This window comes from Catharus ustulatus, chromosome 7, assembly GCF_009819885.2.
Source record: "Catharus ustulatus isolate bCatUst1 chromosome 7, bCatUst1.pri.v2, whole genome shotgun sequence".
Classification (NCBI taxonomy): Eukaryota; Metazoa; Chordata; class Aves; order Passeriformes; family Turdidae; genus Catharus; species Catharus ustulatus.
In genome coordinates this window covers 33952009-34240366 of record NC_046227.1, presented here as the reverse complement: position 1 = coordinate 34240366, position 288358 = coordinate 33952009, and the positions used below count along the sequence as shown (strand labels likewise).

Here is a 288358-nt window from a genome sequence, read left to right as displayed (position 1 = left end):
TCTTCCTGGTATTGTGAGGAGACATTATTGACCAAATTGAACAGAGCATTAGATATTGTTCATTTCAGGCCAAGCCTGGCTCTATTAAAGCCATTTAAAGGCTTGCTGTTCCATGAAAGCGGCATCGGGACATCAGCGCATGGGACTGTGTGGGAGCAAGAGAAGGGAAGTCTGAATAATGTGAAATACCTACAAGATAGAAACACACCATAATTTGAACAAGAAAGACTGTTTAATTCAAACTAATGTGGCAATTCTTGCAACAATTTCAAGTTCAGATATTTTTACTATTTGGTCATTGTTTTTGACTGTGTGATGTGCAGGAATTTCAAGTGCTTGTAGATGCAGCTAATGGCAATAGGACACAAACCTCATGTCACATAATGATGAGCACACTCAAAACTTCACCTCCAAGATGCCCTAGGTTGGACATTCAAAATTAGCAAACTGTTTTGACCTCCATCTGTTGGTTCTTCAGTTTCCCACAATGAAACTAGTAGGTTCCTGCCCTGTCCTTGTGGTGTCAGTGTGAGGATCAAACATCTACTCTGCACAAAACCAGGGGAAAAATGAATGTGATTTGAAAGTCAGTGGGGAGTCCCTCAGGTCAGTCCTCAGCACCATGTTTAAGCAGTGCTGGTAAATGTGATGCAGCCACACAATTAACAGCAGGGCTGAAATGAAATATTGACGAGCTGTGCTCATTAAAGGAGCCGTGGTGGATCCGAGCACCAAACGAGTCGAGGGTCCTGCAGAAATAATGGCAAGTCTTGCTGTAATTACAGATCTCATCAATACAGTGCACTAGAGAGCAAAAGAGAAGGTTGCCCAGACAACCCAGCTTATGAATGCTTGACTTTGCAATATTAATGACAAGTGGTAATAAATTATTAACATTTCTATATTGTGTGTGGTGGGTACGAAATGCAACACAAAGCTTATCTAACCTTTCTGTCAGGTGCAGTTTGGTGAGACAGGCCATGTCTAAGACATGTGCAAGAAACATTGACCCAGGCTGTCCTAGGACCCTAAACAACCTTATCTCAACTCTTACTAGGCCCTTAGCTTTTAAACAAAACTCTGCACTTTTAGCTTTCTCAAGCAACAGTTGTCTGCAGGTGCAATATCTGCAGCTTTCTGCTGAGTTTGATTGAATTCTGCTGATCGATTTCTGCTGAATGATTCAATTCACTTATTTAGGCATAAACTACAGCAGGTAGCTCTGGTATAGACCAACTTCAGGTCACTTCCCTGAGATACCCCCAGCCTATTCTGCCCACCAAAGGCAGCTGGGGTGTCATCTGGCTGAGCAAAAGTGGCAGCTCATTTGGAGAGAAGCCTTTATATCTTCTGGCTTTTTTTTCTTTTTCTTTTTTTTTTTTAAAGTTAGGACTCTTTGCTACCTTTTTCCCTTCTATGTTTGACTGATCTAAACTGACCCACAGTATTTAATATGAAATTCAAGCTCTTTTGCTGCAGCCTTTCTGAGCATATGTCTTGTTGTTGCCTAAACTCGTTAACAGCTCCATCTGTTTCACAGTCTTCATTTCCCAACATCATAAGGTATGCAGGAATAATAAAAGGTCATTTAGGCCTTGCAGCTTTGTTCTCTTTATCTCTGAAAGTTTTGTAGCCAGCCATCTCACATTCTGTCTGGTCTCTTGGGCAATATATTTTAATAAGCCTCAAATGCAGAACTTCATTATCTGGAACTGAGAATTCAAGCTCCTAAGCATAATTTCCACCCCTCTCACCAGTTCTTTAGAAAGCCTCAAAAATACAGAGAATACATTAATTTACTTAATTACATTTTGTTTTCTTTTGGCCATTAGGTGAACTTTAGTAATGTGTTTGGAAGCAAATGATTTTATATTTATGTGACCTGTATTAATTACTGCCAGGCATTGCTGCCTGGCCAGCTCTGTAGCCTGGGATTTTTTTTTGCTGTGGGATGTGATTGCCCTGTCCTAGAGACTCTGGAGTGGCCAGGGCTGGAACTACCTGCTGAGAGGCCTCTGTGAACAGGGAAAACACAGAATATAAACAGAAAACTGGCTGTGATGGACCAGGCTGTGGAGTCATCCTGTTCAGGGTTTCAAATGCCTGAGGAGGCAGAGCACACCTGCAGCTCCTCTGCTCTCACCCACACAGCATCCACATCATTGCAGATTGGCCCCAGAAGTGTTTCTTCCCTCTATTAGTTTAATTGCCTTTGAACTTCTTTATGATTTTAACACCCTATAATTACCAGTTCCACAGTTTAATCGTGAATGCATGAAAAAAAAAACACTGCCCTTTGCTTCTTCTTAAATTACATAAATTAATTTAGTGCACTGTCCCAAACCCTTCTGTGCTGAGAAGCAGCAGATAATTGCTCCCTATTAACTTTCCCTGTGTTGTTCATAACTTTCCTCTGTGACATCCCACCTGAGCCATCTCTTTCCCAAGCAGATTGCACACCAGCCTATTTAATCTCTCCCTACTCAGAGGCTGTATCTATATCTATACAGATCCAGCAGCCTTTTCCTCTCCTGTGTGCCTCTCCTAGCACTGCCATGTGTCTCACATTTAATACCTCCTGACTTGGTTTCTAGTCTGAGTTGTATCAGTTGAATTGTATAAAGTCAACTCGGTGTAATACATGTAAGAAAAACTGTTCTAAAATCGTGCTTTGATGTTACTTCAGAGGTATCTTTAGACTGGAGATCAAACCAAGGCACTAAATAGGGCCCCAGTGTGAATACATGCATTTCCATGGAGCAGTACTTAGGTGTCTTTTACAGGAGACAGTTCCACAATTCCTGTTTCAGATAAATCCGAGACACACAAGGCACGAACGAAACAAGAGCAGGACCCTTGAATTCTGTATTTTTATGAGAAAACGCAGTCCTTTCCTTCATTCACTGCTTGTTATCATGGATTAGGAACAGACCTTGATGTTGCAAGATCAGGTAAACCAGGAGCAAGTTAGACAATTGTCCACGGTGCAGGAATGGGGAGTGACACCTAAATTTCTCCTACAAGGAACTAATTTTTAGGATTTGTACTAATTACATTTGAAACATTTGCTTATACCTGAAGATAGTCCAGATTCTGATCATATAAACCAACTGTCTCTTGGCACCCATATTAATTTAACAAGGATTTGCACCTCTGATGCTGCTCACTGAGAAGATGCTCTGTTTTTCCTGTGCTATTGTGGAGCAGCACTGTGAGAAATGCTCCCCACAGGCACAAGTGTTTGCAGACCAAACCCTGAAAATGGATGGGGTTTGTTCATGTGTGTGGTTAAAGGCTCAGCCCCACACACATGTGGAGGAGCCTGGGGCACAATGGAAAAATGTGAAATATGGGATGTTGAGGAATGAAATCAAAGCTGACGAAAATCCTAACTCACAACTGTCTGAGACTTCATGTTTCTGTTGCATTTATTAATGAGTAAAGATAATTCTAGGAGTCAGATCACTGAATTAATACAGCTTTGATGGAATTGTCTATGATGTGTCAGCTGGCCCAGATACCAAAAATATATTTAAACTGCAAGGAAAGAGTTTGTGTTTGTTTCTTTAAGTTGGGAGCTGTGTGCTTAAATGAACAAACCAACATCTCTGCAGCCCCTCTGTGCATTGGCTGCCCAACCAGTCTGCTTTAGAGGAATGATCAGGCTTGCTGTGTTTATGTCAAAGTTATGATAAGTAAATTACAAACTACATGTTACCTTTTATTTTTACCAAATAAGAAACTTGCAACTGAGTGGGAATTGCCACACCAACTGTATTTTTTGCTACCTTAAGGGTGGTTAAATAATATGTTGTCTTTTCTTGTGGATAATAAGAACATTTTATACAGCATTAGTCCTTCACCTGAAGATCTGTCTCATGGGAATCACTAGTGAAAGTTGTACTTTATGGTGGAGGTCTGGCTGGATAGGACATCAGCCACCAGTGCTAATGGTTCTCTGCTGAGAAAATCGCTCTGAAAATGTAAACGCGAAGGAAGATGCATTTCAGATAATCTTAGAAAATGAGGGAGGGATAAACAAGACAGCTGGGACTCGGTGGCATTTTCTGATGTGTGTAGGTCCTGTTCCCCTCTTGTTACCAGCATGTGTGCAAACAGTGGCCATGCATTTTGTACTGATTAGCCTGACGGTTTGAAAGATTAGCTTGGTTTGACGTGGAACGGAGGATGCAATTAGGAAAATAGGACCATATGTTATAAGGACCTTAGCTGGATAATGAGAATGGAGGGAGATGAAAAGTGTGTTCCAAAGTCTCAGTGAAGTGATTCGTTTAGCAAACAGAGGCTGTCAAATCTCGACTGACTAGACAGAAGGGCTGCTGCATGTAGTTATTACTGCAGAGGATTTGCAGAACATGATGAGCAAATGGCAGATAATTTCACAAAGCAAAGACAAATAAGTTAACAAAGACAAAGTCATCAAGAGTGTGCTTGAACTGAAAACAGCATTGTCATGGGCACTGGTTCTCTTTAGCTACAGCACTTAGGTTATAAATAACACTGACTAAGGAGAGCAAAAACCTGCAAGATGAAGGTAATTTATAAATTGTTTGGAAAACAAAGATCAAATTGATCTGGACTTCGCACACCAGTTTCACTAGTCGGTTTTTTCTTACTCAAGCTGTGTGATTCTGCTTGTCAGACACAGCAAGAAAGCCTCTTCCCTTCCCTTCCTTCCCTTTTCTTGACAATGTTTCTTGGGAAGTGGGAAAAAAAAGTGCCAAGGAACTCAAGAGCAACATGGGAATCCATCTGATCTCAAGCATTCTTGCCCTTGTCTTATCTATTAATCACTGCATCACCTTGTCATGCAGTACCATGCCTCTTCTTTCCCCAAAATCAGGGATGGCAGCTGTATGCAGGTTCCTGTGTGAACTGCACATTGTGTAAACCTCTGGTCATACCTTCTGCACTTCTCAGACACTTTTGGTTGAACTCCACAACTTTTTCTGATTTACAGCACCCATAACTGGGTGCTTTTCACCATTCTGTAGTTGTGCAGATGATTGTTCCCGTTTAAGCATGAAATTAATTCCTACTGATTTTTTTTATCCTTTATTTTTCTTTTCAGATCAACTCCACCACTTAAGAGCATCTTGATTTTTAAAACTTGTTCCCATATTTCAATATGTTTGCAGTTCCCTTCTGCTTCATGTCAGGTGTAAATTTTGTAAGTCTGTGCTCTGACCTTCACTGGTCACTAATAAAACTTGTCCCTACAGGAACCTGAGGATGCTGCAGCTCTCTCAGGAGTTGCTTGCCAGGTCTGACCTTCTGACACTTCAGCCCCTCCTGCCTTCCTTCTCAGTGTGTGTTTGCTGGCAGTTTTTCACTCTCCATCCTAACAAGCTCATTTAAGTTGTGTTAGGGGTTAGTAAAAGTGCATGAAAGTACCACGAGTCCTTTACTGTGGTATAGGAAAATTGACACAATTGACAGTGAAGAAATTTGTCACAATCGTGTCACAGTTCTTGATACTTGTGTTGGTTGTTACCCATTTCCCTAATGTCTTCTGGAGTACTTGCAATGACTTAATTTAACTATTTGTTCTAATATGTTTTTTGGAAGAGGGGCTAAATTGACTGGTTTGTAAACCTCTGACTCTTCTTTTGTGCTTTCATTTGGTTTAGGTTCTTACCTCCCTAGGGCCTTGTGGGTTTTTATGTTTTAAAGGTCTTTGACATTTTCCAGTTTTCCTTTTCCTCACCCATTTGCAATGCATTTTAGATGACAGACCTGAAGTCAGACAGAGTCACTCATCATAAAAGATTGTTGTAAACCTTTTCCAAGCATGCACAATAGATTTACAAATGTTTCTCAAAACCTACATGCTTCATTTTTCAAAACATCAACAAAGAAAACCCATTGGAGCAGAGAAAACACAAACACTTGAGAGAAAAGATGAAACCCAAGGAAAATACTGGTTTGTTGCTGTATTAACCTGCTTATCTTACCAAAGGTTATCAAACACTTTAAAGAGACCTTTTCCCTTGTCTGAGTGATTGTATTTTTTCTCCTGTGATGCTTTCATTCCTCTTACACACAGAGTAGTCAGGATTTTTTCTAATTGTTGCCTAATTAAAAAGAAAACAAAACAATTACCTCAAATAAAATAATCACTCCTACTTGAGGCCATCACCTCTCCCAGCTAATCATTAATCCAAGGAAATGAGACAGGCTCGATTGTTATTCCTAAAATATATTGCTTATGTAATTTAGAGCTTCCTAGAAACAGATTTCTTGCCTGTATTCTCATCCTCCTGGTTCACCTAGAGAAATTGTGCATGAATTTATCCACATACAAGTTAAAAATTATTGCAATAAACAATTTAGTGTGTTACTCAGAAAAGTAAAATAGTCAGAATTTAAACCAGCAATGGAAATAGCAAATGTAATTTTAAGATATAGGTTGGGGTTATAATAAAAGGATTTTTCTAAACAGGAATTGCTGTCCAAAGGAGGGGGGACACATTTGAAAGCACCACAGAGAAGCCCTCTATTGTGCTACTTCAGCTTCCAGTCGTGTTTTGTTCATGTGTCTGAGAGTCTGTGGGCAGACCTTCTCAATTTTTAATATTTTTTCATTATGTTGATCTTAATTGCTAAAATCATATTAATGTAGGTAGTTTTTAAAAAGTAGTTCGATAATGGTATTGAGAACAGTTAATTCTGTAATTAATTGGAGCATTTATCCATCATTACTGAGATGCAGAAAGAATTTAATCACAATCAATGAGAGTCCTTATATGTATGAATGGTTGTTGAACTTGGAGAGACTGGTCTATGATAAAATAAGAAATAATTAAGAAAAACATACATGTCAACCAGAAATGTCAAAACTTTTGTCAATGCTTTAGAGGTGGTGCAGGCTTATAAATTTCTCCTCATTTGCAGAGGAGAGTATTAATAAGTGTTCTGGAAAGACAAGAACCACCAAAACTTCTCTTTTTTATATTACGAGACGAGATCCAACACTGAATTTTTTTTAGACCTTGTAGTTCTTTAGTTTGAAACTCCGTAAGAGAGTTTCACTTTAATTGTTTAAATAGTTTAAATACTCCATGAGTAATTGAGACTGAAAATTACAAAAAAGATACAGAAACCAGTGATATGGGAAATGTTTTATTCAGCCTTCTGAGTGATTAGAAGATGCCTCTTTCTTCTTAGAGCTTTATTTTGGCAATAAATCTAAAGAGATAAAAAATTAACAGATGGGTTGTGAAATTGTTAATGTATGAGCTGTACCTCTGGTGGACTCTGTGCCCTTTCTTTCATGACTGTCACCTCTTAAATATATGTGACAGCAATAACCCTGAGTTTGGCCTGTGTTTTGCAGCTGAAGTGCTGTGCTAAGAACAAGCTTCACAGCTGGGTGGAAACCCTGACCTCGCTGTCATCCGTGGTTATGTGCTCAGCGACTTCACCAGCTCTCACTCTTACACAGAATAAAAGGGAAAAGAAAAAAGGAAAATTACTGAAAAACCCCTCAAAACTCTTTTGGTCCTCTGGACAGTGAATTTTCCAGCGAATTATTGGATTCAAGGACAGCCTGTATGGAGCACTCTGGTCTCATGGAAAGGGCACATGGCAGGGGGATGGACTGGACAGTCTTTGAAATGTCCCTTCCAACCCAACCTAACCCAACCCAACCCAACCCAAGCCCAACCCAACCCAACCCAACCCAACCCAACCCATTCCATGCTCTGTGGTTCATGTTCCTGAGATTTAGTGACAGTGCCCTGATGTCCCAGGACAATGCTGAAGTTCCAGGGCAAACCACAGGTGACCAACAGCACAGCACGGGTGTCCCAGACCTTCATCCTTCACCAGGGTAAAGGTACATCCTCCATCTGTTTAACTTCAAAAGTTGCACTTTTCTCTCAGCAGTGTGTTTACACTGGCATAATTGCCTCCATAAACAACAGAGCTGTGTTGACAAGGTCCAAGGATTCCCACAAAAATTGGTTTTGCTGCATCCTCGATGCATTTCATATGCTGTATTTCTTTTATTTTTTTCTTCTCTCCAAAATGATAGCTTTTGGGTTTTTATGATACATATTTGATGATGTTGGCTGATTAATTTGAAACTTCTGTGGCTGATGTTGCCATGGATGTGCTATGGAGCTGATGCCTCCCCGTGCTCTTCCTCCACAAACAGCAACGATGTTTGACTACCAAGCACCAAACGAGGGAAGGAAAGTGTCAGCCAGGATAAACTTCATATTACAACAGGAAAATTGTGAATATGGAATAACACCACAGTTGAATGGAACGGGCTTGCTGGTGATTTAACTATCGAGAAATAAGGACAACACCTGGTTTTGTGCAAAAATCTCAGCTTTAGTCTAAAGCAAAGCATGAATTATCATTGCTAAGCTGCCCTAAATCAGTATTTCTTGTATATTTTAGAGAAGAAACTTTAAGAAGTGTTGCTGTGTCTGTGACCTCACAGGCAGCTCACAGGGTGGAGGGCAGGAGGAGCAGCTGTGCTCCCTTGGTGCAAACACCCCTGCAGCAGAATTTCCACTTCATTGCTGCTTTTCATGAGCCCCTCTGCAAACTTCTGACCCAAACCACTCTGAAGCTAAAGGAAATTATTCCGTGGGGGTCACTTTACTTTGCTGCTGAGGCTAGCAGAAACCAGGAAAGTTTTGCACAGAGGAAGGATGTGGAGGTTTTGGTACATTGAAGCTTACATCGTTATATTTGGTTTATTTATTTTTGTTGCCTTGAGTATCAGGTTAGAAACTGGTAAGTCACGCTGTCTGCAGAGCCCCAATGAAAACACCTCAGAGAAATTTTGTTTTGATGGACAGAGTAATTGCTGACTGCTTCAGGCTACTGATGTACCCACACCTAGATCACGCGTGAGGCAGGGGATCTTTGCACAGCACAGTCCCATTTGTAATTAGTCAGTGATGGGGTATTGTTTTCTGCCTTTCTCGTATGTACAAAGTGATTTCTGCCTCACTGATGACTGTAAACATCATTCTAAGTATTATTTTATGATCCCTGTAGGAATAACAATGTAAACAGCATAATTATGTTCACCTTTGAGACATATCTTGAAACTTTGTTCTTCCAGAAGAGTGATAACAGAAATGAGTGCTGTTGACAAGGTAAACAGAGAGCCACCACAACCTGCTTGTTAGAGACAGCTAACGCTTGAGGGAACTACACACTCAACAGCATAAAAAAATATATTAAAAAAAGACTATTATATGGTTATCTCGAGATTTATTCATAAATGTATTACTACACAGAAAAAAATACTGGAAGCAAGATATTTTGAGATCTTTCTTCTTCTGAAAGAAGTATGAATACTTACTACTAGTAAACCATATTTCTCTTTGTAATTATTATGAGTCCCATAGTTCATATGCATATTTGTGTCTATTTTTACCCCCATTTTCCCAGCACTGGCAGGGTTCCTCCAGGGTCGATCTGTACTTGAAAGACACTCACTATCTTCAGACTTCAGCCTGTCTCTTGAACAGTGTACAGCCAAGCATCCTGCTCAGACTCCCAGGCTGTTAGCTCTTCCCAGCAAAGAAACCTCAGGAATATTTCCTATCTCTTGGACTCTTCAGTGTAACACAATTAGAGACGTTTTCACTGCAGGTGTTTCCGAGGGGTTTTGATACTGAAGATGAACCTGCAGCTACGATTAGGAGTCACAGAGCATAATTTAGGCATTTGCTTTAGATTTAAGTACCATAAAATATAAGATCTGGGGTCGGGGGAAGAAAAATATCTACAATTCTGAGAAAATTCTCTACAGATTCCTCAGTTTCTCTACCAAGACTGAACATTTTTGGAGCTCTGTCTGGAGACACTGAAAGGCTCCTGAGTCCTTGCACACAGCTTTTGTTCCATTGCTCACCTCCCTCCTCCACAGCTCAACTGAACAGCAGAGACTGCAGAAATCAGTTCCTTCCTCAGCTCAAGCCTCCTGCAAGGTGTTGTTTTTTGTTTTTTGAAGCTGTCCTTTTCTTCTCTGGCTTTTGGGAGAAAAGCCAGCATCTGTTTTTTTTTTTACACGAGTCTGTTCCACCCTGCCCACCCAGGTTCCTTGAAAAACAAATATTGCATGGACTGGTTCCTTGATTTGCAGCAAGTTATCACCCTGGTTTGGATAGAGATCCTCATCTCTTCCCTACCCTCCATTTCTGTATTAATTGGGTTAATTGCACAGGTGGCACGTTCCTGCTGACAGGCCTGAGAATGAATGCTGGATGCTGAACACACAGAGGCATTCATGATATGCCAGTTCCATAGCACTGAAGACAGTTTCATAACTTAAGACAAATTCTACAAATAGATGCACCTGCTTATCTGCAGATGGAGAATATAAAGTGTGTTATTACTGTGAAACTCCTGAATGCAATTTATGTGTTTGCCTTACTCATAAATTATATTCGCAGGTTTAGAATAAACATCTCTGGCTTCACTCTGCAGAGAAAATTATTCTCAGCTTTTAAATACTGCTTTTCTGCAGATTAGTCCTGCCTGTAAGACATCATAAGGTAATAAAGGTACATTTTCCACCTAACTGCATTTGGGATGGAAAATACCTAACGATAAAAATAACAACAATTCTTGGCATTATTATAGCAGTGTTGATCCAAAGATCTCCAAATGCTTTCCAATAAGTAATTAATTAGGCCTCACAGCACCCTGGAGAGTTAATTACAAATTATCAAGCATAATCACAAACTGCTTCCATTGAAACTATTCTTGTACTCTTTCCAGAGGAACACAAAATATGCTGGCTACAATGCTGTGACCTTTCTCTCCCCTACTTCATTTGAAAATGTAATTAGACGAGAATTTGGATATATCCTGTTTTAGGGAAAGATAATATGATCACTGCTGACCACAAAACTCATTACAATTTTCAGTTTCTTCAGTGAGACAATACTTTTTAATCTTGCTCTGTTCCATAAATCAATAGTAGCAACAACAACAACAACAAAAGAAACATAGCTAAATACTCCAGAGGAATTCCAGAGAGATTCTAAATTGTGGCTGTCCATCTGTTGTTCTTTCACAAGGGTGGTGATTTGAGGATGTTTGATCCAGGGTTTAGTTCTTACACAGGAAGAAGAGGAGGAAGGTCTGTGCTGCCTCCATTCCTTCTGGGATGCAGCAAGCTCTGCTAATCCTAACGGGATAATTTGGGTCTGAGAACATATTTGGCAGAGCATGTTGAGTCCCAGGGAATATCAGGAGGGGATAATAGTATCTTATCTCGTGTTTTCAAATGCCCCACAGCATATAAACTCAAACACTTCTGGAGGATGAGCTGCTCTAACCTGGTCTTCTGAAGAAATTAAATTTGGGCTCTTGGTAAAATTGGAATAAAAAATGGGAGGAGACAAAGGGGGACAGACTGAAAGCTAAAACAGTGGCCACAAACAGCATAAGTAGAAATATCCTGAATTTCCACAAATTACAAGATGAGATACAGCTTTTGCTCACAGAGACCTTGATTTTACCTTCATCTCATATAATCATAGGAGTAATTAAACCCCCTTTTATTTATGCTAAGTTATGTCTCTTGCTGCAACACAGTCTATTGGCTTGCTTTTGATATAAGATGAAACCAGTTTACTTGAATAATTATCTGAGGCCAGAGTTCTCTCTTTTTTCATATACCAATTTTTGAAAGCAAATGAAAAAAAGGAACTAATAATTCTCTTGTTTGCAAGAATAAATCTCATGGACAATTTGCCATCTGAAAAAAGTTCCAATATTTTAGCAGTGAAAATATGGTACATATTCATGTTCATAGGAAATATGTACAAGAACCATACTGAAATTTCAAAGGTTACTCTGTTTAATATGTGAAATTAACAGTGAAGATAATTTTTTGTCCCTCCAGCATAAAAGTCTAAAAGCAGTGATGAGAGAAACCCTGGAACTGTAGAAGCTGATTGAAAGTTTCTCTTCCCTACTTGCTGTTGGAGTGGGATCCACATGTGTAAGCAGTGAGTATTTACACATGTATATGACCAGAGCAGTACAGTGCATGACCTGCCTTCCCCTTTTTTATTCCCCTTAAATTCTAGAGGGAAGTCATTAATAAAAAAAATAACAGGCTTATGAAATTTCATAAGGACTACCAGAGGGAATTACCCTCCTGGTAAATTTACAGACAATAAAAATAATCTTTAGGAAAATAATCGAGGACTCTGTGTTGTAAGTAGGTGTTTGTGGTTGATTTTGTGCCACTGCTTTATCCCATCAGAGAAGAGAGCTAATTTTCTGAAAGCATTAATTTATTAAGCATCCATTGGTCTCATTGTACTCTGTTTTCATATCTGCACATGCAATCCCAGTGAAGTCAACAGCTTCATCTTGATGTGAAACATAATTTGATCCCAGAAGAGATTCCAAAGCATAGTAGAAATTAAATAATTCCAGAGCATAATAGAAATACTGCTATTTGTCTCTACAGCTTTTAAAATGTAACCAAACTAATGAAAAAGGATACAGAGTCTAAATTTAATTTGATTAAAGCTCTAAACATTGATTGGGTCCAGAATATAATTTAGAGGCAGGCACAGAGAAGTTTAGTGCTGGTGAAGGCACAATGAGAAGGAGAAGAAAGCCCCAGGAAAAAGCTGGACTGGTATAATTACATCAGGGAACGGGGTTGATGATATGTGCTGTAAAATGCCTGTATGCAAATAAACACAGTAACTGCTCAAGCATTCTGTTTTTCAAGCAGAAGAAGGCACATGGTACGAAATGGGGATTTGTAATTGCTCTGTGGGACAGAACTGGGGTGAGGAGTCTCCTTACAGAAGCCCTGGCTGTTAAGCAGCCCTCACCATCACTGATCCATCTCCTCGAAACGGGAGCTTGATTGGCAGCCCTTCCCTTCCAAGTATTGAGTGAGGAAAATCTATCTGCTCACCTGTTTATTCGACTCTGCACGGGGAGAGCAAGGCTGATTTCATCCCCCGTTCTGGGACACAGCAGCTCTGTTTGTTTGCAGTGGATGGGGCCAATTAGAGCACCTTCAACAAAGGTTTCTCTGCTCTGTGTTTACCTTGCCTTTTCATAAGGGTGGTATTTTTCTATATCAGAAAGGAGCTGAGGCTTGATATATTTAGGGGAAGTTTAGATGAAGAATTCTCCTCTAATAATCATCTTTAAAAAATCACTAAGGTGAGTCAATGCAGTGGTTATCTTTTGCCAGCAAATTTCCTAATTTCTTCGTGGAATTTAAGTGCCTCTTCTTCATTTCCCTGTAATTTATGAGACAAAATGGGGCAATTATGAATAATAATGCAATGCAGATTCAATAGAAAGCAAAATATCTACTATGGGAACTCAAAAATGAAGCTAAAATCTTATAGTGCACTTTCGAGTAATTTAATGAAAAAAAAAGTTGCATATCCTTTGAAGAAGAAATAATGTTAACCAAATAACATTTTTTTCTGTTTGTTTTAAAAATATCCATCATCAGCGTAAGTTTAGGTGAAGCTATGTAGATGCTATCCATCATTAAAAGACTGAACTTAAATCCAGATGGGTTCCACCTCTCTTTTAGCTGCTCCAGATCTAAATGTCCACTTTTTATTCAGAACACACAGGCAGCTGGCCAAGGGGAAAAGAGAGAGGTCTGAGCAGGTCCACAAGGTGGGAATGCCAAAACAACGGAGGGAGCTGTGGGATGGCTGGAAAATGAGCACCCATTTCCAAAGAAGGGTCCCAAAAGATCTTTTTTTTGAGACTGTAGACACAGAATAAAGCAATACCTGCACAAGGTAAAAAATCTCATCTCCAGTGACCCAGAGGGTTGATGAGTAAAAGTCAGTGAACTGATGCAAATTGGATCATGGTAATTTATGATTTTTTTAATCATTTAACAATGAAACCACAGACCCATGAAAAACATTTCTCCAGCCAAATCTATCTACACCTAGACTTATTCTTCAGTCTTTTTTTTTTCACTGCACTCCTATGTTTTTGTGGGTATTTTTTCTCTGAGGATGGGAATGCATTTGTCAGTAGTAATTGAAACCTGGATAATGTGAAATATTGCTCTTTTTTTCCTGATTCTTTCCTGAATACTTCACATGGTCAAAGATACATGGCAAAAAAGGAGTTGGCCTTGCTGTTAATGTAATTATATGAGAAGAAAGGTAATCAGCTGTTTTCATGCACTCTGATAATGAACTACAAGCTGTGAGAAATCTGCTTGCATAATAATAAGAAAGATGCACAATAAACACTGAGTGTGATTAATTACCCAAGTACATTTGTACCCAATTTAGCATCAAAGAGTGACATGATCAGAATATTTGGTCTGTCTGGAGCCTGGAACAGAAGTATGAATGAAAGAAGCTCAAGTGCATTCTGGCAAATGCTACACTTAATGCATTTGGTTGATAATATAAAGCCTTGGAGGTAATTAGCAAATGAAATCCTGATAGCAATATGTGCATGACTGCCATGATTGTTAATGTTGAACATGTGCTTAACACCCTGAGCTCTCTACCAAAACTTTATTGAAGTAGTTGCAGAAAGATGTCCAAAATGCTGCAGAGCCTGGAGTAAAACAGACTGCTAATGTCAACCAACGTGTGCAATAAAGAGAGCACACTGATTAGGTGATGTTTTCCTGATCCTCATCTTTGGAGAATAATTACTAATCTTGAAGACTCAGTCAGCAGGCACTGCACTACACAGAGCACAACCTGCTCTGTGATATAACTAAATAAAATACCTTCTTATGAGTCAGACTCCCATAGCCATAAAGCTGGGGAGAGAACAGGCTTCAGTCATTGCTCAGAGCAGAAGAATATTGATGCACTGTTCTCTCTCTACACGCAATCAAAGTCTAAAATTCATCATCCTTTGATTGCTGCTCAGTGCTATGGACAAATCTTTAAAAAAATCTAGGCATACTGTTGAAGAAGGGCAAAACTAAGAAATGACAGAGCTCAGAGTAAAAATTTTGACATCTCAGGGGAAGGTTAAGAAAGTTTTGCAATTATAGATAACCATAGGATGAGACATAAAACATTTGCCTGGCTTTAAAAGGATGTGGGGGGTTTTATAAGAATTCTGATGTCATCTCTTGTTGAAAAATAAATTATGATTGTCACTGCTTAGACAGTGGCAATTAATCTGTAATTATTCTGCCAACTTAGGAGTCTCCAAGCTGCTTCCCTGTCCTGCCAGGAGCTCAATCCCTCAGCCCTCATCCCCTCAGTCCAAAGCTCTCTGAACCTCAGCATGGTAACCATGGTGAGCAGGCACCTGAGGCAAGTTACAGCCACTATTCTGCATCCTTGAAAACAAAACCCTAGAGAAACTATTTATTAGGTTTTACTGAAAATAGCAAGCAGCAGAAAGAAGTTGGGATAAGGGAAGAATTATAACCAGAATGGCTTTCATAATGGAGCATTCGATATTGGGAGCATGGGTAAAAAAAGCCCTGGTGGCTGTTTCTATTTACTTTCCCAGAGCTTACTATTTCAGAGTTATTCCTTGTGATCAATACCAGCTGCAAGACCCACAGAGTAAGCCCAGATGACTGGTGCTCAAAGTCCTGTTAAATGGTTGGGTGGTGGTTTTTTCTGGCTGCTCCTCAGCACACAAGCCAGGTTCTGCAGGAGCTGCAGCAAGGAGAAGAATGATAAATGCAGAGCAAATGCACACTGCTGAATGGGAGAAGGACAAAGGGAAGGCACAGACAGGAATTTGGTTGTGCATGGGTGTAATGATTATGTGCCACAAAGATGTAGTTAAATGAAGAACTTTAACAAAGGAATAAAGGTATGGAATGTATCTCCACCGAACAAACAGGCAAGGAATTGCATAAAGTTCACATGCCTGTGAAAATCTAGTTGCTACTTCTGGGCAGCAATGTGCACTAGAGTGAAACAACAGAGAGCAGAATGTCTCACCTCTATGTCTTTGAAAATAGATGCTCTTATGGATAATGCACATCCACCCTATGTGAGGTTACCTGAAGTACATAACGTGACTCAGTCAAAATATTTCCAGATTATGAAGCTGAAGTTTGCTCTAAATGCAAATACTCTAACACAGCTATGGAATCAGCAGTTTCTTTATGCACAACAGGAAGAAGTAGTTCAGAGCAAGACAAAGCTCTAGAAGATCCTTAACAACTGCTCATTGTCACTACAGGTGACATTCATATAGAAATGTAAATACTGCCAGAAAATACTCATCTGAAGCATCCTCCCCCACACACAGTGCACACAGACTGAGCTCACAAAGGAAAATATTTAATGAAAGCACAAAGACTCTTTAACTCACATGAGTTCAGCACGTTTCTTTTAGTTGGGGGGATGAATATTTTAATAATGAAGATTCACCCTATACTTATTCAACACTTCTGTGCATGTACCTTATTATTCATGGCTTATTAAACTGGTTAAAGTGGTCAACAGGCACTGCAAATGCCTTTACTTTAATGTTGCATGTTACATTAGAAATGGCTGGATAAACTTATCTAAGACATTTAGCAGTGTGAAGTGCAACCCTAAAATTCATGTAAATGGGTTTTTAATAGTGGTTGATGTGTTATGACTATGATGTACCATAAATGTTATGCATACTACTTTTGAGGTATTTACACATTGCTATAATTCCGTCTATGGTACTGATGTGTTTATTAAATTATTTAAACAAACATCAAAATAAATGTAACAGTCAAGTGTAAAGTTCCCCCTCAGATCTGCACAGGAGAAACCAGTTTGGAAATTCCAGTGCTGTTAAGCTTCCAGGGCTTTCACTGAAAGCAGTAAGATCAAAACTACAGTTCAAACAAGCAGTCAGGTGTTGGGATATTCATCTGAGTTCTGTTGATATGGAAATCCAGAATGGCAGATTTGCTTGTTTGCATACATTCCTAGTGAAATCAGATAAGGTAGAACTTAAAATGTTAAGGTCAGTTTTTGATGGATACAAAATTCCTTGGGCTGGGGCATTTCAGTAGATCTAAGCCTGTTTATAAATAATATGGGAGCCATATCTGTAGTGAAAATTCTATGTTTAAGCTTGTCTAACAGTTCCCATAATCAACCTCTAATTTTCAATTGTTTTGTAACTCCCCACACTTATGTTTGCTTCTGGCTGCATAATTTAAGCCACATTACTTTGATTTAATCTCCTGCTATGAGAGCTTGTTATTTGTCAGCAGATCCTCTTGTACCAGAGGTGCTTTTTGCTGACTTTGCAATCACAAATTCCCTAAAGGGGAAATCTTTGCAAACCTCTGTGTGTGTATCCCAGCTTTCCAGGGAGCTCTTGCAGAGCTCTGCATGAAGCATGCATGGTCCATACTTCCACTGCTCCTACTCAGGGGTGACAGTCTGCTCATATTTCTAGTGGAAGGTGTCCCTGCCCTAGGCAGGGGTTTGGAACCAGATGATCTTTAAGGTCCCTTCCAACACAAAACCATTCTGTGACTGTGTTTGGGTCTCCAGCTGCTGCAGCACTCAAATCTCTTTGCATTTGGGGGGTACTGTCAGAACAAGGCTGGAGCTAACAACAAAATGCTAACTCATCCTTGCTTTTACCTCTGAAGGTGCCAGAGAAAGGCAATAGAACAAAAACCATATCTGCCTCAAATGATGAAAGGTAAGGACAGAGAAGGATGAAAAGGAGGGAAATGAAGGACCAGGACGAAAGGACGTGATAGGAGATGGGTGGGATATGAGCTGAAGGAAAAAGTAAGGAAGCTGATGAGCACATTAAAAACCATAAAGATGAAGGGAGATGGGCAACAAGTGTGCCTAAAAGCAAATGAAGCAGCAGCAGCAGCAGCAGCAGTGGCAGAGTGGCTGACTCAGAACATGACTATCCGGGGACAGAGCACTGTCAGGCAGTGCCTGCATGCTGGGAGAGGTTCTGGGGGTTCTGCTCTCCCCACAAGTGAGAAATAGATTGCCACTGCTGGGGAAGCAGTTTGGGACAAAGGAAAGGACCCCCCAGGTATCACCCATGGGGTACCAAGACCTGTTTGCCCCATGGATGTCAGTAAGGGGAGGGGGGATGTTGGTGAGCAGTGTTTGGAAGTTTCCATTTTCTCATTTCCATCCCAGCAGGATTTGGGGGACGCTGAAATCAGCAGAATAGCCAATCTGCACATGAGGTGGTTGTACATGAGATGGGGAAGGCTTTGCCTGAGACTGGGAGTGTCCAAATTGCTCTTGTGTAAATGAAAAAACAGAAAATAATTTTCATGCTTTTATATACTGTAAATCCTCTTATGGCATTGGCTGCAGTCTGACCTTCCTTAAATGAAAATTTCATCTCAACAGCTTGTAGTATTTCCAACCTGGGAGGAGATCCATTGAAAAATTAATATTAGAGCATTTCAACACCAGCCACAGCTCTGTTTAGCTCTAAATTATATGATTCTTGAATTAGCTACTGTCTGTTTTCAGGAGTTTTCCATTACAAAGGGTCAGGCACCAGAGGAAATAGTTTTCTAAACCAGAAAGGAATATTAAATGACACAGCTGATAAGTATGAACAGTGGTGCAGAAGATTTATTGAGTAATGTGTTAGGTTGATAAATGATAACATTTATTTGCAATTTGAGGATGTGACCCAAATGACACTCATTAGCTCAGCTTGTGTAGAACCGATTAGTTTTGTAAATGTATTATTTGTCTGGTGCTATTGGAAGGAGAGTCTGTTTTAATTGATTGGAAATCTGTTTTATTTCAGCGAATATTATGTATTCTGTTTTTAATTGTATTCTGTTTTTTTCATCCTGAATGTCAGGCATATTACAGTCCATTACTTGAGCAGTGAGTGCATTAATCCATACTCAGAGGGCTTGTAGTAAAGCAAAATTTCTGCTCCCCACTGGGATTCTTAGGAGTGCACTGGGAGGGAAATGAGGATGCATCTGGTTGCCCTCCTTCTGAACAATGTGTGTTCAGCTTCCCAAAAAGGGTCATGGATTTCAAAGCATGATGCCAATTGCATGGAGCTTTTTGCCTGTGCCCATCACCAGTGCCAGGTGAGGAAATGTCTGGTGCTCTCTTCTGGACCCAAACTGTGATGTGTAGGGGTTTGGAGAACCTGAGAATAAAGGTTTGTATTTTGGGCCTTGCTGCAAAACTCCAGTGAATGTTAAACAATTACAATTTTCCATAGGTTTTCTGTCCTAGAAAATGGAATAGAAACTGATGCCTTTTTTTTAGGAAAGTTCAAAAAGCCTAAAGAAAGTCAGATTTCTGGAGTTGTGTCTGTGGAACAATCTGAATTAGGTGAGAGACTTGAAAGGTATTTTAAGGAGAAATACTGGCCTGTTGAAATCGGAAAAATATTTGTTTCCACAAAGATATTGATGTGAAACTCTTCAGAGAGAAAGGCTTGCATGTTATTGAAGTATTTCATTCCAACCTTTTCTAAACCCACTTATGTTTTCTGAAGGCTGGAAATGAGTTTTGTTTTGCTATGTTTCTCTGCCTTACTGCAGTGTAAACATAAGAAAATCAAAACTGAAATGAAACCTGAGGAAAAAAAAAAGTTTTGGTGAACTCATGAGAACTCCAAGAGCCTCAGAGCCTTTTTGTGATGGGGAGTGAGATCTCAACCCTCACCCATTCCAGGCAGCCACAAATATCTCAGACTGAAAAAATTCTGGGTGAAACCAGAAAACCATTTCCTACCTGGTTGTCACAAACTTTTATCATGGATAGCTGTTTCTTTTAGTTTCAGTTAATTCCTGCTTCTTTCAAAGGAGAGAGGAGAGAAAAATGAAAGCAGTCAATTTGTTTCAATAGGTGTTTTGTTTATTATACCACTAGAGTAGATGATAATATCTTCTGAATCTCAAAAAAAAAAAAGCCCCAACAAAAAGTTGGTATTTTTTTCCTGGTGGCCACGTTTTCTAGGACACCACAAACTAATTTTAGAGTGAGGAAAGTCTGCAAACACACGTGGCAGAAGAAATAAGTGATTGGAGTCAATGGCTCCTGAGAACTTCTGGTGAAAGGTAGAAATGCAGTGCTGGCTGGCTGTTATTCCAGAACAAGCACATCCTTCTAAAAGAACCACATTTCCCTCATGAGAAGGATTTTCTCCTCCCAGGAAGTATTTGAATAATTTTTCTGGGCAGAGGTGAAATCTGTTTGGAGGTGTAGGACGCACTCTCATGTCCTCATGCTGCCATTTCTCTGTCTTCCAAGAGCATCCCTCACCACGGGGTTGTGCAGACAAGAAGCTTTAGGATTCTGTTGTTTGAGCCTCACAGAGCACTCCTGGGATGAAGGACCTTTCCTTGTACATCCCTGTTTCCTGAGCTGGGTATCAGTGTGCTGGTTCCTTCAGGGAAGGCATTTTTCATCCTGAACACAACCTCCAGCTAAAAAGTATTTCCTGACATATTTCATTGCTCAGACAGTGCTTTCTACCAAAAATGGTTCAGCTATGATAAATTATTCTCCACTGGTGGCAATTCATCACAGAAATTCCCGAGTGAGGTGGGTACCAGCCCGTTTGTTTCGTTGTTTGTTGGGGCAGTCGGGGCTGGGTGATGACAATCGCTCTGCTCCAGGCAGGACAGCACAGCTGCTGTGACCAGGGGATCCTGGGCATGCACGAGGCTCCTGCTTCCTTCTCATGCGCAACAAATACAGCAGCAGCCTGCTTTTTCACAGAAATACCTTTCTAAAACACCCCTGTAACTTTGTTTGGCTGTTTGATTCAAAATCAGTTTCAGAGCCATCCTGGGCTGAGATATTAACATTTTTCTGTCTCTTCGTATTCTCACGCTATTCTCAGGGTTATTTTAGATCTTCTTTTCCTGGGTGTGACTTTTATTTCCTTCAAAAAACACATCTTTCTTCATGCAGTTGTGAGCTACTGAAACATGGAGCTCATGGACAGACCAGCGCTGCAAAAGGCAGCTCAGTGGAGCCCTGTGGGCTTTCCACACTTACTGATATAAACCCTGGCACCAGGGCTTGTGCCAAAGCTCTGCTCAAGTAAAGCATGACAGGACAAAACTCTCATAATCTCGGGAAACCTGGCCAGTGCTGCCATCTCCAGGGTGGGCTGCCTAAACTGCATCTCTTGTTTCTGCTCCTGAAGCAGAGAGAGGCTGTAAGTCCATCTCTGCCCCGGCAATTTTCATCAGTGTGGGAGATCTGTGTGAAAAGCACAGCACAAGGTGATACTTAAATGGCATTTTAATAATCAGCGTAGAAATGTGTTTAATCTGGATTTAAATTTCCTGGAACTTTCTTTTTTTTTTTTTTTTTTTGTCTGCTATTTTAACCAAAGACATCAAGCAGACAGATCTTTGGAGGAGAAAATGAGAGGATGAGAACATAAACCTGCTCACAAGTACAGAGCTGCTACTTGTGCCTCCATAAAGACATTATCCCTTTTGTTGTTCACACATTACCATGTGCAGTGCAAAATAAATATGGATGGTAGAGCTGTTAATGGATATCACTTGGATCCAGTTTCAGGAATAGATCTCAGGCATGCTTTGGAGAAAGAGTAGTTCTGTGCTCCTATGATCAGCCAGATTCAAGCAAATCAAACCTAACATGACATTTATTTTTCCTGACATTATAATTTTAATCTAGTCCTATTCTGATAATATTAAATATATATATATATATATTTGCTTGTGGTGCTTTTTCTGTTACATGATTCTTTTCTGCTGAGAAACTTCCCCATCTTTGTGGAAACACCTGAGCAGGACATGCAGCAGCCAAGCACAGCAGCTGCAGTTCATGCACAGAATTGCAGCTGGAAACAAATATTTGAAAGTGATGCACAGTGCCTGTCTATGAGCTGGTCTTGCAGGGAAGGATGGCAATGCAGGCACCAGCCCACCGTCCTTCCTGCACTTGTGTGACCTTGTTCCTGCTGCTCCCTGTCCTGGCTGCTGAGCATCAGCTCCAGTGCTCTTTTATGTGTCTGATCACATCCACCTCCAAATTCAACATCAAAATGCTCTTTTTTACCCAATTTACTTTCTTCCTTCCTTGTAAACAGAACAAATTATTGTCTTTACAAACTATGCTGGCCCCATGAGACTGAAGACAGTCCTAAAAAATAAATGCAGCATTTCCTCTGGATTTTCAGCTTACTCTTGCCAAATAACTCAGGGACATAGGAATTAATATTGCTAAACACTGAGAGGCAGGACAGAGTTATTTCATTGCTAGTCCACAGACAGAGCTAGAAGAACTTGCTATAATTATTTAATGCTGCAGCACAATTCATGGGTTCAGTGTTTCACAGTTTCCTCTCATTAATAAGTCCATAAGAAAAAATTCCCTTTATAAGAGAGCATGATGCACATTCCAGAGCAGAACTTGAGTTGTTTTGCTCAGAATTTACTCAGTTTTCTACCCAACTCTACCACTTGTGTGATTTATAATGCAGGAACAAGAAAGTCTTGAGCCTTTATCCTTCTTTCCAAGCCAAGGGCTGGTTGCTGGTAACCCATGGAACAACCAGAATTTAGGAAATAGCAGTCAACCTTTGGTTTTTTGGATTATTTTTTTTTTAGTTGTGCTACCAAATGGCATCTTCTGCAACACTCAGCAGTATCATGGAGGCAGTTCTTTCTGCAAAGAAAGAAAGAGAGAAAGAAAGAAAGAAAGAAGAAAAGAAAGAAAGAAGAAAGAAAGAAAGAAAGAAAGAAAGAAAGAAAGAAAGAAAGAAAGAAAGAAAGAAAGAAAGAAAGTAAGAAAGAAAGAAAGAAAGAAAGAAAGAAAGAAAGAAAGAAAGAAAGAAAGAAAGAAAGAAAGCTAGCTCTGTACCAGTGTACCAGGGCTGAACCCATCAAATTTTAAAATCATGTACCAACTCAAAAAATTGAAAAGCCACCCAGAACTTGGACACTTCAGTCAGTTTTTAGAGTAGTGTGGTAAAGGTAAGGAGTTAAATTTATGCCATGGATGAGAAAGGGACTCAAGAAGTGTAGCATATTTAGCCTGAAAGGAAAAGCACACTGGATGATGATCATGATCTCATTACAGTGTCTAAATATATAAAAAGATTATAGAAGAATCTGGTCATGACCTACCTGGCTGGACTTTGTGAAAATTAAGGGAAGATATATTGGCCATGACGGACAATGAAATCTGCACAGAAATGAAATGGGTAAAGTTTTAATAATAAAGCCTTTTGAGCTGGTCTGGAGCACAAAGTCTGGAAATAGAAAATGTGTATGAGAGACCTTTATAGGTAGCCCAAGCTGAGGTGTAAAGAATAGAGCTGCATATGAATAGAGATACATGTGAACATTGTATTTTTATTACCTTTTCTCAAAGTTTTTTAATATTCCAAATGCTGCAAAAATTATCAAGACAGCCAAGAAGAACATTTTTTCAGAAGCTGCATTCATAGTTGACATAGTAGAGGATGATGGTTTAAAACACAGAATCCATAGAATAAAGAAAAAGAACAGTAGGTTGGGAAGGAACTTGCCAAAGCCAGCAACTGACTCAGGGCTGGTTTTATCTGACTCACACCCAACCCTGCTAAAGAGTCCCTGCTCCAGGTACAGTACAGATATGTGTAGTTTTAAAATTCTTTCCAAACTTAAATCTGGCAGAAAATATGAAAAAGGCTGCCCATGGGTGTTTTAGTAAATTAATTTCTATTTAAAACAAAAAATAAAAAGAAACAGCACTCCCCAAGTTTTTTAGCTAGTGAAAAAACTAAATATCCACAAATATATTGCTCTTATTGCTGCAGAATTGAATAACTGGGACAGACAGCCCCAAACCCTCAAAATTAGGAAATTAAAACCAATGAGAGAATTCATTCAGGCAGAGCTTTTTACTCAGGATGGAAAATACAGAGTAAGTTATCAAGAAAGGTCATAAAAGGCAATGACATAAATGAATTTAAGAGACAGCTAGACATTTTTATGGGGAGAAGGGATTGAAGAATTCAGAGCCAGTGACAAATCAGAGAGATGAGGCTGAGATAAAATTAACGAGGACAGACTTGCTTGTGGCCAAAGGCATTTTACTGTCCAGCAATACCTTATGTCCTCTGTCATCACATCCTAATCTAACGCTGACATCTGAAGATAGCATGAAATCTTTTACACCTCCTAGTATATTAAAAAGGAAAAAAAGGCTTTCAGTGTTTTCCCCCACGGGGAAAAACATAAAGTTGTTTTTTTTTTTCACTTTTCAACACATGCACGTCATTGCCAGGGCTGCTGAAAGGACTCAGTCTCCGCCAGTACAGCGTGGCCTGATTACAAACTCACTCTGTGCTCCCCTGGCTGCTTTGAAAGCCTCCACAGAGGTGTTTCAATCACATCTCCTTCTGTTTGTAAGCAAAATCCTGTTTATTTTTCTGTTCCTTTTGGAAATTACAGAGAACAAGTGGAGACTCTCACAGAGTTGTCCTGCATCTCCAGGGCTGTGCCAACTCCTCCTGCAGTGGCATCACCTCTGCCTGCTGCTGGATGGGCACAACCTCATAGTGAGGGGCAGAGCCTGGCACTGCCTCCAGAGGTGTCCATGACCTTTTTAGTCCCCAGACTTCAAGGGCTTGGTGCCCAACGACAACCTTGAGCAGAGGGAAGAGCAGCTCACGCCGCTAATTTATGTGGAATTGGAAGAGAGAGCTGTGTGCCAGTCAGGAAACCATGTGTATCCCACACTGTTTAGGAGTTAATGCTCATGAAGGGAAGATTGAGGGAAATGGGCCTTGACGTTTTGGAGGATGTAGTTTTACATTAGTTCAGGAATAAAAGTATAGAGGGCAAGTAGAAGGCATGGGCAAGGACATCTGGGATAACAGGGCAGCTTCACAGGCTGACATGAGAACTTTTCCAGGCAGTAGGCAAAGCTCAGGTTGCTCTTTCTCAGGTAACCCTTCTGAGAGAGTGCTGGGCACCTCTGGAGCACCAGATCTGTCTGGCAGCCCAAGACCAGAGAGGCCAAGCAGCAAACAGTGTGCATTCCACCCTCAAAAATTCATGCAGGTCTCAGGTAGCTGGGCTTTGAGGGAAATCAACGTCTGTGTTTCTACTTCTTCTTCCCTGTGAGCCTGCTGAGGTCCCAGCACAGGGTGCCCAGAGAAACTGCCCCATCCCTGGAAGTGTCCATGGCTAAGTTGGACAGGGTTTGGAGCTCCCTGGGGTAGTTGAAGGTGTCCCTGCTCATGGCAGGGGGCTGCAAAGATGGTCCTTAAGGTCCCTTTGCACCCAAACCATTCTGAACATGAACATGAACTCACACTTTGCGGCAATGTCAGGTGAGCTTTACAGTGTGCATATTCTCAAGAAAATACCCATCTACAGAACACTTGTGTCATGCTGACAAGTGCAGAGATGCTCCCTTATTAACAGAAGCTTTTTTCTTCATGTTGATAGCTTCACATTACTTTTTTTACATTTTTTATTTGTAATATTTTCCATGGATCTCTATAAATATACAGCCCCCAGGCCCCTTTGCAGAGAAGCTGAAGCACATCCCTGTTTCTGTAGGTTTACTATAACCAACTGCTCAATCTAAACTGGACTAATGAAGGTGAAACACAAATAATGCTAATTTCAAAAAAAGAAAGCCTGATGTGATTAGACTTTCATTGAACACAACAGCAAGACTAGAACATATTTTCCTTCCTTTTTATCTGCTTCTGCCCTAATCTGAATACCAAGATCTTAAATCCATCAGGGGCCCAGCAGGCAGCACACCTTTAAAGAGAACTTTGCCCTTAAAAATAGAATGAAAACAGATCTTATGGGCCATCAGGGGATGGGCAGCCCTGCCAACTCAGTGTGTTTAGCTAATATGGAACAGGAGGAGGTGGAAGTTCTTGGATTTATTTTTGTTTTAAACGGCCCCTCTGCCTCACAAGGAGCTGTATTGATGGACTCCAAAAGAAAACTGAGGTCAACTCTTTGTCTTGATGAGGTAGTGGAGAAATATTTAACTGGGACCTTATGAAAACTACTTAGCTGTAATAATAACATCAAATTGCTGCTGAATGTGTTTCAGGAACTGTCACTAAGCACATAGCTATACAACCTAATTCTATTTGTTTAAATAAAGATCTCCTGAGGTCACATTATTCTAGTATAAATTTGAAAGGCTCAGCTGCTGAAAACAGAAAGCTGGAGACAGAAAGCAGGGTTTGGATGGCATCCAAGCTTTATCATATCCATTCTTTGGTGTGGGCATGTGGGGACAGAGATCTCTCTAGGGCTTTATGAGCTCCCTAAGCAGCAACACCAGGCAATTCCTTTTTGCCATTCTGGGATGCAGCTGCAATGTGAAATCAGCAGCTCCATCTTATCACGGGGGTCCTGGCAGGAGATATTTATGATGCTTAGAGGAAATTGTCTAGCAAACTGTCCATTTCTCTGTTCTCTCCTGTTGATCACAGTATCACTCAGCAGTGAAGACAGGCTGCTACCCAAAGTCAGGATGAGGGGCTGCTAGTGCAAATGTTGCTTAAGACTGAACTCATTAAAAGGGCAGAATAGATTATTTTCACTTAGAAGAGACCTTCAATGATAATGTAATCCAACTGAAATAAAATAAAAAATAAAAAAAAAAGCCCTAATTTTTTCAAAAAGTGGATTTGTGTTCTAGCCTTTCTCCAAGTGTCTGGGATACAAAACTGTACAGTGAGGAGACACCCTCAATGATTAAGGTCTTTAACTGTACAATTTAGGACATATCCACTTAAAAGATGTATAAGATGTTAAAAAGGAAAGTCCTTTGCATGCTGTCCCCACTGCAGCACAGGTTTCTCACCTGGGGCTTCACAGACATCATCATCCACGTGCATCTCACCTGAAAGGAGTGAATGAAGAGAGGTGTCATGTGCCAGATTTTGGACAGATGATGGAGCCTCACTAAGAACTGCACCCCTGGCTAAATGTGGAGTAAAACTCCTAAAAGGGAGGTGGTTTAGTATTTTTAATTAGTAGACCAAATTTAGTCTAGTAGTTTTGGGATGGGGCTAAGTATTCCTCAGCCAGGGGTGAGATCAATTTTATGTGTCTTTCTCAGCAGTTTTATGTGAGAATGCAGTCAATATCCCTCCCTTCGACAGTATTCCACATTCCAGAAGTAATATGAGATTCATTCCAGGAAAATAGAGCATGCAGCCCAAAAAAAGCAAGGCCAGCTGCAAAAGAATCACTGCTAAGACGAGGCAGCAGAGAGACTTTAGAAAGAAACACAAATCAGACTGGTATGCCTGGTCTAATTGTAAAGTGAGCATGCAAAAGTCTCATTGATAAAAGGGTAAAAAGGTCAAAAGCGTCTTGAGCACCCCCTTCCAACTGAGAGGGGCTGCAGTGCCCCTCAGTGCACTCAGATGCTCTGCCAGAAACGTTTTAGACTTCCAAAAAGTACTTTCATAACACCACTGAGGAGGAGATAAAAATGGCAAATACTGTAGTTATTACCTGGAATAATATGTTTGAAACAGAGAGATGAAAACCCAAAGGATTGTGAAAGAACTGTCAGGATCCAAATGAAATGCTTATAAAGGAAAATATTTCTTTCCAGTCTGGAACTTGTATTAACCAGTTGTGCCTCTCCTGCAGGTGAAACTGGAAAAGGGCATTCTTAGGGCTAGTTCAACATATTCTTATTTGTGGATTATTTCTTTGATTATTGCTTTATTATCAAATTCTTTTGATAACCAATGTTGCATTTCTTTATCTAAATTCCATATCCTTTCACTTTGTACTCAGAATCAGAGGATATTGTAGGAGACCATACTGATGGTCCCTGAGACTCCACTCAGAGCAGGATTGACCCATGTGAACAGTTCTTCAAGCAGGGAAGGAGGCATTGCCCAAAAAACTGCCAGAGCTCAATGTGGTCAAGAGCTGATTTAATTTGAACCAGTCCTGAAATCAAAAATACTACTGTGACTTTATCCAAAAGAATAATTTCGTCTAAAATCTTCATTACATGCAAATTCCACCAGGATATTGCATAGTTAAGGTCTCTGAATACATTTGAAATAATCCTCTTTTCCTTTATGTAATGAATAGAATAGATGGAATTGCTTCCCCAGACTTTTTGAGGAAATTGAAGTGATGTGCTAAAGATTTAACAGCTTTTATTTCTCTTTTCAGATCTTAACCAAATATGAAATATTAAAGTCCTAATATTTTTAATGAAACCAGAAGTTGCTGTTATAATTAATTTCCTTTCCGAGAAAAAGTATTCCAGCTTCTTTTGGAAAGAATGTGAGTAATCCTTTAAAAGAAAACCAGAGCAAATGTAGGAAAACCTTTCTCTTCTCTTCCTTAAATCTCAGCCATAAAGCCTTTTATTAATCACCTGAAAAGCAGGGAATGGCTTCCTGAAGCAGAACTGGTGGTAGTCCATGTGTGTGTCTTCATCACCATCAGAGCCACACTAAATGGTTCCTGTTCTCTTCCTGGCTGGAGACAAAGCAAAAAGGGGTCTTGCCAAGTATCTAAAATAGATTTTTTTTTCTATCATCAGTATTGTAAGCAACCATTTTTTATCCTCTAAGTTTATTTGTGGATTATTCTATAGAAGACTAATAATGCATTTTAAAAATTCTGATAGCTGCTGCTGATAGAAAGAGCTGTACAGATAAACCAGTTACCTCAGAAACTTTTACATAAAACCTATGAACAAGGAAGAAGGAAAAGAAAAATTCAAACTAAGCAATAGAAATATTTTTAACTATCTTTCCATACTGAGCACCAGAAGAGTGGCCATTTGCCAACAGATTTCTCCTCCTTGCAGATACCCCTGGAGAAATGGACACCTCATTTGACACACCCAGAATTCCTGGATGAAGATCATGGCTCAGGGTGGTTCTGAACCCACAGAGCCACATTTTCCTCAGTGCTGCACACAGACATCAGCAGGATGGAGAGGCAATGCCTTTTTCTTTTGAGAAAGTGGTCTCCAGTTCAGGGGATCCACACTTGCCATCAGCCACGAGAAGGTATTGCTGCAAGGGCTTGTTTTGTTTTGGTGGGTTGGGGTGTTGTTTGCTTTTTATTTTTAGCAGTATAACATTTTGGAGTAAAAAATAAATCCCAAAGAACAGGACCCTCCTTTATGCGTGCAACATATGAAGGGATTTAAAATTATTATAATTTTCTAGTTTGCTTGTTTATTCAAAAAGTCAATGGAGACATCTGGTGCTTTAGCAGCTAGATGAGCATGCCAAAAATACAGTAATAATAAAAGAACCCATGAACAAAACCTTCCTCAGGGCCACAGCTGGGAGCAAAATGATGTCTGACATAAAAGTGACTAACCCTGTCACCTGTTTTCATTTGCCCTTTGGTATACTGCAAAACAAGCATGTGAAAAAGGTAAACCCATCTAGCAAAAAACAATACAACTGGAAGAGATTGGTTAGCTTATTTTTTTTCCTCTCTCTTGTTCAGCTTCATCAGAGATTCATTTAAAATACTAATGTTTTTCAGCCTATTATTTGAAGTTAAAAGAAGCATATGGTGCTCTGCGACAAAAGATAATTAGATTTCTTGTCTGCCTTCAGTATTATAGTTTGTTAATGCACTTTAATGGAGTTTACAAACAGAATAGGCAGAATAAATGATAGAACAGATTAAGAGGTTTAAACTGATGAATGTTGACTTTCTGAGTTTGTTCCTTGGAATATCACAACTGTCCTATGGTCCATCCACTGCAGCATCCTTTGCTCTTTAGACACAGTTTGATCAGAATAACAAATCCAATAATCCTGGTGGTGATGGAAAGAGCCACCCACTGCAGTGTTTTCCTGCCAAGCACTGCAGCTCTTGTGGCCTCCCACCCATTTCATCCTGTCCTTATCTGATGTTCAGTCCTCCTCTCCATCCACACCATGGCTGATGGTTCCTTTGAATTCTTCTCAACTCCTTCCCTGGGTAATATCTGACACCAATGAGTTCAGCAAATTGCAAATGCATGGTCCAAAATCCAAGATTTTCCTTAGCCAAATTGTTTGATGCCAACCATGAAAACAAATAATAACTTCAGTCTTTAGACTCCTAAATATTGACAATAATCCTAAATCTATTGACAAAGTACTTCAAACAAACACTGCCTACACATTTTGATGTAGCTTGTACAACTTCTAGAAGGAGGTTCTGAGGGGAAAAAAGGGTTTGAGGCGAGATCTGAAACCACTGCTGAACATCTGCTGGGCTCACCTCTATCTGCACTCAGAACAAAAAAATATGCATACAAGGCAATAAAGCAAAATACTCTACAAATTTATTATCTCTAAATCATCATGATTTTTTTAGACATGATATGTTTTGGGGGAAAAAATAAAATGAAAAGTAAATTAATATTTTGAGGGTTGAGTTTCAGCAGCATATATGATATGTTGCAAGATGGAAAATTCTTACTTCAAGTAGTGTAGCTGGTGATGAAGTCATCAGTTTGACACCTGAGAAAATATAAGCTATCAAATGCAGCTGCATGCTGCTTACAAACTGCTCTGTGGAGCTGCAATTGTAGGCTCTTTCCAGCAAAGATAATTAAATATTTAGGTGTTTTAAGGAATAAGACTCTGAAGTGTTTTGCTGCATACCTGGACTGTTATCTCTCCTCAGATATGGTGAATCCAAACCTGAATTGCTACAGGAAGGGATAAAGGATCTCAGAGCAGAACTTGTTTACAAAATCAGACTTTTTTTCTGCTAAAACATTGAGGAGATATGATTGCCCTTGATAATTGAATTTGCTGAGGTCACTACTGGTATAAAACCCAGGCTCAACAATACCTGGGTCACAGTGACAAGGTTTGCACTGGAGAGGAACAGCTTTCATTTCCTACTAAAATGGCAGTGGAGATAACATTCCTCTGTGGCACGTGTACTGCTGAGGTGTAGGAGTCAAATGAACTGCAGCCCTCTTGACAGGAAGGGAAAATATACTCCTGCCTGTATAATGTCTTCCCTTAATGCAACATGACCCCAGCCAAAATTGATTTAATCATTCAAATAGTATTGTTTCATTTCCCTTCTTTCTTGTCTAATTTCATTTTATGCTGAGGGGCTTGCATGCAATAATTATTTTTGCATTGACATACCTCTCAAAGGCAGGTTTTCTTATTTCTTAAAATAAATTTATAAGATGAAACATTGGACCTCTGCCCTCTTTGGCTAACAGGACACAGGCAAAGTAGTTTTTTACACTTATGTGTTAATTTAGAATATTAAAAAGACATCGACTATAAAGTTTTATGTGTATTCTTTTCTGTATGCAGACCTGCAGCTGATACTTTTACATTGCAGCATATTCTGGGTTATTTGATATTATTATTCTCCTATTGCATAAAGTGAAAAAATACAGATGACTCTTTTTTTTTGCTCACTAAAGCTTGCATAAATGGTTGCTACAGGGTCTGTGATTTCTAGTCATTAATGGATCCCAAGGTCTAGTTATGAGGCAGTAAAAGTAAACAGCCACTCATAAATGATATAACTGCAGGATTTCATCCCTTCCTTGGAGAACAAGCATAATTTCAAGGCTGCCTGTGATCCATCTTGTCCATCTGGTTTTCCTCATTTAGTATGAAAAATAACAAGATTGGTCTAAAATCCTTCAGCAACGGGTAAAGTGAGAAACAAACTGAGAAGCAACTAATAATAACATTGCACTTAAGCTTCAAAGTGGTACAAGCATCAACAGAAGAAGTTGTTGCATTTGGTGAGTCCCGAACAATCTATTTAAAATGAGCTGTCCAGAGCAGGTGTGTGGATTCATCTATTCAGTATTGTTATTCTCCTATACAATAATGTTAAAATTGTGTAGGATTTTGATTTCCTTGTGTTTACACAAATACTTCCACTGAGTACTTTGACTCCTAGTCCCTACCAACTCCCCAGATTTTAAGTCCTTCCCAGACTTTGTCTCTGCAGCAGAAGGGGAGCACAGGAAAATCAGTGTGACTCCCTCAGAGTGAAACCCTCAAACTCCCCCTCAAAAAAACAAAGAAAAAACCAGAAATTGGCTTGAAATGGCTTGTTTAGAAACCTGGCAACAAGGACCTTTTAAAACTTGATTTAAAAAAAAGCAGAAAAGGAGTATAAGCATGTCTTGCCAGCTCAGCAGCATGGAGGCCAGATTTGTTTAAGCTAGGAATGGGCATGTTTGCCTTCAACTCTTTTGAAACAGGTGACAGATATTGTGCCAGAAATAATTTACTGACACAAGTATTGTTTCTTCAAGTCAATGTTTGACCTAGACCTAGGGCCAAGTGTGTTTCTTTTCCTAACAAAATCCCATTTTTTTCCCTGAAGGTCAGGAAGTTTTGAGTGAGGAAAAGAATTAATGTGCACAGGCACACAGAAAGTTTACTAGTTGGTGGCAATCCAAAGTTAAAAATATTTGAAGCACTGTGCAAGCACATGCACATACCTACTTGAGAGTCAGAGCTTGTTTGTACAGCCAAAACTTGTGTCCTAGAAGGTTGGTCCAGAAAAATCCTTCCTTCTGCTTCAGCTCCTTTCCTGCTGAGAGGCTGCATATAAATGTGCCCTGGCTGTCAAAACAGATCATGGTCTTTGACAACAATTAACATCAAGAAAACAAATACTGTGGTTGCATATTTTGGCAATATCTTTTGAAATTTTGGAAGGAAGATGTGAAGCTGTGTAGTCCTATAGGAAAGCACAGGTTGATTTCAGGATTTACCAAACTGCAAATATATCTTTGCTCTGATAAAGTATTTTAGGGCAGGTCTTTATCTCTGCAAACAATTTCAGTATTTGCAGGAGAAGCTACCAAATATCCCAGTTTAATATCTCTTTCTTTGTCTCCCTCCTCCTTCTGTTTGCTAGCTGTCCCTTCTTTTCCTGTGTACTTATAAAACTTCTGACCTTCTTATACCAACCGTCTAGAGGAGGTGCTTGAGAAGTGTTCAGAAGCCTTTAAATTGGAGTAGCAATTATGAATGATCCATACTTTCAAGGGGAAGGGACAGTGTCATTATTCTCATGTGAGCAATGCTAAATCTTCTCACCATATACAGCAATTTTACTTTATTTCAGATATTATTTCCAGCTTGGTTTCTATTAGTTTACATCATACTGAAGGATTTGAATTAAATGTGCTGGTTCATCTTTATATTAATGCCATTGTTCCCTTCTTTTTTTTCCCTCTCCTTTGGTGGCTCTTTTCCCCCTCTGTGCATCAAAAGGGATGGACTCATGCATCCTTTTAGAATACAGGGCTCAGAGCAGCCTGATCTGATTGAAGATGTCCCCTCTCTTTGCAGGGGGTAGGACTAGGTGACCTTTAAAGGCTCCTTCTAAGAGAAATTATTCTATGATTCTGTGATTCTAAGACTTCCTTTATGCTAATAAACACGTTAGCCACCTTTCTGATGCCAGGATGAACTATAAAATATTTTGCTGTATTGTTTCTCGCTGCTGTAAAGAATCTTTCTTCTTGTAACAGAAGTAGCAGGGCCAGTTCAGTTAGATCAAAATTTACTCCAAGAATTTCCCTGTGTCTGCTTGTTTCTTTCCAGCACTCTTGAGATAATTGCAGGAGTCTGATGAATAGCTGGAGTGGATGCAGATTAGATGTGCTCCTCCGGATATTCTGAAGTGTGCTGGAGTAGTCAGACCTTTGGTCAGAAACACATTTACATTATGACTCAGCCTTCTGACAATTGCTTCATTAGTAGATATTTAAAAACGACAGAATAAAGATTCCCATCTGACCCACTCATTTATATTCCTCTGAACAAGTGAGGCAAGAATATGCAGTGCTTTTGCACTCAGAAAATGTTTGGTTTGCGCAGTCAAATTGTTAAATTCTCGGCCATGCAAGGATTTCTCCATAATACAGACATGTCCACCCTCCTTGAAATTGTGGCAGTGAAATGTAAACTAAAAAAAAATTTAAAACTGTAGAGTTTTCTGTCAAAGTAGCCAGGAAAACCTGAGCCCAACATTATCTAAGAGAGTAATTAAAAGGAGATTTTCTGACCATGTAATGAAAGATGTGATGAAAAATTGAGAAACCTGGTCTGGTGGAGGTGTCCCTGCCCATGGCTGGGGCTTGGAACCAGATGACTTTTAGGGTCTTTGTGATTCTGTGATTCTGCTGTAGCAGCAGAACGATGGCCCCAAGGATTCATCATCACAAAACTCTTCTTGTTCCATCTGAAGTGGTCACTTGCAGGGATGGACTTGTTGGTTGTGGGATTTGTTTTCCAAAGCCACCCCTTACTGGGCACTGGGACTGCTCTGTGTGCACAACTGGACTCTGTCACAGGTGGGTCAAGAACCTGGGCAATATTTAAAGACTATATGGTGGAAATCTATGATTTTTTTTTTGAAAATGTGACGGTACTGATGATTTTGCAAAGCCCAGCTTGTCTCAGAAAAGCAGTGATGATTCCTTAATACAGAGAAGCTCAGGCACAAATCCCAGCTGTAGTCAATGACAGCAAGCTCAGATTCAAAGCTTGACTTCTTGGAGGTCAGGGTGAATAATCTGAGGTTCTTAGTTCATGGCAGCAACCTCAACTCAACCACCTTGATGTGATGGAGAACTGGGAGTATTTAACACTTGTATATATTTAGTGTTTTCCATAAGGTGAGGACAGAGGGTATTTTATAGGTGCAAACTGCAGGTTTGTGAACACAAGAGCTGTGGCACAGGGAAACTTCCAGAAATCACTGGAAAATCATAGCTGGAGTCTTGTGAGACCTGCCAGTTTCAGAGGTAAAGCCAAAGGATGCAGAGAAGAGGTTTTGAGACCTGTATGGAACAGAATAAAGCCTTTTATTCTTCTTTTAAAGTGTGTGATGTTAAACAGAAAACAAAAGAGGGGATTCAGATTACAATGAGACAGATTGTGCCTGAGCCAAAGCAGGATCAAAGGAAGCAGTGTATTAGCTTGGAAAGCTTTAGGTCTGGCAGTTGAATAAAGTGGATGTTCTTCAAATCATTTCTTGGGAGAAAAATTAAAAATGCAGAATTTGAGCTTTATTTCATATGTGACCCAAGAATGTAGGTCTTTTATTCCTTATTCTAGATTAAATCCTGTTACACGGTTGCCTTTTGAAGGTTATAATTGCTCCAAGGAATCATGCTTATACAGCATTCTTCACCTCTTAAAATCAGTCTTAGTTTAGCACTGCAGCCCTTTGATGGGAATATTTCATGGCCTGTGTAAAGTGGGTTAGGACTTTGCTCATTCCCTTGTCAACACATATGAATCCTGGCCAAAATAAATGTCATGTCTTATTGGCAGGGACCATTAAAGAAATCTTGGCCTTATTGAGGGGATTGTGAATGTAGGACTTTTCCAGCTCCAGCATTTATTTCAGAGATTGCAGTATTTTGGAGCAAAATGTGAAGATCACAAAAGCAGTTTGCTGCTGCTGCCTATATTATGTTTTTTGGGGGAGAAATAATAGCTGTAAAGCTCTGCTTTGCAAATGAGAAGAGATGTCTTCTGCATTGGTGGATGATTGAAAGAAAAGAGAGAAAGTTGTTCATAATTTCCATGAAAAATAAGCTGAAGGTTTCTGAGGGCTCACAGAGGTAAAAATGCTAAAGCAGAAAAATGTGTTGTGTTTTCAAGGTCTTCATTTTCAGAGTTCCTCTTTTTTCACAGTGTGCTTGTGTTTATCCACTGAGGGATTTTACTTTGTGCTATGGACTTCAGTGGAGCTAAGATCACACTGCAAAAGTTGCCAATATATTGGAAAACACAAAAGCAGGAACTGACATGGATTTATATCACTATTATTAATTATTTTCAAAGTGAAAAATAAATATTTTTGCTTAGGTTTACTGTAAGTATTTCTGAAATATTTTTTATTTCTCTTTCCTGCTTTAGTTGAGAAGTGATTCCACTTGCAGATCAGCCTGAAATGTAGGAAACAAATATGAGCATCCAATTTTCTAAATTAACATTTTGAAAGCATTCCATACTTCTTCTGAAGAAAGTTTTTTTGTTTGCTTTGTAAGACAAAGGCACTTTGTTATTTGCTACAAATTTATTTTCTGTTGAGTGAATTCAGATAGTTCATTCTCAAACTGTCATTGAAATAAAAATTCAGTCATTACAATATCCATAATCTGAATATAATCATCCATGAAGCAAATGAAGAACAAGTAGAATTAAGTGAATTCTTTCTCTGGAAATCAAACTCTGCCAAAAAGATCAATTTTTTTTCCATGAAAAAAGATGTACTTTTGCTTCCATAGAAGTAGCTGCATGACTCATAGAAATACACTTTGATATTGTTATTTTTATATTCTCAGGGTGCAATGAAGGAGTGTTTATAATATTTATGAGTCAGTGACTGTAGAGACCAGCACTTCCTGCTGATTAATTCTATCAGACAATGACGTGAGCAGAGGTGAGAAAGCTGCCAGGAAAAACAATCTAGCAATGAGAAATACAAAAATAATAAATACCTAAGGATGCACTGATGCACCTAAAATCATACAGATGTCAATATATTTAATGTCAATGATGCCAATTTCAATGAGAAAGCATCAAAAAAGATAGCATGACTTCACATATACCAATTTGTGTAGGTGAGAATATCAGGATATTTTGTTGGTTTACAGACTCTGAAGTCAAAATATTGCTCTGTAAAAATAATATAAAAAATAATATAAAGATCATAAAGAAAGCAAAAATTTGGCCAGATTTAAACTTTAAAAGGGTTTATCCTTCAAATCTATAATCAAATGTACAATAAGAGATTTCTTTCAGAAGAATTTTTTTTGTAACATACAGCTGACCCACTTTGGTCCAAACCCTCTCTAAGTCAAGTTTCTTGCACAGCAAGACCTGAGATTTTCAGTGTGCCCAGTGGGCTGGTGCAAACAGGGAGATGAACTATTGCCCTGCTGGGCATTGTCCATGTCCTTAAATGGTTTTTAACATTTTGAGCAAGATTCTGTCTTCACACAAATATGGACTCAATCCTATTTCTACACTGAAGGTTTATTTTTGTCTTACTAAAGATATGATGTCATCTGCTATTTTATTTGTTTATTTTACTTATATAAGCAATTACACTTACCCACAGATATTCACAGTTGACTTAACAGGGATGGCTCCAGGAATGTGTTTATGCTGAATTTATGCATTTTGGGTGGAAGTCTAAAACTGTTCCTTAATTTGATGCTCTGATATATCTGAGCTCTGTGCAGTTTTCCATTAGCATAATTTTGGCTAGAAATGATGGGAAGCTGTTAAAGCTTGATGGCCATCCAGGCACGTTTACCACCACCAGAGCTGGAACTCAGTCACTATTCTGGTCAACACTGCAGTGGGGCACGAGTGAAAGAGGAAGGAAACTCATAGGTCAGGTGAGAATTTGGATTCCCACTTGGCAGGAGAAAAATGGGGCACAGGAAGGAGTGTAGGGTCAGGGTCTCTGTGTAAGGGTAGTGGGAGAAGTTAGGAGAATAAATACCTACAGGATTTCCCTGTCAAATCCAGATTGATGTCTTTGCTACCCCAGCCAGAGAGCAGCTAATGAGCGTCTAAAGCCAAATGTCTGCTGCTTTTGAAGTGCTGTCTGTCCAGCCATTCATTTCAAAGAGTTATTTTTGTTAAAAAACCCCACCTGGTTTACACCATCCTCTTCAAAGAAGGTATCAATGTAAAGAATGTTCCCATGCTTGGATCCTAGGGATGGTGCCATGCTGCATCCTGGTCTCCAAGGATGAGGGATCAAGAGCAAGAGATAGACAAGCTTGAAAACATTCATATTTGATGGGCTGAGACTCAAATATTGCAACTTAGAGACTTTCTATTTGTTTGAGTCAGATTAGAGACCCAAAATTGCCAGGAGGAATCTTTCTGAGCAGGACAAGAGGGACAGTGACCTCATAAGCTTCCTGCTGATGTTTTGTACATTAATGTTATTATCACTGTTGTTGGTATTATTAAACAGAGCTTTAAACTACACAGAATCTCATAACAATAAATGACATCTTTGCCATATTACCTGTTTAATACTACAGCAATTATTTGTAATTAGATATAACTAATAAAAAGGCTCCTTGCCAACTTGATCCTTTTAATTAAGTGTTTCATGGCTTCCAGTAAAAGTAAAATATGTTCTGTTGGTGTTATATTAGCTTGGGACATCTGCCTTATGATGTACTTTTCCTTGCTTTCCTCAAAAGTTATCATTTTGTTCCTCACAAGACCTAAAGGCAACTGATGTCACTTTCTTTGAATATTTGCACTGAATCCCTTTTATTTTAGATGTAATCATTCAGATTTTGATGCTTTGCTTGTTCCCCTTTTTGATCCTTCTAAAGATGTTCTCAAAAGGAGCTTAGGTTTCAACCAAGTGGCTCCCAATTCATGAGCAATAATGTCAGGACTTTATCAAATATCAGCACCTCCCTGAGTGAGGCTTTATTTAATGACCCTCCTAACATCTCTGATGAGGATTTTCAGGGATGATGGTTCCTGTATCATTTCAACACTGCCAGTTTTTATTCTCTTGCTCTGTGTCTGCACCCACTGATGATGGATTTTTGGGCCTAAACAACAAAAAAAAGTCAGTCCCTGTATGTTGGGAACCTCCTGTCTCCTCCCATAGCCCATCCTAGCCCAGAGGTGTGATCCTGCCTGTAGCAAAACCACCTACAAACACAACCCAACCTAAAGACCCTAAAACTTAATTCCTTGTGTTTATTAGTGTGTCCCTGCCTTGGGGTGGTGAATTATGATTTTTTTTTTTAATAAGCAAAAGAATTCAGGGTGTCAGCCCACCAAGGATGAGCTACAGAAGGTGTCAGCAGGAGGAGATGCTGCCCAGCTACCTCGTTAGAGTACCTGGGCTAATCAATCATTGGAATTCTTCCTTAGCTTGGGTGCTTGATCAAAACTTATGGGTGTTCAGTGATTGCAAAGGAGCTGCAGGCTGAGTTTCAGCCCATTTCTTATATTTATTTTGATTGTGTTGATTTTTCCAAGCTGAGACGAAAGAAACGAGCAAATCTCTCCCCATCTGCAGCAGGAAGAAAACATTTCAAGTACACACATATCTTCTGAAAACTGCTTTTTTCACAGCTCTTAGGCCACAGCTTTCAGTTCCACAAATGATTCATTTCAAAGTTAGGTTGACACGGAAAGCTGAGCAGATATTGTTTGCAGAAGGGAAAAAAACAACCTTAATAGAAATGCTTGATTTTTCCAGGATCACTGTACACACATTTACAGTAGAATTTCAGCCTCATGCTGGCCAATAGAGACTCCTTCAGGGAGATATTTAGGATATTTGTAGATTATACGAGAGAAAAAAGGGAAAATATGTAATAGAATTACTCTTGCAATTAGACTATTTATTATTTTTAGCCTCAGAATGGAAGTAAATATGGTTTTCTGTGCTTGCTCGTGGCAAACAAACTATAGAAATGCAAAGTTGTGGAATTTCCATTTCATTTCCTGCCTCATTAATTTCATTAACTTACAAATAGATGAATACATAAAATTAAAAAGTAATTTCCTTTAAATATGTTTAAATTACCCTCTCCAAGTATTCAAACCTTTTAATCTGTTCTTTTAAGGTCTCCATCTAATTGCTCTTACAGAGGCATAACTGGGTTTTTGTGACTCAGATATCAGTGTGATTGATTATAAGGAAGCTAATCAGAGGATGCCATCCACAAGATAAATGCAATTGTTTCTAAAATATTTGCTTGCAGTCTGTGGCATTTCACTGACTCGGCAGCACGTATGAAATGATGTGTGGGTGGGATGTGTGAAGGTGTGGATTTATGTGGGGAAATCAAATCTAGACATGGAAGAAATGCTATTTCTTCTTTTTTTATTATTATTTTTTGTTGTTGTTGTTCCTTATACAAGGACAAATTGCATGGGAATTATAGTGTTTCCCATTTAATAGAAGTAGCCTTCATGCTGATGTTTTTCACAACAGTGACAAATGGCAGCTAAAAAGAAAGGGAGAGAATGTAATCAATCTTTATACTTTAAAAATACTTGAAAACTGAGATGAAAACTAAACCATTTCAAGAGAAAAAATAAACAGTTGGAAGCAAACAATTATCTGGAAGAGAAGGGAAGTGCAGAAGATGATTTGGGACTTAGTGCTGGGTCTTGGAGGAAGCAAAAACTCCTGTTCTGCTTTTCTTTCTTGCTTGGGACTCCAGTTTCCATGGCCACAGCACTGTACATGTATGTCCAGAAAGGAGAATATTCCCCCAAAAGACCACAGAGTCTGAGAGCTGAAAATGTGTAAGGGAGAAATTAGGAAGAAAAATTGAAGTCTTCTCCAATTCCCAGGGATTCCTGACTGTGAAACAGCAACAGCTGAAGGTGTAGTTCAGACTAGAAATCATCCAGGTATTTAACATGTAGTTAATGCTGATATTTTAGCTGTGCACTAACACAATATTTGTTAATGTTACTGGAAAAGGCATAAAAATAGGATTTTAAAATTAAGTAAAATATTTTACTTTTTTTTTTGAGATTTCACATAGCTTAGAATAAATAGGAAAAACACAATGTAAAATCTGCTATACACTCTGAACCTGTTCTAAAAGCTCATATAACAGACAAAAGATTAAATAGGGAGTCTTGAACATTTTGCTGAACACAAAGGAAATTAACTCCTGGAAGGATTAGATCAGACTCTGCTAGGTGTGCTCTGGATGATGGAGGATTTGGAAGGGAAAACTCGGCACTTCTCAAATTACACGAGTTGAGAAATGAGCTGGTCAGCCAGAAAATGGCCCCCTATTTATTCTCTTATTCAAATGTCCCTCCTGCAGCTGTGGATCTCAGCTGGATTTCAGACTTTATATAAGGCATTCTGCATCAGCTTTGGGGTTTGTGTGTTTAGAACCTGCCCACCAGATGTTTTCTCAGATAGAAAATGTTATTGCAATGCATGTTTATTGGAAAAAAGAGATGTTCAGACCCTGACACCTCCAGACTTTTACAAAACTTTCCATTCTTCCTCTTTAAATCAAGTATTGATTTGGCCTGGGTTCAATGTGTGCTTTAAACTAATGCACCATAATGAAAAGTCATGGCAAGATTACTTAGGGATAAGTTTTTCAGATTTAGCTGAACTGCACTGTTTTCATAATTATAATGAAGACACTTAAGGGGATATTTTTCATGCAATGCCTGGCAGCAATCCAGTGTCACTCCCATTAAAATCACCTGGTCAGAAATTAAGCTCCTGGTGTTTGAAAACTGTAATTTTCAAGTAACAAATTATTGTCTCTTTAGTGAAATTTTAAAAACCCAAAGATATTATTTATATATTTTTCATTTATTATATGAGAACTGAATGCCATTCTTTAAACAAGTGGTAGAAGAGGATAAAAAAAATGTTTATTTCTAATTTTTACCATAGCTGCAATGGACAAATTGTAACTGAAATATTTGTATAACTGCAGAAGTTATGAGATCTAAAAGAGACATTGATCTTAAAGGACTAGTTTTTATAACACAGTAAATAGTTTTTTCTTTTAGCTGGTTTTTCACAACCAAGTTTTTCTTCATATCCAGACAATTATTGATTACTTTAACTCCCTTTTCACAATAATCTTCTAGTCCAATTTTAGTACTTTCCTGAGAACCTTTTGAATAGCACCTCAATATACCTAACCCAGGTTTCCACTTCCCCACAAGGATTTTAAAAGGTTTTTTCTTACACTGTTACCTGACTGGGTGAGAAGGTCTAATTGCTGCACTGCATCTGAGCTGTCTCCTTTCTTGTCTACCCAAGACTTCAAAGAACCCTCAGCAGCATTTTTAGGAGGGCTGTGCCACTAGCAGAGACTTGTACTGATGAGGCTTGGTGCCTTCATCATTCTGTGTCTGCAGACAGAGCATGGCAGGGTTTGGCAGCAGATTTTCTCTCTGTTGCTCCCAAAGACACCGTGGAAGGTGAGTTCTCTTTATTTTCCCTCTGGGATCATGGACCAGCTGCTCTGGTTTCAGCTCCTGGTGCCCATTTTAATGTGAGATTTGAAATCCCATTAGTGTCCAAGCACCCTCACTAACACAGAAATACAGCCCCATCTCTGACCACTCTTCTGTGTGTCCTTGGCTGGAAACTTTCACACATTTCCAGCATGACACTTGTCTAACACAGACTTCCCAAACTCATCATGCTCTGCTGCTTCTGACATCTTAATTTACTGCCCTGCCTCTGTCACCCACTTCTTGCTCTGTGCTTTTTCTCTGCTCTTGTACACACTATTCAAAAGGAGATAAAATTAGAGTTTCTCATATTGGTGTTTCTTCTCCTCGTCCTTTTCCCAGCACATCCTTTGATTTTCTGGAAGCACATGTGGGTCCTGACCACAGATTGGGGTGGTCAGTAATTCAAATGTCAAGGGATAATCCCTTTTAAACAGAGTGGAAACATCTTCAGAAATCTGGCTTGCTCCTGGAGAAGTCAGGACTTGAGGAAATAGGAGCAGAGAGCCAATGACCAATTCTAAAGGATGGATGAATTCACAGAATGACTGGGTTGGAAGAGACCTTTAATATCATCAAGTCCAACCCCTGCCCTGACATCTCAGCTAGAGCTCCTCTGAATCCTGACCTGCCACTGCCAGCTCAGGAGGGCAGCCTGCACCTCACACTTGGGCTGCACAAGGTGACTCTGGCAGCCAGAGAGTGTCTGCAAGCAAGATGAAAACTCAGTTTGCTGGGAGCATCTTTGTGAACAGCCAGATTCCCAAAATAAAGTTAGAGTTCAGGGAGGGTCAGGGAGAAAAAGTAGCAAAATGCCAGCAAAAACTGGGAAATGCTATCAAAGCATCTGACAAGCTCAGCAAATACCAGAATTGCCTCTCCAGTGAAGTTTAATTAAAATGTCTATTGTTTCCATTATTGCTTAATGATTCCTCCAAAAGTAGAACAAAAGTTTATTTTTGAGGTTAATTATTCCTGGAATTTTAAAGGGATAAGAATATTTTCCTCTCATTTGGTAACTGAACCATTAAAGAGAGTGAAGCAAATGGTGGTGTAAGAATTGGTGAAAACAATTTAGGTCTCAGAAGAAAGCTCCTCATGTCAGATATCACAGTGTTGTTGCAGAAAAAAACAATCTCCTAGCAAATTAAGTTAACTTTCTGTGCTGGAAAAAAAACTTGTCAATGACTTTTCCCCATTTGCTCCTGAATTCTAACTGAGACTCAGCATGAGGAAATGGTGCAGTTTCTACAAGTAAATGAGAAAATGGATCCATTGGGGCATAGCACTCACTGTGCTGCCAAGAAAGCTGGATTCTGCTCCCTCATACTTGTCTATGCTAATTGCCATGCTGGGTTTTGTCATCTATCCAATAGCCATGCATCAAAACTCAGGATTCAACATTAAAACCTTGTGCTAGTGGGGGGAAAAAAAGAGTTCTAAATTAAATATTTTTCAACATGGTGAATTGTGAAATTGAGTGTTGCATGTGGGGAATGCATATTATTTCTCTTTAGGAAAAGAGCTGAAGAAGTATTGTTATGTGCAGGTTCCTATACTAACTGTACATTCCCATATCAACTCCATGTCTTTCAGAAGTGCATTAATCAATTTACTAACATCTGTCAGGTGAAGTTTATTTTTTCTCATTCCTCTCACAACCAGTTAAGTGGCAACAATAATAAAAAGGCAGAATTTCCAAAAGCACCAAACTAGAGGTCAGTGCAATCCCTGTTTCCCAGCCCTGCAGATGCAGATATTTAACTATAATCAGGGACCTTACTCCTATTTTAAGATGTGTGCCATGACCTGCCCTGCCCTCACTCAGGCAGCTCAAGAATTGTCCAGGTGAGTCAAGGACAAACTGGAAACGTCTCTGAGATAATAAAGGTGCTCCAGTAACAATTTCACTAAAAGTCAATCATGGCCATAAAGGAAATGTAGCAATTCCAGTCTCTTGAAAAGACAATGTTATTATCTGCTCCACAAATGTTCTGAAAGTTTCAGGTAATGTAAACTTTAAATAGAAGAAAAAGAGCCCATATTTAAATTTCCTAGGATTTCTTGTAAGGAAAACATTTTAAGAGGGTTTTTGTGCAGGTGCTTTTCATCTTTATGGCCAGTGGCATATCTGGAAGGTGCTGATATTTCTTAGGCTAGCACTTGTGATAGAAAATCTCTGCTAATCATCTGTACTCCAGCTGAAGTGCAGATGGGGGTTAAAAGTTTTGTTGCGGTTGTGCTGAAGTGTGAGGTTCAATTGATGTTCTGGGGACTGACCTTTCAGTATATATAATATCCCTATCACCATTTTTATTTGATTTGATTACATTTATCTATCTAGTCACTTCTGAGATTAGCTTCAGAAACATGCATCAATATAATAATTTTTTTTATTTATCGTTGTCACTACTTCCTACATTTTGTAGTTATTATGAGTCATGTTATTATATTATTATTATTATTATTATTATATGTTATTATTATTTTCCCACTCAACTTTTAACTCCTTTGATTTCTGGGACAATGTGGCCATGTTTGCCATTAGAAGCAGGAGCATACATGAAATTTATTAGCTCTATTTTTCTGTAGTTTTCACAGGACATTCACGTTTCACTGAAATCTTTAACTGGTATTGCTGAGTATTTGTATTTTTCTTTTAAGTACACAGAGAGGACAAGGCAACTCTTGGAGCCTTGGGCTCTCAATAACTTCAATCCTTTAACCTTGGTTAATCTCAGGGCTTTCGAATGGGTTTGAACCAAGTACCTGATGGTGAAAGATCTCTTTGCATCAGGAACCTTTGTCTTTCTGATGAGCCTTTGCAGCTCTGCTCTCCATGGCATTTTCTCTTGCTCAGGCCCTCTGTGTGTGTGAAGGTTAACTGTAGGAATCACTCACTTCTTTCCTCTTGTTACTGTGAACCACCAATGCAATGGTTTTGGAAACAGCAGCATCCTCATTTGTTCACTGACTGCCCTCGAGGAAATTGAAATGCTCAGGGGAACATGTGGCACCTGACCTGCTGGAAAATGTGGGAAAAAGAAAAATATAAAACTTTCAGAGATCTGTGTGACAGCAAATCTCAGGATGGAGAAAAGCAAGAATGCTGAAGATGCAAGGACAAGAAACAATAGGGCTGTGAGCTGTGTACAGATAGGCCTTAGAAGAATATGTCAAACATTATAGAAATATATAAGCTCAATAATGAACCTTTATCCACTGTTTTAAGCTATTACAAGCAAGCATTGTTCAAAGCAAATTGTACATGCAGCTTCATTAGCTGGCCTAAGCAAACACTTCTCAGTTTTTAATATTATTCTATTGGCTGGGAAGTTGTTAAAAGACTTTGTAACAAAGAGAACTTCGTCTGCTGTTGTTAGCAGCTGAGGCAATTTCCATCTCCCATGCTTGGCTCTGCAAAATGAGACTGATTGTGATGGAATAAAGCTTTGATCAGCTGCTCCAGCAGTCCCGTCCATATTTACATACATCTATGTAAATAGAAGAGGAAAAAAAATCCCAGAACCAACAGAAAACAGAGATTCAACGTCCTAGGACAGGAATCAGAGCCTGAGAGCTGCTCACAATTGGGTGCATCCTTCACAAGCACCTGTCAAGACCAATCATGTCTATCCTAAACAGGTAAAATTGTCAGTATTGATAACTGAGTGAAAATGATTCCTGGGTAAAATAGAGGCAACTCCTACTTACAGTGTAGTCCAAAGAAGCTGAAAGAAAATGGTTTCTATTTTTTTCCTCTTTTATGTCAAAGTGATTCTCTCTTGGGGACTTCAGAAATCATAAAAGAAGTGGAAAAGAGGAGGTCTCCCAAGGAAACACTAAAGCAATTCTATTTTTTTCCTAAGTCTTTCCCTAGTGGAGGAAATACAGAGTTATTCTTTTCTGGTTAAAATATACCATATCGAGCATCCTGCTGAAAAAAACAAATATTTAAGCTCTGTTTTATGCTAATTCTACAATTAGTTTGTTTTGAGGGAATGGATTTTTTTTCTCTTTCCAGTTAAAACTTGAATTATTAGGAATGTTAGAACTAGTGATAAAAGAAACAGTATGGAAGGTGAGCTGCAAAATCTCAGTAATTTGGTTTGTTCAGGTTTGGTTTATTATTTGTAATCTAACAATCTTCATGCTTAATCTAAACCCTTTAATTTTCTCTTTAATGTAAATCTCCCTGAAAATGAACAGCTTGGAAGACTTAGAAGCTGCAGACACAATAGAGGACAATCAGTCTTCAGCAGTGCTTTTTAAAAGCTCTGTGTATCAGCCTCTTGAAGGTTTTGCTTGAAATGGAAATTTGGCAATGGGCATCAGTAAAATTTGGGAGGTTTCATATTGCCCTATTGATATTTATTACGTTAATGAGATCAGCGATGTTGTGAGGATCTGTGTGTACCAAAACATTCCTCTGCCCTGATAATGGCAGGAAACAAAAGCTATTTAATGTATGACTGTTGCAGCATTCCAGGTTGTCTTCTATAGAAAATCCTGTGGGTGGGATGACATTCAGATATGTCTGGCAAGATGCGTTTTTCACAAAGCTTGGTATCAGTTGGAAAGCGAGAAAGTGAGATGTGCCTGTGTTTCTTTACACTGTAAATTATTCAAAAGCAGCTTTTCTGCTTCTGTCCACAGTTTTCTTCTGTTTTGCTTAACCAAATTGGGCACAGATAAAGATTCTGAAGTTCTTTTTCTTTTCATTAAGAAAGCTTTTGGTATGATCCAGGGATTAAAAAACCAATGATTTCTGCTTTACTTGCCTTATTTGCTTTATAATTTTTTTTTAGAAAATTTTATTCCTAATTGTTTTTTATGCTAAATTATGTGAGCCTTATAAAAAATGAGAGAGATATATAATAGAGAGAGAGAAACAAGCTAAACCACTCTAAAGAAAAATGATTTAAAGCTACTCATACTTTGCTGTAGGGTTATATACTCGGTGTCTGATGTTGAAATGATTGGTGTGATCATTGCTGGTAAGGGGCTGAGTATGGGCTAGTTTATAATATCAGACATTCCCTGTCTAATTCCATTGCTGTTGATACCAGTGTAAACTCTGTTTTTGAGTCTGCAGTCTCAGCAAATGGAGCCCAGCCACAGATAACTGATTTTCACCTGCCTAATTTCCTATTTTATCTTGCTGTCAGAACTCTGATGCCAAAGGACTTTGCTATTTAATCCCTCTGGGACACATCCTTGTGTTTACAAAATACAGTTCAACAGGTAACAAGCAATATTTTTCCATTGGTTTCATGTTACATTCTTGGGACCTAAATATAATTATTCACAGTCAAAGCTCAAACACACTTAGAAATTTTGTATTACAGAAATCAACATGAGTGGCTTTCACACGTTTTCACTATGTCATCTTCAGGTTCTCTAGAAATAACTTGATGAAAATAAGAAAAAGCACTGAAAAATTGTGAAAAAAAGGTAAGAGTGCCACATATGAGGGAGAAGAAAGCAAGGAAGAGGGAAAAACCAAACAACTGAGTAATAAAGAAAGAATAAAAGAGGAAAAAAAGAAGAAACAAGAAAAAGTCCAAAGAAATAAACTTGCACACTGTATTTAATAACTATAATTGCTGTGCTCTGTACAAAGGCTTCTGTTTTTGATTAGAGACTCAGAGATAGGTAGTGCTGAAAACAGTATTTAAAATTCATTATTTTTCTCCTTTTCCTTTGAATTCTTCATTAAGTAAAACATGTACTCCAGTGCTCTTAGAATCTTTTGTTCTTTTCATTGAGTTGTTCCATTTTTATTTTAATTTTACTGCCCTTGTAGTCTGGATATTCTCTAAAAATGCTCCCTATCTGCTAAGAACAAATGCTCCTACAGTGCCTGCTTCCCATTTCCTCTTTAAAATTCCTTTTCTAAGTGAAAATGCAATTTTGTTTGTCTGCTTCTTTCTTTTAAACACCTGCTTGCTTTTGTTTCTCAAGCAGGTTTCTTACACTGGCACAGTGGCCATGGGTCAGGTTCCCACTCACTTTTCTTGCCCAAATTTAATCAAATTTAACCAATGGCAGTATGGGATTGGTAGATACCACCAATGCAAAATTAAATAATTATTTTTATTTTATAAATATTATTTTTTATGCATTTGCCTGAAGATCTAAAAGGGATCACTTAGAGGGACATCAGTAAACTTCACTCCTGTTGATATTTCTGAAATGCCAGATTGCTTTGTTCCATCGGCAGACCATTGGAAAATGTTTTTGGGTTGGGATGGAACCTTAAAGCTCATCCATTTCCACCCCTTGCCATGGGCAGGGACACCTTCCACTGTTCCAGGCTGCTCCAAGCTTCTCCAACCTGGCCTGGGACACTTCCAGGGATGGAGCATCCACAGCTTCTCTGGGCACCCTGTGCCTCACCACCCTCACAGCCACAAATTTCTTCCCAATACCTAATCCAAATCTCTCCTCTTGTGGATTAAAATCATTCCCTCTTGTCCTGTCCCCACCTGCCCATGGAAAAAGTCCTTTACCTTTTTTATAAACTCTCTCTAAGTATTGAAAGGTCTCCCCAGAGGCTTCCCTTCTCCAGGATGAGGAAATAATACAAAGGTGCAAGTTCCCACATCAATTTATCCAATGCCACCACCTTTGAGCTTGTGATCTTTAAGATGGCAGAGGAAATAAAGCCAGACAAGCAGCTTAGCCCACTGAAACTTGTGCCTTTCAGCTCCTTTCTGCTCCCCAAAATTCACTGAGCAAATGGCTATTTAGTTAGACAAGTTGTTTTGATATAGGCTTATAGGACTCCATGCAAAGAAACATTTTTATTGAGGCAGAAAAGCCTCATGATGGTGCTTGTTTTTACTGTGGGCTTCAGCATTTCAAGAGTTATGGACACCATCCAAGCAATGCTAATGTGCAGAGGCAGTATCAGGCTGATATACTGAGCACCATTACTTACTGTGGACTTTTTAAGAAGTTAGGAATTGAAGGCTGAATTCTCAAGATAGTCCTCTCAGCAGTTCAAGGACTTGGGCTTAGAGTTATCCATAAATTTTGTTTATGTTTATTCAATAAGGACTAAGTCAGTGAATGCAGCAAAGAATCATTTACTTAAACATAAATGGGAATTAATTAGCCCACCAAATGAAGGCAAAGGAAATTCTGAGGCAAGGATGCATTCATTGGCACAGTAACACATCATCTCTTTGCTTGATGGGCCTAAAATTTCTTTTAAGGGTGCCTGTGAAATAATCTTGTTTCCTTTGTTTATCAGCCAGTTTACACAAATATCTCTCTTGAAATGGGAAAACTTTCCTATGGCAACCATTTTAGCAGCTGATTTCTCATTGGAAAAAAATTCCTCCAAAAAATACATTTTTCTGTTTATTGATTAATGATTCTTTTTACTTGGGCTGTGTGCAAAGATTCAGCATCAGGTACATTTCCACCCTCCCAGCCCCCTGTTCAGCACATCAATTGGTGCAGTCTCCAGTTTGCCAGTCCTGCAGTAAAAGAAATTAATGGACTATCCTACTTCATTTCATGGCATCCGGGTGATGGAGTGCAGAAACTGCGATAAACTCCGGGGTTCAGTGGGATTGCTGGCATGAGCAAGGTGTACAATATTTGGCCAGCATTTCACATCATCATTAACCAGGCAGAGTTAAAATTATCACAGCAGCCTGTCTGGAGTGGAAGCAGAAAAAGTGGTGCAGGCTGTGCAACCTCCTGGCTATTAAATTGACCCATTGTCGCTTTTATTTGTTCCTTAACTTAATTTTCTGCTGTACTGAAATAAATGAGACCACTTACAATGTAAGAGGAAGGACCAATTAATCTGGCCAATATAGCATTATTAAAATTATATGTGTTCCACAGTTTATAATCAAATATGATGCTCTTCCTGAAATAGGCACTGTCTGTATGTAATGATACTCACTAATGGGTCTGCTGGGTACACAAGCACAGTAAATTCAAATGGTGACTATATGGGAATGCTGTAGATTTTTCCTTCCTTTTGTCTTATTTTAATAGAGAGAATAGTCAGGAAAATAAGGGAAAATTTCCTCTGAGGTAAACCAACAAAATCTCATTTAATTATATCTTATAAATCTCATGCTAGTATATGTTTTTCTGAAGCATCAACACTTAGAATCAAATTTTTTAAAACTGTATTTCCCTGAACGGGAAAAAATGACAATCACATTCTTTAAAATTGTATTTCCCTGAATGGGAAAAGTGACATTCTTCATAGACAAGAAGAAAATCATGAAAATTACAGTTGAAGATGAAAAAGCAGATGGAAAACACAAATAGAAGTAAAATCTCTTGCTGCTGAAGCTGGGCTCATAAACTCAGAACACAAAAATTGTCACTGCTGTTGTATAGTCCCTATACCTGGGGAGGCTCCTCAGGATCCTATGGCCATGAGGGAGAAGAGGACAGGGTGGGAACAAGAATTCTCTAAATTACAGATATATTTTTGGAGATGCTGGGTGCTGACAGGGGGATTCGTGGCAAGCCTAAGGACAAACAGAAATACTTTTCCTTGCCCTTTCAGATGAAGCGAATGCAGCAGATCAGAGAATGTTGCACTGCAGAAAGGGTGTGATTCAGCATTATGACTTATTTATAGTCCACACCTTGTAAAAAGGAAAAACAGAGGCACAGGGGTGGAATCACAGGCTGAGTGAGGTCAGCAGAGCAGTGTCCTTAGAGCTTCATACCCAAATTTACCAGCAGACATCTCCAAGTCTACCTCAGTTCTTCATCAGCAACAGCTTTCCTCAATTCAGTGGAAATTGCAGGTGAGCACCTGATATTTTGAAACTCCCATGGTACAATCAGTACCCTGAAACTCCCATGGCATGTTTTCCTTCCTGTGCTATTTCCATCTGCTTTTTATTCCTCTATTGATTTTAATGGACTTCAATTACAGTATCTTGTTTCTCAATCTTTAGAGCTTTGTTCATAAAGAGCACAGACTACTAGATCACTGGAATAATTTTTTTCTCCCCTCAGACTTCTTGAGTATTATTTTTCACACTGGTCTACTATTTTAATTGAGCTAAATTTAGAAACATTTAGATACCTTTCAAATCCTCTGCAGTTTCACTGCTGTTTAATGACTTTTTCTTTATGGATATATGGTGATAATTGAGAATTACATAGTACTGTGTGTCATCTAACTCTGATGGTTCTGAAAGCTCAGAACTGGTTCAATCTGTAGTTTAGTCACAAAGTAGATTCACAAACCATTCCATCATAATCTACCATTCTACCATTAGCAAATGGTAAGAGAGTTTTAGAGCAGGAGAATTTTATTCCCCATTCATAAATTTAAATCATTTCTCACCCTCGTATTTCATGTTTATGGAAATGAAGCTTGAATTTTAAGTTTAGCAGCTCTGAGTACTGAAGTGGGAACTACCAACCCCTCCCCTCATCTTCCCAACCCCTCCAAACCTTCTGTACCCACTGCCAATGAGACAAAATATTAATTATTTACAAATAAAACCTCACAAACTCGTGCATGATTGCATTTTGATTGCAAAGCTATTGCAATCAGTGTCAGTAACCAAAAATCTTCAAAATTCAGATTTATGCTCTCTCCAATTGGCCAGACTTTCAGTGTCATTCTGGTAAGTTATGTACATTTGAGTGCTTAGCATTGCCCTTTGAGAATAGCTCAGGGAGGAGAAATCAGTGAAGCAGAGCCTGGCTACAGTCTGAGTTTAACTTTGTTCCTATCCACACCAATCTCATCAGAGCAAAAGGGCACATTCAGGCAAACCATGACCCAGTCTCCTGAAAACTCTAGCCCTTGAACCACAGGTCAGTTCCCAGAAAGATGCTCTGTCCTGGAAACTCCCTGGAAAGATGGAGAATAAAATGCAAAAACAAGTTCTCCTCTGTCTGACAACTCTCAAAGGACACTCTAGGAGAACAGAGGACGATACTGAGCTTTTCCAGACAAAAATTCTGATTTGCCTTCTCTGTGAATAAAGTGACTTCAAGGCTGCTGTTAACAAAATTGCCTGGTGACTCCTGCCACAACAGGATTAATCAGCTGTACTTATTCTGAGAAATGACAGTGAGAACCCTGATTTCTATAACCAAATTCTTGCTAAGTAGTTGAAATCTTCTCCCTGACGTGAATATCCAGTTAAAGCTGGATAACATGTTCTTCATTATAGCCCAAATGACTGAAGTACTTTGACATACACAGATTTCTCTCCTCTCACAGAACTGAATTTCCTTTTGGTAAATTTGCTGTGTAGGGAAATGTCCCAAATAGATTTTGACCATGTACTCTTTGAGTTGGAAACTCATCCAGCAAAAACCATATTGAAGTGCAATGCCAGCCTTTGATTAAACTTCAGCTTTCTCCTTCTCTCCCTATCCAACAGCAGGGAAAAGTTTTAACCTGAGACTAGATAAACTATAAAAGATCCTGAAGAAAACAAATCCCTAGTCTTAGGCACTATCTGCTGTTTTTTACCCTTGCTTTTTGGAGGTTTACTGCATCAGCTCAGTTTGGCAAATGTGAAGCTCTTCCAGACAACCTGCCTTGACACTCCTCCCTTCCAGCAAGGCAAAGGTAACTTTAAAAAATGCAGCCTTTTAGCAACATAATGCATTTCCAGGAGCAATGCCCCACATCTTTATTCATGGTGTGAATGATGATAGGAGTGGTAATAATGAAACAGGGTCATAAGGGCTTCCCATTGTGAACTAGTATTAATCTAATTTCCTACAGGGTGTTTATCTAAGTCAGAAATAACCAAGCAGTTCAAAACACTTTGGCAAGTCTCTGATGAAAGGAAGCCTGGTAAGAGCAAAGGGTTGCTGGAGAATGCTAAATTGTATTTATTCAGCTCTGCTAAAGGCTAAGATGGTTCTGGCAGCGTTTTGCCAGGACCTATCCAGTGAAAATTGTGCCATTATTAATTTTATGAATGATTACAGCCATCAACATTTAAAATAAAAATCCAGCAAAGAGGATTCAGGACTTTCATTCATAATAACAACAATTTTTCCACTCTCAAAAATTTGCATAAACACAAAAATGTCTATGGGAGGTTTCAATTAAATAATAAAATATAGTGCCAATATAGGTACTTTATACACCCCCTCCAAGTGCTCCAAAAGACATGAGCTACCCACTCTCCCATTAACTTTTAGACTGTCACCAAAGTAGAGATTTTTTGCAACTCCGTTTCTGTTTTGAGTGCAATTTGCCTGCATTGCCCTTCTGTTCACAGGCTGTCTTTAAAGATGTGGACACTTTGAAATATTGGGAGCCCAACATTTCATTTCCATAAAAGCAAACTTGAGCTTTTCCAAGAGAAGGACAGATCTGTACTGCTATCATTTCTATTCCTAGCAATTTTTTTTGGCTATTCATGCACTGAGATTGCTAACCTTCTCAGGATGTGATGCAGTGCTAATTAAGTGAATATCAGGTTTTGGGTGGTAGTGGTGGAGCAGACACCTGCCTGGCCTTGTGAGCAGTGCCAGTCCTTGTCACAGCAGCAAAGATGTGGCTGGAGAGTCTCTGGGAACCAGAGCTTCCAGGTGAGAAACAATTCCCTAAATCACAGCATGGGAATGTCGTACACAGTGTAGAAAATGGCTTGGTTGAATTAGCATATCTGACAGCCAAGCAATTTAACTAACATTCAACCTCATACTTAATGAATAGTCCATATGTCCAGAGAAGCAGGTAATTTATAGTCTAACATTTTCTTTTGATCTGTCGTTTGCTCTTTCTCTGTAGAATTAAATCACTTCTCAATGCACAAGGGAAGGAGGCGAAGGGAAGAAGTCTTTTTATTTTTAATTAGAATGTGCTAAATGGTAATAAAGTAATGTGAATACAGCAGAGACCTCTTAAATCCATAACAGTAAATCTATTGCTGCAACAGGTCCATCCTTTATCTGGTGCTCATTTCAGGAGCCTTCACCTGATGTGCCACACTGACATGAACTGATGCTAATGGAGTAATATATTTAAAGAATTCAATAAAGCATCTGTTGTAGATTGTGATATGCCTTGTAATTTTATTGACAGAGGTTTGTTTTGTCCTGAGACATATAAAATGCTTGGTTAAATGGCTTGATTATATAGTACTTTTAAAATATATTCACTTGGCTGGTGTCGTACCGAGTCGCTTGTCAGTGATTAATCAAGATTATATTTAAAATGCAAATAATTGGATTGGCTGTTAAAAATTAGGATTTCATTCCCTAGGGAATTAATTCTAATGTGCATGGCAGCAGCAGTAATCTGAAAATGATGTTTTCTTGTATGCAAGTGTTAAGGTATTAGGTGACACAACACAGGAGGATGGTTTAAAGCCATCTGTGAAGAAGGGGAAAGACATAATTTCAGGAAAAAAAATGCAACAAAAAATATTTTTTTCTTTATTAGTTAAGTAAAGTACACAGGAGTTTAGACATATTTCCATGATGGTTTTTAGTTCTTCTTCTTTTTTTTTTTTTTTTTTTTTGTATATATGAAGACGGCTTGCTGCTACTTGAGTAAAAGTGGATTTTGGCTGTGGAAGTAAGCTTCTTTCACCTGAAAGCAATTATTCCCACTTTGGGTATGGAATTGCCTATTTCCTCAATCCTCTGTGATCCCAGAAGCTGGAAGAGGCTCAGGAGACACGAGGTGTTTTCTGTCCATTCACACCTCTGGCCGAGGGGACACGAGCTGAATTTGGACACAGCACTGATGAGTATGGGGAAGTTGCTTTGTTTCCAGCTTAGCAGGGAGTTTTTTTAGGAAGCACCACTAACTTTTGTTAGAAACCATGGCTGCCTTATTTGAAATGTTTTTTTTTTCCTAAAACAGCCATCTTCCCTGCTTCTTTCATGGGCACTGGATCCCAAGCCAAGCCCTCCAGCAGAGCTCCCCTGCCCAGGCTCAGCAAGGCACAATGCCATGGGTTTTGTTAACCATTCCTCTCCCCTGTTCCTCTCACTTTTAGAACAGGTTTGCTTTCCTCTTTTCAGCAGGAGAATTTATGGCTTCACGTTTCAGCATGTTTTGTGGCAAGGAAAGTAAATAATTTCTTGGAGGGATTATTGGTCCTTGAGGACAGGGCTTTGAGGTGCTTATAGGATGCATGTGTGCACAGATTGTGGAGCTCTTCTGCTCAGTGCCTTGATTTAATTACTGCTGGTGCACTTTGTTCCTTTATTTTTAACAGATATATTTTGGGAAACGTTGCTGCTTTTGCTTTGCTAGAAACAAGGGTGATTGCACACACCGTAAGGTTTTGTACCACAGCTTTTTGCTTTAATCTTAAATGACAGCTACATCTGTTGGAAGTTTGTTCCTATCTTCTGTTTAGTTGGTTTGGGGTTTTTTAGTTGTTTTTTTTGGTTTTTTTTAAAAACTTGGCAGGTTGAAGGAGCTTTTTTAATGGCAATTTGCAAGGCTCAGAGAGTTTTTGAGATGCTCTTCCCAGACTGTGAACTGCTCCACACTGGTTTTGTTCTTTGGTAGAAGCTCCAGGTGACTCCAGAGCTTTGGTACCAGCAGTGCCTTTCCCTGGGGAGGAAAGGCAGAAGCAGACACTGATTTAATTTAGCCCAGTTGTTCTGTATTTTGCAGGCTGGGGTTTATTGTTTGGGGGTTTTTTGTGACACTGAGGTTAAACTCAGGGGACACACACATGGATTTAGATGGTGGATTATGGCCAAAGCCTGTCACAATTTTAGCAGGAGTTTCAGTTCCCTTCTCCTGGAGTCAGGTTTTACTAGCCTGTTGTAATTTGATGCCACTGTTTCACTGATTCATTTAACATTTTATGTTTTCTGCACTGTATGCCTCAATATTTCCATCATGGCATTCTCATTTGCTATTAGTTTAGTCAACTGGAGGCTGCAGTAGAAGCAACTTGTCCAATTATTTTGAATTTTTCTAGGTTTATTCATGTGTTGACACATTCATGTTTAGTGCAACACTCCTGATAAAATAACTGAGATGTTGCCCAGTGTTTACATTAAGCAGTAGAGAATTCCAACACTAGAAAATATGTGTGTGCAAACAGTCTAAATAAAGAAAATATAGAGAGTGCTCTAGCTAGAAAAAAATCTCCAAACCCATAAAAAAATCTTTATCTCAAAATGCTAAAAAAAATCACTTTCTCTTCTTTTTCTAGCCTCTGGTGTGGCCAGACTGGTGCTCTAATTCCCAGGATCATTACAGACCTGCCCCCAGTTATCAGTCAAAGCATTTCCCTCCCAGCCTGTGGTGTTGAACTAACAAGTTTTAGGGAAGATATTTCTTCCCTCTTCACTGCTCTGATGTCCCAAGAACACCCCTGCTCACCAGGAGGTGGCCACAAGAAAGGATGTCAGGGTTTGCCCCAAGTGCACACCCACAGCACAGGTCAGAGACAAAGCCAAAAGACTCCATTTCTGCCCCTTTTGCATATTCTATGGCAATTTTTATAATTCCAAAATACTTTCAAATGATACTGTAAAAATCAAAATGTTATTGCAGTAATTGTTTCAAAATATTACTACAATATAATGAATGTGGGCTAGGCTTTCAGCTAGAATTTTAATTATTTTGGGGTGTTGCAAAATCTCTGGTCATCAGCTCTAGATAGGGAGCACTTAATTTCTCTTCAGCTTCTGCTCTTAAGACTCAGCAAAGTCATTAAAATTAGGACATGAAAAAAAAAGAAGAACAGCTTTATAGATGCAATTTACTGCCTTATTTAATTATTAGCTATGATTAGTCTAATTGTACAACTTCATTAGTTCTTTTCCCCACTTAAAGGCAATATGGAATCTTTAGGCAATTGCAGCAAATAATGAGCCTTCAAGTAGTAACACTAAGCCACTAAAACCATGGACTCATGGAACAGCTTGGGGTGGAAGTTGCTTAAAGCTCATCCCTCTCTGACATCCCATGGGCAGGGACTTCCACTCTCCCAGGTTGTTCCAAGCCCCATCCAACCTGTCCTTGGACACTTCCAGGGATGGGGCAGCCACAACTTTAAAACTTAAAACAGCCTAAATGCAATCTGATAGTGGTTCAATGAGAAGTTAGCGACAAATATTGCCACTAAAATACTACTTTTAGTAATAATTGCTACAAAAGGTGCTGTAATATTAACCTATGTTCAGCTAAAATGTAGTTAGGTGTGGGTAAATGCCAATCTTCTTGCACTGAGTATTTCTTCAAGCCCTACTTGCAATGTGTGCTTTCTCTAAACCAATGAATTTTACAATTTTTGTTACTTTATTAAAAATTACCTGATCAACCTTGTTAACAGCTGCAGATGTTGCTAGTTGTATTTGACTTAGACTACCTGTTTCTTAAACACAAAATGCTATTGGAACTATCCACATGGATATTTATATCTATAATGATATCAATGTCCATATCTGTTTCTCTCTATAAATGTATATTTTTATACAAATATATTAGTAATGTAAAGATATATTACTATTTATGTATTCATCTGTAATATACAAAAATATAATAATATATTTTGCAATAATAAGGAATACAGTTTTGTTTGTAGTCTGTCTTTGCAAAGTATTTTATGAACTAAAGCAAACACACAAATACCTCACTAGAAATAAGCCACAGCCATGGACAACTGCCAAATAACATTATATCTGTGTGCTGATCCCCAAGTTAATACAGTTATTTTCCAGTGAAAAAGCAACTCAAACATATTTGCATCCACCTACCTTTTTCCCAGAGCATGTAGTTACTTAAAACACAGGAAGAATTATAACATTTCTTAGTCTGAATTGCTGGAAAGAGAGTGGAACCTCAGGAGAGGCCACTGGCTTTGCTTATGTTCCTTCCCTGTCCCATGGCTCCAGTTTTCATGGGGCTCCAGTTCCTGATATTAATCTCTCCCAAGATGGAACACCAAAGCAGGAGAGATTCAGGGATTTTACTTATTCCTGGCAAACAGAGAGCTTGGCTGGACCTGGTCAGAGAGAAGATTGGGGAAAATCACAAGACTACTTTTTAAAATGAACAATAAATTTTGTATTATACTTCATTTTTCAAAGACAATTGACACAAAGTTGCATGTGCTTAATTAAATGCATTTTTAAAAATAAGCTACCTAACACAGTACTCTGCCATTTAATCAAATTACTGTGGCAGAGAACGTGGTGATGCCCTTCAGTGAAAGTGCCAGCATGAAATCCTTGAACATAAGAGGAGCAGCAATAGCCTGACTATTTTCACAAGATGGTTTGGACAAGCAGATGACCAGATGGAGGAGAGGAGAGGCAAACACTCCACTGCTGGCAAGCACCCAAAGCTTCTTGAACCTCATGTACTCTTCCCTAATAAATATGTCATTTCAATACCAGCCATGGTAATGCAGTGATAGCAGCAGGAGAATAACTCTCCTTATAATTGTGTGAGACACTCAGATACATTCCCCTGTCTCCCTGACTAATGTTTCCAACATGACTTGTTAGCTTCTGCGATGATCAAGCAGCTATTAAAGATAAAACTGTGTTAACCTTTTCAAAAATTAGAAGTGCATGACTGTAACTGGAACTGCAATGGCTTCCCGGAGCCTGGAGCCAGAGGGTGAAAGATCATCCTGCTGAGACACTAGGAAGGGATGTATTATTTATTTAGTGTGCCTGAACCCCATATGGAGGATGTGGCCCTGTGCAAATGCCTCCTCCTTGCTGTGTGACTGCTCTAACCCATGCAGGCAGGTAAGCAGAAAGGTCCTGGAGCAGCTTTTACAAGAGAAGTAAATTATTTCTCTATTTAGCTTCCCTCCCTGGAACAGTCTAGCAGATTGATCATGGAAAAAGAACTCTTGAAACTCCGAAATCAACCACATTTTTCTTCATTTTAAGTTGGAACCCAAACCATCTTAATCCTAAGGAACTTGTGAGAACCAACTCAGCCATCAGAGTTTGTTCACATTTGTACCTTCAGTCACAGATCCATGAGTTTGACACTAGCATAATACTTCATGTAAAAACCCCTCAAGGATGGCACAGGGGTGTCATGTCATCCCATGAGCTGACAAAGCAGAGGTGTTGGATATTCAGAAATTAACTTGTCTGATGATGCAGGTGAATGAAAAATCATCCTTGACATGCATAAGCTGTAATAAAAAAACAAGTCTTTGTTTATTGATAAGTATAATCTGTAGACTACAAGTGACAAACAGGCAATAAATCCCAACTGGATATAAGAATGCCTGGCAGTCCAAAAATTCCCTAGCAGTCTACAATGAAAACCTTTCTGGATTTGTTTTCCTAAATAAACTTTTTTACTGAAGTTATCAGAGTTTCTGATGGAATAAAGCTCATAATAAAAATAGATAATAGTAGAAAGAAAATTGCAGAAATGTAATATACAATCCCAGACACATGGAATATTTATAAGGTCTGATTTCTATTAAGGTAGCATCTCAGTCGCATTTTTGAGATTTTAATATCTGCAAATAATTCTCTCTCTTCCCACAAGGACTGGTAAAAAGATCATCTAAATGAGCATGTTCAAATTAACTGTTTCCTTCTCTCAAGGTTAGCAAACATGGCAAACCATTCCTATGGAAACCAGGTCTGCAACAAAATGGAAAGAAGGAAAATCCATAAGGAAATACAGGAAGGGCTGAAGCTGCCCTGTGTGAAAATGTTTCATGGTTTAGGAGCTGCTGGTCTCTTGGCAAAGCTAAAATACAGCCCATAAAAATTCAGGCAACAAAAGAGTGGGATAGGCAGTGATGGAAAGTGCCTGACCTAGAGGTAAAAGAGAGATTTCTTCCTGAACTTGGATTTTGGTGGTTATTTCCACCATGAGAAATTCACCCTAAATGGGCAGGGACGCTCACGGGGACCCTCCAGTGACACACAGCAGGAAACAAGCAGTGCAGGTAATTTTTCACCATTTCTCAGTCCATTCTTTTCATTTTGTTTAGAAACAGAACAAGCCTAAACTGTTAAACCAAAGCCTTTTGAGATCTAGACAAAAGTTCATTTCCTTGTAACATCTTCTTACTTCAGCTGCTCTTCCCACCTTTAGCTATGAGACAAATAAATGTACATCCACCATGTCACACACATTTCTCATCTTGCATTTTCATCAAGGCTTCCAAACTGCAGGACAAAATAGTTTTCTCTCATATCAGTGTGAACAAGGCAGCCAGGGATATTATATATTGCATATGTTCTCTGATACTGGAGTATCAGAGTCCCATCTGCTCAACAAAATATTTGCCTATGAAAATAAATGGAAAAATAATTAACTAGAAAATCTCTTTAGTACTGTGGCATATATTTTTTTCCCAAACATAAACTTTGTGAAGTCAGAGATATTAAGAAGAAAAAAAAATCTAAAATACCTCTGATAATAAGCAATTAAATTAAAATCCAGGCAAAATTAAATTTTAAAATATTAGTGTTCCTTTTCATATTTTGATGACAACTATAAACATAATGCAATTTCATGAATTAACAGCTTTAAAATGCAAACTGATACCCCACAATAGTGCAATGTTAGTCACAAAGAAATAAGTACTTTTTATTCTAATGTCCCTACAGATAAATTTCTCAGTAGTAATAAAACGGCTTTGAACTTCTCAACTACCATTTAAAAAAACAGTAAGTAATCTATAACTGAAGCCCTGTTGTGTTCAAAATATGTGTAGCAGCACACTGATAGTACTTGCACATCATCAAAATATATGTCTCAGATACCTCAATGCAAAGTTTGGAGGATTCCTCTCCAAAACCATTTTGTAAAATTCCATGGCTTAAACTGCATATTCATTTTTCTCAGTCCTCTGAGATATAAGCACTTTAGTGGCAACAACCTTGTTAAGCCTTTTGAAAAATCATTAAACAGCCTACAAGGACTGTGAGTTCACTGGAGGGTAGGAGGAAATGGAAATCTTGGTGGGCCAGTTGGAATAAGGTACCTGGAGCAAACCGTGGGGAGTGGAAGGGCAGAAATTAGGAATATCTTTCATTATTACATTTGCATGCAAAAGCACATACCGGCCAAACCACACACATACCTGGGAAAAAAAAAAAAAAAAGGAAAACTACAAAAGGAGCAAGACAATTGTGAGAGGAAGTAGAATGTGAAGGAGGTGCTCAGACTCCTCATGGAACTTGAACTGAAAGTCAAGTGGAAAGGGACAATCCGTGCTCTATTCCTCAGTGCAGTGGCTGCAGTCACAACACCAGGGCTTTTCACAGTAAGGTTAAATTTTCCCTTGTGAAAATAGGAATTCTGTATAAATAATAATGGAACTTGTGTCTTCACCTGTTTTCTCATGTAGATGCTGTGCTAAGTTTTCCCTCGCTGTTGTTTTCTCTTTGGATTTCCTCTAAGGAACATTTAGGGAAAATGGACATTTTGTCTTTCTATCTCTAAATCTATTTCAAATTCTACTTATGCTTAACCTCAATGATCAGATCTCCACATTTCTAAAGTCAGAATTCTTCTGCTATTATTAGACAAAATGCAAATAAAATAGACCTCAATTTTTCCATATGTTTCGCCTATCTGCAGCACGTTATGCTAAAAGGACATTTTCAATATATTCTCCTCAGGTTTTTTTGTTTGTTTGTTTGTTGGTTGGTTGGTTTTTGGTTTGGTTGGGTTTTGGTTTGTTGTTGTTTTGTGGGTTTTTTTGTTTTTTTGTTTTGTTTTGTTTTGTTTCTGCCTTAGGGGGTTTTGTGGATTTTTTTTTTTTTCACTTGGTTGAGGTTGCTTTTGTTTGTTTTGGGGTTTTTTTTTGAGGGGTAGGGGGGAGTCAGAAATCACAATTCCCACAAGGAACAAATGTGCATAACAATCCACTCTTATGTTAAGCAGTCAAAACAACCAGGAGTGAACAATGCCAAGTTGTTACTTTAGAAGTGACATAGTCACACTTCAGACTAACACATTTCAGGAAACTCTAAGGAATTCAGAATTTGAGGTCCTGCTACCACTGAAATTAGAGCAAACCTGCATTAACTTTTCAGAAAGGGGTCTGTCCTTATGGAGCTACCAAATGAGTGTGACAAGGGCAGAGGAGGAGACAGATGGAGCTGCCAAGGGCAGGGAGGAGTCGGAGCCTTGGTGCTGCCAGGTTTTTTTCAGTTAAATACTTTGATTATTGATGGCAAATGAGTGGTTGTACTGCACCTTGTGAAGAGGGGACATGGAACAGGAGAGTGCTGGAGTGGTGAGTCCCACATCCCCAGGTGCCCAGGGCTTGCCTTGAGGGCAGGGATCAGAGCTGGGCAGGGCAGAAGGTTCTGGCTTGGTCCAAGAGCACTGGGTCTCAGCTGGGGTTTCCCTTTGAATCACAGGATGCTTTGTGTTGGATGGGACCATAATCATCCAGTTCCAACCACGCTGCTGTGGGCAGGGACCCCTTCTCTAGACCTGTTCAAATTGGCATTGAGTGCTTTTAGACATGGAGCTCCCCTGGGCACCCTGTGCCATCACCCTCACAGGGATGAATTCTTCCCAATATCCCATCCAACCCTGCCCTCCTTCAGCCTAAGGCTGTTCCCCTTGTCCTGTCTCTCCATGTCCTTGTGAAAAGTCCCTCTCCAGCTCACATGGAGCCCCTTGAGGCACTGGAAGGGTCTCTTAGGTCTCCCCGGAGCCTTCTCCAATTTTTGGAAATTGCCTTGGAGCCAGCCTCGCATTGTCTGGGCTCCCTCATCATTACTCAGGTTTCCAAAGCAATCAACACATTCTGAGTCCTATTGAGGAGAAACATATTCAATACTCACCACTGACATCCCTACAAAAATATTTTTAAATGTGGAATTATACGACCATTAAATATTTAATATTAAGTAACCACTGGGAATTTTAATATATTCTACTTGAAGTGAATACATAAAGTAATGATAAAGAGGTGAAAAGAAATGCAAAAGCTGTTTCATCTGAAAGCATGTAGCAATTTTCAGTTGTATTTTATATATGAACCTATGAAATGTATACAGACGAAATTAAATGTATAAAATGATTTATAGGTGGATTTAAAAAGCTTGCAATTTTTTTAGTTTCATACATCTTCAGGGAAACAGTTATAAATCTCTGTAACTTAAATTGCTTATCCAAGTTCTACAGAAGCAGCATAAACAGAGCAAGCAATTATCTGTAATAAACTTTTTCTTTAATATTGTGGCATTCATGTTTTGGTAAAACTACATATCATAATTTATTTTGTGCTGTATTAGATTCTATTTGCTAGGCTCACATATTTTTTGCAATTCTGCAGAAACTGTCATCTTCCTGGTAGGGTGATCCAGTCATTAAGTGTTAATAAAATAATAATGCAACATAACCTGTTCTTTTGGAAATTAATTTAAATACTTATAGCATTGGGTTTTTTCCCTCATACACCACAGAATTTTGAAAACTCCAGAAAAATCCCTTTGTAAACGTGGTTTTGGAGTGGTTAGAAATTCAGTTTTCATTATAGCCAGTGCTGATATTTGAAATGATAATTTGAGCAATGTTTCCTGGGGTTCAGGCATCAACTGTTGCACTCAGCAGAAGAGTCTGATGGTTTTTGTGACAGCCATCTAAAAATGTTCAATTTGAAGTGGTGTCAGCTTTGTTGAAGAAAAGCTCCATAATGGTGGAAGATGTGGGATTTACCAGAGAAGCAGCCTTTTGCCTCAATCTACATCCCAAAATACAAGTGAAGTGTTATCACTTGCTTGGAGCAATGCCTGGGATGGGAATCTCTGCTCTGTGAAGCACAGAACAAAACTGAGCAGAGGTGATGCAGGAGCAGGATGGGATCAGTGCTTTGCAGAGCCAAACCACTCAGACTGATCACAAGACACAGAGTATATTGCTTGTGTATTGTGGTGTAAAAAAACCCCACAGTCTGCTTTGGATAAAGAAAAAGAAAGTCTGTAGAGATTTATTTCAATACAAACAGGGTGCCACTTACTCTGTGGGAGGGTTTCAATGGAGAGGAGACTTCCAAGTGGGAGGGAGATGTGCCAGCATTGTGGTTCAAGGCATGGAGTTTACAACCTAAGGAAATTAAAGCCAGAAATGCAATTTCCATTCAGCATCGTGCTCCTCTGGCATGTTAATCTGTGCAGTGGCATCTCTGCACAGTGCCTGCTCGTTGCTGTGTTCCAGGGCCTGAACTCTGTCTGTTAAACTTTGTTCAATTGCTCCAATTTCAAGGTCGAGGGTTTTGCCTTGAGCGGCTCAAGCCTGGAGTCAGCAGCTCCAGGGACACACAAAGTCACTGCTGGCATGGGTGGAACCTTCCTGGCACCTTCATGGCAGGAGGATGATCTTCCCTAGAGCCCTGGGCTCTCTCTTTTCACCTTCATTGTCCCTGACATGGGAGTGACTGCCTGCCACCATCCCTGACTACATCTGCAGTGAAGAAAAGAAAAAATCTCCCTACTTGAAACTAATGGAGCAGTCTTTTATATTTAAAGGCATAGATAAATATACATTTTTATTTATTTATTATATTTATTTATATATAGCATTTTTATATAAATATATAATATTGTATTTATTTTTTTTATATAAGAGATCCCACTGGCTGAGTTAATTTCTGTGTTCTATCCATGCTGAGAAGCCTCAGAGCAGTGATAAGTTTTCCAGGTGTCCAGAAACCAGAAGAATCAACTGACCACTCAACCCAATTTGCTTTTATTATTCTATTTATTTTGTTTTAAAGTACATCATTTTTATTGCAAACATCTTCCATGCCTAGTTACATTTAGATTTAATTTTTCATATCCTAGTATTAGCAGCAAGGGCAGATTCAAATAAGCTGTTCTCTTTGAAGGAAACTGCTTCTGTCTTGTGCAGCCTCTGTGAATTCCTGGGATCAATAATATTTTGGTAAGCCCTATTTTCAAACTGTGAAATAATTGAACTTGGCATGACTGCATTGATAAGGTAGAGGGTTAAAGCTTCTTACCTTGGTTCTGTTTCCCCACCTCTAAAGGCTGATCCAACCCATCTCAAAAATATATCTGAAACATGAGGAGTAGCTTAGGCTGGATAACCTGGATGGTTCCCATCCCTGGGGGGATCCCTCAGTCATTGCTCCTTTGTAGGATGCTGTTGATGACATGACAGCTATTGAATTACCAGGCTTTCTGTCAGATACATTATGTTAATCCAGTAGCAGCCTCTGCTGAAGGTGGGTGATGTGAATTTTTCTCTGGAGGAGTGTTTTTTCCCTTAAGTGAATGGGTGATGGCTCTCCCATACAAAACAGCTAAATTTCAGTGATGTAAATCCCACCCTGAGTATGTAAAAACAAAGGAAACTTTTGGGGTTAGAAGAGAGTGAACAGTCCTGTCAGGAAGCAGAGATGCCATACAAATCACAATTCTATCCTGTCAATGGAGGAGCATTTCCTCCAGGCATGTGCTCCATCTCTAATTTCTCGGAGCTGATCCTCAGGAAAGGAAAATACCAGAAAAATACTTTCAAAAGACAAGCCAGGAACTAAATCTTAGAAGATGACTGGTTAATAAAAATCTGTAAAAGGTCTGGTTTTACAATACATTCCAATCTTCCTCTCACCCACTCTGCAACACTAAGCACCTTCATATTTCTCCCAAACTAAGGCCATGGTCCCTTGTCCCCTGATATCAGCCCTCCCTGCACTGATGTGCCAGCTCCCTTCTCTGCCACACAGTGATTAACACAATTAGGTTGAATTATGAGCTCTTGTGCCTGGCCTATTTTAGGATGAATTTTGTTCTTCTTGTCAGACCAACAAAGGGACTCTGGCTTGAAAATCTCTCTGTTTTCTAATATATTAGTTGGTTTAATAAGGGATATCACCTTTCCTTATAAAAGATATTTCTCTTATGTTAAGTGATGTGTTCACTCATAGAAACACTGTTGGTTTTTCATTAGCTCAATTCCCCCAGACTAAGAGAAGGGCACATGGAAAAATGTCATTTGGATATCACTTACCCCACTCCTCTTCCTTGGCTGGTCCCTGCTTTGGTGCCAGGGAATATTCTAATATCAGAGTTAGGGGGCAATCAGCCTGAGCTGGTTTCTGGTGTGTTTGCCAAGTCTGGCCCTCCCTGGAGTTTCCTGGCTCTCAAGGAGTGAATCACATTCAGGACTTCAGCTGGGCTGGTTCATCTCTGCTCTCCTGCACAGGGCTTTACTCTGCACCTCAGTGGGATGCAGGCTTCCACCAAAGCATCCTTCCACCAACACAGGAGCAGAGAAAGGTCCCCTTGATATGGAACAGCAGAATTTCCTTTTACCCCACTCCTCAGTCTATTGTGTTTTCTCTTAGGCAGGGTGAGCGCTGCTGTTTTACTGCAAATGCTCTGTACAGAAAGTCCAGGTACATTAAACCATTGCTGTGACCATGTGTGACTTTCACTCTGCAAATAAATGGGAGTTGATAGCTCCTATCCCTCAGGAGCTGCTGGCTCCTGAGCACTGAGAGCTGCTGGGATATGCAGATGAAACATCCCCTTCTCCCCACCAAGATCTGAAACAGAGAGCTCCTCACCCTTCTGAATTTCGGGCCAAGGGGCTCTGAGCACACAGGGCAAAAGGGAAGATGTGTGACTAGGTAACTCCCAAACTTCAGAAATATTTTCATTTCAAATTCTGACTTCCTGCCATTCTTCTGCAAGCAGACTCCGAGGCAATTTATTAACAGCTCTGGAGGAGCAATATCTGCAGAATCTGTTTTTCAGCTTCTGACAGCTGAGCAGGGCTAATGTTGCTGTTTCAGAGTTTATTCTGTATATTCAATGAAGAGTCCTTTGAAGGTGTAAATGAAACAGCTTATCTGAGGCAAAAAGCTAAAAATCCATGCTAATATTTTACATCATTTATCAGCACATAGCGGGGGGGGGAAAAAAAGTGAGGGGAAAAAAAAAAGGTAGAGCATATTTTCCAAAGATTTTTTTTTAACCACAATCAACTGGAATTTCAACCTGTCTTTTTTTCTGGCTCTACTTAAGTAAATATTTTAATAGAATGCATTACAATGCATACACACAACAAAGCTAAGTTGAGCACTTGAAGTACTTTAATTTCTTAAAATAAAAAATTAAAAAACAACACTGAAGATGGTTCCACAGCCTTGAAAGCTTAAAAAAACCAAACCCTCAGAAAGAACTAAGCTCTGAAATGAGGGATTTTAATGAAATGCTCTGAGTATTATATAATGAAAAGTTATAGAGGTGCTCAGGAAAAAAAATAAAAGGATTTTTGATCACATTAGGGATTTAAAATGAATCATGGAAGTCTTAACATTGTTCTTGAACTTTCCCAGAACAGAGGTCTTCCTTTGGATGAATGTTACAAGGAGGGTGGAAGAGGAAGCTAGAGCAAAGTAGGATTGACATGCATGATGAATTACAGTTCATTAATCCAATTAATGAGTAATTCCAGAAGCTTTAATCCCAGATAAAGCTCTTTATCATAGCTCTGGTGGCTAGTGCTGCACTAACTGAGAGCCTGTCAGCAAATCCATTGCAAGCCTCTATTATATGAAGCCTGCCATGCACTGCCAGAGCTTTTTTGGAACTATTTTGTCCAAAGCAACAACGAGAAATACAGAGAAAGGAGAAGTCTCTACACTTATTTCACTGGATTCACGTTACAAAAGATTTCAAGGTACATTTAAAAAGACGCAGGCCAAGTGAAAGTAGCATCAAATATTGATAAGAGCTCTTGGGGTAGAAAGCAAAAATCTGTTCCTGTTTCTGATGTCATCTGTGTGCAGGATTTCCTCATGCAAGTTCTGTTGACAGATGGGAGCCAGTGAAATATAATGAGGTGTTTTTAAAAACAATCTCTGTTCCATTTTTATTCTCTTTAATTTTTTTGGTAGCAGCATCTACAACTGTGATGATCTCTTGCATGGTTCAGAAATACAATCCCTCCTCAACTCTCACACACAAAGAAGGATAAAAAAAGGAATAAAGAGGGGGAATAATAGGAGTTTACACACTGGTTACCCTCATTCTCTGTAGAAAGCCCAGCAGAATAGAGCTCATAAGAGGGAGTTAAGTGTGAGACAAGCATCTGAGCTTCTAGCAGGTGTCTAAGAGTGTCAAACAGTGGATTAAAATTTGTACAGCAGAAAAAAAATAAAGTGTATCATGACTTCTCAGAAAATCAGGAACATTTCCTGTTTAAGAAGCCACTTCAAATTCCACCTAAAGTCCCTGTCAGTGTCCCCTCTTCCTCCCAGGAGCTGACCAGCTCAAATATTTATTCACCCACCCTGATGGGACTAAGAACAGCTGGGCCTTCACTGAGACCCGTTTGAAAACTCTCCTGTTGACAGGATCCTGCTGTGCAGTGATTTTGACTTGGGGAGAACTTGGCTACTCAACACTAGGACCATAAATTCATTTATTTCAATGCCAGAGACGACTTGCCCATGAGCAAGGCTTCAGGGTTGCTCCCAGCTGCTTTGAGCAGCAATCTCAAATTATGTTCTGCATTCTCAGGCAGTAAAAGCTGCAGGAGCAAGGCACAGGATCCTGCTAGGATGCCTATTTCAGTAAATGCATCCCTTCTGATGTTGCCAAAGTGCCAGTTGTGGGATGAAGACAGGTCACACCCAATTACACACAGTGATGGATTTGTATTTCTTGATCAATGACTTTGAAGCCTTCTGGAACAACACTGCACAATGATCCCTCATCTTAAAGCCTAAATGAGATGATTAGTGACATGCAGAAGCAGGAGTCAGAATTTCAGGCATGCCAGAGCTAGTTCTGACCTGTCTGCCTGTAACAGAGCTCCTGAACTGGAAGGAACTGCAATCACTCCAGCACAGAGGAAGGGTTTGATGGAAACAAGCAGCTACAGAGGTTATTGGAGCAGGAACACAATTGTCTCAAAAGCACTCCCATTTAGCAAAGGCAACAGCACAGTCTGAAATCTAAGGCTGAATACTTGAGCTGCCTATTGACAGAACTTCAAATTTCAGGAGCTTGGGAACACAATGGAAAATGGGAGCTTTGATGAAAACTCATCACACTTCAGCATGGCAAAGCAAATTATTGCAGCTGATTGGTCTTTCCTTCCATGTGTGAATCAGGGTCACAGAAGTGTGTGGTATTTAAAAGGGGCTTTGACCCTATTAAAGCCTTCCTGATCTCTTCATTAAACCCCTAAAAGTTTGTCCTAGATCATCCAAAGGGACTGTTTCAATCTTCAAAATGCCCAGCAGCCTCTAGAAAGGAAACGGTTTTGATCCACACGTCTTGTTGTATAACTGTGATCTGTGTGCTGCCCATGCAGGAGAAACACATGGGTGAGTGTTTGACTAAAGGAAAAGGAGGAAGAAGGGAGGAACCCACCTCTGTAAATCCATGAGCAAGAACAGATGTTCCCTGGGAGCATTTCCATGCGGAGTTGCAGTTGGCAGCAGATTTTCTGGATCCCATCTTTTGCCCTCTTTCTTGAGGTGCCTGGGAAGAAATCAAACACAAGGTAAAAAAATCCTTAAAAAGCCTAAAAGCACATGATTAAAACAAATGGAAAGAAGAAAAATCACCACAATTATGCGAAGAAAACCATCATGCTATTAGCTTTTAAAGTTAAATAGGCATTTAGATTTGTTTTCTTGCACTTTTGAAACTTCTGTGGTAAAAGCTGCAAACAGTTAACCTGGAAAGAAGCACAACAAATCCACCCTGTTCAGATCTTCTGATATGTTACTGCTTGTAAGCTCCCCTAAAAAACGCCTTTTGCAACTAAAAAAGCATGCCACATGTTTGTAAATGGGAAATTAAAGATAAGAAATCCCAAATAAAGTCAGGCTGCTGGATATTTACATTCAAAGTGCTTTGCAACTATCAGTCAATTACCTCAGCGTGTTCTCTGCCTGTCTCCAATCTGCCTGAAAAATGCAAGCTCACGACTTCTCTGTGAGATAGGTGTTATTAACCTGGTTTTCAGAGCTGGAAGTTGAGACAGAGGAGAAGTGGGTGGCACCCTGTGTGGTGCTGGTGGTAGGGCTGGAAATGGAACAGTTTGTTTTAACACAATTCCACCTCAGGATTTTGCAAGCCTCCATCATGAAAGTGAATTGAAATTTTGGTATCACAGGACAAAATATGCCTCCTGCTACTCACATAAGCCATTCTTCTTCTTGGGCTAATTTTAATATAAATATTCCTTCTTCATGGAATCCAACTTTTATCTCAGCATTTCCCTTCATCGCTGGGTCCCCTCTGCTTCAGGACAGGAATCTCTGTATTCTTATAACTAGATTCCATATTGTTTTTTCTAAAAGGAAAAATAGAGAAGAATGGGATGAGCAGTGGGAGGACAGGGGTATGGGCTGGGGGTGTTTCTCAGTATCATCTGCCAGCATACAAGGCAAAATGGGATGCACATCTCCAGATTTCTCTGTTTGCCTTGCTGGCAGATTGTATGATTCCTCTTTATTGCCTTTATAGTCTTTTGGTTTTTCCCTCAAAAAGAAACAACCAACCTTCAGTTCCTTCCTCAGGGAAGGACAGGTAGTGTTTTTTACATCCAATCCATTCTAGAGCACTCATTTTTAATCTGATGTTGGTCATAAGAGCAGATCTTCTCCTCTACCAGCAGTCACCCAGTCTGCTCTTGCTACTAAAGCATTGTATTGGTTCTTTGCTGTGAATTACTAAATCATATTTTATTTATTATATAGTTTTCCAATGATAGCTTTCTTTGGGCCCAGGGAAAAGCATTTTGGAGTCAGAGGAAGATTAGCTCTAATGTATTTATTATCAGAGGGAATTCTATGCTTTTTTCACCCCACCATCCAAGGAATTTTTGGATCTCCCATCCAAGCACCAGGCAATTCTCCTCTAATGGAAGCTTTTAAATAGTTAAATGAAATGGATTTAGATTTTTCACTCATTAGAGTAGTTCCGAATACATGACACAACTTTTTTTTTTTTTTTTTTACACCATGGTGATGTGAGTCTCCTGTTAAAACCTGTTAAAAAAGATGGAATAATTGAGAAGGGATAAGTGACCTTGATAGTCATGTTTTTCTGAGAGTCAATAGGGGCTGTGCACATTAATTAATGTTTTTCAGATTCTGCTCTCAATATTTACCAAAGCAGAAAAGCTTTCCCTCAGTCAGTCAAGGGCAGTCACTGCCTGTGACTGTTGACATGTTCCCCTTTGTCATGCTTTCCTTTATATTTGATTTAATTTTCAAAAATGCATTTAATATTTTGTTAAAGAAAGCTCCATTGAAAATATTCCGTTATTACAGCTTCATCTGAAAACCTATGCCTATGAACAACAGATTTGAGCACAAGCACTGTAGGGCAGCTTCTTCTTATCAGAAAAGTTATAAAAAGGACACAAAAAAATAATTCATTAGAGAGAACATGAACTCAGAGGTTGTAATTGCAAATCACTAAATTTTATCAATCATGATCATAACCAAACCCAAATTTTAGTATGATTTTAAAAAAATCTTTGTTTTCATTGCATTTACTAAAATACCCTGCAAAAAAAAAGACTAGTCAAAGTTTGCATTTATCCACTTCTTCTTAATCAGAGAAGAGTGAAATATCTGACAAATGCCAGTACATATCAAAGACACAATTTTAGCAGCACTATCTATTTCATTGCTAAATTATTTCTGAAGTCTCATACTCAGGAACTCTGGAGACCAGACTAGACAAGACAGTGACTAAACAAAAGGCAAAACAATCCTGTGCTAATAGAAAAGTGAACAGGATGAATGTTTTCCATTTTATTTAGTGTTTTTCTGCTTGGCCTGTAAATTATTGCAATCAAAGGACAGACAAAATTTCTTGATGAGATTTTTCAGGCTCTTTCAATATTATTTTATTAAATGATGGTGCGATTAGACTTTTATGAATGATAAAGTAAATAATTTTAATTAAGGAACTGTTTTGTTCTTCACCTAGACAAAGGTGGATCATACTGTATTTGCTGACTTTGAAGACAAATAACCTTGTCAGGGGATGCCTAATTGCCAGCCATTACCATATGTGCTTGCAGCGTTTGAAATATGCACTTGTGTTCATAAAGGTAACTCAAGCCAGAGTCAACTCTCCACACCCAGCCAAATTTTGATTTTCTGGTAGAATTTTCCTGCCTGCCTCTTCTGGGGGCTTGGATTCCTGTGTGGATGGAACGCCCTGGTTCAGTCCCAGCAGATGAAATAGGAATTCCAGCTGTGAAGGACTCCTGCAATGTGAAAATCTCCAGCACAGCTACTCTGAGTGAGCTCAGGGACTTTCTCCTCTCAGGGCCCAATGTTTTATGGGACACAGATTCTCCTTCAGGCAGAGGCCAAGCAAAGAATGACATTTTTTCTGCTTCCATCTTACAGAAGATGCTGGGTAGAAAGTGCTGGAGAGGCAGATGGGCCATACCCAGAGCAGTGTGCTGCAGTGCTTAACAAGAGCTGGTAGCTCATCCAGGACAGATATAACTTATTTATGAATGGAGCTTGGGACAGTGCTTTCTGCTGCCTCTCTTGATCACCCCTGAAATTCAATATTTTTCCACTAGAAACCCAAATTAGAGAAATAGGTGATATTGGGTGACTAAAAGTATTTTCAGTCAATATTTTAAAACATAGTAGATAACTTTTAATTATACATTCCTGCACATTGAAAGCATTGCAGCACAAAGCCAGTCCAAAGACCAGCTAGAAGAAAATAATATTTCCTCCTCTCATTATTTAAGCCAGTCAATAATTTCTTGAGATTTTAAATGGGCAGCAGTCAAGTCATGATGTTGATTAATTTTATGGGTGTAAAGAGCAGTTACAATGGAACTGCACGAAAACAAGCAGGTAAGATCAGGCACATGCATTTATTTAGCCTTTCATGTGCACAAATTTGCTTTAATCTTGACAGGTCTTAACAGCATTAAGGATCACCAGCTTGTTAGGAGGCCAGCTCTCAAAATGCCATCAGGAAATAAAAATCCTCATCCTTGCTTCAGATTGCTTTCCTGCTACAGCACTAGTATTCAAACCCTGCCTTGTAATTGCTTATTTCTTTGGTGTCACACACATACACGTGGCATTATTGATATTTCCATAAACTATCTTAGTTGTTCCCACTCTGACATATTTATTTGCTGTACTCGATTTTTTAAAAATATTTATTTATATAGCTATGAATTAAGTGGCTGCATACAGACTATAAATCAAATCATGTTGACCTGACACAGGTAGATTTCAGTGCTAAAATTATCCTACTGCTGCATTTGTGACAACAGGAGGAGTTTTATCAGAAAAGAACTACACTGCTCTCAGGCTGCTTCTCTGGAATTATCAGCAAAACAGGAACTGTTATGTGAAACAGAAAATTTTGTTTAAAAGTCAACTATCATCTTAGATAGAAAATATATTTTATGGTGTCCTTTTTCTGTTGTTGTATTAGTTTTGGTTTGGGGTTTTTTGTTTTGTGGGGTTTTGGGGGGCGTTTGTTTGTTTGTTTGTTTGTTTGTTTGTTTGTTTGTTTTGGTTGGGGATTTTAATTTTTTTTTCTTTATTTATTTTAAAATAAGCATCTTCTACCATCTCCCATTTACATCTGTTGCAGGTTTGGGATCAAAGCCGCTTGGGGGAGGGTAAAAATAAGACCCAGCTCTAGATTTGCATTCCCAGAAGAGTTCCCAGGCATACATGAACCAAAATGAACTCTTGAGGATTTCAAGGTTCCCAGGATAACCTCTTTAAAAATCCAGTGAGGCACCTCAGGCTCTGCAGTGTCCCCTGCTCACAGATGATGCCATCCAGGCTGATTTTGTACCCCTGAGCAGCAGGACCAAGGGAATCCAGCTGTGTCTGCTGGAGGAACATCTGGAGGTCATCTGCTCCAGCCTGAACGAAGCAGGGTGATCCCCAAGCCCAGAAATAACAGGAATGTGCAGGATGATCCCCAAGCCCAGAAATAACAGGAATGTGCAGGGTGATCCCCAAGCCCAGAAATAACAGGAATGTGCAGGGTGATCCCCAAGCCCAGAAATAACAGGAATGTGCAGGATGATCACCAAGATCAGGTCTGATCAGGAACAGGAATGCCTCTGTGTCCTCCTGGCCAAACTGTGCAGTCAACACTGGATTGCAGAGAGCAAGGATGCAGAAGAGAGAGAAAGAAAACGTTTCCAGGCTCCTTCCTTCTCCTGTTACAGCTGAGAGCTTAAGCCTCTTGCAATGAGCTAAGTGCAGCCTTTCTATAAATCATGTCTTTTCCCCACTAATCAGCTGCATTAAAATTAATAAAAATGTAAAGAGAAGATCTTAGATTAATTAGCAATTGAGTATGGACTGCACTTTTATTATCTGTAGATTTTAGGAAGCTGCAAGAAGATCTCTGGTGCATAGGACACAGCCAAACAGCAAAGACATGCATCTATAAATCTCATAAATTTATATTACTCTCTGTATATATAGAATTGCTGCTTGCATGTAGCACACACATTATTACAGTGCTGAACAAAACTGCTGTTCCAAAATTATTCTTTGCAATTCACCTTTCTAGGAAATTCTGCTGTAAGCAATGTCCAGATTTCACTCTGGGTCCGTGTTGCCTCTAATTTTCCAGTTTGTTTGAAGGAAATGGAAGAAGGTCAAGTGACAGGTCCAAAATTCCAGAGCCACTCCAAGGCTCAGCTGGGTACCAGGGCTTGCTTACACCACACAATCTCCTTGCACCACACAGCATCCCCCACAGGGCAACGACAGAAGAGGATAATGAGATTGCCAGTTATTTTTCTCCATCAAATAAAATGAAATTGCCAGTTATTTTTCTCTGTGATTTAGTATTTCTTATATTCTAGTTTTAATTTAGAAACCTTCTAAGCTCAGGCTGCCACACACACTTAAGAGAGGGAATACCACAGAAGTACTCAAAGTAATAAACACTACCCAACCCTTGTTCATGACCTGCTTGTCACAGCTACATTTGTTTTGCAATCCTCCTGGTCTGAATTTGTGAAATTGAGTTCTTGGATGAAGCACTGCAGAAGGGATTTTGAAAGCACACTGACAAAGAGACGGAGAGCTGGAGTCTGTTCCCACAAAACCAGCAATAAAATTGACTTCAAAAAGCTCAGGGTGAGGTGGGGAATGACTCAATGCAGCAGTGCACCCACCACTGCTCCAGTGACCTGTTCCAGTGGGCTTGAAAGCCACTTTTTGAGGCAGACAGACTCATCCTGCTCTGCCATCCAGCTGAGGTCAGACAGAGCCATGGAAGCTGCAAGATCTGACACTGAGAACATCTCAATTCCTCTGCAGGCTGATCACGTTTTTCAAATGCAAACATTGAGGCACTTTGGAAATGAATTGCATATGAGAAATTTAAATAAATTAAGAGCTGTAGCTTACTGGTATTCCAGCATTTTTTAATGCAATTAATAGCATATCAAATGGATGGCTCTTCTAAGATAGGTGAATTATCAGAGAGATGGCTCTTATCTACTACAAATGCTCTTTTGTTGCATGCTGGGTTTTCTGAAGGTCAGCTATGCTGTGATGTGAGTGACTGGTGCAAATATCACAGAGCTCTATCTTGTACTGTTCCTGTTATTATCACAAGAATTGTATAAATGCTGGACCCTTGACTCTTAGTTTGACAAAATCATGGTGTGTCCCCAGAACAACAACATTGCATGGGGTGAACCAGAGAAATGGGTTGGTGGATTTTTGCATTTATTGAAACTATGGAGTGAAATGACAAATTGAGAGGTTGCAAGTCAAGTTAGACAAGGAAAAATTTTGCTTTGATGAGTCCGATTTAAGAATGTTGCTGTAATGATGGAAATTAAGGACAGAATTATGATAATTGAAAATTCAGTTGTGGCAGATATTAAAAGACCCTGGAGTTCTGGGGCTGTTAAACATTACCATTAAAAATCTGGTAATTAGAAATACTTGACAAAGGATGGGTGAACATTCAGTAGAACAAAACCTTGGGTATTACTTTCTGATAATCCTGTTAAATTGCACACTGTATTACATGTTTATGTCCTCTGTGACTGAGACTGCTTGATGGCAGAGTTGCTTTCCAGCATCTAAACCTTCCATCATAACTGGATTTAACTGGGGGAAAGAGAGAGAGAGAGAGAAAAGAGAAAATACTACAAAACTCACTTCATGCCACTGCTCTAATCAAGCTCAGACAAGATATATAAAGGTCTAAATCCCATGAAAGCTAGCTTGTGACCCCATTCTTGGTACTGTACAACTGAAATGTCCCAGTTCCTCTACATCTGTCTAAAGTTCATTTCAGGGATGCAGGGTATGCATTATTCCACTCTCTTTGGTGAATTTTTTTGGCTGCTTTTTCTCTAAGTACGGGAACTGCTTCTATTTTCTACTTCGAGAGATCTCCTCAGTTTATTTGTCCTTGGGTTACAAGGAAATCTTGTGATCATCTGTGCAGAGATCAAGTGCAGTGAAAGACCTCTAAAAGACCAGGGGGATGTGAGATTCAAGTGTAATATTCATAGTGGTGGGGACCAGGATGGTTAGGTAAGACTTGATTAGCTTATTAATTATTTTTCACTGTTTGAAAATGAGGTGGTTTGGGGGTTGGAACACAAAGAAGAAAGAAATTCTACACTATTCTTATTTGAGACCATTCAGAAGAATTTACCACTTGACCAGCAACCAGTTCCTATTACCATAGAGTTCAATCCTGCAAACCCACTGTCCTGGCAGTCCCAGTGAAGAGTCCTGGTGCCCACAGCAACATTCTGAAGTGTGAAATATTTAAATATTTCTGCACCTCTGAGCTCCCATCCTGGCACTGTTTGGGACAGGGATCAGCTGTGCATGACTGATCCTGCTCATGTCACCACTCTTTTAGCTCCACATTACAAACCTTGTTTCCCTCACAAAGAGCACCTCCTCTCTGAGTGACATGTTTTTAATGTTTTATCATTGTCAGATACAGGTTTTTATTGCTAAATTTTGAATATTGTATTTAAGGCACTTTATTTTTTCTGATTGCAGACATTTTACGTATAAATTACCTTATATTACAAAAATTATGCTCTGTAGTTCTCATGAGCAGTCTCCTTCTCATATCACTCACATTTTGATGTGCACCTTGCTGTGCATGGCTGAATGAGTGGAAAAACTGCAACCCAGGCTGCAGCTCTGCAGTACCAACCTTGGTCAGGCATGGCCTGTGCTGCTCAAGGAAACACACTTGAAACAGAATTTGGGGTCCCACCCTCAAATTTCAACTGTATCTGCACTGCGGGTGCCTCAAAATTCTGATATTTCTGAGTTCCCACCAGGGCCAGAATGCCAGAGGATGGAATGTTCTGCCAGCTCTGTGCAACCTGGCTGCAGGGAAGTGATAGAGCTCAAGGAAAACTGCAGGTGAGCAATTTAAAAAATAAAAATAAAAAATTAGTCCGAACATTTTTTTTACATAATATTCAATATTTGTAATCAGTTATTGCTTTCTTAGCACTCTAATATAGAGTCACCAAGACCTGAACAGGGAAGACAAATTTCTGCTCCTGCTGGCATCAGGAATATTACCTGCATCGTGTTCCAGACTTTGGGTTCATCTAAAGCATTCATGAAGATACATGGCAGGTAACTAAATATGAGCAGCAGTTCATGAAGTCTGCACTGAAACTCATCTGGAAAGCCTCCAGATCAGGTCAGAACTGATTGATTATCAATTATTATTGAATATTATTCAGCAAAATTTTTTTCCACCTGCCTTTGGCTGATCATTCCCAGCTGGTGACTGACCATGTCAGGCTCCAATGGCTTATGATAGTTTTTAAAGTGAGCAAAAGATGAAATACAGCTTAAGAGAGTAGAGAGAGACTCCACCCTAAAAATGCTATTTCCCTCTCTAGCTCCCAGCCAAAGGCACAAACACCATCAGATCTGTGATGGGGCCTTGGGGAATCTTGCTCCATGGCAGCCAAACTTCCAGGAGAGGAGCTGATGTTTGTAGATGTGCCAGCAGCTTAGGAGGGAAGAGGACACAGACTGCAAAAAGGAGATGCAAGAGAGTCAGCAAATCTAATGAAGTGTCTGCTCAGATGGGGAAAAACCAGCAGAATAAAACGTGGCAAGAACTGAAAAAGAAAGAACCAGCTTATTGCTGGTGAGGATGATGAGTGATTGGGTTATCCCACATGAGCTGTGGAAAAGGCTGAAACTTCCAGGAGGTAATGACACCATCAGACCATGGCCCAAATGCTGCCTGTAGCTGGCTGAAATTTCTGGAAAAGAGATCTTTCAAAGAATTATTCCTCATATCACCAGAATTTTAGGCAAGACAACTGTAAGAATGCTTAATTGAATAGATCACAGAATCTTGTTCCAATCCCTCTGCCATGGGCAGGGCCACCTTCCTCTAGACCTCATCCAACCTGGCCTTGAACATTTCCAGGGATGGGGCAGCCACAGCCTCTCTGGGCAACCTGTGCCACCCTCACGGGGGAGAAATTCTTCCCAATATCCAGTGTGACCCTGCCCTCTGTCAGCCTGAAGCCATGGCCCCTTTTCCTGTCACTCTCTGCCCTTGAAAAAAGTCCCTCTTCAACCTTCTTGTGCGTCCCCTTTGGGTAGCAGGAGGCTGATATATATCAGTAACATTTATTTCTACAAGAAGGAATATCAGGATGCTGCAGGAAATAACCTGTAAATGCAATAGTGTGAGCTGTGAAATCCTGAAGCAACTTTCCCAGGGAGGACAGAGCAAAGTATTTGAAATAATACCACCATCTGCTGGGCAGCTGGATAATTCAGGGAGTGGAGAGCTCCTTTGGAGATGAAAATGTGTGTGACTCCCAGCCACAGCTTCTCTGGTACACACCAGAACATGCCTGGTAAGCCCTCATCACATAATTTCCAATTATTTCTATTATTGATGCCAACTGATGCTTTCCCAGGCTGCTTGCTGTGTAAGACACAGCTAAATAGATATATAAGAGAATGTGTCTGCCTGGCATGACATGAGGAGGAAATTGGGGAACATTTTTCACAGTAATTCTGTGTGGGGAGCAGCACCCCTCCAGCAGCTGTGCCCTGTAAAAGATATATGAATTTAATTCCCATCAGGACTGATATCATTTGCTCTCCCAGATCTGTTGCTAGGTCACATGCAGCTGCTCACATCCAGCCTGGGAAGCAGAAACCCAGAAATAGCAACGTCCACTGACAAGTTGAGATGCTTGTCATGCCCAGATGTGGGGAGCAGCACGTCACAAAGGGCCAGGAATGATTCTTGCAGGATTTATAAATCCTGCTGGGGGTATCAGACATCCTGCAGCCCCGTTTGTGACACAGGTATTTTGCAGGGAGGGTGAGGTGCCTGTGACACAGAGGAATTCAGCAGGAATGAGTGAAAAGCCACCAGGTGCCAGCTCAGCCAGCGTGGGCAAGGCTCATCCTCTGCAGCCTCAGGCACAAACAGGGATGATGTGCCTGAGACTGCAGGAAGCTTTTCCTCACCCAAATGACCAAAGACTTGCTACCACTTGGATCAGTAGAGAAAAGCTTTCACAGGAACCAGAAAAAAGGGCTCAAGCATGTGCCTATTACTGTGGGGAGACAAACTGCTGGGGTCCCTCCAATGAAGATGAATGACAGCCCTCGTGTGAAAAGGCACTGAAATATCTGCAGATATTTCCCTTTCTGCAGAGGAAGAGTTGCTGGAGTTACACAGGACCGACCCCCACTCCATCAGCCCCTTGATCTTTTACAGAATTATGAAAGCTGTGACACCTCCAGCTATTTCAGACCCCTGTGGGGAAAAAGAAAAATAGGATGAAGTAATTCAACCTCCTGAAACTCCTGCTGGGGGCTACTGAAATTTAAAATGCTTCCCTTTTTGGAAAGAGATGCTCAGAGGGGATGTGATGTGCTACCTGAACTGCAAAGGTTTGCCTGGAGGCAGGACAGGGCACATGCAGTGAAATGCTGCTGGGTGAGGATGGTGAGGCTGGATGAAGAGCCTGGCTGCTTTGTGATGGAATTTGTGCAGATTGGGGCAGTGTGTGATGGTGCAAAGGCTGAGGGAAGGCACAAGCTCAGGCCAGGTCCTGCAGGGGTCTGGGCATGGGTCTGGCTGCAGCCCTGCACCAAGGGGACCTTGCCAGGGCATCCTTCTGACATGATCAGTTAAAAAAAACTCCATGGGGATATTTAAATTGCTTTTTCCCCCTGTTTTTTTCTGTGGTTTTGGTTTGGTTTGGGTTTTTTGGTTTTCTTTTTGTTGTCTTTTTGATTTTTTAAAGTTAGTTTCTGTTTAGTGTTAGTTGTGTATCTTTGCAGCTGTTGGTAAATCCCTAGCCTCTGGAACGTACTGTGTCTCTCTTTAAAAAAATAAAAATTTAAAAAATCCTTTCACTATATTTATTAACTTATATTTACTTTTAAATGAAAATTAATAGCATCAGATAGCCAAGGTGCAACTTTTCCATCAGGAGCAGGAGCAGCAGTAGGTCCTGTGCATTTATAATGATTTATAATAGCATTGGTGTCTGGCACACATGAATGAAGCTGTACCAGGAGCTGACTATCTTATCCAGAAAGGACCTGCCTGACAATTTTCATGTGTTTTCTTAAACCCAGTACCTATCCCCCAGCTATCCTCTGGATCATGCCAAGATATCTCTGCATGAGATGCACCTGCTTCAGCACCATTTCTAAAACAGTGCAGGGAATGTGGTCAGAAAGGTTAAATTAAAATTAAGAGTCCATCACAACTATCAAGGAATTATTTTCCTTGTGACAGCCAAGAGCAATCACATTACTGAATATCATAATGTCAGATTATGGGAGACATTATTGTAGAACTGCCAAAACACCAAATAAAGGGGAGAGGAGATTTCAGCTCAGCTGTGGAATGATCACATCTGAACAGTCCTGGGAGTATTTTTGACCTGAGTGACCTTCAGGCTGTGACCTTCAGACTCTGCTTGTTACATTTGTAAATAAAGTCAGGATGCTGCTTTTCCTGGAGCAACTGCTTCTGAGAACATCATGTGGACGAAGGAAATATATTTAAATGCAGTATTACAGCTGGGTCACCTGAGAGTTCTGTTGCTTTGCAATAGCTTTCTTGCAAATACCAAGTGCCAGATTTTTTTTCCCATATTTTCCTCCTTCAGTTTTTTGATTTAAAGTATCCTGTTTATTTTTGAAGAGTCAGTTTAGCTGAGCCATGTGTTATCAGCAAGGCATGCTGCTCTAGTTAACCCAGGAAAATACTGTTTTCTGGGAATGCAAACACTAATAAAGCTGTTGGTGCAATAAATTATTTCCTTTTGTATGGAGATCAAGTAACTCAGTGCTTACTTCAGAAAAGACAATGCAACATATATTGTGAGTCCATTAACAGCAACAACAAATCTTTTCTGGCTCTAGAGGAAGAATTAATTATTTACATGTTTCTCATTAACTTTTTACCTACTGTTAGCAGTAGGTTTTTAAAAGAATCCCTTTCTCTCTGTGATCAAAGTTTTCAACAAGCCCATCTACAAGCAGCATATTTAGCCATTTTAAATTATTTGCAGTCTGTCACAAAGTGACATTAGCAATTTGTAGGCACTGCTGAAATGCTGCAGGTATTCCAGAAATTCCTCAAAAGTCTTTTTGAGAGGCCAATTATTTCAACCACTGCCCTTGACGTGCTGTTGGATGTTGTGCAAATGTTAAAATACCACCTATACCTTACAAAATGACAAAAAAACTCATGAGAAACTGGAAGCTGCCTGTGGACTCATCCATGGATCTGGTGGCCATGTATTTCTCTGCTTTTGCACCTCCTGGTAGAACAGGTAGTGGAATCTTGGCCAACAGAAAATGGGTTCATACTGCTATTTTAAGGGGAAAAAACAGAAAAGTTTTTTCCAGCTAAACCTGGAGTCAGTTTTGGTATGACAGTCTCAGAGAAATTTGTGATAAAATGGTCTTCATCACCTGAAAATCTTACAGAATCATTAAAATTCTCAGTAATTTCAGCCAAAAAAATGGACCAAATTGTATTGTGTTTTGGTACCATTTTGACTCAGATCCTAAAACACAGAAAAAGCCAGAACTTACCAAAAACATTCTGTTTATTGTTTGATTTAATGAACCACTTAGACCCTCATGTCTCCGTGAGCTTGAGCAACTGAATCTTTTACTGATTGATTTGCCTTCCAAACAATTTAAATAAATTAAAAACAAAAACCACAACAATAGAGAAGGTTTATATATATAAAAATAAATATATAATATATACATGAATATATATATATTTTATATATATATATAAATATATATTATATATATTTTATATATATATATATATAAATATATAAATATAATGGGAATTGGAGTCTCAGATTTACTGATTCCCACTAGCAAAGGAAGAATGCCTTTCCAAGCTGGCTGTTGAGATTCCTTTGCATCACTGCAGTGCCTCATTCCCCAAGTGCTCATTTCCAGTGCAGGGCCAGGAGGATCCTCACCCAGGGGCAGGGAGATGGGTTTATCCAAAGGCTGCAGTTCCTGCCCCATGAAACAGCCCAGTGCTGCTCTGTGACCCACTCCAATTCAAGGAGCATTTGTGATGTGACAAACCAGGCTGTTCATTTTATCAGGCATTGCCCAGCACCAGCTGCTCCTGAGGAAAGTTCAGCAAACTTGATAATGAGCACTGGGGGAATAACAGAAGTTTCCTCTTCAGCTGAACAGTAGTTGGCTCATATCTTAAATATTTTATGGCCATTATACACTCAAAAATGCTGTGAGAGGTCTGTGTAAGCTCTTGGTTTTCAGATTGGTGTTTAGCCTGCTCTAAATACACAGAGAAAATCCAGTGTTGTGTAATGCTAATATCACAGATTTAAGATTTATTACCGAAGGAAATTGCACTGAAAGAACTTACTGGAAACAAAACAAAACCTGTGACTCGGTGATGGATGGCTTTGTTCTCTAGTCTTACACCAATTATTTAACAAAGCATTTGTTACATTTGACTTCAGGCCAAGCAACGATGTGAGTTGACATTTTCTAGAATATTTTAAAGAATTGACAATTTGCAATACATTAGCAAGCCTAAAAAAAAGCAAAGCACATTTAGATGGAGTTATAAAACCAGATACCTTGATAACTTAGCCAATGGTATTTAGCCATAATTCAGCCATTGATATTGAGTCAGTTCTACTAAGTGTGTAACAAAATGCTGTAGCAAAATGAATCATAAGCTCCATGTCCCTTAATGCAACTTATTGAGTTAAATCTTCAGCAAGATGCCATTACCTGCAGTGATTACACGTTCACAGCATGGAAGTCAGGAGCAAATCTGGCAGGTGCAAACATCTGCTCCTTTCTTTATAGCTGCAGAGAAGTGTCCTGTAACCCAGTGTGCTTCAACTTGGACCGGAATTTTATCAAGATCTGGGTGTGCTGAGGTAAAAAAACCAAAAAACACAAGCTTTCCTTCCTCCTGTGCACTTTTCTGAGAACTTACTTCGTTTCATCCAGGTTCTCTAGCCAGATAGGTAAAGGATTTGTTTGAAATTTTGAAAGGAGTTCTGCAGCCCATTGCTTTAAGATAATAAATAAAATTAATATGTGCTAACAGGAAACACTAATCTGAGTGGGGTTTTTTGTGTAAAACACACACAGAGCAGGTCTGTCTTATTTGCACTGTGAGATAATTCTGAAACTGAGCTTTGAGCTGCTCTGGCTCCAAGCTTGAACTAAAAGGGTTTGTTCAGACACTGAGCCACAGGTGAGGGGGAGAGTTGGTTGGGATGAAAAAACAAAAATAACATTTCCTACACAGCTACTAGAGAAATAGCTGCTTTGATGGCCTTTCAACCATCAAAAGGCAGAATTAGAGGCTGAATTAGAGTATTCAATTAACAAGCAGCCAGCTGTGTAAAACCCATCATGTGACACTGAGGCTGTAAAATCCAAACACGTAGATGTTATTGAAATCCCTAATAAAGTAAAAATGTTTTTTTTCTTGGGTTTATATAAATAAACACCAGAATGCTTCCATAAGATTTGCTCTGATACACCACTAATTTCTGGTACCTGCATTGCACTGATTTGAGCCACAATAAAAAACAAAGCTGAAAACAGAAAAATTATCTCTGTTGCAGTTTCATTGTTTTCACGAACTTTCAGAAGCAGCAAGTGCAGAATTTTTGGGGTGGTTGATAGCAAAACTCATGTTGCCAATCAAACTGAAAGGACAGAAAAACAACTGGAGAAGGGAACAACAGGAATAACTGGCTGAAGGCAAGATTTGAATTTTATGAATTTAGAAGCCAAGGGCCATTGCACCGAAGGGGAAATGTCCCTTGAAAAGGTGGCTGAAACAGCTAATCCCAAATGAGGTCATAAAAATATCAAAATGGACAACAACAACAAAAGTTGGGCAGAAAGAAAGGAATTATTGAAAAACTAGCCTGAGGGAGGTGTGTGTGCAGTGTGAGCCTGCAAGGCAATTATTTAAGAGCAGCCCATTATCTACTGGGCCCAAAAAGCCACACAGGTTTGTAACACAGAGTTATGATTCCAATTTATGGGATATTTGAAATGAATACTTACCTTGGTGAAAAAAACCCACATGAAATAAAATCTATTCTGGACCCTTCATTGCCTCTAAAATGCTGCTGGTCTATAACAATAAATATTATTCCATTAGTTTTATATTGCTGGGTTTTCAAAGGCAGGTGAATTAGATGAGATCTCTTTACAAGAGATGAATTTAAGAGACAACTGTTATTTATAAGAGCTGAAATAATGTGTTTGGAGTGCCTCAGTTTTTATTTAACACCTGCTTTTCCACTGCACACAATTTTCTTCAGAAAAATTCAGTAATGAATTGATTTTTACCCGTCTCAAAAGATGAAAATCTGGATTTTGCAAAATGTGTGGTGGAGAATACTGAATGGAGGAAGCCTGGTGGAAAATAAATTATTGGGCTGGCTAGAAATTGACCCTCAGCTCCCATGAGGTCTTTCTGAGCTCTGTTGGAAACCTGCTTTTCCTGTGGGGTGATGTGTATAAATCAGATTAACTTCACTGAGAGCAAGGAAGTAAATATATCTGAGAGAACACAGTACTCTATTTCCAACATTTCTATGGATTCTGGTGTTTTCAAGGCAGCCACTTGGAGGTTTATGACAGTATTAGCAGTAAAAGAGTGGAGATTTTGCAAACATTGTCTGTGAGAGTCTCCCATCCATGGCTGGGTTAGGTGTTTATTTCAGCAGCTCCTGTTCCACCTTCCAAGGCAGTACTAACCACCAAATCATGTATCCCCTAATTCTAATAATTTATAATTTAATAATTTTTGTTTCATGCATAAACCAGAGACTTATGAAGTATTTCACCATCCTTTTCTTCTTAAAATTGATATATTCTATAAAATCCCTAAAGAAGTTTTAGAAAAAAAGCAAAAGAGAAGCAGGGAGCAGCAGGTCCCTGTGGATGAGAGGTGAGGTGCCATGGCTGATTTATAGGCCTGGAAAATATTTGTAATGCCCATATTATACTTGTTCTGGGGATAAAGAGAGGACTTAATTCACTAGTGCTATCAATCTGTTACCTTTCAAGGCAGTAAATTCACTAAATTCAGTAAAGAAAGCAATTCAGCTTCATGGAGTTGTTGTTATAATATATCATTTATCATTTACTGTATGTAAGTACCAATAGCACAAACATTTAAAATCATCAAAAGAACTATAAAGAGATGAAAGAAAAATGTTTCAGAATAAATCTCTGTCTTTTCCAGAGCAATCTACTCTGTGATAAGGTTATAGAGTGAAACATATGTCACTGGAAGCTTGACATAAAATTCTTATTTGTAATTGCAAATGTTTTAACAAAATTGTTAAACCTCATTTCCTATTTGTGTATGACAAGACTGGAAGAGGAAGAGTTTTAAAAACACACTTTGATGCCTTGGATTCCTTAACAGTGATGCAGTGAGGATTCTCCAGGGGATTTCTCAGGGATCCTGAAACAATAAATTAAGGTGAGCATCTTGTGGAGGAAGCTGACTGTCCTCCTGAATGTGCTGGGATGCCTGTCTCTTAGGGCTTTGGAGTTAATCTGATAGGGATGAATACTCCCATTAATACTTATATTAACCCATCATCTCCAGAAAGAAATTATATTTGCAGCATTTTTCTCTCTTGAATGAATGTGAAAAGGCACTTGAATCAAATTAGGGGAGTGATCTACACTGCAATATTCACATTTCTCTGCCACTTGTTTTCATTCACCCAATAGCTTTGGCATATTTTACATCTCCTACCATGTACATCACATTGTCAGTACAGTTCTGATGGTTGTTTATTTACAGTAATTTCACAATTATAAGCCGCACCATTTTGACTAAAATTTTGGTCCAAACCCGAAGTGTGACTTATATATGGACAAAGAATGAAAAGTTGCTGTTTTAGTTTGGAGGACAGGTGTCTGCTGAGAAAGGCAGGAGCTTCTCTTTGAAATGGAGACTGTAAACCCCATCCCTCCAAATTATTACAATTTTTAAATCAAGGAGTTTTCAGGCAAAGATATGGGAATTAGGAATAACAGTTCTTTTCTAGGGAAATTAAAATAGAAATACAGCACTACAAAGAACAAACCCCAAACCCTGACACAGTCAGAGTACAACCTGACACCCGTCAGGCAGGGTGTTGGCAGCAGTCCCATTCCATGGTGGCTGCATCCTCCTGCAGTGACAGATGTGGCTCAGTTGGAGCAGTGCTCCTGTACAAGGTGCAGTTTCCCTCCGGAGCTCCAGTGGTGATGTGGAGAAATCCGGTTTTCCTCTGGAGTCCAGTGGAGAAAGGGGCTCCCTTAGTGTCCCAAAACCTCTGTTTTTATCTTGGTAAGAAATGTTGGGCTCTTCCCCCTGGCTGGAGCAACTCCCAATGGGATGCAGTAATTTTATCAGTCCCACAGAGGGACTCAATGGCCATGAGCAGAAAATGACTGGCTGGAGGAAGGATGGGGTGTGAAAAGATAAAGAACACTGCCCTGCCTGGTTTCAATGGATGGCCCATTAGCAGAATATCTCCCACAGAGATAAGGATCACTGCCCCACCCTCAACAGATGGTGATAGAACAGATACCTTTTATCACACTCTGTATTGTAATGTGCGGCTTATAATCAGGTGTGGCTTATAATTGTGAAATTTCGCCTGGCCTGTTTGGCATTCTGAAAGCAAGGAAGAGGCAACATCTGTGTGGGAGATGTCAGCAGCCACCAGCCCTACCCCAGAGGAGCCCTGCCCAGGCCACGAGCAGGAGCTGAGCTCTCCTCGAGCACCTCATCTGCTTCCACAGCCTCTCCTACAGATCCAGCTGTAGCAGACAGGATGGGGAAAGGAGGCTGAGAGAAGAGAGGAGAGATGCATGGAGGGTCAGTTCCCATGCTGGTTGGAGTCTGTTCTCCATCCAAGCTGGTTCTGCTCTGACCCTCATTATCACCCCTGGCTGGAATCCCTAGGAGGGATTGGCACTGTGCTGGCTGCCCTTGAGAGTTTTGATTTCTTCAAAATGGAAAGGCTCCAGGAGAAGGCTGGATGAAATGGTTCAAGGGATGGGCAACACCTTTCCACTTCATGCCTTTCCTCTGTTGATGAAAACCTCCTGTGGAATGTCTTTCTGCTGCTTTTTCAAAGGAAATTCTTTGCAAAATGGAAAGTTCACTCAAGGGAAAAATTCAGTCAGAAAATTTCCTGAGCAGTAGTGACTGCATGAAGGCTAAGAGTAGCCATTCCTCTTATTCTTTCTTTTACTCTTGAGACAAAATGAGTCAAGATTTAGGGAGGAGAGACAAAGTGTTTCAATAACACCTCTATAGTCATTAATATTAATTTTGAGGAAGAAAGATCAAAATGCAGTTTGTTTGTTATTTTAATCACATATCCATTTCACTGAAGTTGCACAATAAATGATGTTTGCAGAGGCTGAAGCAACTCCTTGTAGAAAGTGTTCAGAGAGCCAGAGGAATTCACAAAAGTGAAATAAATCCTGAGCTGATCTAGGAAGAGGAAAAAAAAATATTTCTAAAAGATGTTTCTCTTTCATACAGATTTTGTGAAAATTGTATGCTTTTCTGAAAATGGATTCTAATGGGAATTCACCAGCCAGTTCCAATATACATAGTTTATACATGAGTGTCTTTTTTATGAATATTTGGTAATTGCCAATCTCTTCACACAGAATAATCATTTTTGAGTTTGAGCTGCTGAGCAACAGCAACCATTCTCAGACATGTCTTGGGGCACTCTGGAGCAGAGGTGAATTGCAATGTGATTCATTTTGACACCTCTGCAACAATTTGGGGGTTTCCATTAAATAAGGAGTCGCATGAATAATTCACACATCAGTGCCCTGGCACCTGGCAGTGCTGCCATCCAAGAAGGGCACTGAGGGGGCACTGCAAATTCAATCAGGGCACGCTGTGCCCAGCTAAAGTTCAGGTGGTCAGAGCAGCACACGTGGCAGAGCAGGCAGGAGAGGGAAACAGAAGCTGCTGCCCTGCACTGCCAGAGCTGGGAGTGCTCCAGGTCAGGTCAGGGAGCTCAGCCTGCCCTGCTCCCTGCCAAGGGCCACTGCAGTTACAAGGAACTGATTTATTGCCTCTAATAGGTGCACTTATGCTGTCTCAGAGCCCAGGCACTCATGCTCTTGCTACCCTGAAAAAGCCTGGAGATGATCATTAGGTTCCTGCATTTTATCTCCGCTTTAGAGTTTGAAGTCCTGTATTTCCATTCACTGGCTAATGAGGAGTGATTCTCTAAAGGAGCTCTTCCTCTCACAAGGGAATTAGGAGCTGAAAGATAAACACACCTAATGATCTAAAGTAGAAATCTTTCTCTACAATCCAGGAGCTCTGAAAAGGAGGATATGCTTAGGGGTAATGAATTATTACCCTAAAAATCACAACTAGTTCTCACTTAAATGAAGAGCTCCTCTAAATTACATACAGTACTTCTTGCATTATTTTCTGAAGAGCCAGCAATGCTCTGTTCTGTACACAAACACAAAACAGAGAAAAACACAAGCTCCTATGTATTTCCCCAAATTGGGCATAAGCTGAAATTAATTTTTCCCATTCCATGTCATCTGTGCAGTCTTAAAGTAAGAGATAAGGAGCAGATTTTTTTTGATAACAAGGGTTTTTAATACTGCTCTTGGGTGATCCTAAGATTTTTGGCATCTCTCTAAAATATATGGACAAAGATGACTAAAAGAAATAGGGAGAGAGAAACCCAGAACTGATCCTCTCATCCCTGTTAGGAAAATCCTTTGGTGGGAGGGGTCCTTACTGGAGGTTGCTGGGACTCAGTCAAAATCCATTATGCCAAACTTTCCAACTGCTCAGGAGCTGCAGAAAGCCCTGGAAGAAGCAGAGGACACAGCCTGCCCACACCAGCAGGGAGGGGACTGCCCTGGGGCACAGTGAGTTTATTTCTTGTCTCTGTACTTGGCAGGTGTTTTCAGTCAGATGGGAAAAAAAAACCAAACAAAAATGGACAGAGGAGGGTTTTATCATGTGAAATGTGTAAATTTAGATTTCAAAAAAAAAAGCTTTATAGTGAAGACATCTGTTCCCTCTGAAGGACACTGTCCTGCTAGGAAAGTGTGTGTACAGGCAGGGTCATGCTCTCTGTGTCACCTGTGAATAACAAACCTCTTCTCTGCCTAGAAAGCCACCCCAGGGGACAGCCTCATGTTAAGGGTATTCCTCACAAGAAGCAGAAGGAAATAAAGGATTGTGCAGCTCCCTGCTGGCTCGAGTGCAAAAGGAAACTGCTAGCCACACTCACTTTTCAGAGCAGAACATGAAACACCCCTCTCCTTTCCTTCCTGGGGGTACCCAAGCAGAAGGATCCTTCTACCTGACCTTCAGAAAACATGTGAGGGATGGGATTCATCCCTCAACATTCCCCTGCAGCCCAGCTCTTCTTGGGCAGCTCAAACCTCCTCCACTGACTGGAACCTGAGCACTTCACACTTGGAGCAAAATCAAACAGCCTTGGAGGAATTTCTGTATTTGCATTTTTGTCATTGTGTTCATCTGCATCCTGCCCCTGAGCTCTGCATCTGAAGGAAAAGGCAAATATTGTTCTCAATGCTCTTTCTACAGCCATCCCCAGCTCCCCAGCCCTGCCCTGCCAGCGCTGCCTCTTTCTCACAGAGTGAGCTCATCTGAGAACCCACCGTGCCTTATCCATCAGGCAAATTTTGGCCCAGTCTGAAATGCTGCTGGCAGCTCCCAGCTGTGACTTTTGGCTTGTTTTATCTCCCTGTATCCACCCCTACCATGGAAAATTCAGTTAATACTGGAAGGACTGGTGTCAAGGATTCACTGTTGTGCTGTTCACAGTGAGGAGAATTGTTCCAAGCATCCACTACCCACACTAGGCTGCACCAGCTTTCTGTGGAGTTCCAGGTTCTCCTCTTATTCAGTTATATTAATAAATGTAGAAACATTTTCCATTATTTTTATGCAGGTTCTCCATGGTTTTAGTGTTTGTTTGTTTGTTTTGTTTGTTTGTTTAAGAATGATGTTGGGGAGTGGGGGGTGGGAAGGAGAAGCCAGTGTCATTCTTTTCTTCTGAATTCTGTAAGGTCTTGGATTGGGAGGATGGGAAATACCTCATTGTGTCTGACCTGTCACTGTGTGTTTCCCTGAAATATCCAGCCCAGGGAAAATTCTTACTTGAAACAATGGGAAGCTTCAATTTCATCTTTACCACCTTCAAAGGCTTTCTTTGATTAAAACCTGTTTGGGGACCACAGATAAGGGGATAAGCAAGTCTCCAAAACTTCTCCTTTTCTCCCGTTGCCCTCAATATCTTCCACTTGCATTTTTTTAATTTGTTTTTGCCTGGTTACTTTTTTTTTCTGTAAACAGACAACTAAAAAAGGCTGGACTGATATTGGAAAACTCTCTTCGTTGGAAATTGGTTTTGATTACCAATATTTTGGCAAGGATAGATCTCACCCTTCAACAGATTTCAGAGCTGTGCCTTTTAAGCCAAAACTTAGAGTCAGAATCTTTACTAGACCCTTATCAGTGCATAGAAACTGCCACCAATATATTCAAACATTAGCTTAGAAAACAGTAGAAAAGTAAAAATTGTGTACTGTTAGAAACAATTTCTTTTTCATTTCTAATAAATGGACAGAGATCTCCTATTAAAAAATCAGAAATACTGGACTTGGAGTCATAGTCATCTTGAAGGAATATAATCTAAACATCAGTGAAATTGATAAAGACTCCCAAAGGGCTACAAGTCAAACCTATAAGATGGTTAATCCAATGAGACTGGTAAAACCAGTGATTTTGCAACATCAAAGTCCAAAATCAAAATTAACAACAAAGATTTAGAAGTTTCTTCTTAAATAACCTATATTTTCCTCAAGGAATCCAGTAATCAAACTCCTTGAGTAAAGTAGTTAAGTCAAATGAACAACTTTTGAAATTCTTTGGCTATACTGCAAAATATTTAATGGCTGGGTGTATGCTTTTCCATGAAATGCTCCTCACAGTGATTTGTGTAGAATGTTTACAGTCTTGTATAATGTTCTCTTATCAGATAATTCACAATATCCTCATTTAAACTAGCAGACACATGATATTTAAACTTGACAAGTCACAGGAGAAGAGTGCTGGCAGGTATGGAAAACACTGAGCAGTGGGTGGGGATGCAAGATTTTCTAAATAAAACACTATGAGTGTAACTATCAGAGTATAAGATGAGATTCAATAGCAAATTATTCTTGATTTGCATTGAGGTGACAACATGCATTGTCACACTATAAACTCTGTTCACACTGAGTAAAAGTAGGAACCATGTGGTGGCAACAGGGCACCTTGAGGGACTGAAATTCAGAAAAATGTGACAGTGTTGATGTCTCTCTGGGCCTACCTAAAACAGAGGCCAGACAAAAATTAAAAGAATAAAAAGTGGTTATATTTATTGAAAGGCCTTCAGGTACATTTAGGGCAGATGAAGCCTCCCCAGAGGCTGCACCCAAAATAGACAATGGGTCACAGGTTTTCATACTTTTGTAAGTTTGCTCCATTTGCATATTGGGGGTTAATCTTCCAATTACAGCTTCAGTTATTTACCCCAGGTTTGCTCTTCCCCAACTCACTTGTGTTTACAATTCTCAGGGAATGTGTCATGGGGAATCTCTGAGGCAGTGAGGTGTCCTTGATTCCCTGGCCCAGAGAGGAATTGTTGAGTCTGACCAAAATTTAAAGAGAGCAGCTAACACTCTGTATGGAGTTTAGAGTTATACACTAAAGAATTTCAGGATTAAAAATATGTGAAAAATAGAAAAGCCAAAAATCCTGACGCATCAATGCAAGGTGAGTGATGGAATTCTTTGACTCTGTTCTCTATTTTGGCTGGAGCACTGGAAAGCATCTCTCATTTTCCAGCCACTCACATATACCCACACCAGCAGATGTGACTGCAGTGAGAGCACTCAGTGCTGCTGTTCCACACCCCTGAGGAGCAGGGATGTACCCAGTGATGTGACTGCAGTGAGAGCACTCAGTGCTACCTGTCTCACCCCTGAGGAGCAGGGATTGCTCCCAGTTCCTGCAGGATCAGCTCCCAGCAGTGAGGCTCAGGCTGTCCTGGTGCCCAAATCCCGGCAGCTGCAGCAGCTGCAGGACACGAATCTGTGTGTGTGTGTGTGTGTGTGTGTGTGGGAGGGGGACTGGGGTTTGTGTGAGGCTGCAGGGCTTCCCTCCTGGAAATTCTGGGATTAATGACACGTTAAGCCTTTTCCAAGAGAGTGGATTGAAAGGAGCTGAAGAAAGGCGGGGAAGGAGGGAAAGAAAAAAAAAAATGAAACAGGCAGGCGGGGTGATGGCTTTTGCTGCAAAGTTTAGGACTTCAAAAGTTAACTTGTAAGCAACTGCAGATGCATGGATAAAAGCTGTCCTGGACACTATGCAGCAGCCCTTTCCTTCCCATCAGCATCTCCAACTTGTTGCTTACCTCTGCTGGATCCCCTTGCTGGCCATTAGCACTGAGTCAGCGACACTAGGTAAGGACTTTGTGGTTTTCAATTACTTGATGCTCGTTTGGGGGATAGAGTTCATGTGTATTTGAAACTGAGATGATGGTGTTTACATTTACTTTTGCATGTGGGTTAGAGTGACAGAGGGCTATTATTAGAGAGACTGAAATAGGATGGAGTAAGGTTAAAATAAACAACTTAAGTAATGAAGAAGGTCACAGTGAAAGCCAAGCACACTTTCAGAACATGATGTATATTGATCATAACAGGACATTCCCTCTCCTTTGTTACATATTTTTAACAAAAAAAAAAAAAAAAGTAAAACCTATGAAAATTCTTACTTCCTACTAGGAAAAAAAAAGTTATTTAAGGAATATACATAACATTTTCCCATAAATGGAAGAAATGAAATGAACCATACAAGAAAAAAAAAAGGCTTTAAAAGAACATTCTATTCCTCTAGGAAAGAATTATATACATCATATATCAGAGGAACATTATAGATTAGTTAATTACACATATAATAATCATACACAGCTCTACAGCCTCTGGCAATAAAAAGTTCTTGAGTAATTTCTCTACTACTGTACACATTAAATGTAAGTCTTGTTTCACTCTAGCAGCGAGTTCGAAGGGGACATAGATTTTACATATGTGGCTTGTTTATACAGCTTTATTAATTGAACACAGAAATACATTGAGAATCATGCTAGACATTATTCAGCCAGTGAAAACTGAGTTAATAAAAGAAACTGAGAAAAGCAACGAGCGCAGTGCTGTAAATGATTACGGATTCAGCTTTGGCAAACTCTGCAGAGGCACCCCCCTTGAAGGAAATGGGTTGTAATATTTTACAAAATTTCATTCTAGCAGAGTCCCAACTTGTCCTAGCAGTGACTGTCAGGCAGCACTCATTAGCTCTATGAAGACAGAACCATTTAGAGCCCTCTTCACTTCAATATCAAAGGGTCACCCAGAAAGTTTTGCAGGACTAAACACAAAGCAAATGGCCCCATCGCCTTTATCTTCAAACAATGCCTTTAATTTCTGAAACCTTTTGAAGGGTTGCCAGTTTTCTGGAGTGGAGCAGCGACTTATCTGATAGAACAAGCTTTTCATCGGGGCACACGACCCTTTAACTCCTAGTAACTCAGTAACTGTATTTGCCACTGTATTTTTCCTACTGCAGGTAACATGTATGGACATAATTATTAAACTAGGAACACAAAAAAATGAAGTATTGTGCTGTCTCTTTGGTGATGCAGAAGGATTCATCAGGCTTGTTGTGGGGTTTTTTTTCATAGAGTGAACCTGAAGTAAATGAAACTGCTCCAAAAACTTTACATCCTGGCAGACTGGGTTGTGACATTACAAGGATATTAACAGAGCCATATGCTGTTTACTTTTGTAAAGTAATAAACTTACTAATCCCATAAGAATTTAATGGTGAATAAGAAAGATCTGACCAAAGAGTTCTTTGCTGATGCTTTGTTAAAAGAGAGAAGATGAAAAAGTCATTTATGACCAAGGGAGAACTTTATCGTCTTCTTCACTCCTATTTTAGATAATGAACCTCCCTGTGACTGAGGGAATTCTCAATATTTGGGGTTTTTACATTACTTCCCATGACTGAGAAACACAAGAAGGTTACCAACAACACCCATAGCTGCTCTCTACTACAGGACTAAGTAAAGCATCAGGGACAAAAGCAGCTCAGTGAATCTCAGATGTGGGAGTGCTGACACAACACAGCTTGTCAGACTTTTCTGAGATGAAATTCTGTAAATAAGTCAGTCAAGAGAAAAAAGACAATAGATTTTTTTTACTGTGGTATCTTACAGAAAAACATTTATCTTAAAATAGTTGTTTGTAACATCACCAGCAAAAAGGAATTTCTCCCCATCCCCTCTGGAGCCTTTTCATAATGTTCAGCTGAGAAAGTTTTTAATTTGGATGAGTTTGCTGCAAAGATACCCTTGAAGCTCCCAAAATTCACTGGGGCTTTGCTGAAGGTGTTATACATGTAGTAAACTCAGATAAAATTAATTGTTTGCAAGTTTACTCCTGTGGGTTTCCCTCAACTCTGAAACACTTAAGAAGAAATTTGAGAGTATCAGGAGGTGAAGAAAGAGGAGAGAGGAAGGTGTCAGAGGAAGGTGAGGTGCCCACAGCCAGCATGGAAAGATGGTGTGTTTTCCAGAGAACAAGTGGTCTAATTTGATTTCAGAAAGTAAATGAAGTAGTCTGGAATGGCAAAAACCACTCAGTATGTCTTGCAATTGTATGGGCCCTGGTCTTGCCTTGTACAGACGAATGAAATTAAAATTAAATTTGCTTTGTGCTCTACCCACAATCAATCCATGGTTCCTCTGAGCTTCTGCTGTAAAACCAGAGTGCCATGGACTGTCCATCCTGGAAGCAAAAATCTGCTGGAGCTGAGAAAGCATTTCCACATGAGTATTTCAAAAGGAATTAATCAAACTGTTCAGGACTTTTCCCATCTGTTCAAGCGCCTCCCACAGATGACAAACTCTCCCATCCCTTGTTCAAACATTCCACACAGGTCTCCACAACACCCTGGAGCCCCAGGGCTTGTTCCACCCTTGGGGTCCCTGAGCAAGGAGGGTGTGACCACCCAGGGCATCCCCAGGATCTGGAATCCCAGGCTGGAAGCAGCTTGCAGGGATCAAGCTCTCAGGCCATGAGTGGGTTTGGTCAGACCATTCCTGTGCCTCTGGAAATATCACTGGGATTAATCTGGCTCCGTGGCTTTGCTCTGTGGGAAGCACAGCAGGCATTTACAAACAAGCAATAACCCACTGAATGCTTTCCTATGGAAGCAGAGCCAAGATTCCTGGCCATGCCAAAGAAATAGTAACAGCTCCTAAAGGGAGAGGAGTAACCTTTACAGTATGTTTCTCCCCCAACATTATTTTTAATCATTAAAAGTTGTTTACAAGCTAATATTTTATTTCCCTCTTATAAATTTTTTTCACTATCTCACTGTCTGGAATTTCCATGGAGTCCCAGAACAGTTTGGGTTGGAAGGCACCTTAAAGATCACCTAGTTCCAACTCTCCTGCCATGGGCAGGGTTGCCATTGACCCAGTTTTATTAACTCAGTTTTTATTTTTTAAACTAAGATTTAGCTGTTTTTTGCTGTCAAAGGGAAGCAGGGGCTGTAAAATGATTTCTGCTGGCTGATAACATTTTCGTTCCACTCTTTTTTACCTAAAGGACAAGGACTGTGCCACTTCAGGGAAAGTTCATTCACAAGGAAGGCAAAATTGGCACTGCTACAGTCTAGGGGTCAGGGAACCTCTGTCACTTTATTTTTTGGCTCTCCTGACCTGTACTGGTATGCCACTGCTGGATTTTAGGACTTTCAGGAATTTTCAGGAAAATAATTTTTTTCTCACGCCTTTGGCTTTTAATCCTCTGGTGAAAATTAATGATTGTTTTCAAAGTTAAAGAAATGTTTGGTTGAGAGGGCTGCCTTTCAGCAGCACCTCCCAAGGATTTGCCTGTTTTCCCTTGGCCTGCCAAACGTGTGAGCTGTTTAACAGCTATTTACTGCTCTGCACCGTGCTAAAATTGAGAATCCATTTATTAGACACTGCTCATAACAGTGCAGGACATTCACAGCCAAAATGTTTCCTTTAATGGCCCAGTCCCTCAAAGTTATTTTGTCTCCAAATGCCAAATGTGGAGAAGTATTGTGCACATCCAACTTCCCTGGCCATCGATCGGAGCCGCGAGAGCCGAGACAAATCGGAGTCTGCTCCTGGGCTGACAAGACAGATCTCGGTGGAGAGGGAGCATCATCACTCTGCCTTGCTGATGCTGTGGGACCTGGAGTGGCTCAAGGTCATGAGGAAAACCCTCTGGTGAGGCCTCAGGAGTCACAGCTCAGAGCTGGCACCAAAGCCAACGCAGTAAATTGGAGGGCAATAAAAGCACTCAGCCATCGTCCCTGGAGAGTCTGAAATGGCCCCACACAAACTCAAGGGGACACAAGGTTTTTCTGGTAGGTTTTAGTCTGCTTAGCATGTTTTAGGGGGGCAGGACTTGAAATTCCCCCTGAATTCCCTTTGATTCCAATGAGAAATGACCCATTTACCTTCCAAAATGCTAAAAGTTCTTTGCCATACAAATATAGTAGGCAGGCAGAAGGAAAAGTCAATCCTGAATTAGCTTCATTAAAGAATGAATTTCTTCTCCAATTTTTCCTACTTCTTCTTAGACCACTTCTGTAGACTATTTAAAAAATACAGGCTTTGGAAATTGCTGTTTCCTCCAATACATTTGCTCCCTTTTTTTGTGCTGTAGGATTGCTGCCTCAAAAGGCTGGGAACATTGTGAAAGTGCCATTTTGCTGATTTTTCATTAGGTTTGTATTGCACATCTTTGAGGCTTTTTTCTGGGAAATGTCCTCAAGGCAGCCAGATTACTGATTTTGTCTAAAAATTTGTTTCCCTGGAAGATCTGTACTGACTTTTTTGCTATTTACCACCTGGATGAAGTGTCTTGTCACCTATCAGATGGAGGTTTAGTGTTGGACATTGCCAGGGCAGAAATGGATGTTTTCTTTCTTTTGCAGCACGTTGCCTGTTTAATGATGTTTAAGGTTTTTTTCAAAGTAGTATATTTTACCTTCAGTTATGACCTTTATTAATGTCACTGTGGCAGCTACATTATGTGCTTTGCCTCAGGTAGAGATTATTTATGGTGAAATCTGAAAAAGCATGGATTAGCTTGAGAATATTTTTATCTGTCTTTGAAACAGCAATAAAACCATGTGTTAGCGCATGCAATTGTTTGTACAGCTTTTCTGGGAAGAGTTTTGTATGTTAAGCTCTTAGGAGATTTACTTAATGAGAGTATGTATTCATTTGCTTCTTTCTGACACATCTTATTTTGATTATTCTGACGTCTATTACTTTGATTGCTGTGTTCACACTGCATGGCATCCACGGGGAGTCACGAGGGAATATTCTACATATTGAAAGGGAAAAAAATATTGATTGCCTAATATAGCTGAGGGATTGTAGTAGTCTGCTCTGCTCCTTTTGCTGGTTTTATATTAATTCATCGATTGAGAACGAGTTTGCTTATTCCCCTATTTTTTTTTTTTTTTTCTACAAAGCAGCTTCTAAGCTGGATAGCAAATTATCTGCTTACCACAATAATGTAATGCATCTCCTGTGGCAGCTGAAGTGTTTTACAACTCAACTGTCCCTTGGCAGCTCTGTGTGCTGTTTCAGTAAATGCCCCCTCCTGCAGTATTTGCTGATCATCTCAGCAGCCACTGCACTTCCCCTAGACTGGTGGGTGCCCCAACTTTTCCTCCTCCTCACACTAAGAAGAAGAGGAATAACATCCCCCAGACTTACTTTCTCTCCATTTTTAAATAGATGATCAGTTTTTGTTCAATTTGTCTGAGAAGGCAAAAGTCTGTGGAACAAAAAGAAATCTAGATGATACAAAGACAAGAGGGCTCTCAGAAGTTCCTGAAAAGCTCTCTAATGAGTTCCATGGTAATTATGAAAACTTGCTTGGGATCTGAACTAGACAATTCCTTTACAGAAAGGAGCCTGTCTTATGTCAACACCTTCTTCCTTCTCATCTCCATTTGAAACTGTATTTTACTGATGTTTAACCAACATACAAACTTTCCATGGAACTTTATCTCACTGATTTTCTGCAGGTTTATATGAAGAGCAAAGGAAGGTAAAATTCAGTCAGTGGCTTATTTAACACCTAAGCTAATGTTTTGTTATTCATAACTTAATAATTAAACATTTCTTTAGAATTAGCACTATTAGACTTCACTGCATCCATCAGATGTGTTATTTGTTGATCTGGTCCAGGCACCAGAACAGACCAATTCACAAACATGATTCAGAGATTAAAGTAATCTTCTTTGTCCTTTTCCTCCAAATATTTATTTTATAATCAACCATGGGCTTGCTATAAAACTGGTTGTCTGTGACTCAGCCTCACTCAACAGCACAGCACAGATACTTTTATTCACTCAGGCTACCTTTTCATCAGCTCTGTTTTTTTCCTAATGGATTAGAGGAAAGAAATAAATAAAAATTCACAGAGCCATTTGCTCCTTTTTTCTATTAGGTGTTAAGATTAAAGCTAGCAACACAGACATAAACAGGATGAAATCTAATTAATTCCTTGGTTTCCTTTTGTGAGAAATAGAAGGAAAATGAAGAGAAGGCTATTTCCTACACCACTGTACCTGCAACTCCCTCTTCAAATGATAAAATACATGGACATTTGATTTTCTGAATGCATAAAGCAGAGTAAAGGTCAAAGAAATCTATCCTTTCCCTTAGCTAGCCCAGAACCATCCCAGACACCCACATCCCATAATGCTTCCTGAAGCATTTGAGCTTCTTTTCTCCCATATTATCCTTTAAAATTCTCACTCCTAATTGTTAAATACACAAACCCTCCAGTTTCAGATAACTTTCAGCCAAAGCCAGGAGCACGTGGAAGGTGTCAGTGTTGGGTGTGGCAGGATGAGTTTTGACTCAGCCCCCGTCCCTGGCTGTGCTCCTGTGAAGGCACCAGGCTCCAAGGTGCTGATGTACTCCAGGACAGCTGGACTGGGGCTGCAGGCAATCCCAGCACGACCCACACATCTCCCAGAGGAGTTTTACAACTCTCTTCTCCTCCTGACAAGATTGCTGCCTTACAGTACAAACAGCTCTGACATAAATCATAAATCTACTCCCCAGCCCAGTCCCTCACTGCTTCCTCACATTTCCCCAAGAACTGAGATCTTCATCATGAAAATCCCCTACAGTTATTCCTGCTGCTTCCTAATGTCTGTTATCCACGAAGATTTCTTGTTCTGCTTGCTATTACCTCTTCTCTGCATGGGTGTGGAGACACTTTCTCTCATTAATACACCTCTGACAATGTTATTCATCTGCTGTTCCCAAACAACTTCATCTTTCAGACCTGAGCTCGCAGCTTTCCTCCTGAGAATACCAAGCACCTAAATTAGGTGCTGGAAGGATGTGAGAGGACCTGGACAGGTCAGTCTCACACTGCTCCAAGGAGCCTGGCACAGAAACACAAGGGCAAAAAACTGTGTAGGAATAAGGCAGGAGCTTCTTCACCACTCAGAAAAGATGGAGGCAGAGACCCTAAATAACTGTGACCCTAAATACCATGATTAATTGGAAAATAATCAGCTCTGGAAAAAAAAAGAAAAAAATCTGGGGTCAGTGGTAGCATCAGGTATTATCTTTTTAAGACCCTTAGGAGAAAACTTTGTTATTTTCAATGGGGCTAAATTGAGTATGAAACTAAAACACTGCAATCCTGAAAAAGGTGGCACAGGTGGCCACATGGGGACAGGAAATATCCCTTTGGCCACCACAGCTATCCCTGCTTCATGCAATTATCACAGCAATTAGTGCTGCAGAAATGCTGTGAGGAAAAAGGAAATAAACCTCACAAATCACATATTAAAGGGGGTTTTGTTACAGCCCAGCTCCTCCCTGCATTAACAGCTTACAGGCTATGACTTCCCAAACATATCCTACTACAGCATGACTAACCACTGCTGATCCACACAGAAAGGTTTTCTTCTGTCTGATTTCTTTCACTGCAAATATTTAAAAATTGTCATGCTTTCCATTGAGACACAACCAGGAAAAGTCCAAAGTGTTAACTGATAGTCTGATATTTTATTAATCACTACTGACAGGAAAGATGTTGTGTTTTAGGATACAGGAACTGGATCAATCTCTCCTGTCACAGACAGGTGCCCTCAGAACTGCTCCATCGATTATGCCACAGAGAACATCTTATCTGAACTGCTTCACTTTCTGTTAGTAATTAAACACATCTTGAAATGGGGGCTTTGGTGTCAGCCTCCCATGTGTTCAGTAAAGGTATAAATATCTGTGATGGGCAGCTGCTTCAATCATTCCATGGCATGATGTATATATGCTATTTATAAAAAAAAAAAAAATAAAGCAGTTCCATCAGATAGATGAGCAGATAAGAGTAATCATCAGTTGGTCAATACATGTTGTTTTGGTCAAAACCTTTGGCCCAAGTGCATGAGCCTTCAAATTCTTCCCTTCCCAACATAAAACCTACACACACAACAAAATTTGCATTCAAATTTCTGTGAGAAATTTCATTAACTGCATGTAAAATAAACAACACTTAAAATTCCTGACCAGCTCTAACCAAAACATACTTTTTTTTTAGAAGAATGAACAGGCTGAATAAAAGGGGCAATACATTTCAATATTAGTAATGATACTTGTTTGTGAGTCCCCAGCAATGCAGAAAGGAATGATTTATGTTCATTTGTGCTTGGGAAGCAATGCTTTAACACAACAATTTTCAACTTCTTTTTTTTAATCAAAGGTCCTTTTCTGCCAAAAGAAAGCCATGGAGTATCCTGCATCCCCTTTATTTTATGCTTAAGGGAAGGCATAAGGCAACGAGATATTTTGCATAAAGAAGAAGTGATAAAGTGAATGTAATTTCTACTTTACAAAGAACATCATTTTGTTTAAGGCACAGGAATCCTTAATTTGGGAGGCCCTGGAAGGGTCCTGGGACTGGGGCAGCAGGTACCCCCTGGTACAGGGAAATATTGGGGTAAATTCTGTGTCAGGGGCTGGGGGCTCTTGGGTTATTTGTGACATGAGCTGAAGCCTGACATCTTAAGAGCCCTCATAACTTAAATAATATTTCAGCCTATAAGATATGCTTGGGAACACCCATTCTCTAATATCAGAGGACTGGCAATATATTCCCTGCATCCAGAGTGGGCAGCTGTGGATTACAGAGGCTGCTCTTGATCTTGCTCTTTATTCATATCCAATAACTTCTTCAAGGCCAAGAGCTTATTCCTGCTCTTTAAAGCCACCTTCATTTCCTAAAGTGTTGCCTAGCACTAAAGTGCTCTGTTAAGCTGCTGCCATGTTTTTCCATTCTGGCAGAAATTATTGTTCTATATAGTTTGATTTTAAGAGTGCCTTCTGGCATCCATTTGGGGAAAAGGCACTACATAAAAGCAAAATCAATACGAGGGACAGTTATATTTCCTGAGCTTTTTCATTAGCTGTAAAATATATACATTCAAGGAGGGAGGAGGAAAGAATGTCATTTCTACCCAAACTGAAGGAGCACAAGACAAAGTGTGGGAGAACTTGCATAAATGTTCACTGATGGGAGCACAGACTGTGCACCCCTACAGACACTGGCCTCCCCTGTGACAGGCACCAATCCATTGGAAAAATGCAGAAATAGATGGATTTTAAAGAGAGATTGAGCTCTTGACTTGTTTTTAATTTTTGTCAAAGCCAAACTGATCATTGGCTGAATATTCACAGGTAAACTTTGCCTTTATTCAGCACTAAGAATTTGGCTTGGCATCATTTTATTGTTCTTTTCTTCATTCTTTCTCAAATCCCCAGTGAACTCCACCCATGTTATCTTTGCTCTGTTCTCCCAAAATATCCAAAAATATTCATCTTTCTAGCTGACTGTCCTTGGATAAAGTCCTCATCACCTCATGTAATTTTTTTAAGATTTGCAAACAAAGAGCTGGAAAAAAATCTGAAAAGCTGTAATCTGTATTTCTACAATTTTGAACTTAAAGATATTGCAGTAAGTTTTTATTAGAATCAAATCATTGCTGCCTTATTAAAGCTCAGCTGAAAAAAATTAAAATTCAGATTGCTAAATTAGCCAGTATTCTGACACAGGTTACCAAACCAGAAAAGCAAATATCTAATTTTAGCTTGGAGTAAAATTTCAAATCACAGTGTCCATTCAGTATCAGCACGCAATTATAGGAGTAAGGAATTGCACACAAGCTTTTTTTTTTTCTCTTTTTTTTTTTTTTAATACAGGCTTTCTGTAATAGCATTTTCATTAGAAGGAAATACCTGTTGTCTGTGGAAAAATAATTTGTCTTGCTTTTTGAAAACTAAATTACCCTCTCTAAAAGATTAGCTGGAAAACACTGTATAAATTCATAAGAATTCCAGGTTAAATAACAAAGTTTTGCTTCTTTCTGGTGACCCCTACTGATGCATTCTGTGAGAGAGTTCAAGAGTAAACCCAACATGTTATTTATTTCTGAAACGCAGATAAAGCATCTGGAAGATTTTATCTGTGTGATTCTGCCACTAGCCCATAATTCAGGGAACTGGAAAATAAAGGCCCAGAAAACTTATCAGTGTGTGATTGTTGGTTTGAAACCCAAGTGGGGCTGTGGAGGAAGGTGAGCTGGCAGTGACAGAGCAGCATTTGGAGGACAGCCACTGCCTGAAATCTGTCTCTTGGGTTTGAGGTACCACTCATGCTGTGCTTATCATAAAGACATTTTACACATCTCTCCCCATATTTGCCTCATGGTCTCAGTGTTGATATTTAAATAAACTCCCATCCTGTTTTGGCGCCTCTCAGAGCTCTCAGTGAGGCAAGATACAAGAAGTGGATCTATAAATATATCTTGGATAACAAGATACAAGAAACAAGACTTGGGCAGCAAAATGGGAGAAAAAGCAGCTGTTGAATAGAATTTCATTTTTATTTTCACAGACACCTGACACAGAGATCAAAACTCATTTCAAACCCGTTTCACATCAGAAGGATGCCCCTCTCCCTGCTTGCCCAGCCATCCCATCCCATGGCAGGGAGGCAGAGCTTGCTGCAGATGTGAATCCAGCAGGAGGGATTGCTCCTTGCTGTGCTCACAGTGCTGCAGCTCCAGGGCAGGCTGGCTGGGAGAGAGGAGCCTGCAGCCAGCCCTGCCCTGCTCCTGCACTCTCACTCAGTGCCCCACACAAATCAGAGATATTTGTATGCCCGAGGTGTTCTGCTCAAGGCAGGGGAAGTCACAGGGGCTCCAGCAGGAGATTTTGGTGCTGCTGTGCCTCCCATCCCTATCCAGGGACTCTGCTGCCTCATCCCACCTGCTCCTCTCCAGCCCCTGCTCACTCTTTTCCTTGGATGTTTTGTCTCTCCCAGTGGAACCCTAATCTTGGAGAAATTAGGATTTTAGTTAAAAATTAGAAGAAACTGGGCTTGAGATAGTTACCTGAAACTTAAATAATTGATTGCCTGTCATTTTATGTTTGCTCAGCTGTGCTTGCAATGGGAAAGGATGAAACTGGTAGGTGGGTCCAAAGAACACAAACAATCGCAACCAGAAACTCATTCTTTGCAAAACTGGAGTTGCCCCAGAAGCCATTTGTATTGTCATTGACAGAAAAGGTCAGGGTGAGGAAGACTCACCTTACTTCCTCCTTTTAAGACCCCTCCCCACAAAAATGACTCCAGATTTAATTTAAGAAACCAACCATGCTGCTTAATTGCCATTCAAGCTAACTACCATGGGAAGCAGGGATGGGAGGGGCTGGTATTATGAATATGTATTTGTTTGGAGCTGTTCTCAATAAGCAGACTTTGTGACCACCTGTGATTTTGCAGTGTGTGTTAGAGGGTTACCTCACACTGCTGCCCAGTGCTGAATAAACATTCACTTTGTGACTTTAAATTGTTAGAGAGTCTTGTGTCCATCACAGTTGAGTATCAGTGTTAGACCAATACTCATATTTTGGTAAATCACCAGAACCCTTGCTCCAGGGAAAAAGGGTAGGAAAGGGTTTCTTGCTCCATCTCTAATAACAGCAACAAGGTAGAACTTCACATTTTGAGCAATGCTTTTGCATGTCTCTGTACCCTGCTCAAACAATTGAGTCTTGGTTTGATATCACATTAAAAAACAGTGTGTGCCTAATTTTAAATCTGTGTTATTTCACATGCAATACCATGTTAAATTCAAGGCTGTTGGCCCTGTCCAGCTCCACTGATTTTCACTGGGAACAGAACAGCCATACAGTGAACAGTTTGGCTCATTTTTTTCATTGTAACAGCTGTCCTCAAACTCATTTTCATTAAAAAAACATCGAGACCAGCCTTACATGTCACAGATTCCCCTTTGCATAGTTTTACATTTTTTTCTCCTAAATCAAACTATAGAAAAAATAACATTAATCATCTTAATATTTGCATTACTAACGCGAAGGAAGGCTAGAAAATTCCCCTTCTGTTTTTATAGCAGAAAATTTATTGCAGCTTGCCAGGATCTGGAGTGATTAAGTCATATTAAAGACATTTCTGTCTTCTGAAGTTTTATATTTAGTTAAAGAACACGTTTTGCTTTTGTATGTGACAATATTTCTTCAATGTAATACAAATATTTCTGTCCTTCCCCAATGGGTCACAATGAAGTCAATAAAATATGCACAGAAGAAATGCAAGCAACATTTGGCTCAATATAAAGATTGATATTGTAATCACCTAAAAAAAGTACTTTTTATCATCATAAGTCTCTCCTGTTTTTTTATAGTTTTCAGTGAGAAAAACAATCCATCATACTTGAACTTCATACACATTCCTGGAGCCAACATTTAGTGCAAGTCAATTTTTAATTATGATATTTTTATAAAACCTACAATTTATTTCCTGACTTTGTAAAACACTTTAAACAGCAAGTCATCGATATAAATTATGCAAATCTCGAGGGACCCCAAATTCATTAATCTGACTGGATTCCACAGCAAAGCAGAACAGAGCACAACTGGCTGGCTCTCCCTCTGACACCCCAGAGCAGCAGAGAGGCACAGGGGGAAATCATCTTGGTTCACAGCAGTGTGGTCTTTAACCTTTTAAATAAAGTGCCCATTATGCTTGGAATGCCTGTTGCACTCTCACTTTTAGGGCTAAAGGAAAATGTGAAAGGAGTACCAAGATTCTCATCTACAGCACAAAGAGCAATGAGCCCCTACTCCAAAACACTGAGTTTCACAGTCAGCCTATCCATGAACTTGTGGCCATCCCATTCCTCCAGAAAGCCACATCCAGCCCTGCAGGCAGCAGGAGGAAATGTGCCCAGGAGGGCTGAGAGCAGCACTGGTGCTTTGGGAGCAGCAGCTTTGGGCTGGTTTCCACCCTGACTTTCTGCTTTGAAGGAAAACCAAAAATGTCTCTGGTGCCAAACCCCTTCCCCATGGCCTTTTTCTGCCACAGCCCAGAGGCTGCAGAGCTGCCAGGATGCTCTGTCCCCCAACCTGTGTGAAGCACAAACTCTTTTCTCCTTCCCATCTCCCATTCCTGCTCCTCTCCAGCACCTGCTCCTCTCGCTTAAACCAGCTTGTCTGGGCCTCCCTTAAAATCGTCTCTCTTTTTTTTTTTGGTTCTCCAGCTGTTCTCTCTTTTGGTGGCCACCAGTCCTCTCCAGCTGCTATCTCTTCAGGCACAGCTGTGCTGGCTGCATCCCTTCCTTTGTGTGCTTGGACTTGTCCTGCATCCCTCTGGAAGCTGTCAGAGTAGCACTGAGCTGTGGAAAGGACAAGAACACAGCACAGGGATGGGTGAGGATAAGTTTGCTTGGGCACAGCAGAGAGAAATGCAGGATTTACCCTGTGTTCTTTAATAAAAAGAGTATTTTGTGCATCTCTATTTTTTCTTTTAAAAGTAGGATGTGGTTATTGTCTGGGTCTCAGCCTGCATGAACTAACATCACTCAAGTTCCTGTAGACCAAAGAGAAGAGGAACTATGAGAAGGCAAACATCCTGGCTGTTAATCCTTTCCAGTTTCTCTTGCTTTCAGTGCCTGTTCTTTTCACTTTGTGAAAGTCTGTGCAGGAGACCAGCAGGTGAGAGAGAGCAACTGCAGCATCTGAGGATGTTTGTTAAAATGTACTTGTAGAGTAGAGCACAATGGCTTAAAAAAAATAAAAGTCCAATGGTTTTTTTACCTTTCCTAGGGGACAATTCCCACACACTCCATTCTTTTTTCAGCACTTGAAAGTTTCGCTTCCTATTTACAAAGTAAGATATACAATCTGTACTTCAGTTCATATTTTCTCAGCTTCAGATGCTCTTCTCCATATTCAAACATCTCACAGGCAAATGCATATCCTTATTTATACTTCCTATATTAACCCAGTTACATGGTGACTATAAAATTCCTTAATAAGAAATAAGAGCTCTCATTGCACATTCACAAAGCCCTCCAAAGAACAGAGGAAGAGCAGGCCATAAGCCTCATAAATCCAACTTAATTTATTCATAGTAAGAGTGTAAAAATTGGATATTTTTATATTCCAGGATATTTATGATAAGATGGTGAATGTATAAACCTCCCCCCACAATAATTCAATAATTGATGATAAAATAACCAAATAGATAACAGGTTTCAAAATTCTTGCATCAGGAGAGTGAAATATTGTAAACAATAACATGGTTTGTAAGCATTCAATCAAATCTGCAGTGGGTGAGGGCAAGAATATAATTTCAAAACTTTCAGAGCTTTCTGATCCCCTGATCAAGAATCTTCCAGCTTCACTGCTTCAGTGTCTGCAGTAATGTGCAGACATTTTCCTTTCATTAAACATTCCCAAGTGACCTGGGGGAGAGATTCTTTGCATGCTGCTCATTTTTGGTCACCAGAAAGTTTGTCAGGCATGATATCCTCCAGAGATAGAATAGGAGAGGGACCTATCTGTCCAGTCAGTGTGGCTGGGGATATCTCTGTGGCAGGTTTTTTGTTTTGGTCACACCCATGTTCTGAGGATAGAGAGGATTTGGCCATGCCACCACAGAGCTCCCTCAGTGACAGGGTAGAAGAGCTCGTGGCTCTTGCTCAGTTCAAGTCCCTTGCTATGAAGGCAAAGGACAAATCCATCTTGGAAAAAAGACATTTTGCTCAAATCTTTAGATTTTACCTTTCAAAATAAAGAAATTCCCTGTTTTGCACCTCAAATATGTTCACAGATGTTGCTCTTAAAGCAGATGTTTGCACACCATCCTCCCTTACCCCAAGTTCTCCTCCCTGCTATGCACATATCAGCAACACAAAATGCATCCTCATTTTCCTTTTTGCTAGGCTGGGCAAATTAATTTCAACCTATGCTTTAAAAGCAAGCTCTTCATTCTCCTGATTATCCTAACAGCCTTTCCCACTGCTTGTGCAAATCAGAACAAGCAGGCAGGGATCCAAATGAGCTCTGTACAGTGGCACTAATTTAACTGTTGCTCTACTGTATTGCCAGCCCTGAAAGCAGCTTTTCACATGGCAGTGGAAACAGTCACCTTGTGATCAGATAGAATATCCCTTTTTTATTGACCCAGTTCTGTTGTTAATTCTCAGGCTTGCTAATGTACTGCTCTGCCCTGGAAGTGTTCAAGGCTCATTTGTATGTGAACAGGACTTAAAAGGGTTTTTGGAGATGATTCTAGATAACTGTGTATAAGACGTGTGCCTGCTCAATTCAATGGTATTTGCTAGAGGAAGGAGGAAAATGAATGTGCAGCAACAAAGGAAATTCTGTGACTCAGCTAGAAAGGCAAAGAGCAGGAATCCAGTAAATATCAGTCTTTAAGGATAATAGCTTTCACTGTTCAGCTATTCTTCACAGGTTCCTTATCTAAAGCTTCTGTGGCACTCACTGAGGAGAGAGAATCAACCCAGGAGCCTCACAGGAGAAAAGGATGTGCACTCTGGGCCCACTTTTCAACCACTCAGCAATTAGGAATGCTTTTTCTTCATCATTTAGATTAGAAATAAAGCAAACAGGACTTTCCTACCTGGAAGCAAGGTTCTGATTTACAGCATTTCTGCTAATAGAACCTTATTTCTCCCATTTAAGACTGTTCAAGTGTATGTCAAGGTCAGTTTTCTGTCAGGGTCCAACAATGCAAAATTTGTGGTTGTGTGATTTTGTGTGATTATGAAATCCTCTTGCTGCTCTCAGAAACTGCAGCACAAGCAATCATTCCTGCTTTGTTCTTTCCCATTTAAGTGGCTGTGAAACACCCCACGAAACGCAAATGCAGATCCTCCTGCTCCCTGCCTGACAGCAGCTTACAAAACTGATGGGGAATCTCCTCACAGATCCGCTTTATTTTATTTTTTCCCCCTAGGCATCCTGTTGAGTATATTTTTCTCTGGGAGAGGTAAGAATTCCTGCCTGCCTTATTAAAAGTCAGCTCAGGGAGCAGCACCCAGCACCCCCAAAGCCTGTGTGCTTTGCCTGCTCCACCTCCCAGAAGAACATGCCATGGACACTCTAGGAGGGACCAATCCCACCCTTTTCTTCATAGTCAAAGAGGGGTTTTGTGACAGCAGGACCTGCTACCCGGGGCTGAAGCAGCAGAACAACAACCCCATAGCCCAGGTGGCCTTGGAGGCCACCACAGCCCCTCGTCCCTTGCTGCAAAATGCAGGAAAGTCAGACAAAATATAGACATGTTGAAATAAAACACCGTCTTCCAGAGTGAATTAGATAATAATTTTATCCAAGAACTGAAGGAGAAGATTACTTATTGCTGTCTGGTGTCTGCAGAGAGCTACGGTTTCATCTTAATGATGCTCTGGCATTCACACTTCAGTCCTCAGCAAGCACTCACAATTAGCATTAAAAGGGTGCTGCTTATGCATTAGTTTCTGTATTTGACTTGAAGAGGCAGATGAATAAAAGTAAATAAATGTGAACTGTTAAACCACGGGACTTGATATGGTTTTGGAAAGAGGCGACGGAAGTTTTAATTGGAGACAGAAAGACTTTGAGATCACTGAGATCGCTTCCACCCCACACTAATGACTGTGGCTTCCCAAATCAAAACCCAGAATTTGCAGCCAGGCTCAGCACCCACTTTGCTCAGATCCTTTTCTGCAAGCAGTAATGACCACTAATGAAACAGCCAAAAGCCCAGGTGGCTCTCCTGCAAATGCACATTTCAGAGCCTGGAGACCTGATCCTGCAGCTGCCAGCTTCACCCTGGGAAAACCATTAGCAGCTGGCTTCACGTCTAGGAAAAGAAAATGAAATATGTTGCATTTTCACAGCCATCAATCAGCAGATGCAGTGCCAGGAAAGCTTCATAATGATGTAGATATCACCAACTGACTTTGCAAAGAAGAAAAAAAGTAGTTTTGGGGGGAAAATAAAAAAAAAACAAGAAGAGAAGATCTCAGTGCACACTTTGTGTGGTGTGATCCCTTCCTCGTTTGGGCAGGAGAGGGTTGAGGTCAGACACAGAGACAGGGCTCACCCCAAGGATGGCAGCAGCAGGGCTCATTTCCCTCCAGCCCCAGCACACCTCACTGCAGCCATGGCAGGGGGCTCAGCCCAACCTTACATGATTAAATGAGTCTCTTCTGCTGCCCTGCTGAGCTTCCTGTTATTCTGTGGAGAAGAAAGTTCTGAGTGCAGAAGACCTTAAAATGAAAAAAAGATGGAACTTTAGGGTTGCACAATGATGCAAGTAAGAATAAATAAATTTAAAAAATGAATGAAATGTCACTTTTGACATTTGATTGGGTTTTCTTTTTCTTAATGTTCTGCAAAATGGCGAAAAATTATCAGCAGCCTCGCTGCTCCTTAGAATTGTATTTCCAAATGTTTTATGCTTTTACCCCTTTTTATTATCTTGACTGTTTTCCTGAGAGAGACACTGAAATGCCTGGCATGACTCATGCTGTGAGCAATCCTTCTGTGAGAACTGAATGAAAACAGGCTGATAACAAGGGTGATTTCATTAAAAAGAGCTCAGCCCGGTGACTGGTTACACGGGATGTTATTGAAATTATGCATGCAGAACTCCAGCTCTGTCATATTGGTTTAGCTCATGTTTTTCATGGCACAGGAGAAAGTACCTTTGTCAGTTCAGTGGAGAAAGGTTGGAGATGATTGAGGTAAAACAGCAGGAGGAGACCAATATGATTAAGTCACACAGCCAACTGCCCATGTATGACACAGTAATGGAGGGCAAAGCAGAGGGCAAACTAAAATTAAGTCAAAAGGACACAGGAGACAAGAGGCTGCACATATAGGACAAGGAGAGGATGTACAGTGAGCTGATTTGTACAGCAGGCAGAGTGCAGAATTTTCATGCCCTGTGTTCAGATATTTCCTGTTAATATTGATGGGAACTCTGTGCTAACGAGTGCTGGAATGGACAGTCTGTTTAGTGAACATGCATGGAGAGAGGCATGGTTAATTAATTTTACAGTCATGGCCAGAAAGGTCAGATGACAGCCTGTCAGTAAAATCCCCAGCAGCCAGATTGGACAAGAGAATTTTTAAAAAGTACAAGGAAAAAAAAAGTATTTGAGAGAAAAGCAAGGTCAGGTCTGAACTCACTCTGGTGGTTGCTCACACCTCTTCAGCAGAAAATAAGATCTTAATTTTGCTGCAGGTCACGAGGTAAGAACAGCCTTATTGCAGGAAACCTTGGTCACCTCAGAGACAGCAGAGTGCACTTGAATTGGCTCCCTCTGGGTAGGAGGGTGCAGGTAAATCACAGAGAAAATGCCCAGGGAGACATGGGGAGGTGGCACAAACACCAGAGCAGTGGAAATGTCCACCAATGTACGAGCTCACTAGGAGTACATTTATTATTCTGTCCTTTTCCAGTGGATTAGGAGCTATGAAAGCATGGAACAATTACAGATCTGAGTTACAGCCCCAGGCAGGAGGAAAGACCCAACTCCTTCCCAGCAAGGAGCACTCAGTGCCCTGAAGAGCCCGGCAGGACACTCCCAGGGCACAGTGAACATTTCCCCTCCAGCTACCAGCACGCCAGGGCACAGTGGGGGTGCTCAGCACCCAGGAGAGCCCAGAGCTGCAGATCTTTGCCCCAGTGCAGTTTGCTCCTTGTGGCTGTAAATTGGGACCCAGCCTCTCATGGTGCCATCTCCATGCCCTGGTTTCCTGCAGGATGGATGGCACCCCACTGCACTGGATTTCATGTCACTTATTGTGAGCATGTGGCTTTAATGCTCAAAGTAGCAAAACCCATCTCGGAAATGCCATTTATTTCCAGACAGGTTTTTTTTATTCTACTAACTGGCTACCTAATTTGCAGTCATTAATTTACTTTCATAGCCTTTGTAGGGTGAAGGCAAAATAATATCAATGTTAAAAGCAAAGGAAAGTAGTGCAGACCCATTAACAGGAAAGAAGAGCAGGTGATATAAAGGGAATATAAGTGCATTCAAAGTCTTTTTTTGCTTCATTTTTCTCAGAGACATTTCATTACAACCAGATATTTAGCAGTTTCTTTCAAGACCTTAATAAGAACACAAGGCACAAAAAAGAAAGAGCTAAAAATGCATATACCACCATAAGTAAAAACCAAATCATTAGAAACAAAAGTTGCCTTCAAAAATGAACGCAGAACTTCTGAAATCCAAAGGGCAACAACAGAGGCAAAAATTCAGTGCTTAACAAGAAAAAGTGAAAAAAAGGATGGTTTGAGATGCTACAAACCAGCCAGACTGCCTCCCATGCAGGTTCCTAATGATTTGCAACTTGCAGAGTTATTAGGAAAAATTAAGAATAGAATTTGTTACTGAGCATAGAGCACATAAAACACAGCGACTCATTAGACCTGTGCACATGGATCTGAGAGGCCACAGCTGGACTGCTGTGACTAATTTTGATCCTCCTACTGAAATAAAGCTGGACAAATTAGAGGCAGTTCAGAAAGCGAGCTGCAATGCTAACAAGGGACCTGGAAATGTGACCTGAAAGGAAAGTGGGAAGGAAATAGTTTTACCCTGGAGAAGGGGGCACTGGAAGGGGCTGTGCTGTTCCTTTACATGTGGAGCAGAGAGGCAGCAGTTGGCTATTCCTCAGAGCCACAGATGGTGCAGAAGGAGGAGAGCAGCCTGAGCAGGGCTGGAACGGGGTTAACCATGATTTAAGTGGTGAGACACCTTGTGTGGCACATCATTGTTCACAAAACTCCCTTCACCTGCAAGGGGGGCAGGCAAACCCTACAGATTCATGGCTTAGCAACCTAAAACCCTCCCTCAGAAAACAGGGAAATAAGGAAAAACTGGTGTGGGTTATTAAGAGGCAACTGCACCATGTGAGCCAATTATTTTTTCTTACAGCATTGCTGGTCTAGTAAGAGTCAAGTGTGAGGAGTTGCCTTCACCAACATCTCCAGGACAGCAAGCTGATTGTTGTGGAGGCAGGGAAATGGGGCTGAGTGTGTCCCATCTGCTGAGGTCCAGAGAATGATCCCTGAACCCAGAGCTGCCCAAAGCAGAGCCAGCCACGAGCTGCTCATCCCTTTCATGAAAAGCACAGAGACTTTTTTCACTCTCACACAGAAATGAAACAAATTCTTTTGAAATGTTTAGTAAAAGCACATAGAAAGGGAGGGAAATGGAGAAAGATCCTCTTCTCCTCCCCTTTCCCCACATCCACAACCCCCTGGTAGCTGTTGGCCCAGGAGACAGTGACATTAATTTGGGGAGCTTTGCTCAGGCAGACCCAGAGCAGAGCCCAGGCCCCTCGTTTTGTGGTTTCTCATGTGCTTTGATTATGCCAAAGTGCAGAGCTTTCTCCCTTTTCTTTTCTCTTCTCCCTTTTTCCCCTCCAGCAACTCTGCACTAAAAATCACACAACAAGAACTTCAATGGAGAAACACACTCTGTGAAAATCTCAGCTGTGGCGAGTCAACATTTTCCAACAGAAAAAAAAAAAAGGATTTTCATCAGAAAGCTCACAGCCAGCTCCAACATCGAGATTTCAGAGGCAGCTAAGCTTTAAGTGCCTCATATTTCTGCATATCAGGGTCGTCAGTCAGGCACCCAGAGAACAAGGAGCACAGGAGTGATGATCACCCCTGACACGGCTGGAGTGACTTATCCAGGCAGACACAGCCCCCGTGGCAGCCCCATCCATCACCTCCTCGGGGCACCATTCCTGGAGTCATTTTTTTCCTCCAAAACATCAATACTAGCTAACATTTTTTAAACACTGTCATCCATTTCAGTCAATCTTATTCTTCATAATTCTAGTTTCTTTCTGTTGGGAAATTGGAGTGTATTTCACAGTGGAAAGTGTCAGGAGAACAACTGCGTCAAGGAACAACATCCTTTCCTTTGCCACTTATATTTGTTTGCTCCAGCAAAATGTACACAGTCACCCCAGCAAGAGATTAACTGTTCTGATCCACCACCACAGCCTGAGCACCTCCTAGACATACTAAAAACATCAGCATTCAAACCCTCTGCATGACCAGAAATCAGATTTTTTTAGGTAGTTTGATCTTGCTACCCAGCCTTCTGCTGCTTTTTTCTTCCTGCATAACATTGGATCATTTAGATAAAATCTTAATGGTGAAGCTACTGCTTGGCTGGGTTCTCCATGCCATTGCCTGAGCCTATTTATATGCAATAATCTCCCCAAGAGCTTATACTTTTCACTTTTATCAGCCAAAAAAGCATGCTGGAATTAACATATAGTATCTCACTCTATTTACTTGCTACTGAATCCAAATACTCAGGGGCAAGTTGTTAGCAAGGAGGGAGTAGAACAAGCACAGAAAATCCATGCCAAGCCCTAAACAGACAAGGGTGTGAACAAGCCTCCCTTGTTATTGAGTGCTTGGAGTCCTCTCCTCACAGGGACCTGCAGAAATTCCACCAGGGCAGCACTGGAGGAGCTGAGCAAATGAATTTGTGTTTTAGGGAATGTCTGGGAGCTGTTCAGAGAGATAAGTCCTGCACCAAAACAACGCTCTGTGCTAAGAGCACCCAGCAATTTAGCATCCTAAAATTCCCAGAGGTTGTCTCAGTGTGACAAATGGGGCTGTGCAGTGCTGGGGGTGTTGTTGGATGCAGGGGGATGGAATGACCTTCCCCAGTCCTTTCCTGCCCTGTTTGCTTTCCTTCCATTGCAGTGCCCCAGTGTCCTGGGGTTCCTTGGACCTCAGCACAGCAGGGACAGGCAGTCTGTCCCCAGAGCATCCCTCTCTTTCTCCTTCTAGCAAGGTTTTGCCTTGCACACAGGGATTTTTCCCCCCTCTCAGTGTAAGAGGTGCTAACTCAGCTGTAGTGTTAATTTTACTTGGGCCAGAAGAAGTGATTAATTGGTCTGTTTATTCTTTTTAATCTTGACATTGTTTGTTAACAGGTCTAACTTCTGCTTCATCTGGCAGGAAAACATCAACTCTTATTTCAGTTATTATAAGTATATAATAACTATATAATGTAGCTATTATACACCTATCTTTTAAAAGGGTGAAAAGCAATCTCTTCTGCATATTCCATGTGCACACTCATGTGATCACATGTCAGTTCTTTACATCCCACTCTCAGGGGAAGGGAGATTTAGCTTAATTATTATTTGCAGGGGCTTTTGCAAAGAGCTGGACTGTCATTTCTCACATAATCACAGCCAAAATAACCTGCTGGTATAAGAAATCTTGGAAAGGACTTTGGTGATGCGAAAATACTGCAAATCATTATTGCAAATCTGTATAAAAATCTATGTCATTCTTGGCATATACCCACAGAGTCTATCTCCTAAGAAAAGGTTTGCCTTGAAAGAGAAAAGGTAATTTTTCCTACCTTAGAAGAGGATTTTAAATGATGGGATGCATTCCAAGAATAGGTCTGAGAGGAAAATATGGAGACTGGAATCTTGTGATCAGAGTGATAATATTTTTGGTCCCTGATTAAAGAGAAAAATTCCACTTTGATGTGGTCTCTGCAGTCAGGAGTCATAATGAATAAGCAACAAATACCAAAAATGAGCTGGAGAGAAACACAGAAATTAACTGGTTCTCATAAGAGTCACCAGTGACTGGGAGCCCAATGGCAACATCTGCAAATTTTCATTGTGACCATGAAGAATTGCAACCCAAAAGGTCCAAAGTTGTGGTGAGGGCAGCTCTCTCTCAGGATGGATGGACTGTCCTGTCGTGCTGTTGAAGAATATGTAAAAATATTGCAGGATTATCTAGAGGAGGTTTTAGTTTAGGTGCTTGATCACTACTCTATGGGACATAAATTAGATTTAGACTTCCTTGCTTGAGGTGATTTGCATTCTGGACCTGGCTGTCTCAAAGCCAGAATTTTTAAAAATTTAAAAAATTAAAGAAAAATTTTTAAAAATTTTTAAAAAAAGGAAAAAAAAAAGCAGTTGATGTGAAAGAAGGAAATGGAATTAAAAAAAAAAGGAAAAACATAATGCTCCTTGGAGCAAACCCAACACTGTGAGCATCCCTTGGGAGAGCGTTTTGGGTTAACAGGGGGTTAAAATGGCATCAGTGACACTTTTCCCCATGTCAGCAAGATTTACCATAATTTCATTTTGAATCTGACAAGCTATTTAGCCTAGAGAAAAAGAGCTATATTTTTCTGAAAGTTTAGGTTTTTTTCTTTTCAGTGTCTTTGCAAATGAAATGCCTCAATGCCTCCTGCTTCCAAGATGTTTAATTTTAAGTTGAAGAGGAGTTTTGCTTGAATTTCAATATTATCAATCATTCTTTGTGACTTTAAAGATTTTATTTCTCTGGGAAAATGGAAAGGTTTTATTTTAGATTGAAAAAAAAGTAACTTTTCCTCAGTGGAACAGTAAATTGCAAATCATCTACACACTAAATCTTCTGTATGCTGGAAACATCTGTTCAACAGTTGCCTTTTTTCAAAATTTACAGCAGCACACCACGATAGCCATGTCTCTCTGTCCCTCCTACATGCAATCTTTCACTTTCTGCTTTGCTCTGGGTGCTGTCTGTACTTTTATTATTGCAGCAGAAAAATGTAGAACATTAGCATCTCTTAATCCTTTTATACCTCAAGCCTTTACATGTTTGTCCAACTCTGCTTTTCATTGTGCCTTCGTGTCTCTGGAATAGCCTCAAAATTCCAGATACAGCAGAATAACCCATGAGTGTATCCTGGCCCTGTGGTGCTGCTGGAAGGTTTTTTTAGAATTAAGATAATTCAGTGGTTTAAGTGTGTTTGCTGGATCCCTAGGAGCAAACTTTTACCCCACTTTGCAGGGATTTAGCCACTCAGATGTTATTAATATCAAGCTATGCTGCTGAATCTACATGTTCTGTAAGGGAATAACCTAGATTTGAGTGCCTTGCTCTGCACCAGACATTTATTTCAGCAAATAATAGAAAGGATGAAATGGAACTTGACTTTAGCCCACAGTGTCACTGTGGCATGACAGAGGAGGAATGAGAGGCTAAGGAATATCTAACAGAGATCTTCACAGTAAATTTGGACCCTGGATTTTCCTCCACACTACATTTTAAAGCCTTTGTGGGTTAAAAATAGAATCCTGGAGTAGCCTGAAGTGGAAGGGAGCCACAAGGATCATGGAGGGAGAGCTGAGAGAGTATCACAGAGAGCTGCAGCTCGTGGCAAAAGGGTAAGCTTGTTTAAAAAATATGGGCTGAGAATGAGAGTCCAGCAGAACATTTTGGTATGAGACCTCTAGGTTTTCTTCAAGAAATTCTGCATTTTATAAACAGAGATGGATATGCATCAGTGCAAAGAAAAATTCAAAGAAGGGAAAAAGCAGTGGAAGTTGGCAAAGTTAGGGTGTTCTTATTTCTATTGCATAGTTAACAAAATTACAGAAAAGAGAGTGGTCTCAGTGGGAGGGGATCTGCCATGAAGGAGCCAAATGCTCAAGCCACTGCCCCAGAACATGACAGTCGTGGTTTAAATCAGGGAAAATCAGCCAGCCCCAAATCTGCCCATGGAACTCAAACCCAGCAGGAAATGTCCCCAGGTCACCCTGCTCCTCTCACCTGGTTTTTTTTTGCCCTCTGCTGGGGCAGTTCTGCAGCCTGTGCTCCAAACACACCCAGTGCCTCCCAGAGCATTTCTGCTGCTTGCAAGCAACATTTATTCAGCTCAGTTCATCATCAGGGTTAATGAGGTCCCCATTTCTGGATGCAGAAGATGAGCATTGTGGGAGATAATAAAAGGGAAGGTGTTCTGGAAGTCACCTGTGGGTAACAGTGAAATGTGTAGGGGCTGCAGAGCAACACAACAACCAGCACTCCTCAGTCTGTCACAGGCAAACCCCTTTTTGTTCAGGGGCTGGCAGGTGAGTTATCCAAACCCCAGGGTTAGAATCACATTCCGTGCTACCCTGAGGGTACAGTGGGAGAGGCAATGGAACCACAGCTGCCCCCTGCACTGTTTGCAGTTGTAGGTCCACACTGAGGTTTTAAAGTGGCATTTGAGGTTTTATGGGTAACTAAACCTTTTCTGAACTGGGTTAATTGAAGGAAACTACTGATATTGCTGCCAGGAATTTCAGGCTAAGGTTTAGCTAAGTGTGCTTGTGCAGGATGTCAGCAGATGCCAGACAGGTGCACCCATAGAAACCCTCTGCTCTCCAACCAGCTCCTAGAATAGAATCACAGAACCACATTTTTAAGGCTGGAAAACCCTCTAAGAGGATTGAGTCCAACCCTTGGCCAAACACCACCTTTTCAGCTAGACCAGAGCCCTGTGTGCCACATCCAGTCAATTCTTGAACACCTCCAGGGATGGTGACTCCACCACTTCCCTGGGAACTCCATTCCAATGCTTAACAACCTTTCCAGTGAATAAATTTTTCTGATTTCTAACCTGAACCTCCCCTGGCGCAGCTTGAGGTTACATCCTTTTGTCATAAAACAACTCATAAAACACAACACAGAAATGACCAAAGCCTGACACTCACCAGGTTTCACATAATCAAATTTTACAAGTTTCAAAAGCAACTCAGCAATGACTGCAAATTGCTAAAGAATAAAGTAGCAAATGATAAATTGATTGCCTGCTGTTTCTTTGTGCATTAATTTGTTGTTATGGCTTTCCAATCTGAAATTGCTTGAGTAGATTTTTGCCAATTGTTTTTTTATTTTTAGCTCAAATTGCAAAAGAAATGACTGTGGTAACCTGAACGATCAAGTCTAATGAAGAATTGATCAATTGTCATGTTGTAGGGTTTTTCTGAACACTGCTTTCTGGCCTATCTTCTCAGGACGAAAATTACAGTTATTAACCAATTACCAACTAAGAATGCAAAACTGAGTCTTGTTTTGATAACAGAAAGATGGAAGAAAACCTGAAATACTGCCTGTCTGCCTGTAATCAACTTGTTTACCAAAGGATGGAGATGCACAGATAACATTTTCAGTTGAATTACTCCCTAGTAAAAGAATTGAGATCTGGTTGCCTCCTCCTTCAGTTCAGTAATGCTGTTATTTCACTAAAAGGTATAACTTTATTTTATAATCTAAAAGCATGCTCTGGCTGTTACCAGGCAAGAAGGAGGTGGAAGAGTAGAATGAAAAGCTCAGCATGGAAATGGCTCCATGGAAATAAAAATTTGCTAGGATTCATCTCATCTGCTGAGAAGAAACTGTACTGCATTGTCAGTGTCTGAGGAGGAGAGTGGTTCCCATTGAGAATACTCCATCTGGCAATCTGATTTACTTCTATTTTCTTTCTAAAGAACAGAAAGGGCCAGTGCTATACCTCCTGTAAGAAATATCACATCAACCACGGTGGAAGAAATCTCCATCCCATTCCAACCCATCCCTGCATGGGAAACCTTCCCACAGCCCCATCAGCCATTGAGGGACAGAGTCCATTTCTGCTCATTTCCTCTCTTCTGGGGACACAGAGCTCCCCAGCACATTTTAAAGACAGCAGAAGCTTTAAAACACACAAACCTACACTGTGATCAAAGTTAATTCAGTGTAAACGAGAAGAAATCGGTAGATTTGCCTTCTGCATGGCTGATCCTGATCAAAGCACAGCTGCCTGTAATATGCACCATATGGGCCAACAATTGTCTCTATTTATCCCTGTGCCTCCCTAAATCCCCTCTGTCCCCTGTGAAGGTGCAGATCTGTACCTTCAACTCTGGCTGGATTTACATATATGTATAATTATGGTGATGTTTTCTCTTGTTATGGTAATTACATCCTAAAGGGTTGCACAGGTAGTAGCTCTAAATGTGGTGGAGACTCAGCTGATACCAGCTGAGCTGCATTTTTTTACATCAAAAAGCAGCTTATAGCTGAAAGCCTTACAGGTTCCTGAAACCTTGCTATTTTAATTGATGGGCCCTCTACTCCTGGTAGATAAGCAGAGACCTATGAAAAACCAAAGCAGAGATGAGCCTAAACAAAAAAGGAAAATCAGTGCCTGTTAGAACTGGGAACTGAATTCAACTAAGTAAAAATAGCAAATAAGTTTATCTGGAGGCTTTTGAAAGTCTTACTGTTTCATGGTGTGAATAGGCATGACCAGACCTCTGTCAGGTGCTGGACACACAGCCAGGTGTGTGAGATTCCCTGGATTACCATCATGGCTCAGGGAAAATGCTGATACAATTCTGTTTCTGTGGGGGGAAGGCACTGATTTATTGTAGGTTTGAAGATACCATGACTATATGTACAGAATGTGTGCCTTTCAAAAGCTGAAGAAACAAACAGTGAGGATTGCTGATAAATTTGGATTTTAGGAATCTGTTAGGCTTAATATCGCAATTCCACGCTGGGAGTACACAGCTTTATCTTATCACAGTGGCCAGGCAGGCTGCTGGCTATTTCTACCCCATGACCTTTTATTTCAATATTTTTTAAATCCATCCAGAGTGCTATAATGCATGAGAGGAACTTTTTGCATCCACAGCAGGAGCTGCTATGTGCTCGAGCCTGTTTCACATCAGCTCTCTCCAAGTTTCACACAGCAGACAGCCCACAAGGGGATAAAGGACTGCGTAAAAAAACCCTAAATTTTGGTAGGATAGTGGAGAGATCCTAGCAGGTTTGTGCAGTAGCTGGGAAGTGGAGCATGTCTGTGTCCATTACTGCAGCTCTGTAACAAATAAAGCCTTACTCCAAAGGCAAGAGGCAGCCTGGCCATTCATCCTAAATGTCAGAGCCCTGACAGAAAAGCCCATTATAAACACGTGAAGAGCTGAACCACCGTTGTGCCAGTGAATGGGATGAATAACAGCAATGAATAACAGCAAAACAATAGCAGGAAAAATTGCCTGGTCACCCTGCATCCATTAGGAGCTAAATCACACCCAGGACACACAGGGACCTGGAATTTGGCAGTGCTGAGCTGCCTGCACTCAGAGCTCCCTTATCTGCTCACCAGCTTCTGCTGCATCCTGGAAGCACTGGCAGCAAGGGACTGGTGACACTTCCCCCAGCATAATATCACCCACATACAGCACTGCATGGAGGAAGTGCAGGAAAATGTGGCCAAAATTCAGCATTATCCATGGGAGCAGTCTGGAAAAATGTGTGGCTCAGGAATGGTAATTAGCAGTGTCGTGGCTGAGGAGCAGCAACAACTCCAGCTCTCAGAGGGGTAAACCATGGAAATCAAATTTCCATCTGAATAGAGCCCAATGCCTTCTAAAATCAAAACCTGTGTGTTTGGGTTTTGCTGCTTCTATTTAGAAAAGCTATGTTTGTGACTGTATGCTCAACTGAGATTAGGAGGTAAGAAAGACCCTTTTCCTTTGATTTCACTTTTTCATTCTGAAGGATGAGAGCAAAATAGACTAATCAATAGCAATAATTATAATTTTCTTTTTATTGATTGTTCAGAAGCCCTTAAAGGCATCATCATTAACTTAGAGATAACTTGAGGAAATTTATGAGGTTTTGAATTCTGTTGTGACACAGCAATAGTAAATGATTTCTATATTCAGATTCTCAGCCTTCCTGGCTCTAGGGCTGAGCCAGAATGAGTGAGGAGGAGACTTGGTCAAATATAATACAGCTATTGACACAATTTGGCTCTGCTGTTTTTCCTAACTGGCACATTCAGTAGATGAGGCTGCATTTTGCAAAGCAGGTGTACTGACTTCACCTGGCCCATTGCACTTTATCCATGTGATGTTTCCTGTCCTTTTTGCATCCACCACATTATCCATGAGCAATTTTCACATTGATGAGAGATGCCAGACACTGATTCTTGGAGACTGAAACATTTTAAAGCACAACACCTCTGCTGGACACTTTTTGGCTCATTTACTTCCACTGGCCACACATACACTGACCCTGAAAACAAAAAGTTCCTTCATCTGCTTTATTTATAGAGCACTGAAGAAACTGCTGTCCATCCCCTTTGCTGTGACAGTTCTCCAAAATCCCCTGTAATCTGCCAGAAAGTTTTTCAGGCTTTGCTCACACTCTTCACAGGGACCCCTTGTTTTCACCTTTTTGGTCAGCCCCTCTTGACACATTTTGTGGCCCCAAAATATGAACACATATTTGAACACAAAACGCTTCTCTGCCTGTCTCTGCATCCTCCTGTGTGAGCTCATTACTCTGCAAATTATTCAGGGGATACACAAACTACCAGAAAGCCTCACATAATCAATTCCTCCTTTCTAAACCACAAGTTAAAAATAGAAATGCAAGGCAAGATAAGAGATACAGACATGAATAAATAATTGTTTGCTCTGGAACTGAGCGTTGGCCCTTGGTTTGTCAATAGTTTGTTGCTGTACTCCATAGAAGACCAGGATGACAAGTGACCTTGTTGCCAGACAAATGAAATTCAGATACATCATAAAGTTGACACCTTCAGATTGTAGGAGGAGAGTTTTTTCCTCAGATCTGCCTGTTTTTCAGGACAAATAACATGTATTAAATGTCATATTCTTTTCAGCAGGTGCTCAGCCTCTTGCCTTTGCCTGGGTCAAAATTTCTGTAATTACATTCATTTTGCACAATGGTTCATTTATCTCTCTCAATTTTGCCTTATGAATGCTGTGTGACTTGTTCAAGACCTGGCCATTATGAGTATGTGGTGTTTGTACAATGAGCTTCCTTGTCATTTCAGTTCAGTAGGAGGGTTCTTCTGCTTCTGAAATCTCCAAAAATAGCTTTATTTATTATCTATCAAGGTCTTTTAATACAGTTATTATGTTTTATCTACCAGAGGAGCACTCATGGTTCAAGCACTTCAATGTAGTGTCACATTCACAACAAATTTCTGCCTCTGAGTATCATTAAGAATGAAAACTTTTTTCATCAGCAGGCAGAATAATTGAAGCAAAATCTTTAAAGTATTGGTGAAATAAGGCAGGAACGTTTATCTTTAATAAACTGTCAGGTGTTCATTAGCTACAAATATCTTATTTACTAATAGATGTATGTTCACCTGGAACGTGCATCCACCAAAAGGAGTTTTTAAACATTATCAGATGGGTTGGATTCTACTGCAATTTTGGACACATCCTTTAAGAACTTGGAAAGAATTTCCCTTTCCCAACATCTGCCTTCCCTTCTCTACATAAACTCTCTTTCAATGTGTAATATGGGGGAGTGATGGCACTGAGATGCTGAAAGCTTCAGAAATTCTTACCTGAGCTTTTCTACTGAAATCCACCCCCTGAACATGGGGTTTCTACAACAGAAAGAGAAGAAAGGGAATGTATCCTTTGTCTGCAATTAATCTGGAGTTATGGCTTATCAGCCTCAGCATTTCAGACTGATTTTTCCAAATGGAAATATTTCATAATTTTCCTGTGAAGAAAAAGTCAAACATTCTGGAAAAGGTTCTGTTCCACTGTGGACTGGCAGAAACAAAAAAGCAGAAATCCAAAAATCTGCCACAAAGGGACTTCAAAAATTTTCTGTATGTCATACAAACGTCAAAAATATGAGTACTCATACATAATTTGAAATATTTTTTTTTCATATAGATGTATGCATACATACATAGACCTACATGTATTTCTTGGGGAAACTCCAGATTGTCTCTCACAATGTGGGAGACGATGGCAAGAAGGAAATCTGCATGTGGGGACACATCTTTCCTGGTCACAGAGCAGTCACAGCCCGTCCCCAAATGCTGCTGTTGGTTAGCATTGCCTGCATCAGCCACTGGCTTTTCAGTCACCCTCCACACAAAAGTTATTTTACAATTTGCCAGCTATTTCCCAAGGCTTTAGGATGCCCTTTAGATATATTGTGTGGCTTTGCCCAAGCAAACATGCACCTCAGGCTTGTGGACTATATTTCTTCCAGGGTTTCCTGGCTGCCATCACCTATTGATATTATTTGATTTGCAGCAGCTATTCAAAGCAAACAAACAAAATCTCACAACTTCTTAAACCTTCCTCCACATAAGCCACTGATATTTACTGGGAGCAAGAGAGAGAGGTAAACCTCTATTACACTTGTACTCACCTGTCTTTACAAATGAAAGCAAAGGTTTAGCAAGTTATTTCCTTATGATTTTTCAGCCTGCCACTCTTAAGTTTCCTGGCTTTATCTCTGGTATGGCTGATGCTTCTTCCCTGGCCATGAGCACCAGCCAGGAGGGACAGACCCTCAGCAAACACCTGGTGCTCCCAAAGCAGCATTTCCCCCACAAATACCACTGCCCAAGAATGTACAGCTGTTTTCAGAGCATCCAGCTACCAACCTGCTTGAAACACCAGTGGGTGTTTCAGGCGTTAAATGTGTGTGTAGGGGGTATCCCAAAGCAGGGAGTAGCCCAAAGGGATGCCCTGTACTCTTGCTTGGCTGGTCCCTGTGGAGCCTCACCACCACCTGGTGAATATTGGCCAGCACAGAATGGGATCAAGACTGTCCCCAGGAGCTGCTGACACAAAAATCTTCCTCCAGCTGTGGCCACATGTCCTAGTTTGGAGGACAGGTGTCTGCTAAGAAAGGCAGGAGCCTCTTTTTGAAAATGGAGAATGTAAACCCCTCCCTCCAAATTATTATAATTTGGAAATCAAGGGGCTTTCAGGCAAAGATATGGGAATTAGGAATAACAGTTCTTTACTAGGGAAATTAAAATAGAAATACAGTACTACAAAGAAACAAACCCCAAACCCTGACACAGTCAGAGTACAACCTGACACCCTGTCAGGCAGGGTGTTGGCAGCAGTCCCATCCCATGGTGGCTGCATCCTCCTGCAGTGACAGATGTGGCTCAGTTGGAGCAGTGCTCCTGTACAAGGTGCAGTTTCCCTCCGGAGCTCCAGTGGTGATGTGGAGAAATCCGGTTTTCCTCTGGAGTCCAGTGGAGAAAGGGGCTCCCTTAGTGTCCCAAAGCCTCTGTTTTTATCTTGGTAAGAAATGTTGGGCCCTTCCCCCTGGCTGGAGCAACTCCCAATGGGATGCAGTAATTTTATCAGTCCCACAGTGGGACTCAATGGCCATGAGCAGAAAATGACTGGCTGGAGGAAGGATGGGTTGTGAAAAGATAAAGAACAATGCCCTGCCTGGTTTCAATGGATGGCCCATTAGCAGATTATCTTCCATTGAGATAAGGATCACTGTGTCCACCCTCAACAGATGGTGATAGAACAGACACCTTTTATCACACCCTGTGCTGTAACACAAGACACCACGTCGATGTTTCCTTTAGCTGAGAGCCAAACCCCCTGTCCACAGCAGCACATTCAGTTGAGATATCCACCTCCTGCTCGTTTTCCATGGGATATTTCTGGATGCTTCTGCCTTCTGCAGGAGGTTCCCTCTCCCCAGCAAGCCCCCAGGCTGCCCCTCCTTTCCCACACATTAACAGATGACTCCCAACATCCAGGCACAGCAGCAGCATTCCTCATGGCTTCGATTGAGACAGGTTTTCCCCAAGGAACCCGCACCAGAGTTCCTCAAATGTCATTTTCACTTTGCAGATACAGCAGATATTGCTATTTGTTTGCTCTCAGTGACAAAAAGGAGCTACTCAGTGTCTCTTTGCCACAACTTTCTGACAAAAAATTGTTACATTAAAAAAAAAAGAAAAAAAAAGCTTTCGAGTCTAGTAAAGCAAACAAATCCTTATGTCTTAGCAACAGCTCCTTGCCTATATTGAGTTGGTGTTAGTTCAAGTAGCAGCTCTTTGCTGGAGACTAAAGTATCCACTATTTAATTCCAGCAACTCTGGATAGAGAGCCACAAAATCTCACTGCAGTGTTTAATTTCTTTCTGAAGAAATCAAAATGGTCATAATTACCAGACCTCTAAAAAGCCGGCTTTTTTTTTTTTTTTTTCCCCATGGGTCCTTTAAATACAATAGTAGAAATAGAGCTGGATTCAATTAAATTTCCTATCTTAATAAAATAAATATTTCCTTTTTAAGACAACCTGACCTGCCTAGCCCAGAGTAGCAGTTCTTCCATACCAGAATGAATGTGGACATGCAGAGGGACAGCTGGGATGCTGAGCACTTCATGACTGTCCATAAGCTGGACACCTGCACCTGAATTAGAAATGAACAGGAAGGTTTGGTCTGAGTTGAATGTAGCTGCAGCCACACAAGGTACAAGTGGGCATCTCTCAGATGAAAAACCAACAGGGCTCAGCTGTACCTTCTTGTTGTTTTCTTTTAAATAACATTTTTATAATAAAGTCTGATTACAGTGATGCCTTTATTCATTTATTTCTGCGGAAAAGCCAGTGGTAATTAACTTGCACCACAGCCTGCAATTTGCATGTTAAAGTTTACAATCATCCTGTCACAGGGCCATAATAAGCACCATTTTACAAGGGGAACTCAGTAATTGAGGGTTTGTTTTGCTCATGGCTCGCTGCAAAACCTGGGTGAGGCTTTTTGTGCCACGGGCTCCGCGTGCCTCGGTCTGATCCGCGTCAGGCAGGGAACAAAATCCGTCAGCTGGCTCCAGGGGAGCTGACAGCAGATCAATTTGCCATCCTGCCTCCTCAGTGACAGCCTGCCAGCACAACTAAACCCAGGCACAGGTACATAAACACACTCTGGCAGTGAATTCGGGGTAAAATACACCTTCAGGGGTGGCTGTTTGAGCCAGGGCTCCTCTGGGACCAAACGCATGGCTTTTGTCCCAAATCCTGTTAAATTTACTGGATGAACACCCCTCTCCTTAGGGACCTTGGATGTCTCCCCCATGTGCTACTCCAAGTGCCTCCCTGGCCTTTGCCAGGCCCATCTGCAGCATTCAGCTCCTCTGGTGTTAATGTGAAAAAAACTGCTGCAAACAAAACCATGCAAGGGATGAAAAATAATTAGCCATGTGTCAGTGTCTGATATATTTGCATTGTTTAGACAGAGTAGTTAATCACTGGTAAGACCACAACATGTGGTGTGAATTTGGATTATAGCTAATACATATCGAGCAGAAGGCTATTAGCTACATGTAAAGGCACTATTTGATATTACTGAGAAAGTGAATGCAATTAATTATATTACAATGTCCTTGCAAGATTCCTGTGGCAATACCTGTGCAAAGAGCTGTTTGCTTTTAGATTTCTTTTCCTTTTGTTCAGACAGGAGCTAATTTAAGCAAGCACAAGGCATCAGGGGCCAAGATTCTGTTCCCATTAACACTCCTGAAGCCCTGAGTGGTACTGGAGGGGTCAGCAAGGGTCTGATTTTTTAAGGGGTTTTAAATATAGAGTAAACTTTTCCTTTTTGTAAAATAGTTGGTCTGCTGAAATGTCACTTCTTCCCTTGGGATGGGAATTAGCAAAGAAAAGTCTCCATGTGGTCTCCAGAAAGGACTTCTGAGGGAAGGAATTTGATCCCAGATTTAATTAGAGGCGCAATATTTCCAAGTGTTCCCTCTCTGAAACGTCTCTTACCTATAGGAAAGAAAAGCTTAGGGCATCTTTTTTATTATTATTTTAAAAGGCAATTGTATTAATTCACTGAATTTTGCATTGGAATTGCAATGGCTTTGACAGTTTAGTTCCCTGAAATTGCAATAAAGCCTTCGTTACGCTACATTTTGTCCCCATTTGTCTTGTATACCATTGCCTTGCCTTTGGCACAATCAAAATAATCTTTAAAAATACTGCCATAAATGGATTGACTTTGACCTTCTGAGTATCTTGTCAATAAAATAAAAATGATAAATGTGTTTCAGAGTGCCACTGGCATAATATTAAAGCAGAGCTACAATCCGAAAAGTGACGTTTGAAAAATTGAGTTATGGGGAGGGGTCTCATTCTCTGTCAAGGGTGCCACTTGAATAATCTCTATTTACAGTGCAAAGAGGTGATTTTGCTAACTGCCAGGATGTGCAATTCCTGTGATGTGGCCTCTGCCTCTTACATCATCATTAGCAATTAAAGATTACTGCAGCAGGAAATTAGCTGAGCCTTGTGCTGCTGAGGCACAGAGCGGAGCTGCTCCGCCTCGGTCCCCTCCTGTGACCCCTCTGCAGTGCTGACGTGTGAAAAGGGACCTGGTCTCATCGAGGAATGGCTCAGATAACCGAGAAAAGGCCATTTTTGCTATGTGATCAACAACTTCTAACAGAATCACCACAACACTTATTCTTATTAGGTGAGAAGAAAAGAACTGAATATTCTGTAAAAAAAGTCAAGAGATGTATGAAAACAAACAGGGCAGGCGAGTAAACAAACACACGTCAAGGGGCAGCAGGTCTGATTCAGACTCTGAGATGCACACACACATCTCTGATGTGTTTGGCTTCATGCCTCAAGTGAGTCTGACCTGTGGCTTCAATATTTGCAAGCCTAACTTGAGTTGATTTCTCAAAATCCTTCACTGTCATTTTTATACCACTTCTTTTTTTTATTATTTTTAACATTTCTTGTTCTGAATCTTCTCAGCTCATATTTAAAAGCATGTGAAGTGCACTTTATACTTGAGCATCAATTTGTATCATGATTAAATTTCTCATGCACGTAGTAAATTAAATTAAAACCCTACGTACTTCCAAAGGTCACAAGGCTTTGGAACCTCAAAACACTACTTGATTTCTGAGGAGGTGTGACTCAGATGTTAATCCCTAAAATTAGGCTGAAATCATGTTCAAAGGTGAAGGGGCTTGGTGCTGATTCAGATATGACGAAAATCTAGATAGCTAAAATTTTATGTTACTAAGCTTGCACCTTTATATATTTAAATCTGGATTTGTTTGCCTTGAAAATTAGCCCAACGCTAAAATGAATTCACATAAAAGGATGTGGGATTTAAGCAGCTATTAGCAGTGGAATCAAACTGATTAATTCACGACTCATTGCCCTTTTCCATCCTGACCAGCTCCCGAGTGCTGGCCGGGCGGACACCGCGTCCTCCGCAATCCCCTCAGGAGCACCAGCTTCGACTCCCTGGAGCTGCAGAGAGTGGCCAGCCAGCACCTGGTGTGTGACCACTCCTTGCCACCAGCATGGTACCGCCTCATGCTCGGCCAGCAGCCCGTGGAGATGCCCACCAGATGTGTCGAGGTCAGCAGAATGTGAGCACTGTCCCCGGGGAGACGGAATGAAGTGGGTGGTAATGGGAAAACCACTTGCATGATGATGATGTTGATAATAATAATAATAATTATTGTTATTGATGCTACAAGAATAATGGTACAACAGCAAAACCATCAGCAACAAAACCAGAATCATTAAAACTAACAGTAGCAAAACCACCACCATCAAAACCAACAGTAACAAAACCACCACCATCAAAACCAACAGTAAAAAAACCACCACCATCAAAACCAACAAAACCACCACTATCAAAACCAATAGTAACAAAACCAAATTCATCAGAACCAACAGTAACAAAACCAGAATCATCAAAACCAACAGCAACAAAACCACCACCATCAAAACCAACACCACCACTGATTTATGCAAGTGGCATTAGTCAGAGATCAGGATTTCTATGGAACAGCCAATATTCCACCAGGTTAGGAAATATTCCAACATGAAACCAGATGTTTTCCAACTCTACAGGGAGAATTTTAGTAATCCGTGTATCACCTCAAATTGTGCTTTTTCCAAGCAGCTGCATGGCTTTAAGAATGGATTCTGCAGCCTGACTCTTTCCCCGCATAAATTATTATGAGTTAGGGATTTCTTCTGTTGATGAAATCAGAATGAAGAAATCAGAAAAGATAAAGCAATCTTTGGGGAAACTGAAGTAAAAGCTAAAGTTGAATAGTTTTCTGTATTGAATCGTATCTTGCATTCCTTAGTTTCATAAGTATGCTAATGGTTTTGTGGAGCAAAAAAAGCCTCCACCACATAAGACTACTCTATAAAAGAGAGAAAACAATAATTATCTGGTTTTATGTGTGTTTAATATGTATGACAATAATGTTTAACTTGAAATCATTGTTGCCAGAGCAACTTGAGCCCCTCACTAAAGTCATTGTCACCTCAAATATCCCAACTGCAGGAGGTTAGCATAATTTCAAACATAAAGTTAAACAAAATTATTCAGAAAATAATAAACTGATTACCATAAATTACTTCAAAGATTAAATATTCAACCTAGAGTGCCAGGATGTTTGATATTGGGTGGTTCTGCTCTAGCTGAAGAACCCTCTCAAAATTAGCAAAAATATTTTATATTCATTCAAACTGGACCTGCAAACTCATCACAACTGAAGTTTATCTTAATAATTTAACATTTACTGAAATGTTAAGAGACAGTTGTTGTTTCTGTAGAATTTCCAGCACTTTGAGTATATAAACTATAAATCTTATTAACATTAATAAATTGGCAGGATTATTATTGAAATATTAATTCCATGGCATCCTCGAATATCCCAATGCACTATGAAGTTTTCCACGTTGCTCTATAAGTGTACATACATATTCTGTAATATTATTTAATTTTTCCATTATATTTCAGCAATTTTGAGTGTGTAGCAATGCTCAGCTGTATGAGATTGCTTTCTAACAATGCATGCTTTGTTTCTTTTAATCTCTTCTCTGGAGTTTTTCATTCAGGTTTGTGAAGGTATATTCATTAGTTTAGTTTCTTATCTTGTAGCATAATTCTTGCCATTGGTTTCTTCATTATCCTCTGAATGACAGTAAATCTCTGCTTCACCATGCTGATGAAGGATTACATCTGTTAGATGTCAAAACTGGAAGAATACGCTTCTTTTAGATCTTCACCTTCTAAATCTGCCTCTACATTCTATCTCTTCCACCTAATTAAATCATTGTTTGATTTGGTTTTCCATTTAATTTCAGCAATACCTCTGGAACAAAATAATTTAAATTAATAACTGCACAGCTTCCACTCCTTAATAAGCAGTTATTATTGGACATTCCAGTCTGGCTGGAGAGAGCTGATTTTAATTAAAAAAGTCAAAGACAAAACCCTGAACGGATAGAAGAGAAAAGAGACCCAATAAAGCCTGACAATACGGCTGCAGAATTAAAAAGTACATTACTCCAGCACCTTGTAAAATATATACCCAGCGATATCGTGTTGATACTGGCCAGATACAATTAGCTGCTTATTGATGGATGAGATTAACTTCTTAATTCAAAGTGCTGGTAGCTGAGGATTCCTGTCACCCAGCTGAGCTCAGGAGGGATTTGAGCCATCGTGGAGATCTGCAGGTCCTGCCCAGCATGGGGGAGAAGTGTGGGAGGACAAATGGGGGACAAGAGGGAGGGGAGCTCCCCCAACCTGACTCCTCCACAACGCCTGGGTTCTGAGCCTTGCCATGGAATAAACCTCCACAACAAAAATACAGTAATTTCACGACTATAAGGCGCACCCTTTTGACTAAAATTTTGGCCCAAACCTGGAAGTGCGCCTTATAGTCCGGTGCGCCTTATACAATGTACAAAGTTCAGAAATTTGCCAACATGGAAGTGTGAGCTGTGAGCCGTGGGCAGAGCCGGCACAGCCGTGGCAGCCGAGTGAAGGCGGAGCCGCGGTTCTGTGGCAGCCGGGTTGAGGCGGGGCCTCGACCAGCAACCGCGCGGGGGGAGCTGGGGGCGGATCCTCGCTGCAAAAAAAAAGTGCGCCTTATAGTCCGGTGCGCCTTATATGATGTACAAACTTGCAAAATTTGCTGGCTCCCGGAGGTGCGCCTTATAGTCCAGTGCGCCTTATGGTCGTGAAATTACCGTATGTCCCTGTCTGCATGTTGCTCCATAACCACAGGGAGTTTTATACTCAACGGAGAGGAGAGCCAGCTCACACAGGGGGGTTGTGAGAATGCAACTCTGCCACAGCTCAGGGGCACAGCAAACTTTGCACTGAGAAATTAGCAACAGCTCTTAAGGAGCTGCTCCTCATCCACTCATTTTATTAAAAAAAGGGGAAAAAGGGGGAGAAAAGACAGGAAAAAAACCCACAAGCTACAAAGGGAGGGGGAACCCAAGATCCCAAAAGCTTTTATGTCAGAGGAAGTAAAATATTAATTGCATTCCTGAACTTGCCATCCCTTGAATCCAACTGCTGTCCATAAACTTGTTCCTCCAGTGGCAAAATGTTTTTGATTGAAAGGGTTTTCCAATTTAGGCTTTGCCTGCTGAATTTCTCAGGGCAGGTAACAAATGATCCTGACCTTCCTCCCTCTATTTCTTCCTTGCCTTTCCCCCTGTGCTCCCAAAGGGGGCACAGCAATTACTGGATCCTGGACATGCACTCCTGGCCACAGCCACTTCCCTATCCAAAAATATATTGTAGTAGAAGGCCAATAAAAATTTGCAAATTTTGGATCTTTGGGCATTGAGCTGCTACAGATCATGGTTTGTTCTTCAAGAACTGCCAAATTTTCTGTGAAAGGCAAAAAAAGAGTGAAGATTTTACTAAGATTAAGGCAGTATATTAAAAAGCAAGAAACAATGCACAGACATGGCCAGACCATAGTCAAATGACCTTCAGAGGAAGAACAAAAGATGGACAAATTAAAGCTCAACAGAAAATCTATTAAAAATACAGAGAAGTACTTGACACCAATATAGGAAAACGTACATCAATTACAGAAATTCCAGCTTCTGAATTAAAATAATACAGGGTATATGCATACATCTGGATACATGTACATATGGGCAAGCCCCATGGGAGGCATAAACACTAAAAAGAAATGTGAGGGAACAGCACAGGCTAATGTTATTGAAGATCTGCTCCACAGTCAGATAAAAGATCAATCTGTGGATTACAGCAGAGTAGTGCACGCTGCTGCCTGTAACATGAATTCAAATGCCACACCACACTCACAGCAAAGCCAGAAATGGGCTGAAAATTCTCTTTTTCCTGTGGAGAAGTTCCACTGGCCCCAGGTGCTTGTCCTGACCAGCAGCTGAATGTCTTTTTCTGGAGGGAATGGCAGGAAAGGGGAATAATTTCATTTTTGCACATTAACAATCTCCAGCAACCTCTGGTTCAGAAACTTCTGGGTTCAGACATGGGCTGTTCAATTTTCTTGTGAGGGCAAGAGGAAGGGCAGACACTGATCTCTTCTTTGTGGTGGCAGTGACAGGGAATGGCCTGAAGAGGTGTCAGGGGAGGGTTAGGTTGGATATTAGAAAAAGGTTCTTCCCCCAGAGGTGGTTGGGCACTGGACAGGCTCCCCAGGGAAGTGGGCACAGCTCCAAGAACTCAAGGAAGTGATCCACAGATCCTGACAGAGCTCAAGAAATGTTTGAACAATGCTCTAAGCACTTGGTGTGACTCTTGGGGATGTCCTATGCAGGGCTAGGATTTGGACTTGATAATCCTTGTGTGTCCCTTCCAGCTCCACACATTCTGTGATTCTGCAATTTAAATTAATTTCTCTCCCATGAGCCAGCCCCATAGCTGCAATTTTTTGGCACACACACAATTCTGTAGCAAGCTTTTCTGCAGGTTCCTTATGGCTATGAGGCTCTGTTTGGGAAATGCCCAGCAATACCTGCCTGTGATGGGGTTTCAAGATAACTTCCAATACCCTTCTTCAGAAATTTCATCCTCTAAATGAGCAAAACCCTCTCCAAGTCTGAGAATGCTCTAAATTCATGTGAAACTGCATGTGCAAATGAAGGACATGTTAAGGGTTGGTATTTTCTCAATAGTTTCATTTTTCACAGTATAGGTTTACTTTTTTTACATATATAAAATGATCAAACACAGGTTTGAATGGGAATCTTTGGTGTTTAAAACAAGGTCATGTTAAAGTGTGCCAAATCTAACCTGCTCATGATGCTTAATATGTCAGTCCCTAGAGAAGAAGATTTATTTTTCCATACTTAGTTTCATTCCCTCCTCTTTAACCTCTTCTAGAACATTTTATACTCATAATCAAAACACAGTACCTCAGCTGCATGCCATTAGTTTATTATTTTGTTTCAATTATTATTTTGCTCTCATTCCTGCCCCACTTTGATTTGCAATTGTTCTATGAACTTAAAAGCAAGTGACACTTTCAAGGTATTATTTCAGCTGTAATTCTTTCTTGAATATATACCAGATTCCAAATCATAATAGTAGGTATGAGGAGCCTTTGTTTTTCTTGTTTGTTTTTCAGACATGCAAAAACCCTTTTGCAGAAATTACAATTGCAGCCTTTATTGTTCAGAAGCATGTGCTTAAAAGAAAAACAAGACAGGCACCAGTTTAATTGCTGCTACAGATATTCCTGACATAAAGTGATTTCTGTGGAGTTTGGCCCAAGACTGAAATTTAAAAAAAAAAACCCACAAACTTATTTACTTTAACTGACTACAAAGAAATAATGATTTTAAAAAAGCTGAAGTAAAGTTTTGAGTAGATAACAAATGCAAAATCACAATGCTTTAACAGCCAACCAGCAGCACACTCAAAAGCCTTCCATCTCCATCCAACTAGAACAATGCCTTCCTCACATATGGTGCTACTTATTTTTAACAGCATAATTTCAGCAATACCCAAGTGACAAAACAATCAAGCTTGATTTCTTTGTGCAGCTATGAAGAATGACAGTGTTCAATCAATCAAACTGGTTGATACCCCAAACCCCAAGCAAATGGAAAGAGACATCATTGTATTAAACAATAATGGCTTGTTCCCTTGTTTTGGCAAAGGGGGAAAACAGTATTTTTAATTGTTTAGGTTTTCTAAATTGGATTATTTAAATTATTATCTGGTGCCTAATTAGGAATCAAAAATCCTTAATAAATGCTTACCTGCCACAGAGAGGTGTTGCAAAGATTAATGGGGTAAGGTTTATAAAATGCTTTGAAGATAAAAACACCACTTAATTACGATTGGATAAAGTATGGAAAGATACTAAAGAAGGCTGTCAAGAGCCTGAAGTGTCTCTTTTGTGTCGGAGAAGTTGTCCTTTGTGCAAGCTGAGTCACTGGACATCCAAATTGTGGAGTTTGCTCTCCCTTAGGGGCAGTTGTGCAATTCCTCCTTCCTTTGGAAATGCTGAGTGGGGTTGTGAGACTGTGTCCAATATCCCCAGAGCAGCAGTGACTGCAGGCATTGCAGGTAAATGCCCTGGCATTTGTGCTACTTCTGTATTCAATTTGCTGGTTACTCTCCCAAACAACAGCTACCAAATTCAATGCAAATTATGCCACAGTGGGGACTTGAAAATTTTGGCTTTTTGAAGCCTCTTCTCCTAGACTGTTCTTCTAAATTTCTTTGAGGTTTTTTTGTTTGGTTTGTTTTTGGGGTTCTTTTTCTGTTTTTATCTCTACTGCTGATTGAATACATGAATATACATTTGCCTTTGCCTTCCCAGGTCTGTCTCCTGGTTCACAGAGGCCTCATGCAGCAAATCCTTTTGGCTAGTGTGTGGCAACTTGCCTGAGTCAGAAGGGCCACATACAGCTCATAAGAGAAAATAAACTCATGTGTTTCTGCCAGGAAAACAGAAATACTTGCTTTATACCAAAGCCCTTCCTTGGCCAGCCTGTAATCCTGTATTACAGTTTGTTACAATGACTTGCTGTCTCACTGTCTGATTTTTTTTTACCTTTATAAGGTTGGCCATTGCTTGTAATTTGTGCACATTACATAACAACCTGTCTCACTCAAGTGGTTTCAGTGCAAGATTGGCCAGGGCAAAGCAGGAGATCCCAGTGGGGGTTTTCAGAAAGCTGCAGGCTGACGTCAGGGATGCTAATCCACACTTTCTCCAGCACTGAAAAGGCTCACGGACTTCTGGTGAGGATAAAAACAGAGGAGGAAAATCACCATCCATTTATTCCAGCATTTCAGCTTTTCCTCCATGTGTAAACAAGAGATCCAGGCCCACTTTTATGCATGGGTCACTTTCTGCCTTTTTTCACAGCCAGAATGTGCTCACATCTATTTATCTGCATGGCCCCAGCACAGCAGAGAGATAATTCATTAATGAATTACCTTCCCATCACTGCTGCAAGGCACCAAAGTGCTACCACCATTTCAGCCACCTCCCCTTCAGGCTGAGAGGTAAGAAAGTGAGGTACACAGAGAGTCAGTGATTTTTTATTTGCCCAAGGTCAAGAAACTGAGGCACTGTGTGCCTGGCCAGCAGCTGCTCTCCCAGTGGAGCAGCACTTATCTGTTGGCACCGGTTCATTGGTAAAGGCAGCATCAGATGGATGCTGTAGCTCATTTTTAGCAACAAAAGTTCTTTTGCAGATAATTTTAAGAGTATTTTTTCAGTTAGGATGGGTAGGTTGTGCTATGTTTCTTCACCAAACCATTTCCTACAAGACTCTCTGGGTTTGCACACATCCACTGAAATCCAGTGCTCACTCATCCCTGCTGCTCTGCTCCCCACAACTAATTCTTCTCAGCTTGTGTGGTTCCAAGCACCTCCAAGGTGAACTCACTAATACCTGCATGTTAGGGCAATTTCAAAAAGAATGTTCCAGTCCAGCAATCTTTTCTCACACATGCAGGGGCACTGAAGTTCCCTTGTCTAAGATGAAATTCAGATTGCAGGTGTCACATCCAGATGAGTACAAAGCAGATACCACTGAGCTCCAGTTTCCATCCTTCTCTTTTCTCCTGTGCTGCCTCTCTGCATGTTGTTTTTTTCCATTCTCCCAGGTCATTACAAGTGTCTGCTCATAAACATGCTTTGGGAACACCTTTCTTCACACCACATCCCACACTCTAGGTCAGAAGTTCACCAGGATGCAACAAATTCCCATCATCTGCATTTTTGCCAGCATAGAAAACACCCCTGTCCCTAAAAGCTGTAAATAAACAAAAAAAACTCTTATAAATTGCACACAACGGGGTTTTTAAGGAAAGGAAGGGAAGGGATTGGTCTAAAATTCCACATAGAAGAATTTTTATGTTGGCCTCCCCTTCTCACAATGCTGCTGCATTGTGTGAGCCCCAGTGCCACCTGCAAGACCACCAGCACAAACAGGGAAGGCAAGGTCAGCCTCTCTGCTCAGCTGCTGCCACTTCTCAGGGTTAAAAAACCAACAACCTTGGACAATTTCAGTGGTGTCCCTCTGGAATCCTTGTTTTCAGAAGCCTGACAATCACTAGCTCCAAATGGAAATCAGACTGTGTAACGTCACATTGTTGATTTTTTTCAATGACTCTTGCATTGCTGGGTGTGCACCCCTTGTCCCCTGCCCCTGCTTTCTGGCTTGAATGGCTCCCAGGTACAACTCAAACTACAGCAGAGCACTGGTGCATGACTTAATAAATTCATCCTGTGACTTCCACCGCTTCCCCTGCTGTCACAAATAACTTGAGATCTTGAAAGTGAAGCAGCAAACCTGAGCCAGTGGGGGAAAATGGTGGGTTTGGGGTGGTTTGTTTTTTGGTTTTTGGTTTGTTTTTTTTTTCCCCACAGTGATTTATAGCCAGGCACTCTCACTGGGAGGAATCACGTTCCCCAGGCTGGACTAGTAGAGATGGTTCAATGTCACTGACTGAAGAAATGCAAAGCGACAGCAGCAGTCACGCTCTGCTGAATATGACTGATATCAGAGAGAAAATTATTGTCAGTATTTGGTAACAATTTCCAAACTTTAGCTCAAATACCTCTGTGCTTTTCATATTGGCAAATGCTAGGTAATGGTGCAGAAAAATGAGTCACCATTGTAATTGGCTTTGTATATTTAATAAGGCCCTGATTGCACCTAATCTCCTCACCAAGGTGCTTAAATTAAAGACAGCTTTAGAGAACCATGTTCCTTCAGTCAGGGGAGAGAGCCTGACAGGTACAGAGGGCAGCTCAGATCTGAGATTCCTGAGCACACATCCCTAAGTTGGGAAATGGAAATCAGTCTCTCCTGGCCATGACTCAACATGCTGTCATTTAAACCATTTAGTACCAATCCTTCTGCTTTGGGATTTCCTGTGTTCAAGGTATTCAGGGAATTTAATAGACAAAAGCCTGAAAGCAAAAATAAAATTTAAAAATAAAAATGAAAGTTAAATCATGCATACCCTGCACATATGTTTTGTCCATTCTTCATACGTGTCTTCCTTCAAGAATGAGGGAGAGGCACAGGCCCCACAAACGTCTGGTGTGTGCTGGAAGGGCAGGAGCTGTCAGGAGCGGGGCAGCTCTGTTGGGGGCAGGTGATCCAGCCTGCTTTCATCTTCTTCATACAAACCAACCAAAAGCAGAGGAAAATGCTTTGGAATCCTGTTACTGTGCTCTTTAAACGTTTAATCTGTGTAAAGCCATTTCTCAAAAGCAAGAAAGACATTTTCACCCCCACCCACACAGCTTTTTCACTGACCCTCCAGGCTCAACGGGTTCTTGGCTTTTAGTGATCTCCAGGGGCTCTTACCACACTTGCTATAACCAGCTTCTTTTGTGTGCACCCTCAGATGAACAGATGTGGGACACAAGCCCCAGTGTGGCTGTCACTGAAGTCTGAATCCCTGCCAGCTCCTGGGGAGAGCAAGAGGCTGACAGGCTGTGCCACCTGGCAGGTGCTGGGCGGCACCAGGGACTGCTGCCTGTTCCGGATCCCCGTGGCCGTCAGGAACTGCGGCTCCTTCTTCGTCTATCTCCTGCAACCCACTCCAGGATGCATGGGCTACTGTGCAGAAGGTGAGCACCACTAAAGTATTTATCAATAAGATTGCTTATGCCTCTCAGGCTGGGTGTTCAAAGGCCCTGGTGTTGCAATGTGCATCTCGGTGACCTTGTGAGTCAAGCGTCACTCCCGCTAAGGCGCGGAGCGTGTAGAAAATAAATCAGTGGCAGTCCAAGGTGTTCCTGAAGAATAGCTCCTATTACCAGTGCAAAATGTAATCTGGTGTGTATTACTGAAGCGTTCTTTGCTGGGTTACAGCTCACATGTAACCTTTCCCACTGTCTTTGGCTCCACTTTGGCTTGAAGTTGCAAAACGAGTGAGCAGAGGCATCTCAGCTGTATCCAGGATACTGTCTCTAAGGCCTCTCCTTATCTTTAATAATCCAGTATCCCCCCTCAAAAAAGGTAATTCTGAAACTCTGCAAGGAAAAAAAAAAAAGACCCAAACTAAATTGATAACATCTTTTTCATGACATTTATATAATTGTTCTCTTCAGAAATAATTTTCAGCCTACTACGAGAGATGTAACCCCTGTTCGGTAGCTAGGAAACAAAGGGAAAGCAAAAAGAAATTGCTCATTCAGTTAAACCTCCTGAACTTTGGAGCATGGCCAGGTGCATATAGATTTCATCAGAAAACATGCTTCTGTCTCAAAATGAAAAAGTTACCTCTATACTTTCCTTTTAGTGATTTTGGACAGAATCATGACACTGAGAAACTAGGGTTATCAGCTTTTCAATCGGGCAAAATCCAAGCTTAAATAAATTTTAAAGAGAAAGATAACTATTTTCTTATCTTTATCAATATTTTAATATTCCTACTTGAAGAGGAGGAAGGAAGAAAGGCTCAAAGAACATGAGATTAATTCACTATTTGAAATGAAAAAAATCCATTAAAATAAATGAAACCGATTCTTAGTCAGAAATTACTTTTTAACTGAATAGAGTCATTTTTCAGTTTAAGCTTGGCTTTTTTATAAACTATAATATTTCCACTACTCTTGTTCAAAGAATTTTTTTGCCAATACATTTTGGGTGAATAACTTTGTTCTATTTGATGATTCATACCTGTTCAGTGATGTAAAGCTGCCTGCACTTCTAATAAAAGAAACCTTATGCCCTCCCATCTATCCCAGTCTCATTTTCAGTGAGGTCCAGTCCTTCAGAGCCTTTAATTTCTTGCCTTTAGGATGTTTTTGCAGTCTCCAGTGCATTGAATGGAAAACACCCAAAGCTGGAGGGTTTTTTTACTGGAGTTTTTTACCTCAGTGACTTAAATTCAGCTGTAAATATTGCACCACAGGAGGCTCAGCTGGGCCCAGCTGGCATGGCTTTGTGTCAGGGTCAATCCCCCAACCCCTTCTGCTGGAGGTTCAGGAGCAGGACACCAGTCAGTGCTTCTGAGCTGCAAAACAAAATGAATTTAAAACTCCACAGCTTGGCAGAAAGGACACAGCTGGGAAACGCAGTGCTCGTGCTTGCAATTCCACTCACATCCTCCCATGAGCTGATCACCTCGCTCTGTCCTTCTGGGATAATTTCCTGCACATAGTCATGATGTCAGCCATGGTTTGAGGCAGCTTCTCTAAGAAACAGAATAGAAAAGGGTGTTAACAACTGGTCTTTATTCATCTTTTAAGTAGCTTGTTTCTTTTTCTTACCTCTTGCTGTTTGCCCTGGACAGATGTTAACACATTGGTTCTCTCTTCTGCTGGAACAGCTTCATATTTTATTCTCTTGGGTTCCCACATATTGTATTTTCTACACTCCTACAAAAAAGTTACTTAATTTATCCTTTCAAAGCATCTGGACCAGCTTCATGTTTTGTTTGAGTCTGGGTCTCTAGAGATGAAAAACATCCCCTTACACTATTAAACCTCTCTTTGTTTCTGCTTTCTAGGTGAGTTTAACAGGAAGAAATGTTTCAGACTTCATTACTTGTTGAAGCCTAGAGAAAGCAAGCTGTATTTTTAGAGTAATGGCATTATTCTGGGCAGAGGGAGACTATATTGAGCAGACCTAGCCTAGATACATCCTAAAACAGCCTGGGAAGGATCTTCAGAGGAAGGCTGGCTGCTTCCTGACAGTCAGTTTACCTCTGCAACATAATGATTTCTCATATCTCTTCTGTGCTTATTGCAAAAGTTGGATCAAAAGGCAGTGCTCCAGGGAAATGCAAACCTGATGACCTTTGCCAGAGTAATTAATTTGTATTAATCTGAGTGCTTCATTCAATAATGTTTCTGTCACTGCAAAATAATAATAAAAAAAATCACATTCAAAACCAGCAGGTCAGATGTTATAACAGCAATAGGTAGTCAGCACACAATTAGCAATTTTTGCATGTCATATGAAACACACCTTCTTGCTTGCATGGTTACTAATTAAATCACACCAACATAAAATGTAGTGCTTCTCCCATGTTTAATTACATCAACATCTTCTTGTTAGGGCAACAACCATAACATCAAAACAACATTTTGTGCTACATCCCTCTTCTGTTTCCCTCTTGCAGACAAGCTCCCAAGCCTGGCTGTGCACCCAGTGATCACTGCTGAGCTCCTGCAAGGCCGAGCCCACCTCAAGTGCAGCTACAGCCCCCGCTCCCCTGAGCCCCCAGTGAGGTTCAGGGTGCTCTGGTCTCGCCTCTCCAGCCCTGGGCACAGGGAGCAGATCCACCAGGAGACAACCCCAGAGCTGTTTGCCCACCTGGAGATGGACGGCGCCAATCTGCGCTTGGGAGACACGGTAATGCCAACACCTCCAGCAGCACAGGGCATCCAACCTTCCTGAGCTCTGTTGTGCTTTTATTAGTGCTGCTCTCACTCTTTGCTCTTAGCTACTGCCCAAAAAAACCCCTGAAAGTGTTTCACAAGATTATTTATTAACGTTACCCCGGTTCAGGACCTGTAACAGTGAGTTCTCAGAAGGTATTTTACCACATTCGAATATTTGCAGTTACATTACACCTTGAATGCTGTGAGGTTTGTGTAAGTGGTGGGTACATGTGCCTGAGCCAATTTTTGCTTAGTACTTTTTGTGTCTTGCAGCAGTGAGGTTTTGCAGCAGAGGCAGGCTCAGCTGCATGCATTCAGTAATTTTTATATCCATGGACCAGAGACACAATAATATCTTTTTACCAAAAAAAAAAAAAAAAAAAAAGATGATAAATGTTAAAATAGAGGGAGATTCATTTTATGGGTTTTTTACATTGTTCTGCCTCCTTGATTCCAAATTCCTGGTTCAATAGCATACTGAAAGATAGAGTTCATTACAAAACAATCTTTAAGAAGTATATTTGATGGCTTGCACAGCAACAATGATTTGCTCTCAGCAACAACACCAAAACAGAAACCAATACAGATGTGAAAAAAATTGACTTGTGTATGAATTCATGGCCTTTTATGGTACAGAAACAAGACTTTTAAATTTAAATTAGGTTCATAACTTTTATAGGCAGAAGGACATTAGCGATGCTACAGCAAACAAAGAATAAATAGGGATAACAGCCTGGTGTTAAAAGTAGGTTGAAAATAGCCTTGGCATTTTGCAGCTCTGCTTTGAGATCATGGAATCATAGAATACCAGCCCAAACAGAGGGTTCAGGGTTCATCTGGTCTAAATATTCTTGGCAAATCATAGTCTAGATGAGACAGCCCAGCACCCTTTTCTGCTGGACCTGAGTGTCTGATATTGGAAAATCCACCACTGCTGAGATTATTACAATGGGTAACTGTTCTCATCGTGAAAAAGTTCTTTCTGTGTTGAATCTGAATTTTCCCTCATCTTTTCCATGTTTCTACTTGTAAAAAGCGACCCTCCATCTTCTTGTACCCACTCTTTAAAAACTGGGAAATGGTGATGAGAGTTCCCCTAAGCCTTCTTTTATCAAAGCTGAATGAACCACTTTTCTCCACCTTTCATCACATTGCAGCTTCCCAGGCCTTGGCTCATTTTTGTGCACCTTCTCCAGCCTGTCCACATGTTCTCGTGTAGTGGTGACCCAAACTGAACACAGTATTCCAGGTGTGCCCTGAGAAATGCTGACTGAAATAACAATTTCTTCTGCCCAGTTCAGAATCTGACTGATGATGCTCTCACATTATAACATGAGGCAGATAATTCTGCCAGTTTGAGACAAGTTTGTGCTATGAAGAGATATGCTCATCAAAATAATTTCATATGTAGTCACTTCAAATCTTGTTTTAACAATCCTGAGGGATTCATAGGAAATATGGTTCTGTTAACAAGTAGCACTGCCAAATCTTTATAAGACTATTTTTATTGTATTGCATTTCCAGTAAGCCCTTCTTTGTCCTCTGCTGAAACTACATGTTTAATTTAGTGGGTTTAGTGAGACTAAAGCATTCTCTTCCCTGTTAGGGGCTTCTTTAAAGGTCTTCATGGCCTATTTGACTAATTATAATTATCCATAAATCATCACAAGTGAAAACCGAGCGATGAAGCTTCAGCTGCAACTGAGAATTTAGTTTTACAAAATACAGATTTTAAAAAAGCATTTTACTGTGTCTGCCATCCCAGTCTGAGTGTCTAACAGGAGTCAAAAAGGAGAAAACTCTTATTTCCAGTGGGGTAAATCAGAAGAAATTTAGCATTTGTAGGGCTACCCTAGAGGAAAGGTGATGTCACTAAAAGGGGAATCAAGCCCTGGGCAAAACCCTGGCCAAACTTTGCCACACAGAGGCAATGGGTAACTCTCACCTGCCCAAGAAAGATGCAGGTGGAAGAATATTGTCTCAGGCAGAATTAAAGGGAGGTCAAATTCATACAGAAAAAACTATATGAGAGGGAAGACAATAAATAAGGAGCACTTTTCAGTACTTTTCACCTTCTCTGTGCAGAGCCCAGTGGTAGCATCCCCAAGGCTGTGCACTGCCAGGGTGCACGAGGGGCAAGCAAGGCAGAATTCATCCCCCAGGACAGAGAATTTGCAGCATTTTGAAAACTACTTGCCTGTTTTGAACCTTTTAAACTCATTATCTCTACCTGCACATTAACTTGCGTTTGGTCCCACACATTCATGGCCTGAAAACAGCATCTGCTCTGTTCCTTTCTTGACAAAAAACTACAGCTGAGCAAGACAATTTTTTTTTTACATCACTGTTTGGGTGGTTGATGTCAATGCTGTTCTTTGTCTGTAAAAAAGTCTCCAGGTAATAGGTCAGTCACATAATGGAATAGCTATTGATATATTTTAATACGCAGTCAAACCTCAGAGAAGAGTTGAGATTTACCAGCCAACATTCCTGAACTTGTATTGACAAAATAGCCAGTTATTTTTTAATAGCCATCATGTGTCCTATCTTCCTCCCATCTTTGAGTTCCAATTTTGTTATTTCAGACAGTAATGCTGGCAGCATAATGTTCATGAAACTATTGCAGTCTTAAATAAATCTATAACATGCCACTATTTCTCTATAAGCTCTGAAAGAAGCCCACTCCATCTGATATGAAAATCCTGGCATTCCTAAGCCTTATTTATGTGATAGTGACAGAGGTCATTTCATTCCTCGAGGCACAGCCATCTATAAATTATAGCAACACACTGTGAGTAATGAGTTATGCTAAGAAAGAGAGGTGTTTAAAAGAAAACTGTGCAGATTTTGCTCAGCACAGCAATCCAAAAGTTCACATGGCGAGGAGCAATTGTCACCCTACATAAACCATGGTGCTCGTTGTGAAATAAGAATGTTTAAGCAAAACCAGCTTTTCTGAGCTCTGTGGTACAAGTGGCTGCTTTGTGTGGCACTCTGCAACAGAAGGAGATTATCAGCCAAAAAGACAGCAAATTATTCCTCAGTATATAAAATAACTACTTTTCTCTCACTAGGGAAAAAGGGTGAAATTTCATAGAGTGGTTTGGATTGGAAGAGACCCCAAAGATCATCCAGTTCCAGCCCCCTTCCATGGACAGAGACACATTCTGCTAGATCAGGTTGCTCCAAGCCCCATCCAAGTTGGCCTTGAACACCTCCAGTGATGAGGCAAGAGATATTACAGTCCTGTTGTTCTTGGTGCTGAAGAAAGCCAAACCTTGCAGAGCAATTTCACTTCATCTCTCAAGGAAATAGGATTTTTGTCTTACTGCCAACACTTCTAAGAGATGTCCCAGTTCAGCCCAGGGGAGAGAAGCAGCTCATACCAGATGATGCATCCACTACTTTTATTGCAAAATCCTGGGCATATGGGCTCAAAAATGTTAAATCATATTAAGCCTATCCTATGAAAATACTCAAGCACCTATAAGGCCACCTTGAGGATTTGCCCCTTCTCCTCTCCCAGAAGTAGTGAGGTCTCATTTTACAGCAGCACTGACTCTCAGCATCTCCCCTTTGGGGTCACTTCATGCCCTTGGCTCTGCTCTCACTGACTCAGAATCTGTCACTGCCCAGCTCAGAGGTCTGCACCAGCACCTGGACTCCAAACTGACAAAGTGACATCTCCCCTACTTAAGTGCTAATCCCCTCCCAACCACTTGGATTTGTTCAAAATCAACAACAGGAATAGGAAGACCTGACCATTTGTGGGTCACAGCCGAGTTTACAGTTTCTTCCTCAACCTTCAGGTAGGAAATGAGAAGCATCCCTGCAGAAACAGAACTCTGGGTGAACTTGAACAGAGATTTTAAAGCAGAAAGGGTCAGGGAGTTGATGAGCAAAACTCTGCAGATGATAAAACACCTTACTTCTACCCTGGGAAAATTTCCTTCCTTAGCAGAATAATGACCTGGAGTCAGCCTCCTCACACTGCCTGGCCATTTGACAAGTGGGAAGAGCTGCCTTCTTCCTGTTCAGCCAGCAGCAAAGTGAGCAGAGCTGGAGTCCCTGCAGTGCCAGGTCACACAGCTGCACCTGCTCCCTCCTTCCCACAGCCAACAGCCCCTCGCAGGGAGTGATTTGTGCTCTAAAGCTGGAAGGTCTAGTTCATTAATTAAATCAAAGACAGATTCTCCCTGCTTTCCCCTTCCTGCTAACCCTTCTGGAAAGCCTTCCCAGGGACTTTGTTCCTACCCCTCTCTGCAAATACCTACAGCCAGATCATTTTCTCGAGCTAATGAGAACTATTTTTCTTTTCTTCCAGCTTCCCTAGAAATGTCATCCCTCAGTTCTGCTCATCCTTTGCTCTTTTCATCAAGGCTGTAAACCACAGCTCCCTCCCACACTCCCTCCCAGCTCCCAGCACTGTGGTGATTCCAGGTTTTTCTAACCCCAGCCCTTAGTGTTTAATGGAGAAGGCAATGGCAGCTCCAGTGCCCTGACAGCCATCAGCAGAAACCTTTCCCTGCCCAGCCCTCCACCTTCCACCCAACCTGTGACCTGCAGCCCCAGCCTGCTCTGACACTGCAGGAGGATGGATCCAACCCCAGAGTTCATGACCAGGCTCAGACCAGGCACCTGCACCTTCAGCAGCACCCAGATTTCCCTGCTGAAGGATTTCCCAGCAGTAGGTAACCCTAAATGGTTCCTTATGTTGGGAAGGGAGATTCCCACAGCTGCCTCTGTGAACTGAACCCCTTCTGTGAGCACAGGGAAGAGGCTGATGGGGAGCAGACAGGGCAAAGCTGGATCTGCTGGCAAATATCCCTGTCCATGCCCCAGCCTGGACTCCCCACACTTCAATTATTTAGGGGAAAGTGTGAAATTGAAAACATTATTATCATCAAAATAAGTAGAAACAACTGATTTGGAGGAAACTTGAATTTTGAAAGCAGCAGGACGAAATACCCACATTTTAATGAGCAAATTATTAGGGAGAAATTTTCTGGAGATGGTGACAGGTCCTAGGATTAAAATATTCTCTTCAGTTTTTTCACAGAACTAACTGACCCTCACCAAATTAATGACTGACTTCTGCTTTTAGCTAAATTAGCTGCTCATGGGGTTCATGTCAAAATGGGTGCAACTCTGAGTCCATGGAAGGGGGAAAATCTGCTCCAGCATACACAAAGGGAGAAATTTCTTGGCCAAAAGAGTCTTTTTTGATAAGAGCATTGTGCCTAGAAGTTTTCTGCCCAATGGGAAGTTTTGCCAGCACACAGGGAAAAGGAAGCACCCCATGTTAAGAAGCAATCCAGTCATCCTGTCCAAAGGCACCTGTCCCTTTAAAAGAGATGATGAAAAAATAGAATTTTACTTTCTTTTTTTTTTTTTTTTTTAACAGATCCAATGAGTTTGTGGAAAAATACTTCCTAACTTGTCACGGCCATCAGCATACTGCTGTCAGTGGTGCTTTTATCTCTTTGCTTTAAACAGGCTGCACCCTGAGATGGGTGTAGGGGGGAAAGAGAAAAAGAGAAAGAAAAAGTTGATTACTGAAGTGCAGAAAAAAGAGTTAGTATTTAGCTGAAGGCAAAAAAACCCTCCTCCTTGGAATGACTGTCATAATTATGTGACAAACTGTCAACCTATAGCTCAGTGGCTGATGAACATATCTGCTGATTGTGAGATGTGCACCCAACAAGAGGCAATATGAGGGAAGGAATGTTATAAAAGACAGAAATAAAATGCAAATTGTGATGGCTGTCCATACACTTTTAATTTTTAAAGTTTGTGCTGACCTCCAAAAGCACTGAGGATTGAGCTGGGATGGCCTGATAGTCTCAAGATATCTCAGTGCCTCATTAGGGAGTAAATTTTTATTTGAGTGTTTGGTGTTTTATCAATAAAATATACCTCTAAAATATATATGAGAGGAAATACAAGGAGGCTGGGTTCTGATATTTGCCAGAATATCGCTTTGGGGAAGATCACCAGTCAATGCCTCTGTCAGGGCTGAGCATCCCTGTGCCTGTCCCTGCTGCAGCTCCTCCCTGCACAAACCCTCCTCGTGCTGCTCACAGGGAACATTTTTGATTAAAAGCACTGAAGTGCAAACAGCCCAGTGAGTGCAAACACATCATCTGCAATGCATGTGACCTGCTCCATGAGCTCTGCAAGGGGGTCAGTGCTGTGTGTTTTTTGGTAGGGGGAATATGCATTATCTGAACTCTTTCTCTGTTGTCACCACCTTGTCAGATCCTGATTTTGCAGACTCTCCCTGTGGCAGCAGCAGGAGAAGCTGCAGGAGCATGATCAACACTCACTTTCTGCCTTCCCAGCAGAAGAACTGTTTTGAAAAGTCTGTAAGCTGAACATGAGCCTTTAGGGAAGGATTGGAGATAATAAATATCTAATGATAGCAGGGGCTTATTACCTCGAGGAGACAACAACTTGCTCTCTTTCAGAGGCAAACTGGATAACTATGAAATATCTGAGGAATTTTAACTGTAAAGTATCTCTGTGAGGTGAGATCTGTGTCTGTTTTCCCCCCAGTACACCCAGTATGACCTCAAGGCTTCCATCTTGTTAATCTAACAAATGACACCATTTTCACTGGGCCAAACTGTCTGCAAGAGAGTGAGAAAAATTGGGAAGGTAAAAACATCCCAAAAGGCACATAAGCCTGGGACTGAGCTGAACTGGAAATAATCCACTTGAAGAGCACAGAAAACACTAGTTTTTCCCCACAGCCCTACAAACGAGCCTGAATTGCTGGTGGGGAATTTCTGCTGTGCACCAGTGAGGTAGGAATGAAGATTCCTCAGTTTGGAGGAAGCTCATTACTTGATGGTAACGAGGAGGGATTTTTAGGGTGCTAAAAGAAGTATTGCAGGCTGTTCTGCAGCCCATGCCCATATGAGCAGATGAATCTGGGAATATCCTGATGTAGAACCTGCTTTGCATGAGGGTCCTGCCAGAGCCACCAGGTGAGAGCTACAAGCATCAGCATGGCCAGTGAGTGATGCTGGAAAATGTGTCCAAAGGGGTTTGTTATAATGGAAAATAAATTGGATTGGTCCAGTTCTTCCTCATGGGTTACTTGAGGCTTAAAAAAGACAGCAGCTATAAATATGGCATCTGAGTATCTGGAATTTGATTTAATATGTCACAATCTGTTACTCCATTTCCAAGAAGACTAAAAAAAAATATTTAGAACTACAGTTTCTGAGTCTATTGTCATTTGCTTTAAGGAAAATTTCTGTGTTTTAATCTTATGATCCTAGGAATTATTTTTGCAATTTGGTTTTTCTGAAACCAATGAAACATTAAGTTGGCAGATGGTGTGCGGGCTCAGCAGAGATAAAAGTTGTGTGGCTGTGCTAGGAATGCAGCATAAGAGTCCTGGTACATTGTGTTGGGGGGAGTTTTTTGTTTGGGTGATTTTTATTTTTTTTTTATTACAATGTAAACCCTGTAGGCACATCTGCATCATCTTTTATAATACAATAAGGGGGAAAAAAGGAGCTTCTCTTATTGCTGACACAGTTTCTGAGACTGGATGACTGTCAAACTAATTTAAATTTTAAAATAAAATGCTTACAAATGTGGTTCAGAGAGAAGATAGTTGATCCAGTGGACAGACTGGAGTCTGGGATCCCAAGAGCAAATGTCTGAATTCTGAAAGTAGTATCTATAAGCAGTGTAATTTTTCCTCAGAGAAATGAATTAAATGAATTAAAATCAAAAACCAAGGGTGTTTAAAAGCTGCAGAAGGAAACACATGGTAAAGTGTTATTAATTGCTGAGACAAAAGCCATATTCCTTTGCTTAAGTGTGTCAAAAATTCTTCCAAATCTCAAAATTTACATATAAATATTCTCAAAGCCTAAATCCCCAAAATATATTTCAGCAGTAGAATGAAAGCTTAAAAGCTCCGAGCAACAGGAAGATGCATATTTATATGGATATAATTCAAGGAATGCTATAGCACGTGCTGTTTATTTATTTATTACAGGTCTTTTGCACTGTCACAGCTTTTAGGAGGGGCTCTCCTGAGCAGCAGTCCCTGCCTGAGGACAGCAAAGGTTTCTATGCTGGGATTAAGGTAATGCCCTGAGTCACTGACTGTGGGATATTTGAAAATTGTGATGAAGAAATATAAGTCCTGATCATCACAAGCAGCTCTGTTTCGATGGTCACTTGGAGAAAATGGCTTTCTGTTTGTCTACAAAACAACCTGGAGCACCACTGGCACTGTGTGCATGTGTGGATGCTGAGGTGCCACAAAGTATGGGCAAAGCTTCATGTCCTACCAAATGTGCCCTGAACAGCTCTGGGGGTTTTGTGAGATGGGAATACACACCTACAACCCTTCCAGGATGCACAGTTCTGTTGTAACTAAACCAGAACAAATTTTTATCCATGTCAGGCATTAGAAAGCAGAAGTTGCTGGAGGTAAATTCACACAGAGTGCAAGGACCAGGTCTAATCTCACTAAAGGATTAGGGTGCCAGCCTGGCAGTCCAGGAGATTTTGGGATCTTCTGAGTATCTGAGTGTCATGCCTCCATGAAAGGGGTCTCCAAATCTGGCAGCCCATTCTGTGTGGTATCTCAAAAACTGTTTCTGAGGAATTTTTGAAAATGTCAGAATTTTCCAGGGAGTGGAAATTCCCTTTTCTGACTAGCCCCAAGTGCTGCTTCTGCTCTTTTCCCAGGACAGTGGGCAGACAGAAAAGGCACAATCTGAGCTCTTTCCCTGGGGGCAGGACTCTCCAAACCTGCAATATTTTATATGCAGAGCAATTCTTCTTCCTGCCATAGCAGGGAAGGGGAATTGGTCAAAAATTGCATTTTTCACTTCATGCAGACTACAAACATAGAGTCCATGACCATGAGGTTATACCAGACTTTATACCAAGGTATTTCTCCTACTGCATTGGGATAGGAGCTCCTTTAAACCAGGGATATTAAAAATGAAATCAATTCTACAGTATTATTCTCAGGCTTAATAAAATCTGGCCTTCAGATTTTGAGATGAGAAGCAATTACACATTATATATGGGAACACCAAACATTTTTTTAATTGCCAAAAATGTTAAAGTATGTTAACAGCAATTTTACCTTATAAAGTTGAAGATCACTATTTCAAAATGTATTATTATTAAGGAGATTATGATAAAGATTGTTATTATTTTCCAGGTAATTATATGCCTTAATAATTGTTTAAAACCACTTAAGACTTCTTATATGTCAGTGTTGCCTGATTAATCTGTCATCTGTCTTGCTGGTTCAAAATTATCTAAAAATTATTGTCTTATTTCCAGTTTTTACCAGAATCTCTAGAAATTGCAGAGGATGGCAAGGAGCATGTTTTGACTGTCCTGAGCACGGTTCCCATTGCCTGTCCTGGGCAGGATGATTCCTGTAAAGTTACTTTGCAACTAAGTACTGAGGACTTGGGTAAGAGTTTTACATATTGACATCAAATCAATGTGATTCCTTTTTCCAGTATTTAAGTGATCATTAATTCCAATAGAAAATGTAACACATAAATAATACCAAAGGGCAGAAACCATAAAATCAGCAAACTAGGCCATATTTTTATCTGCAAAATAAAACAGCTGATAATATCTGACAGGTTTTAGAGGAAAAAAAAAATCCCAAAGCCATAAATCTGACTAGCAATAACCTGAACAGTAGTCTGTTGAGATTTATGGATGGAATAACTGAGAGTAGAAGAACTGATTTTAAATTCCATGAGCGTAAAATTCCATTTTAAGTTGGGGTTTTTTTGTAGCAGGAATGTTCTTAGGTAGAATAATTTCATTAATTATCAATAAAAAAACTCCCCTGATTTATTATTCAGTAAATGTGTAGTGAAGCCTTTTTTCCTTCTTTTGCTGGCTTATAGTCTTTGTCTAACTTAATACAAAAGGAAAAAGTCATTCTTGTGCTTATGTATTATTCACTTTTTAAACATTTAGGGATTTTTTTTATTTTATTAACTTGAAAACATTGACAATGTCATTGAGGAAACTCTCACTCTTTTATTTAGTAAATGTTGTCTTCAGGTCAATCAGGTGGAATACTCTTCCTGCCTAAGGGTGGCACGTAGGTATTTACTTTCTATTTGCACTAAATAAAACACCCAGGCCTTTTTCTAACAAGTCACTTCTTTCTCTTCCATGAAGACTCAATAAGAGAAATGTTTAGAGATAGGATTACAGCTGCAGTTTCTCTACCCACAAAAAGCCAGCTCTAAAAAATGTTGGCAAAACTCAGATAGCTCCTGATATTTTTCTCTTTTTAATTCCCTTTCCTAGCTCTCCTCACCATCAGCCAAGTGCTTAGACAGAAGAAAGAAAAATAATTTAAATGATATCATAACACAATGAACTTAAACTGAGCAGCACCTTATGGTTCCAGCAGCTGTGTTGGCTCTTGTAGTGGAGTACTTTGCATTTCTCCATGGCTCAGTGCTGCTCTGCTCTACATATTTGCTCTTGGCTTGGAGTCTGTGCTGCTCCATCAGGAAAACATCCTGAGGTCATGGGAAAGGATTTCCTTGGACAGAGAGGTGGAGGAGAGGCTGCCTCACACTGAGGGATGGGGATGTCAGGGCTGGTGGGTGCTGGGGCATCCCCACAGACCCCAAGCAGCTCAGACCCTGCTCTGAGGATCACTCAGGAATTAGTGCCAGTCAAGGCCATTTGTTTAACCCACATTTTCTTAGGCATCGATCAAGGCTTTCAGAATCTCCCTGGCACTTAGAGCATGGGCCAGGAGCTCTCCAGTGGGGGAGGCTGAGCTCAGCAATAAGAGACTGACCCCTCAGCAGGGTCTCCTCCAGTCCCACAGCATGCACTTGACTGCAAGAAAGAGAGGATACAAGACTTGCAGACACAGCTCTATTTTCAGGCTGTCAATGGGCTTGATGTGTTGGTGCCAAGAGGTGCCAGGAGGAAGGCACAACTCGTCCAATTAACTCAGATTTGAAGGAAGTTGTCACTGAAGCAGAAAATTTCTGTTAGTTTCGATCAACTCATTTCTGCAGCTTAAACTAAACCCAGCTCTAGCCCTTGGTTGCTCCATCCTGAGGCTATTTCCTCGGCTGACACTTGGGCTGTAATCTGTTGGGAAATCTATATATGCTTAAGGCTCAGGATCTGCTGCTGGGTGTCTGCACAACCACGTTTACTCTGAGCCTTTATTGTCTTTAGGGACCATTAGTTTATCTGAAGGAACACTGCGGGCTTCTGAGAAATGTGTGCTGGCCACAGTGCTGGAAATTAAAAATAAAAACCATTTTAGTTGCGATTCATTTATACCGAATAAATTAACTGACAAGCTTCTTGTCTGACTGAATCCATATAACTACAGTGTTGTGCTAATTATGTAGGGAATAAGTGATAAGAAAGCTAATTACAAGCACAGAAATATCTCTCCAAGTTCAGACAATATCATAATGAATGCCAAGGCACAGCAGAGCCACTGGAGTTCGGCTTCTGTTAAGTTTATCGCTACTATTTTGACAAGATGATTTTCTTTGATTTTAAACTTTTGTTCAGGGTTGTGAGCACAGCCCATGGGGCAGTAATGGCAATAACTATTCCTCATGGAAACCTCCAATTTAATTGAATCAAGAACCTTGAAAATGAGCCAGGGCTTTTCTATAAGATGTGAGGTGAGGCAGCCTTTAAGGATTTGATATGAGAGATAATATGTCATTAATATCTGTAGATTTTAGTTCAGTTCCCATAGTACTGTACAGGGTTAATTTAAATTGTGTTTCATGAGATTTTTCCATAAGGAATAAGACACTGATTATTTGATTGTGTTAGAAATGCCATCTTAAAATACTTTAATGCCATCTCTATAAATTATTAAGCAATTCTACAAATGGGAAGAGTGGTACAAAAATCACTTAGTATCAGAAAATCACTTATTTTCATCTCAGATTAATTTTATGGCCACCATTTCTAGAACTTTATTCTTATCTGATGATAATTAGTGGTCTGGGACAGAAAACTAAGTATTCCTCAAGAAACACTGTAAGTCCTGAAATCAGCAATTAGATTCTGACTGGCTTCAGCAGGACCATAGTTTCATTTTCTATCAAACAAAAGATTCATGAAAGCTTGAGTGGCTTCTTGAGAAGAAAATGCAAACTGTATATAGTGCAGGCCATATGGCTCAGAACTAAATGCTATCATAATTCAGTGTGTGTGAGGGAAAACATGCCAATGGAAATGAAAATTCAGGTTTGCCCTTTACCTGAGAGCTCAGCAGAAAGGGTCAGGACTCAAGAGAAGTGGACACTGCCATTCTGGCTGTGTCTAGAGGTCTCTTTAGGAAATATATGATGTGCAGTGCCACTGTCACACTGATTTTGTCACCACACATCATTTCTCTACCCACAGATGCTGACATAGCCAGTGTTTCCATAGCTTATTATTTTTCCTTATTTTTTAGTGGATTTATGAGCACAATACTTCTGTGAAGGATACAAATAAAACTATCATTGTTTTACAGACTGGGAAGCAAAACACCATAACCTAACTAAGCCAAAAAATACAAATACAGACCTGCTGCATTTGCCTTGCTGTTGGGAATCCATAAACTTACTCAAGAACCCTCCCTTTTCACATCAAACACCTCTTTATTTTAAATTAAATATCTCCCAGCAGATATCTCCTTATACTTCAGACAGTGAAAGAGAAATGTTTTCCAGAAATGCAGATTCATCTCTTTCTTTTCATGAGAACTACTCATCTTTATTCACTGGGCATGGGCCCATAAAAATAACGCTGACATCCCAGAAATATCAGCACCTGTGGAAAAACGGACACCACTGAGCTTTTAGCAAACTTTGGGGATAAAAATCCAGCACAGTGGAGAGTGCAGAGGGATGCCAGATTCAGTCAGTCACAACTGTCCTCATGCAAAGCCCATCTGGCTCCAGTGTGTGCCCTGGAATGAGAAGTGTCTGTGCTGAGCAGAACACAGGGAGCGGGCGATGCTTGGGATAACTCCTGCAGGCTCTGTGTTGGTGTTCCCTCCAGGCAGCCAGGATCCAGGGCCCCCAGACATCGTCCTCTCAGCCTGCCAGGTGGATCTGCTGCCAGGTTCCTGCTCGGGGAGCAGCTGTGCAGCAGCCACAGTGACAGTGACAGCGGTGACAGACTTTGTGCAGGACGGGACCCGCGTCAGCCGCGTCAGCGCCCAGCCGCTCGCACCCAGGGATCTGCTCTGGAGGGGTTACACACCCAGCCACGTGAAGGTTAGGTCCTGAAATCAGGCAAATCTAAATGGCTTTTCTTTTCTCTTTTTTTTTTTTTTTTTTCAATTTTTCCCCAAAGAAAATAAATTTTAGAGATGGTTGTCATAATGGTTTGGGTTGGGAGAGGACTTAAAGACCATCCAGTTCCACCCCTTGCCATGGACAGGGACACCTTCCACTATCCACCATCCAACCTGGATGGGACATTTCCAGGGATGGGGCAGTCGTGGCTTCTCTGGGCCACCTTTGCCAGGGGGTCCTCACCCTCATAATAAAGAATTTTCTTCCTACATCTGATCTAGCCCTGCCCTCTGTCAGCAGAGTAAAGCAAAACAGTCACTTTATATACCAAGAAAATGAATTGTGCTTTGACAGATGTAGGTTTGATTATCAGTCAGCACATCAGTAAGGCCAAGAGCTGGAGCACAGAGGTAGCCAGGAGTGCTTCTGGAAAAGGGGAGAGGGAGATGGGTTAGAGAATGAGCACTTTTGAGAAGGAGAGAGGGGGAAACCGAAGGTTTGGAGAACATTTTCTGAAAAAGCAGAGGAAAGGCAGAGCCTAAGAAAGGAGAGAGGAGGAGGGGATTCAGCAGGGCTGTGTCAAATCTGTGACTGTGCCATGAATTGCCAGGAGAGCTTCAACAACACACATCTCTTCATTTATAGCACTACAAAATGGCCAAAATAAAAGTAATAAGCAGTCAGAAGGCAAACCACACTTTTCCTGTAGAAAGCCTGGCCAAAGAAATGTGGTGAGCAAGGACCAGCCCTGTATGTGTGAAGTTATTTCAGGACCTCAGGGGGGAGGTTTGAGAACTGTAATCCCACAGCCCCAGAGAATTAACCAGAGCACGGATTTGACTGAGCTAAATTTCTCAGAGCAGGGGCACATCCAAGCTGGCATATTTAAGTATCTGAAAACAACCCCCCAAGGAAATCCACAAATTCCCTGCCATAACTTTTGTGGACTTTGTCATGAGAGAATGAGATTAAACTGGACCAAAAAGAATTTCTGTCTTCAAAAGTAAAATGTTTAGCATGGGTGTATAACATTTCATCTCCAGAATTGGCTTCTTTTAAACTTTTTAAGATTCTTAAACCAGAAATTGCAGCTAATTCAGCGCAGTGTGCTCACACACTCGTAGTTTTTCCTTGAAATTACAAATGCTTTCATTAAAATATAAAGATGTATCAAGTGTGAAATTGAATTAATCAATTTTAATAATAAATTCCATTTATCTCAGTTAAAACTGTGGAAGCATAATAGACAATACTTTCCCTTCCCTCCCCCACCATTTTTCTGTTGGTGTTTTGTAGTTAATTAAAGGCCTTAATGTAACATAGTTCTTGCAACATAGCAAGAAAAAGTCCATGTATTAAAATCAACATAATCTTTAATCCTTCTGACTTGTTCAGATATTTTTGATTTATCTGGAAATTGAGCAGAAATGGTGGGCAGAGCATCCTGACACATCTAGATACCTGTAAACAGGATTTCCTCAGCAAACTCCTCCTGCCTTCAACCAGGAATTGTGTCTTCTGCTGACATCATACTAAAAGGAGCAGGGCAGGAAGGGCCACATGGATTTGTTTGTGCTAAATTTTTACCTAGGAAGGGCAAGGCTGTGGGGAAAATGGGAAAATTCTGAGATACTTCATATCACATGGTAAATCTGAATGACACAACTGACTCCAGATCAAAAAGTTATTCAAAGAGGGGTTCATTTTTTCAGTCCTCAAGACCATAATTCTAAAAGTTTGGTGCGCCAGATACAGGAGAGCATCTAAGAAGTTTTTCTGTGTCATGGTTAAGGGGCATTTTGAAATGCAGATGATGTATTGCTGCAGGTGAGAAATGTTGTCATGAGCTGAGGTTCTATCTTCACCCTCTAACTCATTTATTTAATTTCACCCCTTTCCCAAAAACCAAGTTCTGCTTTGTCACTGAAAGACTGCACAGGGATATAGCAGCCATCCTTCTTCCCTGCTCCATGGATCCTGGCAGAACTAACTGGAGTGCACCTCTGGACTCCTCCTGGGCAAGGAGGGACAAAGAATCAACAGCCCTGGCCAATAAATCAGTCTGTCAGGGTGGATAATGGAAAACCATAACACTGCCTCACTCCCACCAGTATGACTGGGAGCTCTTCGTATCACAAATCACTACACAACCCAGTCCTGCATTTTTGGGAACTTTGGGAGCATTCAGCCATTAAAAGAAACACCCTCTGGAGCAGACCTGGCAGTGTGGGTCCAGCACTGCCTGAGATTCAGGTGTTAGAGCCCCAGAGCCCTGCCTCTGGCTTCTGCAGGCACATCTGCTCCCTGCAGGGTGCCAGGGCTCTCAGCTCCTCTGTGCCCCAGCTGGTGCCCAAGGAACCAGGGGCTGATGCAGAGGAAGATCTCTGTAGCTGCAGTAGATCCTTTCCTATTTCACCCACAGAGTGGTATGAGCCTCCTATCAATATCTGATCAATATCCACATTAAATGGATAAATCAGCCATTCAGATGCTGTTAGAGGAAATCTGAGGTCAGATTAGGGGACAAGCAGCTACTACTAAAACATGCTAATGTTACTTAATTACAGCATACCTTTTTACCATACTTCAGGCATTAAAGTTAGTACAATTTAATGAGCACTCTATTCTCCTGGTAATTTCAGTGAATGATCTGGTCCTTAGCAAAAAGTTTTTTAATAAAACTTCAGCTTTTACCAGATAAAGGAAGACATTACATCAGATGAACTGGAGCACTTCGAACTCCCTTATTGGCTATGATTGAACTGAACTCTGTTGTCTGAAAGTGAAGCCTATTTTCTCTCCATCTGCAATCATGTTTCAGAAGTCAGATTGTAGTTTGTACTTAACCCATGAATCCTGCCCCTAATGTTTTGTGAGGAACAGTAATGAAGAAAAACTGTTGTGTAGACTGTATTCATTACACATTTCATTTTAACTAGGTCACAGTTCGAGACCTCCCAACAGGGAACTGCTACTCTTTCACTGATCCACACATTATCACATTTGATGGATGGTGAGTATTTTACTTTGAAATAATTTGGCTCAATTACTGCAGTTATCAGTTTCTGGATGTGGCATGCGTTTGGGTTTACATTAGAATATCAAAAAAAGCACTGAACAAGTTTGCTTACAACGAGGAATGTACTGGTTCAACAGCCCACGTGGTTTCCTTCCAGCTGTGCACTCCTTTTAACAAAAGAACTGGAAATGGATTAATCTTTGACAAGCAGTGGGTTTGAGTCTGAATAATTTTTACAAGACAAAGGTCAGGTCCCAAAATGTTCTTCAAACAGAACCATCACTAGGTGGCTTTGAGAAGGTGTCTCCACCACGTGTCTCTGTGTTAGTGACACCCCAGTGTCACCCAAGTGACACATTATGCCACCAGGGCAGCGCAGCACACAGGGACAGCCTGGTCCTTCCCAGGATTTTAGCAACATCTGGTGCAGTCACTCATCAGAAGGATTCTCTTGATTTCTTCTACTTCCACAGCTGGTTTATGTCCAGCTGGAGTTGGCAATCATAAACATAACCAAAAAAGCACATACAAAGATGCTCTAATGTCTCAGATAAAAAAGTCCAGAAATTTAAAGTGTCAAATATCAGGAGAAGAATGCAAAAAATAAAGTTGTGCATCCTCCTGTAGTGTCCAAATGTCCTTCTGCATTACCCAGCAATAAGCTGCTTAAAGACTTCCTGAGCCAGTGATGCCTTTGTATTTGACAGCCTGAACTGCACTGAACTTTTTCACATTTAACTCCCCTAATCATCCATTAATCTATTTATCCCAGCTAACTGGCATCACTGAAAGTTTTTAAAATTTGCACCTGGCACGTTTGATCCAGTGTTGCAAATATTTCAGATGAGATTCCAAGTTTGCCATTGCACCGTCAGCCTCCTGACAGCACCGACAATGACTTTGGGTGCACAGCTCCACAAGGGCATGGCAGGTGTGAATTTCTGCCATCCTGATATCCCAATTTCAGTCCAGCATGCTCTGGAGGTGGCATCTGAAATGATGGAGAAATCTGTTGATGAAATGTAAGAAAGGCAGTGACTCCATTAAAGGTTACACTCTGCTTCTAACAAAGATTTCACATGAATTGGGCAGACTGACGTAGGAGATCAGCTCTACTTCTCCATGGTTTCCCAGTCCCACTTCTGCTTTGCTGAGCAGCATTTAAATGTGGTCAGGAACTTGTTTCATACAAGTTTGGGTACTTTTCTTGCTTTGGAAGCTTCATTAGAACTGCAAGAGGTTCAAAGATATTGCCATGCCTCATGCAGCTGCAATTACTTCAACTCTGGGACATTAAACTAGATCAGAGTATAATTTCAAACATCTCTATACATTTATATTCTAAAATACTCCCTTTTGATTTAGGGCTGGGAACAGACAGTGTTCTGTCAGATTGTTGTGTTTGGGAAGTTATAAATAGCTGAAAAGTACGTCTTGGAATGGGGACACCCTTCCAGCCATATAGCACATTTTTACATTGCTTCCATGGAAAAAATAAAAGGTCTAAAACCAAATAAAACTATTTCATTTGAATAACTCATATTTTAATCCTATTGTTGATAGCACACTGAAATTATTCTAAGCAATTTATGTTCTATTTTGGCACAGGGAGTTTGGAAAAGCCCATCCTTCTGTGTCACCCTGCCTCAGAGTCATACAACCTTGAAAGAGAAAAAGCCCAGGATCAGCCTGGCCCCTCAAAAGCTGCACGTTTTTCCTTGTGGACAGACATTCATCACTGCTCTGTCCAGTGCAGCTTTAAATGAGCCACACTGATGGGGCTTCGTCCATCTCAATAACTAGGTTATTTCCCTAAGATGTATCACTTCTTGATATTCAGCCAAGTTTCTTACCCATCATTTCACAGTCCCATTACTCCTACTTATATTCCCATTTATTATTGTAAATAATTTCTCTTTCAATTATTATAATGATTAGGCTACCTTATTACACATCAGTTAAGCAACTTCTCTGACTGCCTATCCAAAAAAAAATTGTTACCATGTTAGCAAATTATTTTAAAGCTCTATATTTAAAGCTCTTCTGTCCTGGTACAAAATTCTAATCTGAAGGCAAAGGCTGACACAGAGGTCTGGAAGTGAAGCATTCCCCCTTTTTCATGGAAGGGAATGTGGTGGGAAAATATGTTTGAAATGAGAACCTTTTTGTGATTTCAAAATTTAAACAAAAATCATTAAACATTTAAAATTTAACTTCAATAGAAATAGCTATTTGAATAAATTTGGAAAATTGAAAAATGGTATAAAAATCAAAATACTGGAAGGGTTTTTCTTATTGGCAGTAAAATTTTCGTACTGAAAGGGCCACATCCAATGTATTTTTTAACTTCTATTGTGCTGTTTCCAAGGTTTTTAATCTGACATAGTGAGCTCACATTACATCTGAGGTGGTTAGCTATTCATTAGACAACTGAAATACCCAACTCCCACTCCTTAATAACACTCCCCTTTACTGTGCCTCCTGCTAATATATGTCTGTAGGAATACTTATCTTGTAATCTTTTCCTTCTTTTCACCAAAGGCAGTGACTGAAAATCAAAGAAGAATGTGTCATATTTTACAGCATAAGCACAATCAATTTGTGTATATTGGAGCGTAGATGTGAAATAATGTTAATTATACCAGCTAAAATCCAGAGAGAGCACTTCCTTTTATAGCAAAGTACCTTCTAAATTAAACAAATGTGAAAGCCTGGTAAAGCAAAAGTATAGCCCTCATTACTGGTTATGGCACGTTATAAATATAAAAGCTTTTCATGCCATAAATCGCAGATTCTTAAATATGAAGTACTAGCTTAAAACTAAATATGCAGAAAATCCTTTTAGGGCAAAGTAAAAAGGGGAATATTTTTTGATTGGGGAACTATATACATCATCTATGTCATCTTGCATTTTACCTTACCAAAAAAAAAAAAAAAAAGGTTAAAAGATTTTTCAGATTTCTTAAAAATTTTACACTTATCCATATTATCCCATCAATATTATCACCAAGGAAATGGCACCATTTGCTGATTGGCTTTAATGACTTTCATCACAGGAGCCCTCAGCTAAGTCCTGGGCATGAGTAGCCCTGCCAGGTGCTGGGGGATTTATGGTCTGCAGCAGTTTATTTGTCCCCAGGCATCCAGAGCCTGCTGAATATAACCCAACATCTGCTCTGAAAACGTGATGGGATGAGCACTCTGAAAGCAGAGAACGTCCTTTAGCATCACCCAGCTCTTCATAGGGTCAAGCCTTCCATGAAATAGTTCCTAGCAGCAAGGAAAGAAGGAATCTTGAGGGTTGTGTCCACAAATCAATTCATTTGGTGACAAAGCTGAGGTGGAACTGAGGTGGAAAATCTTCAGGAATTACCACAAAAAAAGGTGAATTAATGCAAAGGTGAAGTGCAGCTTGGTGAAGAGGAGGTACAAGGTGTGAGTTAATTGAACACTCCTAGGTACTAGCTGTTTACACATGTCTATGCCACCTTTTGTCCCTTTCTTATAATTTACCAATAGAAATTATTCCTGTAGAAGCTCACTGCATAACCAAGCACTGAGGAGTGTTTCATAATTATTGGATAAAGACCATAACTTGAAAGAACTGGGACAAGAACTTGCTCCCCCTTGGAAAACAATCTAAGCACACAGAGGGGAGGGAACCCTTTTCATCCAATGTGTTCACTGCTGCCGCCTGTCAGGGAAGCAGGATGGGGAAGTGCACTGTGGAGGGATGTTTAGACACAAACAGTGGTGCCTGGTCCACAAGGAACCTGCAGAAATCCATTGTGCCAGAGCTGCTCTAAGTCTGATTCAGGCGTTTAGTACTGCAGCCAACTTCCCCAACGTTGTCCAAAGAGTCATTATCACAATTACCATTGTATAAATATCACAAAAGTTTACCTGACTACATCCAATTATCCATTAGCTGACTCAAAGGTGCCTGAAAGCTCTAATTTAGGCACGGTGCAGGTTCATTATGTGCTATGCAATCTCTGCCATGACTTAATTGAAGGACTTGGAGTGACTTCCAGGAGGGCTGGATTGGGTCCACTGTCAGTGATTATTAAGCAATATATAGCTCCCCTGACTGCAATGGCATTTATATGCATATACAAAACCAGCCTTCTTTACCAGACAGAGATCCTTATTTCCCTTATTTCCCATCAGCCTCCCTAAACCCCTCTCCTAAGCTGATCCTGTAGAAGGAATTTGTGGAAGTTGCTCTTATAAAATATCCTCTCTCCTCTTTCTCCCCCACGAAGATGTCCAAATGGAGCAAGGAGTTTAAAGAGATTATTTATTTTTTTATGTTATCCTTAGTTTTGATCAATCTCAGCAGCAGCATCTATGCAGTGTACTACAGGATTTATGTATTTGATTAGAAAATAGGATGAGACAGAACCATTCAAAATCTTATCATTTTATGGCCAATCTGACTAAGTTTTCCAAGATGAAAGATAAAGTCAGATGTGTTTTTTATCAGAGAAAAGCAGCTAGAGTTTAATTTTTTTACTGTGTTTTAAGCTCCAAAGTTATCTGTAGCTTTTATTCTGAAGAGGAACAAAACATAAAAATATACATGTGAGAAAGTCACAGTTCACAAGCCATTAGTTCCTCTACATAACAAACATTAATGGCCTGAAAAAATGTGGGTGTTTGCATGGCACTGCTTAAAAAATAATCCTGTAACTTAGCAGGAGCATTTTATACATTCCTTTTTATGTTTTCTTTATTGTAGAAAACTTATAGTAATAAGCTTATAGTTTAGTTTCCATATTACTTAATTTCATAAAAATAATGTATAAAACTAATCACAGTGCCTTAAAAGAAAGCAGAATAGTCCATTGTTTTTAAAGATGGAAGCTGTTGGCTTATAGGGAGAACACATCAACAACATATATTAAGTATATGGCAACTATTTCCTTTTATATAACATATTAGAATGAAATAGAGTGAGAATGAGACAGGTTTAGGGAGTGAGAGCACAATGAACAAGCAGAACAGGGTCCTCTCACAGCCTTTGGTTGTAGAAATTCCAAAGGTTCCAGATGGTTCATGCAGAGGCCAAACACTTGCAAAGCTATTAAAGTTATCCTGTTCTTGGCCTCACCCAGATGGAGCAGGGACATTCCTTACAGAAAAGAATGAAAGTCCTAAATTGTTCTCCATGCTGGCTTGTGCTGATTGCCAATCCATTGAGTGTGAAAGTTGTGCTTACAGGGAAGTCATGGAGGGGGAGGAACAAACTTCATTTTAGCTGACTTTGAGTAGAATCCCAGATTTTCACAAGGAAGCCTTTACCTAGCCACAGCCAGACTTGTACAACTGGTGATTGTTGAAGAGGTTATTTGAGCACTGATTTCCCTTTGAAGAACATCATACTCTAAAAGCATCCTGTAAGAACCAAAATATATTTATTAAGACCCCGAGGCAGGAAACTTCTTCCCATTTGCTTTGTATCAAATATTTATCCTTTTTATCCATTCCCATTTCCATGGCAGCAGCTGGGACACAACTCCAGCTTTTCACAGGAATTCTTAGGCACTTCCAGCTAACAACTGCTGCGGCATTCCCTTGGATACAGAAACTCTTCCCCATCTGGATGGGTCCCTCCTCCAAGGCCAGCCAGCACACTGCTGTAATTATGGAGTGCTGCTGTGCCAACAAACACCCAGTGTTGGAGTCAGTGAGTTGGGGGTCTCTCTGAATTCTTCAGAGAAACGATCAGAGTGCAGGGACTTAATCAAAGCCCTTGGATGGATTGAAGTATATCAAGCCACTCACACATGAAGTAGAAGTTTAAGTAGAAGACTAAGTATAAGTTTTAGTGTAAGTTTAAATTTTAGGATAAGTAAGTCAGTAAGTAAGTTTTAGTATGAGCTTTAATGCTCATGAAAGGTGAAAGGTTTAGATGCCAGAGTAGAAGTGTAAGTTCTAGTGAAGGTTAAAAAAAATACTAATGTTTTCAGTGAAGGCTCCAAGAGTGAACTTGGAGACGGTACTTAAACATACTAGAACTCTAGTAAGAATATTGCTTACATTTTTCAGACAGAACAAGATAGGTTTTATGCGTAGTTTATACGTATCCTAGCGTGTTAAGAAACAAGAATTCTAATAGGTTAAAAAGTGGTGGTCCGAGTTTGCCTTCTAGTTTGTTGGAAAAATCCTGTATAGAAGAGTATGTCCTGGGGAGAGCTGGTGCTTTTTGCCGTTTGCTTTTTGCCACTGCTTTTTAGTGTTCTCTGCTTTGCTTGGCATCATCATCACCCAAGAAGAAGACAGGAACTGCCACAGCAACATCAGCTTCCCAGGACCTTAACAAGAGCAGCTTCTTCTTCTATTTGGGACTCTATGCCAAAACTTAGCATGAACTTTAACATCTGTGACTTTGCTTTTGAGACTGATGCACTTTTGTAATCAACAGCCTTTTAACAACCATTAGCTGCTTTGCTCATTTAAGATAACCCAACGAAGTTTGGTGCATAAGAGCACTGGAAGCAATAACCTCACAACCAGCAGACACATGCTGGGGGTCTCTAACCCGCTCTGGTTCTGTTCCTTGTGGCTCTTTAGGCGCTATGACAGCCATAAAATCGGGACGTTCCTGCTGTGCCGCAGCGAGGCGCGGCCGTTCCAGGTGCACGTCCGGCAGTGGGATTGCGGCGGCCACCGCTCCGCCACCGCCTGCAACTGCGGAGTAGCTGCACAAGAAGGGGGTGACACCGTGGTGCTGGACACCTGCAATGGCCACCTGCAGGACAGCGGGCCCCAGCTGACCATCAAAAGCAGCGAGGCATCGCCACAAGTCAAAATCCTGAAGTCTTACGGAGGCAGGAAAATCACAGTACGTGCGTGGATGGTTGAGTGCCCTTGTGGTGATTCTGCTTTGAAAACAAGCGTTTAATATTTCTGAATTATCTTTCTGAATTATTTTTCTGAATTATCACTGAATCTGCTATGAAAATATCTGAAGCCATCAGAGAGCCTGCAACAAAATGTACCATAAAACAAGAGTCAGGAAGTAGCTGGTTAAAGAGTTGGTTTAACAAACTGCAAAACTAAACAAAACAAATACCTCTGCAAATTTCTTGGTGGCAGAGAGGAGCTCTGATAGCACAACTTACTCTCTGCAGCATGGCAGCCCACTCCCTGTTTGCTTATGCCAGGCACTACCCAACCACATGACATAAAGCAAATTTCTTTGCAGAGCTCAAGATATAAATATTCAAGGGAAGAGTCAGGTAGCAGAATAATGGAGCATTTGAGTGGAGCAGTAAGACACTATTAGTCAGATCCAGAGAGCCCCCAAAAGCTAGGAAAATGGGCTGTAAATGTGCAACATTTGCTGTAACATAAAGCATTTGCCTAAACAAATATATGGCCACAGCTTACTTTGCATAAGTATCGCTTATCCACACTAATCCACTGAAATCACTGGAAAAATAAGAGCAGGCTGCACCAGGGGTTTTGGTAAGCAAAAGAGCTGCAAATTATGGCCAAGAAGAAAATTTTATCCTAGAGTTGTATCATCAAGATTTATTGCCATGAGATGTTTTGGATGAAGATCGGTCCACAGCAGAGCCAGAATGATGCAGGAAGTGCCTGTGCTTGGCTCTCCTTGTGATCTCGCTTGGAATAGACCTCAGGAAGGTAGTAATTGAAAGTCTGTTAATTATAGAATAGAGAAAAAGCAGGAATCAAGCTGTCATTTCATTCTGCAACTGAATGCAATATAATTACTGTTTTATTACTGGAATAATCTTAGCAAGGAAACCCTATTCTCATTTACACCTGGGGTAAGACTCAGGGAAACCAATCAGGGCAGACTGGGGACACAAAATGAATCCTGCTGTGACAAGAGTGGTAATCTGTAGGAACTATGCAGCAGTGAGCAAGATCCCTGAGCACACCACTGAGTAGGGTGCATCCCAATTCTCCCAGCACCTGTCCATCACTATCCTCATGCAGCTCAGGAACTGGCTCCCACAATGTTCCAGGAGGCTTGGAATGCTTCCAGCAGCCAGTCACTAAATAACTGCAAACTGTGGTCTCAAAAATCCTTCTTTGAAGCCTCAATTAGCAGCATTAAATCCAGGTAGGATGCATTGCCCGGGGTAGCAGGAAAGGAAAGGGTTATAGCCCTCCAAGCTCCCAAAATAAATCCACACCTGGAAATATTAATCTGGACAGCACAGAAGACTGAACAGCTCATGCAGTTCTGACTGCAAGGGTTTTACATGCAGCCCTCTAGAATGGGGAACTAAAATGGGTAGAATTATAATTTAGTGAAGCCACACTCTGAGTAAACTCTGGATTCAAGCACAAGGACAAAAAAATGAGCTTGTTACTCCTTCACAGATGTGAATAGATTTGATGGGGAGGAATTTCAAAGGGACCGGAAAATCCTCACCCAAAATAAAGGAAAACAAAGGACATTATTTGGATGAATAAATTATATTTAGGACAGCCACTTTAAAAAGGAAAATAATTATTTTGAAATTATTATAATGAGATGTTTGCTACTCTAATGTATCTTTTAAGATTAACTGAAAATGTTTAATTTTGGATAAAAAGAAAGCATTAAGGCTACTTATCAGGATAGTACATTCCTGCTCTCTTTACAGACCCAGATAATTTTCAAATAATTTTCTTTTTACCTGTAAAAATAAGGCAAATAAAAAAATACATTTCAGTTTAACAGATATTTTCTTTTTCTTTTTATTCTTTGGTTAGTAAACCAATCTGAAAAATCCATTATCCACACAGTTACTTCTTGTTTTGAACCCTGCCAGGTTTGTTCTTTTTTTCCTTTTAAAGGTCAGTGTAAGCCTACCACTAGTCCTTTAATGAGAAAATTGCTTTATCCACTTTAAAACACAATCATTTTCTGGATAATCCAGCCTTGGAAAATTAAATGATTGTTCAGAAGGAAGAAAGATGTTTTTCAATCTTGGCAGTTTCTCTAAAAAAAAGTTATTATTATAAAATTATTAACATAAAAGACACAAGGGTGGCCTTATTGTCATGGAAGTCACTTCAAAAATTAGCTGGTAACTTACCACTGGGAAAACTCCAATGGATGCAAATATTAATTTAAGAATAAAGTGCTCTTGCAGTTACATATTTATGTAATGCTATCAGATATTAATGCCATGGAATCTGAAAGCAAGCTAAATAATAGCACAAATAAATATTTATAGTGTTTCTAAGTGATCTCAAATTACCTCCACCATCACTAATGTCCTGCTTTGATATTTTTGTTTATGGAAAGCGATATTTTTTATTGCATAAAAAGCTTGCTAAGAGCTTCAATTCACTTTTTTTCCTGCCTCTTCAGGTGCTGTTCCCTTCGGGGGCATTTGTCCGAGCGGACCTGAGCGAGTGGGGAATGGGTGTGACCGTGAGGACAGCGGGCAGGGACTTCAACAGCACCCGGGGCTTGTGTGGCCTCTTTGATGGGATGGCTCACAACGACCTCAGCAAGCCCCAGGAAGATTTCATAGAGGAGTGGAGGTACACAGCCTGAGATCCCACCCAGGAGATGCTCTCAACAGTGTTTCAAACTGCTGGATGGGTTCATTTCATTACAGACTCCCCTAATGACCTGACACGGGGATCTGCTTAACCTAAGGGAGAAGCCTGAAGTCCCATCTCCATCCCAGCAGCACGGGGGCTTAATTTTCTGTCAGCACAAAACACAGCAGCAGTCACCAGGAGAGGAGTTTAATATTCACAAGTGATGTCATGTTAACAGCTGTGTTAAGATCCCTCTCAGCTGTTAAAAAAAATGCAGCTCTCACCCACACTTGAAAATGTAGATAGCTGACAACAGGGATTAATTAAGGGTTTCGTATTTCTCTTGTTCTTTTATTCCTGAACACTAATTACAATATGTGAGTATAGATTAAATGTTACATTTTGACAAAGTCTGGTAATATATGTACCATGCTAAAACTTAATATCAACACTACTAATGATGACAGTGAGCTCTGAAAACTTGTACTTTCTGGGACAGATGGTCCCTGCAAACAGAGGCAGGAGTCTGATTCTGATATCTCCCTGTCACATCCCTGTCCCTATTCCTACTCCTGTCTCTATCCCTAGCCCACATTTTAATTCCTGGTGCTGAACTTCAAACATGCCTATTTCGTGTTCCTAAAACCAAAATGGGTTTGCTTGTGTAGGCTGGTTTGTGAAGTAAGGAAAAAGAAGGCAAAACACTGTAATACAGTACTTAATCTGTACATGGGAACTCAGCACAATCCTATGGGAACAATGAATTTTAGACTTTCTGAACTTCAGAAAATAAACAAATCCCTCTGCCCTGTTCTAGTTCTATTCAGTGGGCCTAAGTAATGGCTACCTAATGTCTATTTTGGCCTGTCATTATAAACTCTACTATTTAGAATTCAAAGCTATCACTGAAATCCTAATAATGTTCTAGTCAGTCAGAGATTGCCTCTGGAAAGGCAGATGGAGAAATAACTTGGTACAAGAACCAACCCATAACTCACTACCCCAAAAAAGGGCTAAAAAGGTCCGTAGGAGAACTTGCTCAAAGTAATTTTGTTGAAAGAGCTGAAGCCAAAGGGCAGTGCAAAGGAATTTACTTATGAAACACTGAGGAGTTTTCTAGGGCTATTTGATGGAGATTCTTCAGGGAAGGCAGAGGCTCCTGCTAAGTGAGAAGGGCAAGAGGGGTGCTGAGTTTCATCTTGCAGTACTCCAAGGATGGGTTCTGAAGGACCCCTCAGAACCTGGTTGAAAAAAACAAGCCAATAGAGAAAGTCAGGTCACCTCCAGAGGAGAATCCACTCACAGAGAAACAGCCCAGTAAAAACCAAAAGCGAGAGGGTGGATTTTCTGCTGCTGCTTTTAATCTTGTTTTAAATAACCCTGAAAGTGTGCTAGGTTTTCTGCAGCACCTGAAGCTAGTCTGAGTGCCCACCATCTGGCAGTTCAGAGCTTTCCCTGGCTCCCACCTCTCTCAGCAGCTGCAGGGCTCTGCACGCACAGACCAGTTTTACGCGCCAGCTTTGCAGCACAACTTTTAAACAATGAAACAACATCAGAGCTTCCCAGCCACTAAACAGCAACCAGAGAAGAGATGAATTTTTAAATCATGTGATTTAATTGGGCAAAATAAAATTTTCAAGCATTTAAAAATACACCAAAAAAGCAGCAGAAATGCTGTTAAATTTCGGACACTTTCCCTATAATAGCATCCAACCCAGTTGGAAAAACTTTGTTTTAGTTCTTCCTAGATTATAGTGGGTGGCTCAGAGAAATGATAGCTGTTCAGCTCATGCAGGGGACAGAGGGCACATCTGAGTTCACTGAGGAGATGCTGGCATGGGCATGGCTGTGAGGAAGGATGGGGTTTCCATTCTTTCCACACCATACACCCCTATTCTGTCAACAGGGGCTGACCAAAAGAAGGTAATTGATTTCATGTAGGATTAATAGAGGTGTTAATCCTATCCTGTCAAAAAAATATCAAAAGAGTTTCATTTTACTGAAATTTTCGTTGGTATGTTAAGTTTCTGCCGTGATTTTGGACCAGCTTATGTGGTTCTTTTTTGTTGTTGTTGTTATTAAATTAATCATATTTAAAATAGTCTAGTTTATGTAGCATTATACCAAAGGAGGAGCTACTTCTGCTGTCTTAGTCTGGGTTTAAATTTGCCTGATGATGAGTCAGGGAAGCTTCAGGGGCATGTAACCCCTCTCATAGAGCCAGAGGAATGGAGCGTGAAGGACACTCGTTCAGACACTAAATGTGCTGTCCAAAGGACACCTCTCTCAATCATCAAAAACGTTTCATTTTCCTAGACTACAGGGAAGTGAAGAACAGCTTGTGCATTTCCATGAGCATGAAAAACATCTTTTTGTCTCATACAGTCTCCTGCTGAGCCCACACTTTGGGCAAAATGGTTCCATAAATGTTTGTGCTCATGTTTCAGGAGGAGAAATAGGTTCATTTTGCCAGTGTCACTGAGATGTTCTATTTAAAAGTTATGATTGTGTCAACAATCAAAATAGTAGTATCAAATATGCTATTTAAAATGTATTTATAAAAAATTGGATAAAGGCAATTACAGTTTCCAACAACAGTACCTAGTGTTTGGCTCCAATATGTTGGCAAATGTTTTCACTTCCCTGAAACCTCAGAATTCTGGCTGCAAGGCAGAATTAATGCCAAAATAATTTCAATGTTTGGTGCTATTTCAAATTTGTCTGGTAATAACATGTTGCCAAATATTGGGACAAGAAACATATCCTTTTCTATGAAGCTCTAGGATTCCTCTCATGCTGCACAAATAAGATCAGTAAGAGATATGACATTTCTGAAGAAACTTAAATCATGGCTGTTTATTCAAACTGAAGTGTCTAGAAGTTCATCCATCATTAAAGACTAAATTTAAAAGGGGAAGAGAATCAGCTCAGCTTATATTATAGCTTAGCCCTATGATCACTAGAAAACTATTGTTTGTGTTGAAAGAAAGAAATCAAAGAAAACTCTAGTAGAAAGAAAGAATAAAAGGACGTACACAAAAAAAAATAAAGGGGGGGGAAGACTTTTCAAAAGAAAAAGTTAGCAATCTATATCTTAGAGGAAACTGTTGATAAGGAGAGAACAGACACACAGATAAAAATGATTTTCATAATACAGGATTTGAAACAAATACAACTTTTTTGTCATTCTCCGAGAGTTAGCTAGGTCACCCAGGGACAAATCCAAGGCCTTATTCATGTATAATACACCAAGGGTAACCTGCACCTCAGAGAAAGTCCTGCAAAGAAAAGTCAAGCAGTTAGGCAATGCTCCAGCAAACCACTTAAACATCTGGTACTAAAAAGTCTCCATGAAATTATAGAAAACACACAGGACAACTCAAGAAGGACAGTACAAAAGTGAGTAAAGAAAATAGATTAAACTTAAGTGTTTTCTTTAGTATTTTGTAGATTTGGAATTTATGCTTACCCCAGCCTCAGGGAAAGGAAGTTTCCTTGTATGATAAACTAATTCGTTGAAAGGTTTCTCCCTCTAATCCCTTCCTATTTTTAAATCAGAATTCCTCCAGGGAAGAGTTTATTTGACAAGACTCCAGTACCTTCTGGGAGGAAGCAAAGGAAAAGTTTCTGCAGGTGCCAGCAGGGGAGCACCAAGCCTTTAAACACAAAAAACGCCTTTCAGACTCCTTCCCCTGAGCCCTCTGGTTGCCATCATGACCATGTGGATCACAGCTCTGCAATCCCATATCTGGATGTTACATCTGAGTTTGTCACTCATGCAGAAACAGAGACAACTTTGAGAAAAGATGGGAAACCACCGACCAAGACTTTTGGTCAAAGATATTTTTCTAAATCAGTCCAAAAGCGAAGAAGCCCTGAGGTCCTGCTAAAGCCCCTCGCACACAATATTTCCATGAATAGCAACAGTTCCATTGGCTCTACCAAACCAGCTGGAGACATAAGGAAAGCAAAAAGGCAAGACAAGTATTACGAATACTCATCCTATCATGCATTGCATGGTCCAGCCCAGAGAGATTCAGAGAGTTTTGCATATTTTTTCCCTGAGGACTACTTTGAAGGAGTCCGGATGAAATTTCCACTGTCATGGCCCACTCCCAATGGCCTGACTGCCACCAAAGCTCAGGAGATCTGCCACCAAATTCTTGCAAATTCCACCATTGGCTTGGCGTGTAAAGACCTCCTGGGAAAACTCCTGGATGAAGCAATCGACATCTGCCTCTTGGACCTGCAGCTCAAAGATGACGCGGCTTGGGTGAGGGCACTGGTAGCCCTTTTGGAAAATGAGTGTGAAAGGAGAGTGCTGGGAAGCAGGATGGGAGAGTTCCCTGCTGGAAACCAGCCCTCTGCTGCCTGGGAGGAAATCCTCACTGCCCTGCGGTGCCCCGCGCTCTGCAGCGGCCACGGGCGCTGCACGGAGCTGGGCTGCCAGTGCTCGGAAGGGCACGGCTCCCACGACTGCAGCACTGCCAAAAGTGAGTAGAACATTCTTTCCACATTGGAATTATTAGGTAGAACACCTGCACGCAGTTGTTTGCTCTTCAAGCGGTGCTACCAGTAAGGTATTTGATGAATTAGTAAACAGGTTTTGACCTTGAAGAGCCAATCAAAATATCTGGTTGGCTGGTCCTTCACTTTTTTGCCTCGGTAACTTTTTAAAAATGGATTTTACAAGCCCCTTAGCAAATTGGTTTTGCAGAAGTGATTTTCTTTACATCTGATCTATCACTGGCATGCTGACAAGCAGGCTTCTCACAAAAAAAAAAGGAGCGTCCTGCTCACCTTGTGGTCAATATTCATGTAAACAGTGTAGAGATGTCTTCTTTTTTTTCTTGGTCAACAGAGAATAAAGTTTGAACATTGTACTAGTAACAAAACAAAATTAAAAGTGACAAAATGAACAAGTAACCCTGTCAAAGCCATCAAATAGGATCGGTCTTGGGCCAGTCACAATGGCTTAGCTGAGAAATCCAAATCTCCAGGCAACCCCAGGAGCCCAGTGGCACATCTGATACCCCAATGCATTTACGTTCTTCATGTTAAACAGGACTTCTGTGCAAGGTTTAGAGCAGTTAAAATATATTCTGACATCCTTTTTTTTTTTTTTTTTTTTTGTTAATGAAACTAACATTTGCAGAATAACTTCCCAAATAACTGACACCAGGGACTGACAAGTGAGTTGAGCAATTTTGAAGCAATTGTCCAACACACAATTCAGAGGTTAGGGGGCTTGCTTTGGCCAAATCTTAAAATTTTATTTTGCTATGGCTGAAATCTCTCAGATTAGAGGAAAATAGCTTCAATATGACCTTTCAAGTAAAAGCTAATGGCACCTTGTCTTCTTGCTGTGACATCAAATATAAACAAGGACAGAGAACAGAGCTCAGCCTGAGATTGCACAGGAAGGTGAGAAAATAAACACCCATCAGCTGTGGGAAACACCTCCTAGGCCACTGCCTTCCTCTGCCCTGACTGCTTTGTGTGTCTCTTGCTGCCTTTGCATTGTACACTTTCAAGGTTCAGCTGGACAGGCAGCTGGGCCATCTTGTCTAGACAATGCTTTTTCCTGAGTTAGAGAAAAATTGAGAATAAAAAGCCCAGAAATATTAAAACCAAGGTGACAACTGGCATGTTTAATTTTCAGGATATTCTCCCCTGTCTTTGGTATAAATGCAGAGAAGTTAGGAGAAAACTTCACACAGTGAATTTGTTTCAATATTAAGTATGAAGAGGAAAAAGTACTGCCACAGTCTAGAGTGAATCAATGGAATGAATTGCAAGGAAGTCCATTATAAAAGACTAGTTATGAATTAATTTATTAGTGATTTAGAATGTTTTTCTATATCTACAAAAATAGAGAAACCATTATTATTATTATATACACATATATATATAACTACCTGATCTTGTGAATGCAATATAAAGCAGATCCATACATAGAGCCAGATGTCAGATCCCCTGCAAGGAGAAATAAAATCTTAGTTCTGGCATGCCAATCACCCTGACATTATAATACTTAGAAAAGGTCATCTAGATAATTTAGTACAGTCAATCAAGACAAGTCTTCATGGGAGTTTCACCTTTAGCTGTTCTTGATTTTTGAATTTCATTTAAAAAATATTTAAAGATATTTGCTTGTTTTCACATTTCACATGCAGAAATGTTCCACATAGACAGCATAGAATCGTTTAGATTGGAAAGGACCTGGGAGATCATGGAATCCAACCCTTCATCCAGCACTGCAATCTTCACCAACAAACCATGTTTCCAAGTGTCACATTTTAGGTGTTTTTTGGTATACTTAGAGGTATGGTGACTCCACCACTTCCCTGGGCTGCCTGTTCCAATGCCTGAACACCTTTTCAGTGAATACATTTCCCCTAATATCCAATTTAAACATCTCTTGGTGATGACAGCAACAAGATCCTCTTGTCCTATCGCTTTTTACTTGGGAGAAGAGACCAATCCCCACCTGGCACAACCTTCTCTCAGGTAGTGCAGGGAGCAACAAAGCCACTCTGAGCCTCCTTTTCTCCACCAGGGAAGAAAACACCCCCAGGGCTGTTCCCTACATATCCCAAGGTACATGTGATGGGACACCTCTGTCCAGGGAAAAGCACAGCAGTACCACACAGCCACAAACATCCTCTCAAATGCCACTTCTCAGAGGTCCTGCTGGTGCCACTAAAGCCAGGCTTTCACACCAGAATAGGTTATTAGAGATGAATTAAGATCAATCTCAGAAATAAAGCTGCTCCAACCAGAGCAGCTCGAGCCTGTCCCTGGGAGCTCAGGAGTCCTGGCCTGGCTGGCAGAGCACAGGAAATCAGCACTGTGCAAGCACAGGTGGGATAAGCCCTGGGCTTTGTGACTAATAAACAGAGGTTCTGTAGGAAGGGAAAGAAAGGAGGAAAAATTAAGAATTGAATTAGGTTCCAGCAGGACATACTAAAGTGCTGTCTCTTTCTTTTCAAAAAGTCAGGACAGAAGAAACAAGAGAATACTTGTTGATCTCAGAAATGCTGAGTTTTAAGTGCTATTGCTAGGGAAAAGTTATTTTCCAGGAGAAGCTACATGAGTAATGAAGGAGAAGGTAACTCCTTTTGCTGGCTATATATTTTCCCATCATTTCCAAAGCAAATCTCCGTCTAATTTTCTCGAGCTGGAATTATAGATGTGAATTAAAACTCCCCCAAGATCAAGGAGGCCATCAACATAATTCAAATATCTTTTCCAAGGTCACCCAACCTCAGCTATGCTGCCAATACATAACAATTTATTCTGCCACTGGTTTTGGCAAACACACACAAAAAGTTGGCCCTGAAGTATTTTTAGGAATCATAATACAGGCCATAATATATTTGGAGTAATTTTAAGTGAAAACACAAATAAAGAGAGAAGATATGAAGTGTGGCTTGCAGACAGGCTTACTCCTCTGCTCTGCCTGACTCCAACAGGAGCAGTCCAGGTGGCCAGAGCTATAATTATCCTCACATGAAAATCGCTATTTGGAGTTGAAAGGCACCTCTGAAATTTGGCAGCGCTCCAGAAGCTTAGAATTTCTTAATGTTGCTTAACATTTCCTAACCCCCACCCCCCCAACACCTGTATAAGGTGCTTAAAATGTCATTACCACCTGTAATTAAAGGCAGAATCCAATTACAGCAGATAGCAAATCAGGTTGGTGCTTACCATTTGTATATATTGACCATGTTGCTTATTAAAAAAAATCAGGACTAGTAAAGCACACGTAGAGCAATGTAATATGCAGATTGTATGAAGCTCTAAAGAGCAATTACAAGATAAAAGGTAATGAGGAATAATAAGGACAAATTAGTTTCAGTGAAGTAATGACACTTGAAGTTTAAATTTCTGTGTGGAAAGTTCTGGGGAGGAAAAAAATTAACCAGCAAAGAAATCAAAGTAAGCAAAAAAGGTTGGTGAGAAGGTGAGAAGGGACTGCTCTCCTACCACACTTAGAGATATCCCATTTTTGTATCAATGCATTTCTTTGGTGTTGCTAAGAGGGGCTGTGAACCCACCTGCATTTTCAGAGCTGTGAACCACAACCACACAGGTCCCCCAGACCCATCTGCCACAGCAGCTACAGGGTCCTGTTCCTGTGCTCTAATTAAATAATATTAATTAAAGCACACAATATTTATATACATATATATATACACAGAGCAAAAGTATGAGGTCAGCTATTACAGTTCCTCAAGCTGGGTTTCCAATGGAAAATGTCTCTCCCCCTTGGAAGAATGAGCTCACAGTTTTGCTCAGACCAGGAATGCAAAGTCAGGAACATATTATAGAAATCTCACTGTTAATGCAATTGTTATTTATTTTTAAGCTTAATTCTCATTTTCAGAGACAAAGCACAAGGAAGACATTGAAAGAAAATACTTAAATTTTTAGGGGGACAGAGTATTTCAGTTGTCTATGTCAAACTCCAATCTGCTTTGGAGACTTTGTATGGGAGCATACTGACTGAAATAAATACTTTTCTCCCAGCTGAATCGATTCAGTGATCTTTAAATTCCAGATCATGATGATTATGTAAGGGCTGTTAGGAAGTCAAGTGAATGAATACTTTTTGGTATTTTCATAATGTGTTTTGCTGATGTGATGCAGAGGGAGCCATCAAGGCTGTATTGGCTCAATAAAGGCTGTCCTTGCATAAATTAGACTATACAAATTTTAAAAAGCATCTTAGACTTTTCAAAGGAAATATAATCCATTTCCTAAGTCCCCAGGATATCTACAATGAAAAATAATGCTCACTGTGTGTAAGGCTGGTGTTCTCTGTGGCTGGAACCAGCTTGTGGTGACCAGACCTTCAAGGGACAATTCCATTTAATAGAACCTCAAGGGCCCTAGAAACAGAGTTACCAGAAACTGTGACCCTTTCCACAGGAATTGATCATTTTTTTCAAATTGTTTGGGTCAGTAAACAAAGAAAAAACAACCAGGCTTTTTGCTAATATGGCAAAGCATGTTCTATGGCAGAGAGGATGCAGTACACTTCAGCAGTTCCATTGATTTTTCAAAATTGGATTTCATAAGAGTCAAACATGCTTGTGAGAACAGCAAAAACCATGCTTACTGTTTTTAACTTTTCTCACTAAACAGAGTAATATTGCTATAAAGAAATGGTAAATTGCATTATTCCTTGTTATTTTCAAATAGTAAGACATGGGGCTTAATTCTACTCTTCATTATAACAATTCCATTGGCTTTGGTATTAGCAAAGTCACAGTTCCTATCCCTCTGATGAAGTTACACTACCAGGACAAAAATCAGGTCTCTTTTTCACAAATGTTCTTTTATTTTTCCCTTTTTCTCATACAAATTATTGACTTTCACATTCCACAATGTTGAATTTTCCTGTCTATCCAACTGAGGGAGGTTTGAAACTTTCCACTGCCTGTAGCCTCCCCGTTCCCTCTCATGTGTCCAGGTTCACTCAGCAGCTGATGGGTGTGAGGCAGTGTTCTTGCACTAAAGTTTGGAAGCTGCATCTGTTTCTATAAAATACATTTTTCTTCAGTAATGAATTCTGTAAGGCAGGGAACATTTCAAGCAGATCTCTGTGTACATTGCAGCATAAAGCACACTTTAACACACAGCTCCCATCCCACTGGGATTGTGTTCTTTACACTGGGCTTAAAGATATTAAGGATATATTCTTATTTCCTTTAAGCTGACATTAAAGAAGTCTCACTAAGATATCAATACTCCATAAAAGAGGTTCTATACAACTTGAAAATGAAAACTTTCCTTTTGAGACCTGTTATCTCCACTTACTATGATTTCTTTCCCTCAGCTTGCCAAATAATATTGGAAAGTAGATAAAGAATAAACATGAAGATATATTATGCAATTCAAAATTACATTAAGTTAGTAACACTTTCCTACTTAAAACAATTTATGATTTAATACTGAAAGAAAACAGGGAAAATATCTTTTAAATGTTTATTTACAAAGCACACTTTCCTTCTCCCAGCCTTCTACAGAGGAGTGGTCCTCATCACATTGAGGCCCTGGCACAGGTTGCCAGAAAAGCTGTGGATCCAACATCCCTGGAAGAGTTCAGGGTTGGATGGGACTTGGAGCATCCTATATGAAAAAAATTATTCTATAGTATCTTCAGGTCTGGGTCATAAAGAATTTATACAAATACATTCTTCTCAGGCTAAAAACAGAGCCAGTACTTGCAGACAAAATTTTAAAAGGTATAATGATTAAATATCAAGCTTTGAGATTTGTTGTCAAAACATCAATTTTCGAACAGAGGACTTGTCACCTTTTGAAAATAGCACTCCTGTTCTTTCAGAGGAATGAACACCTCCAACCACAAAAGTTTTAGTAAGAGCTACAAAATTTAGAAAAGAAGAATAGTTTAGAATCAAAAGAGTAAAAAAGCATCAACTTTAACTACCACTGATCCATCCTCACTGACACCCACATACTCTGCTCAAAGAAACATTTTTCTCAGTCACATCAAATATATTTGTGGGCAACTCTCAAGGAATGGGAACTTCTTGCTAGTTTTGAAGCCTTTCTTCTTTCCATAGCAGTTTTACTTTAGCTTTTGCTGGTGCAGATGCAGTAAACAAGCATCTGAAAAAGCAAACATCAATACCAGCTTTAATCTACTGTTTTAAGTCCCAGTTCTTTCCATTTGAGGCACAGACCTGGCTGAGCAGGAAGAGGACTATTAGCTTTATAGTTGCCAAGTCAATAGATAACAAATTTTAAAAGGATATCAAACTTCCTGATAAGGGACATGGAAGGTTGCATGCTCAGTGATCATGCTATTCCCTGCAAACCAGATCAGGGAGATCAGTCTTTTCTGAAGGTTAGTATATTTGCTTTAATGCAAAATGAAAACATTGAAAACAGTCCAGTGAAACATGTAGCCAAACAAACTCATTTTCTGAAGAACATAGTGTTAAATTACCAGAAAAGTTTAAAAAAATTATAGGTCTCATTCAAACTGACCAAAGCCAGACACCCCAGAAGCACACCTATAACTTCTTTACATCAGGCTGTTTACAGGTACCACAGGAAATTTCAGCCTTAAATCTTCTTAAATCCAAAAGAAAACCAAAAGCCCTGAAAATACAACCTCCTTCTCCAAATATTCACAATGCACATACGAGAAAAACAACAAAATCACAACAGTTTATAAACTAGAATTAAAACTTGCAAACCATTCAAAGTTCTGATTTAAGTTGACCAAAGCCAAAAATTCAGAGAAAACCTTTAAGGCCTTTACATCCTATTTTATGTTGTGTAAAGAGCCTGCAGTCCATCAGATACAGAACATTCAGCCAATTGTGAACAAAACCCTGAGTGTAATAACCAGATTTAAGCTAATTTGATAACTTTAAACATGGGAAAATCACTAAAACCAACTAATGGGGCACTAGAGTGGACATAAGGACCAAGATGACACCATGATGACCCAAATCATTTTTGTGGCATCACTGCACTCACTCAAAGGAAGCCTCAAGATTCTGCCAAGGGTTCTGCCCTAAAGTGCCATTGAGGGACAAAAACTGAGACCTGCTTTGGTGTGCCAGTGAGCACCATGAATGCACAACCAGAGGTCACCTCTCCAGGCCATCTGGAAGAAAAAGAAATATTCCGTAGTCAACAACACAATCCTCTTCTTTTCTGCTGCTGAAGTGCATTGCTAGCAAGCCTTTTAAAAATAGAAGGATTAAACAAACCTAAAATGTCATAGTGAGATTTCTAAAGCAAAAAATAATCTTCCATATTGTTGCAGCACATGGATGCTTTCAGTGTGAAATTGAGCCAGGCCATTTCTCACATGCAGGGAGTTCTTGCAAGATGCTTTTTCCCCTCACTCTCCTAAGGCTCATCTCTGCAATCCATACTGGATAACAGAGACCCTCAAAGCAGAAAACCAGATTCAGTCCATGCCAGCAAAAGGTCATCAATCTAGAGTTTGCTACTATGGAAACAGAGTTGTTTAGGTTGTAAAAAATCCCTGAGGTAGGTGAGTCCAACTGTTAATCCAGCAATACTGAGCCCAGCACTAAACTATGTCCCCAAGTGCCACATCTACAGAGCTTTGAAATACCCCCAGGGATGGTGACTCCACCACTTCCCTGGGAAGCCCATTCCAGTGCTTGGCCACCCTTTCAGTGCAGGAAGTTTTCATAATATCCCATCTAAACCTCCCTTGCTGCAATTTGAGTCCATTTTCTCGTGTCCTGTCACTTGCTAGTGGGGAGAAGAGACCAAGACACGCCTTGCCATCACCTCCTTTCTGGGAGTTGCAGAGAGATGTCCCCATAGCCTCCTTTTCTCCAGACTAAACATCCCCAGCTCCTTCAGCTGCTCTGGTCCTCTGAGACCTGGGTTTGGAAGCAGGATAAAACACAGAATTAAAAAAACAGAACAAATTTAATTTAGAAGCCAGGGAGGTCACTGATGTGCAAGACTTCTGGCAAAGAGTGTATGGCTGCTGATAGCTTTTTTCTTAGGGAGGATTATCAAATGAGCTGTCATGGATAGCATGATTTCCAGGATAATGCATTCAATGCTGATTGTGTCTATGATTACCAAAATAACATTATTTACAAAAGAAATACAATACTTGTGCAAACATTTGAATGGAGGCATACTCAGACTTGTTCTGTCCAAGCTGTAGAGATAATTAAGCATCAATTTACTCTGATACAGAACCCTCATACCTAAGGTAGCTGGAGGTCCACATCCACACCAGCAAGTTCTGGCATGAAAAAGTGTTCAGTCAGCTACCTGATTCCAAGGAAGGGGAAACTGGGCATAAAGACCATTTACTTTCACACTTCAGCAAACATTTAACCCAACCCAGCACTTATGATCTGGTTTTTGATTTGTTTTTCATGGCTTAGATTGCTTATTTATCATCCCCTTTAAGAAAAGCAGGGCAGTTCCTTTCCTTCTCTTTATTCAAACAAAATTCTTGCTGGTTTCAATTTCAGGCCTGTTGCTCCAGCCCAAAGCCTCATGTGTAGTTTTCAAACATTGCAGAAGAAAGTTTATTTGTGCTGAGATACTTTTCTGATCAAATGTGCAAATCCAACATGAACCATTTCTATCCGTCAGTAAGACTTCAATAAGTTTAGTTTTGCAATATTGTTGATTTTGTGTCTAATGTCTTCATTTTACTTCTACAGCTCTGCATATTATTTATGTAATACACTGCAAAAAATACCTGTAAAACCAACCATGCATTTATGTGGGGGGGTTCAGTCTATTGTTTAGCCTATGCTCCTTGTCAGGTTTGATTCATGTAAATGATTACAGAATGAAACTGCAGTGTCAGCAACTCCAAATTTACTGTTCTTTCCTGGAAATTCCTACTGGAGATGGGAGGAGAAGGAAGGGGAGGTGTTGTGCCTTGAGTGGGACACAACACAACATTGCAAACCAAAGAGGACAGATCCCTTGTCCTGTCACCTGAGGTCTGGAGAACTTTGAGATTTCCTTCAACTCCAGACCCTTCTCTCCATTTTATCTCTAGACAGTTTCATTAAAACACAAGATTTTTTTTTTTTTACTTTTCCCCCCAACATTTCCTGTTGTTCATCACTGTCCCAATGCAATGTTTTGTCAGGTGATGGATGCATTTTTTTGCATTTACTTGCTGTGTGTACAGACTGGGCACTGGAAATGCAGTGGGATGCCCATGCCTGACCCAGTGGATGTGAACACAGAGCTCCTTAGATCCTCCTCCATAACTGCTGCCCCTGTCACACAGCTGAGCCCCAGGTGCCACCCTGAGCTTCAGTCTTTAATCTACTAGTAAAAGTCAAAGCACATTTTTGGCCTATAGGCCATACAGAAAAAAGGAGGAGGATGTTCTGCCCTGGATTTTTTTGTATTTTGACATTCACTCTCCCTCAACATAAATTATTAATGTTCAAATACATCAGACTTTTTACAAGCTCCTTCCAGGAACTGCCTGATTATCTACAGATTTCTCTCCTCTCTAACTTGCCCCTCTAAAGACATCAGACATCCATCCCAGGTCTCCATAACCTTTTCTTTCTCTGCATATCTGCACTTTTGCCCTCACTCTCACCTCTGTGATGTTTCCCAGCTCTTTTTATTGCTGCTGTCCTCCCCTCCAGTCTTGTAGCTCTTTTGCTGAGGTTTTCCAGGCTCTCCAATATTTCCTTCTGATATCAGCACCTCTCTGGACTGATCAACTACGCCTCCACTAGCAGGGAGCAATGAAGCACACCCTGATCCCTGTACCCAGCAAGTACAGGGTCTGGATGATTGAATGCCCAGCTACCAGGAGACTTTTCCAGAGCCAATGGCATGGAGATTTCACCTCCTCTGTTTGGTTAAAACTGGTTATTATGCAACAACACTACAGGGGAAGACAGACAGAAACCCTCATTAAAACCAAATGCCTAAAATTCTTTAATTTCCTACACCCCTTACATATCACTTTTTAAAAAAACAGATAAAAATAACAACCCTTGTCAATATTTATGTGCTGCTTATACTGAGGTCTAAAGGTTGAACTCAAGTATCCAATTCTTTAAAAAAGAGACATTATAATTACTTTTATTTTCCATCAGACTTGAAGCTGGTAAGGTGCTGATGTTTTCAGTTGTTGCCAAGTAGTGTTTATGTTAAGGAAAGGACTTTGCAGGTTCTCATGCCCTTCCAGTGAGTAGTCTGGGGATGCACAGAGAGCTGGGAGGGGACACCAGCAGAACATTTGACTCCCACTGACCAAAGGGATACCCCATTCCATATGGCATCACTCTCAGTGCATAAACTGGGGGGAGAGCTGGCCAGGGATCACTGCTCAGGTGCCAGCTGGGCATCTCTTGGCAAGTGGTGAGCATTGTGCATCACTTTTATAGTCTAAATATTTTATCATGGTGATTATCACTACTGTATTTTCTTCCTTTTCTCTTAACTCACACATTTTCTAACTCTCTCCCTTTTATATTCTAAATATTTTATTGTGGTAATTATCACTACTGTATTTTCTTCCTTTTCTCTTAACTCACACATTTTCTCACTCTCTCCCTTTTGATTATCTCCTGTGAGCAAGAACCTGTGTGATATTCAGTTCCTGGCTGGGGTTAAACCCAGACAAGTGTGTATAGAATGGTTTGAGAGAAATAAAAACAAAATGCTGAGCTGATACTGTAAGTCACTGGGCAAAGCATGGGGCTGGGTAATCTTGCCCTGACCCTGACACTGGAGTGTGGCCATAAAGATGTGAGGAAACCCTGGGGGAAGTGCAGGGGTTTAATCAACAAGCAACAGAGCTGAGAGTGCTTTTGTGGAACAGGATGGGCTGCAGGAACACATTGCTGTCCTCACTCCTTCCCAGGCTCTGAGATTCCACTTCACCCACAGAAGCCTGAAAATCTGCAGTGATAAAGAAAACATTAATGCAATAGAAGCTGCCTCAGTACTAGTGGGGCTAACTATTAAAATCTCATGAAAAGCGTAATGAAGCTTTCTTCTTCTTTTTTTTTTTTTAATTTTTATGCACTAACCATAGAAGAAGGCAATTTATCAAAACCAGTCACCACATCTGACTAATAGTTTTGTACATTACAGCAATCCACCAGTAACTGATGAAAGCTGATAAGCTATAAACAATTTCACTTCTTGTAAATATTGCAAAGTGTCCAGCAGTGTTGGTAATACTGGTGCAATAAAATCAATTAAAAAAAAAATTAAAGCTAAAAGCACTTCAGAAGTGCAGGGGGGGGAAAAGTCTTTTCATTATTTTTCATGTTTATGTTGCTTCCTTTTCTCTGGAAAAACACGAGTAGTGCAGCTCTGTTGTTGCAGGCTGCAATCTGTTGGGATGGCAGTGTTTAAACAGCATTTTCCCTAATTACAGCCGAAATGGCAGAGCCCTAAAGGAACAGCGAGGTGCTGGGAAAGTTATCAACTCCACTCAGGGCATTTTGCCCCTCAAATCAGAGCTGCACTAATGTACCATTAAAATATTAGGTGATGGAGAGCTCCTGTTTTAGCCAAGCTACAGCCCAGAGAAAACTGATGGGCAATATTGCTTTTTCAGAGTAGTGGTGATGGGGCAGGGAAGAGGAAGAAAAGCAGGGATAACAACTGGGACTCCACTCTGCTGGTGAGCAACATCCCTCCCAGGGCTCCTGGTCATGCCCTTGCTGTTTAGTGTTGTTCAGGAGACAAGAAGAAAATGTTTTGCTTTCTGTTACTTGCTATCATAGTGGCTTCTCCTGGCCACTAGAACTACAAATAGTATAAATGAAAATCTGTAGCCATGATCCCAACTGACTGTTATTATTGATGCATGATCTTGAAGCCATTCTGAGTGTTTTGCTACCCAAGAGCTGGTGCAAATATTTACCAAATTATAATTTTTCCTAATTAAGATGTGAATTCTGACAACCACTGGACTTGCATTTTTTTCCTCTGTAGAAATAACCCCAATGTGAAAGCAATGAGCAATTTTAAAAGGTGAATGCTCAAAGCACAACTTTACCTGAGAACCATAAAACATTTTAAAAACAGTAATGGGTGAAAGTCAGCCTTGCACAGGGTGTACATCACTTAAGCTCTACTTAAGACCTCAATGTAGGATTTAAGTGAAACTTAGCTGGTGCATGGCCTTTGTGCTGACACAGTGCAGTGCTACCATTAATGATTTAACCCTCACAGGAAAGCTTTACTTTGAGGACCCTCTAACTGCAGCCAAAACGTTGGAGGAAAAAACAAACAAACCAAAAAAACAACGAAGCAAAGACATAGGACTGGCTTTTACCTTGCTTTTTAACACTCCAGGGATTCTGGTGGCATGTTCCCACATTTCTCTATGCTATGGGATGGGGCTTTGTCCTCTCAGCTGTGCTCATACCCTGATGCCTGGGTCAGCAGATGCATTCCCCTGCATTCTTGGGTCAACAGAAGTTTTGCCCCTGGAGACCTTTTAACACAAAGCCACAGCTTCAGTGAAATGATTCAGGAGCCCTGACACTCACTGATACATCTTGCAGCGCTGGGTGCACAGGACAATATTTAATGGAGGTTTGCTGCTTCCCCTCCTGACAGCTGCTGTTTCTCTGCCTCAAGGGAGGCAAGGAAGACCCCAAGGAAAAGCATTAAACTGCAACAACCTGGAACAACTACAACAAATCTCTGGTGAAGCAGAACACAACAGCGTGTCAGTGCTGCTCCCTGAAGCTCTGTGTCTCTCTCCCTTGCAGAGCAAGCTTTGGCAATCACAGCTCTGGAGAACGGGGGTCTGTGCGATGTCCGCGCCTCGAGCTGCAGCAGCGTCCGCGTGTTCGGCCGCGGCTTCCAGGAGTCTCCCACGCTGCACTGCCAGGCCACCAGGTTAATTGTAAGCAGCCTCCTGTGGGCTCCTAAAATATTGATGATACAGCCAAACTTTGATGTGTTTGTATAGAAATGTTTTGCTCTGATCTGTGCTATCCTCCCTCGCTGCTTCAGCACCCTCCATGTCCACTGCCAACGGGTTTGCTACAAGAGAGGGGAGCTGAAGAGGCTCAGAGCTTTCCAGGACTGGTTCCTTGGAAATGCACAGCTATGAGTTCTTGCTCGTTATCTCTGTGGAGTTTTGTTTGACTCCTGTTTGGTTCAGCTGTTCTGTAGTCCACTGAAGCCTGAAATCACAATATTATTTCTCATTTTGTACATCTGGAATCACTACACTTGGTTGTTTTCCTAAACAGATTTAAATGCTAAGTTTTGTGGTTGAGTATAGGGTTTCCTCAGCACAGTTACAGAAGCTCTTATTTGAATTTTCTTAGTCATACTTCAACACCAAATCAGAAATTTTGATGAGCATCAAACTCATCTCTTATGCTAGCACTGTAATTTTATCATAAACAACTATACACAGGCAATGCTGCAACTGAGTTATTTGGTGGATCAGCGTCCTCAGATATGAAATGTTTGATTAAACTCATAAATCCCCCTCAGAACAGACACTCAGCCTGACTCCCAGTCAGTGCTGGCACCCTCACGAGGCACAGCTGAGATTTGCTGTGCCCCCTTAGGGCTCCATAGGCTCTTACCAAGTTGGAATGTTTTGTGCAGCTGATCTGGAGGAGTAGCTGACATCACCTTCCAGGAGCCACGAGCTGGCTGCCGAGCTCCAGGAGCAAACACAAAGTTACTGGATTGCATCACCCTGTCTCATCCCAGCTGCTCATCCCAAGTGCAGACCACAGCACTTCCTAAATCAATAGACCACCTGCATGCCTAGCTAAGCATGGCTTCCCCTTTACTGTAGCTATAGAAACAGCATGTTCCCTTTTAAATAAACCACCTAGGAATGCCTTATATTATCGATTAGAAATATAAACATACATTGGCAACTGGAATCTCTTTATGAGCCTTCAGTTTCTGCACTCTCCCTCTGCTTTGCTGTAGCATCTCCATGGTGAATGGATAGCAAGAGAACAAGAAAGCACAAAAGCAGATTTTCTGAGCTCTGAGGCTGTTGACTGCCAGATCCCACTCCTGAACGTCACAGAGGATGTGCACTTCGTGGCCGGTGACGAGCCGTTCGCAAGATGGCAAGTGAAAGTAGGAATTTTATTATGTTTCTAAAACACGTTTCAGAAAGAGAAAATCAGTTGTCACGGTAAATTAAAATGCAAAGCACAATTTGCTTCTTTTCAGAAATGAAAATGCCTGTAGAAATACTCACAGTGATATCACGTAGAAGAAAAAAAAGCACCCCACCAACCAAAACAATGAGCTAAACCCAGGTGTCTCTGAGCCAATCCAAAAGGGCAAATTACAGCCACTTCTGGAGGTAATCACCTGGGATTGATGCAGTTGTGCTAATCAATTGTTAATCATTAGTATTCCATTTCTGAGAACCCCAGCTCAAACTCCTGATTAGGCAGCAAGTGCCAGAGAGCTTTGACTCCCTGGGGGCAGGAGCAGTGCATGGAAGGGCTGGCTCCTGGGCAGGCTTGAGCTGGGATGTCATGGTCACAGTCATGGTCTGAATGGCTGCAGGAAGAGCATGTGCAGTATCTGGGTTCTCTGCTGCAGTTTTAGCCCCTTTTATTGACAAAATGGTTCCTATTTTCTAAATATCCCCAGGAAACCAGCGCCTTCCCAGCCCAGTGCACCTGCTGCCCTTGCTCCCACTCTAGGCCTGATTATTTTCTGCAGATCAGTTGTTTTTCACAAGACTCAGATCTTTTAAAGGCTCTGAAGCTGAGAAGAATATATTGCTGTTGTAGGGAGACTGCAGATGTGCTCTGAAAATTGCAGCATGCAAAATGAAACACGTAAAACACTCCCCTCAGCACGGTACTGCCGCCTGCCCTGCACCCTGAGCTGCCACATGGCCTGGGGCAAACAGAAAGAGGATTGGCAGAGCACCTCATTTATTTTAAAAAGATAAGGATTTGGGAGTTTAGGACATTAGGGTAAAATGTGAGTGCAGAGCCTGACTGAGGTGAACCTTGGACCTTCCTTGTGTCACACGCCAGGGCTGAACCAGGAGGGAAGGTCCTCTGCTCAGGGCTACACAATTTCTCAAAAAAAGGTATTGAACTCTGCCAGTTGTGAAATAAAGTGCTGCCTCATGGTGGAAGGATCTGAGAGGGAGACACCCTGGGTGTTCCTGGCCCAAGAGAACAGCAAAAATCCTGTATGAGCACAGGGAGGTTTCTCCAGTGTTCCCAGGACAGCATCCTCACAGCACAGGTCTATTACAATTCTCATTGTGTTCAAGTGCTTCACCTCAGCCCTGAGAAGGTCTGTACAATTATTCTTTCCCCTCAAAACCAGCTACAAAAACTCTTTCCATGCACTAAAGCTCCAGAAAAGCTCTGCACCTGTAAGCTTTCTGCCCTTTCCCTCTCCTTCAAACCCTGCAGAGGAACCAGGCTGACAGCTACACAGCCAATGCTCAATTAAATCATCTCAGTCTGCACGTGAATCTGCTGCTCCTGTGGATCTTTTGATGAACAAATTGGGAAGGCAGAGCCCAGTGCTGAGTTTCAAAGGCAGCTGGCTTTACATGGCAGCAAAGAGAACAAAATCATGGAGCTTTTCAAGATAAAAAATTACTTTCAATTAATTCCGCAGGTGTTCACAAAATCATGTTCCAGAAAATTCCTCTTAAGACTTATTGCAACTCATAAGACTTATTGATGATCTGGGTTATGTATCTATGTATCTACTTCTCAAAACATAGCTAAAAGATTTTTCAGAACCAAAAGTCAACACAATTCTTTCTGGAAATGTCACTGTTCAATATTTTCAGAATCTCTCCCCTTTTCCAAATCAAATTTCAAAGGAATCAGAAAAATTTCACTACAGCTTTTTTCACTACCAGCACTGGGGGAGCAGGAGCTCTTCTCAGTGCTCTTTCACTTAGTCTCCTCTTGTATTCATGTTTCACATTTTGCCCATTGTTTCCATGACATGCTGCTGAATGCAGATAAGAAAGTACATGTGGCTACACCAGGGTGTTTGGCATAATTAATTGAGATATCAAAATACAAACCCATGCTTGGGCAGCGGATGACTTGAGCTGTCCAGGCAGATGCCTGGGTGAAGAGGTGAAAGAACTTGGCAGGCACTCACCTAATTTGGGAAGCAGCTCTCATCCTTTTAATTCAGTCGTTGTTGCTGTATTTGTCTAGAATAGAAAAAAATAACGAAAAATTCAGTGAGGCAAAAACTGAATTTGAACCCAGCACAGTATCACACCTTTCATTTTTCTTTTTTTGGAAACTTTCATACAAAGTCTATGTAGAGTGATGCCAATAGCCAAGACCACTTCATGATGGATGAAAAACTTGAGGCAGAAGTAACAGAGTTCCTGCCCATCCTTTGCATTTATGCAGAAGCAACTCCTTCTTTCCAGATGATATTTGTGCCCAAGCAAACAAAGCCCAACTCTAAGTGGGCTTTTGCCTCCTAAGGTCCAAACAAATTTAAAGTTTTCTCAGCTTACTTCTCATCAAAGTGTTTGTTCCACATCACTAAGATGACTAATGAAAAAGCAATTAAAATAGCTATAAACCAGCTCAATTCTAAAAAGAGACCAAAATAGATGCTTATAATAGAATGTAAAGAAAAAAAAAAATAATCAAATTACAGGAGTTACATTTCACTCACAATGCTCACTTCAGACAAAACAATTAGTGCAATTTTACAGCTTTTTATATTTTTCCCTGTCTAGCCATTTTTTCATCCATTATTAGTGCACCAGTGTTGAGACAATGTCGGACACTGGTAAAATAATGAAATGGAATTAAATTTAAATTGCATTAAGAATAATAAATTCTTAATGGAAGTCTTGGTGCCAGAGTCTTTCAGTGAAGAGCAGGTTACAGGGGAGTTGCCTGTTTCAGTTTTTTCACAAACTGCAGGAGAAATTAATTTCTTTTAAAAGAATTTTAGCCTGTAGTACAATACTATATTCTTATATGTCAGTAGTCTAATATTTTCCTTAATCCCATGAATTTTACTAAATCAATGAATTTTACTGATTTTTTTGGACCAGTTTGTATTAGTCCAAAGAAGTTATTTCCCTTCCACAAGTTGAAATTGTGAATATCCATGAATACTGCCTGTTCCTGTCCTTGTGGTGGTTTCTGCAGACACAAGCACTCAGCTCACACTTTGAGCTGAGAACCATCCCATGTGACATTGTGGGACAATCTGCTCTATTATCTTCCATGAACTTTCAATCACTTCATGATAAGCAATGTTTTTTATGAAACTTAGTAAGTGTTGTTGTTTTGGTTTTTTTCCTCTCTGCACTTCTCTTTATCTTTGTTCAATTTAACTTAACATTCTTTCTGTGAACTGAAAGAGTTTATTGATTGATCAACAAATTTATGGCCTCAATCTTGTAAAAATCCCCTGCAAAGGGACCAAGGATGTTTCAGATTTGTGGTCTCAGGAGAGATGGAGGAGGGTTGGGGATGTTTTTTAATAGCAAGAAAACACAGGGGTACCTGGTGAATCCAAAGCAAACCCTGTTATTTTTGCAAAACAGCAGCTTTATTTTTGACTGTGACAAGACAAACCTGAACAATGTCTGGCAGGAGGGCTTTGCTTTCCTGCAGATTATCATCAGTGTCTACAGCATGGCCTTCCCCAGGGTTTTGGGGTGCTCTTTAAGGTTCACACCACTCAAGACATCTCACAAAGCATTCACAAAAGCTAACCACTTATCCACACTTCTCTGGTAGCTTTTCATTTTTACTGTGGAAAAATTAAAATAAAAATATACTCAATTATTTTATATTGTGTAATCATTCTTATGCAAAAAAAAAAAGCCATGTTCAGGGCTTTGTGAATTACCCACATGCACCCATTGTGACCTGGGACAGGTGACTGCTCCAATGTACCTTCCTACAGAAACGAGACATATTGTCCACCCGTGCAGATTTTATAAGGTTAATTTCAAATAAACCTATGTAATACACTTTTTTTCAATCCCACTTTTAGGGCAAGGACTTTACTTACTGATTTGCTATTAGTAAAAAAGTGGTTCTGAGTTTCAGCCAAAAATGTTAATTGTGTTTCACAATTCCTTGAAATCCCCCTTGCAGTACTCGAGTTCAGTTTCCATAAGGGTATCAGAAAAAAAAAGGATCTTCAGGATAAAGCCTAATAGCAATCAGAAAGCTGAATGCCAGCTGAGCCAAAAGATCTTTTGGTTATTAATGAAGAGTTTCCAGTTTGGAGCATTAAGCAATTTGTTAGCTCGCAGAGCCACTCACAAGTGGTTTAATTTATCTTGCTGGCACACATCCAGTTCAAGGGGGCAGTGGTGTATGCTCCACAATGAGCAGACAGTCTCCATATGGAACATTATCACTTATAAAGATGATTTTTGTATCATTTAGATCACTAACGATGGCTTGCAGTACAGTAATTCCAGAGTGCTGACCCTGTACGACACGGTCTGCCAGGTCTGCCAATTCCACCCGACCGGACTTTGTAAATTAAAGGTAATTTAAAGATCATAAAGGTTTAATACGGATCGTTCATCTCTTCCTTAGCCCTCTCCCTCCCTCTGATGGGCTCTGTGTAATAATTGCTCTGGAAGGGGAAAACCTATTTCACAGATCAGCTGCACAGCCCAACACTTTGCTTTTCTCTTTCACAGCCTCATGTCTGAGATATTTGATTTCTTTTCATATTTTCGTGGGGTATGAACACCTGATAGAGCATGCTTTATGTTAGACCTTCCTCATGCAAACACCTCAGGAAAGCCCATAGCTGGCAATATTTATCCTTTGCAGCTGCTGGTGGGAGTAAATAAGAGTGAGGAGCCTGCCCTGAGAGGCTTAACTTCACTTCTGAAGTGTCTCTGCTATTTTCCCTCTCCCAGCCTGTTTGGTGAGGGTATATCATTTCTATTCCCATTTTCTGCCTTAGCAAGAGGCACACAAAGATGCATGTTATATAGTTTTTGTCATGTGAGAACACCCTTGAGAGAACCTAAACCATTCTTGCTTGCATTAAACACTGCTAAGTACAAACATATAGCATTTTGACAGTTTCAAAACCGTAACCAAAAGTCTAGAGCTTCATTTTAAACTGCCAACATGCTAGAAACTGCCTGCAGAGCACTATAACCCTCTGTTTTCCTGTGGAATTATTGGTGTAACATCCCTTCAAAAAGATCTTCCCTTCTCTTTTTACAGAGACTTGCATTAAGCAAATTATCTGGTTTGCAGTAGGGCTTCAAAAATTTTTTGGAAGGTATTAGGTCGGCTATTTGAATTTGCTGATCCTGCTTTCCTGCCTTGAGGCAAGTATGAATTAATAGGAGGATACCAGTCTGCTTTTTTTATAAAATGAAGATTAATCAGAAATATCTTAACTCATTTGCCTCACTGCTCTCATTAATGCTAATGAGAAAATACAGTTTTAAAACCTGTACTGATTGCAAGCACATAACAGTTACCAAAATTTTTTTAAAGTTCACTTTTTTTCAAGTAAATGAGTGAATAGAAGTTACTTTATAGGCCTGTGTGATAGTTTGACCCTGACTGGATGTCTCTAAGTCCCTCTGTCACTGCCCTCTGATAAGGGCAGGGAAACCCAACACAGGGCAAAACCACTTTAGTTGCAGATTAAAATAATTGTGTCACAAACATTTCACTTAAAGCTTTTTTGTCAAAGGCTTTCCTTATTCTTACATTTTTGAAACTCAGAAATTTATATGGTCTCTCAATATGGTGTTCTCTAGGGGTTGTAGCAATTTCTATATTCAACTATTCTAAGATGCTTCAAGGGAATATTTGAACTAGGCTTCCAATTGCATCAGACCACAGTCTAATTACTCCTTCTACATTACTCTGCAACACCTAAATTAGTTTCAGAAAAGGTGTTTCAATTAGGGGACATTTTATATCAGCCCATTTCACGTTCTTTTATGAAGCCCATTCTGTACCACACTGTATCACATCAGAAAAAAAAAAAGAAAAAACATAATTTTTTTTTTCATCAGAGCATCAAGCCTTGAAAACAACAATGTAATAAAATCTAATTAACATCAAGGTTTTAATGCTGGAGATCTGTCATGTTCTATCATGTCGTGGCCATTAAGAGAATGCCTTTTGTTTCTCTACCTTACCCATTACCCTAAAGTGGTCTTAGTGACTATTTCAAGAGATGACTGAATTTCTGCTTCTATCCAAACATTATTCATTGCTAATTTCTTATCTTTCTTATTCCTTTTTTTTTTTCATTGCCTTCACCTTCCACCAGTTTTTATTTCCCTTTTTTTTTTCTTTTTTTGGCAGGAAAATACATGCAATATAGATGGATTTTGCTATGGTGAAGGAGAGTCAAGCCCTACAAGCCCTTGTCTTCTCTGTGAACCTAACATTTCTAAGTTCACCTGGTCTGTTAATGAAAGTAAGACAGAGGTTTCTTTCCTAGAATTTAGAAGCACTTATCTGGGAATTTATGATGCATTTTATTAAATATATCATTCCTCCATTTAGCTAACCTGAATCTATCCTGTGCAGTGCACATGGACTCTTTTTAGTGGGAATAATTGTGCACATCAGAAATGCAGACTCCACTGCATGCACTATGCATCTTGTTCTGTCTGAAACCTGATAAATCTCAGATTATTAAATGAAAAAAATGCCTGAAAATTGAAATTTTATATGCCAGTCCCATGCAGTGCCCAAGTCTGTCAGCTAAAGGTGATGAACCCTAAATATCTCTGTTAGCATCTCACAGTTACAAGTCTTTAAGGAGGCAATTTGGGGAAAATACTGTTTTTAAAACACTAGCTTATATTTTTGGTGTCTGTAAGAATTGCTCCCTTTTGCAGAGCCAAACCCTATGAAATGCCTCATAACAGAGCTGGCTTGGCAGGGAGTCCAAGTGATAGGCATCAGACACTCATTACCTTCACTCCACAGAACCCAAAGGCTCACTGTGCCGCCCCTCGAGGCAGGGGTCATGGGGAAGGCTGCCTTTTGAAGCCTCTCCTGAAGGATGAAGACTAAATCACAGTTTTTTCATGGCTACATGCCCAGTGTAAACAACAATCATTGCTCACTCCACGCTTTCCATACAATCTGTTTCCAGCAGCATTATCCTCACAGCCCATCTCCTCCCTTACATGAGCGGGTTTGCATCTGGTCAATATAAAGATTATATTACTGCTTTTATGTAAATCCATGTGGTGCTTCTAGAAAGAGTTTCTCTGCATTTTGAGCTTTGTAAACACAAACACATTCCAGAGAGGTATGTGAGTCACAGAACCAGTCTGCTTCGTTTGTTTGCGGTTTTATAACATCCCAAAAGTTGGCCAACTAAAAATCCCTTTGGATGTCACTTGGATGAGTACTTAAAATGCCTAAGGGCGAGTCAGATCCAAAAGAGAGCCTGTACACTTTAAAGTTGTGTGTTTTTCCCCAGAAAAATATTTCAGTCCAATGAGGGATATTATCTGTGACTCACAAACCTTGCCTCCTTTCTGTCATAACATCATGGAATGATAGCAGGTTTGGAAGGGTTTGAAATGGCCCTCAAAGGTCATCATCTCCCACCCCCTGCCATGGGCAGGGACACTTTTCACTAGAGCAGGTTGCTCAGAGCCACATCCAGCCTGGCCTTCCATTGTGTTGGCCAGAGCAGCAGCATCCCTAGGGATGAGCTGATCCTGAGTGCTATACAGACAGACTCATTACTAATACCAAGACAGCTCGATTTTAAAATTCAGGAAATGGTTTAAAAAGTAAAAACTGTTTTGTTTTGGTTTTTTTTTAAATTTAAAAAACCAGAAAGTATTTGGAAGAAGGGGCTTGTCAGACATGTTTTCAAAAGTGTGAAAACTTCTTTAAAAGTTCTGCAGAAAGAGGGAGAGTGTATATATATTTACTGGATGGCAAGAAAATCTCTCTAGAATTAGAAACACTCCTCCACAGACTCCTTTCAGAACATCTGATTTTATGTTATTTTGTGCCTACCACTTCCACTTACCATCCATTCAGTTAACACCATTGTGTTTATCCATAAATGCATACCCTGCATCAATATTTCATTGATTACTTTGGGCACAACATTTATGGGCTCCATGGCTTTAGTGTTTGGGAAATAAAAGGTAAATGAATAGATGGAAGCTTTCAACAGTTATGCCAGGACAATCTGCTGGACAAGCATTTTAGAAAGCTCTCATAGCACAGCAGCAATAAAGGAGACACATATTTAAATAATTGCATCATCTAAGCTGTGCTATGGAAAACAAAGTTGGATAAAAATTATGTGTACCACAAAAAAAAGCCTAATGATGGTTTCCCATGGGCATAATGCAAGAAGTCCTTATGAGAACACGTATACAGTTCATAATGTTAGAGCATGGCTTGAAATTAATCCTCAGTATTAGAAATGTGCTTTGCATTAAACATAACTATGGTCAAAGTACATTGTGAGAAGATTCCCTTCAATATCAATACCTGTCAATTTGCACTGCTGGCTAAAGAGGAAAGCTGCCTTGAGACTGAGGAGGCTTAGGGCATGGAGATGAAATTCCTGGCCCTGAAAAGAGCTGCTGTCACCTCAGGGTACTCATCTGATCTTACTTTTCCTTGGTTTCTAATTATAAAATGTAATCATTTTCTCTACCTTGTCCTCCTTACCTACATACATTGAAAGTTTTTCAGATAGCATTTATCTTCTGCTGTTAAATAGCCTTGTAAATCAGGGGGTTTTATCTTCACTAAGGAAATACTGACTGCAAACAGCAACCCTAGAATTAACAGTGCCAATGGTGACATGACACACACCACTGTCACTGGGGATGGACAGTCTCAGCATCACTGATGTATCTCTGCTGGCACTGCAAAGACCTTTCTTCCTGATGAAATGTCCAACCGAATTCACTCAAACTGCTCCTTTAATTAGTCCTCATGGGTAAAGGAAGGAGAGTCTATTCAACGGATGAGTTACAATTTATTTTTCCTTCTGAGCTGCCAGCCCAATTCATTTGTCATTCAGCATTTCGAGATTTATTTTATTTATGTTTAAATGGATGGATGGTAGGTAGATTAAATATCTATGTAAGTATAAGAAATATAACTAATTATACTTTTAGGAAGAATTGAGACTAGGGGGAGTATTATTTACTCCCATATATCATATAGCACTTCAAAATTAATCAAAGTGCAAGATGGGACAAAACTTCAGCATAGGAAACAAAAAAAGGGGGATAAAAAAGGTATTCTTTTCAGTAAAGCTATTTGCTGCCTCTAGCATCCAAATCTCTTCCTTCATCAGCCTCTGGTATGATCTGTATGTTTTCTTTGAGAGCATTCCTTCAAAGACCCACTCTGAGAATCTTTACATGGAAGAAACTGGAGTTTATGTAATCATGGTTTCATTTTTGCTGTTTAGACAACCTGCCTCCTGTGTTCCAGGCCCCCTCCAACCAGCTGCTGACATTTATTGGTGAGAATTTTGTTTACCAGCTAATAGCAGTGGATCCAGAAGGGTCAGCTGTGCTATTCATCTTGGAGGCTGGGCCACGGGATGCCAGGCTCTCTCCTGCTGGCCTTCTCCTCTGGAAAGTGGATTCAGAAGAAATGCAGACCTTTGAATTCACTGTGTCAGATGAGTGCAATGCACAGAGCAGATACTCTATTGAGGTAAGGGAAAGAACACTTGAACGGAAAAACAAAACAAACCTGTTTGTCACGTCAACGCAATTGTGCAATTGTCATCATAGCTAATAATTTGTTACTGTCTTGAAAAACAAGGCTTCAGCTATTTCCTCATCAGTGTATAATATCCAGCACAGCAATAATGATCAGTTAATAGAATAAATATCTCTGAGAACATAGAAACTATATATACAGGGAACAAGAGAGAGTGCTATTGATTGCTGTTTGAAAGAACATTCTTGCAGAGCCTTTTAATGGTTCATTAATCTGCTTTAAAATTCACATTCTGCATCTGGATTGCACAAAAAAAGCATATAACATAAAAGACCAGGCTTTAGCTATAAAAGGGAGATTATAACTCATTCTCAATGATATTTTTAGAGAATGTCTTGCTCTTATGTCATTACTCTACACTCTAAGTTTCTTGGCAGAGCTTGTGCATGGCTTTGTCTTTATTGTATAGGCTAACATTAATTCTCTGATCAGATGAGCTAATAAAGCAGGATGCAGATTCTTGACATAAGAACAGTTTTGTGAAGCAAAGATTTTTATTCCCAGAGATTCCTATTTTTACTCATTCAAACTACAAAATACAAATCTCCTGAACCCACACAACAGAGGGGAAACTGGAGCCTAGATATGGCTTTAATGGAAATATTTCAAACTAGACTCGTGTTATCTGGGAGAGATAATGCAGAGCTTTGAATCTGTAGAAATGCAGTTCTTGTACATACGTAAAATACAACTATGGATCTCCCTTCCCTGAAGAGAGAGACCAGATAAGGAATGCCACAGTCATGTTCCTGCCTGGGAGTCATTTGTAATGTGAAAGAGAAAGGTGGGCAGGCAGGCAAAGAGAAAAGATTTTTCCTTTCTTCTTTGAAGAATAAGGAACAAATTCTGCCCTCAGACACGATGTGAAATCTGCTGTTATAGCAAGGCTGGGGGTTTTTCCTTACAAGAAGTCAGAATGTGCCCCTAAATGATGAGAAAAGAAATCCCTTTGAAGTCGAGATCTCAGTCAAATAAATAAGTACAGTGAGTATAAGACCATCTATCTAGACAAAGGAAATTGGTTAGAAATAAGCTTCCATAACACTGGATAACATGTTTGCAGTGCAAATCTCTCTTCCTAAAGGGTAGCAAATACACCTCCCAGCTGTGATTATTCAGAGCAATCTTATCACAATTCCCTTTTGCTTTCCCCAGGTTGCAGTGAAGCCCTGCAGCTGCCTCAGCGGTGGCACATGTGTCACCAATATTAAATACCCTCCAGGCCTTGGGGAGTACCTGTGCTTGTGCCCAAATGGATTTGATGGAGAATTCTGCCAGGAGGACATCAGGGACTGCAAATCAAACCCCTGTGGCAGCGGAACCTGCGTGGAGAATGTGGAGAGCTACTTTTGTAAATGCCCCCCTGGTTTGGGAGGTAGCACCTCTCTCTCTGTTTGCATTTCTGGTTTAACTACGGATCTACTGAGCTACAGGATGTTTTGAGTGTAGCATGGCCACAGCATCTGCCAAATGGACTTATATTTACATAAATACAATCCTGCTCTTCTGCAGCCATGGAGAAATGATATGGACATGGAGAGATGATATCTCTCTACCTAATGATGAGGAAAAATGACCTAAAGCTCTGTTGCCCTGAAATAATCACTCAAGGAGAATGTGAAGCTCCCTGTTGCTTCCTGCTCATTTCCCATGGATTTGTCCATCCATGAGATGAGCCAGAAGACTCAGTGAAAGAGAGAAAAGGCAAAGATCCAGGACCCTTTTGCACTTGACAGGATTTCACTTAATTAAGCTGAGGAAGGAACTAGGAATAAATGAGGTTTCTCAGGTCTAGGAAGAAGTATATATGGAAAATATGGAAAAATAAATTTTCCTTTAGTCCTACTTGAAGCTTCATTAAATTTAAGCATTAGAAAATCACAAGCCCAGTGAGTTGTCAGACATGATGATAAAACAAAATCTAACCCCTGAAACTCTTCAAGGCTGGTGACCTGGTATCAAAATTATATCCAAACCAAAACCAGAACAGCTGGCCAAAATGTGATTTTAAGAAATTATGGGAAGAAAGATGATCACTTAACCCCCTGCTCTGTTCACATTCTTGAGACCCATAAGGTTGGCTGCTGCCTGTGTTATAGGTTTGAAAAATAAAGTAGAAGTAACATCAAATGCACATAATTTTATTACTGCCTGTTGTGCATGTATGCAGAAAAGCCCTCATTTTTAAACAAAAGCAGTGAACAGCTTTTACTCAGGGGGCAAGGTGTCCCTCCTGCCTGTCTGCAGCTTGGGAAACCTTTATTGCTTTGGTCATGTGGGACTGCAAGCCCAGATTTCATTTCTATAAAATTCCAGCAGAAATGAAAAATAAAAATAATTCAGAAGTCCATAAAAATAGCCAAAAGGATCTGTGACACCTAATCTGTGTTGACTGCAGGTAATGCTACCTAATGGCCAAAGCCTGCTGCTGCCCAAAGTCTTTACACCACAGAGACTCCACTGAGGCAAGAACACACAAGCCTGAGCGTGGAGAAAAAAGTTCTGACATAAAAGTTTGATCAAAGTACAAAAATCCCTAAGCCAATCAAACATATGCAGAATGTCTTTAATCCCCTGGAAAGAACATTCCTATGAGCACAGGAAAAATTAGGAACTTTTGATGGTGTAATTTGTGGAGATATACAATGAGAAAAAGTTTTGATTGCCTGTAAGGTGTTGGATTAAATTAATAAAAATCAATATAATTCCATGGCCAGCAGTGGATCTGCTGACTGGAGAGATAAGGGCACACAGCACCTTGATGGCCAGAGAAAAAACAGGTTTTACTCCACTTTTAGCTCTTGCAAGTTAAATAACAGTGCAAGGGTTTTGCTATTCTTCCCTGTTCTTTCCAAAATGCCAAAACAAAAGCAACAAAAGAAAATAACATATGATTGAGTGAAAAAGGAATACATCTCAAAGTTTTAATAGCAAGTGAAAAATTATAAACAAGTGGAGCTGCAAGCCAGCTGGGAAGCAGATGATTTTACTTCAGGGCAGGTTCAGTGACAACAATAAAAGCTCATTCTTGATGCTATGTTTATGCCTCAATTCCCCAGAAAACCATCAATAATCTAATGAGAAGCCAGTGCTATGCAGCTCAAGTGACAGCACCACTTCACCATCAAATCTTTACAAATGACAGCAAACAGGCAGTAGAAACAAGAAGGGAACTTGTGAGAGCTTCCCAAACACCCCTGCAGGGGATGCAGCAGCTCAGGGGCATCAGTGTGAGGGTAAAATGCAAGAATGGGAACAAGGCAGGGAGAAAAGCCAGCAGAAAATCTGAGAGAAGGCTGGCTCCAGAATTACTGGATCCCTGAGAGTTCAGAGCTTGTTAATTTTTCATCTGCATTGTCAACAAGGTAACAATGATCCCTGTTGTTTATTCTTTTGGCCACAGAAAGCAAGAACACCACCCACCTGAGAACAGAGCTCATCCTTGAAAACTATCCCAATCACAAAATCATTATTTCCTTCCCCATATACCAGTGATCAGTATTTCATTTTGTATTTCAGGAAACTGAAGAAACTCCCAAGATTTGTTTATGGTTTCTAATAACCATGGGGACCCTTAATGGGATTTTTCTCCTCCTTTAGAGTCAATTTAATGGGAACACAGTAAAAAAAAAAATCTTTCTTTGCATCTGTAGGTGGTCAGCTCCTATCGAGGCATGAAAGGACTTTATTTTCTCAAACAACTTCCCATGCAGGGATGGAGAAATATAGCTGGCACAAAAACAGATGGTTCAGCCTTGGAACTTGATGAACTTCTATTCCTATTATTTTTATTTGTACTGTATCAGTGCCAAGACAGTTGAGACTCCCCTGTGCTACAGTGCACAGGAGGTCATGTAAACAGAATAATTGACACTTCTTGGTGCAGACAGTTTCCTGCCCATTCCTACTGCTTCTTCAGCATCATTCAGCCAAGTTTCAGTCTTTGCAAACATTTCTCCTTGGATTCATCAGGATTGTCATTATGTCCAAATTGCTCAGACCCTGTTTAAAATCAAATCTCTGTGTGAAAAGCAGTGCCTGCATAGTTTCACCCTTGCATCACAAAAATGAGCCAAATGGCTGAATTTTATCTTGTTACATACAGGGTTCCTTTGATTTCTGTAATTCCCTTGTCTCTGAGATTTGAAAGACTGCCCTTTGCAGTGAAAATAGAGAATTTAAAGGTGAGAAGGAGAGTGAGCAGGACCAAGAGAGAAGTGACTGTTGTTACTGAGACTGGGAACTTTGATCCTACTCTCATTGTTAATGTTAGCATGCTGAGTCTTTGTATCATACTCAGAGAAAGAAAGTAATTACTAATCTAATCAGAGGGCTACTTGTTCAATATTTTCCATGTGATGTCTGATAATTTCCCAATGCATCACCAGCAATCAGCATCAGAGAAAAGCAGCCTGATGCCAGGAATTTGATCATTGAATAATGAAATATAAACAGTCAGCCAAAATTTAACAAGGGAAGGAAGAAGGTAAGCCTAGTCCTGCAGCACTGTGTGATGCCCAGTTTCAATAAATGGAGCAAGAAGCATGAAAACCATAACAAATTAGCTTGAGATGGCACAGGAAAAGGGATGTGGCTTTTGTGCTGCTGTTCTTTTTTCCCTCAAGAAGAAGAAGGCATGGAAGGTGATGTCACTGGCATTTTAGGCAGCTCAATCTATAAAGAGACTTCAATTTGAGTTTTCTACATTGAGGTGCTATTTTAATTCAAAAGGACTAGTGGAAGCTGTCTGCAAGGCTGGAGCAATGAGAGATTATGTTGTAGGAGATGAATAATAATGCTCTGTTTTTATCATCCTGCAATTCATTCCTCTGCACAAATTCCTTTTTTGAAGGGAACAAAAAAAGAAGATTCCTTTATCCTCAGACCCTTTTGTCAGGATAAAGCTGGACACTGATATGGATCAAACCTTTCTGTACCTGGTGCTGTCTTGAGGCATGTGCCTGGATTCTCCAGAAGCTGTCCCAATCTCCTTGGATATTCTACAGGGACAAAGGGGATGCCTTAATAAAAGTGGTCTGGGCTTTACAGCCTGTGACCAGCAGCAGCCAGGCAAGCTTGCCCAAGTGCACAGACACAGCAGTTCCTGAGGCCTGGAAAAGTTTTAAACAACATTATATTTGATTACTCTGCCTCATTGCTGTTCAGATCATAATTTCATCCTTTGGGTCAGCCTCCCCTAGAGGTATTCATTAAATCACTCAAAGTTGTGAATTTTAATATCACATAAATTCCTTTAAGGGATTTTTAAAATCTTCTTTCTGAAATCAGCAATAGTCAAGAGATGTTGCTTTGGATTCAGGTCCTGTGGCAGCCCATCCTCTGAATACCACTACTGTGGCTCAGTGACATTTCCAGAATGTTTCTAGAAATTTTGATTTTAAATAGAAAAACCTGGGCTGTTTTTAAAAATCTGTTCATTTTGTTAGGTTTACCAGACTCTGTCAGGCTAATGCAGTTATGTGAGGTTCACATAGAAACAGGAGTAAAATAGAGGTCAGTACGTGGCTCCTCATACCCCAAAGGCAAAATGGTGAAATTCATGGGGTTCTTCAGTACATGACAAAGATCTCACATTAACCACACAACAAAAACAGCAGCAAAGACTTGAAATGCAGGGGCAATATTGGTTCCATTTCTGTGCACTTTTATTTAACATGCACAGCTTTCCATGAGCAGCAGCCTCAAATCCAGCACTTGTGGTGCCAATAACGACAGCAATAAACAGTGTGATGAAAGCAGGTTTAAGTGAGACAGTGGGGAATTTGGCTGGAACATGAGTGACATTCCCTGTAATGAGTTTGCAGCTGAGAAGTGAGCCTTTGTCTGCTCCAACATTTGAGCTGAACTACAAACAGGGAACCTTTGCTGATTATGATTAACTTCCCCTTTGCTTTGCCACAGGGCCTACTTGTCAGGAAGACAAGAATGAATGTGAAGAGAGTCTTTGTTTTCCTGGAGTGTCTTGTATGAATACCTTTGGATCTTATGCATGTGGAGTTTGCCCCACTGGGATGGAGGGAAATGGTAAAACTTGCAAATGTAAGTGTTTTACATTATTTATTTTAATAGGTTGGGGGGAAGGGGGGGGAGAAATTAGTTAAATTCCACTACTATTACCCCTAATCGAGTATTTTGCCACTCATTTCAAGTGCAGACCCTTAAATGTGCAAAACAGACTATTGTCATGTTATATTAATGTGGATATTTGCAAATTGCTCTGCTATTTTTCACTTTGGTAGAGAACAAACACCACAGCATACAAAAAAGGACTTTACAGATAGATAATATGCCAAGGACACTCTGCACATTCCCCACTATTTCACTCCTAAATATACGCCCATGAGTGAATATCTGGGGAGCACCTCCAGGGCTGATTTTGCTTTGGGTGCCAGCTGGTAGAAGAGTAAGAGAAAGATCAATGTCCCAATCCTCTCCATCCTTCCACCTCTGTTTCATTAGAGGACACAGCCCAGAGATGCTTGGCATGAAATCATTCCTCAGATCCCATCTAGTGAAGAAAAGGGCTGTGAACAGTTTTAGATGTGCTCAATATTTGCTTTTAGAGCAAGAGGCTCTTTGTTGGGGAGCCTATGGTGACCTTTTACTCCCCAGTGCGCTTGATGTGACTCACACACACTCTGCTTGTTCAGTCACAAAGACAAAAGCCTTCCCTAAAACATTTTTTTTAACCAGAAGGAGAAAAATAACACTTGAAGACTTTTTTACTTGTTTGTTGGCATCTCCAAAGAAATCCAAAAAGTGAAAGATGAAGATATAGACTGTGCAGCCATTAACATTTCTTCATATTCACTACAGAAAGGAAAAAATGTCCATTGGAAACTGAGTGGTAACTGCCTTTGCCAGATTTACCAACCATCCCTTCAATCATATTGCCAAAAATCTGTATAGAAAGTTTTCTGTGCTGTATCATTTGGCCACATTGGTTATTTCAAAGTGATTTTGCATCTGTTTCACAAATGCATATTTTAGTGGTTAATTTGACCCACAAAGGAAGGATATACCAAATAATGTGCCTTTGAAAAATATAATATTTCTTACTTTCCGTTTTTTAATTACAGAAAAAAAATTCTGTTTCTGACATGCACATTTATTAGAAGGAATAAACCTGAGGGCTTATTTGTTCACCTAGGATAGGATATAAATCATTATTTTTAGCTCTGATTCAGACTTAACATTCTTTCTCATACTTCTCACTTTGCTTAAGTGAGGATAAAGGAAAGAGGTAGGGAGGACTGAAGTAGTTCTAAGGCTCCTAAAGAGAGCTACAGTCCATTGCATTGTTTAATACATACAAAGAGTCAGAGTTTCAGGCTCTACTAAGAGTAGAGAATATTCAAGACACCCAAGGCAATAACTGCTTAACTTGCAGCACTATCCATGTAGATTTTATCCTCAATTCACTACCTTAAAATTATGCAGAAAATTGCATTTTTCAGTCTCATTGCATCCACATGCACTTTTTACAGGTATTTTGGCACACACGAGGCTGGCAGCTGAACTGACTGAACAAACACACTCACAGAGTTTAAGAGAGAAGGAGAGGCTTTCGAGGAGAGGCAGAGCTCAGCCACAGCTCCGCTCCCAGGGCGAGGTGCAGCATCCCCATCCAAGGAGCAGTGCTGTCAAACACTGCCTGACCCGAGGCTTTCCAAGTGCCCTGAGCCCAGTGAAAGATCATGGTGCATATTAAGACTCCCAGACAAGCAAAGTTCAGAAAGCTTGGGCATAATCATTTTTCTTAGAGTTGATTGAAGCCTTGCTGAGGATCAGCAGCTGGACCCACCTGATCTTTTTTTGCCTGTTTAAACTTGTGCCAGGTTACCTGATTTGCTGTTGCTGTGGTTTTTTATCATTAATCTCAGCTCTAACACCTTGTTTCTTGTCTCTGTGATATTTTCCACAGCTGTTGTTACAGAAGCTTTAAGCAATGGCAAAGGTGAATTGAACAGGACTGAGGTTAATCAGCCACTGCAATCCTTAGAGGCAAAGGATTCTCCTGTAATTAAGAATTTTAACATAAGTGATAGACATGGTAGGTATACAAGGGTATGAAATCTTTTTCTTTTGAGGCAGTTTGTGTATTCAGAAATCATAAATTTTAACACCTAAACAGTAAATACAAACTAGCTGTTTATAACACGAGAAAATGCGAGTTAGAAAAAAACCACTCTTAATACATCAGACCTTGAATTGCTGCTAAACAATTTCACATGGAAGGGAGGCATTACAGCAATAACAGAGTGGTCAGGCTTAATTAGAAATCCCACCACTTCTGAGGTAGGGTAAAACCAGCCCAAATTGTAGTGATCAATGGAAAGTAAGATGATAAAAGTGGCAGCTTATGCCAGCTTGCCATGACCAAGTGATGCTGGTGTTTTATTTCAGTGTGTGATGGGCAGCCACTGAAATGCTACTGAGTTTTAAGCATAAGTGAAGATCAACTCCAGGAATGAGCTTGCCTGTGGCAGGAGTTTTTCCCAGAGGTGCAGCACTCTCTGACATGGGTGTGCACCTGCACAAGGCTTGTGTTGGTCCTGCTTTAATGAGTGTTGCATTTTTAATTCATTTTCCAGTGAAAGCAGGCAGCAAAAAATTGAGACTGGTCATATCTGTTGTACAGAGGCATATATAAAATAAAAGGGTTTTTTTTTTCTTACTCTCTTTTTTTTAATATCTGGACAGGCCAGCCAACTGCTAAGCAGAACTTGCCTCTTGCAGGTACCCTATATAATGATACTGCAGGTAAAGTTGAAGAATAATGCACTAAATACTTGAGAATCATGACAGAGACCTCACTGGAAGCAATTAGAAAAGATCTACAACCATCATTAAGATGGTATTCATCATCTGTTCTCTGTCTTGACACTATGAAATACTTCACAGGCAGTTCATATACACTTGCTATTCAGTGACATCATAAATGGTAAAATATTATATACTACCAGAGTGTTAAATTTTGCACATAGTGATAAGATAATTAAAGCAGTTTGCTGTAATACAAGGTTTGACACATTAAGGATGATTTCCAGATCAGAAACATATGTACTTCACAGTGTAATTTCAAAAGCAGGGTATAGGTGCTGTAAGGTTTGATAATTACCTTCCAATTACAAAAGACCAAGAAGATGTCAAATAATACCTTTTCTCACTCAGTTAATCTTTCACTTATGCTGAAAATTACAGTTTCTATATTTTACATGATAAATGCCAAACAACTTCGAGTAATAAACTTGAAAACATGCAATTAGAGAACTAATAAATCTTGCTTTAATGAGAAACAGCTGTTCTGTTACACTGTGCCTACAGGACATTCTCATGTTTGGCTCAAGGTTTGGGAACATTTTGCATTAATCAGACTTTAAAAGAATAAAAGCAGTTATAAAGATTTAGCTGGGCTCAGGCATCACTGCTAAATTTTATATATGTGTTTTTGGAGAAATTATGAATGAGATGCTTGAACTGCCTTGTGTTTGGCCATGCAGCACGTGTGCCACACATGCCCAGCTGTGCCAGCAGGCCCTGCTTCCCTGGAGTGCTGTGCTTTGACAGGAAGCCCCCCTACGTTGGGTACGTCTGTGGCCGCTGCCCAGCCGGGCTTTTCGGAAATGGGCGGATCTGTACCAAACTCCCCACACCAGGTACTGTCTGGTTTTTCGGAATTTTAAAAAGGTTTTGCATAGAAAGGTTTTACAACACTACTCTGGGAGCAAATACTGATGGCTGTGTTCTGTCACTCACCTGAGGAGCAGCTGGCAGGACTGCTCCCATTATTTCAGGCATACCTGGCTCCATGAGTTGAAATCCAATAGATTTTGTTCATTTGCTACTAGGGGGAATTCTTCATGTCAATGGTATGAATCACCACATCTGTATTTCTGCCACAGCACTGGCACAGGAATGCAGGACTTCTTTCCTCCTCAGTAAGATCAGAACACAACACATACCAGGATCTCTCAGCCCTCCTTCTTCCCTAATTCTTCTGCTGCAAGGCATCTGTTCTGCAAGGTGACTTGTGAAGACAATAATAAACAGAGTGTCATGCAAGAACAACTGCACCAACAACTGAAGGCAACAGATAATTAAAGAATTTCTGTAGTATTGTTCATAGCCTGAGCAATAATCTTCCTTGGGGAGCTCTGAAAATCAGCTGCTCCCACTAATCTCTGAGGGCTGAAGAGAAGGCCTCATTAAAAGAGGTTTTCTGCAGTGGTGGAAGAAAAGCTGGGTCCTGACCTCAGGCACAAAGTGGCAATGGCACAGCTACTGCTGTTGTCCGAGCCTGCCCTCTCTCAGTGATATTCCCATCATTCAATGTATGGTTCCATAGGCACAGTCTGGATGATTCTCCCCTTTTTACTGCAGACTGCACTGCCAGCTGTGCTCATGTTTACTCCTTAATAACAGTAGTTGCCAGGTTAGATTCCTTGAAATCTTTTCCTAAGTATTCAAGACAGAGTAACTTGAAACCTTCAAATTGTTCCCTGACCTCCCACACTTGACCAACCCCTCTTCACTTCCCATTCTGTATCCAAATCAATGATTGTTACCTTGGTGCTGTATTTTAACACACTCTATCAAAGTGGAAGCAATTTTACTGCTTAGTGTAGGTATCACCCAATGTCTTGGAACTATAAATTGATTTTAGTCAGTTCTCAGAATCTAAAGGTCACAAAAATAATCTCAACATTTTTCTCTCCCTAGCAATGAGTATGTACAAAGTATTACTTAGTCTGCCAGCATCACTAAGCCAGCTATTGACTCTTCTATAACTTGGGGAGGCTGTAAAAGTGGCTGAGGAAGAAAAAAAATCATTGTGCATATAAATAACTTTTCTGTTATTGCCCAAAGCTGTGCCTTTGTCATTAATGGGATAATGGGATACACATTGTGCACCCCAAAGGTCCTTTAAAAGCTGTTGAGTAGAACAGACATTCTACAGCTGCAGGTATTGGTACAGTAAATCAGGCACACTTACACTGTGCTTATATAAACATTAACCAATAAATTTGTCTGTGTTCTAGAAAGGGGAATGCAGAGAGAAGCTGCCATTTGCTGTGATTCATACCTGTCATATACAACTCCAGGCAAAGATTTAGGAAATATCCCAGGTATCAGGATCTGAAACAAGTACATGCTTCCATCAAAAGTGAGCTGTATATCAGAGGCAGGGGCATTGTTTTACATTTTTCTCTTGAATATGCAAACTGATCCAGGACTTCATGCTGCAAATGATGCCAGCTTGAACACTTCAGGAAGGAAATGAAGAGGAATTATTTTTTTTGTTCCAACAGAACCTTATATTCACTCCTGTGAATTATATCACAATACAAGCAATGAGAATCTTGTGCCTCAAGGTTAAATGAGAGTAGTCATTTGTTTTAATGCTTAGAAATGAAAGCAGTGGTTGCAGCTGTATGAGTGTCCTAATTTATGGCCAAAATGATGGGTTTAACTTTCCTTCCCACGTGCTCTGCCAGTAGAAGCAGAAGTAGTGTACAGCATTGCTGATTGAAAGATATCAGACAGAAAAGAATTAACTCTCAATTAAATTTATGTACAGTTGTGGATTATGATTACTGTGAAATCCTCCCTGTTGGAATAATAGCTTCTCTCCCTTGTAACTTATGACATCAGTCTTCAAATGAAACAGAACAAATCCCCTTCAGCTTGCTACAGTGCTTGAGAAGGTACTGAGATTATGTGCCACTTCTTTCCAACTCTAGTAATTTTAATCCAAAAATACTTCTGCTAATCCTTATTTTGTACTTTTATTGGCTGCTTTTGACATGAAATTATACTCAATTGCAGTGATTTAAGGATTATAGGATAAGTATTTCTTCATACCAAAACCACAAAAATTACCCAACCGCCTTTGTATGCTGCCAAGGAGAAAAACATTCCAGAAGAAAATTGTTTCTTAAGTCAGTGTTTGATGAGCTGCACCCAAAAAGTCCTTCAATTTTGATTTACAATCAACAAAGTACCATTTCCTCAGTATTGATATGGGATGGGTATTCATCTCTTGAAGTGCTTGACTTACTGCAAACTATGTAACTCTAAAAATAAGTTTCTGAGCTACATTTATCTGCCCTAAAAATGCAGGACCTCATTCTGTTCTCACTTACATATTTTACCTGGCTTACATCTATAGTTGATACCACTCTAAACCAACCAGACTTGGTTGCAATTTTTCTTGAACTACATCAGAACAGTCTAAAGGAAAAGCCAGTATGGAATTTCATATATAAAGGGAAATAGTGTTTCTTTTTTTTAAAAAGCAGAATCTCCTATCAGAAACAAAAAGCTATTCCTGTCCCTTTCAGATCCATAAAACAGGTATCCTACATTTATTTAAAAATTTACTAGTAGGGACAAAAATCCCTTAAGTCTGCTGGCATTGCAATAAAGAGAAAAACCTAAGGAATTTAAATCTGTCCAGGCTTCCCTGGGCACATTTCACTTTTGTATAAAATATCTGCTGCTCTTTTGCTAGAAGAGGCAGATCTATTAAATCAAACCACCCAGTATCATTGGTCATATTCTTGGCACAAAGGAAATGAATATATCCTAATGGGGATGCTGGAGATGCTCCTGCATGCTGCAGTCTCGGCTCTCAGGTGCTGTGGGTATTTCTGCAGACTGGTTTCATCACTCACAGTCACACAGATACCCATCTGTTTGCACTTTCTTTAGCAGGTTAGAGAGGCTGGTGTCATCACAAAGGATTTATTTTTTAACTATTAGTAAATCAGCAATTTTACTGGACAAAGCAGTGCCACATCCATCACCCATAAAAGATTGTTTGTTCAGAGCCAGCTCTTTCTGCCTCTCCTGGTTTAGGCAGCTGAAGATCAAGGGAGAGGGTGATTTTATGATCTCTGTAATCGAGTTCTGCTTTCCCATTCAGAACACCACTGCAAGATCTCCTGTCATAGCAGTTAATTTGCAGTATTGTAGACATTTGGCACTTGCTATACTTTTGCATGTGCAGCTATTTGTTATGTTTATGTGCTCTGTGTTTCACACTCCCCAGTATCTGCACTGTGCATCTGAACTCACTTTGATTTTCCATCAGAGAGACCTCTGTCACCTTCTCATTTGCACCACTGTCAGATTGACATCAAGGTGTGGATTTAAAAGGAGAATAAAAACGTTTTGAAGTAAAAGAAGGTGTGTGTCTTTAACACATAGTGCTCAGTCAAACACCAGAGGAACATATTAACTTTAGGTTTTGCATTCTTAAATTTTAACTTGGAAATCACTTCTGTCATTATTAGCACTAATCACTATCCATGAAAAATAAATATCTCCAGTAAGAGCTTTGGTCACTAACCAAAGGTTTCATGTCTGGAGTTAACTGCAGGAGTAGGGACTTCTTACTGCCTGGAACCAATCAAATGATTTTGTTTCAAGAGATGACTGAAGAATGTAATAGATTCCTTTCATCTTTTATCTAACAGAATTGATGAATTTGCATTAAAAAGATCAAGGCCCAAATTCCAGTCTCACTTACCCCAGTGTAAATCATAAGTGACTCCACTGAACCAGTAGCATTGCCCTAATAGACTGAGCTGAGCACAGTTCCTGGAAGACACAAAAAAAACCCTGTTAAGCAAGGCACATCACACACAGGACTTTTAAATATGAGATCTGTGCCTACCAACAGGTGTAGATAAAAGGCAAGCACTGCTCAGCATTCAGAGAGTGCTTTGCAAAGAGTGACAAACCCATCCTGACATGCTTTATGCAATGAGTTACATGAAGGCAGGCGTGTAGATGCTGCAGCCATTAGCTGTGAAGGTGCCTGAGACCCTTGCAAAGACAAAACAGAAACACTAAACAGTAAAGGATACTCTAATTTGCCTCTGTGTGGTAATAGATCTCAGCTCTGCCTGTGGGCTCCAAAACTGGGAAGCACTGAATGGCAATGACTTCCAGCTCCTAGCTCTGACTCAGGCCATGGAAACTGTCCACAATTAATCTTTGGAATGCATGGTGGGAGCTGCTGATCCCTTTCAGAAATCCTGTTTCAGTGTTTCTAGCTGGTGGGTTTCAGGACAAAAAGTACATTTTTTTCAGATGGACCAGTTATGATGTAATGATGTCTCCTTCAAGGGATGTGTGATGAAATGGCAACTGAAGTGGGGTTAGAAATGCCACACAAAGACATTCCATATAAATTTGGTCTTATGAAAGAGTCAGTTTTGCAAATGGCATACCTGTAATGTTCACATGAGGCCAGGATCAGCTTGGCATTTGGGGCATAAGCTCTGACCCTTTCCTGCCCTCTGAGCCTGTAATTGCCACTGGAAATCCACTCTTGAGCCTGTCAAGACAGAAAGGGAATCAGAGTGAGTCTTTCTGATGTCTTTCTCCTCCTTAAGGATACCTCATAAAATATTAAGTATTTTCAGAAAAATATCAACAGACCTGTACAGTATATGCTATGACCCAAACATAACAACCAAAGTAGGCACAGTGGGAAGAATATGTTTAGATAATTTAAAAGATAAATGGTCTCCAGCTTCACTGATCCATACACTCTGTCAATCCAGAACTTGTTAAGTGCTTCCAATACAGATGATATATTTAGGAAATGATGTAGCTCAGCAATAGAAGACCAATGAAGCCCAAGCCATAAAACCACTAGGGGAGAGGACTCAGCTATATGCCATGAATAATATTTACATTCAATCAGAATATCAAGTACAGATTACATTTCTCTCCTACCAAGAATGTGCCACCTTTTCCTTAAGCAATCACTGGGCCATCATGACTTTTAAGTGATAATAACAACTCAGTCTCCAACAAATAATCTGCACAGGATACAGGCTCAGTAGTTTTTTACATTGACAGAGCAGAGCAAGATTATTTTCTCTTAGAATTTCCAGGCTCATTTAATCATCCAGCTATAATAGCCCTCAGCTTTTAAAGGGAGCCAACCCCGTTTGCACAAATTTGACAAGATTGCTGTTTTGTTAAAGGCACTTAAAGGCCTCTTTAGAACTGGAAGTAACTCAGACTGGACCAATATCCTGGCCCCATTAAAGCAACACAAGAATCTTTCCACTAAGGGATGAAGCAAAGAAGGATTTGAAGAGAAAGGACTTATAAGCAACACAAAACACAGCACAGGGGGGTAAAGATAGATGTGCAATGTACAAACTTGCCATGGTCAGGACAAATTTAGGACCAGTTCTTAAATATCTTGCTGGTTTTGAACAGGTATATAAAGTTATAGTAGCACCCACTTCACTGTCTTGCAGAACCAGGGGATGTCCACTGCCAAATCATGGGAATTTTGTCCCAAATATTGCACATCACATGGACAGGGTTGGTTCATTCCTGAAGGGATACAGCAACAGCCAAACACAGGGCAACTGATCCCCTGGGATGGAGGAGAAAACCATTGCTCATGCTGACAATATTCTAGATTTAGAATTTCAGAGAATCAGAATAACAATTTTGAAAGAGACCTCGAAAGATATCCAGTCCAACCTTTGTTTCCTCAAAGGTAGATAAGTTCTTCTGGCCATACCATCTGAAATATTATTGTAATTCCTTGACTTTTGTTTTCTTAATTGGGAAGAAAGTATAGGTACTTGTCAACCTAATCAGTTGAAATTATGGAGAATTCCATAAAGGTATGATTTCACTGAAAGTATTTATACATGCTGACATGATTTCTAAAAGATTTATTCCTGATTCCAGGAAGGCATAGTTCATTTTGTGTCTTGGCTTTTATATGCAAAATAACTTGATTTTTATATGTTTACAGCCCCAAAGAACATAATTATTGTTTTACACCATTTATTTCTTGAATTGAATAAAATAAGTATTTCAGTAACTTATTCTTTGCTATTTCTTTGCTGAAATACTTTTAAGTATTTCTGCTATTTTTTCTTTGAAGAAATATTATGGCTTTTCCTTTGAAGAAATGAACTTTCTTTATAATCTATTATTACTCTTCTAAAGGATTCTACATAGATATTTCAGAGAATCAGACAGGGATGCTTCAGAAATGATCTTCCTTAATTTAGCCTATTTTGTATATATCTATCAACCTGTTCATGCCATGAGAGTCTGAAGACCCATGAGGCACCATCAGATAAGAACACAGTTTCTATTAATTTTTCCATCTATCTCAGTTCTGAGAAGTAAAATATACTGTCAATTCTTGAATAGAAAAGATAATTTGGTTCCATGAACTCTATCTTAGTACCACCTTTGTAGCTGCTGAAATAATGCAGTTTCAGGCTCCAATAATTGGAGGAGGCAGAACACAAAAGATGAGAGGTAAAAGTTCAGACCTGAAAGAGGGACAAGGGATAATGAAAGGAAAGGTGATAAAACAGCTACAAGGGGATTAAGTGGTGATCCAGGGTGTTTGGAAACACAACCACACTTCTCCTTGGCTTCCTGTTTTCTTGGCTGGGTATTCAGAGAAAAGCACAGGAAGAGCACTTCTGAAAACAGCAGCAGAGAAAGGGTTAGACCCAAGGAAAATAAAGAGCACAGAAGGAGATCTGGCAACAAAGCAGTGAGAGGAGCACGGCTCCTGTGCGAGGGTGAGAGCACATCAAACATTCGGAGTTTTTTTCAACCCACACGAGGGAAGTTTTCAATTAAATCTTGAAATAAACTGGAAGGTAGAAGAGGTGTTTGAGAAAACAATGTTTGTAAAAACATAGTAGGTTTATAAACCTCCATAGGCAATCCAAATAAGATACTGATAAAGAAAATTGTTGGTAGAGAAGGAAAAAAAAATCCATGTGTGGGGAGCATGCTCCTATCTTTGCAATCAGTAATTCTTACACCATTTTAAAAACGCTGTCTCTAGTGACCCTGATGGTAAAATTTGCATTGAAAACATACAACAACAAAAAGAAATTAAAAAAAAAAAAAAAACACAAAAAAAAAAAAACCCCAACAAACAGTCTGAAACCAAAGTGCTCAGAACACATTATTTTCCTTAAAGACCCATTTTTCTGTCATTGTGTTAATCACCTTCCTGCACTTTGCTTGTATATGTTGTCTTGTCCCAAGAATCTTACTTGGAAAGTGGATCCACATAATGGGGGGAATTGTAATATATTGGGATAATTTCATATTTAAAGGTGCTTTATCAGTTTCAGACTTGAGTGTCATTCTAGGACTCCAGTTCATGGCCTAATAGTACTCTTATCTACCCAGAAGAAAAATAAGGTGATTAGAAAAAAGAAAAAAATAAGATGATTAAATCTCTGAGAAATCTGACTTAAATGAATATAAACTAAGGCAGTACTAGTGCCCCAACTCTTTGTTCTTCTCGGTCTTTTCTGTCATATAATCTTCATAATTACTCTTTAATTAATCTTCACAATCTCTTGTAAGTCATGAAAGGTTTTTTGGTTTCTTAAATTCTAAATCACAATGCTTTCTATTTTTTACAAATAGAAAAATGTTCCCTATAAAAAAGAGCTGTACCTTAGCAAAATCCTTCTAACAAATGTTTTTATTTGTTCAGTATGAAAGGGATAATCCTTATGTATTTGTTGACATATCTTAGATAAGATTGAAGACTTTGTCAAGTAATCAATAATATCATTTGTGTCTTCATGAACTGTTTCTTTCCTGGCCAGCCATTTCAGAATCCCCATTTTCTTTAAAGACAGCAGTTAATGAATTGAGATGTCAATTATATTGTTCTGAAAACCTTGAAGCAAATGAACTGCACAGTGGTGCAAAAATTATAAATGATCTTTAATGTGACAAAAGCAAACTGCCTACCTCACACTCAGGTAATATTTTCTTGTATACTCACATAGGTTTTCAACATCCCAGAAGTGGAACAGACCTCCTTGATAGCAGAGTTTAGACCCCCTTCCATTTGTGGGAATCACTTACTCTGAACACACAAAGACTCATAAACAAGGTTTTAGTGAGCTGACTGAAGACCCCAGGTTTTCTCCTCCCCAAAAGTGTTGTGTTAGAACAGAATGATTTTGTGCTTCATTGACACAAGACAAATCTGCCTTGCAAATTTTGAATGGTGTTAGAGAATTGTGTATGTGCAGCTGCAGCCACATTGGCAAACAGAGTCTGAGGCAGAGGAGTTGTTCTGATCAGAAGTGGCTGGGTGATGCAGAGTCCACAGACTATTCCCTGTTGCTCATGATTTTGGTAGGTGAAGGGGAAGAAAATTGCTCACCAGACAGCAACATCAGCGACACAATCTCATTTTCTATCAGGCTGAAAGAGCTCAGGGACGGTGAACTAGATGTTCACCTTTTAATTTCATCATTAAAGCATCAAGTGAGTAAATTTACCCATCACAGAAGTGGTGGTTTGAGAGCACAAGGGCTGAATACTCCTGCACTGATGGATAGACAGTCCTGTGACTGCTTTGCTCTGTGCTGAGCTGTGTGGAGGCACACGAGGCACACCAGCTTTACAACACATTTGATTTTCCACTTTTTTACATAAAAAAAATACCTAAAGGATCATTAGGTCAAAAATTAAGCTCCTATTTAAATTTACATCAATATCCCAATCACAATGAGCCTTTGAAATGCTTTTGTTGCTACAAAAATAATCCTGGAAGTAGCTCTTTGTAAAACTTGGGAGGTTGAAGCAGTATTTCACTAAAATGTGGTGAGGAATTTATTCAGGGAGTTACTGCTTGTGACTGTAGGAGAAGGGATTTGGTGACTGGGAATTCCACCCAGCATCTAATGTGGGGAAATTCTGGGTGCCTAAGAGGAAGGAAGAGAGAATCAAAACTATATTACTGAATATTTAGGGGAGGGGAGACATTAGGGTATGTCTGGATGGCAAAACAAGAGATTTAAGAATTAAACATGCTCTGAGTAGAGAAGAAAGTAACGCCAGAACATAACAATATAAAAGAAAAAACTAAGAACTTTTAAAAAAACCAGAATTTCCCTGGAGCATCCTATTGACAGCTGCTCTTGTTTCCTGTTTCTCACTCAGTAAATAAAGAAAAAATATTAACATGGAAACATACTGAGAGAAATGGGAATAGCCTCAGCACTCTGGTAACAAGACTTCTTAGACCAGTGTAATTTTTCTGTTCTCTCTTGACATTTTAAATAAGATTTATGTGCTGGTAGATGTTTCAAATTTTAAATGATGACCCATGCAGTGTAATATGTCAAAAGAGCATTTCTCTGCCAACATTCTTCTGAATGAGAAATGGGCTGGACAGCAGGTACTACTAAATGTTAATAGCTCTAAAACTACACAAATTGTAAATTTATTGAATTGTGTTAATAATGAATCCTTAAGCTGCTCACAGAATTCTGAGGGAGTTGTAACTCGAGCAGAATTAAAGGTGCCCATAATCCTCTGAAGTGGCAGAGAGAAGTGGCCACAGCCAGAGGAGTTTAAGAAGGAAGCAGCCTCCACCTGAGAGTGAACTGGTTTGGGGCATTTTATTAGATTAAAAGAGAGAGAAGCACCTGAGATTACATGGTGATGCTCAAGTCATTCCATAAATAAAAAGTTACACTAATATTTAAAACCCAAAAGGAAAGTTTCTAACTCTAATAGCTGCAAAGAGAAGCATGGCAATGGAAAGGTGATAAATACTGATACCTGCAGGCAGCTTAAGCAGTGTTTGAAGTGTCAGCTGCCAGTTTTGGTCAGGATGGGCCTGTCTCCAAGGCTTGGGAAGAACAGTGTGGAGGTGTGTAAGTCTAAGCCCAGCAAAGGTGTGGGAGAACAGCACCAAGGAATATTGGTAACCAGCCTGGTGCACCCTGTGCTAGGCAGGGTGTGAAATGTGTGCTGCTTCACTGGGAGCAGAAATAGCTGGGGTCAGAAGGGGACATGGCTTCTCTTAATTCAAGTCTGGATCTGATCTTTTTCTGAAAGACTGTAAATGTAAAAAAAAAACTCCAACAAAATAAACCATAAACTCAGAAGAGAAAAAATATATTGGATTTCTTTTCTTTTCATGATGTTGATATCTCACTCTGAGTTTAAGAGATGTCAAGTACCTTCTCTGTGAATGGCTGATTTCACCAGTTTAAGTAGCCATTTTTATTCCCTTCAGAATGATCTCAGTCCTCTCCAACTGCAGATCTGCTGTGCCTTAGCAAAACCCTGATGGAGAACCAGGGACTGGTTGTGACAGCTCTGATTTGTGAGCTTGGTGTGGGACCCTGGGAGAGGCAGAGGCTGGAGGCTCACAGGCTGGGGAATCCTGCACCTCATGGATGGAAAATGTCCTGGTGTCCAGTCAGATGAGGGATGTTAAACCTGTGTCTCAGAAATTTGCTCTCTGTCACCCTTGCTCTAATTGTCCCCAGACAGGAATCTGTCTTTTGGGGCCTGATCCACACAGGAATGATGCCCTGCTCCCAGTGGGACATCCATCAATAAGAGCAGAGGTCCTGCCATGCACAGCTGGAGCAGAGCAGCAGCATCTCAGTCTCTTATCTACTTCTGTGAAAAATAAACTCAATTATTCCACTGCTGCCCATTTCCCCTCAGCATGGGCAGAAATACTGAGAGGTAGTGAAGGCACGGGTTTGTTCCATCGTATAACCTTGAGCACTTCACCTTGTTGAGTTTTTTTGGTGATTTCACCCAGTCCAATACGAATTCATATGCTAGCATAGCAGGGAAAAACAGATTCACACATTCACAGTTTGCATTGATAATGGGTTATACATTTGAAGATATTGATCAACAGCAAGGAAAATAAATTGAAGTAATGCAGGATTTGAGAAAACTGCTGACTACTGACAGCTGAATCTGCATTCTTTTGGTTTGCTTTCTTTGTTTTAGATTATTTAGATTCTTGGAAGGCTGCAAAAAGAAAGTTCCAGGTATTCCAGAAAAAATCTGTCATGTTCTTATGTGAGCTAAATTGCACCTATTAATATAAGCAAAAATCTGAAACAATGAAAGCTGAGAGGACACTCTGGTTGACACTCTTGAATGACACCAACATCTTAGAAAGTTTAAAAAGCCACCTCTACAGAGTGGCTGAGGGACTTTTATCAGTATATATCATTATGAATAACCAACAAAAATGTGCCACTATTCTTCAGTGGTAGTATTTGAGATTAAAAAATAATTACCTCATCACAGAAGTATTTACAAAAAATATGTTCCCCCTTACAGGGGAAGATGAGGTTTATTTGAACTATCTGGTAAAGAAATAAAATATTTCCCTTTCTCAGGTAGTCAGTTTGATCCCCTTACTAGTTACTCAAATTTAATTGGGAGGAAAACCCATTTAATTATGACACAGTGAGAAGTGCTCAAAGCTATAATCAGGGCTCATTTTGGAAATTTATCAGAGAGGTCATTCAGCCCTTCACTGTCATTCCTGTTGATTTCTGGTCTCTGAATCAAATTTTCTAAGGGCTATAATGATCATCTATTACTGATAATTTTCTGTGGAGATATTTCTTTCATCTTTCTCTCACTCATTCATTTTTTTAAATCCTTTGACTTCTCCTATCCTCACATCCTCTTTCTTTGCTGATGCCCTCCTGCTTCATCATCTCTCTTCTTCCATTCTGTGTCCCTCATCCTTCACCAGCCTTACTTTGGATACTGAAATCCATGCATTTGCCTTCTGCTCCACTAAATACCATGTATTTACCTGCTGATGGCCACAGCTCGATCCAGCACCATTGTAAATCTTCAAAACATTGTGCTTCAGGGCAATAGAAACTCATCAGCTGCCAGCAGAATGACACTATTTATCAGCCAAATAAACACTCCTTTGGCTGCCAGGATTTGCTTTGGTCCAGTCAATGCCCTAACTTTCATCTGACCCTTGCCAAGCCTCCGAATCTCCTTCCTTGCTAACTATGGTTAAGATCTCCATCAATGGGAGTTTTTAGAAAGTGATTAATATTTATATTTAAAAGAAAACAGTGCATCCTGCGTGGAGTTAACCCCAGAACCAAGTGAGGGTTTTTGTTCAGGATCCAATATATTCCATATCCTGCAGAGTGAGTGTGCCAGAACCGGTTAAAAATAGCCTCTTCCATTCATTAGCGTCAGCAGATGGCCATTAATCTTCCTGAAAGTATTGATTCAAACTACTCGTCTCCACTTTCAAGGCCCTTCACAGAGTCCCCTCTGCCCATCTATCATCCCTCCTCACACAGCTGAAAAGGTGGCTGGCTCTGGGACACGCGGGTGACGGTAACAAACCAGCTGTACCCAGCACCAACAAAGCTCTTCCATTTGTCTCCTTTAAAAGCTTTCCTAAAACTTCCCTTTGCCATCAGGGCTGCAGAAGAGTCACCCACTGGTGTGGTGGCACTGGAGCCTCTGCAGGGCACGGCCTTGCCAAGGGCCAGGTTGACACTGAGTGTTTCTCCATCTCCAGCATCTGTCAGTGCCAAGCTGTGATGTTCTGTCTCCTTGACTCCAAGAGCTGCAGTGCAAACTCTCCGAGTTATGCCCTCAGAGCATTTCCCAGCATTGCAATATAGGCAGGTAATAAGGAGTAAATGTTGGTTCAGGAGGTCAAGAACTGCAAGATTCACCACCAAAAAAAAAAAAAAAAAAAAAAAAAAGAGCACAGTACCAAAATCTCACAGACTAGTGTAAACCAAAATTAGTAAACCAGCATGGCAAGTTTTAGCTTGGCTGTAATTTAACCCCTGCATGTCAGTCCAGTGCTGCAACTCAAATAATGCCTGACCTTCCCTGTATTTCATCAGGTTAATGAATGCCACCCTTTGAGTGCCATCACTGCAGTGCTGGTGTCACCCACAGCAGAAAAACCCATGTAATTTCTAAGCCAGTAGGCATAAATCTCCTCTTAGCATATTTGAAAATTAACTCTTTTATTCTAGAATTGATGTTCTGTTTCTTGCTCCAAACCCAAAGGTTCACGGTGGTTCCTTTCAACTCTAGAGCAGCAAACTTAGCTAATATGTATCTTCCTTCTGCCCTAGTTTCAAGATCTTTCCAAAGCCACATGGATTTTCCTGTAAGAAATATTGAAGATACTAGAGGCTCTCACCAAGAAGATGTAGCTAAGACATCAAGAAAAGTAGTTTCTCCTCTTTCCCAACCCCAAATTCCAAGACAAGATATTACATTCCTTTTGGAAAGAAACCCAACAGTCGTTCACACTCCATCCCTTGCAATGGAAAGGAAGAATTTCCAAGCTCAGACGTCACCAGAAAAACAACCCGACCTGGAGCTCACAGCACCTGAGAAACAAACTTTTCCTGAGAAAAGAAGTGACAATCCCACACCCCTTGTGCATGAGGAGCCAGAGCCCCAAGCCCCAGATGCCAGTGTGACCCCTCTCCATTTCAAGCAGCACAAAAAAACTACAGCACAGACTGTTCCTCCTCATCCCAGCACAAATGCAGGCTCATTCTCTGCAGGGCCCCAGACCCATTCCAGGCATGGTGATTCTCCCAGGACATGGCCAGGTCAGGAGGCAGTTTTGAGGAATCCAGCAGCCCAGGGTTTCCCAGCAGAGCAGCCCAGAGCATCTCCTTGGGCTCCTTCCCCTGGTGCTGCACCCCGGGGTGCTGCTGCTGCTCCAGCAGGCTCTGCTCCCAGAACAAGGGTTCCAGCACACACCTCATCAGCCAGGAGGGAGCTCAGCAGAGCCAGGGAGGGTGTGGAGCTGCCAAAAACCATCCGTGGGGTGCACCACAAAGGGCTGTGTGCTGACCTGCCGTGTTTCACTGGTGTGCAGTGCCAGCCAGCTGAAGATGGAGAGTTTCAGTGTGGTCCTTGTCCCCCTGGATACAGAGGTGATGGAATCACATGTGAAGGTAAGGGAGAAAACCCTCTTTAAAGTCTAATACTTCTCTAAAGTAAAATTTATTTTTTATTATCAATTTGGAGATTTTTGTGGCCAGGACCATTCTGTTTTCAAAACCAATTATATTTCACAATAATAAATAAAACCTATGACTTTGAAACAGCTCTTTCTGCTTACAAAAATGACATATTTATTTGATACCATCTAATCTATTAAAACCAGGGACAGATTGTGATCTTGCTTAATGCCATATTCATTCTACTAAAGTCAACACATTCAAAACCATATAAAATTTCTGTGAGAAAGAGTAAAATTGATTCTACTTCTCTGTACATCACATTATAGGAAAAACTAATTTTTCTAATATCTTAAAACTTACTTGTAAACATCTATCTAATATCTTAAATATGAAACTGAACTTGTAGTCTGAAATGTATAGCACCAGAAGGGTTTTCACAATATACTGAGTTATTTATTAGGCACCTGAGAATCCCTGCATAAAACAATAGGATTATGCACTTTGTTGAAGCAATGAATTCCTTGACTTTGCTATCATTAATCACTCCTTTTGGTGACATCCCTCTGATAAGTTGATATTTTAACTGGTCTTCCAACACACAAAGCAAAATTATTTGTATCATTCATTCCCCTCTCTTTCTCATCTGCTCTCTCATCCTTCATGCACAGAGCAGTGAGCACTGTTGGAGATATAGCACAAAATGTACAAGAAAACATTACTATAATCTTGGGCACTTTATTTTTTTTTTTTTTTGCCTATTTGCACATTTCTTAAACACCCCACCTAAAGGATTTAGAGTTACTTGGCACAAAGGAGTCTTTCTTTAATTTCTGTTTTATACCTGGAGTGGAAAAGCAGCAAGCAGGTTCTGGTACTGGGAAGCACAAAGCAAGTCTGGCCACAGAAAGGGCTCTCCTCACAGACCATGCCCATGTATATAAGAATATTTACAGTATGGACATCAGGCTGCTGTGTGTTTAGTAGACCCATCAGTATAGTCCTTAAAACACAAATCTACCTTAAAATGTAAATTTGCCTCTGACTTTTCCTTGTGAGATGTTTTCTTCAGTTACTGGTATTACTGAAAATCTCCCTGGAGAGTCCTTAGGATTAAATACTTTATTACCAACATCATTCTGCATCTTGGGGCCTGATGACACAGTGCACAAACATCCTTTTTTTGTCTCTTATCACTGACCATGGCACCTGACTCAATAATTAGCCTGTCCCTTCCCTTTTCCCCTCCATCCTGAGCCCCCTGCACACCTGCACCCTGGAGCAGAGCCAGTGCTGTGAACAGCACCCATTGTGCCTCCAGCCATGGATTTCTCTTCCCATGTCAGATGAAGGGAATTCATCATGACAAATGAGGTTGAAAAATGAGGGTAATTTCTTGGATGAAGGCCTGTCATAACCTCAGCTATCAGCACCTTGCAATGCTCACACTGCACCAGCTCCCCTCAAGACAGTAGTGCCCTCTGAGAACAGGAGAAATATTGGGCAAAAAAATCAAAGCTTAGATGAGACCAACATTTGCAAAATCTCCAGGCTTCAACATAACATCCTTGGCAAGTGACAAAAAATGTCAAGCGATTCAGACACTGTTGACAGTAGTCAACATCTTATTTCATATCAAAATTCAAGGAGATAAAAGAACCAGCTTGCTCATAGCAAGTTGTAATGCCTTTGGATCTTGGAGGGATGTGACCTTTGCTTAATAAGAATGTCTGAAAATAATCTAAAATAAGAAGTGCATTACCAAGTGGTATGTTTGTTGTGATAAAATACAATTTTTTTTTTCCAAATGTGCAGATTCAAAACCAGGCTTGGAGGACTAGTAGGAAAAAAACACAAACAGCATTCTGAAAACTACTTTCTGTCCTAAAGTATATCATAACACATTTTATATCTTTAATATTATTATCCCTCTGGACAAGCCCCACAGCTGGAAGTCCTTTCCCTTTGCTTTATCACCTGAGCTGGGGGTGACAGACTCACAGGACCACAGGATGGAAAAGACCCCTGGGGACCCTCAGGTGTAACCTCCTACATGCTCCTGGAGGAACACAGCTAAATGTCAGTGTGTTTGGCTCATATTCAGACATCTAAACTGAGATATTTTCAGATGATTTTAGCAGTTTCCATTTGGATCTCTCCCTTCACTGTGACATCTGTGTTGCCTGTCAGGGTCAAACCCTGCTTTTGCTCCTCCTGTTTTGCTGTAATAAGAATTACAGATTATTTTCCTTCTGCCAGCAGCTGTGTACTCTGCAGGTGAGGGGAGATGAAACAGCTCCTCAAGGCTCTGCAGCTCTTTCCCCTTCCTGCACAAAGGGAAGAAGATATTTTATTAGTAGCCTAATTTTAAGACTTCACAGCCAAACAGGCCAGCTTTAAAAGCTTATTTCAGAGCAGTGTTTTGGAGACAGTCAGTATCACCAATACAAAAATACAGAACAATTAGAGGAGGAAAGGCCTGTTGTAGTCCACTGGATTCTCCCACATTTTCTCTTGCAGAAGGTGTTCTCTGTATTTGTAAGCTTAGCCAAGCATTCCTCTGGTGATGATGGAAATTGCTAAATACCTAATTTTCACTCTGAGTGCCATTTCCAAGGATATATGCAGTAAAAACCAATGCATTGTTAGAGTCTCCTTCCAGCAGTTTTTGGGACAGCACAAACCACCTGCCAAAGGGCACTGCAAGAGTGTCAGAGCAAGAACAGAGCTTTACACATTTCAGCTCTGTGTGCCAGTGGAATGAAAACCTAGCACTGTAATATTGCAGAACGAGCCCCAACAGGATTGATGTCAGAGTGTTTCTGACATTTTGTCTGATGTGGGACATGTACTGCAGTGATTTGTAACATTTGGGGGCTAACACTGAAATAATTGTTAGTGTTGGTTGTCACCCCAGAGCAGTTCCTTGTCATCCTGCCTCTGTTACCCACTCTACCAAGGTGCACAGGTCATCACTTGTCACTGGACAAGGAAAAGGGGAAAATGCTGTCATTTCCCTGGGCTCAGCTCATTCCCCAGGGTCTGTGCATATGGCAGTGCCTGGGAGCAGCTCTGTGCTCCTGGAGCTCCTTAGGGTGCCCTAAGGTGGAACACTCCCTTTCCATTTGATAACAGGATTGAACTTCATGAAAAATTCTGCTCTGACTATCATTGTTGGGCTTCTTTCTAAGAGACCTGAAAATTGATCAAACATAAGAATTTAAACCAAATTTCTGGCCATCCCTTTTATTTTTGGTTTCCCTGACTCCAAGCACCTTTGATTGGGAGTGTCTGGTCACTAAAAACTCTACCATTAAAAAGTCAATCTCCATTTCATAAAATTCAGACAATTATTTAAAACCATTTAGGATTAGATTGACAGAAAAGGACTGGTATCTTTCCAGTATTTCAAAATAAAAGAGTCTCAGCATTCCTGTCAAAGATAAATGTATAATACTTTAGAAAAATATTCTTAAGAGGATGAAGTCAGTAAAAATCTAAATTATTTTATTGGCTTTGTACAGTAGTTCCTAAGAGAAAGGGAAGTCTAGAGCAGTGGGAAGTGAGAGTCATGTTTTCTGCTCAAGAGTTAAAGACACAGAATTGCCTTGACATTACAAAACCATTTTTTCAAACCAATTAATTTTCAAAATAACAGGAGAGATGGGGTAGTTGGGAAAGCATTATGACACCACCACGTACAGCTGCATGAAATGAGGAAAAAAATTGGGTAGCTCACACTCTTTTTTTTTTTTTTTTTTACACTTTACACCCAAAAAGATCTACCATATCAAACTTTCCCTATCTCCAAGAGTTGCCAACTCCATTTTCCATTTGTCTGACAATATGTGTGAATGATATAGGGATTTTCTCCAGAACAGCTTCTCAGAAGTGCCCCAAAACACCAAGGTGATGCCTTGGAACTTTATCCTGTTCACCCTCTCCAGGTCACATCTGATTTCACAGTTTTCATATTTTTTCCAAGGACCTCATATATTAACTTGTTCATTGCACAAAAGCTCTTCCATAACTTTTTCTATTTACTCTTGTAGCTTTTTCTGTATCTTTTCCACTTTTACAGAGGCTTTTCTGAGCTGAGGGATCAGACCTGCCCATGGTATTTAAGATGTAGTTCACCATGGATACAGGCCATAATGAAGTCTGGCATTTTGTGCTCTGCTCCTTTCTTAACGATTCCTACCACTTTATTTGGGTTTTTTTGGCTGCAGATGAGCACTCAGCTGACATTTCACAAAACAAAACGCATTGGTAAAACCTAACCAGCACTGATGTCTGCATTTGTATTCCCACTTTATTCAGTCAAGTTTCTCTGGTTAATATTCCAGTTGCTATGATGGACATTTCTCTCACAACTGGGTTCCAGACTGCTGGACTATTTAAATATGCAATAAGTTAATTTAATTCAGTAATATGTGCTTTAATCCTATGCTTCATTTCCTTTATCTGTGTATCTTACATGCAAAAGAAATGCTTCAGTCCACAGCTTTCCAAAAGAGCAAACAGCAGCCTAGGAACTGTCTTTTCCCTTTTTTCACCCCGCCCTTGTGCTGAACACATTAAAACTTCATCTGCACATTAAGGAAGTTAGGTTAATGTATCTTTGAAAGGAAATAAATAATGCACAATAAAACAAGGTAGACTAAGCTCCCTTCAGTGAAGTCTGTCCTGAGCTGACTTTTGTGTAAAATTCTAAGCAGGCAATGTTCTCACAGCTCCAAGCCTGGCTTTATGTGCACAGACCCAGGTCCAGGGAGTTACTCACTGTGGAGATGCCAAGCCATAACTCTGTCCTGGGTGACATTTGCTGATCAGGCTATGGAAAATGAGGGAAAACAACGCAGCATCTGATATTCCTGAGTGCCCCTGAAGTTATGGCTGAGAAACATAAAAACTGGATGATCTCATTTTAATGGAAAACAGAAGTTTGGGGATATTTCCCAAAAAGCCTTTTCAAAGAAAGCAATAATGCACTTCTCCATTTTCACCTCTAGATTTTAAATTGTAAACATAAACATACGAACACTTGACAGCAAGATTGACCATTTGCAGCAATGTTTTCCTCTTTGCTGTTATTTTTTCCTATCCAAAACTGCTTAGTATAAAAACACCGCAATACCTTTCTACAATTTAGCAAATGCTCATGGAAAAAAAAAATATTCATTTCAGAAGATGAAAGATAGAAGTTTGGGAAAAGAATTTGACATAAACAGTATATTTCTATTACAGTGGGAAATGTCTTTTAAGTGAATATTACTCTCACAGAGAACAGTGTTCAGTTTTTATCTTTTGCTATTCACCAGTAATAGAACAGTTTTAAACTCCTTACTATTAAATGTCACCATAAGAGCTAAACGTTTTAATATCCAAAATACCCTGTTCTTTTCTGACAGTTCAGATGCATCTCAGAATGTGCAAAGGCCAGATGGAAAGTGTTTTATTCACATGGACACACTTGCTCTCAGTGCTACACACAAACCACGCTGAAATAAAGCAAAATATGCTTGAATGTCACCGTGCTTGGCACAGCACTCGGGCACCTGGAGGCTTCATGCAACCCTCATCCTACAGGAAAGGCAATCACATTTAATGCACTTTAAAAAGAGTGGTATATTTTTCACCAGGGTTTGTACCCCCTTTACCTCCACACAGGCATTATTAAGTAGTTCTACCTGCTTTTAATTTCTAATTGCAAAGAAATCACTAGACCAGGTGGCTCCAAGCCCCATCCAACCCGGCCTTGGGCACTTCTAAGGAAGCCACAGCTCTGGGCAACCTGTGCCAGAGCCTCATCATCTTCAGAGCTAATAATGTCTTCCTAACACCTTATCTAAACTTATCTTAATCTATTTAGTCGTCCAGACAAAGATAATTTGGGTTTATCCCTTTTTTTTTTTTTCACAGATGCATACTTGGAATTTCAGCTAAGCACATGTTGATTTGCAAATGTCTAAAGCTTATAGCCCATCCAATAAAAATTAAATTTAGCTTAATGACATTCTCAGCATATACAGTATGGATCTAAAATACAGCTTGTAAGTTTTCTATTCTCAGGAAGGTCAAATAATGAAGTTATATAATGCAGTATTGAAAATTTCACTGTTAAATACCAAATACATTTCTTCAATGCTATCTGTTTCAAAATGGTTTATTTAAAAGCACCTTCTTGGAGTTTGTATTTTTTAATGCAACTGGAAAATGAGTGAGGGCTGTCATTATTTTTTTGTATGTCAAAGTTCATACACCATGGCTTGGTGACAATCACAAGAGGTGAGGAGCTCTTCAACAATAAATGCATTTAAATTATGTGGCTCCCCAAGAATTAGTCCTTCCTTTAGCTTTCCATTTCCATAGCCCATCTCCCACCTTTGAGAACAAACTGTGGTGCATTAAGGTTCTCTTGCCTTGTAACAGCACCTAAAATGAAAGATGCTTTGTTTCAGGTCTCGTTAGCTTCATTTTGCTTTTTCCTTGGAATAACCTTGCTTAGCTTCATATCCTTCATAAAAGTCAAAACTCTGCCAGTGAAGTGAGCCAAAGTACAACATTTTTCTCTGTATTCACTTCCCACACACAAGGGAAGATATTTTTCATTCTGCTATGTGAGGTGCTTTTTTTTTTTTTTTCCCCAGAGTATGAGGTGTCTCTGACACACATTTCTTGTTCTGCTCCTGCCACAGAGCTTCTCCTTTGAGTGTCAGTGGTCACCCTGTCCCTTCTGAGATGATTTTGTCCCTCCAGTCATCATGCTGTCCCTTCAGTGCTCTTCCTCCTCCTCTTTTGAGTTTGCCATTACCTCTTATTTTAGAGGATAGCAAACATAATTTTCAGGTACTTGCCTTAGGTCTTAGGTTTAAGGGTCTAAAATTTCCAGACTCTCTGTACAGTCAAGTTTTTAGATTCAAAATTATCAACATTTGAAAAAGAAGCATGCCTTCAACAAATAGCTGCAGTCCTTTCCACACTCATCCTCTTTCTTCCACAGAATTACATTGCATACTGCAATAAGTCAAGAAATCTTTGTCTAATTTGCTGCTTTGTCTGCAGAGCTCATGCTACTCATTAAATATTAACTTTTTTGCTTAAATGTTTGCCATTTTGGTGAAAAATCCACACATAACTCTTTTCTCTAAGAAAAAAAACCACTTATTTTCTGCCTTATTGTGAGTTCTGACACCTGTTAAGGCTTCCTGACCATCCACAAGGCAAACTTGTAGAGAGGGATGGGAAAGATCTTGAGTTGTAACTGCAGTTGTACTTCATCCATCACTATCCCTCAAAATATGTACTTTAAAAAGTGCATGCTCAGAAGTTAAATATGATTGTGTTAAAACCATTCCCTCGCAGACTTTATACAGCTGCTCATTAGTGCTGTATTGCTAATGTGATGCCTGCTGCTATCCTGCAGTGCTTTCCTCAGCCAAATTACTCACTGGATTAATAAAATGGGATGGGGAAAGAAATAATCTGTGCTGTGCTGGTAACCACAGAGAATGTAACGTCTGAACTGTAATTTTTTTTCCCCCTGTTTCACTCTTGCAGCGCAGTGTGAGCCGCCGTGTGAGCATGGAGGAACTTGTCTGCCTCCCAACACCTGTTCCTGTGCTTATGGATTTGTGGGGCCTCGATGTGAAACCAGTAGGTATCAACTCACCCAGGCTTTCTTCATTACATGTTTCAATTAGCAGAAAATTACAAGAAAAAAAAATACCAAAATAAAAACCAAAAATCTCATTTTTTTCTTTATTTTTTTCCTATATTTCCCCTTCAAATGATTATTGAATACAAAGGATAACACGTTGAATAATACAGTAGCTATTTCACAGCATATATTTACCAGAAGCATTGTTGTATTATGTAAAAATATGCACATCTAAATCAACATTTTCTACGTAAAATTGCTTCTGGAAAAACAAACAAAAAAAAGGAAAGGAAAAAAAAAAGTGCATGTTATTTATAGTAATATTTATAAAATTTAAGATTGTGAGTGAATGCTAATTTTGAGAACACAAAATACCATCCATACCTATTAAGAGTAATCTGTAGTACAGAATACTGCAATATAACAGTAGTCTGCATTACAAGTTTAAAAAGAGGCTCAGTACAGAGAATATCTGAAAATCAGCCTTCAAACCTTTCTCTATCAGCAAAACACATGCACCTCCATCATTACAGTCCTCTCTGCTTATTTAAATATCAGCTTGCCCTTGAGAGGAATATAATTTTATCTATGAAGCCAAGTAGCTGGAATGTTTAAAAAGTGAAGAATTTCAGGTGCATGGCTTCAAATAAAGCAACAAATCCAGGCAAGGGATGGATTCCAACCTCAGCTCACCTCCTGGAATAATGCTATCAGTTATTGGCTGTAATAGGGCAACTTCAGATCTGCAGTGGTGTTGGTGCTGAGATTTTGATCTTTTGTGTTTTCCAGTGGTGTGCAACAGGCACTGTCACAACGGGGGGCTCTGTGTGTCACCAGATGAGTGCCAGTGCAGGCAGGGCTGGAGCAGCCCCTCCTGTGAGACAGGTGAGTGGCTGATCTGCCCTTTGCTGCCCAAAATCCCTGTGGCTCCCCCACAGTTCAGTGCTCACACTGGGAATTGCTGCTTGAGCAATGAAAGCCTAAGAGGAGAACAAGTACAGGGCAAAACCTCAGAAAGCCTTGGGTTTATGTAACTATCCCTAAATTTAATTTAGATGTTTACCTAAATCTGAGGGTTTTATGGAGGGAACCTACAAACAAAATCCTTTTTTCAGCTTTTCAAGCCTGTGTGATTCTGGAGCTAATTCTTAGCATGCTGTGCTGCTAGAATTCACACTGCTCCTCCTGCCTGCATCTCTCACTTGCAGAGCACCTACAAAAAGCATCCACAGGAGTGTGGGAGCTCAGGAAAAAGCCACCTCCACTCATCAGTACAAAATGACAAGGTGTGGACTGGAACTAGGAACTTATTTCTAGTCAGGGCTCAACATTCTAAGCAGACACAGCTCAGATCCCCCTCTCAGGATCAAAGTCCTAAAAGCTGGGGTGGATATTTTCTCCAAAAGCACAGAAACTACAGCACTCACTTGGGACAAGGCATGCAAAATCGTGAAATATTAAAAGATGAGTACCTGAATCAGTGCCAGACCTCAAGGCTCCAGAGGCAGTCTGAGAATATTAAATGACTGAGACACCTTCAGCCTACATTACCTTTCCTGGAAGGTGAGAGATGTCATTTTAACCTCCATCTCCTGGAGATTGCTCTTCCTGTAAGTGTTAAAATGACAGACCTACTGAGGACACATAAATTAGCCCAGTTATGATCCACAGGAAATTACTGGGATTGTCACTGCTATTCTGGGTCCCACCAGCTCTGCTTTTTCTTCTCAAGTTCTGCAATTTTATTTTGGGATGGCTTTAAACAGAATCATTCCAAGAGAAGGACAGACAACAAGCAACAATAGCAGTAACTTTCAGACCAGAATAACAGCAGCGAGAGTTTTTTTGTCTGCTGACAGCTTTGGTGAAAGGCTGCCAGACTCACCTCTCTGGCACTGTTTTGTGTGCACTGAACAGAATATTTTTGGGCACTGCTGGGGTTTCCCACTTCAAGTGTTACAATAGGAATCTCAGGAAGAACACAGGTATAAAAATGGGGGAAAAAAAGAGAATTTTACCACTGAAAATATAAACACTGACTGACAAGATTATGGACATCTATGAACTAGCCAGGACAATGAGAAGACTAAAACAAATTCCCCTTGAGCAATAAATTAAATACATTTTGACTTCATAAGTGACTGCTCCTTAGTCAGAAAAGCCTCTCATCTAGAATATAATTTCACTTTTTTCTCTTTCCAAATAGACATTTTATTTCTTCTTTAGCTCATCTGAAACATTTTAGTGACCCTTAATTTATTTAAGCTTAAATGCATTTAATTTATTTAATGGGCTATTCTGTAAGATACTGAAAGACAAAGGGAACAGAAGGAAAAAGGCTGGTTTAAAGTGTCACTCTGCTTTACAATGAAAACTTTATCAGATTCCTTATTCTTTTCACACTGACTTCAGTCTAAATCAATTTGAAATTCTAGTAGTTTTTTTTAAACAGTCTGGTACTTGCCACATAGAAATATGCAAGACAGCTTTTAATTCCTAATGCCTGTTGTATCATCTAGAGTAATAACAGATACATAAAGAGGCAAAGGGAGCTCAGCCAGTGGCTTTGTTGGTGATGAATGAGCCAATGTGTTGTGGGAACTGGCATTTAAATGAGGCAGAACAAACAGGTTTTTTGGTGCACACCTATTCAAGTCCATGGAAATGCCACAATGCTCTGCTGAACACAGACAAAGCAGCAAACAATTAATGTCTCATCCCCAGGTTATCCAGGGTGTATTTTATTTGACTACATTTACTACCTTGGGATTGTGCTTGGTGAGAATATTGGAATGGAAATAAATGAACTGTGCAAATCAAAGGAGTAGATCTGAAATAAATTAAATTATTACATTAAATTATAGTCTATTTCATCTCCCAAGCTATGCTAAAACATCTCTGAAATGCTCCCCCTGTGTCAACCATGAATAAATGCTGCAGCACGACTGACCTGCAAGGGTTGCATTAAACTTTTCACAGCATCACCAGAAATATTAATTCTAACATGTGCACCAGTAAAAGAGTGCCTACTCTAGAAAGTTCAAAATTATCAGAGATTCCTAAAGTCGTCTTCTCTTCCCACCCAGCTGTGTGCAATCCTGTGTGCCTGAATGGAGGAGTCTGTGTGCGGCCAAACCTGTGCTCCTGTCCTTCTGGTTTCTATGGGCCACAGTGCCAGAGAGGTAAGGAAGTTCTATTTATCATCTTGATGAAGGGCCCAGGCTCAAAATATAAATATCACCTATAAAAGTACCTACACCCACATGAAATATATCCAGAGACTCTCCTTGTCATAACTACCTGTGCTCCTTTGTTGTTACAGTCTCTCATAAATCCACATTTTATTGTCCCTGATGGTATTGGGAAGAAGTAAGAACTTATGGTGATGCCATTAATGGTAACTAAATAATTACTCCAAAACTACCTGAGTCAGTGACATCATTAATTAGCAACTATTCCATTAAATGTTGAAGCATGGCAGTACTTTGTTCATTTTGGTACACTGTGGTGTGTTCTGCACTGTGTTTCAGAGCCAGGTGATAATTTACCTGCAAATGAGGCTCACAATGTCATCTACTTGACACACACCCTAAAGTGTTATGGATGGGAGGCTTCTGTAGAACTTCATCAGATCTTAGCTTAAAAATCTGATCCAGTATTGCTCTGATTGAGCAGGACCTGATTTTGAATCCCTGTCCTAGCTAACAGTGTCCTGGGCTTCTCACTCTGTGCTGCAGAAGTCAAATGAATGAATTCTTTAATAACTCAGCATCTCAGGCAGAATTTACAAGAAAGAGAATTTAGGGCCCAAGCAACTGGAAGACCCTGTCCTAAGACCACCCACCTTTTTTTTTTTTTTTTTTCAGTATGGATCTAATAACTTCTCCTGAATCTGGGAATATAAATGCACCCTTATTACCAAAACTATTTCAACATTAAAAGTTCTTTGCTCTTACTCTCTCTCTCTTGTTTCCCTGGGCCTCCTATATCAGTGTGGTCCTGATGAATATTTTTGCAAGTGATTCACACAGAAAAATCTAATTGCAAATGGAACTTGCTGGAAACTCCTTGTTTTTATGATGTGAAGGAGAGAGTGAAAATTATACAGACTGTAACTTGGTGATCTTGTTCTTGAACACAGAAGGTGATTTTCAACATCTAGGTGATTTGAATTTATTTTTTTTAAGTGTTCTGGTTTAGGCAGAGTTAAAACATAAAAAGTATCCACATTCATGGGATCTGCAATTGATAGGAAGATACAATGGATGGGTGCTGAAGGAAAGCAAAGCCTTTCCTTCTGCTTCTTTGAGAAAGGAGGAAGAAACAGCACCAAGGCCAAGAAAGCAAATGTCAAACACAGATCTGTATTTCATGGGGAGAAGCCCTTGAGGAATCCCTTTGACAGAGACTTAAAAGTCTGACACCATTGGGAATATTCTGACCACTTAACTGCAAGTATCTAAGAGACTCTTGGGTGATAGAATCATGTTTTACCACAAACAGCACAGAATCAGAGCCTCCATCCAGGCAACATTCCCAATCACCCTTTGAGGAGACACCTGTCCTCCCCAGCTAAAAAAATCCTCTGTGAGCTTCTCTCCCAACAGAGGTAGCTAAAAAAGGAGCCTGTGTTCTGGCAGTGCTGATCCCCACGATTTTGGTGCACAGAGCATTTCCTTTCCTTCCCCAGCTGTTTGCATCCCCCCCTGTAAGAACGGTGGTCGCTGTGTCCGCACCAATGTCTGCTCCTGTGCCGAGGGCTACGCTGGAAGGAGGTGCCAGAAAAGTGAGTTCCACATTTCCCTTTGTGTTCCAACAGTTCTCTCACCCCTAAACAGCTCTTCTCCTTTTTGTGTATGTTCCACAGAACATTTAGCCCGTATTTATGCTGTATTTATTTCTATGAGAGCTCCTAAAGCTCTATGTTATACCCAAAACCAGAGTAAGTCAAGTCAAAATTGGGAGGAGAACATTTTGCTGGAATCCTCTCTAAATATTTCATGTGTTCAAAATGAATAACATTCGTGTTTGCCTGAAAGACTTTGGGGGGCAAAAATTAAAGCCAAAAGCTGAGAAGCTAAGAGCCTTAAAAATATTAGAACTTCAAGGTTCCAGCTTAATTAAGGTAATTGGTTAACAGCACTTCATCCTTGAATTTGTTCTTGTCACTGAAAACTCCCTTTTCACATTACCATCAGTATTAATATTTGATTCTTCGATTCTTCTGGGGAAATAGGTTATTTTGGCACTTTTACAGACTCAATTGCTCAACAATATCTGTCAGCCAGGGAGTTTAGGATATGTATGTGAAAACTTCTTCTTCTTTTTTTTTTTTTATATTATTTCTTAATCAGTTTGAAATTGGCAAGAGGGGAGCTGTGAAAACAACCATTCTTGGCAGGAAGAATCTGTACATTTCCAGAGCATTTTATGTCTCTCACACACAGAGGGGAAAAAAAAAAGCCAGTAAAAAATTCCCTGCAGCAACAAAAGCCTTCTCATTCCCCACACTGCTGCTCTCCCCTCCTGCAGCAGGGAGGGTCGTGACGCACAGTGCACAATTGAATAGTTCTGTTCTGGCAGGAATGGGCTGGAGGGAGAAAAAAAGGAGGAAAAAACCTTATGTTTGGCATCCTGTTTTTGAGGTTAGACAACATCAGAGAAGTGCTGTTTCCAGCTTTAAACACCCTGCCACATCTCCAGGCAGATCAAAGGGAAGAGCACTGATGATGATTGCAGTGGAGCAAAGCACTCCCTGGAATCCTCCAAACTCCACCAACTCACAGCAGCTTTCTTTCCACTTTCCAAAAGTTTCTGAGCTTTTGTTGTCCATCTTGGTATAATATTTACAAAAATGTTTTTTGAGATGATGAAAACATTTTTGTTCTGTCTGATCCAAGCTTTTATTCTACTTCAATAACTGTTATTTAGTCTGGTTTATTTAGCTTAGTGTTCCAAAAATATAAATAAAGGGCCTGTGAATGTGATGAATGAAGAGAAACATAATTAAGTGGAAGGAAAACAATTTTTGCCGATTCTTACTGGTCATGAACTGCTAATTGGTGAAAAATGTTGAGTAATTTTTGTTTCTTGTTGCCTAAAATCAAGAGCACATGGGACAAGTATCAAGATCCCTCAAAAGAAGTAGTTAGCTCACAGGGTTTTATAACAAGCAGTTTCTCTTAGAGCTCTATGTCTTCTTATTGTTGTTATAGAGAATAACTTCTCTCTCCTCTGGCAGAGGTTCCAGATTTTGGGGCTCCTCTGGGGCAGAAACATGCAGGGCACAGCAGAAGTCAGTCTCACCTTTGCAAACTTTCCTCCACACAAAAGGGACAAAATCAGTTCTGCCAGCAGTGGGAGGCTGCTCTCTGTCCCATAAACCTCTCAGAGTTCAAATGCAGAACACATCTGCCCCCTCTCTTAGGCATGATTTCATGTCATTTTGCATCAGGCATGGACTAGATTGGGGGATTAGATAGCAGAGACATACACTGAAAGTCTAAAAGTGTAAACACAGGCACATGTTCCTAACTCACGCAGACAAATGAAAAAGTGGAGAATAAATCCCTAGTGTGAAGAATCCCCACTGCCCAGCCCCTTTTTTCTTAGATGAAACATGTACAAACTACCAGAATATCCATTTGAAATTGCAAGAAGAGCTGAGTATCATGCAGCTCATTCTGCAGGGTCACTAGCACTAAACATATCTATATTTATACATTTATCAAGTTAATTTTGATAATCCTGAGGCCATCTGGGGTAGCTGACAGAGGTGAGACAGCCCCATGGGCTCTGTGCCTGAGTGCTCAGAAATCCAGCTGGGACACTTTTTGTGCTTCTGCTGACCTTCCTGGGAAGAGTGTGGCAAGAAGGAATCAGGAAAAACCAGTAGATTTCTGCTTTACAAAGGGTTTTTTCTGGATTTGAGCATGTTTTCTGTCAGGCTTCAAGGACTCCATGTAAAGTAGCTGGGTCCTGAGTTGCACAGGACATTTCAGCTTGCACAGAGCTGTAAAATCCACACAAAGAATGAGGGAAAAAAACCACACATATCATGATAGCAAAGCTGTGATCAGTTGTGAAGTTTACTGCAAGTTTATCACTGCATCATCTCCCATTTCCAAATCACCAGGACAATGTCAGAGAGTGCTAAAGGTGAACTTGTGGCCCAAATCACAGCTCAGTGGTGTCCCCTGTTGCTGCCAAGTGACCCCAGGCTGAGAAATGTATAGGTGGCTTAGCCACAATGATGAATGTGACAATTCTGAGGAAAAAAAAAAATTCTTTTGAAGGATTTCATCATTATTTTAATTGTTTTTGGAACTCTGAATATGAAATTGCTCTGTCTGTAGGTACTTTTACACTTCTAGCACAGTTTCAAACACATCTGACAGCAAATTAGCTTTGCTATGTACTTACACTGAGTCTATAATCTTAGAAAATTGGGGTGGATTATTACCTGACTAATAAACCTATCAAGATAGAGTGAATAAACTTAATACTAAGGCAGCAAATTGGCAGTTTATTCAATGTTGTCATTGTTTGATACGTTGATATTGTTTCCATTGCTTTTAGACATTTCTCTTTCCTTCTTAATATCTCACCTTCATGGACAGAGTAAGAAAAGCTCCTATTTAATTTTGGCAGCTTCAGACTCTCAACTGAAGGAGATAATTAAAACTAAAAGTCACACAACCCATCAAACACAGGTTATTTCTGAACTGAACCCAAACAGGCTATTGGTTTATTTTAACTACATGGAACCATGGCATAGAATTTTCATTTTCATCCTTGTACAGTTTGGAATTTCTGCTGTATTATTTTCAGTTTCATCCCTGTACAGTTTATAATTTCTAATAGTGTCTGCATGACAGCCAAAATCGTGCAGGACAGAGTGGTGGCACCACACCTTTTCTATTCAGGCTCGCTCTCTGCTTCCTGAGTGTGTGGAGAAAGACATTCAGCCTGAAAGCTTGTGTTTTGTATGTAAATAAACATCACTCCAAAAGCCCAAAAAGTGCAAATAAGAGAGATCTGATTGGCTGCAGCTGCAATTAGTGCCTGGTGAGTGTGCAGAGCAGACACCCACAGACACCCTGCGCTGGTACAGCGCTGACAGGGAAATGTGTGGTTGTGCCTGGGCAATCCACAACCTCCTATCCTCACTTGAGAAGGATTGTCTCCAGTGTAATCAGTCTTGTTGAGAGGGAAGAGGCAAATGCTGGCAGCACCTCAAAATAAAATATATTTCTGGATCAACTTTGCATCCAACAAGCACACTGAAAAGAAAAACTGTTTGTGCAGTGGTTTGAATTTCCTTTTGAAAAACACAGCCTTAACAATCCTGGGATGTCACTGCTTTTCAGGAGGCTTTAAAGCAGAGTTCTGACTGATATCTACTGCATCCTTACAAAAATTATAAACAAAGACAACACAGTAGGTTTGCTTTATTTACTACGTGCATTTTCATAGGACTGCTCTACTAACAACCTTTAAAAATGAAAGCCCATAAAAGCTGAGTTTTCCTATGAAAGGCTGGAATGAAGAGAAGGGGTGAAGAAGAGGGATTCATGGGACCACACATTTATCCTTTCCTCTGCTGCCTGCTTGTTGTGAGTGCATCTCTGAGCGAGAAAAGGCGAGCCACAGCTCCCTCTGGAGCTCATCAGCAAGCAGAGGTCATGGGAGAACAGCATCCTCCTCCTGCCTTTTCCAGCACACATCTGGAGCCTGACCTCAGCCCCTCTTTTGGCACTGCCTCATGGCCACGGACACAGCCAGAGAATTGGGGTTTGCTCCCCATTTCAAACTGAGAAAAGTTTCTGTGTGCATCTGTTTCACTGTGCTGGGCTCAATCCTGACGATTTTGTGTCACATAAATCATTGCACTGACACTGGGGGCTTTGCAGATTGGATCTCAGAGTTAGGAGATAACTATTTCTCCATTTCAGTAATTCCTGCAGCCAGGATTTATAGCCAATTCACAGTGTGCAATATAACTCACAGTCATTCCTCCAGCTCTGCTTGCTCCTCTTCCCTCCTCCTTTCTCTTCCCTTCCTGGTAGCATGAGGACTTTCCTTGCATGAGAGCTAGAGGCAAACTAATTGGAAATGTGAACACTGGGTTTCAAAGGCAGCTTTTTGCTAAGCAATGTCATATTGTGAAAGTCACTGATTCCCCACATTCCAGCCTTCCCATGTAATGTTTCTGTACATTACTGCCTCACCAGCTGCATAAGCAGGAAGTTTTACTGCTCAACAAATCAGGCTCCCACCGAGGTGTCATCTTGACACTGTGATATATTCTCTGGAATGTCTTTACTGAGTAGCCAGATTGACTTAAGTTATCAAAAATCAGCCAGTTTGGAAGCCAAAGGTCCAGCAAACCCTCCCACACAAACAGGCAGGGAACAAACCACATATCTCATCCAAATGGATGGAGGAATCATTTCCATCAGACTTACTTTTCGTACAGCAAGGATGTGCTTAAAAAGAACAAGAGTTTGTCTAAGATTCTTGGATGGCAAATATGCTTGAACAGTGGGTGTTTGGAAGTAAATGAGCAGCTGCTTATGGCAAACAGACCTGTAACTTCCTGTTCAAAGCATTATCTTTGCAACAGAAGTACAAAATTTTGTGGGCTGGCTTGTCCCTTGGTTGGTGCCCAGTCTGGAGGCACAGGAAAAGGAACACTGGTCTCAGTCCTTACTTGGTTTTCCAGTTTGTGTAACAGAGGAGGTTCATATTAGATGTCATCTTCCTCCTCTGGGCAGGAAATACAACAGAAGATGAACAAAAAAAAATTTAAAAAAAAAAAATATCAGGCTACTGCTGTCTTTCCTATTCAGCTGAACAAAACATGATCCATGCATCTTGCCTGGGGGGACCAGGGAGAGCTGTGACTTCCCAACAGCAGACAGTGACTCACGGCACAACCTGGTTTTTGGTCTGCTCTCAGAGCTCCTCACTGCTCACTCTTAGTAAGGATTTATGACAAAAACATTAGTTGGCCTTTCTTAAACACTAGATTTTCACATATATATGTATCTGATGCATTTATTCTAATAGGGGGTTTGAGCACATGCATCTGTCTAAATTTATTTTTCAGGAAGGGAACAAGAATACATCTGGGTAAGAACTGAATATATTTCCTAAATAAGCCCAAAAGCCTTATTAAATTTTTTATTCATTCCATAAGCAGAACATTCCCAGACTACAACATGAATTTTACTAGAGTAGAACATCTAAATTTTAATATTCTTTACCTGCATCTTAAAAGTGAAGAAATGTGCCAGATCTGCTGCTGTATGTGAAAGCATGTCTAAAGCAAAAGGAAAAGAGGTTCCTGAATTACTGCATCTCTCTTTGAAGAGGGTTTCTGTGCTAGAATAAGTGCTTTTTGCCCACTAATTTATTTATGAAACAACATTTTGGGGGTCTATTTTTCAAAAAAATATTTTTTAAACGTCTCTTAAAAAAAGAGCAGTGGATCTATCACTTGAAAAGCCCAGAGGACAGATGGTCATGGAGATTAATGTTGTCTGTTTGTCCACAAAAAGACACAGGCAAGACAATCCTCTCCAGCACTGATTTCCATGTAAGCTCAAGCTTATTTCTGAGGCAGATAATAACAGGGTGATGAACAGATTAGTACAGTTCTGTACTGCAGGCAGCAGTCCTATTCCAAACTTCCTGACCAGGTCCTTACTTTTTGGCTGGGTTATCAGCCAGACCACTGCTGCCTGTGGCTGCTCTCCTTGTCTTGAGACTTGAATCTCCCTTTTCCTTTGCATAGATGGAAATGAACCACATTGCACCAAGGAGAATGTGCCCAAATGGCCAAAACTGCAGGTCATCCTCAAGCACAGAGCTGCAAAAACAATCAGCAGAGTGTGTATGAGTCCTCTTTCACTTCTCATTCAGGCATGACAAGAAAGCAGCTCAACAGAACAATTTATACACAGGCTGGGATGGTTCACTGACCTAATAAAACACAGAGCATTCTTCAGTGAAGAGAAAGTGTTACCAAACTCAAGCCCCTAACAAGTTGGGAATATGACCTGTGCTGAGGGTATACTTTGCAATTCCCCACATTAATTATACACTAACAGTTGCAAAGATGAGAATAAAGTAGAGCTATAGTCTTTTTCAAATTAATAGTGTTGCAATCAGACTGCAGCCAGCGCGTAAATGAGAAAAAGGATTTACTAATGATCTCAAAATCTCACAGAGTCTAGCAGAATATTCCCCAAACATCCCAATGAGCACTTACACGTGCTGATTTTGTTTATGGTGATTTAATTCTGGAAGGTGTTGAGTATGCCAGAGCTACCCCAGCATGACACTTTGCATGTCCAGAGTTTCACCTGACAATTGGCAAAATGAAAATCATGAGAGCAAGAGGGAGAGACATTTCAGCCCAAGGAGAGTGGGCAGTCCCCTGCCTGTATTGCAGTGACAATCCCCACTGGTTTCCTGAGGTTTAGGAGTCCTGCCTTCCACTCACTGCCAGGGAATCTTTTGGGAGGTTCAGAAGCAGAGATCAGGATCCTCCTTAGCTGGCAGCAAATGTTATCAGCTGCTGGGAGTGACAGCACACAGCAATGCAGTGCCTCACACACTGACTCTAGCAGTGCAGTCTAGCAGCTCAGTCGTTTTTCCATATAGCAGTAATTATTTTTCTCATTTTTACCCAACTAATAACTAAATTAGATTTATTTCCTGCTTTAATATCTCTAAAAGGCCCCATTAGTATATCAGAGTACACATCAGAATGAAGACCCAGACATAATTAGGCAAAGCACTGACATTGCACTGCTATCTATATGGTTTGCAATTTTTCTGACCATTTTTTTCTTCTGAAATGTGTGCTAGGTCATGCAAACTAACTCTTATTGCTAGAGCTCTGTGGTAAAGTGAATATATTAGAAATGCAAACTGTCACCACAACCATCACAATTACATTTACAGCTCCCTCTGTGTCTTGTAGTAATTTGTTCTCCCGCACTGCATCCCTCAGAGGTTTCTACCAGATTATTTTTTATTATTCAGAAAGGTAATTTATTGAAGAAGTGCTTTGCATCTCTGTCAGAGGTACGTGAAGCGAGAAATAGGGTGAGCAAACCTCAAAATGATTGGTAGTTTGATATGGATAAGGATCCAAATTTTAGAGCATTGCACAGAATTTGGAATTTAGTTACATGACAAGCATTCTTTCTCCCTAACATTTAATCTGTGGCTATAATTACTGGTATTCAGTGGATCACACATGCAAGGTTACTCAGATAGAGCTTGCAGAGAAAGCTATTTCTTTATTTACAAACCCAAATCAACACAGATGAGGAATTTCAGATAAAATCAAGCTGTGGAAAAACATACGTGTCTAAAACTCAGCATGGGCAAAACTATTTCTTCAGTGCCCTTGGACACAGGAAAAGGGGACTAGAAATTGCTGGTGTCCCAAATCCATAACATGTTTTTCAGAGCTGTGTGCATTTGGGACCTTCACAGCAGCAGATATATTGGTACATCCATCTCACTAATGATCTGTTGAGCATCAGTTATACCCTCTAAAGGGGTGAATGACATTTTTTTTACCTCCACTAGTTTCTGCCAGTAGAATCCAAACAATGGTGCCCTTTGTTAGAAACATCTTTTTTGGTCAGAACATACCCATTTGGGGATTTTTATATTTATTTTTTATTTTAAAGGATTGAAGATCACTCAGCAAGATCAAATCTTTATTTGGAGCCTAGAAGCATCCAAGCAATTGTTCCCTTTCTGCAGTCAGGATAATGTTTCATCTGAGCAGTGCTGCCTGGGTGCATAATGCACCCAGAGAGATGGAGAACCTTCTGCCAGTCGATCAGTTGAACTGTGCTGTTCTGTGAAACTGCTGGTCTGACCTTCCAGCTTGTGTCCTGTGAAAAGGATCAGCAACATCCCTATCCTTTAAGGCTGCAGTGTCACAGTTGTGCCATCCCTGGCACAGAGCTGTTCCACGTTCATTTTGTTTTATCAATAGGTGATATATTTTACCTACAAACACATGAAAAGGGCTAGAAGTGCCAGTTTTAACACAAAATCCACTTCTTTCACATTTAATGGCTTCATCTTTGTCCACAGCTCAACTTTTGCCAGCTGTGTTTTCCTGACAAGCCCAGTCAGTGGCATTTTAAAATATGTCCTATGCTCTGTGTCCATACTGGGTTGTATCTCCACAGCTACAGCTCTTTGCTTTTGAGAATGCCACACAAAATCAAGGTAACCACTAAGCAGCAAGGAGGAAACAAACATTAAAACAGCGTGTACCCACAGAAAAAACAAACCTGAGAGTGATCAAGCTCCCTGCTCCACCAAAGAGCAATAGAGCAATTTGAAATATGCACTGGGCCCACAGAGAAGTCATCAGTTCAAAACCAACACCAGCCAGAAATAAAAGCAGTGCCTTGAATCACCCAGAAATGTCAGCACAGGGATGGGGACTTAAGGGATAAGCTGAAGTATGTATCTACCAGTAGGTGTTCTTTTGGCTGCATTTCTGAGCTCTTTGTCAGCAAGATACAGGCTGATGCATTGCCTTAGCTGGCCCACACAGATGTTACTGCTGGAGGCTATTTTCTCTCTTCCATCCAAAGGCAGGATGCACCCAGAAGCAGGTCAATTTACTCAGATTCTACAGGGGAAAAAAATAAAAGAAAAAAAAAAGAAGAAAAAAATAAAAGAAAAGCTATTTTGAAAACTACATCTTCTAATCAGCACTGTAGTTTGATGCACTGTCTCCTCATCAGAGCCATGGCTCAGGATATGTGATGACAGGTAATTTTTGATTCAAAAAGAAACAATCTCTGCAGTCTCGTGGCCAGGAAAGGACATGGACATTTCAATACCTGAAACATTGCAGAGGATCTGTTTCTTCTAACGTTTCAAGGCCAAGGTGTAATATTCCACCTCTTTTTCTTTTGAGTTTATGGAGGTGGTGATATGTCTTATTTGAACAAAATTAAAAGCTTTTCACTGCTTATTATCTCCTTCTAGTGAGAGAAAGTGTAATGAGGTCCTTTTGTCTAAAGGTGACTTAGGTTAAACTAGGAAAGTTTTTGTCTGATAATCCAGAGAAGCAGTGGGAGTCTGGGGGACGTGTCTGGTTGTTTTTAATCACTGTATCTGGTCAGCACATACAGCTGATTTATATTGTGACCCTTCAGTAGAGTCAATTCTAGTGTCCACAGCCCAGCAAAGAATGTCCAGGGCTTAACTTGGCCCCAGTACATTCTGGTTTTGCATAACAGGGATATTTTGCCTAATAATGTTTATGTTTTAGTAGGAATGTTGCTGTAGATCAATGGGAACAAAGGCAGGCAGCAGAAGTCACTGGAACTGTGGGTGTCCATGGCTGGTGCTGCTTATACCAGGAGAACAAGCTCCACTTCAAACACAACATTTCAGGTGTTGGGTGCTTTTAGTCATTTCCAAAAATACTTATTTTGCGGACAAATTCCTCATTTTGGCTGACAAAGCAGAAGGTCTGACTACCTTAAAGATTTTTAGGGCTGAAGTGTTTGGTATGGAGCTTCATGGAGGTTGATAAAGAGTTGCAAGAAGCACTTCACTGGGTCAAGTGAGCCTAGAGGGGATAAGCTATGAAAAGGGTCACAGGAAATTTTAAGTGATGGTAAGGTCAAAATGCATTAAAGCCATCAAAGAGAAATAGCTGCTGCATTAAACAGAAAACTCAGCAAGTTGTGAATGCCTTTCAGCGCGTGGGAGGACTGTGCAGGTTTTCTGTGATGTTCTGTGCAACACCTGTGTTTTATCTTAACACCTGCAGCTGCTTGTTACCTTATCAAAACCACCCTTCATCTGAAATACAGCACAGAACCACGCTTCTGCTTCACCCTGCATTATCACCTTCAGCATAGGCTTACCTTATCTAACCCACCGGTTCAGGGAGAGGGATGATTGTGGAAGGGGTTTTGAGCTGTAAATGGTGGCCTCACAGAACTGTGGCACATTACAGACTCGAGTATATGGAATTCTGTGCTTTGGTTCTTGCTGAAAAGCATGGAAATGTCAGCACTGGCAGCAAGGGAATGATGAAGGCTTTGGTGATATTCAGTGACTGCCAGCAAGCTTGCACCCAGGATCTGTGGATAGCACAGGAGTTCCCCTTCTCCCAGTGACAGATCCTACCTACCTGCAGCAAAGGGAAGGCACAGATGTGTTTATATCCATGGCATCAGGACTAGACCCCAAGAGAGATGGAAAACTTATCAAACCACTGCTGTCTCTGGGTCAAGATGCCAAGGCTTTCTTAAGAGGAGGGCAAAAAAAAAATTAGTCTTTTCAAAGTCATGCCAGTACCTGGGAGGATTGCCATAATTTGATTTGCTCTCCTAGTGTCTGATAATTTATTTAGTTTTCCTGTGAGAGGCTCTAACATTTTTGTTTGCTATTTTGAAATTGGAACTCCTCCACAGAGGCCAAGGAGTGGGACTAGAAAGGATCCAAACTAGTTATCATTAACAAATGTTGAAGTCTGCCTGATGGGCATTGAGATGGAGTTGTGTTTAAGAAAGCTGAAGAAAGAGAGGACAAGGTGGAGATGTCAGGAAGGAAGAAGGGAGAGATAATATTGCATCCATTCACCTAAAGGTGCTTGTGGATTCCTTGGCAGGCAGAAGGCTCCTCCAGTTCAGAGCAGGTTTGGTACAGACTTGAGCCCTTAGTTCACTTTGAATTGAACTCCTTTGGATTTATCACTGAAGCCAAAGATGCCATAAGTAAGGATGGCAGTTCATGCTTTATTTTCATGTCATTTGTAAGGCAACTGAATAAAAAAATGGAGAAATGGAAAGTTGAAAGTCAGTTTGAACTTATGTGTTTTATTCAGACCAAGACTGGACCTCACCTGTCACTGAAACCTTTGCTCAATTACTAATTTGACTCCCTGCAAATGAGTCTGCTGTCAGTACAAAAAGAAAAATAAAAAACAATAGGAATATGATTGTTTGTGTAAGGTTAGAAATATACAGAAAATATAAGCAACAAAAGAAAGAAAAAAGGTGAAATATTGATCTGAACAAGTGCTACTGTCCTCATTACCTTTTCTTGATTTTACTTTCCAAGAGATGGTGGGAAGATATTGTCCAAGTTTCATATGATATCAAAGCAAAATCTATAGATGTTCCATGAACATCAAAAAGCACAAGAACCGAACTTTACAGTTTTTTGGGATCGTCTTTTCTAAATTCTGAATGTCTGAGCTGTCTTATAACTGAAATATGAAGCCAAATCCAGCACAAGGTAAGACTGTGAATCAAAAATCTCTTATTGGAGATGTGGGATCAAAGGGGAGAGACAAAGAAAGAGGGAAGAGATTAAATGATTTCAGAGTTATGGATGCCATGACCCTTTGAACTCATCTAGGTTTTAACCAGTGGTTGCAGCATTTTTTTAACAGCTCAGCAAAAACTGTAGATCCCTGCTAGCCTTAGTAAGCAGAGGCCAAGATTACAGCATGGATCAGGAGAGGTGGAGAGAGAAGGAAATGGAGGATGACAGTTTGAGGGCTGGGGTCCAGCAGCCCCTATAATCATGGCCATGCCTGCCCTGCCTAAGGGCAGGTCAGGTGCTGAGGGATCCAGGAGGATTGGCACGGAATGAAATGCAAATATAGCAGCCAAACAGGAGCAGCAATACAGCTCTAAAAGCTGCCAGGGCAGCAGCATCTGGACTGAAGGGAGAGACCAGCACATAAAATGCCACAAAAGCAATATTTCACTACATCAGAGGAATAATTAGGGAACCTCAATCTACCTACTTAACAATGCCTGATCATCCCTGAGAGAGGAACAAAAGGTTACTCTCCCATCAAATAAAGGTTGCTGCATTTTTGCATGGCACCTTTTAGTAATCATCCCTATTTTGAGGCTCTTTTCAGGATTTCACCTCCTGCAGAAGAGGTCTGCAGGGGGACTGTGGTCATTCAGATCCTGTCTGCAGTGACAGCTCTACAGTCACGATTGCAACATCAGTATTCCCGTTCTGTTCTTGCTGCTGATGAGCTAAAAGGCAGCACAACCTCGAGGCTGATGGAGGCACTGCTGTGTCTCAGCTGTCAGCCCCTGAGTGCCCTGCTGAGGAGGAGCTGGGTGTCCCACAGCCACCATCCCTGCAGGCAGGGAGGAACAAAATCGATTCCCATGATGGGAAGGAGTCACTGGCAGCTCCACTGTGCCCATAAAGCTCTGGACATGGCAGGAGCCTTGGGGCACAAATGTGTTCTCACACCTTCACTGCCAAACTCCTCCTGACTTGGATCTCCTACCCCAGCCCAGCCACTTGCTGTGTTCCATGGCTTTTTGTACTCCATCCAATTATCCAATGCTTCCTTCCATGTAAAATGCAAATCATTCCCATTCCCACCATACTGGCACTGCCATGTTTCTGAATTATCCTGCCTATGATGGGTGCTTCCCACACTTACCTTAACAGGCAAGGAGAGACAGGACAGGAGGAATTAGGGTACCTGCCTATGGCACCTCCCTCCATCAAAGCAGGTTGGGATTGTAGATGTGTGACTTCCCAGAAATGTGAGATTTTAATGCTGGATGTTCTAAAACAACTCTGATAAATACAGCTTAATCAGAGACACAAAAGCTAGCTATTCTATTTTTCATGAAATCGACATAAAACCCATCTGGCTTCTTGTGTTTGTAAGAACAACTCAGCTCTCACATCTTATTTGTAAAAAATAATTAAGTAAAAAGGTAAGCACTTCAACAAGTAATGGTTCAAAAGGTAATGGAAAAATAGATCTTTAGGATTTAAGCTTAGTTAAATGCAAAATCATACCCAAAACTGTATGAAAGCAATCTATCCTCATCAAGGCTTTTCTTATCCATCTGAGAACAGGAAGGAGGGATTTTCCCATATGGAAGTGAAAGCTCTAACAATCTCTGGGCTGTCCACTTGTTTTTCTGAGAATCTTTGTAATCAGCCTCTCTGCTTTGTCTGGTGAGGCAGCTCTTACTAGAGCTTCCCCCAAAGAGCTTCCACACATGGCACAGCATTTCCCATAAGCGTTTATGGGACCTCTCAAGCCTCTGTGTTTCAGATTCTCAATTCCAAAACACTTTTCTGTTTTTTAATTACAAACCAACTAACTTCAAGGAAGCAAGGGAGCCTCCACTAAAGTCTTCCCTCATTTCCCAGCTCCCACATTGTCCCTTTGTTGTGTCCCTGCAGGTGTCTGTGATCCCACGTGCATGAATGGGGGGAAATGTGTCCACCCCAATGTCTGTGACTGCCCATCTGGCTGGAGGGGAAAGCACTGCAGCAAACGTAAGCACCTCTACTCCCATCAAAGTTTATATTAATTAGTCCAGTCTACACCCATTTGCAATCTTTTAATACTAAAAACCAACATAGAATCTGTTTTGCTACTTCAGCAGTTTGAAGAAATAACAGTTTTAAGCACAGGTAATACAAAATGCTATAAATACCTGATGCTTGCAGGGGAGAAAAAGCTGTGTGGGGGAACCCCGGTTCTGCTTCATGCAGCTCTGTTGTACATCTTGTTATGGAAATTCATTTTTACAGTATTAAACTTGAAGCATTGATTTTATGTTTTAACAGCTTCACATATTTTGTTATATTCTGCAGAGAAACATCATGTATTTCAAAGTACAGAACTAAAGCCTGCTATAAAGCTTTCCAAACTGATGTACTCTCAAGGTCATCGGTGCATAATTTGGAGAATGACGTGTTCTTACCCTGTAACTCTGACTACAGTTACATAAAAATGTAATTAAAGAAAAACCTCTCACCCTAAAATATTTTCAAGGAATATTTTTCCGTACATGGCTATTCATTACCATGAAGTTGACAGATAAACTGAATAAATTTATAATCAAGATGACATACTGTATGTAAACCAGATTAAAATATTGGCTTTTTACCCTTTGGGTCCTGCTAGTAAATATGATTTCAGAACCAGTGGCTTGAATTTATAATATTAATAATTTATTTAGAAATGCTGAATGAAGGAAATGTCTCTCATACATATACACCAGATCATGCCCTCACACTTTCAGGATCTCTGAACAAAAAATATATGCAATAAACCTATCAAACTTTACTATGAAAATATTTGTTTTTTACATGGAATATGTAGTAGGCATACAACATGCATGAATGTACCATAGAGAAATTCTTCTTAGCTGATGATGAGCTAAGCATGAGAAATATCAGACAGTTATCAAGGATAAATTTCTTAAGAAGAAAATATCAAAGAATCCTGCATGCTATGATGTGAAGAACAGAACACACCCATCCCTTTGGAAGTCAGCCATATGGAATAAAGCCTAGCAGGTCACCTCTCAGACAGCTCTTGAACACACAGCTACATCACGAACATCCTCTCACTTGTTCTGTGTCAACCTGTTCAGCTGTCTGCCTGCAGAAGTGTCTCCATGGAGGGGAGTGTGTCGGTCCCAACATCTGCCAGTGCTCCGGAGGATGGGTGGGAATGCTGTGCCAGACCCGTAAGTGTTCCCTCATTGCTGCAGCTCTGCAACCACTGCAGATTTCTGCACACTGCATTTTCTGCTGCGTGTATATTGTGTTAGGTTTATGCCTGAACTCAATCATCTTAAAGGTCTTTTCCAACCTAAAAGATTCCATGATTCTATTATGTGTAAAAGTCAACCATAATGTGATTAGCACCTAAATTTTTCCTCTTATTTGTCAGAACTGTCCTGTGCTGCCAGTAAAACTGGCATTTTCAAAGACATTTCTAGACTCAACATAAGAGGCCTGACTCATCTTTTTCTCACATGGATGCTGACATCAACCTGCCAGACAAAATAAGTACTTTTTAAATTAAATCATTTGAAATACAAGGTAAAAAGGAGAGGTCAAGGAGAAAAGGAAATGGAGTACACGTTCTCTATACCCAAGTGGCATCAAGCACAGAAATTCTGTGTGTCTGCTAACCTTAGAGCCTGACCCTGTGAATTCTACTTGTTCAGGCTCACCAGAGTGGCTGGAAGCATTTGCATTTGGGGGGATTGGAAGACCTGGAATGGGAAGAGATCTGTTATTGCCAATTACATCCAGGGTCACTTCAGATTGTGTCTGCCATTAGCTTTACAGGAAAAGGCTATGAGGAAAATATCAAGGCATTATCCCCTGTAAAGGGCATCATCTCCTTTATCTTCCTTCCCCCTCACACTCACAGAGCATAATTACTTATGGAAATCTTCTGTCAGCTAACTCCCAATGGCTGTGTAATTGTTTCTTTGCGCCAGCTGTCTTCTAGTTCAAACATGGGAATGTTTAAAGTTATTGATGGCATATTCTTGACTCAGTTTATAAAATAAATAAACAAATTGTGCTTGCTCCTGTGAAAGGCAAGTAAGACTAACATTAACAATTTCTGCTGCTCTATGCAGGCACACAAGCCAGGTAATTTTTTATAGATTTATCTAACCTTTGAAACTTTGCTCCAAATCCCTTCATTTGCTAGTCATTCTGGTTTTACTACTCGTTCCCATAGTGGGAGGTTAAATCTTTTTTTTTTTTTTTTTTTGTTCGTACAAAAGGGTCTGGCTGAAACTCCCAGGTCCCACAGCAACCCCAAATTTCTGGTTTTTTAAAGAGAAAGAGAGAAGACTATTGTCAGAGAGCAGATGGTGAGGTCTTACAATGTTGCTCCAGGGTATTCACAGCGAGGCAGGGGCGAAGCAGGGGAACAGGAAAGTCTTCATCCTCACAGATGTTAGGTGTAAGTTTTGCATAGAAGTATAACCCTGAAAGTAAGTTGTGTTTCATGTTTTAATGGGAGGCTATTCCCTCAAACCCCAGGCTCAGTGAAACAAATGTATTTATCTTCTAAACATGAAAAGCTTCCTGAATGCCTTGCTCACCTTCCCCTCAGCTCTGGCAGAGCTGCTCCAGCTGCAGCAGCACAGAGGGCTACAAGTAAAAATTCAGAGGATTCTGAATCACTCTGTAATCCAGAATCCATTAGGGCAGGATTGTTTCTTGGGGGATTTTTCAAAGGTAGGAGATGATTAGATAATCCCAGCTTCATTTTTTATCTTCAGCCTGTGAATTCTCCACTCCCCTTACCGGGATGGTGGTGATGGAAATGCAGATACAAGTCTCATCTACACCCTGAACCTCATTTTTTCCTCACTGACTTCCTAACACATTGAGGGTGACTAAACCACAGGATGCACAGAGACTTCCCCTTCTGTTTTCTGGACATTTCCCAGATGGAACAGATTATTGCAGCCCTTTACACTGAGATAGCCAGAGTAAGCTCTTAAACCAACGAAAGGGACAATGGACAAATACTAAGAAATCATCTTGGACATTTACTTGGACATCTACTTTTTGATTTATCTTTCATAAGAGGTCACAGATCACCTCCATCTGTTCAGTTTCTAACTCACAAAGGCCTGAGCCCACATGGACCATTCCAGAAGATGTTTGGAGGCAGCAGCTGCCACAATAATTCCTCTCTTAACACTTTATTTCTTCAGCCTTCTACTAAACCAGAAAAGGCAAAACATTTTCTACTTGTAGGTCTCTAATCATTTAACTGTTTACAACCTCAAATACTGATGTCTCCGATTTTCTTGTCACCTTTCACCAGGAACAAAGACAGATCTCTATCAAAAATGACAACCCAAAAGGCTTCAACCTTTCAGCTTGACAGTATCCCAGAATAGATTTTCCATTCTCCTCCAATGAAGATTGGAAATGTCTATGGCAAAATAATTTTATGTCTAAAATATTTTGAAAATGCCTCAGAGAGCTAGAATGGGCTGTAATATCAGAGGTATGTTAAGGAGTTTAATTATAACAGCTCTGCTACATTTTGGAGATGCAATCAGAGAGAAAAAACTCCATCTCTTTTGCAATGATGCACAATGAAATTGCATGTCCATGCCATGCAGTGAATCCTGATTTCCTAATGCTGCAATCAGTCAAACTCACAATGACTTTCCTGAGACATCTGTGCAGGAAAGTTTATTTACAGTTTCACTGGGCCCTGGCTGCGACTAGAGAACTTGGCAAGAGCAAAAGAGACTTTCAGTAGACATTGATAATGGATAAAACACAATAGTCCTCCTTTATCAGACTGTAAATAAAGAGGTCAGTCAAAAGAGTAGTTTTCTTCCTGCTCATCTGTAACTGAACAGAATGGCTTCTGAAAGAGAATCGATGAAATAGGTCATTTGTCCCAACAAATAAGGTGTATGGGAAGTCCCACATTATCCTTGATAAATACCTATGACTTTGAGGGGCATCGTTTAAGGAATTATGGTCAATTTTCAGACTGTACTGAAAATGTAGGAAAATAACCTTTTGGAAGAATAGGTTAAAAAAAAGTAATTTGAAATATTCAACATGTCTCAACTATAGAAAAGAACAGCTTTATAGATGATGGTTCTTCCATTAGAAGCTTTCTTGTCTGACTCTGTTTTCAGCTTCCACTGCTGCAAAAATATCCAAAAACTTGCCTTTCTTAAAAGAAGGAAATGGTATCCCAGGGTCACCATGTCTTCCCATCAGTGATTTCCTTCCTATTCCATATTAGACACCTCATTTAAATCCCCATGCCTGTGGTTTCCCCTTGCCTCCTGTGCTGGTAACTCTTATCTATGTTTTTCTTGAGCTCAGAAAGAAACATCAGACCAAAAAAATGAATATCTGGCAGCAGAATCTGATCACCCTGACAGATACACCCAAAACACAATCCAGTAAAATCAGAAGGCTTCTGGCCAGGGCTACAGGTCTGTTGTTTAAGGCTCTGAATGCAGGATCAAGGAATAATTCTAACAATTAATTGTAAAGTATAAGAAGGTTATAGTTGTGAAGGATGTTCATCATTAAAATTCATGCTGCTGTCTTCTGTTCTAATATTATTGAACCCATACTGGCTCCTCATTGCCCTTCAGAATAATCTCTCTTTATTTGCATGTTATAAGTGTCAAGCTTATGGCCTTATAATTTCCTCAATATTCTTCCCATTCTCTCTGTCTGCCTTGAACAACATCCTAGGAAGGATTTCTTCAAGCTTTCCTCTGTAACCCTTCCAAACCTTAAAAAAAAAAAGCAAATAAATTTTAAAATAATGTTGTTGGCATGCAAATTATAGCTCTGTTCTTTTAGCATGCAGGGATAAAACTCTTTCTGTAATTGGCATTTATTGATTATAATTTTAACATAAGCTTAGCTTGTTAAATGACTTTGCTGAATCTGTACAGGATAATGCATACATAGCTGGTGTCATTTTTAGTGTTTAGTGGCTTAGCATCCCTTGTAAATACATTTATGAAATATTCATTTGAACTTCAGCTCTGTTATTATCCTCTGTGATGTCAATTCCAATTTTCCTCCGAAATTTTTTTTAACTTTTCTTCTAACTGAGTTCTTGTTTTTCTGAGCACTACAGAAAGAAGCTGGGGGTGAACAGAGAGAGATAGACAGAAAAAAAGATGAAAAAAAGGAGGAAATATTTTCCCTTTTTAAAATCTATTTGCATCCACTGAGAATCAGGGGAACCACAGACAGAAAATAAATCCCAGTACCTCATCTAATGCCCATGTGTGCCAGAACACCCCCAGATGCTGTAGGGATCTGCAGAAAATCCATTTCTCTTTGCATTACCTGTTCCTATTTTCTCTGCTACCAAGATGAACGGAAAATCAGCTTCCATTTTTGTCCAGCCCATATTCACATCAAACAAATAATAAAAATATACACAATTCTTTCTCTAATAATATTATCACCCCCAGTTCTCTCCCTGCTTGCCATACAGTGAAACAAAACTTGCTTGGGCACCAGGAGCCTGTTCTGCTGACAGTGCAACCCCTGTTGGGAAATGGTTTTGTTCCAGTGAGTGAAACTCTGAGGATTTTCCAGTTGTAAATCTGTCCTTTCAAGGTTCATGGAGGAGCTGGAGTGGCACTCCAGAAATCATAAGATTCCTGTTCCAGCTTGAGTGTGATTTCATTGCTCCTCTGCCCCTCCACACGCAGAATTCACTCTTGCCCCCTGCCCTCTCAGAAAAAGGAGAAATTCTGAGGTTTGAAGCTCATTATTCTGTATCTTAAGGAGATTTTTGCAACAAAACCAAGTTGTCCCTTTAAAAATTGTTTCAAGAAAACAGCACTTTTACCTTTTCAAAGAGGTAGGAATACATCAACATGCTCATAGACCAGGAAGGCAAGCTCCTAGCTCCAGGTCACTGGAGTCCTACAGCAAAGAGCCACTGACACAGCTGCAGCTCCAAAAGGAGCACCTGAAGGGCACCAGCCCATGCAGGTCTGCTGTGTTCTCATTCTGGACATGGTCTGGGGCAGTGGTTTTGACACAGCATGAGCTCTCACTACCTGACTATAAAAATATTCTTTTGCCAAGCTGGTTGCAGTCTCTCCTCTTTAAGATGTGTAGAGTGGCAGTAAGTCTGGTTCTTTCCTTCTCTGCCCCACAGCTGGGAAGTTTGTTATAGATATTTAGATTTTAATATTCCTCACTCTGTCAAAACCTCAGCCTCCTCACTAGCATAATAACCTGACAGAACAACCCAATACAAATTCCAGGTGTTGTGAAACATGATGCCATTGCCTTCCAACGATTATTATGACTCTGAGAATCATTTTTGGATGGCTTAGGATCCCACAATGTTGTTTCCTAAAGAAGTTTGCCCTGGTCTGTCTCTGAGACTTCAACACAAAGACTTTGCACAAACCTAAATCAGTGTCAGAATCAGAACCTAACTGCAACAAACTGAAATTGTGAAATTTGATCCTTCAGCCTTTTAACTTTTTAAGTCTATTTTCTGTAGGAAAAAGAAGAATTCTCATAGGAATGCAGCAAATTCATTCAAATGTAATGGAACATCCTGCTCCATCATGAAGGAGACTGGTCAGAGACATGTGTCTACTTTATTTTCAGCTCTGTTTTAATGGTACATGGTTTGAAATTTCCTCTACTCCTCTGCCACACAATAAAATGTAAGAAACCACTTGTTGAGTCACATCTGACCATTTTTTAAGGCATTTAGTTTGACTGCCTATAACTAGGATACAGTATTCTGGCAATATTTATAGAAGGTTTAGCTCATGAGATCTAATTAAAATACTGTGATGTGTGATCTTCTTGAACTGACTGTTCTTTTTCCTCTATGCCAAAACAATGTCATAACAATGGAAACTGCTAATGAGGATGAAAAACCAGCTGAAATTTGACTAATTGCTTTTTTCTCTCTTAAATATAATAGAATGGTGATTCTTTTATTAAGAGAATATCTTCAAATTGATGGGTCTTTATAAATGCAGTGGCAGCCTAGATAAAACATTTCCATGATTTTTTTTTTCCTTGGGATAAGTAGTTCATTACTGATTCTCTATGATCAGGAAGTTACATGTTCTTATTTGGTTTCCAGAGGTGTAAAGTGTGAAGTTCACCAAATTCTCCCATTTATTTATTTATTGTGATGGCATCACCTTTGGGAGTACATATTTAATATATTGTTTTCACCTCAACTCGAGGTCAGCTCTTTTAACAGCTGTTATTTATTTTAATTGGAACAAAAGAAAATCAATTTTGGCACAAATCTTGCCCAACCATCAGTATCCAGAATGTATCCTGGCTTTCAAAATTAGGCCTTGTACTGATCCATTTCCAGCTGAGCTAAGGTCATTACTTTGTCAGTCTTCTCTTTCCCCCGTTATTGGAAAAAAAAGGAAAAACTAAAAATTGTAAACATAAGAGACACACAAGCACGAGAAGCCCATGCCAAACCATCTTTAATTTTCAATATTTCTAACTACTCACATCCTGATTACAAGACTTATTATAAGTGCATTTCTAAAGAACTTTATCTCTCATTTGTAGCACTTTGTGAGCAAAACTGTCAATTTGGCAGCATCAGACCAAATGTCTGTGCTTGCAGAAGTGGCTGTGCTGGTTCAGCATGTGAGAAAAGGTAAAGCCCAAACCCCCTGGTCCTGATGGTAACAACAAAAATAACCAGCTGTAACTGAAACAGTTTACAGGTAAATTAGCAAAGCCTTGTTAACCTTATGGAAGATGTAAATAAGAATATTTGAAAGGAAATTTAATGACTGCCCAGCTGCAAACCAGGCCTGTATTCAAGTTCTAGACATTTTTTCCCTTTTTTATGCCTTCTCCTCAATAAGACATGTATGACTACCAGAACAGTTTGCAAGGCTCTAGCACATCTGTCCTGGCCTGACCTGACCTGACCTGACCATCACTCCAGTGCAGGTGTCCTGCATCAGCACTAAGATAAAACAGTTTGGGTTTCTTTCAGCCACAGCCACTGCCCATACCACAAACACTATTCCAGTCAGATGTCCTGGCTCCATCATTTACCTGTGCTGGAAGGCCAGGGGCAAAAATCAATGTATCTTCATTTCAATTACATACCACATTAAGAGAAATCATGAAACTCTGCTTGAGATAGTCACTTAATTTTGTTAATGATAATTAGAATTTAATACCACAATTAAAGTTCTGTATAGATTTTTTTAACAAGCATATTCTCCTACTAAACTACAGCTCCTACATCAATATGAAATCATCTGATGTAGATAAGATGAGTAAGTGATGTAATTTTCTATATATAAAAAAATCTATTTAACAGGTTGAGGAGAGTAAGGTGCACATTTTCTCAAATAATTGACAGAAGAAGTCTAAATGAAGGCAGAGATGTGACAAGATAAACTGGAATTATTCTCTGCAGGTGCTTCCATTCAGGAGACTCCCCTTGCTAGGTCAAGAGTTGACCCTTTGGATCCATCAGTTAAATAACTGCTTTAAAGAATTATTCTAGTTGTGAATGTGCAAAGTATGATATTTTTCAGTTCACAAATGAAGTGGAATTCTATTACACTTAGAAGAAAATATTTAATAATAATAATAATAATAACAACAACAACAACAATAATAATAATAATAATAATAATAATAATAATAATAATAAATTGAACTTTTTTCCACATGAATAAGCTATTACACACTAAATCAGTCCTGACAGAAAAAGAAAAGTGGAAAAAGACTTTGCAAATGATGTATGTCCAAAATGCCAAGTCACGAGACACATACAAACACCTGTGTCTCTCTAGCCATGATTCATCTCACAGTTTTTAAGACTGTTTGAAGCACTCTTCAGTTTCAGGGCTTATTCTGCAGAAAGCCACTCTGATATGGACGTGTATTGCTTTGATGTGAAGAAGGAAATATTCTGAATAAAAGGGACTTAACAGTTTTCCTTCAATCTGTAAGCCTTGCTGGAAGCTAAATTCAGTTAGTAATTAAAATTATGGATTTCATGGTGTCCAATATAAATTACATGGCTTATGTTATATGAAAGCAAATGAGCTACTCCTCCAAAAAGTCAAAATTATGAGGGATATGGAAATGAAAAGCTAATTTACTAGCTTGGATTATAGTGAACTGTGCACATACCTACATTTCTGTAAAAAACTTGGGATGATAACCTTCCCAAGAGTTCATTTATCAGATTGGATTGAGTGTATGTGAACAATCTGTAAAAGCTTTAATCAACTTCTCCAAGCCTGTCAGTCATGGAAACCTCACATTTTATCAGACTAATTATTAGAGCACAGTTTTGACTTTGCTAACACTGAACATAAAGTCTGCTGTGAATAAAACTGATACTTCTTGGTGCCACCTTGGTGGGCACAGGGAAAAGTTACCTCAGGTCTCTGAGTGGCAGCATTCACATGTCTGAAGGAAACTCAAGTCTCTGCTGCCTGATTTTATCCCATTTTCCTGAACTAAGTTGCAAACTCTGTTCTCTGTCTAAACTCCAGTTTCCCCACGTCCTTCCTGGTGTGCTGTGGCTGAGCCCAGCCCCAAGTGGCTCCTGTCTCTGATTAATACATTTAAAGAAAGAGATTTGCATTTTTCTGCCACAGCCCAGCACAAGTCCTGTCTTTCCCACAGCCCTGACACCTTATCACTTATTTCCCATTTGGCATTGCTGCACTTGACTTTTCCTCTGAAAGCACCATCTTTATTGCCTATACTTAATTTTGTCTTATGCATTTCAAGCTGTTTCACCCATTTATCAAAAAGGTTTTTAATTCTAAGCCTGCTTGCACTGCCTCCAAGTGTGGCATTGTTCAAAATGTGACATCTCATTGCTGGGACATTATGGAAAGTGGTGAAGAGCAGAAAAATCAGGACCTACAGACTACTGATAAAATTATTCCTTGATAATGTTTTCTCAAACAGGCCTTGCTCCTTACTGATTTATTATGAATTATACTTACTGGCATGACTGTCTGAGTCATATCAGAAGTCTCCCTAAAGTAAAAAACATCTGTTCTTTGTGGGCAGAGTGACTTCTTCCCTCACTAAGCTTGAGGAGCTTATAAATTGATTGTTTAATAATTTATGTTAGCATCTCCCCAGATAACAACTTAGACTGAATCTTTGACTGTCATTCCCTTGCTTCTTCCTATTTTTTTTCTCATCTAAAGACATGTGCTATGCTTATTGGGACTATTTATATCCTTTGGGAGTTCTCAAAGCAAATCACTGCTGGTTTAGAAACCACATCTTTAAATATGCTGGAGTAACTCTGAGGATCTCTTGACCTGGAAAAGCTGCTTCATGTAAAGACCTTCTCATCTGCTGAGATGTTCCATATGGGGAGTTAGCACACAGCAGACAGTGCCACAAATGCAAATCCCAGTTTATTGCCCAGCCACTTAACCTAGTAAACAGACCTGAAATCTGACTTTTCACAATCTAAATACTCAGTTCCTTCCCTATTCTCCCTTGCATTCACGTTCCCTTGCTAATTCTGATCATGTCAAACCTTTTGTCACATTTAACCTTTCTGTGAAGAGTGAAGAGGAGGCTCTGAGCACATCAGCCTTGCTTGTGTCATCTGCAACCTTCTCTCCTCCCTGCTGGATTTACCACTGCATTTTGCTCTAGGAGTTAAAACTCGGGCTTTGCTCTGTTTCTGTTATGAATCTTTGAATAATGGGACCAATACAGTAACAGTGACACGTAAAATTTCTCAAAAAAACTGGATTAAATTGGAGAGGAGCAGCCTCTTCCCTCCCTCCAGCAGCAGCTGACAGGGATGCACCTGGAGCTAACTGGGGAAAAGAATGCAAGGTGATTGCTTCTCATCCACTTTGGGACACTGATTTCCTCATTTAAACTCAATTTTTGGTCTTCAACTTATTCACATGAAATTAGAGTGAAATATTAATTTTCAGCAATTTTTTTTCAGAGTGAAAACACTAAGGAAATAGAACCATGGACTCCCAGAATGGTTCAGGTTGGAAGGGACCTTAAAGATCACCTAATTCCATCCTCCCTGTCCTTTTCTTTTCTTTTCTTTGCATGATGAATCTGCAGGGCAAAAATTTTTTACGGTGGAAATACTGAAAACATCACAAATCCAGTCAAATTGGTGATATGAATAGAAACAGAGAGCTGGGAAAAAAAATAAAGGCCTCACTAAAGAACTCTTTGTTTTTTTTTTTTAACCAAACAAATAGTGTCTGGAGTCTGATTTTGCCAGTGTATTTGGAAAAGCTGGATGGCCCATGTTTGTTTAATCAAGTTATTCCCCTTTCTCTGCTGTAATCTTTAGCATTGTTCCCATTCGTGCCGTTTAGATTCCTGGAGGAACAATATACATTTCCCTAAATTATTCATCATCTACATCCTATTTCTCACATTTATATTGCCAATTGATTTGCAATTCATTTTGTGACATTTTTGGTTTACTTTGTTTTGGACTTCTGCTAAACAAAGCCTGCCAACAGCATTCCTCAGAAGGCTAATGAACTTGCTAGAATTGCAATCACTCTCTTAGAAACCTTGTGCGTATTTTTAATTTGTATTGACTCTGAGAGATCCAGATAATTTAGCAAGTTCCATGGCAGACATGAAGACAAATGCTCGTGCTGACTTTTACATTCAAACCTGCCATTAGAGCACATTTGTTCAGGGCTGCAAGGGGTGACCCAAACAAAACAGGCTAAACAAACCTCGTTTCCAGAGGGAGCACAGTTAAAAACTTTGGCATTAGTCCCAACAGAGACTGAGACAATCACTTGTACATCATTTGTACAACAGGGAATTTTGTGGGAAGTTGAAACTGATACTGTATCTGTTGTCCTAACTGATACCATCACACTTTCCTTGTTGTTTTTGCCTTCCTAAATGGATTAAAGTAATAGCATTAATTAAGCCAACAGAATTAATTTAAGCTAAACAATGTTATCTGGTTAGATATAAATGGTACATAACACTACATTACAAGCTATTGTGATGGTGTATTTTCCCAATAAGAGTTTAAATATTAATGTGCTAAACTTGTTTGTCTCTTGAATATTTATTCTAAGGCTGAGAAGTATAGCCTGTTGCAGAAAACAATAATTAAGAAAAGGTAAATGTTATAGAAGTTATTTTTAACTCTGGAATTTACCAGTGAATGGAGCAGTAACTGGCCATTTATTCCCCAGGAATGAACCCAGTGAGCACCTCCCAAAGATTAAACACACTATTGATTTCAGTACAGCCTGAAAATACACAGTGTCTTTAATAAACTATTTCTCATATTAAGGCAATCCTTTGCTGCAGCTAGTGACCTTCACATTGCTATTACTTAGTTCATTTATACATTAAGAGACATTAAACCACAAATCAAGGGTGCTCAAGTAATCCAGGCTGCATTCAGTCAATGTACAAGTCAGTCATCTGTGGAGTTTTCTGAAAATACAGCTTGTCTCTTTGTAAATTATTTGACAAGTAAATGGAAATAATATGAGATTAGAAAGGGAAAGTCAAATATCAGCTGCACATGTCTGCTGGTCAGACTATTTGTGCTTATATATATATATATTTATATATACATATATAAATGTACACATAAAAATATGCACATCTAAAATCCAGATAGACATTTCAGTATAAATGTGTACATACATACATGGAAATATGTAATATGACACAGACATGCACATAAATTTTTATTTTACCTCAATAAACATATATCTCTCTTCCAGATATTACACACTTTTTTTTTCAAATCCATATTCTAACTAAACCTGTCTAAATCCCAGTAGGCACTTGTAGGAATCTTCTAATATAAAATAAATTTGCCATGTACTATTCACAAATAGTGCCTGGATGCCTCACTATCCAAAAATAAGGAAGGGTATTTTAGGATCAAACTGGGAAGAAAAATTTGGATACATGATGCTAATATCAAGGTTAACCTGTCATATCAAATACAGATATATCAAGATTAAGAAATACCTTTCTTCTTGTCCTGAATAATAAAGTAACATCAACCTCTTGATGTGCTTTGTAATAGAGATTTCTATAAAAATGCCCTTCAGAACAGGTTCTTAAATGTATATGCTAGCATAAAATAAAGCTTTTCAAATCATCTATTATCTTGCTTTGGGGATAAAGCAAATTCGCTCATGTATTTAAAATGGGGTGATATTCATCTGACAACTTCTGCTGTACGAAATGGGATAAGTGCCCTGAAATGCTTTCAGGCAAGAAGCCAACAATCTCCATGCCTTATACAGAAGTGGCAGAGTGATTTTTTTTTTTTAAGGCACACCTGCTTTAGATGAAAGAAATTGAATTCCAACTCCATAACTGTCAAGCACCACCGCAAATAATAGAGCCTAAGCAGAATGATTCCAGCAATATTGCTATTTTCCTGTTGGGGCGACGGAGCAGAAACCAGCCTGAGCGCGGTGATAGCGCTTTACGTGCATGCTTTGGGAACACTTCCATTCATCATTCCACTGCTTAAGCCCTTTCAAAAACAGGTTCTTCATTCCCAGCTTGATAAAACCTTTGGTTAGCTAAGTCAAAAGTGTGGGGGGAAAAAAACGGGTGGATTGTGATTTTGCAGAATTACATAAATTCCAAAGAAAATACTACAATAAATCATTTGAGCGCTAACACATAAAATTTCTTACATGACACCCCATGCAATAGGCTGTTTCTTCTGTTGTCCCATAAGCTGAATCCTCATTTCTTTTTTGCAGCTCTCAATAGGATGAAGAGAACAGCAGGACAGTGAAAACAATCATTTGGGTATTGATAATCTGACTGAGCACGTTTTTTGTTTGGGAAGATGCAGTGTGAAGAAATTGCTAGTCCTCTCCCTTTTACCCTTATATAATCACACAGAAGAATAAAGAAAAAAGCCAAAATCTTTCTCATATGTCAATAAACCAGCATTTATTTTCAAATCTGTCTATGGCAAGACTCAAATTTATGATCTGAGGCTGCAGTGACACTGCCACAACTGCTCCTGACAACAAGATTTTACAATGGTACAGGCCACTCTATAATAAAAATTTAGTGTCATGTTATTCTGCTTTCACTAAAATTTGATGGCACAAATAAATTCCCTCTTTTTTTTTTTAATAAAAATGTATGTTTACCCACAGTCTAGAGAAAAATTAAATTAGATCCTGATTTTACTGGGATATTTTAGTGACTACGAGTGAAATAACTTCAATCATGTTTAACTAACACAAGCTCAGTGTTTTTCTGCTGACTAACTGCTAAACCCAAATGTCTCTGTTTTCTGAGTTCTTAATGTGTCAGTATTTATGGGAAAAATGGGGGAGAGGAGAAAGGAGTGTGAAGAAGAGAATAAAAACAATAAATATAATTTCAATTGGGAAAAAAGGATCCTAAACTATCACATTGTACAACTCAGGTTCAGTAAGGTAAATCCTAAACATCCTGGGCATCCACCCTCTCCTTTTGTTTGTCTCACTGGAAGATTCATGGCAAATACAGACTGAAATCTTGGATGCCTTGATTGAGGAATACAGAAGTTTTGATATTCCCTAATTCTTCCTGAAGAAACTTGGGGGAACAATGACACAAGTAAGGATTGTTTGATTGAACCTTCGGGACTGTAACAGTAACCAGGTGTAATATTTGATCTGACTCTTGCTGTCAATTTGTAAAAATGAGAAAGCCTGACTGTGACATGCTTGAATACTTCAAATTAAGTCTTTTTTAAAAAGCCCAGAAAAACTGTAGCTACCCTAATTCACTGAAACATCCATCCTTCCTTTTGCCCTGCTTCTAAAAGTAGAATTTTCCCTCCACATTTAACTAATAAAGCAAATTGTTTTTAAATCTATGTATTATGTTCTCCAATAGATTATTTTCTATTCTTCATTTCTGAAATTTTATTTCATGTTACCAGCTGCTCCAGTGTAAATAGTATCCCAGATACAAAAGGTTAAAAAAGAAAATTATCCTCAACATTTCTTAAAAGTTTCCTACAAACACTTAGACAAAGGACCAGATTTCAAAAATCCTTCCTATATTTTACTAATGCACACTGATCTAGGCCACAATCAGCAATGTTAAAATGAAGTTTTTGAGCAGTTCCAGGAAGACATTATTACTAAAAGAGAACATTGGCACCCAATGTGTATCTACAAGATTAAATGTAGGGTGGCAATTACACCTTTCTTCAAGTACAGTCCCAATCAATAAAAAAGATTTCTATTACTTTGCCTCCCTGCCTACCAGAGACAATGCTAATGATCAAAACTGCTTGCCAAGATTGGATTTGAAAATCTAAAACAGCTTTCCATGCCTTGCAGTCTCTCACTGTATTTCTAGAAGGGACTATTTGAGACAACCTTCATCCCCATCTATTTTTAGACAACTCAGAAATGGTTTTGGGTCACTGAGGATTGTTCATGTGTGGTTAGAAAAGAGAAACAATTGCTAATAAATAGCAAGCTCCAGTGTCTGATACCAAGCTATGGGTAACCTCCAGCTGCTTTGGCTCTCAGGCCATGTGTAACTCTCCTTTCTGAAGGATGAATTTGACATTATTCCTTTTCTCACGGTCATTTCAGCACTTAGCTGATTTGTTCCCCTTGATTGTTCAATATACTTTGATAAAAACTCTCTAAATGTGGCAATTACTTTACTTGCTGATTATGTTTTAAACAAGCTATTGCATACGAGAAAAATTATTCTTCAGAATTTCGTACAAGTTTTACATCTTGTTGAAAGATACCCAATAGGGACATTTTCTTGAGAAAAAGTTCTTATTTTTCTAAACCTTGTCTTACAAGTTATATGTTATATGTCCAAAAATATAGAAGGAACTAAAGGCAGAAGTCTTAGTAACTGCATTCTGCCAAAAAATTGTACCAGACCAGTACAGTTGCTTGAAGTGATGAGTTACTTAGTTCTACCTTCTAATTGTCATTATGACTTCCAATATTCTTTGTTTGCTGAATACTTATTTCAAAATCCTATTAAACCCAGGATAAACAGGGTACAATAAATCATGATCCCTTCTTATGGGAATAGTAAACAGAACCATTAGGCAGAAGGGGGTTTTTGTTTAATACAAACTTCCTAAGAGCACAGTAATTGGCAGATTTAACTTATCCATGGCTAATACTATTCCTTCATGTGGATGTTTAAACATTAGGTCACTGCCTCTTTTCTTCCAGGATTTTCCTAGGGTTTGTATTGCTTTCAAGCCAAAAAGTGCCCCCTACAATTTTTTTTTTTTTTGGGGGGGGGGCCTACTTTGCCACTATTAAGCTTTGCCAAAAATATGGGACAGGTTACATCAGCTCAAAACCTCAGCTCAAAGTAGAAATTGCTTTAGAAAAAAAAGAAAAAAAAAAGAAAAAAAAAAAACTCTTTAATGGAAAATGCCCATGTTATTCAGCATTCCATAGGGGGAAAATACCATTTAATTTTAAAAGGGTTTTTTTTCTCCCATGTTATGAAGCGCCATTTAAGTTTAAAGGAGTGCATGTTCTCCCTGTAGAATAGATAGATACATCTTTACTCTTTTTTAAATAAGCAGTTTCACATCAGAAATGTCCCACTTTTGGGTGCCTGCAGATCTCATTCCTTGATTTATCCATAAATAAGTAGAAGAGCAGAAGCCACTAATTCTGACTGAGGGAGACCACCCATAGGGAGAGGAGCAGATCTGCTCTCTGTTTAATGCTCAGCCTTCCTGCCAGAAAGCCCTGCTCCCCATGGATCACTGCCACAGCAGCTGGGATGGATTGAAGTGAGGAAAGTTTGGGGCTCATTTCAAGCTGATGACAATTTGAGAGGATCTGCCAAGTCACATTCCACATCCCAAATGAGATAGACTTTGCAATACTACATATACATAAAAGAATGCAGACTTTTGCATAGAATTATTTTCCTTTTTAATTATTTAACTACAAAAGCTGTAGCTAATGATATGCTCTGTGGACTTTTTACTACATCTTTATGCTCAATTAATTTTTTAACATTAACATCATTTGGGGAAGGAGCAGGACTTACCAGAATATACAAAATATGCATAACAATATGTACCTCTAAGATTACTGTTTATACTTGGGCAAACTAATTCATGCTCAGGAGCTCTAGGTAGGAGATGCCACATCCAAAATTGATGATCATTATTCAAAAAAAGTTGTCACTGTGCTTGAGAACAGGAGCTCAGGGGCAGGTTTGCACAGGAAGAAGGTCTCTGCTTTTCAGGACACAGACATTCCTCTGTCCTCTCTATTGCTGCCTATCTATTTCTGCTAAGATTTGGGAGATTTTAGCCAGTTTCTCCCACGAAGAGGAACACAGAGATGCTCTGTGCAGTTCTTTTATAAAGCTCCAGGCCCTGCACTGACAGCAGAGGTGCAGGAGCTCCTCCTGCAGAGGTGTAGTCTGCCTCTGTCCTCTCCATGCCCCCTCCCATATCCAAGAGGATGTGTTCTGTCTCTGCTCCTAAACTGAGACACAAATTGCCTTTCTTTTCTGCCTCTGCCTGAGTCCCAGGCAACCCAGTTCCAAATTGACATCTTAGCTGACCTCTTCAGAGTTCAAAGATTTACATCCTTCTCTCTTTCCTCTGTGTCAGACACAGTTCTGCTATTACTTTCCAGTTTGACAGGTAGCTCCACGTCTTCCCAAACTCTGCAGCTAACCTGGCTTGAAGAAGCCTCTCTATTAAAACTGGAAAGTGACTCCAAGGAAAAAGCCCAGCTTAACAAACTCTCAGTCTGAAAAAGAAAGAACTTTTATCCTGATGATCATAACTGTCAAAGTTCTTTAGTCCTAACTTTGCTCTTGAAATTTTATTCTTCTGTCATGACAGGGGTTTGGGTGGAATCAGGCAGTTTCCCAGATGATTTATTTGCCACCTGGCTAGATTTCTTTTCCCTTTGTTTAGAAATAATTTCAATCTAGACATGCAACTCGCTGGCATTTGTACTGTATCAGGAAGATGGGAATAACTTATGATGAGTTTACTGAGAGGACACAGAGACTTTTAATCAGTTTGCCTTACAGCCATGGGAAGAAAGAAACCTGCACCTGATTTGCTCTCAAGTCCCTGCCTTTTTCCTTTCTTTTTTTTTCCCTGAAGCAGCTTTCAGCATGCATTACCCATGACTGATTTATTAGATTGTCAGTGCTGTTAGAGTCCATGTCAGGTGTACGACAGATTTGTCATAAGGGTGCAGCAAACCCAGATTACCCTGTTCAAAAGCTGCATGCCTTCCTATACTCTGTGTCAAGCTTCTGAGAGTTAACAAAGGGATTGTCACTAACATGGATGTCTCAGAGAATGAAGATCCAAACCTTTGTGATTATCAAGCCTGTTTATTTCACATTTTAACTAAGTCTGCTGGACTGAAATAGAATTTCAACGTGCACAAGATAAAGCAGCCTATCTGTTTAATACCACAAGCCACTATCAACCTCATATGTTCATTTGCCCTTTAATACAGAGACCATTCAAAATCTTTCTCCTGCTATTAAAACACTTTTAAAAGCTTATGCCCTTATAAACCAAGTAATCATTTTCCCCTTGACAGCTACGACCTGCCATCGCTTTACCAGACCAAATTACTGAAGAAGATTGGAGGTTCATGAAGGCAAGAGGCAGAGATTTCCTTCAAGAGATAAAAATGACCAAAGTTCTATTCACACACAAAAGGAAATTCAGACCTGGTTCTATTCACTATTTCTTCATACAGAACAAAAAATATTTCTGCAACTTCTACTTGGAAATACCTGAGAATAAAGGCACAAGTCCAGACATAAGAAATGAGCTAAACAAAATAGGTTTAGACTGCAGCTGGGAATATCAATAAGGAAAACCATCAGTTATTTAAATTATGCAAGGTTCAGGACATTATAAAATATAAAAATGGAATAAGTAGGGGGGTAGCTGAACAAGACAAGAGCAGAAGGATTAACAATGTCATAAGGATTTACAGATATTACAAAATAAACCCAGAGCACTGATTTGCCTTCCCTTAAAAATAACCAGAATAGGAAGAGATGAATGAATTCAAAATAAAGAGAGGAAAGCCAGGCCTAATCTCTCAAGGTAACAAAAGTTGAAGGTGTTTTTTTGGGTCACAAAATCTGGGGAAAAAATAGTAATAAAAAAGAAACTGGGAAAGGTTACAGATGCAGTTAAGAAAAGCTGGGGGTAAGTAGGATCTGAATTAGAAACTATTACATTAAAGACTGCCTGGAGTAGAAAAGAAAGTTAAGCAATGTTTACATAAAACAGGAGGGAACTATTCTAGGATTACATTCTAAGCAGGATGAATATTTCCATGTGAAGAGTGTTTGAAGGGTGTCTTATAAAGGGCACTCCCTTTTTATGAGGAGTCAGATAGAAAAGACAGGAGATGATGGACACAAGTTAATCCTGGGAGATTCTGATTAAAGATATGAAGAAAATTTTTCACAATGAAAACAATCAGCTGTTTGAATCACATCCCCAGGTAAGTGGTGGATTCCCTAATGTTGGACACTTTTAAGATTCAGCAGGACATGGTGCATCATGTTATAAGGAGCACTACTCAAAAGTCATAACCCTTCAAATCCATGGTTTAAGAGCACAGAGAACCATGAAGACAAGCTAAAACTCAAACAAATCAAAACCAAGGCAGACATTTCCAAGACCTGGCTGCCACTGCTTAGTACACAGTTCAACTGCAACAAACTTTAAAAAGCAAACTTTAAGCACATTTTAATAGCTAAGTTGCAGCACGAACCTAAATGCACTTGTACACTCTTCCCAGTTAATTAGCAAACTGCAAACTAATAAATATTCCATAGACAGGGGGAAAATTGTCCCTGTGCTTAAAAAGAAAAGTTTTGCGCCGGCAGCCCTACACCACAAAGTGCTTCCAATGTTTGTGTGGTGTTTTGTGCCCATGAAAAGAAGTCTTAGTCTTAGTCTGCAATTTTAATACTGTGCTGACAGTAGAGTACTGCAATCTGCTCCTGCCTGAGTGCTGGATAGTGCTTTGCCTGGATGCTCTAGGCTAAGTCCTGTCCTTGGGTGCAAGGGCACAGCAAAATGCATCTGTGTACTTGAGAGCTAAATTTAGATGAAGGAGAAAAGGCCACATGAGATAGAGTTTCACTTTGGATCATTTCATGCTTGGATTTGTAGTCAGTAGCTTTAAATTTTCCTGGTTAAGAGAGGGCACCTGCAACACATTTGGTTTTATCTGAGTTAGGGCTGCTCGCAGATTTGTAGTACCCTGCTGAAGGAGCTCTTACCTGATCAAAGTTTGTACAAAATTATTAGAAGAATTGAGTGGGGGATGACTTAAAACAGCAGCAAAACAAATTAGGCAGGAGTTTAGAAAGTTTTCTGGCTAATTTTGAATAGGCTCACAGCCCTTGTACAAACAAAGCTCCCTGCAGTTCCTCCACAAGCTTTCCAACACCACCTCATCTCGGCTGGATTTCCAGCTACAGATTCTCTTGTCCCAGGAAGAATCTGCAGAATTCTCTCTTTGTCCAGCCCCATTTCCTCCTTGTGCTCCCTCAGGGGAGAGCACAAAGGGAACAGGAACCATCCCATGTCCCAAAAAAATAATGTCTTTGATTCCAAAAGGTTACCTATAAAGACCTCAAAACCCACAGAACTGAAATCTGGAGAGAAGAGCTTGTAACTCAGTACTAGGCTGTAACAGAAAAAAAAAAAAAAAACCTGAAATTATTTGCAAATTAGAAAGATGTCTGGTAGGCACTGGGATTTGAAACTATTCCTCAGTGTATCTTTATTGAAAAGCACATTGTCATTGTTTAATATGCCATACCAACTAATCAGAGATTACTTTACATTAACAAAATTACAGCAAGAGTTACCAAAGACAAAAGCTAAAACATTATTAAATAATACACTTCCATTAAAAATTATAAAATTATTGTTTACTTCTCTTTGATAGAAGTAACTGCTAGGGAACACAAATCCAAGTGGACATTTATTGAGCACAATGCACTTATTTTTTAATTAGTAGTTTATAGGTAAAATAATGTATAACTCAAAGAGACAGAATCAGACCAAGTTTGGCTGTTAGATTTTCAAAAAATTAATTTAATATTCATGTGTCTCGTCATTATTTTATTGAATTATCACCAAGACAACAAAAATATTTACATTTTATCATTCCAATCAGAGAAAGAATTTCTAGTGAAGAAAATATGCCTGCTCAGAGCACCAAAACTTTGAATGGACTTGGATCAAAATATATAATGAAAAGGGGGGGAAATTGCATAATCCATCTTCAAAATGAGGAAAAAGAATTTTTTTTCAGCCAGTCTGAGATCTCAAAATGTAAAGCCTGATACATGGGGAAATGACTCATTGCCTTTTTTTGTATTTGTATTATCACTAAATGCACCTGAATTGCTATTTCCTTGTTTTTATAAGTTGTTCATATAAGCAGAAAAAAAGCTAAAAGCCTTATTTTGAGCTGATGAAGGGATTAACAGTTAAAATCAGAGTTTACCAGTACTTTATCATGAAGAATCTTTCAGGTTGCCACCAGACACAGGGCACAGCCAGTGGGACCTCACTGGCAAAATGTGCCCACACAGGTGCTGTGAAGCACCAGCAGCTGCTCAGATTTGCTCCCTTCTCTCCCCACTGCAAACACAACTGGACCAGGTTTACTCAGCTGACTTAAGAAAAGAATTCTGACACAGCTGCAAAAGGCATTGAAGTCCAGACACACAGAGCTTTTCACAGAAAACAATTTGTATGACATTAATTTCTCTTAATAAATCCATTTTGACTATTATTCCTGTTGTTGTTAGTGTGTACATATAGAGACAAAGAGCTCACCATCAACCTCCTCCTCTTTTTTCCCTTCCTTTTTTTAAGCAGCTCTCGTTGTAACTCAAAGCCCTAGAGACAGAAGATGTTCCCTATTTCTTATCTTTGGTTTCAAAATAGAAGTATGATGGATATTCTGACAGAAATGTGAATAGACATTAGGCCATAATAATCCTGTGTTCTCAAATAACTTAAGGCACTAGTTCAGCTTCACTCATTCAGCAACACAAAATATTATTTATTGGCTGTTAAAGAAAAATATGGTAGCTCTTGATGGCAAATTCATCCTCATTTTTACAGATATGCTATCAGTGCTCAGAAGGGAGCTGTAAGCACAGGTTTTAGAATAGTCTTGCAAAGACATTAACTCTGAAAAACTGAAGGCAAAACTGATGGAATTCAGTTTGATCCCAAACTGACAGTCAGAGAATCACAGAGAATCACAGAGCCAGAGAACCACAGAATCACAGAACCAGAGAACCACAGAATCACAGAGCCAGAGAATCACAGAATCACAGAATGGTTTGGGTTAGGAGGGACCTTAAAGCTCATCCTGTTCCACTCCCTGCCATGGTAGGGACAACTTCCACTATCCCAGGCTGCTCCAAACCCCATCCAGCCTGGCCTTGAACACTTCCATAAAGCCACAGCTTCTCTGGGCAACCTGTGCTGAGACCTCACCACCCTTACAGCAGAGAATTTTTTCATAATGTCTAATCCAAACGCACCCTGTTTCAGTTTAAAGCCTTTCTCCCTTGTCCCATCTCCTCAGGGCTGCTCTCAGTCCATCCTCCTCCCAGCCATTCTTTGTGCTTGGGATTGCCCTGGTAGAGGTGCAGGATTTGCATTTGGCCCTGTTGAAACTCATGATGCTCACAGTGGCCCCTCCCAAGCCTGTCAAGATCCCTCTGGATGGCATTCCTCCCTTCCTGCAGGCTGGCCACACCACACAGCTCAGTGTCGTGAGCAAACTTGTCTGGAGTGCTGTCCCAGTAGCACATTGCCCATATTTCCAGGAAAATGTCTAAAACACAAGAGAAAGCACAGAAAAGTGCTGGGGAAAGGCAGCATCACTCAGGCTGCTCTCCTTCCCCACATCCCCTGCCACTGCACACACAGAGCTCAGGCTGCAGACGTGTGGGACAACACACAGCCTGAAATTGGAACATTTTTAATCCTCCAGACACTGTAATAGAGGTCAAATACCATTTACAGTGTTTAATATTTTATTTTTAGGAAGACTGATGACATTACAGCTCATTGGATATTTATGAAGAGAGAGTCTCATTTTCATGGCTAGCAAACGCTGAGGACAGAAACGTTCACACTAAACCCAGCTGTTGATGAGCTGCACTGGGAATTTTTTGCTATCTTACACATATTACCCAGAACACTGACATTCTTACAACTGCCAAGCCTTATTTTGAGCAAAGTAGCCTGTTTGGCTGGTGATTTCATACAGCAGAAGGCATTCTGGGGAAGAGGCAGGGAGCATTCAGTAGCACAGCTTCATTAAGTCATTGCAGCACAATTTAATTTGGCTGTGGGATGTTATTTTCCATGGAAACTCCATGGTTTGTGCTAACACAGTTCTACAGGAGGCCTAATCACAGAAGTCTGATGTATTTATTGGGAGCAGAGGGAAAAGGGCCTCACTGTGTCCTGTGAGCCCTCAGCTGCCAGGACCATGACTTGTGGCAGCAGAAATGTCTTTAGGTTTTTTTCCAAATTCCCAAAATGCTGGAATCCCTCAAGGTCCTGGAACACAGCTGCAGAAGCTACAAGGGCAAACCATGCCTGGCAAAGGCTGGGACATGGGATGGCTGCAACATTGTGCAGGAGCACTGCTGCATGGCAGGAATAATCTCACAAAGAGTATTTTTGTGTCTGCAAAGCCATTTTGGGTGCTAGGGGAGAGCCCCACAAGCAGCAGGTCCCATTAGCTCTTTATTCCACACCCCAGGCACCCACACCACAGGACTGCCAGCCAATGTCCCTGTTCCTGCAATGGCACCAGCACAATCAGAATTGCAAGGGCCACAGTCTCTACCAATATCTTCTGTAACCAGGCTCAGAGATGTTCTTCTCCTACAACCAAGCCATTTAACTTCTAAAATTTTATATCAGGCTACTGTTGTCAGATAATGCCAGACCAATATTTATCCTGTAAACCTTGACAAAACCCTCCTAAATGCAGTGATATGGGCTTTAATTGCAAGGACACACTTTTCTGTAGGATCCTGCTCCATCCAGTGCACTATATGGACATAGGAAGGGTCAGACCCAGACTGCGCACAGTGCCACAAATCTGGCATTTCCTGCCTCTCAGCACAGAGCAGACTTCCTTTTCTCTGCTCAGGCACCTTTCCTGATTAAATACTGATAACTGAAAGAAACTGGCACTAACTCTATCAGCAGGATGAGAAAAGATCGTGGAAATAACCTCTGCTGGAGATACTGGGGGATGAGAGTGAAATGTAGATAAAGCAAATAAGGAGGAGGTGAGAAACATTACAAACTTCAGTGCCCTCAGGCTTCACTTAGAAATATATAAATAAAATACAGAGTTATGATAATCAGGGCAGAATAACAGTTTTATCTACTAATCTTTTGAATTTTAAGTGCAGCTATCAGCTCTACACAAGCAGGATTTGTTACCTTTTAACATCCCCTAGAGACTTTCATCAGTCTTGACTGCTTTCTGTCCCATTAAATGACAAGTACAGTTTTCCAATTAGCTGGGATATTTTATAGAAGTTTTTCCCCTTAAAAATAAAGTCAATTTTACAAGCAAGAAAAGCTTTAAGAGTGAGGTGGCCTTTTACAAGTGTGGTACATCATTTCCATTAACTGAACTTCATCTATTATGTGAAAGAAAACAGTTAAACATAGATATATATATATAAAATTTATCAAATTTAAGTTCTAGGGTTATGCTAGTTAAAATCTAATTGTTTTCTAGTAGTTGGACAGCCTTATTATTTTAAAAGTAAAAGATTATGTTGAAGGTAAATACTATTGTCATTGTTACCATGGGAGAATAGCATTCAGTGTTCATCTCACAGGATATGCATGTCACAATAATGAATACGTGTTCAATCTAGTGATTAATTCACATTAAAATACCTCCTTTCATTTCTAAATCATTTGTTATAGGCTGAACAATCTTCCACTGTTCCTATCATTAATAAATGCAAAGTTGATCTGTAACAAACTACTTCTTTTAAGTTTAAAGACAAGAATTTAAGGAGAGAGGTTTGAATAAATGGTATTTCAGGTGGTAGCTTACCAAAAAGCATTATTAATATCATTATTGTTATTATTAATTTATTCTTTTAATTCTACTGCATTTCTAATTGATGAAAAACACTTTTAATTCTACTTTAGATGACATGAACACAGATAAAAGGTTCACACATCCTTTAACTTCTCATAGTGGTATGCACACTTGCTTTCTACCTCAGCTGAAGAAAAGAGACATCCATAAACCTTGAGTTCATTAGAGCTTAGTGTGGTTTTATGTCTAATATAACCTATTAACAGACAGAGAAGATTCCACTGACATATAAAATTCACTAATCCTCCAGAACTTTTTCACCTGGAAGTTGGCATCTAGCAACAATGCTAAAATAAAACAGTGTAATGCTGCAATAGTCTGAAATATCACAAAATACATGTAATAAAGCTTACTCTTATCCCAAAGTATTAGAGAATTTTAACCTCTAAGACAGAAAAAAAGCTATAGGTTTATTTCTCCAACATTTCTCATCTTTGTGAACATTGGTTTAGCTCCACTGGTTTGGAGCAAATTGAAGTCTACAACTTCACAAAGCTCCAATAAAATGCATAATGTTCAATTTCACCCTTTCTGAAGCTCTATGTCCATTACCATAATGGACTTAAATATCTATCACTCAATTCTCAAACTATGTGTTGAACACAGAGAACAGACACACATTAAACACAGGCACAGGCTTATGACAAACAATTCAGGCAAAAATGTGCTAAAAGCATTCCGAAACCTGCTGCCATTTCCATTATTAACATACATCACAGCTATGAGATGTTTTCCCACTTATACCTATATTTTAATATCAAGGTTCTGACCTTGGATAAATAAATAAACAAATGTAACTAAACTTCAGTAAGGTTGGTTTATTTTATTATTAATCTTAAGGCTCTTACAGATAAACCATGAAAATACACTCTAGTTACTGCACTTTAAAAAATGTATGCTATGACATATTCTCCAATCCTTCTGGGGAAAGCAGTAACAATTATGAACAAGCCCCTTGAGGTTATAAACAGATTTTCCATAAACTATCATCTCTTCCCAGCTATTACACTAATTTCCTTCTTACTGCCATCACTAGATTTACCAATAATATCTTTTCAGCATTATGCAATAGCTAAGTAATACCCCATGTAGCTGAATATTTATTTATTTTTGAGAGATCAGGCTCAAGACTCAGCTGAAGGAACCTATTGGAAAATACTCTTGAAGTGGACTCATTTTTCTACTTGGCCTTGTAGAAAAGAATTTTATGCCTTAGTAACCTTCTGAGAATATCTTGCTTGCACCAAGGATCAGAAAGCGATCATTTGTTGACGTTTAAGTTGTTGTCCTCTGTGTTTGTTTGTTAGGTTTGGGGTTTTTTTTTGCATTTGAAGATTATCATCCATTCTTCCATTTCCAAATATATATGGTTAGGTTTTGTTTACCAGAGGAGGGAGCAGTATACACTGTAGGAATAAGTTCATAGTTCATAGTTTTTGGAAGATCCTGCCAGACAGAACTGAGTCAGAAAGTCTGTGTGAAACTGTGTTTGGGACTAGGGGTAGAGAAAATATCAATTTTAATCCCAAATCTGCCACAAATTTACCATAGACCTTCAGCAAAGGCATTGAAATGTTCTATACTTCAGTAACTTCCATTATTAAGATGTATAAAGAGGTTCCCTTGTTTTGAAAATCTTCCCTTTGAAAGGACAACCTCATGGATTAATGGGGAATAAATCCCTAATGGCCCACCAACCCTCTAGGTGTGTCTCACCATTACCTGCTGCTGCCAGAAGCAGCACACACATGTGAGGATCAGCAGGGAACAGGTCTGCTTCCCTGTACTCCTCAATTTCCTTCTGCCCTTTTCACCATCCCAGCATTTGGATCCTCCATGTCCCAGTGATGCATCAACCTCACCAATGAAACCCCTGTGAGTTCCTGTGCCCTTAGACCACATAATTAGCACAGTCCTGATTTTGAACTCAAATTGAGTTATGCCATGAGTAGAAATTCATTTTTGGCACATAATAATCCACTCTGGCAACAGTTCTCCTCCCTGTTATTTTTGATAGCCATCCAGCAAAACAAATAACATCTGTAGCCTGGAATAATTTTTTTGAGATTGTCCAAATTATTGTTTACCAATATGTGAGCTGCCATGAGGTAATTGGCACAAAGATGCCCTGGCATGAATATAATGTGTGCAAGAACCCAGGAAAGGAGAGATCCTTCCTTATTGCTCCAGCCCACACAGCCTTCATTTGCAGTGGTGAGGATGGAGGAGGTGGACACACCAAACCAGAGGTGTGGGAAGGGAAAGGAAGAGGCTGAGCAAGGACATGGATGAAGACAAGTTGTTTGTGGTGATGACAGGATGCAAAGGAAAGAAGAGAAAATAAAGGAAAAGCAGCAGTTGCAAAGATCACCCAAGGGACAGGTAATTATTTCTATTTAATTGCAGCTGAGTCCTTGGGTGAGCTTCCTCAAAATCTCACATCCAATAGATAAACATCAAGTTGGCACATCATTACCCATGCTTTTTTTTAGGGATATTAGGTCCATGGAATGAAAATTCAGGTCTGACTGAGACTAAATTCATGCTGAATTTTAAATAATTTCAAACAACTGGCACCCATCAGAGATGAGTCCTGAGTTTCTGAAAGCTCAGCTGCGATTTGAGCCCTGCTGCAGTTTTCACAGGGCTGATGAGAATTGTGGTGACTATTTCCAAAGCATGTGCCAAGCCTCAGAGACTCAGCTTCAAGGGAGAAGGAAGGAAACTTAATTAAAAGCAAGCTAAAATCATTGCATTGAATCCTTTGGGAGATTTTCACCTAGTTCTGTTTTTAAATACTGCTGTAGCAGGACACACTACAAGCAAAGGAACTATAAAACTTTTTGGAAACTCTTGCATTGATTTCTGGCATAACATTTCATAGCCAATAACAAGCAAAATGCATAATTAAAGACTATCAGGCTGTTGACTAAGATTAAGTTCAAAAAGACATTAAATTCAGTATGGCTAAATTATCAGGGAGGATTCTGAGACAAAAGGATTTAACTGGGCTTCATAAACATCAAAAAAAAACAGAGAGGAAAGTTAAAAGGAGGCAATTTTCTTCCTGCTGCTTTTATAGATTCAGTAAAAAAATTGGATAAGACAGGCTGTCACCTTCCACAAATAACTGGTCTGTATTGTGTTACCATTCTCCAATTGCTATTTCAGACTTTTGCCCAGGATGGTGCAAGGAATCCCACCAGAAAACACTGGTCTAAAGCCTGAAGTGAAAACCTGCTTAATTGATGGAAGAGGCTGTTTTCTTCTCTATCCAGATACCTGAGCCAGTGCCCACCATAACCTCCGTGGTGCAGAGGAGCCTTAGAAACTGCTGCTCCTGGGAAGGTGAGTGGGGAGGGAGCAGGATTGACGATTCCTGACCCCAAGGAACTGCAGCTCCTCTGCTCTGGGGTCCTGCCTCAGCCTGGCATTGATTCCTGTGCTTCCTGATCAGTCAGAGAAGCAGTTAGGTCATTATAAACATGTTTTTCATTCTATTGGGACAGGTGTTCCTCCACTGCAGTGTGCAGTTGTAAACTCTGTTTAATACAATAAGCTTCCAAGCTAAATTGCATTGGTAATTTTATCCCCTTTCCTTCCTGACCTTCATAGGTTTAAAAATCAGGTACTTAACCTTGCATTAATGGCAGGGGTTTTATTGCACAAGATTACACATTTAAAGCCATTATTATAACCTCTGCTCCCAGGTATAAAAGGCTGAGAGGCATCCAAATACATGTCAGGAAAATGACTGGTAAGGAAGAATAGGAAACCTTTCTGACACCATCATTTTCTTCTTTTTTAACACTGCTGTGAAAAATGTGTCTTCCAGTTACTACACAGAAAGCTCTCAACCATAACATAGTTACACAAATATTTCTAATATTTTAAAGAGTGCCCTGTGCAATGTTAATTGAGGGATTGCAATTTAGGAGTTAGGCATTGTTTCCACATGGAAAACATTTGGCATTTGCCAAATACATATAAAATTCCAGTAAAAGCAAAATAAGTGTCATCCTAACAGGAGTTTTTTGATCCAGTTAAAGAAGAACCTAATAATAAAATTTAATTTTCAAAACATTATCTTTACCTGTCCACACACCAAAAATCCTCTCACTCAGGCTTTGTGCTATTTAAAATCCAAGTTGCTGGAGGTGTAGGATGCAGATTTGCAAACTCCTCCAAGGCTGAATTTCTCATGAGTGCAATGAAAACTTTGCCTTTTTACAAGGGTCTGGAGTCACAGGACAAGGGACAATGGCTTCAAAGTGACAGAGGGCAGGGTCAGATTGGATATCAGGAAGAAACTGTTCCCTATGAGGATGGTGATGCCCTGGCACAGGCTACCCAGAGAAGCTGTGGCTGCCCCATCCCCGGAATTATCCAAGGCCAGGCTGGATGGGGTCTGGTGAAATGTGTCTCAGTCATGGAAGATGAGTTGGAACACGATGCTCTTTAAGGTTTTTCCTACCACAAACCCTTCCATAATTCCATGATTGAAGCTGTGGAGCTGCTGCTGATGCCCCACCCTTGGCGTGCTGCAGAGGTGCAGGGTGTGGGCCAGGTCTGACAGCCAGTCCCAGGAACCAGATCTGTTTGTGCATAAACAGTCCCTCAGTTGTTTGGGGGTTTTATCTAATTAGAATTTCAATTTCCAGGTCTTTGGAGCAAAGTAGACAGATTTTAACTGGAAAGGCCAAGTGCCCAGAAATGTTACCCACAACGTCTGCAATTCTGCATTCAGGTGGAACAATCCAGTAGTTACCAGACCTTATCAATACACAATAAAAAGTGGCAGCTCTCGTTCATGTTATCCCTGGGAATGCCAGATGGCTTTTTCTGGCTCATGACCCAGATAGATTGCTGGTTATGTTGTTAGTTTACTTCAAATATCTATTTGCTTTAATTGCCACAGTGCTATGTTTTCTAATGATGTTTCTTGAAGAGGCATCAATTTATTTGCTTCACCAGCCATTTCACTCATAAAATGTGATACTAAATATAAACTGAGATAACAGTGGCAGGGTGGAAGTTACTTCTTTTTAAAAGAATAAAACCAACAAACTTGGAAAAACAAAAACTTTAGATTTCATTGTATCCATAGGTCTTTATGGTTCACCTTAGATTTACTAGTATCCTGTGGAGACCTTTTATATGCAGTAAAATGTCTGCCCCAGGTAAAATTGCCAACACTTTAGAACAAAGGTTTTGTAAGTGGCGGTTTATAATGCGTGTGGGATTTGAAAAGTACATTTTTTCTTGTCTTGAAGATAAGTCTTATTAAGATGGCATACCCCCTTGGAGGCAATAATGGATTTTTTCCATACCTCAAGTTTGCAATAATACTATTTCTTGTAAGAAAGGCAAAGAGTGGTTTTTTATCCTAGATGAGGTTGATGCTTTCTGACCTGATATTGTTACAGTAAGATACAGATTTAAAGGAAATCTTGAACTTCAAAGCACAGAAATCACTACTGCCAATATAAATCAACAATATTCAATCTATGGCTGGGCTGAAATCTTCAATTTTTCCACCCTGTGTTTCCTTCACATACTCACAAGTAAAGCTATTTGGTGTGTATAGCTCAATTTTGAAATAAAATAAATTCTAGAGATGATAGAAGTCTACTATGACAGCAAAACCAAATCAGGACTTTCAGTACAGTTCTAATTACACTTCTAAGTTGGTGTATTTTCTAAATGCTTTCAGGAATCCCATTTCAGGGTTCACCCCACCAACAAGCTGGGCTCCAGAGCTGTGTTTTACAGGCCAGTCAGGCTTGGGAAGAGCATGACCAGTCACTCTGATAGCCTGCATTCTGTTTACCTGACTTGCCAAAGAGAGCTACAGAATTTTAAAGCTGCAGGTTGTTCTGAAACGTTCTATTTTATGATGCTGGGTATTAAGGTAAATCTTGCTGAATGCATGCAAAGGCAGGTGAATCACTTTAAACAGCATAATAGGCAGCACACTTCAGTTATTCTGTTGCTTCACCTGTATTGTTTCAAGCAAACCAGATTTAACAGAACATTGGCTTTATAGTAGCATCAATTTGTCAACTAAACTAGAAAAATAAATATAAAACAAATCTCGCAATAGACCTGCATTTTTAATCTGGTTAAAACAATATAGAAAACAATTACCAACACAAAATCTCTCATGAATGGCTCCAGAGGGCATTGAGGGATCAGATCATACGGTTCTTCAGTGCCCAGCTGAGGTCTTGGCTTCTCCATAAGGACATCCCAGTTAGGTGCCAGCTTTCCATGGGGTACCTCAAACCTCTGTTGGGCTACACTGGGCTTTGGCTACAGTGTGTGCAGTCTTTAACCACAACCTGCTTCTCAGCTCCACTCACAAATTCTCCTTTTACACAACTAATCCATCAGGTTGATCCCTCTCTCCCTGCTCACCCTGTTTCTTTGAACTTCCTCCTTCAGCAACAACCAGATCCTGGGGCCTTTGCAAAAATCACAGGAAAATGCAGGCTGGAGCTCCTCCTGCTAGAAGCAGGGCCAGATTCCCTGTCAGTGTGCCCAGAGGTGAATCCACATGAGTTTAGAAAATCTGCACAGCCCCAGTGGGCTCCTGTGCTGGTGTTTAACCCTGCCCACGGTGCCATTTTTAGTTCTGTATGTCCAATCTGAACGCCCCTTTCTCTTCTCCAGGCTCAGCAAAGCCAGCATCCCTCACCTCTCAGCTGAGGAGGTGCTCCCACCCACCTCAGCAGCCCTCCACAGAAAATCCTCCTTTTTGTGCACCTTTCCTGAGATGAGACACAGCATTGTGATTTCAGCTGTCCCAGTGCCACCTCCAGGAGAGGGATCCCCATCCCCAGGTGCTGAACTTCAGGCTGGCCTTTGCTGGGCACTGGGAATTTAACACTGGCCAGTCCTTCCAGCCTGTTCAGATCCCTCCAGGAGATTTGCTCTGTGCTTTCCTCAGGCACTAGAGTGAGACTGACACCCCTCTAACTCCCTAACTCCTCCTTGTTGCATTTTTTAACTATTTCTGATACAGAAAGCGGCATTAAAATCTGTTGTTTTTCTCAATCTTATGTTATTATTCTGAAATTTCCTTCTCATATTCCTTTCTAGTAAGCCCTATTGCACTAGAGCTTAAGGGAAAGTTTAATAAGCAAAAAGACAACAACTTTACTGCATATTATTTCATTAGTTCCACAACCAACCTCACTAACTCCTCTGCTCCTTCTATTTACATTCTGTATTTGCAGGCAACTACTGTGTCCTTTGCTTTAGTAGTTGTTAAGCCATGCCATGCATATTTAACTCTTAATCATTTCTCATTAGTTCATCTTTCCAGTTCCTGACTCACTTTTGTGAATATTAATTAGCTTGTTAAGAGCTTTGTGCCTCTCTTGGCCTCGGTCCTGCCTTTATGGAAACTGAGGGAAAATTCCAATTCAAGGGACCAGGCAGCTCCTAATCCAACTGTGACATCTCTGGATAGGAAGGAGAATAATATCTTCCTTTCTTGTCTTTGCTTGGGGCATTTCTGTCACTTTTCCAAGCCCCAACTGCTCTCAACTCCCCATAGATTTCCTGCTGTGGGAGGCTGACTTTTATTACTGAAGAAATACAGGAACTGGTTCTCTCAATAAACTGGAAATGCAAAGGAACAATTTATAGAAAGGAGAAAGAAATATTTCAGGTCAATATTGGAACAGACAGGTTGTTATAAAACTGCTTGCTTAATGGCATAAATATTGATCAATAGCACCAAGTCATATTAAAATACATGTTCTTTCTCATAGAGAGGTAAAGCTACACAAAGAAATTTACACCCAAATTTTAAACAAAAATTGTTGTTGATAACACGGAATTTAAAAATTGAAGAAAAAATACAACAAACAGGAGAAATACACAAGCTTCTTATCTTTTAAATAGAATCTTTCAATTCTGCTCTCTTTTTAAATTATTGCTTTCATAGTTCCTTTACTGAGCTTTTCTTTAATAAGGTGGAAACATAAACATCTCTTTTGACTGGAGAAAAGATTTTAACAGCTTTCGATTTGGAAAAGCACTTGCTTTCATTCTCAGATTTTAAAAGTCAAATGAAGAAATCTATTTCTATCTAAGTTCGATTTCATTTTCCCACCAAGCAAATCAGTAAACAATATTTGATAGCTAAAAGACAGTCCATTAAGATGCTCAATTATCTATTACCATTTAAATGTGTATGCTTTGAATACTACACAGTCCCTAAATCATGAGAGGAAATGTTATCTAGAACAAATAAAACCTAGGGAGGAATGCTTTCATCTTAGAAAAGTTTGTGCCAGTTATTACCATAGGTCACCTTCAACTTCTGTATTAAAGAAAGCACTTATTTTTATGCAGAGTTCTGTCTGACAGAGGGGTTTGTATTTTCCTTTAGGATAAAAAACAAATGGTACTGAAACTCCTGCAAGTCCCTAAGCTCATTCATTATGTTGAGAGAACTGGAATATTAGTGCAGGAAACAAAGCATCTGAAGAAGAAAATGGAGGTGGTTATGGTAGAAAAATATTATTAGTGTATCCCTCATCCTCCCAGTGCTCCCCACACAGGAGGAGGACATGGATCCTTGAGCAGAATGCAAGGTCTGCTGCTTTCTCATGGATTCAATCTTTCTTTTTTACAAAAAAAAAATAAAAATGAGAAATGCTGATCTTGTGTTGCAAATAAATTAATCAGGGTGCTGATATCTTTCATGGTGTTGCAGCACATTTAAAACAGTGGCATCAGCCTGGGGTTTATTTAAAATAATTTGCATAGTTCTATATGAATGGTTTTAAAGAAGAAACAGAGGGAGAGAGAAAACAGGGTGATTTGCAGGAGTTATTTTTCAAATCCAGCTTTAGGACATACTCATTGTCACGCCTTAAAAATGCATTTTCCATTATAGAAATGGAGTAAGAAATATGTGCTCTAAAATCTTGGAGGCTACCGTGGAATTCCAAAGAAGGGATCCACAATTGACCAGTTGTCCTTGAAATCACCACTATCACAGAGAAGACAAGGACTTCCCAAAGTGCTGAATGTACATTCTTCAGTAATCCATGATCTATCTTAGAAAATCATGGAATCACAGAGTGGAAGGGACGTTAAAAACCATCTAGGGACACTCTGTTCCAGCAGGGACACTTCCACCATCCCAGGCTGCTCTGTCCAACCTGGCCTTGGACACTTCCAGGGATGGGGCAGCCACAGCTGCTCTGGGTAACCTGTGCCAGAGCATCACCCTCACAGGGAAGGATTTCTTCCTAATATCCAATCTAAACCTGCTGTCATCAGTCTGAATCCATCCCCCTCGTCCTGTCACTCCAGGCCCTTGTCCAAAGCCTTTCTCCAGCTCTTAGGAAGCCCCTTTAGGCACCGGGAGGTGTTCCAAGATCTTCCCAGGCTGTCTCAGCCTCCCTCCACACAGCTCAGGTGCTGCAGCCCTTGGATTGCCTCCTTCAGGCACTGCCATCACCACACCCAGCTCATCATCCCTAAGGACACACCAAATACCACAGTGAAAGCTGTTCAAGGGCCACAAAAGTCTCATTCTCCTGCAAAGGACATCTAGATGTTCCACCATCTGTATTTCAGCACTCCTTACCTCCCAAGGAAGCAATAAAAATTACTTTGGAATATTTCTGCCAACTTCCAAGATTTAGATGTTTCTGACAATTTGACAATTTGAATCTTACTATCCACAGCCACTGTGATGATATTCATCGCAAAATGTTATTTTTCATAGTAAACTGATATTCAGAACACCTGGCTTAGGTGGTCTAAACAACCAGGCAGTGCTGGACAAATGCAGTCCCCCTTGGGCTGTGTGGGTGAGCTGTAGCCTGGCTGTGGCTGTGCTGGGTAACAAGGCACCATCATTCACACAATGACAAACTTGCCAAAACAATTAACAGGATGTAATCTCCCTTCATCCCTTGTGCCAGACCTGGACTGATTATTCCTCACAGCCGTATTTTTCAGAAATAGCCACTTGATGTAATCAGTCATTGCTACGTCCCCACTTGCTGAGGGGTGTAATGTGGGTAATGTGCAGGTAATAAAATGCTTGCTCTGCAAACAAGCAGATCCTGCATTCAGCAGTGAATGAAGGTTCCACATTGGATTTAATTACTTCTACTTTAAAATATTATCCCTTCTTGTAGAATAAAACTTCTATTTGTGTAAATCACTGTGTCAGGGAACATGCATCATCATCATTCAACTTTCAGTAGAATAATTGAATGTGGGGGTTTTCATCATGATCGTGCAAGAGATCCAGAAGATATTTCTCAACAGCAGTAAAGTAACTCCAGGGAGTGTAGTTATCATGATTATCATCAGGCAATTACAGTCTAGCTACTGAAGGATAAGAGACCTTGAGTTGCATTACTTGCATCATAACATTGACATTACGGGTTCAATTATCACATAATTCCTGCTTGTTTATCCTGTTTTACTATTTAACTTTCTAGGATGCATAAAGGGAGACAGGCAACAATAAACACACACAAAGGGCAAAGAGCACAATAAGAACCTGCGTGGAAGGAATGCATAAACATCAGGATGATTTTTAGAAACTAAAATTAAAAGAAAATCATAAGTCAGTAGAGAGGAATATCAAAAGCTCATTTTGGAAAGCTTCTGCAACATTTTCCCTGGATTTTAACTTAAACACCAAGAGCTACTTGTAATCAGACAACTAATCCCACCGTGAATCCATAAGGCAAAGTGCTGCTCGCTCTGACTCACTCCAACACTTAACTCCTGCTTAGTTCTGAGTACTTGAGAATCCCTCTTTGACCTCGGGAAGATTTAAATCTGATTGAAACAAAGCATTTCTTTCACCTGCTGTGGGATCTGGGGTTCGAGTAACAAGGAGGTTAATTTTATATTTGGTCTGGGAAGAAGAAAAAATAATAGTTCTGTAAAATATAGTGGTGGCAATATATTCTAAAATATTCTGATGAAGCTAAAGTCCTCTAAAAAACATCACCCCATGCCTGTATTACCTTGTGCTGCCAATTAAATGCACATTTGGTAACATATAAAATGTATTGTCTATGCCTATTTCCACATGCCTATGGACTTTTGCTTTTCAACATTTTATCTATAATTATGCTTTATATTATTGTGAACAGAACAAATATTGGCATAATTTGAAAATGCAGTACCTGCATGGCTGATTTGTCTGGATCATTGGACCTGTAGGTTTTTTTCTCAGGAAGATCTCCAGTTAATTTTATGGTGCTCTATTCAGCTTCAATGGAAGATTTTACTTGCAAGAAAAAAAAGGATTTTTGTAATTGACATCAAAATTGAGACAGCTAAGAGGAAATGCAGTGTCATACAAATATGGAAGTGTAGGCAACTTATTACATTTACTGAATCTTTAAGAAACATTGAAAGGGTTTGGCTGTCATTGTCACCTTTTTTCCATAAAGATCCAAAGAAATAACCAAAAATAACAGGGAGGGAATATATCTTCAGGCAAAGATATACTCAGCACAGGACACATGTGAGGATATTTAACATCACAGATTTCAATTTCATAGTTTTAACTGAGTCTTTTGTTATCTTGCAATGTCATGTGTAACCCCACATTTCAGATATGTATATAACTATACATCAACAGTAATTGATATTTATGACAATCATAATTGACTTTAATATGTTCAATTTCATAGTTTTAACTGAGTCTTTTGTTATCTTGCAATGTCATGTGTGACCCAACATTTCAGATATGTATGTAACTATACATTAACAGCAATTGCTATTTATAACAATCATAATTGACTTTAATATGTTCAAAGTCTAAGAGATCATCATCTGCTGGAAATTTTTTTTGTGCCTTATGTGGTTATCTTCAAAGACAAGAAGAACTGAGGTTGAAAGGGGAAAAAAAAAAGAAAAACATTGGTGAAGTAAACCTGGAAGCAAGAATGATAGGAAAGTAAACAGTCATGTTATTCCTGTTATTCCTCCTCCCTTGGTCCTTGTGGCAGCCCCATGGATAGTTTATATTGCAGTTTCCTATTGCTAATCCAACTGGCACATCAGGTTCAAAGGATTTACAGAGGGTTTTTTCCAAAGTCAGTTAATTTGCTGTGGCCTGCACTTCATTCCTAGCGCACATCCAACGGTGCTCCCTGGGCTTGATAGGTAGCAGCAGGCTAGGGAGATGTTTACACGGCTTTTAAAACTAAAAGGCAGCCTTGCCACATTCAGTGACCTCCAAAGTGAGTAGAATTGCAAATGGCAAGGACTGAATTTAATTCAGTACTCAGCATACCACTAATGTTTTACATGCATGATCAATGAGCAGAGCCGGGATGAGAAAAGTGCTGAATATTCATGGAAATGAAATTCTCTAACCCTAATTTCAAAGATAAAATACCATTTTCACTTTGACAAGACTGTTCTGGGTGTTTTCCAAGAATATTGATGCACAAAAAGCTCATTAGAACCTTTAAACTGAATGAACAACCAGTGCCCTTTGTCAGGCCTGGAATTATTCAGGGTGGAATTGGTTGTGCTCACATGACTTATTGGCTGTGGTAACACAACGAGCTATCCATGCCAAATCATCCTGAGGAGCTTCCACGTTGTGACTGTAACCTTCACACTTCCTCTGCCATCCCTGCAGCTTTGTTCCTGCTGTTTGAGCTCCTCAGGTGTCCTCAGAGTGTCCCTGATTCATTCCGCTGGAAACCTTTGTGGCTTGAGGTCTACAGACACAAATGCATCAGGCACAGACATGCAGAGCTCTAGGAACACTTCAAATATAGATTGTACAGTCTCCAGAAGGGATCACTGCAACCAGGTAATTAGGTGGACCCTGTGTGATGCCACCTGTCTGAGTTATGGCAGGGAAGATGAATTTCAGTCCTTCCTCTACCTATCTTCACTGGCAATTCATCAGATGCTCACTTCAGGCTGCTGGCCCTTAAGACAAGAGCTGTAGAGCAGTTGATAAAAAGAGGTGTCATAACCTGTGAAATTCCTATCATTCTCTGTCCTAAAACCAGCATGAGATCCCACTGGGCTGTGCTCAGGTTCATTGTAAGTATTGACCTATTCGACCTACTTATAGCATATCCATAAATTCAAACCACATTGAACTGAAGATCAAACATCTAAGCTTCTGCAGAGAATTCCAGAATCTACCAGACTGAAGGGCAGTTATGTGCAGACAGAAGATCCTTTCCTGATCATCATGAACCATTCACTCAGGATAGTCAGTTTGACCATATCAGGAGCAAGATGTTGTACTCCACCAGGGAATAAATTACATCTCTGCTGGCACTGGGGCACAGCTTGTGTTATTCCTTCCACTAATTTTAATTTTGAGCCAAGCACTGTATGTAATCTCAAGTTAGTTTAATTTCCAATCTGTTTCTATACAATTTTTTATTGCCTCAAATTTACAGTAGAGATTTTTCTAGGGGATTATCTAGCTACAGTCATGGGGCTTTTTTCCAAACAGTTTCAATCTTCCTTTAAAAGTCCATATTTAAATTCCATTTTTATTACTATGATTCCATTGAATGCTAACAAGTGCTTTGGCAGTTGTAGGCATGCAGCATTCTAACATTACCTTGCAAGCAAAATTCCCATTTTCTGTACAGATAAAAACCTCTTTCCTATTGACACGATTCTTTTTCTACATCACAATATCCTGCAATATTGGACGAAGATGCAACACATGCTGTTTTCTCAGAGATCTGTTACCACGACTACATATTAATAAAACATTTCAGGGACAGCTTTAGAAATCCCACACTGCAAATGTAGAGGGTTAAGCTCTTAGCTGGAAGGATGGAAGCACATATATCTGGGAGCACCAATAATGCAGAAAGGAGATTTGTGAAGATAAAGAGCAAAGACACAGGGTCTGGTGACACACATTTTGGAGAAGTAAATGGTGCTATAATTGTACTGCATCACCTGCTTGAGCAGATTTTTAGGGTTTTTTTTCCTAGTTTCATTATGCACTTTTTCCCTTTGGCTCTAATAAAGCAACTTTCAGTATTTGAACTCCAGACTGGGAAAATAGGTATTTAATTTATTGGAATTCGTGGTATTTTCACACATGGCAGGAAGGGCAACAATTATCTCCTGAACTTAAGATATCATTACGATAAAATTGGAACTGGAAACTACTTGTTTATTTTGAAAATTGCCTTCTGCAAACAGAAACAGCAATTTAAACCAGAAAGACAGGTGGTCAATTAATCCAAAGCATAACCAGAGAATTAGGTGAGGTTCCTCAGCAAGAATAAACCAAACCAGACCTGGAAAAATTCAGACATTTGCGAGCAGTGGCAAAACTTTGGTTGCCAAGCACTGGAACAGCAGAATCATGCTGGGACACCAAGTCCTGCGAGTTTTTATCCCATTAATTAAAGCTCCCCTTTGTGAGAAGCAGCATCCCAAAAGCCTGCTCTGGCACACTGAAATATTGCTGAAAGGAATCAGATGCATCTGGGATGTGCAGTGGAGGTTACACTTGCACATATGGAACAAGGTCCTGCAAAGCTCAGATCCCAAATGAGAGCCAATAGCCACAAGTTTGAATTTATTTTAATTCACTATTTGTTTAAAACTCTAAGTGGTAGTAGTTTCAAAGTGAATTCATTTGCAAATTCAAAATGACTTCCCTTGCAAAAAAAACTACAACAGGTCACTTACATTTACCCATCTATTCCTCTAATGATTTTTAATGCCTTCTGAATTCCTAATTAGAAAGATGTATCTGATAGTTAAATATTGCAGGATGTTACATATGACTCATTGTCTCCTAGTATTTTGCCAAAAATATAATTAGAAGCACATTATGTGGAAGAAAAGCTAGTTTTTCAGCTATTCATGCCTGTGGATAGGTTTGTATCATGTCTCTGATGATATTTGTGAATGCAAATGTGTTTTGATTCTCAAGAACATTTTACATAATTCACATAGATTTCCAGGTAGAAATGTCAAAATTAAAATTTTCAGGGAGAAACATAGATTTTTTCAGATAGGTGGAAGTTTTCCGCTTTGTTCTTTATTTCTGCATCCCCTGACCAGAAATGTTTTTTGTTTGGCGTGGATGGAGGACAAGAGGCAGCAACACATCCCAGCCCCATCCTTTCCCTCTCTGTGCACAGAGATCCTCAAGACAATGAGTAATGTGAACAGGACTGTGGCTAAATTGCTCTGGAGATGACTATTCAGCAAAGAGGATTATCTGGAGGCAGGTTACACAGGCAAGATAAAGTTCAACGTGTGAAAAAATGGCTTTTTGTCTAATTAACCTGTGCTGGTCACGTTCCTGGGCTGATTCACAGAGCCATCCTTCGGGGTTTGGGCTGGAGGCAGGGCTGCACAGAGCCCAGCTCTGCCATTTCAAGGCCATTGGCTCTCTGCTCTGAGTCTCAGCACCCCTATGCAGCCACAATGCACTTCTGCTGTGTTTTTTGAGTGGCCAATTCTTAAATTGTATCAAATTCATCACTAAACCGTCTCTCACAGGGATGGGAGTTGAACACCCACTTGCTACCTCTAAGAGAGACTTTTATATTTTATGTAAGTATTTTAAGGCATGAGCTTCTTTAATCTCAGTGCTGTGTGATAGCTGCAGTTCAGGTGTCTGTCCTGACTCCTGTGCAACATTTCAAGTCATATGGTGTTTAAAATCATATCTTTTTGCTGAGGATTTTTTTTTTAAGCTTTGTGCAGGGAAATTAAATATGTAATGAGAGTCAAACCCCCTTCCTTTGATATAGGTAAAGTTGAGGGACCACAGTAACATGAGCTGGCTTTGCTCCAGCTGAGGAACAAGGAAAATTGAATAAAAAGAAGGTAAGATCCCTTTTTGGTACAGTTCTATAAGTAGTTGAATAAATTTCAAGTTCGTGACACCTGGTAGCAATGAAAATGGAGAGAAACCATAGAGATCATGCTGTTATTATCCCATGCACCATTAGGATTAAGGGGAGTAGTAGACATGCCAAAAAGCTGAAAGTGTAGGAATTTCTGGGGGGAACAGATTACACACAGCACAAGTACCTGCACCTCCCAAAGTCATGGTTTGACCCTCACTAAAGCTTGCAGGGAGGGTTGCACATTGACAATTTGATATAATTTTCGTAAGTGATAGAGTGAAAAAACTGTTTGTGTTATGTGAAAATGAACTTTGAATGGAGGAGCGAGGATTTCTCACCCTGTAGATCCATGCAAGTGAAAATGGGAGAGCAAGAACCAAAGGGCAAATATTGCCACTGAACAGTGAGCATCAAGAGGGGTAGAGTTTATTAAAAGATGTTTTGATGCAGGAAAAGTGTAGAATCTTGAGGAATTTGACTCATGGAGAGGACACAATCATAAAAATAAAGAACAAAGTAAAATTTGAATAAATATTTGGGTCCTTGAGAAGTTTGGCATTTCATCTGAATCCTGTTCTTGACTCTGAATTCACATGAATTCCAAGGCATCTGCCAAAATAAATATGAGGATATAGCTCATCACTCAAAATAATCTTCATTTGGACAGTTATATCCACAGGAGAGATTCTAGGGAAAAAAGCTTTCCCTGGTAATCTAAAGTTAAATAAATTATTATTCTCTGATGGACTAAGATGATGCGACATTGTGTGCCACAATCAGAAAAGAAAACATTAGTTAGAAGAAACAGGTTATTTGCATTCAGAGACAGCAGAGGAGGAAGAAAGTTCAAAAAGAGAAAAAGGGAGTGAGAGAGAGAAAAAGAACGAAGGAGAAGATGAAAGAAGTTGAAGAACCTTGACTGTTGATCCTCTCAGATTCCGGAGCACAAATTTTAGGGACCCCAGATGAACAAATCCTCTCATGTCTGAAAGGATGAAAAAGGCTTCTAGTGAAAATCTCACTTAAGAATTTGAAAATAAGAAAACATCTGAATATATATGTGGAGATGAAGGTGAGAAAAACAACATTATTCACACCACCATTTTGGGGAAATTAGTATAGCCTGAGCAGGAGAGTGGCAAGAACAGACATAGCCATAGTGGCATTTCTTTCAGTCATGGATGTACTGAACAACAAACTCTCATTGCAGACAATGTCCCAACAGGGCTGACCCCAAAATCCTCACCCTGGACTCCTGGAACTCCAAAGCAGAGGGGACAATGCAGGACTGGGCAGTGAACTGGTTTTGCCAAACCTTTGTCACTGACTGGGAGAGAAACCATATAACCAGAGGGGACAACAGCACTGGGATTTGGGCTGTGATGGTTTGTGTCACACTGAGCCAAAGCTGTTCCTGCTGCAGATCCACCAATGGCAGCAGAATTCCATCACAGATCAAGTTGAAGCACTGTCTTTCCAGAAGTTTCTGGGACAAGGTAGGGATCTTGCTCTTGTTGCCTCAGGCAGGCTGAAACTCATTGCTCAGTTCAGTCAATGTATGCACTGAACTCCAAAAGTTTCACTTAGCAGAATATGTGATGAAAAAAATAATAATAAATTAAATTTTTCAAATGAAAAATAGGAAAGGTCTTGCTACACAGTTCCCAACACAAAATACAGTTATTAAAAATGATCTGACCACAAAATTATTCCTGTGGAGAAGCAATACTCCATTGCTGGCGGATTTCTCCAGCAATATCTTTTCCACCTGGTGAGTTCCTTTTTTAATACAGAAACTATCCACACTACAGGATTTAAAACTAATCAGTTTGCAAGCTGTTCTTAAACATCTCCAGCACTATGAGTCTAAAAATAATGTTCAGCCATACATTCTCTATCTATATCATATCATTCTCTAATTACATTTCACCACAAGGGCATAAAAGAGGAAGATGCCCTCCTTTAGCACTGCAAAGGTGGGTAAAACTGCCAAATGTATGAAAACATCTCAATATTCAGGATCACTAAGCATTAAAATGTCTTCTGTACTGATGTTTATTTTTAATT

At 40.1% G+C, this 288358-nt stretch overlaps 1 protein-coding gene across 1 annotated transcript; it reads left to right on the top strand.

Moving 5' to 3' along the window:
- The first annotated feature begins 92884 nt into the window (after positions 1-92884).
- Positions 92885-252878, top strand: LOC116999052 (von Willebrand factor D and EGF domain-containing protein-like). Its single transcript, XM_042779466.1, has 28 exons — positions 92885-92981; positions 128827-129011; positions 138295-138520; positions 141022-141254; positions 149301-149390; positions 150611-150746; positions 154349-154566; positions 157527-157600; positions 164183-164453; positions 166947-167122; positions 170684-171618; positions 184396-184532; positions 185588-185743; positions 190048-190152; positions 191956-192070; positions 195065-195315; positions 196540-196759; positions 201307-201444; positions 203330-203462; positions 204877-205064; positions 218358-219197; positions 226764-226859; positions 227653-227748; positions 229950-230045; positions 231554-231649; positions 245116-245211; positions 246318-246413; positions 252784-252878. The coding sequence occupies exons 1-28, from the start codon at positions 92885-92887 to the stop codon at positions 252876-252878; spliced, it is 5595 nt and encodes a 1864-aa protein (XP_042635400.1).
- Positions 252879-288358: the final 35480 nt, after the last annotated feature.

Excerpts from the sequence above, each read along its gene's own strand:
- LOC116999052 (XM_042779466.1), top strand. The coding sequence starts at position 92,885 with ATGCAGCAGCCCTTTCCTTCCCATCAGCATCTCCAACTTGTTGCTTAC. Across the intron at positions 157,601-164,182 it reads ATTATCACATTTGATGGATG|GCGCTATGACAGCCATAAAA; the intron begins GTGAGTATTTTA and ends GTGGCTCTTTAG. Across the intron at positions 231,650-245,115 it reads TGGAAGGAGGTGCCAGAAAA|GTGTCTGTGATCCCACGTGC; the intron begins GTGAGTTCCACA and ends GTGTCCCTGCAG.